The 251,381-nt window shown below is 35.0% G+C and overlaps 5 protein-coding genes and 2 long non-coding RNA genes across 17 annotated transcripts; 4 read left to right on the top strand and 3 right to left on the bottom strand.

Moving 5' to 3' along the window:
• Window positions 1–42,981: 42,981 nt before the first annotated feature.
• Window positions 42,982–46,340, bottom strand: Su(fu) (suppressor of fused domain protein). Of its 3 annotated transcripts, none has more exons than XM_073963768.1 (2): window positions 46,107–46,340; window positions 42,982–44,932 (listed from the first exon to the last, which is right to left on the bottom strand). In XM_073963768.1, the coding sequence occupies exon 2, from the start codon at window positions 44,761–44,763 to the stop codon at window positions 43,294–43,296; it is 1,470 nt and encodes a 489-aa protein (XP_073819869.1). In that variant the 5' UTR covers window positions 44,764–44,932; window positions 46,107–46,340; the 3' UTR covers window positions 42,982–43,293. The 3 variants fall into 3 exon arrangements, with proteins under 3 accessions (XP_073819869.1, XP_073819870.1, XP_073819868.1); XM_073963769.1 differs by having other exon boundaries at window positions 42,982–44,904; window positions 46,185–46,340; XM_073963767.1 differs by having other exon boundaries at window positions 42,982–44,904; window positions 46,107–46,337.
• A 2,348-nt stretch (window positions 46,341–48,688) lies between these two features.
• On the top strand, window positions 48,689–57,729 carry Arp1 (Actin-related protein 1). Its single transcript, XM_073991808.1, has 7 exons — window positions 48,689–48,846; window positions 49,693–49,757; window positions 49,821–49,995; window positions 56,463–56,614; window positions 56,677–56,986; window positions 57,049–57,285; window positions 57,356–57,729. Exons 1-7 carry the CDS (start codon window positions 48,811–48,813, stop codon window positions 57,497–57,499), a joined length of 1,119 nt encoding a protein of 372 aa, XP_073847909.1. The 5' UTR covers window positions 48,689–48,810; the 3' UTR covers window positions 57,500–57,729.
• LOC141406432 (uncharacterized) lies at window positions 49,103–49,677 on the bottom strand. Its single transcript, XM_073991822.1, has one exon. It carries the CDS (start codon window positions 49,573–49,575, stop codon window positions 49,165–49,167), a length of 411 nt encoding a protein of 136 aa, XP_073847923.1. The 5' UTR covers window positions 49,576–49,677; the 3' UTR covers window positions 49,103–49,164.
• An 18,880-nt stretch (window positions 57,730–76,609) lies between the features above and the next one.
• Window positions 76,610–104,014, top strand: NijC (Ninjurin C). 8 transcript variants are annotated; one of them, XM_073991736.1, is made up of 6 exons: window positions 76,610–77,093; window positions 77,243–77,662; window positions 77,724–78,008; window positions 102,641–102,817; window positions 102,913–103,160; window positions 103,293–103,648. In XM_073991736.1, the coding sequence occupies exons 3-5, from the start codon at window positions 77,967–77,969 to the stop codon at window positions 103,114–103,116; spliced, it is 423 nt and encodes a 140-aa protein (XP_073847837.1). In that variant the 5' UTR covers window positions 76,610–77,093; window positions 77,243–77,662; window positions 77,724–77,966; the 3' UTR covers window positions 103,117–103,160; window positions 103,293–103,648. The 8 variants fall into 8 exon arrangements, with proteins under 8 accessions (XP_073847837.1, XP_073847811.1, XP_073847845.1 ...); XM_073991728.1 differs by lacking the exon at window positions 76,610–77,093 and having other exon boundaries at window positions 77,443–77,658; XM_073991710.1 differs by lacking the exons at window positions 102,913–103,160; window positions 103,293–103,648 and adding an exon at window positions 103,682–104,014 and having other exon boundaries at window positions 76,958–77,658.
• On the top strand, window positions 86,215–87,536 carry LOC141406411 (uncharacterized). The gene is made up of 2 exons (XR_012413385.1): window positions 86,215–86,648; window positions 86,712–87,536. It is a non-coding gene; the product is annotated as an uncharacterized lncRNA (long non-coding RNA).
• An 8,910-nt stretch (window positions 104,015–112,924) lies between the features above and the next one.
• On the bottom strand, window positions 112,925–114,264 carry LOC141390806 (uncharacterized). Its single transcript, XR_012409477.1, has 2 exons — window positions 113,973–114,264; window positions 112,925–113,902 (listed from the first exon to the last, which is right to left on the bottom strand). It is a non-coding gene; the product is annotated as an uncharacterized lncRNA (long non-coding RNA).
• Window positions 114,265–120,568: 6,304 nt separating this feature from the next.
• Window positions 120,569–241,912, top strand: Axn (protein axin). 2 transcript variants are annotated; one of them, XM_073991688.1, is made up of 13 exons: window positions 120,594–120,619; window positions 120,797–122,127; window positions 130,183–130,437; window positions 231,583–232,224; window positions 234,234–234,466; window positions 234,535–235,218; window positions 237,981–238,115; window positions 238,272–238,368; window positions 238,435–238,569; window positions 239,001–239,256; window positions 240,973–241,117; window positions 241,187–241,519; window positions 241,584–241,912. In XM_073991688.1, exons 4-13 carry the CDS (start codon window positions 232,132–232,134, stop codon window positions 241,708–241,710), a joined length of 2,238 nt encoding a protein of 745 aa, XP_073847789.1. In that variant the 5' UTR covers window positions 120,594–120,619; window positions 120,797–122,127; window positions 130,183–130,437; window positions 231,583–232,131; the 3' UTR covers window positions 241,711–241,912. The 2 variants fall into 2 exon arrangements, with proteins under 2 accessions (XP_073847799.1, XP_073847789.1); XM_073991698.1 differs by lacking the exon at window positions 237,981–238,115 and having other exon boundaries at window positions 120,569–120,619.
• Window positions 241,913–251,381: the final 9,469 nt, after the last annotated feature.

The raw sequence follows: 251,381 nt of genomic DNA, 5'->3' as shown, positions 1-251,381 counted from the left end.
CCCACGCCTTCATATGGCCCCAATAACGGTATCTCCCGATTTTCGGTATTTTGAAGATTGTAGCCTCAATATCCCACCGAAATGGCTGAAATTTTGTATCTACTTCGGCGCACAGGAATAAGGCCCCATTGAAATAACACCCCAAACGGAAATAATAATTGACCCCAATTTTTGGGGTGTATTTTCAATTTAAAAAATGGCCCCAATAGAAAAAGGCCCCAAACTTTGGGGTGTATTTGCAAAAAGGATTTTTAAAGATATTAATATAATAATAATTGTTCCACAAACATCCCAGATGGGACAAGGGAGACTTCTATCATATCAATGAGTGCACCCCGGATTCATATTAGCTCAATGATATGGGACCTACTGTTTATTGCCGAGTCCGAACGGCGTGTCCTAAGACACCACTTGTAGAGAAGTTTTACAAGGCTGAAATACTCAGGAAATGTCGCCAACATCACTGAGGGGTATTTTGCCACCGTTGAAAATTTGATGTTGCCTAGCCTGAGAATCGAACCCACGACCTTTAGCGTGCAAGGCGGGTGTGCATACCATTGCACCACGGTGGCAACCGTTATTAATATAATAGTTTGTAATAACTAACTAATTGATGGCTGTACTTTTTTATAATTTTATCATATTGAAACCACTTCTAAAAAATTGCAAATACTTTTATAAAAGCGAAAAATGCCACAGATCGCGCGATGTTATAAGTTAAATTTTTACAAATATGTAACATTTCTCCGAATTGCTACTGACAAATTCAGATATAATTTCATTTTTAAATACATTTATGAAATCTGGAAGATTTTGTGGAGACTTCGGTATTGTTTGGCACTTAAGTCTTCCCAAATGTACACTTCCGCTTATATTCTAACTTCTTCTCTAAAATGTATAACAGTTATTTGATCAATAGAATATAATGGAAAATTTCGAAAAGCAAAAAAGTAACTTTGACATTAAGAAAAAAATCCGCGTTTTTTGTAGTTATGTATGTCCGCATTGCTTCACGGACACAACTCCCACCGAATTTTTGGAGTTATGGCCGTGCACCGCTTTTTTATACCCTCAGCATTTATGCTAACGAGGGTATATACACTTTCATACGGGCAAAATGTGCCTCAGCGAAATAATGGTTTTAGACCCCAAGTATGTTTGGTAAAGTTGGGCAATCTCGTTCAATTGAACGATCCGGATCACTGTCCTCGTTAAAAAACGAATGAGTAACATAATAAAAACCAACGTGTTAAAGTAAGTATACGCAGTTTTGTCAAAGAAATTAACGGTGTCCATTGAACGAGATAGTGATCCGGATCGTTCAATTGAACGAAATTGTCCCACTCTAATGTTTTGACGAAATCCGTTTCAGACAATTTAGAGTCGATTTAGCAATTTCCGTCCGTCTGTCTGGCTTTTGCGCACGATAATTCTCGAACGGATCAACCGATTCGAACCCGCAATATTTTTCCCAAACGTAGTTTATGTTCGAAGATGGGCCATATCGGTCCACTCCTTCCGGTACCTCCCCCACAAAAGATCGAAAATGTTCGGAAAATTTGTGCGCACGATGACTCTTGAAGAGAGTAACCGATTTGGTCCATACTTTGAACATCTTGAAATTTCTACCAGCCTTAGACGAGGTTCCAATATGGACTCAGTCGGTCCACTCCTTCGGGTACCTCACACACAAAATTTTGGAAAAGTTAAGTTTAGTACCTCCTCTCGAATCGCTTTGATTTTTGTTGTATTAGTTTGTATTCACTGCCCCCATACGATGGTACAAATTTCATCAGGGGCAAGTCCATACTTCCTGAGAAAACACACTGAAAGTTGCAAAAAAAAAACCCTATGACACCGTATGTAGTGGTTGGAGCGCAAGATAACTGTCGAACGGATCTGCCGATTCGGTCCAAAATTTGGCCTTCGCAATATTTTGTCCAAACTTAGTTTAAGTTCGAAGATAAGATCCAATCCTTCAGGTACCTCCCCCACATAAGTTAAAAAATGTTCGGAAAAATTGTGCGCCCGATAACTCTTGAAGATAGTGACCGATTCGGTCCATACTGTACACATTCAAATATATTCACCAGATATAGATCAGGTTCGAATATGTACTACATTTGTCCACATCTTCGGGTACCTCCCACACAAAATTTCGGATATGTTCACTTTAAGACCTGCTGTCGAATCACTTTGATTTTTGTTGAAGCAACTTGCATTCGCTGCATCCATTACGACTGTAAAAGTTTTTTCAGGCGCAAAAGTACATACTTCTTGAGAAAACAGCCCGAAAGGTATAAAAAAACCTCTATGACACCATATGTAGTGCTTGGAGAGCACGATAACTCTCGAACTGATCAACAGATCTTGTTCAAAATTTGACTCCCAAAATAAGATCCATTTCCATAATGTACTATGTCGGTCCATTCCTTGAAGTACCTCCACCGCAACACTTTTGAACTAAAATCCTAATCCACATTTTTTTCGGCAAGTGCAAATGTCCAAAAAGGGCCACAAAATTCTGAAAAGATTCTAAATACATTCGATCTCTCCGAAGATGAAAGTTTCAATTCACATTGGCTGAGGGTATATCTTTGTCGGCAAAGCCGACTGATACTTTTTTACTTGTTTTGCTTATACCCTACACCACCCTGTTGGGGAAGATCATTTTTTAGCCTAATGAAGAACGCTATTGCTTTTGGTGAAAATCAGTTCAGATTTGGATATAGCTTCCATATATATTTTCGGCCGATTTGAGGTATTTGATGCACCAAACAGGCTGTATCTGTACAATTTTGATGAAATTTGGAATGTGAGATGGAATAAGGTCTATAGATAAATGTGCCAAATTATATCGAAATCGGTTCAGATTTGGATATAGCTGCCATATATATTTTGGCCGATTTGAAGTATTTCATGCACCAAACACGCTGCATCTGTCCAATTTTGATGAAATTTGGAATGTGTTACGGAATTAGGTCAGTAGATAAATGTGCCAAATTATATTAAAATCGGTTCAGATTTGGATATTGCTCCCATATTAATTTTTGGCCGATTTTTGGTATTTGGTGCACGAAAGACGTTATATATGCCCGATGTCAATGAAATTTGGAATATGTGACGGAATTTGGACTAGAAATAAGTGTGCAAAATTTTATTGAAATCGGTTCGGATTTGGATATAGCTCCCATATATAGTTTCGCCCGATTTAAGGTATTTGATGCACCAAAAGCGCTATGTATGTCTAATTTTGATGAAATTTGGAATGTGTGACGGTGTTTGGTCTAGAAATATATGTGCCAAATTATATCGTAATCTGTTCACATTTGGATTTAGCTCCCATATATATTTTACCTATTCAGAGTGGTGTAGAGTATCATATAGTCGGCCCCGCCAGACATTGATCCTTTCCTTACTGTTTTTTTTTTTTAACTTAATAAAATTTATGAAATTATACCCTAATTTTTGCTCGCTTTCTTCATAATAACATTCGAAAATTCACCCCAATTTATTTTTTCTGTTAAACACTGGATTGCATTTGGGCCCTAAACATGTGCAAAAAGGCCTCAATGAAAAAGTCAATTAGACCCCAATATTTTTAGACCCCAATTTCATTTTCAAATTTCAGCTGAATGAAAACAGGTCCCAAAAAGACGAAAATTGGCCCCAAAAGTTTTGTTGTTGTTTTCCATATACAAATTAAAAATGAAAATAGGCCCCTAACATGCCTATTTTCATTTTCAATTTGGGGTGTTATTTCATGGGCCTTATTTCTGTACGCCTCTACTTCATATAGCACCCATAGAACGGTATCTCCCGATTTCCGGTATTTACAAAGTTTTAGTATCAATATACAACCGAAATGAAATTTTGTACTAAGTGTTCGTTGGGGGTATAAAACTTTCCACCTGAAATTTATCGGTATAGGTCCACGTCTTCATATAGCCCCCATAGAACGGTATCTCCCACTCTTCGGTTCAGACTCCCATGGGGGTAAAAATATTCCAGAAGAGAATTATCCGTATAGATACACGTCTTCATATAGCCCCCAACGATTTTCCCGATTTTCGGTATTTTAAAGGTTGTGCCTCAATATCCCATCGAAACAACTGAAATTTAGTATTTAGGCTCACAGAATGGTACCGTACCCCCAATTTCTAGTATTTTGATATTTGGTATTTAGTCTTCGCTAAATGTATAACAAAATTTTACAGGTACAAAACATCTCTTGCAAAAAAGCAGACAATATTCGTCTGTTCCAGAACTGCAATAATCTACTAATTTTTCCAATTTTTATGTCCACGTTTTGGTATAGCCATCAATTAAAATTTTTTGAAGATCTTAGTCACATTTTTACTGAATTGGTTGTAGAATTTTGGATTTTTGTGCTCCGAATGATAGAAAACTAAGACGTTTCGAATTAAAATTCGTTCGAATTACTAACAAACTCCTGTTGTTGTAGGAAATTATTATTTGATTGAAAATAAAACAATTCAAATCTTCTCTTCTTTATATAATAAAACTGAAATGACGTTCGTACGTGAATCAAAAACTCGACCAATTTACAATCGATTTGCTTCGCGTTTGTCTTAAAATGTTCATATTTGTCCAAGGAAGGATCTGACATATTTATTTTTTAGATATCGCGAAAAATCCATGAATGTTTGCAAAAATATATTTTGAAGAAAGATTTTCAGAGAATATTGCTACATCACCTAACATTGGCTATATATATCTTTGAGATTCCACGTTGATCTGGAGATAACCATCGGAATCAGAGGTATCTCCAAAAAATTTAAAAGTTGTATGCGAATATCTATAGAACGGATATAGTGTCCAAAATTTGGATGTGTGACGGAAAATGGTTTAGAAATAAGTATGCCAAATTATTTTCAAATCGATTCAGTGTGTCGACAAGTTTTTGGAAAGAAGTGGTATAGTCCCAAAGAAGACTAAATACCAAATTTCATTCACTACTCTTTGATAATGTGGCTATTTATTTAAAGTGCTAAATTTGAAAAACTGGTGGTTGCATCTCAGAAACTAGGTACTTCTTCGGGGACTAAAGACCCGACTACTCCCACTTTTTAAATATGTTGATCTTCAAAACTACTGAACCGTTTTTCACGAAATTTGCAGAAAATGTTCAAGGTTTGCCCATCAGTACAGAGTATTATCTGCAGGAATGTTTTAATTTCTTAATTAAGACTTTATACCAAATTTCTGCTATTTCCGAAAATCGGGCTATATTGGGACTATATCAAATCGCGGACCTATACTAACCCTGAACCCTTTACCTGTACCCTATTAATTTAAAACGCTATATTTGGAAAAATTGTGGTTGCATCTCAGAATCTAGCTACATCTTTGGGGACTAAAGTCCCGACTACGCCCACTTTTTAAATATGTTATATCTCCGAAACTGAACCGTGTTTCACGAAAAATGCAGAAAATGTTAAAGGTTTGCCCGTGCAAATATATCTTTTTATGAATTTCGGAGGAGGTGGGGCACCTTCTCCACGTCCTGTTTTTTTTTTTAAGTTTATAAAAAACTTATTACCATATCGATTTGAGCATTATTTTTCGGAGACAATGGTGGTTGTGTCTCCAAGGCATCCTAGGACTTATTTGGTACCAAAATACAGGGCCTTCCACTTCTTTAAATATGCCATATCTTGAAAACTGAGGATTCCGGGGGTCCTATTTTTATAATTGATATACAGTTAGGGACAAAAGTTTACATACACCTCATATATCTTGGGTTTTATGGTAAGAAATGATTTTTATGAAATTCCAAGTATGCAGTTTTATTTCTTCTCACTAATGCTTGGTTTACATTTACGAAATCCACTCGATTTCATCTGTCAATTCCTTTGGGTATACGTCAAATGAAAACTCATCTGAAATCGATTGGATTTCATTTGACGTTTGAGCAATGGAATTGACAGTTGAAATCGAGTGGATTTCGTAAATGTAAACAGAGTATAATAAACAATATTTAATACAACAAACGTATATTCCATAATACAAATAACGGTAAATTTTACAAAAACCAAAAAATAATAGGGAAATCGTGGCAACCCACAATATTAATGAGACGATTCGAATACAAGTTCGTTCGAACTATTACCAAACTTCTGTTTTTTGGGTCCGCGTTGCTGGCCCGTCGTTTTGTTTTTTAATGGCAACTTTTCAATCTGACACTAATTTTGTGCTTTTTATAAAGTACAATAGCTAAAAACGCAAAGAATTTAGCAGGGGTCAGTTTTAACGAGCTATACAAGAAGTCTGACCTTAAATAACCGCATTAAAACCCCTAAATTTATTTATTTTCTTTAAAATATATTTCAGACACCCACAGACATTCGCCAAAACAATTAAATGTATAAATTTTGCTGCTAATTCCATAAATTGTACGGTAATACACATAATTTCCCTCAGTGCATTAAAATAAAACCTTTAAACGGCAGACTTGTTCGCGGAAAAACCATTTTATTGAACAAAACATCAAGGTTTTTATAATAAAATATTCCGTCTTATCAGCATCCGAAGCACTCGATTGTATCCGTCGAGGTTGTCTGTGTCATATTCTATCATATTGTGAAGAAATATGACATAACTTCGCGAATCCTATTGATATTCCGAGGTGTTTCAAATATCTGTCAATTTAAACCCTTTAACGCTGTTATTTCGTTGTCCGTGGAATAATTTATAGGTTTTCTTTGGTGAAAAATTGTTAAAATTCGCGAAAAATAAAGTGACTGTTCTATCATGATGGCCAAAAATAAATGCCTATTTTTCATAGTACTATCGGAAAATTGATCAGAAAATTATTTCGCGAAGAGGTAGAAACATATTTTTTTTCTGTGTTTGATACGGAACATCATAGATTTTAAATCCCTACAAGATTAAAAACGCAGATTCATTCGTTTTGGGATAAATAAGCTAACATTAACCAAAAGTTAGGTGTTCTATTCTACTGACGTGGAGTGTAGGTCCATGTTTTGGTATAGCCCCCAAATAACGGTACATCCCGATTTCGGTATTTTGAGGGTTTTAGCTACAATCATTAACCAAACTAGCTGTAATTTGGCATTTGAGGCTCTTAGTGTTCACGAAAGTTTTCCACCAGAAATCGTCAACATATGTCCATGTTTTGCAATAGCCCCCTTATAGCGGTACCTTCCGATTTTCGGTGTTTTGAGAATTTTAGCTACAATTTTTAACCGTACTAGCTGTATTCTGACATTCGAAGTTCCCTGTGGTCACGAAACTTCTCCACTAAAAAATCGTCAACATAGGTAATTTTTTTGATAAAGTCCCCATATATCGGTAACTCCGGATTTTCAATATTTTAGGGATTTTATGTACAATTTTTAACCGAATATTTAGAGTCCCTAGTGACCAAAAATTATGGGCATAGGTCTATGTTTTGGTGTAGCCCCCATATAACGGTACCTCCCGATTTTGGTATTTTAAGGGTTTTAGCTACATTGTTTGACGGAACTATCCGTAATTTGACTTTTTAAACTTTTCCACCAAAAATGTTCAACATTGGTTCACACTTTGATGTAGCCCCCCATATAATGGTACCACCTTTTTAAAACAGATGTGACATTTGACTTGAGACATTTGAATCGTAATTCAGTTGTCCAACTCCGTCTTCGAACATGTTGTGCATATGTTTGATATTTTGTAGTTGTTTGAGCTTGCAAACATTTACATACAACAAAATATAGAGGGACATTTTTCTTCTTCGTATGGTTCGACGTTATAACCGATACCAAAATTCAAATATTTAGCCAAAACCCGACGTTACAACCGATATGACGTTATAAGCGATGACGTTATAAGCGATATTTATTTGTGTGAAATATAAAGGGAAGAAATTCGGGACTTTAGGATTTCGTCGTTATAAGCGATATGACGTTATAAACGACGACGTTATAAGCGATTTCGACTGTATTTCTTAATTCAGTTTCGCTTAAGGGCAAGATCGGTTAAAACTGCCTTAGTGAGAACACTGTTTCGTAGGCGGCCATTTGTCAGAACACTGTGCAATATTTTTCAACAAAAAAATCTGAAAGTAGCTCAAGTTGTGACCTTTCAGATGAAAAAAAAATCTACTAATAAAGTTTGGTAGATTTCTTGTAAAAAATCATGAAAAATGTTTTTAGTGCTCAATAAGTGGCCATACCCCCTTAAAAATTGTGAACTGTAATGATTTTTTTGAATTATTCATTATTCATTGAATTTTTTAAATGAATTTTTGTGTAAAATATTGTAAGAATCGCTTCATTTTTGAAATTTTTAACATTTGGTAGTACTTAAATGCTGATTCATCTACCTAATAAAATTGCCAATCGACTAGTTCGAAAAGAACAGTAAAAAACTGCATAAATATTATCAGAAGCTATAATCTTCGATTATCGCACCGTTCGGGAATTTTGGAAACCGGTGAAAAAACGTTTGTTTCCGTCTATGCAAAATACATTTAATTAAAAACACTTCACTCCAGCACAGGGTATCAAAAAATGGCTTAACACAATGCATTGATGTGATAGTCACTACTTTGGCTATCATGGAAATAATTAGTATTTGAAGTCATTTCACTATCATGAAAAATTACTCAAAAATTTAATTATTAGTGTTCATTGTATGGATATTTGAAAATATCTAAAAAAAACTATATATGTACATATCAATGTTGACATGACCGACCCATAAAAGTGGCATACCATGAATTACGATAATGCATATTCTCACGTTGCGTACTTTAAACCCCGTTGTAGTGTTTGTGGCCGAATGACAAAAGTATATGCTAAATTACATCACTCAATTAAATCTTTAAGAATTGAATCGATGGACGTCGATCAAGCTCGGATCAATGATCTAGAAAATTAATTTCAAGTAGTCAACCCGACTGCACAATTGAAATGCAGATCGCATGACTCTTTTTTAATTGGTAAATCAATTGAATCGAAAACTTAAAAGATGTTCAATGATAAAAAAACGTTTGGTGGTAAAATCAGATGGAGGGAATTGGGCTAAACAATCAATTAAGGAAATTGAATTTTGTTTTTGAATTTGTCGGCATTGTTTAAGTGTGAATGCAATTAATTTGGCATTGCAAGGAAATGAGAGAGTTGCAAGAACTCTTAACTAAGGCATATCTGTCAATTTATTTGGAAGTTAAATTCATACAGCATACTCGTACATTTGTAAGTAAAAAGAAGAAGGAGCTAAAGTATAGTACAGGAACCATTACATTGTTGTACTGGGAGAATCTTTGCCTCCTCATGTAGATGGTCCACTGAAGACATGAGGCGGCAACCTGTTGCTGTTCTCAGGGCGACATTCTGACATGTTCGAATATTTTCAACCTAGTATGCATTTTCTGAAAGTACATATTTAGACTACAAAAACCCTAGTAGGGTTTTGTCCTGTCAGATCCAGTTCGGATTTTATGGCCTCATCTAAACCGGGCTACATCTACACTTTTTTGCATTTATCAGGCCTTTATCTCAGAAACGAATAGGAATTTGGCCTTGCTGTCTTTAGCAATAATGTAGCCCTAAACTAGTAGAACGTATCTTTTGAAAAAACTCCATCTAGGGCATCAAAATCTATAAAATATATAAAATTGTATATAATTGCTGAAATTCTGGTCAGTATTGGCTAAACTATTGGGAGTTAAACCAAGTAACCTTTTGCAAAAATCTTCCAAATATAGTTCTCAACAATTCTTTAGAACATTGTGAAACTCTAAAATGTTTACTTCATGTTGTTTCTGCGTGTTGCAACAGATATAACACGTATATCAAACACAGTTCACACCAACAGTTCATTCTCGCATTTCAGATTTCACTACATTATTGATGTTGTTTGTTGTGTCTTTTACTGCCTAAAAATTATAGGAACCAACTTCCACTGCTGGTCCGAGCTCTATGGACGCATTGCGCGTTATCCCCAATTAAGCTCATGCTTTATATTATGGTAGCTATAAAATAGTGACCTTTAGATGTTATTGTGGCGTATTTCCCATTCCAGTAATATCGGCCTTGTATTTTTCAAGTACATCTGGCAATGAGTAAACTGCACATTCTTTATAAAGAGTCCGAACATTCCAGGTGCAGATTCGCAGATCATGGTCCTTAAAACGTTTGCGGGAGTCGTCAACATTAGATAGGTTTGTTTTTCTTTTTCTTTGCTTTTTCATAGTGTATTGCTTTTTGAAGCTCTCCAGGTGACACCATCGGGAGGTCAGTGTTCACTTGAGATGAAAGAGGGCCCAAGATATATATTATAGTCGGTCACCCATTTCAGATATAGCTGTTCTAAAAGATACATCATTAATAGGAACCGGCTAAAATAACCGGGATAACCTGCTCTGTACCCCAGTTTTCAGGTTTTCAGTCAGGATACCGACTGTATTATAACGGAGCCTCGTTGAAAGAGTAGCACGTAGTTGTCAAGCCCTAATCATGGTAGTGGAGGGCTATGCCATGATCGTCCTCAGTTCCGCCTTCACAAATCTCTCTATGGATGAAATTAAAAACAATAATATAAAAACCAAATCCCCTGATAAAGGCCACTGCTACAAGCACGGACAATGCTGCAACTATTTTGGGCGAGGACGACTGCTCCACACCAACTCTGGACAAGGTTAGCGACTCCATAAATACGCAGAGCAGGGAATTGCTCAATCTCTTGAGGGAAAGTGCGTCCCTAAATCTGAGTCGGGAGTGTTCCCCCATGAGCACCTGGTGACCACCTCAGTTGCTCCGAGGAGCACTAACCCGGATCGATACCGACAGGCCGGTTTTTCCCAGGCAGGACGCCTTGGTGGATGAGGCTATCGGTGAATAGATGGATCATTCTCTCACATCCGCTTCCATCAATAATAGTGAGGCCCGGGAAAGAAAAGATTTGTAAACAAATCTCTAGCTGAGGGCTCTCAGGCGAAATTCCGGTAGATAAGGTTGAAACATCGCTTTTTGAGGCGTATTGAAAGAAAATGCCCTCACATTAAGAAGCATCCACTACATGTCGAACGGATTACGCAGGCTGACCTCGATGCAGAAGACAACTTCCTCACAACAGACGTGTGTGAAGAGAGTGAGGTCTTCTGAAGATCCGCATCCAGAAGCTAAGAGGATGGAGGAGAGCCAGTCTGATAGTCGACCGGCGTCATACACAAGGTTTGGTCCCTCGCCAGCCAGTTAAGGGAATTCAACCAGAGAGCACCTGCAAAGGCAGCCCGGGACAAAAACTCCCAAAACCTGCTGGAGAGAAGCCATATGAGATACACAGACCTGGTAGCGATCATTGATAGGTCCGATCCTGGAGGGTCTTCTGAGGTGGGACATAATTTCCGATGATGTGGATGAAAGAAATACCGTATACAAGGACAGGGCAGCCGTATACAAGTGTGTCAAGGTTATCAACCTAAACTTAAGGATGAGAAATTGCGAGATTTCCTCACCCAAATGGCTCTGATTCTCTGATGCTCAGTGGAACGGTTGCAGGCTGAGAGCGATCTCCATCACCGAGATCCCCTATTTATATAAAAATAGGGTTTCTGGACTAAACGATGGGCGATACTCCCTATTCTACGTTTCAAATACGGAGAACGTAAGAACTTGTATTATAGCGAAGAAAAGTGATGACGATACGTCTGTAGTCAGGCTTGAAGCAGGCTCTAAAAGGGCATTGATGATAGCCTCGGTCTACATGCCGTATGAGGACTTGACCCACCAAGTCGATTGGTGCGCAAACTGGTGGACGATATCTCGAACAGTTGCAACAGCAGTGACGCGAAAACGAGGGGTGAGTCCATATTCGATTTCATTTTAATTAAAAATCTACGAGTATGTAATAGGGGAAATGCGGTCACCTTCCAGAATAGGGTAAAAAAGGAGGTAATATACCTCACACTTACAAATATGGAGGATACTTCCATAGCAGACTGTAGGGTATCGCAGGAATGTTCGTTTTCGGACAATAGGACGGTACACTTTCCAGTCTCGTGTGTAAGTAAAATGCAACCACCTAATAGGAACCCAGAACTTCGCACAGAGAGGGAAGTTGACAGTCAGGTTGAAAATCTCAGAAATGTTCTCTGGGATTGCTCCGAAAAGTCATGCCCATTAACTTATCCACGCAGGAGAACACAGCCAGTTCGTTGGAACAAATATTTGGCAAACCTCAGGAAAGCTAGAAGGAGGGCATACAAAAAGGCGAACAGGATCAAACTTGGTATGGGTTGGGACCTATATAGGAATAGTTTCAATAAGTATAAAAGTGAGGTCAGGAAAGGCTGATTCTTATCCTAGTTGGATACGAACAGAACGTATACACCTGACGAAGGGGTCCTTGTTGATAGGTTGCCAAGTGATTTAAGGATTTCTTGGGCAATCGGCACTTTTCAGCCCTATAAGTCTCTTGATCCGAATGATGTCATTCCGGCGATGCTTTAGAATGCACGGCATGTCCTGATCACCATACTGAAGGTTATTTTTAGGGCCTGTCTGCTGCTGACGCACATACCAAGGCTGGGAAGCCAAGTTACTCGTTGCCGAAGGACTACAGACCGATCAGTCTTTCCTCTTTTCTACTGAAAACTCTAGAGAGGCTGCCCAAATTGGAGATTAGATCTACACCTTATAAGCAACTCGCAGCACTCTTATGTGAAAGGGAAGTCTACAGAAACAGCGCTGCGCGAGGTCGTAGATTATATAAAAAGAAGATGGATAACATGAGTCATACCTTGGCCGCTTTTCTAGATATAGAAGGAGCATTCAATATTGTGCAAGGAATTTGGCAGATTAGGAACTAAAGTAGTTGCATATACTGATGACGTCGTAATTTTAATTAGTGGGAAATTTTTGTCAAAGCTGTCTGAACTGATGCAAGGTGCGCTGGTCTTGCGGTGAACCCTGCAAAGATGGAGCTGGTACTATTCACCAGAAAAAGAAATATTGCCGAATTTGTGCCTCTCATTTTGGATGGCGTGAGTTGGATCTCTCTACGGAGGCGAAATACCTGGGAGTCCTGGGTGTGGTCCTGGACCATCGGCTAAGATGGGAAAGAAACACGGAGGAGCTCCCTATTCTTGTAAGAACTCCATAGGCAAGAGTTGGGGTCTCAGACCATATGTAATACAATGGTTGTATAGAATAGTGGTCTGTCCTATTTTGACCGATGGTTGTCTCGTCTCGTGACATGCCCTAAGCAATAAATCCAATCTGTCCAGGCTAGCCACTGTGCAACGAGCTGCTTCAATTCTCATTACTGGAGCTGCAAAAAACACCCGTCAGGCAGCACTGAATGTCCAGTTCATGGATTTTCTAGTACAATATCAAGCATCAGCGATAGGTACTCAGATTGGGCTATGAGACAGGGAGGTGAGACGGACTACATTTCACCACTTCCCGTTAGCGTATCAATTTTCACCGATGAGTCGAAAATGGAAGAAGGCACGAGATCTGCGGTGTTTTCCGAAGAATTGCATGTGAGAAATTCGTATAAGCTTAATGACAATTGTAGTGTTATTCAGGCAGAAGTCTTTGCGGTTTCGAAAGCCTTGGAGCTACTAGTGGAAATGATGACCTTGTAGATAGGATAGTCTGAGCTGTTCTAAAAGCGTTAAGGTCATAGGTCATACACTATTAAATCTAGGACTGTTCAAAATTGTATAGTTGTTAGGTTTTGTTGGGAACCAGGGCATTGCAATGTTGATGGAAATGAGATGGTTGATGAACTGGGAAGACGCGGCTCCCAATACACGGTCCTCAGGATGGAGACTCTGTCGAGTCACCGTTCTGCTTCTTCCTCAACAAACTCAGTAAGCTCTATGCAGAGAAAACCGTAAAAGAGTGGCACGACGTACTATTCTGCAAGGTAACGAAGTCAATCTGGCCTGAAACAACATACAGTATTGCAGGATATGCAAGGATGTAGAGGCGACGGAAACGACAGAGCACCTTCTCTGTCGGTGTCCCAGACTGTCGGTCAATAGACACAGGCTGTTTGGTGTGCATGATATGCAATCCCTCTCCTATTTTTCCTCTATTGACCCCGCAGACCTGTTAACTTACTGTAGGAGCCGTAAGTGGTTATGTGGTGGGTCAACTTAATAAAAACTAATCATTTCTACACTATCTCTATATCCTTCCTCTCTCCACATCTTCATTCCCCATCTTTTATATTTAATTTCAGGATGAACACAGTGGACCGTTGTTCTCTGAGTGAGGTATCAAGCCAGCTACGCATCCTACAACCTTAACCCTCCGTTGGACACCTGAGTCTAGCCAGGCCTTTTTCATTTTATTTTGCATTTTAAACTGGGTTAAAATAAAGCTATGGACCTGAGATTTCAGGTAGCTTCATGAAATTTTCTTAGCTTTCCAACGAAAGAAACATGAAGTCAAAAGGATCACCAGAAAAGGAGCTACAAGGATTTTTTGACATACTTATCACATTCGTAACACATGAGTCTGGCTAGACCCCGCCTATTTTTATTGAAAAATTTCCAAAATTTTTCTAAAAATTGGATCTTTTTCTACATTATTTGACAGAATGAATACCATTTTATGAAATTTGTCGCATTTCACCCTACCACGTCTTCAAAATTGCACGTAAAAAGGTCGCAAAAGTAGGAGATGGGTTTGAAATCAGTGTACGTACCACAACCTAAAAAAATCCATTGGAAATATGGTTACACATTTATTTTAGACAATTTTACACATAACTGGACAAATAAAACCCATTACAAAGTCTTTATGCTCTTTTTGTGGAGCGAAATTGTTCAAATATAGGATTTCCATATGAATTAGAAGAAAATCCTTAGGACATATGCCCTCATTTTCCTATTGATATTATCGTTATTGCACTGCAATAAGCTGTAAAGTTATAAAATAGACCCTATTAATTCAGAGTAATACCCCAAAATAAAATATAGTGCATCAAAATTATATATAAATAGGATTTTCGAGCATAGAGACAAGAAAAGTACGAATTTTTACTCCATAGGCATATGTCCGTTTTTACTAACTTGATAAAATTAATTAAATTTAGTGTTTTTCGGTAGGTTTTTTTGACAAATAACGATTATATATGTAAGATTAGGATCCTTAAAACATATTCTACAACTTTTTATACGAAAATATTAATTAAGTTTACTAAAAAATTTATACTTATTACATGGGTCTGGCCAGACTCATGTGTTACGAATGTGACAAACAATATCGGTGTCCAACGAAGGGTTAACCAAATTTTTACTCATCCTAAACGCACTTCACAACGCACATCACCACCGAGGCAAATAACCATTACCACCAAAAATAAACCATTATCAGCGCAAACTCATACCCAGCTAACAATTTTTTCCGAGGGCTCTGATTTCCTTTTTTTCTGATATTTTCTGAATATTTTTTAGAAATTTGCCGATTTCTCTAATATATTCCTAGAAATTGGACCGATTTTCTATAATTTTTTGAACAATCTCTGCACATTTTCTGAATAAACTTAAGAATCGTCATTCCGAATTCGTTTCGATTTCTAATCGATTTTCTAAGGGATTTTTTGTTCGGTTTTTGCCGAAAAACAAAATGACTGGTTATAAAATTCGCATATACAATTTTTAATTTTTTTTAATATAAATGCAACATATAATAATTCAAGCTAGTGCTCATAGTTTCCACATACTCTTGCACATTGTTCTACTATTAATCACAAAATGATAACAACAGGCAAAATCATTAGAACGTTTGAAATTAGAATCTTCCATAAATAGCACATCAAAAGGAAATTGTCTCTGAGTGGGGTTTGTTCTGAACAGCACGACACATGTTGTGTCAATATCAAAGGCGTCAACTGCAACAATCTACTATTTTTGAAATGTCTGTCAAATATTGTAAAATTGTACAAATTTCAAAAATCTTGCAGGTTCTGGAACAGACCAGGGACGTACGCAGGGGGGGGGGGCACGGGGGGCCCGGGCCCCCCCCGAAATGGTTTGGTCGAACAAAATTTATTAAGCTACTGTAACCAATTATACAATTTTTTCTTTGTCATAAACATTTTTTGTGTTAGGAGATTTCAAATGAAAACTTATATCTCTATCTTATATATATGAACTTTCTGTACAGAAAATGTACATCAAGTCAAGTTATGTAAGATTTTTTTTCAGTTCAGTTGGAAGTTTCTCTCCTTTTGGGAGAAACTTCCAATGAAATCTGAATTACTTCTTCATGCCACATCATTCCACTATTAAATACGAATTCCGTAATGAATATACTCCATATTTGTTATGTCTTATTCAATCTATATTGAGGTCTCGAGGCTTTACACTCATCCTGAATCCAAAATAATTCAGTATTGTGGGAATGGAAGTGCATGAAAAATGTCTATTAGACAAAATGTATGAAGCGTTCTTCGTGGACTATATATTGAAAGCCAATTAGAAATTTGTTTCGCTGGCTTTACCAACATTTTTTTTACTTGTTGCTTAACTAGGGGAAAAAATTATGAAGAAAAATTAATTTGTGTTCGTCAAAAAATGCTAAAATTTGCTATATGTAGCATACTCACTTGCATTTTTTCCCTATAATTGCACATTTATATTTCAAAAAATCAAGTTTCGAGAAAAACGCGTTTTAAGTTGCGGAATGATATTTGACTTCACAACTTAAAAAGGTTAATACACAAAAAATAAAATAACTATTGGGATCATCTTTTGTACAGATCTTGCCAGATATTCGTGCTAAATTTCTGTGCAAGATCAAGTATGATTCGAATTGTTTTAGTGCTTTATAACCTCAAAAAATCTTTTTGTTGATTTATGCCAAACTTCTAGAAAACATGCTGTAACTCGTTGATTTTTGGAGATATCAACATGAAAATTTGACACAAGATAAAATAGAAGTCGTAGAAAAAATAGAAATTGCTAACTCAAAAAAAAACCGTTTTTTTAGTTATGCCACCCTTTGAGTAAATGAGCGATATGTTTGGACGGACAGCCCGTCCAACCGATTTGGTCAAAGTTTTGGATCTCGTAAAGAAAACAATTTCGCTAAAATGGTAGTAATCGATTCGATCTGAACTTTGACATCGCAGTATTTCTTCCAGAAATATATCGAACCCAAAATTGATTATATCGGTCCAGTTCTTCAAATAAAATTTTTTCCAAATGTACAAGAAGTTCAAGTTGTTCTTAGGTTATCGACACAATAGCTAGATATAGAAGTCCAATCTGTGCTCGCAGATTCGTGTTATTCTTCTTTTCAAAGGTAATTAATTTATAGAAGTCGTGTGGGTATTTCGATATGTAATTAAAAAAATGTGGCGTTATGTTCGGGTCAAACTATACCCCTATGCCCTATAACTCAATTCGTCCTACTCGCGAATATAGTTAAGTAGGGATTGGATTAAAACGTGGATATATTTTAACCACTTTCTGCATGGAGGCTCTTTCACAAAAAGGAATCCCAAAATCTGTATTACAGCTGATATTCTAAAAATTAGATTAAGAGCTTTGAAATACTGTAAATCTTGCGATAGCACAAATAATGGCAATTTTCTGTACTTTTAAAATTCTGGGATATACCATAACGTTGACCTATATTTATACCCTCAGCCTTTAGGCTAAAGAGGGTATTTACACTTTGATACGACCAAAAATGTGCCTCATTGAAATAATGGTTTTAGACCCGAAGTATGTTTGTACGATATCCGTTTCAGACAATTTTGAGTAGATCTAGCAATGTCCGTCCGTCTGTCTGTCTGTCTGGCAGGCTGGTGCGCACGATAACTCTCGAACGGATCAATCGATTCGGTTCAAATTTTGGGTATCGAAATATTTTGTCCAGATTCGATTTAAGTTCGAAGATGGGCCATATAGGTCCACTCCGTCAGGTACCTCCCCCACAAATGTTCAAAAATTGTCGCAAAACTTGTGCGCACGATAACTCTTGTAGGGAATAACCGATTTGGTCCATACTTTGCACATCAAGTAATTTCTACCAAACTTAGACGAGTTTCCAATATGGACTCAATCGGTCCACTCCTTCGAGTACCTCCCACACAAAATTTCGGAAAAGTTCAGTTAAGGACCTGGTCTCGAATCGCTTTGATTTTTGTTTACGCAAGTTGTATTCGCTGTCCTCTATACAACGCTGTAAGTTTCATTAGGGCCAAGTCCATACTTCCTGAGAAAATAGCCTGAAAGTTACAAAAACGTGTGTAGTGGTTGGAGCTCAAGATAACTCTCGAACGGATCCGCCAATTCGGTCCAAAATTTGGCTTTCGTAATATTTGGTCCAAACTTAGTTCAAGTTCATTATCCAAGTTCATTGGATTATATCGGTACACTCCTTCCGGTACCTCCCCCACAAAAGTTCGAAAATGTTCGGAAAAGTTGTGCGTACGATAACTCTTGAAGGGATTAACCGATTTGGTCCATACTTTGCACATTATGAAATTTCTACGAGACTTAGATGAGGTTCCAATATTGACTCAATCGGTAAACTCCTGCGAGTACCTCCCACACAAAATTTCGGAAAAGTTCAGTTTTGGACCTGCTCTCGAATCGCCTTGGTTTTTGTTGTAACATCTTGTATTCACTGTCCCCTATACTAAGGTATAAGTTTCCTTAAGAGCAAGTCCATACTTCCTGAAAAAATGGCCTCAAAGTTGAAAAACAAATCCTATGACACCATGTTTATAGGTGGAAGCGCAAGATAATTCTCGAACTGAAATGCCGATTCCGGCCAGAATTTGGCCTTCGTAATATTGTTTCCAAACTTACTTTAAGTTCGTAGATAAGCCATATCGGTCCACTCCTTCAGGTACCTACGCCACAAAAGTTCAAAAATATTCGGAAAAATTGTGCGCACGATAACTCTTGATGGGAGTGACCGATTTGGTCCATACTTTACACATTCTCATAATATCTACCAGATATAGATCAGGTTCGAATATGGACTATATTTGTCCACTCCATCCCGTACCTCCCACACAAAATTTTGGATAAGTTCACTTTAAGACCTGCTATTGAATCACTTTGTTTTTTGTTGAAGCAACTTACATTCGCTGCCTCAATTACGATGGTAAAAGTTGTTTCAGGGGCAAGTCCATACTTCTTGAGAAAACAGCCCGAAGGGTGTAAAGCCCCCTATGGCACCCCCATGGTCTATGTCGGTCCATTCCTTTAAGTACCTTTTCCGCAAAATTTTTGAACTTTAATCCTAATCAAAATGTTTGTCGGTTCATACGACCAACATTTTGAAACCTCCTAAATACATAAGTTTTTTGTGAAAAAGTGTTTCAATTTGCACAGGCTGTGGGTATATCTCTGTCGGCAAAGCCGATTGATACTTTTTTTACTTGTTTTTAATCATATAGGTCCAAAATACTGAAAACGGGCGCAACTTTTATATGGCGACTATACCAAACGTGGTTTCAATTTCAATTCTAAATATCTTATATTTAACTTATATTTAATACTCTGTAAAAAGTTAAAATTGTATCCTAAATATTGTGATCTTTCTCTACTGAATTTTTATACTTTGTGTCAATATTTCATATAAAATCAACAGCAAAACCTTAAAAAAGCTTTACGTAACCCTACACAACATTTTCAATTTTCATGATTTTTGGTCAAGTTGGGCCCCCCGAAATGAAATCCTGCGTACGTCCCTGGAACAGACCTATGTAGTATCAAATGGTAATTCACAGAGATAATCTAGTAAGAATTCAGAAACTAAAAAGCAAACGTACGCCATTGACGATGGATACAATTATGTTTGGTCGGCTTCCGCCGTCACACTCCTCTCCCTCCTCGGAGACGGAGCCTAAACAGGACTTCACAAAAACTTTTCTTTGACGATTTACGAGAAGTCGATATCGGCGACCACGTGCATCTACTACCATCATGTAGCGTCTTCGCGTCAAACGCAGGTTGACCTAATAAGGTTTTGCTATGCTGGTCGTACCACCATTGCGACCTCAAAAAAAAAAATCAAGCACTAGGTACCACAAACTTTTGAGCCTGGTCCACAATCACACTCCTCAAATCGCACTCGTCCACCGAGCCTTCATCGATAACGACAAATGGAGGTAACGGAATGCCCATGAGTGGTGGAGTAGAAGGGTTGGACTACATCCTCGGACGTAAGGGTGTAATTTGGTTGTCAGTGTTCCTAACCACAACAACTTCAGACATTAAAGGGCCTAGTTCAGTGATTTTGGACGCACAGTGCACATGAGTTTCTTCGGGTTTTCTATTGCTTTATTCTCAAGCGAAACAGCACGTACGACTGACGTAATAACCCGTTCTCCTTCTTCGAATTCATGTGTGAATACAACGACAAGTCCACAATCACGGGGTTCGGTTTCTAACAAAAACATCTTTCTAAAGTCCGGGCATTCCAACATAGGTGCCTAATTCAACTTGGCTTTTGGCAGCTCGAAAAAAGTCTGAAATTCTTCCGACCATCGTCAGTGCTTTCCCTTCGCCGGGAGTGATGTCAGTTGATGGGCCAAGGTAGCGAACAACGGAACAAACATGTGGTACCATTATAACAAGCCTAGAAATAGTCCCAACTCTTTCAAGTTTTCGGAGGGTTTCATTTCGCTATTTATCCGTGATGGCCTGGGTTCCATCAACACTTACTAAGTGGTCTAGATTTTGTTTCTTTCTGAAAAAAACTTACACTTATCACAATTAATACGCACCCTGCGGGACTTTTCTCAACCGGTTTACAAAATAGTTATAAATACATTATTCTACATTTAACTACAAATTGTTTGAAAAGTCATCTATAGATCAACCAGATTGAAAACTAAAAAAATGGAGAACTGACTATCTCTGCATTACTTTTCAACTAGTTATTAACCAGTTGGAAAATAGTCAATATAATAATATAGTCAATAGTCAAATAGTCAAAGCAATTTTTCTACAACCAACTATAAATTAGATGAAAAGTCATCTAAAGGTCAACCAGTTGAAAACGTTGAACTTTCAATAGTGTGTTTTCGACGCAAATAATTATCATATACACTTTCGTAATCATTTCGATATAAATGCAACATACAGTTATACAAGCTAGTTTTGATAGACCCAAAGGAGGAACAACAAGGGAACATAACTGAAAAACAACTGGTGTCAAAATAAAAATCAAAGATAAAAAAAGCAAAAAAGAGAATTAAAAGAAATAAAAAAATAAATAAAACAAGTAAGAACGGAGTTAAATTCGTCCGGGCCGAACTTGTTATACCCTCCACCACAAGTTGTATTGAAGTAAAATGGAATAATTAGTTTCCTTTCGTGTATGAAGAATACTTAATACTAAATTTCAGCAATTTCGGTAAAACAATGTGAGGCACCATTCTATGGGGGCTATTTCAAAACGTCGATCTATACCGACAAATTTCTGACGGAAAGTTTTTAGGCTCAAAGAAGACTAAATACCAAATTTCCTATATTTCGGTAAGAAAATGTGGCTAAAACTTAAAAAATACCGAAAATCAAGTAGTACGCTTCTATGGGATATAGGAAGACGTGGACCTATACTGATAATACTCTTCTGGAATATTTTATAACTCTTGGAGGACGAAATAACGACGTCACAATCTTCAGTATTACGAAAATCGGGAGGTACCGTTCTATGGGGGCTATATCGAAACGTGGACCTATACCGACGAATTATATTCAGAAATGGGTCAATATGAAAGCGTGGACCTGTATAGACATATTTATGGTGAACAGTTTTATATCACATAAAAGACTAAATACCAAATTTCAGCCATTTGGTGGAATATTGAAGACACAACCTTTAAAATACGAAAAATCGGGAGGTACCTTTCCATAGGGGCTACTTGAAGGCGTGGGCCAATACCGACAAATTTAAAGGAGAATTTTGAGTACCCCAACGAAGTCTAAATACCAAATTTCAGCCATTTCGGTGGAATATTGAGGCCACAACGTTCAAAATACCGAAAATCGGGAGGTACCGTTCTATGGCGGCTATATGAAGCCATGGACCGATACCGATAAAGTTCTGGGGGAAAGTTTTATACCACCAACGTAGACTAAGTACCAAATTTCAGCCATTTCAGTGTGATAGTGAATCTAAAACCTTCAAAATACCGAAAATCGGGAGGTACCGGTCTATGGGGGCTATATGAAGGTGTGGACCGATACCGACAGAATTCTGGGGGAAGGTTTTATACCCCTAAAGAAGACTATGTACCAAATTTCAGCCATTTTGGTAGGATAATAAAGCTAAAACTTAAGAATACCGAAAATCAAGAAGTACACTTCTATTGGGAATATAGAAAGACGTGGACCTATACTGATAATACTCTTCTGGAATATTTTATAACTCTTGGAAGACGAAATAACGAATGTCAGCCATTTCGGTTGGATATTGACGTCACAAACTTCAGTATTACGAAAATGGGAGGTACCGTTCTATGGGGGCTATATCGACACGTGGACCTATACCGACGAATTTTAGTCAGAAATGGGGCAATATGAAAGCGTGGACCTGTACAGACATATTTCTGGCGAACAGTTTTATATCACATTGAAGACTAAATACCAAATTTCAGCCATTTTGGTGGAATATTGAAGACACAACCTTTAAAATACGAAAAATCGGGAGGTACCTTTCCATGGGGGCTATTTGAAGCCGTGGACCAATACCGACACATTTAAAGGGGAAGTTTGAGTACCCCAACGAAGTCTAAATACCAAATTTCAGCCATTTCGGTGGAATATTGAGGCCACAACGTTCAAAATACCGAAAATCGGGAGGTACCGTTCTATGGCGGCTATATGAAGGCATGGACCGATACCGACAAAGTTCTGTGGGAAAGTTTTATACCACCAACGTAGACTAAGTACCAAATTTCAGCCATTTCAGTGTGATAGTGAATCTAAAACCTTTAAAATACCGAAAATCGGGAGGTACCGTTCTATGGGGGCTATATGAAGGTGTGGACCGATACCGACAAAATTCTGGGGAAAGGTTTTATACCCCTAAAGAAGACTACGTACCAAATTTCAGCCATTTTGGTAGGATAATGAAGCTAAAACCTTAAAAATTCCGAAAATCGGGAGGTACCTTTCTATGGGGGCTATATGAAGGTGTGGACCGATACCGACAAAATTCTGGGAGAAAGTTTTATACCCCCAAAGAAGACTACGTACCAAATTTCAGCCATTTTGGTAGGATAATAAAGCTAAAACCTTAAAAATACCGAAAATCGGGAGGTACCGTTCTATGGGGGCTATATCAAAACGTTGACCGATATATCCCATTTTCAATACCAACCATCCTGCAAGTAATAAAAACTTCTGTACCAAATTTTGACTCTCTATCTTTAAAATTGCGAGCTGTATCTTGATTTCAACAGACAGACGGACGGACTGACGGACTTTATAGGGTCTCCGACGAATATTTCGATGTGTTACAAACGGAATGACAAATTTAATTATACCCTCCATATGGTGGAGGGTATAATTATAACAACCTGGTTTAGATTGTTCAGGAAAACCCAAGTAAGGATTGATGTATACTGCCGGACGGACAAATTGTCTCATTGTGATCTTATCTGATAGTTACCATAACGTGTTAGAATGGAGATCACAAACTGAGGGATTTTATTCAATTTTGTTCTAGCTTAAGTACCAATCGTGAGAAGAAATCGTAGGGCGTAAATATATTAGTAGACATCGGATTTTGCATACTGACTATCTCTGCATTACTTTTCAACTAGTTATTAACCAGTTGGAAAATAGTCGGTTACAAAGCAATTTTTTCTACAACCAACTATAAATTAGATGAAAAGTCATCTAGAGGTCAACCAGTTGAAAACGTTGAACGTTCAATAGTGTGTTTTCGACGCAAATAATTATCACTCGGTTGCAATAGCTTAAGTGATACGTCATGTGATATAGATTAGGTTTTTTATTTACAATTATTTATTTATTTATTATTTATACAATGCGTGTTTTTGTGAAGTCCCGTTTTTTTTATTTATAAATATAAATTTGAGAAAATGAACTAATTAAAAAATTCCAATAAAAAATCCCCTGAAGAAGTCGGAAATAAACTGACGAAACGTTGGGAAAAATAATTAATTAAGAAAATCTGACCAAAAAGCCCATCTAAAATAAATAAACGAATCGTTACAACCAATTGGTCAAAAACAAAGCAAATTATCATATACACTTTCGTAATCATTTCGATATAAATGCAACATACAGTTATACAAGCTAGTTTTGATAGACCCAAAGAACCCTGCGGAACTTTTCGCGAACGGTTTACAAAATAGTTAGTTATAAATGCATTATTCTACAACTAACTACAAATTGGTTGAAAAGTCATCTTTAGATCAACCAGATTGAAAACTAAAAAATGGAGAACTGACTACTACTTTTCAACTAGTTATTAACCAGTTGGAAAATAGTCGGTTACAAAGCAATTTTTCTACAACCAACTATAAATTAGTTGAAAAGTCATCTAGAGATCAACCAGTTTAAAACGTTGAACGTTGTGTTTTCGACGCAAATAATTCTCATATACACTTTCGTAATTATTTCGATATAAATGCAACATACAATTATACAATCTAGTTTTGATAGACTCGACATACCAAATGAGGAACAACAAGGGAACATAACTGAGAAACAACTGGCGTCAAAATAAAAAGTCAAAGAAAAAAGCAAAAGAGAGAATTAAAAGAAATAAAAAATAAAAAATACTTTTTTCTCTCTCTTTAAGACAAAAAACAACATTTTTAAACTGAGTATAAAAAGTCAAAAAATAGTTAGATATAAATTAGTTAAAAATAGTTGGTTTATAACTAGTTAAAAGTAATGCAGAGATGGACAATTGTCCACTGCCTAGCTCATCCCCATGTTAAAATAGTTAGTTGGCGTAATGGAAAATAATCGAAAAATAACCACTTCTGGTTATTTTTAAACTAGTTATAAACTATTTTTTAAACTAATTTATTTCCCCGCAGGGGAGGAACAACAAGGGAACATAACTGAAAAACAACTGGTGTCAAAATAAAAAGTCAAAGATAAAAAGCAAAAAAGAGAATTAAAAGAAATAAGAAAAATAAAAATAGGTAAAAAAACTTTTTAAGTTAAACGGTTTTATGTTAAACATGCATTGCAATGTTTAAGATAAATGTACTAAAAACCAAAAAATAATAAAATAGATACAGTCGTGGGAATTATAAACATATGCATAGACTAGACTAATACCCTAGACAGACGGCAGCGTTAATTTGCATTAATAACTGTATTTAATTTTGGCCTGACAGACGACAGTTTCTGCATTTACGAAACAGCTGATTGCTGTTTTGTTGTTGTTTGCAATGTATTTTTTGTTTTCCTTGTGTCTCAGAGCATGAATATGCTCTCTCCTCCATATGAATATGGGCTCTCTTCTACGGCATTGCCATATTGAAATACCTAAATGCCTTTTAAATGCAGCTCGATTTTGTGCATTAAGAATGTGGATAATGCACGAATTAATTTGAATTAAGGCAGTTAATGCAAATTAACGCTGCCGTCTGTCTAGGGTATAAAATAAAACCGTGGGGCACGTCAATTGTCTACAATCGTTGATTAAAATGTTTGTTTTGTAATGTTACACTATAATTAGGCAGTTGTTCAACCGATAACGATGGACGTGTGATAAGTAGGGCTAGAATGTGGAAACAAGCTAGCAAGCTCGATTATAAGCGAGTTTTAGGGTTTCATAGTGGTGAGCGAGTAGTACTTTGTCGATTAAAGACAAACTACGAGCAGTGAAACGCTTCCTCGCCAGGCAGCAGTGTGAATGTCCAACGATAAACTAGTTGAAACATCTCTTTTATTTACATGGAGTGTATAACTATTGGAATTTCCATGAGCAAGAAATAGTAAGTAATTTCCTCACCGTCTGCAGGCTAACTGCCTAACGACGAATTAAACGATTCTTCTATCGCACATTAAGTCGATAATTTGTAGACAATTGACGTGCCCCACGGTTTTATTTTAGTCTAGTCTATGCATATGTTTATAATTCCCACGACTGTATCTATTTTATTATTTTTTGGTTTTTAGTACATTTATCTTAAACATTGCAATGTATGCTTAACATAAAACCGTTTAACTTAAAAAGTTTTTTTACCTATTTTTATTTTCTAGTTTTTAGTTTTTATTTCGCATTCTGTTTAATTCGTTTAGTGCTTCATTATTGCAAGGTTTCTTGCCCGTTAGTTTATTGCAGTCCAACTCCTCTATACGTAGTCCCTGCAAAGATCTTACTCTACTAAGAGCCACGTATATATAGTAGAAGCCCATGATAGTATTAAAGGCAACATTCTTCTTTCAGCCGTCCCGTAATTGTACTTAGCTGGAAACTGTATGGCTTTCGGGTGTATAAGATGTACTGTATAGTGCACTGTATTCTTCTTGTCAAGCCCTTTTATTTGATACCCATATTGGTGGGATTGATAAAAAATTGTTATCAGCCATTTGGTAGCGGCGGCAATCTTAGATTTAAATTTTGCATAGTAAATTGTATTCTACTTGTTGAGCCCTTTCATTTGATACCCATATTGGTGGGATTGATAAAAAATTGTTATCAGCCATTTGGTAGCGGCGGCCATCTTAGATTTAAATTTTGCATAGTAAATTGTATTCTACTTGTTGAGCCCTTTCATTTGATACCCATATTGATGGGATTGATAAAACCTACGTTATCCGCCATTTTGTAGCGGCCGCCATCTTGGATTTCAATTTTTTATAGTATATTGTATTCTGCTTGTTGAGCCCTTTCATTTGATACCCATATTGATGGGATTGATAAAACCTACGTTATCCGCCATTTTGTAGCGGCCGCCATCTTGGATATCAATTTTTTATAGTATATTGTATTCTGCTTGCTGAGCACTTTCATTTGATATCCATATTGATGGGATTGATAAAACCTACGTTATCCGCCATTTTGTAGCGGCCGCCATCTTGGATTTAAATTTTTTATAGTATGTTGTATTCTGCTTGCTGAGCACTTTCATTTGATACCCATATTGATGGGATTGATAAAACCTACGTTATCCGCCATTTTGTAGCGGCCGCCATCTTGGATTTAAATTTTTTATAGTATATTGTTGTTGAGCTTGTTGAGCCCTTTCATTTGATACCCATATTGATGGGATTGATAAAACCTACGTTATCCGCCATTTTGTAGCGGCCGCCATCTTGAATTTAAAATGATAATGAATAAATATAATTGTATTGTCACCAAAATCCAAAGTGTATACAAAATTTCAGATTAATCGGTTGACAGGAAGAGGGTGAAATTTGAATTACTAAATTTGACCCAAGAATAAATAAATAAAAAAACAAACGGGGTGAGATAAATAAAACCATTTAATAAATAAAATTTTAACAACCTGTAGGCCTATTCTGTAACTTTTATCGATTGAAAAGTTGTTAAAATTTCTTTTGTTTTTGTAACAACTACAAAACAAACAAAGGAAATTGTTGTGAAATAAACAATGAGTAAAGTTGTTAAAAAGTTACAGAATAGGTACCCAGGGTACCTATTCTGTAACTTTTTAACAACTTTACTCATTGTTTATTTTACAACAATTTCTTTTGTTTGTTTTGTAGTTGTTACAAAAACAAAAGAAATTTTAACAACTTTTCAATCGATAAAAGTTACAGAATAGGCCTACTGGTTTAGATTGTTCAGGAAAACACAAGTAACTAGGCATTTACACCAGACAGTTTGTCTTCAAACACAACTCTGATTTACTAACACATACATACATTTGTCGGCTGTCTTCCTGCTGTCCATCATTTTTTCACAGACAGTCGAGTTAACAAATTTTTGACATTTTTGTGAAAAAGAAGTGAGACGATAATTCAAATGTGCTGAAAACAAAAGAATATGTACAAAAAGAAAATATGTGAATGGAAAATGAAAAGAAATCGATGATTTTCATTAATAATTTTACAACTGTTTTTGCAGTTGTCTGGACGCCTACGTCACACAGGCAATTTTTGGTTTTTTGAAAATCAATACATGAACTCAACTGTCCTGTCATGTGTAAACGCAGGGTAAGGATTGATGTATACTGCCGGACGGACAAACTGTCTCATTCTGATCTTATCTGATAGTTACCATAACGTGTTAGAATGGAGATCACAAACTGAGCGATTTTATTCAATTTTGTTCTAGCTTAAGTACCAATCGTGAGAAGAAATAGTAGGGACTAAATATATTAGTAGACATCGGATTTTGCATATTTGCATATTTTTTAATAATAGAGATACGAAGATTCTGACTGGACCAAAATTCGTTTCAAAGAAATATAAATTCAATGGCAGGGTCATATTTTGTATTTATTTTGCATATGCGCAAAATATGCAGAATATGCAAAAAATATGCAAACAGTTTTTGGCCGAAAATCGTCATAAAAGTCGTAAAATTGACAATTAAAGTTGGAAAAAATCATCAAAAAAACTTCAAATTGTCCTAAATTAAGATTGTTGGCCGTTCAACGTCGCTTTTTTAGCAGATTATAATGCTATTTAGACCCCTTACCACAGTGTGGTTATAAAAATATGGTTATATGTATATTGTAATACCATTTTTATATTATTAACCTATAATATAAAATTTGTTAAATTGTCAAATATTTTATGTAAAATTCTATATATTCTTTGTCTTAATTTGTTGCATTAGTCTGGTTTTAACTCAAAAAAGAAAACATCGATGTCGGATTTTTTATGCGGCACTCTCCTAATGCCATGTTCATACCAGCATTTAAATAACGTCGTTCGTTCTCATAATTACGTACACGAATTAACCCGTTCATACGACATGGTACACAATTCATAGCAACATGATTCATATTTTCATAGTTTTTATTTACTGATTTTAAAGAAAGTTTCAGCCAAAAGACGAGTAAAGTTAATTTATATGAACTGAAAAAATATTTGTCTTTCTTTCAGATACAGTCGCACCTCGATTATCCGTGATGGTCGGGACCGGAGGAATTACGGACAATCGATTTTCCCGGATAATGGAGGCAATGCTTTCATGCAGTTTTTAAACATATTTTTAAGTAAAAATGACATAATATTGTACAATAATATAAAAATCTGCAATTTTTATTAAATTTGTTACTGTAATCCACCAAATTTTAGAAGGATACATAATATCATCATCATCAGGTTCATCTGAATTGACTTTGTCCCATGGTTTTTGTGATACCATAAATACACGAATTGTGTAATACGGGAGAATGTCCAGTTTACGTTTGTTTACCTTTTGTTTGCTTAATCAGATTTATTGGAAAGTGTGTTTTTACTCCCGGGCAATGAAGTTTATAACGAAAAATAGAAGAAATGGAAAAAGTCCAACATTTCTTTTCTATCACGGATAATGGAGGTTCCCGGATAATCGATTCACGGATAATCGAGGTTCAACTGTATCTATTTAATATTAAATTATATTAGTTTCATTCATGTTTTCTATTTTTTATCACTATTTTGGTGTTTTCAGTATATTTTCAAATTTTTCTATTTTGAAAATTAACGAGAGAGAGACCTGTCAAAATAACTTTTTGGTATACAGACTTTCCGGCAGGCATTTGATTTTTGTTTCTAAATTTGTACGCGAATTTGCAACGATGGACAAGAAATGCAAGTGCAATGAAAGAGAAGACACAATTTGCTATTATTTGAATATATACTAGTCGTTAAACCGTTTACTTTTCATTCATATTTTGCAGTTTTTCTAAAAATGTTTGGTGTTTTAATAAATTTTTAAATTTTGTATTTTTCCTGTCATAATTTATTTATTTCGATAAATTCTCTCATTTGTTAGAGATGGGACATATTTTATCGTCGTTCTGAGAGTAATTTAAATTGAACAATGTATACAAATCGTTGTTCGTTCTCAATATTTTGTATGGGAAATGAAGTAATTACATCGTAATTTGGGGTCGAACAACGAATAGAGTGCGAAACACCGTCAGTCTTAACAACACGCAAAAAAAACGGCCTCTCTAACATATGTCCCAAACATATTTTGCAGCAAACATATATATGTTTGCAATAGTCCCAAACATAATATATGTTTGGGTCTGCAAACAAATATATGTTTGGGTGGAAACAAATATATGTTTGGGTGCAAACATATATATGTTTGGGTGCCAACATATATATGTTTGGGTGCAAAGATATTTATGTTTGGGTGCAAAGATATATATGTTTGGGTGCAAACAAAGATATGTTTGGGTGGACACAATTTTATGTTTGGGTGCAAACATTTTATATGTTTGGGTGCAAAAAAATACAAACCCAAAAGGCACAAAAAAAAAAAAAACAAACACATGCACAAGTGGGCGCTTACTGAGAGCAAGGGAGCGTAAAATTCAATGTAAAACACTTTAAAATGTGTGCTCACTTGCTCTCAGTAAGAACTCACTGGCTATCTCTATAGCAGCGACGACCACAGAAATACAACCAAAGCGAAGACATGTATGAACGTATGAGTAAAAAAAGCAACAACCACATTATGTTTTTGTTTGTTTTCATTTATTTACACTGTACGTGAGAGAGAGAAGCAAATGCAAAAACAACTCAGTGGGCGCCCTCACTATACGATCTAAGCAAAGAAGCTCGTCCCTGCTCTATAGTATACACACAAATGTTGTGGTTTTTTATTGAAAGACAAAAGAACAACAAACACATAGGTACATACACAATTCCAAAGAAATACATAACACACTTTAATAAAAGAAAAACTGATTGAAATAATTTGTAAATAGTCACACTTTTAAAAAGGAAAAATATATAGAAACGTAGTTGAACGCTTATCCTTAGTTGTGAAATAAAACAAATTGTCCTCATAGTTGAAATCATCAGCGGGGAATCGGCATCTAGAATCAAATGATTATGTAATGTAATAAATAAATATGGATATGCCATATTTCAAATATACATAAGTATGTATGTATGTAATTACTAGACATCGGATTTTTGCATGTTTTTTATTTCTCATCCGATTGAACTCAAATTTTGGATCTAGGCGTTTTGAGGGTCAATTTTTCAATATTTGGGGTCATATCAAAAATATGCAAAAAATATGCAAAATATATGCAAAAAATATGCAAAAAATATGCCAAAAAATATGCAAAATATGCAAAATATGCAAAAAATATGCAAAATATGCAAAATATGCAAAAAATATGCAGAATATGCAAAAAATATGCAAAATATGCAAACAGTTTTTGGTCGAAAATGGTCAAAAAAGTCGGGAAATTTACAATTAAAGTTGGAAAAAATCATCAAAAAAAACTTTAAAGTGTCCTAAATTAAGACTGTTGGCCATTTAATGTCGATTTTTTAGCAGATTATTGTGTTATTGATACCTCTTACGACGGCGTGGTTTAGGGTATATGGTATTGTAATACTATTTTTATTGTTAAACTATGCAAAAATATAAAATTTGATAAAATATCAATCATTTTATGTAAATTTAATATTTTCTTTGTCTTAATTTGTAGCTTTAGGCTGCTTTTAACTCAAAGAGAAGAAATCGATGTCGAATTTTTTTAGGCGGGGGTGCCGCCTATACTGTTTACTTACATTAGATTTTAGATAGATTTAAGAATAAGATTGCCAATTTAGCACCATTGCAATAAGTTAACACGTGCTACTAGAGCCTCGAAGTTATGAAAATCTCGTCTCTCTCTCGGCGACCCATATCTGTGGAACGGTTAAAGCTATTTGCCCGTATTATGCATTAAATTAAAGGCCATTCTGTTTATTTTATATTCAAAAACAAAATGCGTAAGTATTACTGAATTCGAGATAGAAAGCCAGTGTCCCGATTAACGTGACTACGTACGCCTTAGGTCGAAAATGGAGCCTATCTGGGTATAGCCGACTACTTGGAGAACGCATTGTTTTAGTTGTTCGTCCTTTGTAATTAATTGGTTGTAATCTGTGGTAGCTCGACTCGGAGTTAATGTGACTTTTTTATGAATTTCCAACAGTTGTTCGTTTGTAAGTTTGGGTCGAATATTTCCGTAGAAGTTTCCATCTTCGCTTTGTTAAGATTTTTGTCGCCATTTGACTCTTTACGGTGTTTTGCACTGTCGGATCAAACAATGCCAAGCCAACAAGTTCAGGACTAAGATACCACAGGTGATTTATCATTTTTTATTTCCTTTTTCTGTCTATGTTTTCGTATTTCAATAGATTTTCAATGAGGTATAGGTCTTCTTTTGATGCTAAACGCTTCGTAGAATCTGAAGAACCATCTGTCCCAAAACCATGATATTGTCATTGCTGCTGAATCCCTGTAAAGTGTCCTATAGGAACGTTAGTCGTATCATTTTTTCTACAGTAGAAGCTCTCGGAGAGGACCCCAACAAATATATGATCTTTAGAGGCTTTATCGGTTTATTCCGGAGAATAAACAGTGAAAAATACTAGCAACAACTTCAAGGAAGATACCCCAAAACGAGGCTATTTGCGTGCACTGGCATGGAAAACTATTACCAGGTATTTCCAAAACAGTGCAGAAAGAACGGGTTGCTGTTCTGGTATCATCTGGTATGGGGGTAAAGAACAACTCCTGGGCGTTTCTGAAACTGACAGTAGCTCAGGGGAGAAACTAGACTTAGCAGTGTACGAATGCCTAGAATAATGGCGTCTTACCACCTTGAGCAGATGTTAAGTCGAGAGCTTCTGTACCTGCGTACAGATTTATAAGAAGTGTTGTTGAGAAGGATATTTTGACTGGAAGTTTGGAAGCACATCCGCACATCAAACATACATATTCACGCGATTTCTATAAGAATAGTCTGCGATTGACAAATCCAAGTTCGATGTAGGCGAGAATGTTTTAAAACTACTTCCCAGCTGACTTCCCAAGAACAAGAGGTCGTAGAAGCACTTTGTGTTTTCATCTTTCGAGTCCGGTTTAACGCGCCCAGAACGTTTCTTATTTTGTATCAAATGACAAGAACTGAGTGTTATAAATGAGAGTGTGGGTTATTGATTTTACAAAACCTATAATGAACAAGATAATGGTTATGTAGATATAATATTGGATGGATTGGGTAAACATAATCAATAGGTTGAAAAGGATTAGAGGCAATAGATTGAGTTTAATACAACAAATAGTGAAAGCGAAATTCAGAAATATTTTTTAGGTCCAAAAAAGACCTAAACCGCATTGAAGATTTATTGAAATACGAAACAAATAAAGGAAATAACAAAATGATATATCATCTGTGGTATCTTAGTCCTGAACTTGTTGGCCTGATCTGATAGTTCAAACCACCGTAAAGAGCCAAATGTGATAAAAATCTTAACAAAGCAAGCAGAAGAATATGGAAAAAAAAAACAAACTAATAGTACGGTTACACTAGAGTTTTTTTGCCGGGTTAACCCATTTCGAGAGGATTTATTTGACGTTTGCGCTATGGAATTGACATTTGAAATACAAACCCACTGCGTTAATCCGGCTAAGTGTAACCGGGGTATAACAAAAGAACAACTGCCGAAATTTCCAGAAAAAGTCTACCAGGCGTAATTACAGGGTATACTTACTTGTTGTTCAAGAGATTAAGCATTAACTCAGAATTTCTTGCAAAAGATCCTGTAACTTGACCGCAGAACATCAATTACCAGGAAGGGTAAAGGATGTTAAACAACTTGAGAGTTGTGAACGACATAGCAGATCAAGGAGTCGAGTTCATCACCAAGTATCATCTTTCCCCAGATGTCTCCAAAATCACATTATGTCAGCCCCTTAAATAAATTTAAATATGAACAAAATGTAAAAGACATTTGTTTTCATTCCCAAAAATTGATAATATGGGAAGAAATAAAAAATAATTTAAAAAATTAAGTTACAATGTTTTATTTATAAAAGCACTTAAAACTAGAACATAATTTTTAATGATGGATTCTCTCAAATAAAACGCTGATGGCCGTTTAATATTGCCACAATTTTTAATACAAATGCAAGCGTTTTATTTGAGAGATTTAATCATTAAAAAATATTTTTTAGTTTTAAGTGCATTTGTAAATAAAACACTGTAACTTATTTGTTAACTATTTTTTATTTTTAACTTTACAGCATTTAATTTTTTTGACCACTGGGAACCTCATAACAAAATTATAGCCAATTTAGGCCGAAAATGTAGATAAAAACTTTAAAATATCTGAAATCGTGTTGTACCGTTATATAGGGGCTATACCAAAACCTTGACCTGAGTCCAAAATTTTTAGTGAGGAAGTTTCTGTACCATTGGGAACCCCAAATGCCAAGTTATAGCCAATTCGGCCTAAAAATTTAACCAGAATCCTTAAAATACTTTAAATCTGGTGGTACTGATATATGGGAGCTCTAAAAAAGGTCCCATATTGGTTTTGGTTTCATATTCATGTATTGTCATCCAAGTCTGAAAAGTGTGCAAAGTTTTAGTTCGATTGGTCAACTACAACTGTGTGGAAAATAAGTTACTAGATTTGAACTAAACAGACACAAAAGCAAGTTAAATTAAACACTGTAACAAGGGTTTTTTCACAATGGACCATTTTCACCCTAAGGCGTTTTCGGGACATTGGCTTTATTATCTTGAATTCAGTATTACTTACGTATTTTGTTGTTCGACAAGAAATATTAAGAATAGTATGGCATTTAATTTAATGCATAACACGGACAAATAATTTTAACCGTTTCATAGATATGGGTAACTGAAGTCGTCAAATAGCCAAAAAGTCGAGATTTTCATAACTACGAGGACCCAGTGTCATGTGTTAACATATTCCAATTGTGCTCAAACTTTAACAGTCTTAAAATCTAACTAAACTAAACACTTTAGTGGAGTGCCGCATAAAAAAATCCGACATCGATGTTCTCCCTTTAAGTTAAAACCAGATTAATGCAACAAATTAAGACAAAGAAAATATTGAATTTTAAATAAAATATTTGACAATTTAACAAATTTTATATTTTTTAATAGGTTAATAATAAAAAATGGTATCCACACTGTGCTAAGGGGTCTCAATAGCATAATAATCTGCTAAAAAAGCAGCGTTAAACGGCCAACAATTTTAATTTAGGACACTTTAATGATTTCTCCCAACTTTAATTGTCAATTTTACGACTTTTATGTCGATTTTCGGCCAAAAACTGTTTGCATATTTTGCATATTTTTTGCATATTCTGCATATTTTTTGCATATTTTGCATATTTTTTGCATATTTTGCATATTTTTTGCATATTTTGCATATTTTTTGCATATTTTGCATATCTTTTGCATATTTTGTGCATATGCAAAATATGCAAATATGCAAAATAAATACAAAATATGACCCTGCCATTGAATTTAGATTTCTTTGAAACTAATTTTGGTCCAATCAGAATCTTCGTATCGCTAATATTAAAAAATATGCAAATATGCAAAATCCGATGTCTAGTAATTACCAATATTAAATGCGATTTCTTCCTTGTCCAATAAAATAATTCCATTCAACTTTCCGATTCAATTATAAAATGTATTGGGCATTTAATTTACTAAAAAGCACAATTTCTTTAAGAAAACACAAAACACTGATTTATTCACTCACTTTACCGTCTTGACTCTACAAAGGCAACTAAAACACTGAAGAAAGAAAAAACAAAATAATTCATACCATTTCTTCTTATCCTCTTCGCCTGCTGTTAACAACAACAAAACAAGAAACACACGAGTTTGACGCATACACGTCATCAAAGCACCAAAGCCCCCTTCTTCGCTTTTACGTCTTCTATTATACAATACACACAGCTCTTTAATATAAAACAGCATTCCGAAGCCGCGAGAGCACAGTTATTACTCTCGTTGACAAACATCCTCTCTCCACCCATGAAAAAAATGTTCTAACATAAAAAATATGTTTTACCCAAACATATCAAATTGAAATATGTTACAAAATGTTGCAAACATATATTTGTTTGGACCCAAACATATTATGTTTGGATCCAAACATATATTTGTTTGCAACCGGTCCCAAACATAAATTTGTTTGGATCCAAACATATTTCTAACATAAATTTTTCTGCGTGAAGGCATAAAGTGTTGAGTTTGGTTAGATTTTAAGATTGTTAAAGTTTGAGCAGAATTGGAATATGTTAACACATGCCACTGAGGCCTCGTAATTATGAAAATCTCGATTTTTTGGCTATTTGACGACTTCAGCGACCCATATGTATCTATGAAACGGTTAAAGCTATTTGCCATGTTATGCATTAAATTAAATGCCATAGTATTCTTAATATTTCTTGCCGAACAACAAAATACGTAAGTAGTACTGAATTCAAGATAATAAAGCCAATGTCCCGAAAACGCCTTAGGGTGAAAATGGAGTCTATTGTGAAGAAAACCCTTTTTACAATGTTTTATTTAACTTGCTTTGGTGTCTGTTTAGTTCAAATCTAGTAACTTATTTTCCACACAGTTGTAGTTGACCAATCGAACTAAAACTTTGCACACTTTTCAGACTTGGATGACAATACATGAATATGAAACCAAAACCAATATGGGCCAATTTTTCTTAGGGCCCCCATATAGCGGTACCACCCGATTTAGAGTATTTTAAGGATTCTGTTTTAATTTTTAGGCCGAATTGGCTATAACTTGGCATTTGGGGTTCCCAATGTTACAGAAACTTCCTCACCAAAAGTGTTGGACTCAGGTCAAGGTTTTGGTATAGATCCTATATAACGGTACAACACGATTTCAGGTGTTTTAAAGCTTTTATCTACATTTTCGGCCTAAATTGGCTATAATTTTGTTATGAGGTTCTCAGTGGTCAAACAAATTAAATGCTTAAAAAAATAAAAAATAGTTAAAAAATAAGTTACAGTGTTTTATTTATAAATACACTTAAAACTAGAACATAATTTTTAATGATGAAATCTCTCAAATAAAACGCTTGCATTTGAATTAAAAATTTTGGCAATATTAAACGGTAAGCGTTTTATTTGAGAAAATCAATCCATCATTAAAAATTATTTTCTAGTTTTAAGTGCATTTGTAAATAAAACATTGTAACTTCATTTTGTTTAGTTATTTTTTATTTCTTCCCATATTATCAATTTTTGGGAATGAAAACAAATGTTTTTTACATTTTGTTCATATTTAAATTTATTTAAGGGACTGACATAATGTGGTTTTGGAGCCATCTGGGTAAAGACGACTACTTGGTGATGAACTCGACTCCTTGCTCTGTTATGTCGTTCACAACTTTCAAGTTGTTTAACATTCTTTACCCTGGTAATTGATGATCTGTGGTCAAGTTGCAGGATCTTTTTCAAGAAATTCGGAGTTAATGCTTAATCTTTTGAACAACAAGTATCCCCTGTAATTACGTCTGGTAGACTACTTCTGGGAATTTCGGCAGTTGTTTTTTTGTTAGTTTGGTATTTTCATCTTCTTCTGCTTGCTTTGTAAAGATTTTTGTCGCATTTGGCTCTTTACGATACCACAGATGAATTATCATTTTGTTATTTCCTTTATCTGATGTTTGTTTCGTATTTCAATAAATCTTCAATGCGGTTTAGGTCTTATTTTGGACCTAAAAAATATTCTGAATTTCGTTTTCACTATTTTTTGTATTAAACTGAATCTATTGTCTCTAATCCTTTTCAACCTATTGATTATGTTTACTCAATCCATCCTATATTATATCTATATAAACATTATCTTGTTCATTATACGTTTTGTAAAATCAATAACCAACACTCTCATTTATAACACTCAGTTGTTGTCGTTTGATACAAAATAAATAAACAAAATAAAAAAATGTTCTGGGCGCGTTAAACCAGGCTCGAAAGATGAAAACACAAAGTGCTTCTATGATCTCTTGTTCTTGGGAAGTCAGCAGGGAAGTAGTTTTAGAACATTCCCGCCTACATCGAACTTGGATTTTTCAATCGCAGACTATTCTTAAAGAAATCGCGTGAATATGTTTGGTTGATGTCCGGATGTGGTGCCAAACTTGCAGTCAAAACTCCCTCTCAACAATACTTCTAATAAGTTTGTACGCAGGTACAGAAGCTCTCGACCTTACATCTGCTCAAGCTGGTAAGACCCCATTATTCTAGGCATTCGTACACTGTTAGGTCTCGTTTCTCCCCTGAGCTACTGTCAGTTTCAGGAACGCCCAGGAGTTGTTCTTTACCCCCATACCAGATGATACCAGAACAGCAACCCGTTCTTTCTGCACTGTTTTGGGAATACTTGGTAATAGTTTTCCATGCCAGTGCGCGCAAAAAGGCTTCGGGACAGATGGTTCTTCAGATTCTACGAAGCGTTTAGCATCAAAACAAGATCTAAACCTCATTAAAAAGCTATTGAAATACGAAAACATAGACAAAGAAGTATCAGAAAAGGAAATAACAAAATGCTAAATCACCTGTGGTATCTTAGTCCTGAACTTGTTGGCTTGGCATTGTCAAGCAAATGGCGACAAAAAATCTCCCCCGCCGGGGATAACAATCTTGAAGCGATGCGGGGGCTAGACGTCACAATCTTCTCATTTAACTTCTTGTAGTGTTGAACTGGGAGGCTGTGATCGACCAAAGGTTATCCACTCTCTGTCACGCTCCAATTTAGTGCACTGGAATTCAAAGTGTATCTCCGGATTGAGTGACATATATTTGGTAGCGATCTCCTACCAAAGTAATTGTGAGATCCCCTAACACCGGGGTGTTATGCGACCTCGTGCTCATCGGTGTTCTCAAGGTTTGCAGTTAGGGTACCAACTGTATTCGAACGGAGCCTCGCTGATACCTGGGCACCTCAGCGAGTAGTTAGTGCCCTAGTCATGGTAGTGGAGGGCTATGCCATGTCCGTCCTCAGTTCCCCCATAAACTCATCTACTTATAGATAAAGAATTAAATATAAAAACAAACAACCCCAATTCCGATACACCCTCATCATCGACCATGGCTATGAACAATGTTGCACCTCGTGCGAATACTCAATCCCTGGGCGGGGACGTTAATAGAACGACACTGGACAGTGTTAGCGACGCCATTAACAAGCAGAGCAGGGAATTGCTCAAGCTCCTGAGGGACAGCGATAGTCTCCGACTAAGTCAGGAGAGCCCTTTGCGGACGTCTTTGACGACCGCGGTAGGATCGAGCAGGTTGGCTCCACCGGCCCCGAAGACGACGGAACGCAAAGGAAACACTGGTGTGATCCCTTCCGTTTCGAAGTTGGCGCAGGGAAGGTCGCAGCCACAAGCTAGACAGCCGCCAAAGGTACCGCCTATGTCGACTGTCTCGTCGGTGGCTGTCATCAAACCTGCCGGGGTAAAGAAAGGTGCGGATCTAGTAGGGGCGACTGTGCAGAGGACTGGGCAACAGACCACTGTAAAGCCATCGTCACCTGCTAGACCTCACCCTTCTGATGTGAAGGGCGGTGCTGGCACTGTGAAAGGCCATGGGGTGGTGGCGGGAGATGGACCATCGACCTCTAAGCAGAGCGGATACTCAAGGACATCTGCGCAGGAATGCGTTAAGAGGGTCAGGTCCTCTGAGGATCCGCATCCTGTTGCCAAGAGGGTGGTGGATCGTCGACCGACCAACCAAATGGACCCGCGCTCACAGGGGACCGGACATATGAAGACAGTAGGGGCTCAACCGGGGAGGGCCAGTAAAGCTGACCCAAGTCCGATGCCCTCACGGTCTTCAAATGACAGGACACCGAAGCCAGCGAGCCTAGAAGGGGTGATCGCCCCGGAGAATCTCCGTGTGGCGATCATCAATAAGGCTGATCTGGATGGGAGGATCAGCGATAGCACTGGATCGCAGTGGAACGCCTTCTCCGGAAGGCCATCACCTCCGATGAGGTAGACGCCGGCAAGACCGGATTCGGCAGGGCGGTTATCCAAAGGGGAATCAGAATCCTCTATTGCCAGGATGAGGAGTCGAGAGACTTCCTCATCCAGTTAATAGAGGGTGCTGGGACGGCTGCATGCTGGCTGCTGTCCCTGTTGATGAGATACCCAGGAGGAGTGTAGCCACAACGTGGGTGCCTCCTCCTGACTCTGATGCAGGGGAAGTAGTCAAGATGCTGAGGAAGCAGAACCGGGGCCTTTCTGTGGATGGCTGGAGGCTCCTCAAGCACTTTAAGGAGAGAGACGGCATGGTGATGCGATTCACCATAGATGATGAGAGTGCGGACTACATCAGAGACTGTGGGGGAGTGCTGTTTTTCGGGTCTGGAGGACTTCGGTTCCGGCTCTCGAAGTCGCAGTAAGGTAGTTCAGCAGCATGGCCTTCGGGTGCTGCAGATCAATCTGCATCACTGCAAGGCTGCGGCTGCTGAACTCCTTCTCTCCCTCACAGACTCTGCAGTAGATATTGCTTTGGTCCAGGAGCCCTATTTGTATAAAAATAGGGTTTCTGGACTTAACAATAAGCACTTCTCATTATTCTATACGAGTAATGGAGACAAGGTAAGAACCTGTATTGTAGCTAGAAAAAGTCTAAACCTTATTCAACTCTACAATTACAGTGATGGTGATACGACTGTAGTGAGGCTAGACGAAGTTACCGGTAGGGCTTTAGTTCTGGCCTCGGTCTACATGCCGTATGAGGCACCCGACCCACCAAGCGGATTGGTGCGCAAACTAGTGGAGGAGACGACGGGCAGATGCAGGTTAGTGATGGGCTGCGATGCAAATGCCCATCACTGCCACTGGGGAAGTAGAGACACCAATGCGAGAGGTGAGTCCATATTCGATTTTATTTTAGCTAATAATCTACGAGTATGTAATAGGGGTAACACTGCCACCTTCCATAATCCACAATCTCCTCCCACCTAATCCACAATCTCCTCCCACATAGCTCACAATATCATCATAAACAGCCTTGCATCATCATCTGCAGGCCTACAGCACCATTCAGAATACAATCTGCAGTCTCGCAACATCATACAGAGTCGCTCACAACAAGGAACACATCACACAATCTGCACTCACACACCACCATATACCGTATGCACAAATCACCATATACCCATCAGTCACACATCACCACAATCTGTAGTCACGCAGCATTATGCAGCCTCGCCAATAGCAAGAATCACATCACACTTTCCACTACACATCAACATCATCAGCACTCACACATCACCATATAGCAGCATCTAACATCATCTCATCCATAGTCCACAGTGAATCTTCCCTTCAACACTATCCATCATCCATCCATAAAATCCACAACCGCACACTTCATCATCATCAACAGCCTTGTATCAACATATGCAGACAATAGGCACCATTCAGAACATACATCATAGCTCATGACTCTTGTACACCATCATCACCACACGTAACATCAAATAACTCATCCATAATAAACAACATATCACACTTCTACTTCACACCATCACCTTCTTTGTACATTCACACTTCACCATACAGCAGCATCTATAATCACTTCATCACATACAACACATATACTTCAATAGTCAGGATGATCACAATGGACCTCAAGGTCTCCGAGTGGAGTGGCTGCCAGCACGGCAGCTGCGCATCCTAAACCTAACCTAACCTACAAAAGAACTACTGTTCGAAATTCCTAAAAAAGGTCACATTAACTCCGAGTCGAGCTCACCACAGATTACAAGCAATTAATTACAAAGGACGAACGACTAAAACAATGCGTTCTCCAAGTAGTCGGCTGTAAACAGGTAGGCTCCATTTTCGCCCTAAGGCGTACGTAGTCACGTTTTTAGGGAAACAGGCTTTCTATCTCGAATTCAGTAATACTTACGTATTTGTTTTTGAACATAAAATGAACAGAATGGCCAGAAAAAAATGCTTTCCCTCGTGCTCCTAGGCTGCGTGGGTTAGAAACAATTTTGTTTGTACACCCAATAGAGATTCAGATAAGGTATGAGGCAGCCATCTCAGCTATAAGGTTAAAGTCTATGAGCGAGTGGATTGAAAAGAACCACCAAAACATATTAAAGGTCACAACGGGTGAAGCTATAAATCATATAGAATCGGACCGTATACCTGAAACTAGTCAAGTAGCATTGTGTGAAGTATCAATACCTGACAGAGACATGTGGATCGGTGGTTCTCTGGCACAGATTCCAGCTGGAAGCTGCGGGTTTGCGGATGGGGCTGTGCTAGGAAGGAGAACGGGACTGGTTCTTTATATAATGAAACCGGAAATCTTCCTCCGTTTGTTGTTGTTGGCCTACCACTGTAAACATCCTTACGGAGCGCAAAGCAGCCATTAGAGCTATAACAACCAAGACAGTGAAATCTAGAACTGTCTTGGAATGTATTAAGTCAATAAACAGTTACTCCCAACACGGTACAGTAAACATTATATGGGTACCAGGGCATACCGGGAGGAGTAGGGGTAATGAAATAGCAAACTCCTTGGCAAAACAAGCCAACCTACAGTCAGTCTAGAAAGCGCCAAGCCCTTTAAAGCTACGCGCCTAGAGCTAAAGTCATGGGCAAAAAATTCACATATTTCCCTCTGGAGTAGTGAAGAGAAGGGAAAAAACAGGAAAATCCTATGGGGAAACCCAGACGAGGACAAAACAAAAGAACTACTTTTACTAAGTAAAATGCGCACCTGCACAAAATAGGTTGTGCAGAAAACAGTGAATGCAGAGCGCGAAACGTTGGAACATTACCTGTCATGTCATTGCCAAGCCTTCACAAATCTGAGAACCCAGTTACTAGGGAACAACATTATACAAGGACTCGACCAAATTAGGACAATCGAGTTCAAAAAGATAAGAAACTATGTAAATAGGACAGAGATCCTAGACTAGGCCAAAACCAAATCAGGAACTTAACTAATGATTTCAAATACCTTAATAAATAAATAAATTTTGAATTTAGACATGTCATTATGTTTTATATAAACTTATTGAAAATAACGTTTATTGAAAAAAGTGAAAAGGTTACAAAAAAGTGTTTCAGAAATATTTAGTAAAAATGATTAAAAGGACAAACCTATTATGATTTTATTTAAAAAACTTGAATTATACATAGGTATATAAATAAAATCAATAAAAAGTACAATGCAATATTTTCTACTATCATATTTTATAAAAAAAATAAGTCTTTTATGTGTACAATTTAAAATACTTTAGAATACATCAGATTATAACAATTCAGCCTATAAGGCACTTAGTAGTTGTAGAGATTCATTCTACCAGAGTTTACAGACTCATTGGAGGAGGTGGTAACATATAACCATGTGGATGATGATCTATAACTACTCTTAAAAATTTATCAGGCCACTCGAATTCACGACGCTCACCCAGCTGGCTTATTCTATCCAAATTTGCATTCTTAAAATCTTCAATCATTCTGGGGACTAAGTCGTCTGTTATCAAAACTTGTATCCAATATCCTATAACACCGTACGGAGCTTCTTTAGTAACACCAGCACCCGTCACCGATTCTGCTACAAACGTAAGTGCTAAATGCTGAGCTTTAAATGTGAAGTGGCGACCATGACGTATCCGGTCTTTAATAGCCAGTAATAGATATTTAGCTGCATATGGCGCTATTTGCAATTCTATACCATCAAGTGTTACAGAATCAGGGGCATCTGGTTGATCATCAAGGGGACATGAGTTGTGTAGAGAACTACCACTCATGGACATAGAAACCGGAAATGATAAACCGGTAGGTTCGGAATTCAATTCCCCTATGCCTTCTTCCTGTTTACATGTTCTTTCTTCCTTTAGAGTCATTGAATCCATCAACGTATTCAGTTCTTGACCTTCTTCGGATTCCTCAGTCTTAGGCTGCATTTGTCGGTTCTTGGGTCTAGGTATTTCTCGGAATGTAAACTCTGCATTAACGCCGGCTAAATCGGAGCCTTCTCTTTCCAACTCCTCTTCCAACGTAACTAAACGCTCGGGAAAAATATCAAATACACTTAGGGTGCGATCTATGTTAGTGACCCACCACTCTCCACCCGTCTGTATGTCTTGCTTTAGATAGCTTAAGACACCACGTCCATTCCATCGTGCCGCCTGTTCCAACTCCTCGTATGTCACGCCAACAATTTGACAAAAATCTACACTGCCAAACGGCGTTGTCATTGACTTTAGTTGGGGATCCTCCGCGATCAGAATATTTTGCAAAGGTGTATCAAATCTATCGTCTAAGCCTTTGCGCCACGGAATGTTATCCCCAAAACAAAGGCGGTTACCTGTTCGAAAACAGTAGCGAGCTAAATTCTGCATTAGATTAGCTGGCCAAGTTGGTGGTCTTATCCTTTTTCCCGGATTATCTTCTTCCTCCTTTAGCTCTTCTTTCGTTTTTAATAAGCGAAATGTCAATTCAAATCCCATACCAGATCGTGATTGTATCTCACTATCCTCATTATCCAGTACATGAACACGACCATCTCCATGTAAATCACTCAGTCCGAAACTGACATAAAACCAGTGAGGAGGAATTTTCTTTGTGACATCACCACGATTGCTAAACATACTTATGTAGTCTAATGGATCCTGTCCTCCTAACCAATACTTCAAGACTGTTGTGACTTGTAATGGATTCGGCTGGTCTGGATAATGCTCAAGCAATTTGTCAATAAGTGCTTTTAAACCAGCTGGTGGTGGACATCTCGGAGTATTAGCAGTACTGTTATGTTGCTTTGGGACTGAAGCCATTTTTCCAAAGCGGATTTTTTTGTGCTATGAAACGATCCTCCACTTGCGCAGAGAGAGATTGATATGACGATCCTCAGGATACAAAACGCCAGGTTAAAACTTCAGTGATGAAATGACTCAAACGCAGGAATGACCCAAAGACTGTTGAGAAAAAAAAAACAAATAAAAGCTGCAATTCCATACAGCACAGTGTCGAGTTAGAACATCATATCGCTCATTTACTCAAAGAGTGACACATTTCAAAAAATCGAGTTTCGAGAAAAATGCGTTTTAAGTTGGCGATTGAAATTTGACTTCCCAACTTAAAAAGAATATTACATAAAAAACAAAATAACTACGTGGACCATATTTTTCAAACACCTAGCCAGATATCAGTGTTAAATTTCTGTGCAAGATCAAGCATGATTTGAAGTGTTTTATTGCTTCATAAACTCCAAAAACCTTTGTGTTGAACTATGCGAAACTCGTAGTAAATCAGCTGTAACTCGTCGAGTTTTAGAGATATTAGCATGAAAATTTGACACAAGATAAAGTAGAAGTCGTAGAAAAAATAGAAATTGCTAACTCAGAAAATGCATTTTTCGAGTTATGCCACTCTTTGAGTAAATGAGCGATATGTATGATAGACAATATAGTACATGCAAAAACACAAACAAAAAAGGACGGACCAGGATGAATGTTTGGACTGGATTCGGATCGATCTGAAATTTTTATCACAGATAGGGCTTGCAGTGCTGATCACGCCAATATATATATCATGGGCAGGAAGTCCATACTTCCCGAGATATAGGCTCCGAAAGTTCAAAAATTACCTTGGTTTTGACGATAAGTTTAGTTTATATCGAATTTTTTTCATATATAGCCGGCCGAAGGCCGGGGATTTAAGACTTTCTCATATGGACAGGACAAATCTCGGCTAACGCGAACAGAATTATCCTTTAAATCGAATTTTTGGCTTAAGATGTGTTTAAGCATTAAGCTCGGATCGGGACCAAATTTTTTCCACAGGTAGGTCTTGTTACCCTGATCCAAAATATATATAACATTTTTTGCGGAAGTCCATACTTCCCGAGATATGGACCTCCGAAGTTCCGAAAATTCCCTTGTTAAATGTCGGCTACTTAGAGAAAAACTGTAATTTAAAAGAAAATGTTGCTCCCGTTCCCTAGATTGGCTCCTGTCCATAGCAGAAAGTCTTAAATCCCCGGCCGAAGGCCGGCTATATAGCAAAAAATTATAATTTTATCCGAGCTTAATGCTTAAACTCAACTTGCTCCGAATTTTTTTTTTTTTCATCGATCCGAATCCAGTCCGTATATTCAACTTATGCCAAAAGGACTCACGAAGACCTCCTGAGATCAAACTTATATGTATGTGTATAAATCGTCGTATGGGCAAACAAAAAGTTAAAAACAGCATACAAAATTCAAAGATAAACAGCTCTGCAATATGACAGCATTTACAGCAATACGATAGGATATCAAAGCGGATTTAAAAAACAGAATAAACGATGTATTAAACAAATGCCGCAAACTTTTTGAAAACAGAAAAACAAAATACAAACAATCTAGTTCAAAGGAACGATTTCAGGAAATAAGCCATAGGAACTATGCTTAGCAATAATATTCATTTAGTTCATTTACTTCATGTAGTTCATTACAAAAACAATAACAACAGTAATGTTTGGTTTACATTACCATAGCTCTGTTCCAGAACTAAAAAGTTTTTACAATTTTTACCACTTTTACACATTTTGCGTTCCCGTACACAAAATTTATATGAAAATCGTTTACGACTTTTACAACTTTTACGACTTTTACCACTTTATAAAGTACGGGAACAGGCCACATGATTTCGCATACAAAAATGAAAAGGAACTCCTTTCCATGTTAATTTTAAGACGTGTGTCTTATTGGAATCTCATCTGGATTTCATTTGACGTTTAACCTATGGATTTGACAGTTGAAATCGAGTGGATTTCGTAAATGTAAACCAAGCATTAGCATTTAAGAAATGTACATTGTATTTATTGTAGTATACTAGCCACATATGGCCATTTGGCTTGGCTTTGAAATGAATAAATAATAATAATAATAAATAGCCGACCTTCGCCCGGGATTTAGGACTTTCTTCTATGGACAGGTGCAAATCACGGGAACGGGAACAAAATTTTCTTTTAAATTTAATATTTTTGGAGGCCTATATCTCGGGAAGTATACATACCCTTCAACAAAATAATACATCGTTGAAATCAGTTGGCCTGTTCCCGTACTTTATAAAGTGGTAAAAGTCGTAAACGATTTTCATATAAATTTTTTTGTTCTGGAACAGAGCTAGTATAAACATCACTATTTGTGGTAATTTTTTAATAATTTTCTGCGGTGGTTTGCCAAAATTTTAGACTAGGGCCTTTGTGGAACTTTGGAGGCCCATATCTTGGGAAGTATACATTTCCGCAACAAAAGCAATACATCGTTAGATTCGGTGTTAAAAGTACTATCTGCGGTAATTTTTTAATAATTTTATGCAGAGGTTTGCCAACATTTTAGACTAGGGCTTTGTAGAACTCTCGGAAAGTATACATTTCCGCAACAAAAGCAATACATGGTTGGAATCGGGATAAAAAACACTATCTGTGGTAATGTTTTCATAATTTTCTGAGGTGGGTCGGTAAAGGAAAGATAAGCCAATGAAATCATCTCAGTTCGCAATTTCAGCAAAATCAACATCGAAATCACGTGGAAACGGAAAAATGTCAGAAATTGTAAAAACTCTGGCAGAAAAGTAGAATCAACATATTTGACAATCAGATGCCCGCAAGCAAGCTGCTGGTTTCTACTCCGCCAAATTTGTATAGCAGAAAATGTTATTCTGCTCCATTTTTGTATAAAGAGAAGTGCGTGTTTAGTACAGGAACACATTTCTAGCACAAAACAGGAAAATTTGTGCAAAGTCGCACTATTTTGCAAGTTCTGGAACACAACTTTATCGATCAAAATTTCTAAAAAAATTTCTATTTATACATTTGTTAATATTATAAATAGAAATCATGACATATGTTGATATACACAATTTTACGATTATTTTCGAAATAAAACAAGTAAATTTGTATATTGCCATAAATGGCTTCCTTTGTATTGAATGTAAATAAATTGATTATTAGAGGTGTTTGAAATCAACAAAAATAAAGCTGTGTTCCAGAACTAAAAAGTTTTTACAATTTTTACCACTTTTTCACATTTTGCGTTCCCGTACAAAAAATTTATATGAAAATCGTTAACGACTTTTACAACTTTTACCACTTTTTAAAGTACGTGAACAGGCCATAAGTGTAAACAACGGGGTGTATTTCAGGATTTCGTGAAATCCAGTGGATTTCGGAGCATAAGTATAAACCATCTATTACTTTAGTATGTAAATCGATCTAATAGCTGGTTTACATTACGAAATCGAGTCGATTTCAAACTGTCAATTCCTTTGCTTAAACGTCAAATGAAATCGAATTGATTTCATTTGAGTTTTCATTTGACGTATACGCAAAGGAATTGACAGTTTGAAATCGACTCGATTTCGTAATGTAAACCAGCTATAAGTCCCGGCCCACACTAGAGTGATTTCATTGAAAAAATTGCATGACATGCGTCTCTAGATCGACTTCCATAGTAGAGTAAAATCATAAAATTGCTGTATTGAGGAATTCGATTTAAGAACGCCTAATTTCATGAAATTTTTTAGTGAAATTTACGCTATTGTGGACCGGGACTTACTTTAAATAATACCTTTTACCGGTTTCTAAAGTAAACGAAAATACAAATTATTTTTTTTTTTAAGTAAAGGAACAGAAATGTCACAACGTACGGAGGCAAACTAGCATACGTTAGTCGCTCCTATTTAGTTCATCGGTAGTTGTTTACGCCGCCGTATATATTTTTAGTTTGGCTTTGTTCTCTAGTTGAGTTTGCAAAAAAAGTTATTGCAGAACATTTCAGCCAAACTGAGTCTTTTTTCTAATCAAATTTAAATAAATTAATACTCAAAACGCACAAAATGGAGCCCTACAATCAGCCCGTGGTTATTGATAATGTAAGTTTATGAAATTCATCAGTTTTCAGAGTGAAAATGAAACGGAAAAGTGTTTAAAAACATTAATACAAGGTGCGGTACGGATGAGTGGTAAGTGACATCACCTGCCTTACTGCCGCGCTGGCCCTCTCTTCCAGCCAACTGAAAATCTGTTGGTAGTTGATACACTAATAGCAACAATCCTAATAAGTCTACAACAACAAATGCGATGATGACTAAACCTTTGGGTGGTTGAATTAGTTGAACAAAAACCAGGTTTAAAGGATGGACTATTTTTATGTATTATATGCAAAAGATATTCTTTATGACACATATTGACTATCGTTTATATTTAATACAAGATGTCCAATCGTACTGACCACCCAATCGTATGCCCTCATTTAGATTCAACTGACGACCATAATTTATGGGGTAAATGACTGGCTTTGTTTCAAGTACCCATTGCACAGGCAGCATTAACAATTCGCTACATTTATCCCTTGTACGAAGGCCACATTTACCATGATGCTTCTTAAATTCGGAAGGTCTTGGCAGCTTTTTATTTGGATCTCTGTAATAATCTCTAAAATTTTGACAATCAATATAAAATTGATCAATTTCGTCTAAGCGTCCATAATCCACGACGGTCAAACCGACTCTGGGAGCAAATCCTCTTAGGGATTTTCGCTGATTTTGGGAACTTCTTGCAACGAGCAGCATATCGACTTCTGGTGTCTTAATGAACTTCATCTTGAGAGAAAAACAATTTGTAAAAATTAAAAATAATTATCACAAAACTTTCTAATTTGTATTTGAATTTATTTCTGTAAACATTAATTTGACACTGTTTTCTCTATTTATTTTCAGGGTTCTGGTATGATCAAAGCAGGTTTTGCCGGAGAGCATATACCAAAGTGCCGATTTCCTAATTAGTAAGTTTCATTCAAGGTTAAATATAATATTTTTGTTTTAATGTTACTTTTTTCCTGTTTTAGCGTGGGTCGCCCCAAACATGTTCGTGTGATGGCAGGTGCTCTTGAAGGTGATTTGTTTGTGGGTCCAAAAGCCGAAGAACATAGGGGTCTATTAAGTATACGCTATCCTATGGAACATGGCATTGTTACCGATTGGAATGACATGGAACACATTTGGGGATATATTTATAGCAAAGTATGTGTATATGGTAAATATATTGCAATTAAAGCTATGTACTTAGGGATTATACTACATTGGAACCTTAAACACGGTCTTAGGGAAAAAGAGTGGTAACGATGTCTATCAGAATATTGGAATTTTATATTATAATAGTTTTTAGACATTAAGGCAAAACCTAAATTATTGCGTGTGCGTTCTTCAAAACAACAACAAAATACATGTATTTCAAATTTGAAATACACGTATTTTGTTTTGAATAACGCACACGCACTGGTTTGCGCTAAAATGAATGAAAATATATCGTCGATGGCATGCTTAAGTGTTCCATACGCCATTTGCCTGATTCGGGAAAACCTCAAGTTAATGTTTGAGTCCATATAGTCTAATAGTGGTGCAAAAATGCAATACTTTAAGAGCACAATTCTAATTAACTAAAATCAAAGAATATATCAGAAGTTGATTTAAGTCAGGTTCTGTTTTGGTCTAAAGTTATGGCCAACAATTCGTTTTTGCCTATTTTGTTCCAAACGCCTAGCGGCATGGATATGGAACTAAAGAGTTCAATGTTGTTTTGTTCCATAAGCCAGACTTTATGGATATGAAACAAAATGATAAGATTTTTTGCATCGCAAAGCGGATATGAAACATGTTGACATCTGAATATCTCGAAAACTACAGGAGATAGAAAAACCGACTAAAAAATCTGAAAGTGCATGGTTTAAGGTACCTTTATCTCAAAATATCAAAAATGGCGTATGGGACACTTAAGCATGACACCGACGATATGTCAAGTAGAACAAGTAGATGGAGCAACAATCATGCCAATAAGCCCATAAGCATGACCAAAAGTTGAATTCAGGGTTTCTGGTCGGGACCGAGAAGTTTCGAAGTTTGGAATCTGAGACGAAAATATATCTCTACTCATTTATAAAAAGAACATCTATTTTACTTTTATATGATAGAGATTTGAGCATTAAATTTTGCTTTCCTTTCTGAACATACAAGCAACTTGATCAGTTTTTGATCACCAAAAGGACTCTAAAAAGACTCCGCAATGTGATTTTTGAAAAAACAATCTTCCAAATGCTAGCTGTGTGGTTTGGCCGCCACTGGCCGAAACACTATGGTGTCGGGCCAATCCGGTGGAATTACAATTTCGGATATAGTCGTCGCTATAGGACCACGTTTTGATATAGTCCCATTGAACAACCCTCTCAATTTTCTATATTTTCAAGGTCTTGGCTAGATTATCACACATACACGCCCACATTGTCTCATACAGAAAGTTATTGAATAGGTCCACGATTTAATATTGCCCACATGTACCGCCCAATTTTTGTTCTTTATCATAATTTTGGACTGAAATGTGGATACATACAAAAAGTTTTATTCGGAAAATTGATAATACAGGGCAATGTTTTTGGTAGGGACACCGTTAACTACTTTTATAATCTAAAGGAAACTAATTATTTCATTTCGCAATTCGTGGTGGAGAGTATAAAAAGTTCGGGCCGTTCGGCTTGTTTTCTATACAAAGTCTACTGGTCTTCTCATAAGGGGTTACATGATCTCTAGTTATATATTCGTCTTGAAAGAACGTATTGCATTGAATGTAAACAAGTATTCCACTTTAGGATTTTTACCGAATGTAGTCCTTATGTTCCGGATTACACATATACGAAATTGCATGTTTTTTTCATTCGAAAAGTGCATTAAACCCTTCTCAGATGATATTCACAGAAGATTTTTTCATGTTGCTCATATTCCTGGAAGAAGGTTAAGCCACTTCAGAACTTCTTACAGAATGGTTCAAACTTCGATGAAATATAATGTCCATATCAGACGTGGCCATGGTGACCTGCTCTTGTTTGTTTTCCTTTTACGTTTAGAATTCAAGAGTAATAAAGCGAGATAATAGCCTGTTTATGTTATAGCTTGTTGCAGGCTTAACTTTATGAGGATTTATTTGAAATATAATCAAAGGAATTGACATTTTAAACCCAGTGGGATTGTTAAATCCGGCGCTCAGCGCCAAAACGGCCTAACCCACATGCCCAAAAAATCAAACAGACTGTAAAGATTTAACCAGAACCTTTTGAAATAACTACTACAAAAATTCCATATTGCATCGAATAACACTATGTAATACTACCTACTAAAATAATGCAATATGAAATTTTTTAGAATTTATTTCAAAAGGTTTCAGTTAAATCTTTATGTCCAATTATGTAGCTTCAAAAGGCGAATTTGCTGTTAAATTTTTTTGAGCGAAATATCCACCAAATAAAAAACGGTAAAATATTATTCGCGCAGCTTAAAGATGTTGTACACAGATATTCTTTATAGAAGCGAAATATTTGTTATTTATTTTTGATTAAAAATATGTTTTGACAGCAAATGAAGACATCAGTTGGTAATTGGTGTGTCTTTTTACAAAGACATGCAACTGTAAAGACAAGATATTTTTTGAAATTTTTAATCAAATTCGAGACTTTTTTGATCCGACTGCACGATTAAAAAGCTGGAAAATGAGCTCATTTTCTGATCATAAATGACACCTCTGTCCTGAGAAAAACGTAACCTTAGGCGACTCTTCTAAACAAATCACAAATGAGTCTTCCTCTGCATTAGTTTCGAGTCATTTTTGCCAATTTTCTGATGGTATATAAAGTCATTTCGAGTCGTATTTTCATCATTTATTGGTGATTTGTTGATTAAATTGTGACTCTTTTTGGAGTCTGTTTTGAGTCATGTTTATAATTGTTTGAGTCATTTATGAGTCTTTTTATCAGACGAAAAAAATTAAAAGAATTTTCTTTTTTATTCTTCCTTGTTTGTTGATACTTTCCTATATTTTGTTTTCTGTTCTGCTTTATTATGGCTTTTAATTATCACTGTTTCTTCATTCACTTGGCAAAACCTGGACATGTGTTGTCTTTGTCAATATTCAGAATAATATTATTCGTGATATTTATATCAAAGTTTTGTAGAAAGTGTATATGGGAATTATATACAACCAAACCGTTATGTTTGGAAAAAAGAACAAAACAATCCATGGTATAACAATAAAAGGTAACAGCTATACACAGCTGACTGAACTGGGTTGTAACGTTAGTGCCAAATTCCATACGACATTTTATATTATTATTTTTATTTTCGATGTATATAAGGGTTATACATAAATTTTTTTGAGGAAAAAATATACAGTGTCCCACAAATGTCTTCGTACCCCTGGTAATAAAATATTTATAAGTGATAATCAGCAGCTTGGGAAAAAGTTTTGCAAAATATTTAACTGTATTTGTCCTTCTTATACATTTCTTCCATGTTACTTGAAAGAACTGGCGAATTTTGTTAAATAATTCAAATGTTATTCACGAAATACTAAAAAATGTGCCCTTATTGATCCCACAAAAGTCTTCGTACTTTTCGGAACTTCTTTGATTTTATTCAAATTTCTTCAAATTTCCACGGTTTCTGTTAAAAGTCAATAAGGAGGAGATGTTCGGATACTTTTCTGGTCTGTTGCGCGGAATATGTAGTAAGATTTGTGAAAAAAAAAAATCAAAACAAATGTGACATGTTTGTCGAACTTTAATGATCAAGTTAATCTTCAAGGATAAATATTTCGTTCAGTGAGTTAATTCTGCTAATCGCAAATAAGTATACTCAAAGAAATCTCCGATTTGCCGCTTTCAAAAATGAAGTTTCACTTGAAAGAAGGCCAAAATTTAATGTAATTTGACTTAAGGTTACTAAAGATATGATCATATCTTGCATATGACAACTAAAGATCTGTTTATTTTTGTGTCGAATATAAGGTAAGACCTCTAGAAATCACACTGCAATATTATGATTGATGTAATTGTACAAAAGGCGGCCATAAATGCAGTTCGAAAATATTGAACAAATACTAACCCTCCTTTTGTAAATTATGTAAAAAGCAAATAACGCCTAGACCTTGCACGTGAATGAACAAATGCGACTTTCACATTTAGTAGGGATTTCATACACTTCCTTGAAGTTAAGTACTGAATTTGGGGTTTATTTGGTGGATCGAAGGTGTGAAAATAACAACAAAACCTGATTACCTTAAAATAAGAAATTTAGTCGATAGGCATATATTAATTATGTTGTGATTTTGAGCCATACCGCAGTTAGTGGTGTTTACTAATTGGAATAAATAGATGCATTCACCTGAAATCTATGATAAATTTACATTATTGAGATAAGTTTATATTCCCGTTCAGAAAAATTGGGATGCCTTAAGACATAAAGTCATATATAAAGGGCATAATTAATGTGTATTACCTATAATATTAGGTTAAATCAGAGGTATTTTGTTTCAAAACGCTAGACAAAGGATAATAGTGTAAACTCCGTCAAATTTTAAGGAGTTTAGTTGCGATCATTTCATTTCATTTTTTATTTACTTAATAATGCAAAAGCTGAAGGCAGCCAAATAATTACATTACAGTAAGTAATCTATCAGTGTCTATATTCACTATAAGATTTAAATTTCTCTATCAAGCTATAAAAACGCCAATATAAGGTTACTCTACGCTGAAGACGAAATGAAAACCCCTCGAAATATTGAGTCTGTCAGAAACACGTCGAAACAGAAACCAATGACATCACTTTTAACAGATTTTAGTGTCCATTTTGATAAATTCTGTTAGGGGTACGAAGACTTTTGTGGTGTCGAAATATCAACCTTTTTCGGGTTTGGCGTAATAAATCCGTTATGGTTCATCAAAATACACTCTTCTTTCGAAACTTTAATAAAGGTCTGCTGCAGCAAACAGCCCAACATTGTTAATATTTACATCTTTCTTTTATCATCGTGTTCTTACATCGATTAAGGAAAATCTTGTAGGGGTACGAAGACATTTGTGGCACACTGTATCATACAGAAAAAAACTATTTCACGTAAAGACTTCTTGATATCAATGATGTGTAACCTCTTCCAAATCCGAGCAACGTGGCGCACACTATAACACCGCTTATAGAAGCGGTACAATATTTGTTAATATACATATGTGGTATTTTGTTAAATTTAAAGCCTTAATAAACATTTGCTTCTTTGGTTTCAAAAACAAAAGTTTGAAGCAGCTTCTCCTTTTTCAATGAATTTTAAGCGAACCAAACATTTTTCCAAGAATTCTACTTTCTGCGAGAAATTATCCATGAAATGATATAGATACTATCAAATTGAAAATGAAACGAATTGTCATTCATGTTTTCCAAAATATTCAATCAAATGTGGAAATTATTATTTTTTTAAATTCAAATAATTTATAGACATTTCCTTATTTTGTTTACATATACCTTTGGCACTAACATTACAAACAAAAACAAATTTCTATGTGGTTGTTGTTGAGTTGCATTTGTTGTAGTATTTACTAGTATTTACTTTACCTTATATTTGTTCTACCTTTAAAACAATTAGTGTTTAATCACCTAGCTGTTCAAAATATGATCAGAAGATACATAATTCTAATCACTTTTCAAACAGCTGTATGACCCTTTTTTGATTCAGCCTTTTTCTATCTTCAAATAAGGCCTCAAATACTGTGAACCCCGCTAATGCTTAATTTTTAGGGAAAAAGATTATATTTGTTCATGGATAAATTTCCCAATTCCAGAATCTGGGGGTACATCTATGTCGGCAAAGGGGGCTGTTACTTTTTACATGTTGATCGTACAACGCAGTTCTACTTAACAACTGGCTTGACTTCCGAAACGTACCAACAATTTTTAGATTTCGTCAAAATATTTCGGTTGCACACCGATGCGTTGTTCTTCGAAAATGCAACTGGGAATGCATCATGCATAAAAATGATACATCTTTGCTTTTTGTCTGCGTAAAAAATGCGCAACTGTGAGATTGGTTGACTTCCGAAACGTTAGTTGCTTGTAGTTGTCTTAAGTATTGTGTTTCATAACGCCGTTATACCTAACTACTGCAAAGCTATGCATTTCAAAACGTCACAGTTGCACATTTTTGACGTATTTAATAATTTAAACATGTATCATTTTTTCTGATGCATTTTTCTTATGCCTAAAGAAAAATCATTAGTATGGGTCAGTATGGTTTTTACAGCTTTACGCCAATTGTGTGGGAGGTACCCAAATTTTGAATAGCATCAATTCCCATGACCGTGCCAGATATAGCTATTGGCTGGACCGACTACAGTTACAATTGCTCGTGGTGCCAATCCCCCTCTATTAAGTGGATGAAAAGCATAGCATTTAATAAAATAGAGTGTTAAAAACATTTAAAGATGCTCATACATTCGAATTGGTATAGCTTCTCCACTCAACCCTGAATAACCTGAGCAAAATACTTAGGACTGTTTAACAACTATTAGGATCGCAATAACGGCGGGTTATCAATTTCACTAAACATTGATCTATTTTATCATACTTAATTTGTACATCTTCATAGTTTTCATTGTGTTTGATTTTTGATTTCATTATAGGAACAATTATCGACCTGTACCGATGAACATCCAGTATTGTTGACGGAGGCTCCTTTAAATCCACGCAGGAATCGTGAAAAGGCCGCTGAATTCTTTTTTGAGGGTATTAATGCTCCGGCCCTTTTTGTTTCAATGCAAGCTGTACTGAGCCTGTGAGTTCATATGTTATTTCTTGAAATTCCATGCTCTTAACGTTGTTCCACTTAATTAACAGTTATGCCACTGGTCGCGTGACAGGCGTTGTTCTTGATTCAGGAGATGGTGTTACACATGCTGTTCCTATTTATGAAGGCTTTGCTATGCCACACAGCATAATGCGTGTCGACATTGCCGGCCGAGATGTCTCGCGTTATCTAAAGACACTTTTACGTAAAGAAGGTTTTAATTTCCGCTCTACAGCCGAATTTGAAATTGTCCGTTCCATTAAGGAGAAGGTCTGCTACTTGGCAACAAATCCCCAGAAGGAGGAAACAGTAGATACTGAAAAATTCTCTTATAAACTACCCGATGGCAAGACATTAGAGGTAAATATCGAAAGCAGTTTGCAAATAAGGCATATTTAAAAACGTTTTCAATTTTAATTTAGGTTGGACAAGCACGCTTTAGAGCACCTGAAGTTTTATTTAGGCCAGACTTATTGGGTGAAGAATGCGAGGGTATTCATGACGTCTTAATGTACGCCATCGAAAAATCTGACATGGATCTCAGAAAATTCTTATACCAAAACATTGTGTTGTCAGGTGGTTCTACATTGTTCAAGGGCTTTGGTGATCGTCTGTTATCGGAATTAAGAAAACATTCAGCAAAAGATCTTAAAATTAGGGTAAGTTGTTGATTCACGTTCCTTACAAATGATCCAATAAAATATCTTTGAATTTACCATTTTGTGACAGATCGCAGCTCCACAAGAACGTTTGTATTCTACGTGGATGGGTGGCTCTATTTTAGCATCACTGGATACCTTCAAGAAAATGTGGATCTCAAAGAGAGAGTACGAGGAGGAGGGCCATCGTGCTGTGCATAAAAAGACTTTCTAGAGCAATTCTACTCGTCATTATTTATTGTAAAATGCTTGTATTTTTTTTAATTTCCTAAAATATTCACAAACTGTATTTGTAATTTATTTTTGCGTGTTTAAGACATACGTTAGGCGTAAAATTACTTACCAACTTGTATTCTAAAGTCATTAAAAAAGTTATCCAACTTAAAAGGATTTAAAGTGTGTGACTAATAAAGACATTTAATATGTTCAAGTATTAAAACGGAATCGCCGCTGCTGCCGTATGAAGAAATGGGGAATGCAAAAACAATAAAACTTTCTAGAACATAGTATCTGCTTAAATCTATTATCATATCTCCTTTTCTGACGTTATCAACTACAATAGATAATATTGCAAATGGAAAAATAAAAATTAAGAACTAAAGTTGTGGGTATATTGGTAATAATGTAATATAAAGTTTTGGTATATTTTTGAGAAAGGAAACATACCCAAAGCACATTGCAATTTTTTTGGACTTGGTTAAAATATTTCAGTTGCATACTAATGCATTGTTCCTGCACTGCAACTGCGAATGCATCAAAAATAAAAATGATACATTTTCAGGTATGTGATGAATTTCGAATCGATTTGCAATGAACGAGTGAATTGTTTTTAGATGTGATGGGATCCGCATCGAATTTCAATTCCTTTTGTTTCAATTTCATTAAATTCCCACAAACAAAAAACGGACTGTTGATCCCTAATTTGCAGTTGAAAGAAGAAAAATAGAAATAAAAAACACCTTTGTAGTCTTGGCGATGGCAAAAGCCGAAAAAATGTAATAACAAATAAAATAAATTTGTGTTCTTGTTTAAATTGGCCTATATGGAAGTTTAGTATGGAAATTCTTGTCCAATTACATGAGGAGAACTTTACAACCAGTGCAAACAACATATTAAGCGGATGTCTTCACTAATCTAGAGGAAAGAAACATACAGCCCTATTCTGAACATTCCCATGGGAGCGAAATTTCCCATTTCCACGTTTTCCATATTCTCAACGACGTGGGAACACCAAAACATGGGAGCTGAAATTTCGAAATTAGTTACACCAAATTATTATAGCATACTTTTGGGGGCTGTAATTTTGTTTTGTAATAGAAAATGCCTATTTGCATTGAATTCGCGGTTTTTAAATTAGATTAGCAAAAGCCACAACTCACTTAATTCAACAACCGTGCATTGATTTATGGATTTTTTTAAGTGAATGGAGTCAACGATGTGTGGTGTTGTTCTAATAAGCACATTTTCTCCAGAATGTGCGAATTGGTGTAAGCATTTTTTTAATTAGTAGGCAAACATAATTTTTGTGTATAAAGTAATATGAACTTTTTAAGTTTGTAACGAATTTAAAAATTGTATGTTCATTCGGAATAATTTTAGATAGGGGTTTAACGAGTATATCGCTAGTTTTACTTATTCCTAATGACCGCTAGAATTGGTATTTTGCATATTTTTAAAAAAATTCTAAAAGATAAATTCGGATATTTTTCTCGATTATTACATATTTTTGCGTGTTATTACATATCGTCACCATACATTTCCGAAGACGTATCTCAAAAAAAAATAATAATAATAATAAAATAGAATACGTTTTTGATTGAATCTAAAACTAAAACACATGCACTTGCAAAATTTCAAGCTTCTACGTTCAAAAATAACGATCCTATTCAAGAAAAGGCATTTCGGAAAATGGAATAGCATTGCAATAATTTGGCATATATGTATTTACGTCTGTGTGATCGTTGTAGTGTCGTTGAGGAGACTAACACGTTTTCAATAGAACGTTAGTCGTCTGATTTAAAAAAACCCGAAGGTTATATTACGAAAATGAATAAAAGTTGTAAAGATTGTATATATTATGGTTATTTTCCAATATATTTTAATAATTATTGCCAAAAATTCTTTTGAAATTGATTTGTTTTTACCTGCTGTGTTTCGTTAATAGAATCAACCATGACTTTTTCTCGTATTTCAATGCATATGGTCTGTTCCAGAACTGCAAAAATCTACTAATTTTTACTACTTGTTTTTGTTTTGTTCGACATAAAGGAAATTTTTTTATCGGTGTAAAACATGTTAGATTCTTGCAGGTTTTTGTATCATATAAGAATATGCAAAATCCGAAGTCTACTAATGACATATTTTACAGTACATTTTGTATGCTTTTATTAAGCAAACACATGGCGATTATAAATATTTGCAATAATTTTGTCGTGTAGATGTCTTAAAATATGAAATTTCATAAAAATATGAAATTTCTTGAAACTTTTTTTCAAACTCCCACACTGTTTGCTGGGGAGATTTTTCCCACAAAAAACACAAAATTCTCCCACAATTCAAGATAGAGAATGTATACTTTTTTCCCATGAGAACAAATTCCCAATTCGAACTTCATTCAGAATGAGGGGAGATGGGAAATGGGAAAAAACTCCCACAAAATGTTATTCAGAATACGAAAATGTGGGAATGGGAAAAAATTCCCAACTCCCATGCGTTCAGAATATGGCTGATAATCAAAGTAGATTTTTTGATGCGTGTTTTTTTATCGAAATATCAAATATATTCTTAAAAAAAAAATACTAAATAAAAGGCAAATAAAGGTAAATTTATCTATTCTATATCCGTGTTTAAATTTCAAGCTTTTTTCCTAAAAAAATATCAAAATTCATTACATCGTTTATAAATTGACCACAAAAATATGACCGTTTTCAAAACGAGAAAAAGAAACGATTATCGAATTACATCACACGTCTTTTTGATCAATTTTTCCATAGAACAAAATGGAATATGAAACGGATATCGAAAACAATTCGATGTCGGAAAATGTACATGCATCACACCTACAGTCGTTTTTGAATCGTTTTGAGCTCGAAATCGATTTCCATCACATACCTGGGGCCTAATTATGAGATTCGATCGAGAATTTACTCGCGAATAAAATTTCGACACGGAAAAATATTTGGTCTGTTCCTTTACTTTTGAAAATGGTAAAACTGGCAGAAGTAGTAAAAGTTGAAAACTACTACCATATGAATTGTATGGTGTCCGAAGTAAAGGAACGCTTTTCGAGTAAAAAGTGGTAAAAGTTGAAGATTCTTGCACTTAAAGGAACAGAGCTATTGGTATGATGGAACTCGATCGAGAAGGAAAAATCGCTGTTATCGATAATTTCGAAAAATAACCGGTAATCTACCATATTTTATCAATAGCACTCATATAGGTAGACACCAAAAATAAAAATTTATCTTTAAACGAAAATTAAAAATAAACAAAATTATGAATGAAAAATATTGAATATCTGTTGAATTGTTTGAATAATACATTGAACAATAATTTCGGAATGAGGTCGTGCTACGAAAATGTACGAAATTATTTATTTTTGCAAAAACTTTTTGACATTGTTATAACTGATTGCTGATGCATCTACCTTAATAAATGCATGTTAGTTTGCCACGCTATTGTTGGTGGCGCACTTAAAACGCAATTGTGTAAGGAATGAGCAAAACATAAAGAATAGAGAAACCGAGAAACCCACCAATCTGTCTCTGGATTTTTTTTTAAATAATAACATATTTTTGATTTTTGTTACTTATTGTTGATTGTAGCCATTGTTTGTTGTTAAACTTGTATTTTACCCAACACAACATTTGTGCTTTTTTACTTAATATACAGTTAGTCAACTTAATTATTGCAAAACCAAAATTATTACAAAATTTTAAATAAAACATCAATTTATTGATATAAATAAATATCATTATTAATATTTTTATTAATGTTTATTAATATAATAAAATAAAAAGTAGTTAAATTTCACTAAACATTTTCTTAAAATTAACAAAAATGAGTACAACTCATTATTTGCACTGTCAACTAAAAAATTGCAAAATTCACAATTTTTCAGTTTTTCACGGTATTTTTGAAAAGTTGGTTCTAATATTTCGTATGCTCACATTTGGCATCAAAAACTGCTTGTAAACGTATCTGAATTTAATAAATAATTTTCGGAATGTCATATTCCAATGGTATTTTTTAGCCATTCTTTTTAATGCATTTTATTAAGTCCCCCAGGTTAGTGGGCCGCCTATTCCTGACTTTTTCCTTCAGGTGTACCTATGAATTTTCGATGGGGTTAATATCTAGACACTGGAACGGGATGTAAATGACTTTGGTACAGTTGTATAGCAACTAAGTCTTACATAAATTAGATTTATGCTTAGGGTCGTTGTCTTGGTAGAACTTATATTGCAATTTGTTTGAATTTTCAGGGTCAACAGGCCCAAATTTCTTGACGCTTTTGATTAAATCATTTCTTAAAACATCTAAATAAACCTCCTATGTCATTGTTTCTTCCAAAATCTGGATTTCACCAACGTCACTGCTTGGTATACAACCCCATACCATAAGTGACAGTTTTCCGAACTTTACGGTATGTATTAAATTTTTGTTTTCCATGGCTTTCAAGGGTTTTCCCAATACTTTTTGAGGTCCATTGTGATAGTACAACATAATTTTAGTCTCCTCAGAAAATATAACGCCATCCCAATACTAAAGATGGCGTCAAAAGTTGTCTATAACAAGTCTGAATAGTTTCTGTATATTGTGATGGGAGGGCAATGGTTTTTACCTAGTCACTCGTGCTGAGTGCTTCTTATTATGTAGCACTTTTCTGACTTTTCCATGTGACATACTTACTCCAAAATCATTTTTAATTTGAAAAAGCTATTTTCTGATCCTGCTTTGGGCTATTTCGTTAATTTCTTTAATCATTCTACAGTCAATTCGTGAGGTTACTATTTTGGACCTGCCATGTAGCGCCCTCAGTTTGAGCTTGGCTTCTTTCTCGGTGCGATATATGATGATTAGACATCGGATTTTGCATATTTGCATATTTTTTATTAATAAAGATACGAAAATTCTGATTGGACCAAAATTCGTTTTGAAGAAAACTGAATGCAATGACAGGCTCATATTTTTTATTTTTTTGCATATTTGCATATTTTGCATATGCACAAGATATGCAAAAAATATGCAAAATATGCAAAAAATATGCAAAATATGCAAGTAATTTTTTTGACAAAAATCATCAAATTAAATTTGGAAAGTCATCAAAAAGTGTTCTAAATTAAGTTTATTGCCGTTAAACGTCGATTTCTTAGCAGATTATCATGTTATTAATTATTATTCCGCCACAGCAATAAATCTGGACTAAAAGACTTAAAAAATTTCCTATAACCCAGCCTTCTTATTACAACATAAGTTGCTTGCTAATACAAATTTGTTCAAAAACTCAATCAGAAATGTCAAAATGTACGTATCCAAATATGTTAATAGTTTCTGCTCGGCCAAAATTGTCTGACAGAATAACAAATGAGCTAGAAATTAAGACTAAGAAAATATTGAATATTACATAAAGTCTTTCATATTTTATTAAAAGCATATAACAAATATATACGGTGCCATCATGAATATTTCCCTCTGAATTTTCCACACGGAAAATAATTTTAAAAAGTGAAATTCTTTTAAAATCAATATTTGTTAAAAGTTGAAAACTACTAGAGTCGCTAATTATGGCGTATTCTAATCGAATCGACACAAATATTCCCTTTTTGGGCATAAATACGGAAATAAAAAATTGTGAAATTGGGGAAAGGAAACAAATTCTGCACGGAATTTTTATTCATGATTTCACTGATACCTATATTTTAATACCCTAGGGGTATTATGTCTTAGTGAATGAGATTGCAACATGCAAAATGAAACGAAATAGACTCACAGTTCCTTTTGATGATCTGCATAGATTCGCACTTATACATCTCGCCATGTCTTTTTGAAAACAAAGCACAGGTCACATTTATAGACCACTTCGCATAAAAATTGGGGATTTTTTGCCCTAGGGCGATCCCTATTTTGGTAAGAATCGATTCAGATTTGGATATTGCTCCCATATATACAGTACGTTCGCGATAATCCCTACACCACAGGTTTCGGCGGTGTCCGAATTATCAAATTGTTCGGATTAACGAATTGTAAGGAAAATAAATTATTTTATATGATTAAATCACTCGTGGAAGTTATATAATAATACTTTTTTAAATTGTAATTGCTAATAACGAACACTTAAATGAAAGTGCTCTACGTGTAAAAAATAGTGAGATTTTTCTACTCGACAATCCGGAAAAAGAAAAAGCCAATCAGATTGTGAACGTAGTGCTAGAAATATGGCGCTTTTAAAGTTTTTATCAGGATGTAAGCAAACCTAGAGACAGATGTGGAATTTCATCGTTTTGTAAATTAATATTCCTTGAAATCTTTGCCTTTTAGGTGTATAGTGCATTTGGCAACTTTAATGACAATATTGCGGCGAATATCTTTCTTAATATATTTATTTATATCCTATACAACAAGACTAATGTGTCATGAAAGGTTTGTCCTTGTACTCGATAATTTTTACTAAATGTTGCTGAAACAATTTTTTACCAACTTCTCCATTAAACAACTGTCAGAATTCGAAGAATTGGTAATAATTAGTACAAATTATCGAGTACACGAACAGGTATAAATTAAACAATTGTGTATACAAAAGGGTTATGACTTTTCGACTGTGTTATCAAAATTGTTTTCCTGTAGCAGAAATGAATGATGCATTCCAAATACTTTTCTAGCAGAAATATGTGAGTGGTTTTTCCATTTTAAAGACAATTCCAAGGTTTTTGACTTATTTTACCACTACCACTCTATTGTGTGGTTTTTCTAAGTGATGTCATTTTGCCCTAATCATTGTGCGTTCTTCATTTTGCTTATTATTCATCGTGGATGGGTATAACAATAATGCATTACTTTTCGCTGAGGAGTGAACATTTTCCAATTCTACATTAATCGGTTGTAGTATGTAGTATGATATTATAAAATTATGTATTTTTAGTGCATTAAACTAAATCTATGTCATCAATATTAAAGCGGCAGTTAGAGCATTTTTCCAAAGAAGCTTTTTGACCACAAAGAACAAAAATTGCCAATTTAGTCTGTATATACTGAATAAAGGTCTAAATACTATAAAATATGTGCAAATCTGATATGTGGATATTCAAAACGTATACTTCTAATTATAGTTATATTCCAGAACCTGGAATCGTACTTTTTTCCATTTTGCGCAAAAACCGAACCCTTTTTCCAAAAACTAGAAAAAAATTGCGCTTTTATCTAAACAAAAATAGCGATGACTAACTCTAGCTCCTTTTTTTCTGCTAGACAATTTTGGCCGATTAGAAACTATCACCATATTTGGACACGTTGATTTTGACATTTCTGATTGAGTTTTTGAAATTTTTCCATTATCTACCTACGTTTGTATAGGAAGCAAATTATTGGTTTGTTCCTTTACTTTTAAAAATGGTAACAGTGCCAAAAAATGGTAAAAAGTGGTGAACTGGTCTCATATAAATTGTATGCTTTTTAAAGTAAAGGAACACTTCGCAGGTTAAAAATGGTAAGAAATGGTAACCTCAGGCACGTAAAGGAACAGAGCTTATGTTGTAATAGAAATGCCGGGTTATTTGACATTTTCTCACCTTGTGAAAACTGATTTAAGTATTGTTAGTCTAGATTTATTGCTGTGGCGGAATATCTGGAGAGTCTCAATAACATAATAATCTGCAAAAAACTATGTTAAACGTCAAAAAACTTAATTTAGAATGCTTTTTTGATGATTTTCCAAATTTAATTGACGATTTTTGTCAAAAAAACACTTGCATATTTAGCATATTTTTTGCATATTTTGCATATTTTTTGCATATTTTTTGCATATTTTTGATATGACCCCAAATATCGAAAAATTGACCCTCAAAACGCCTAGATCCAAAATTTGAGTCCAATCGGATAAGAAATAAAAAACATGCTAAAATCCGATGTCTAATGATGATGTATACACTTCTCAGCTTACGAGAGGTGATTTTAGAGATTTCTCTTTCGGATTTACCATTATTATAATTGGAATAGACCAAATATACCATATTTTCCGAAACCGTTTACCTGATTTTCTCTTTTTCTGAATATACCGTCTATGTTACACACACAAAAATTAATTTATGATAAAAAATTATGGATCTACATGTTCACATACCATAAAAGTTTTAAAAAATCCTTAAATGCAAAAAATTGCAGTGGAAACCCCATGATTTTATTGCACATTAATTCATTTTGCAATTATTTAGTTGTCACCACAAAAACCGGGTACCTATCCTTTTTGCCCGTTGTTTTGGTTATTTCCAACCGATTTCTGGATTTATTGGCTTGATGTTGTCATTAACAGGTTAATCAACAGATATTTACAAAAAGCCCAATATTATTGAAAGAATTTCTTGTAGTAATACCTAATTAAGCATCTAAATTTTTAAAAATTCATCGTTTGCAATAATATAGTTGACTAACTGTATTTAAAAAAATTCCCTACAAAATAAAGACTATTTAAATTATGTTTTAGTTTTTACAAAATTGCAAACATTTTCAACTTATTTGTTCTTTAAACGTCCGCAAACATCAGTTTTGGATAATTGATACCCATATTTCTTATTGGTCTAATTTTATTATTATTCATTAATACTGTTACGGAATTAGATTTAACTAATCTCCGTGTAGACGTTGTTTTATTTCCCAGTACGATTTGTACCAAATAAAACAGGGTTCGTTTTAGATTACGTTTCTACAATGCTTTATTTACTTTATTACACTTATTCGTAACCGACTTTAATTACTAAGCACGCAGCTTGTCTCTAGTTAGCACGCAGCTATTCTTTTACCGATCTGTTCAGTTCAACGCTCAAAACACAACTACTCGTCATTGCCAGTTCCCCTGCATTTATATCCCAAAGTCTCCCTGTTCGAGAAATATCTAGAGCATATGGCAACACCTCGAATCTGTACAACGAACACACAGACGCACATTCGCACTAAGCGAACAACCATACTCACATACATACATGGGGGATGATCAATGACGTAATTACAACAACAAATAAATGTAAGAAAAGAAGTGACAAACTAAACAATAATTACATGACTATGGCAAAACAAAATAAAAGCACATTAATGAAAGGTAAAGTAACATCCAGAATAATGAAGAGAGTTCTACATGGTAGTTGTTGTTGCTTAAATATAGTAACTGCGTAATAAAACTTTACGTTACAATTCAAATTTTTAAATTAACGGAAATTAAACTAAACTAACTTAAACCTATCAGTTACATTCGTAACAATACTATATTTACATTTACGAAATCCACTCGATTTCATCTGACAATTCCTTTGTGTATACGTCAAATGAAAACTCATCTGAAATCGTTTGGATTTCATTTGACGTTTGAGCAATGGAATTGACAGTTGAAATCGAGTGGATTTCGTAAATGTAAACATAGTATAAAACGACTGCAAAAAATTTGTTTCACACATTTTTTGCTGCTTTTATGTTAAAAATTGTTTCAGTTTTGTTTAATAACACTGTGATACAAAAGTGGACAAAATTTTTTTGCAGGATTTCTGATGCACAAATTCGGTTTTGTGGGAGTCCATAGAAGACGAAAATACCTTTGGTTTCTTTGGGTCACTTCGGGTTTTGATTTTATAACGGTAAATGTAGTGAAAAATGGGCTTTCTTGGATTTTCAAATTTAAACGGACATTACTTCTTTTTTCCACAACCGATTTGCACACACTGTTTTTCATTATAAAGGAGAGAGTAATGCCTTTCGAACAAGCAATAGATTTTTAAAATCGGTTAACAAATGGCTAAGTAATAGTGGTTTAAGTGTGACAAAAACGCATTAAAAAACAGTAAACTGTTTTTCCTTGTGATCTATGCTGCGTAAACGACACCTAACAGTACAATTATTTACAGTTAGCAAGTATGAAATTTAGTTGGCTTTCCAAAATGGGAAAAACCAAGAAAATCCGTTGAAAAATGAATGCGTTATGGCATTTTTTGTGTTTCAACTTTTTGGTTTTTTTCATATTTTCCTTTATAAAAGATGTGTATCTTAGCATGTATGATTCTAATTGTGATTATCCTGCTTAACAATTACGCACAAGGTATCAATGTTTTGTAAAGGAAAATATGAAAAAAAGCCAAAAAGTTGAAACACAAAAAAACGCCATAACGCATTCATTTTTCAACGGATTTTGTTGGTTTTTCCCATTTTGGAAAGCCAATTAAATTTCATACTTGCTAATGGGTACTTTACACGATATGTTTTTTACATATGAGTTGTCACTTCTCCCATACAAAATGTATATGCAAAGTGACAACTCATATGTAAAAAACATATCGTGTAAAGTACCCATAACTGTAAATAAATGTACTGTTAGGTGTCATTTACGCAGCCTAGAGCACAAGGAAAAACATTTTACTGTTTTTTAATGCGTTTTTGTCACACTTAAACCACTATTACATAGCCATTTGTTAACCAATTTTAAAAATCTATGGCTTGTTCGAAAGGCATTACTCTCCCCTTTATAATGAAAAGCAGTGTGTGCAAATCGGTTGTGGAAAAAAGAAGTAATGTCCGTTTAAAGTTGAAAATCCAAGAAAGCCCATTTTTCACTACATTTACCGTTATAAAATGAAAAACTGAAGTGACCCAAAGAAACCAAAGGTATTTTCTTTATTTGAAAATTTTTGCCTTTTTAGGCGAAGATCATTTTTTAAGATTAATTTTTTAATCGAGCTTTATGATCTATTATGCAAGTGAAAAAGGAAAGCCGACGATTCGAACCCACACACCCACCACTATGTGACATGCATGTTTCGTCTTCGGTAAAGACTCTTCAGACATATCGGATGTGGAGCGGCTTCGATATCCTCGAACTTTTCTTCTTTCAAATGCATTTTTGTTTTGTATTTTACAACAACAATGAGGATTTTCCCATTTAGTTGTGCTTTCATGACAAACGCTTAGCGCTGCCTTTGAAAGTTATGAGTTTGGCTCTGAACGCTAACACGCCGTGACAACACTTTTTTCCTGTGTTTTTCAAGGACGTGGGTTCAAACCCCAGCCTGGCTCAGCTGATTTTATTTATTTGAAAATTTTTGCCTTTTTAGGCGAAGATCATTTTTTAAGATTAATTTTTTAATCGAGCTTTATGATCTATTATGCAAGTGAAAAAGGAAAGCCGACGATTCGAACCCACACACCCACCACTATGTGACATGCATGTTTCGTCTTCGGTAAAGACTCTTCAGACATATCGGATGTGGAGCGGCTTCGATATCCTCGAACTTTTCTTCTTTCAAATGCATTTTTGTTTTGTATTTTACAACAACAATGAGGATTTTCCCATTTAGTTGTGCTTTCATGACAAACGCTTAGCGCTGCCTTTGAAAGTTATGAGTTTGGCTCTGAACGCTAACACGCCGTGACAACACTTTTTTCCTGTGTTTTTCAAGGACGTGGGTTCAAACCCCAGCCTGGCTCAGCTGATTTTATTTATTTGAAAATTTTTGCCTTTTTAGGCGAAGATCATTTTTTAAGATTAATTTTTTAATCGAGCTTTATGATCTATTATGCAAGTGAAAAAGGAAAGCCGACGATTCGAACCCACACACCCACCACTATGTGACATGCATGTTTCGTCTTCGGTAAAGACTCTTCAGACATATCGGATGTGGAGCGGCTTCGATATCCTCGAACTTTTCTTCTTTCAAATGCATTTTTGTTTTGTATTTTACAACAACAATGAGGATTTCCCATGGGAAAATCCTCATTGTTGTTGTAAAATTTCCCATGGGAAAATCCTCATTGTTGTTGTAAAATACAAAACAAAAATGCATTTGAAAGAAGAAAAGTTCGAGGATATCGAAGCCGCTCCACATCCGATATGTCTGAAGAGTCTTTACCGAAGACGAAACATGCATGTCACATAGTGGTGGGTGTGTGGGTTCGAATCGTCGGCTTTCCTTTTTCACTTGCATAATAGATCATAAAGCTCGATTAAAAAATTAAAGGTATTTTCGTCTTCTGTGGACTCCCACAAAACCGAATTTATGCATTAGAACCCCTGCAAATTTTCACTGTAGCACAGTGTAATTAAAGTTTTGTTATATAAAACGACAGCAAACATCCTTTTATTTGTTTACGATAGCTAATTTGTTGGTAGAATATACATATTATATATTAGGGATTTGTAAGACATCAAGCGGATATCTGTTCAAATATCGATGATGATAATTTTATATATTGGATGAAGGGCATTATTATCAGGTTTAGAGTCTGCATATAAAATAAAAAATCTTTTTCAAACGCTTCTATTCTAAAAAATGTCAATATGAGCATTTCAAATTATAGATCTGGGGCATAGAATAACTAGTTATTCTAGTGGTTATAGAATAACTAGTTATTCAGTGCGAAATGCCCTTGTTAAAATAATGGGATAGTAGCATGGTAGAACAAGAAAAGGTAGCAGCAATACCCAGCTGACTGAACTGGGTTGTAGTGTTAGTGTCAAATTCCATACGACATTTTATGTATTTATTTCTATGTTTGATGTATATTAGGGATATATATTTTTTGAAGAACAAATTTATTCATCAGAAAAAAAACTATTTCCCATAAAGACGGCTACATATCATTGACATGTAACCTTCTCTAGGTCTGAACGACATGCCGCACACTAAAACACCGCTTACAGAGGCGGTAAAATATTTGTTAATATGTATGTGTGGTATTTTTTTAATCTTGAATAGAATAAAGCCCTAATAAACATGTGCTTTTTTGTTTTCAAAAGCAAACGATTTAAACAGCTTCTATTTTTCAATGAATTACCAGCGACCCCAAACATTTTTGCAAGAATTCTACTTTCTGCGAGAAATTATGCATTTAGTGGAATGATATGGAAACATTCAAAAAAAAAAATCTAACGAGTTTTCATTCATGTTTTTCAAAATATTTAATCAAATGTGAAAAATTATTAGTTTTTTAAATTCCAATAATTTATAGACATTTCCTTGTTTTGTTTACATGTACTTTGACACTAATGCCATGTTTATACTTGAGCTCTAAAATCCGCTGGATTTCACGAAATCCTGAAATACACCCCGGTGTTTACACTTATTGTTTTGTTGATTTCGAACATATCACAATAATCAAGGTAGATGCATATGCGCAGCTGATCGAACATGAATTTTCAAAACAAGTCTTTGTAAATTGAATTAGTCATCAAAAATATACGACAATATAGAACTTTACAACTTTATTTCGAAAATTATCGTAAAATTATCTATATATCGTATAAATTGTGTATAGTACTAACAAATAAAAAAATACAAAATGATTTTATCAGACATCATAATAAAAAATTCTGATAGATAAAATTTGTGTTCAGAACTTGGAAAATATTAATACCTTGAGCAGTTTTCCCGTTTAGTGCTAAAAATGCGTTCCCCTACTCCGAAATATAGCAAGATTTGCACTTCTCTTTAAACAAAAATAGCGCCGAATAACACCCTATTCTTCTGTTTTCTGCCATACACTTTTGGCATAGTAGACACTAGCAACATGTTCATTATCATCTAAATTCGATAGTTGATACGTTGATTTTGACATTTCTGCTGCAGTTTTTGCAAGTTCCGTCACTTTTTTTGTTCCCGTATTTTTTAAGAAATTTGTATGGGGAAGCAATTCTTGACAATTCGCTCTTTTTTCTAACATTACCATTAAAAAAGTACGAGAACACAATGAAAAATAGCATTGTAACAAAGTAATTTAAAATTTTTTTTCACATTGTTTACAAATTTTGATACTAAATTTTTTTGTTGCAGCAATTGACCATCTACCTTGTTTATTGTGATACATGAAAAGTGTTGCAACTTTTGGTACTTTTTTAGGCAAAAACAGGGTTGTATATCATGTGTATTGTGATTTCGATGTTGATTTCGCTGAAATCACGAAATGAGATGATTTCATTTTTGTATGCGAAATCATGATAAATTTTGCATGATTCCGCGCGAAATCACGAAACGCCTTCGAAATCACGAAAAGACGCCGAATGTAAACCAAACATAAGGTTTACAAACAAAAACAAATTTCAATGTGGTTGTTGTTGAGTTGTATGTGTTGTAGTATTTACTTTACCTTATATTTGTTCTACCATGGGTTAGTAGGGGGGTTTTGTAAGGTGTTACGACTACTGTAAAAACCCATAATTTAGTAAGGATTTGCTGGGTACACCCCATTTTCCATCCCAGTTTAGGTTTTTCCACATCATAGCTGTGTTCCAGAACTAAAAAGTTTTTACAATTTTTACGACTTTTACACATTTTACTCCAAAAACCGTTCCCGTACACAAAAAAGTTGTAAAATGTTCACTTCTCTTTAAACAAAAATGGCGCTGAATGACGCTCTCTTTAAAAACTTTTTACACGACAAATTTGGGCGAGTAAAAAAATAGTAACATGGTTGCCGGCGTCTGATTGGCTGATAAGCCGACTTTGACATTTGTTCCAGTTTTTTTGACGTATTTTCCATTTTTCCGTTCCCGAACTATTTCAAAAAACTTGTGTGTGACAACAAATTTTTTGCAGTTCTCTCTTTTACGAGTTTTACTATTAAAAAGTACGGGAACGAAGCTCATAATAATAAAAAATATAACGATAATTAGAGCTGGCAAACAATCGATGGAACTATCGATAATATCGATACTTTATTAAACTTAATTGGTTAAATTTCCAATGTATTTTTGGGTATTTATCATTCCGCCATGGTATTTATTTAGAATTCATGGATACTCCCAAACCAAAATGTTAAGGCCTGCGTACATAAGCTGCCTTGCCTGCTTACCTTGCTTACTTCTGATAAAAGAATAATGTTTGGTTTACATTTGGCGTCTTTTCGTGATTTCGAAGGCGTTTCGTGATTTCGCGCGGAATCAAGCAAAAATTATCATGATTTCGCATACAAAAATGAAATCATCTCATTTCGTGATTTCAGCGAAATCAACATCGAAATCACAGTACACATGATATACAACCCAGTTTGTGACTGAAAAAGTACCAAAAGTTGCAACACTTTTCACGTATCACAATAAACAAGGTAGATGGTCAATTGCTGCAACAAAAAATTTTAGAATCAAAATTTTTAAACAATGTGAAAAAAATATTAGATTACTTTGTAACAATGCTATTTTTCATTGCGTTCTCGTACTTTTTTAATGGTAATGTTAGAAAAAAGAGCGAAATGTCTAAAATTGCTTCCCCATACAAATTTCTTAAAAAATACGGGAACGAAAATTGCAAAAACGGCAGCAAATCAACGTATCAGCTATCGTATTTAGATGATAATGAACATGTTGCTAGTTTCTACTATGCCAAAATTGTATGGCAGAAAACAGGAGAATAGGGTGTTATTCGGCGCTATTTTTTGGTTTGTTCCAGTACTGCAAGAATCTACTAATTTTTACTATTTTTCCCGATAACATAAAGGAAAAAATGTTATCGTAGTAAAAAATAGTAGCTTCTTGCAGGTTCTGGAACAGAGCATTTGTTTAAAGAGAAGTGTAAGTCTTGCTAGACTTCGGAGTACGGGAACGGGTTCTATACACAATGAATACGATATATAGATAGTTTTACGATAATTTTCGAAATAAAGTTGTAAAGTTCTATATTGTCGTATATTTTTGATGACTAATTCAATTTGCAACAACTTGTTTTGAAAATTCATGTTCGATCAGCTGCGCGTATGCATCTACCTTGATCATTGTGATATGTATGAAATCAACAACAAAATAAGTGTAAACACCGGGATGTATTTCAGGATTTCGTGAAATCCAGTGGATTTTAGAGCGCAAGTGTAAACTTGGCATAAAAAAGAAAAGGGCAACCCAGTTCGAAATTTGCTCGGCCTTCTTTATTCTTTTATTTTTATTATGTCAGAAATGAAGCAGGAAAGCAAGGCAATCAGGCAAGGCTGCTTATGTACGCAGGCCTTTAGTATTCAATTGTTTTCTAATAGTACGTTTACATAAATATAACTGGATTTAATAAATCCACTGGGTTTCAAATTTCCATTAAGAAGGTTAACCCGGTAAAAACCTATAATATAAACATGCTGTAAGACAACATCAAAATGCATATCAGTGTTTTGAGATCCAGATTTTTTTTTCAAAATGGTAGAGCAGACGAAGAATGGGTAATTTTTACTGCGATAAAATGTTTGTTCTTTATAATTCGAAAAAATAGTAAAGTAAAAATTAATTAATTCTTGAAGTTCTGAAACAGACATATTTTTAGAAAGTGCAAATGTGTTTAAACAGCTCAAAATACCCTATAGCATGCGGAACCATTATATGGGAACTATAACCAAAATCGGACCTACAAAGTTGACTTTTGCGGTTTTATCGGGTTTTCTTCACCTCAATTCTGTTTCTATGAAAATGTGAAATAAAAACTTTTATAAAGGAGAAAACTGTCAAATGAAAAAAATTATAAAGGAAATATTTTTCATTTCAAATTTTCATAGAACAAGAACCCAGCCCCAGGAACCAATACTGGAAATTTAAGATCTACAAATATTTTTGTCACCTCGTTCCACTGTGTGTTGAAACGAAAGCGTGATAGTATCGATACTATCGATACTTTGAAATGAAAATATCGAATGTTGCGGATATCGATAGTTTGCCAGCTCTAACGATAATACAAAGACTTAAGAAACAAACTTTGTTAATTTTTATAACAACGATGGCCCAATGTTGCCACAGGCAACATTCGGTAACTCCCTAACCGAGAGGAATTGATAAGATTTTTTACGCAGAGGTCTTATTTTTACTACTACTAATCATACGAGGGCAGTTCGGAAACTTCTTAGCCTAGCACAAAAAGCGCGGTATAAACAGAAAAAAGTTAAGTGTTTTGGAAACTTCTATCTCTGTTATGAACACATGTTAAATTTTGTTTCGATCTGGCAACTCCTTCATATAGAAACAGGTGTTCAAAAAAGACGCATCCGCAATTTTTTTACCATGGAAAAATTATAAATGCGTGCTGTCATTAAATATTTACATAAAAAAGGTTTATCGGGACAAGAAATTCATAATGATATGGTGAATATGTTAGGTGAAAGTGCTCCTTCATATGCAACAGTAAAAAATTGGGTTGCTGAATTTAAACGTGGTCGTACAAGCATTGAAGATGAACCACGTAGTGGACGTCCAAAAACAGCAACAACAACAGAAATTGTAGCCAAAGTGCATGATATGGTATTAAATGATCGATGGGCATCTCAAATGATCGAGTCCATTTAATTTTGCATGAAGAACTACAGATGAAAAGGCTTTCTGCAAGATGGGTGCCGCATAAGAATGAACATTTCTCAAGCTTGTTTGGATCGTTTTAAGCGAAATAAAATTGATTTTAAGCGTCGTTTCATAACTGTTGATGAGACATGGATCCACCACTATACTCCAGAGACAAAAGAACAATCCAAACAATGGACTGAAGCTGGAGGAAGTGCCCCAAAGAAGGCAAAAACAATTCAATCGGCTGATAAGGTTTTTATGGTTTTTTGGACTTCAAAGGTATTTTATTGATTGACAATCTGCAAAAGGGTAAAACAATAAATTCAGAGTACTATTGCAACATTTTGGATCAATTAAATGTACAAATTCGAGAAAAATGTCCTGGCTTACAACACAAAAAATAATTTTACATCAAGACAACGCACCAGCGCACAAGAGTGTTTTAACAATGGCTAAAATCAACGAATTAAAGTACGAGTTGCTTGACCACCCACCTTATTCTCCTGATTTAGCTCCCAGTGACTTTTACTTGTTCCCAAATCTTAAAAAATTCCTTGCTGGCAAGCGTTTTCCCTCAAATGAAGGTGCAATTACAGTTGTAAACCACAATTTTGAAGACCTTAAGAAAAACTATTTTAATCAAGGGATAGAATTGCTAGAAAAGCGTTGGACTAAGTGTATTGAAGTTTTAGGAGATTATATTGAAAAATAAAAATATTTTTGAAAAACTAACTATTCTCTTTCATTGATAGGCTAAGAAGTTTCCGAAGCGCCCTCGTAGTAAATACGAAAGATATTTTTATCTTAACGGAAAAAATTCGGGGTTCAAAGGGTTATCACAGTTGCAGTTGACCAATCGAACGAAAACTTTGCACACTTTTTAGATTTGGATGACAATGCATGAATAGGAAACCAAAACCATTATGGGTCCATTTTTTTCCATAGCCCCCATACAGTTATACCACCCGATTTCAGGTTTTTTTATGTTTTTATCTACATTTTTGGCCCGAATTGGCGGTAACTTGGCATTTGGAGTTCCCAATCGTCCAGGAACTTCCCCACCCAAAATTGTGGACATATGTAGGTAGGTCCATGTTTTGGTATTTGGGGTTCCCAGTAGTTGGAAATCTTCTGCACCAAAAATTGATCGTTTGACTTTGCTCTCGAAAACAGTCGATCGATGTATGTTTATGTATGATGCATTAATCATCCTAGTGTCAATTTAAGTTAATGTTTGCAATATGTGATTCCGTTCAGAAGAGACAATACTTAAATTGTTTCTATGCGAAAAAATTTTTCGCGATGGAGAGAAGGTGGCACAAAATGTGTGTTATTTTGTAAAACTAAAAAAATAAAGCCCTAAAAACATAAGTTTCTTGTTTTCAAAAACAAGCGTTTGAAGCAGCCATTCATTTTTCATTGCCTGCATGCAATTATCTATTTATGCCCGTAATTTCTACGCGTAGTTATCTATGAGCTCATAGATATCCCCCGTGTAAACAAAATTTCAATCCATAGGTAACGTTACCGGGTCGAAAACGGCCGTGTTACTTACACCAAGGATTTTGCCTGGTTGATCGTTGCCAATGTGTTAAAAATTGTAAAACACTTATATGTGGCAATGTTTTTACGAAATCATGAATGAAAATCTGCAATGTTACCACATGTTTTCAAAATGTACACGCCTCAGTAAATGGCACGTAGAAATTACCAAACGCGTAGGTAAAGGTAGCTACCTACCCGGTTACCTAGGGCTAAAAATTACGGGCATTAGAGGAACAACAACCACATGAAAAATTCATGAACAAACTTGGCATCACACACACATTGTTCATGTGGTTGTTGTTTTCAACTCGTGACGCTACTCACAACGGACGGTATGTGTCGGGGTCATAAGTGTCAAAAGATTTTGTTACCACTGAAAACTGATGAATCAACATAAATTCCCAGCAAAGCTAATGTCAACAAACGAATGTTTTTCCGAGGAATCTGCCCGATTTGTCTGAGAGTTTTTGTTCGAATATTATACCGATTTCGGCCCGAAAGTCGGCAAATACATCCGATTTTCCTGACCTATCTGTCAGATACATGTCAACCACTCCGTCTGACTTTCTGTCAGAGGTCGGTCAAACCTTGCATCCGAAATCGGACAGTTTGGTTTTGCGTGTACGTCTGCATGCCAGTAGTAATGTAGGGTATCACACGGTCGGTTCCGGTCTACTACGACGCATTCGTATCATAATATTAAATATAAAGATGACTTTAAAAGAGGATAATAAATATTTTTCGTGATAAGTCCATACTTCCTGAGATTAGAGTACGCTTAGACTACCGTTTATCGTAGTGGAAATATATCACTTTTACATAAAATAAATCGGGATAATGCACTATATAATCATATTAGACTAGACACCTTTAACCTCTTAAAATATTTTTTAAAACAACCACATAACCGGATTTTTTCAGAAAAAAATTCTTTGATTAATATCAAAGTTGATTTGTATACCACAATTAATCACCCTATTACTCATCGGGAATTGTTCAACCTCAGCTGGTTGAATGGTATGCCGAGGTAGCAATAAAAACGTTTTAAACTCATCTCTGTATCTGATATGGACGAAATGATATCTTCTCAAATAAAAAAAAAAAAACGACAAACAATACAGAATGAGTGGCTCAAACACTGTTAACGCTCTACGTGTGTATAGTGGAACTACAACGGTTGCCACCGCTCTTCTGTAATTTTTCAGTTAATGTCGAGTTGTTTAAGCGTCAAGTTGTGTTGCATATAAAAACGCTGCGCGCCAAAACTTTAACAAAAAATACTAATGTTGTCATAGCAACTGACAATAATAACAATATACTTATGGGTACATAGCTATGTAGGTATTGTTATTGAAAGTACATACATAGCAAACAAAGAAAACAAATTATTTTAATTATTTAGTTGCATTTATGTACATATATACTGGAGACCTAAAACGGAACTAAACATAGCAGTGCCACAACAATCAATTGAATCGAGTACAGACGACCTAACAACCTGCGTAACCATCATTGATTCCAAATTTGAAATACTGGAATAGAAATACTGGAAAACACAAAAAAAACGAAAGTTGTTTTTCATTTTTCAAATAATTTCCTATTTGAATGAAAACGAGGATAACATCTAATTACGTTTTGTGACAAGATGGCTCAGGCTATAGCAAATGCTCTAAACAATGATACCGAAGTAAGTTTAGACAAAGTAATCAAATTTCATCTTTAGCTTTAATATAGAAAACTCCATCAACATAATAGACAAAATATTTGCGAATAAAATATAAGTGAAGTTGTAAATTAAAGTCATACCTATTTGCTCAATGGAAGTATGCACCATGCCTGTATTCGCAAAAAATATATTGTTTATTTGTCTTCATACATATGTATGTACATATGTATTTGCAATATGTGTTGTGGTTAATAACAATTGCATAATTACTAAAATATATGATCCACTTCTTTATTACGGTTCAAGTGAAAAGATACACTTAAAAATAATGGCAAAACAGTAGTGAACTCAGCTCAGTGGACGGGCTATCCATTTTGAGGGCCCTTAAGTGCTAACAGCATTTAATTAATTTATCAAAATTAGTTGCGTTTTAAGGGCTCAGCACATACGGTCCGTTGTGAGTCGCGTCACGCGTTACAGGCTATAAAGGATATTAGAAAGACTAATGTTTTTTACATATGCGTTGTCGCTTTTTATGTACAAAAAGTATGTGCAAAGTGACAAGACATATGTAGAATAACATATCGTGTAAGGTAACCATAACATGCTGCTTCTGTAAAATTCTATGCGAATAAATTCGTTCGTACCAAACTTTTGTTTTTGGGAAAATATTTCACTTATATTCGTACTTTATTTTGGGGGAATTGAGATTTGAAACCCTGTGGTTTTATTAAATCCGGTTAAGTGCAAACGGTGTGTTAACTTTTGTTTACATTTAAAGCGGCCCATATATTTACTGCCAAACTGCTGATAAACCCTTTGTGTACGTGTGTGATTGATTAGTCTGTGGCATTCCTTCAATCCACATTCCAGAAATGATAAATTTGCCTCCTAAAAACGGTTTTTAGTTGAAGTTTTCAAAAATGGGGGAAAACTCCAGACTTAAGCAATCGTTTTCAAAAAATTTTAATTCCCTCACAAACAAAGTTCGTTATTTTCAAAAATTGCTTTTGGTTTCTTCGAAAATAAACAAAATTCATCGGATTGAAGGAGGTTCATTTCCAAAATCAAAATTGTTTTGATTTCTATCCCATGGTATAAGTAAAGAGGTAGATTTAAATGAAAAAAATCTATAGAACCCTTGTTTTTCCTGAATTCATAAAACTTCAAAATTAGTAAACAAAAAGGCAACAAGTGGGTTTGTTTACAAAATACCAATTTTGAGCATTTTATAAAAAACGCGAAAAATGAATGAAGAGCCAAGGTTTCTCCACATAATCGAGTTGTGGATATGATAAAATGTTTGTTTCAATAATAAGCTGAAGGATTTCTTCCATACAAATGTTTTAAAAACAATTTTGAAAATCATTGAATTCGATTGTTTTTAAAATTGTTGACAAACATCACACACACAAACAAAGATTGTGTATATTGTTTTGACGTTTTAGGAACAGTCGAAAGAAAAAAAATTTAAATTGACTGGAAGCTTTAGCTAACCTTTATTATTAAACCATGTTCTATCCTGCATAAAATATTCACACATACATTGACAAATGCTCCAAAATTTACTAATACTTTTACAAATGCTGTCCTGCATGTCCGCAGTGTATGGGCCGCATAAATATTTATTATAAAGCGTTTCCATTGGACTGGTTCGGTCAGTTGTTTTTATAGAATAAATAAAACTAATTTATTTCATATTTAACTCAACGTTTCGTTGGTCTTTTTCCAACTTCCTCAGGAGTTTTTTATTAGAAAATCCTACGATAAAATTACATAGCTGTTTAAATACATTTTACAGATTATGGGCCATTATTACATGTGTTCTTTTACTATCTGATGGATTTGAAAACGCACAATAAACCAATTTGGAGGCATTAAAAATATAATTTTTACATTGAAAGTTAATTCCAAGAAGCTCCTCCTTGAAATTCAATCATCACTTTTAACTTTAAGTTAACCGCAACGCTATAAATCTGTTCGGTAAATCCAAACTATAACAAAAGAATACTTATAATAATGGGGGTAAGATTTTTGTTTCTTACAATTAGTTTTCAATACCATTATTCGAATTATTTCTTAAATTGTATAAAAAAATAGACATCACAATACAGTAATTTGTGTAATTTTAAAAAATAATTACTAAAAAATATAAAAATATTGCAGCAAAAAATCCTTAATCTATATCATAGGGCCGTCATTGTTTAAATAATCGTAACCGAATATTAAACGGCGTTTTCATTAGAGCTTTTTGCTAGGCTAACCTTCTTTATGAGGATTTATTTGACGTTTGCGCTATGGAATTGACATTTGAAACCCAGTGGGTCTATTAAAACCGGTTAAGTGCAAACGGGGCATTTCAATTCTCATGAAATTAACCCGGCAAAAAGCTCTAATACAAACGGGTTATTAATTATTGTTATGAATATTCGCATTTAAATGTGCCCCTTATACAGGCCCGACAGCCTCCATACACAATAATCACACAAATAGTAAATTAAAACATTCATTCGGTAGTTTCAAAATTGTTTATGGTTTCTGTATACATTCATGTGTGCGTGTATATTTGAAATTCGCTTAGTCCCGGTCCACACTAGAGTGATTTCATTGAAAAAATTGCATGAAATTTTGCGTCTCTACATCGACTTCCATAGTAAAGTAATACCATAAAATTGCTGTAGTAGGGAATTCGATTTAAGAACGCATAATTTCATGAAATTTTTTAATGAAATTCACTCTAGTGTGCACCGGGACTTAGTCTCGGAGCGATTCATGAAATTATGCGTCACTAGATCGAGTTCCATAGTAGAGTAATATCATGGAATTCTGTAGTGGGTAACTCAATCAAAGAACTCCTAATTTCATGAAATGTTTTCAATGAAATCACGCTAGTGTGGATCGGTACTAAGCAAAAGTAATTATTAACTAATTACAGCACGAATTCAATCTTTTTTCAGACATTGCATATTATCTTAATCATTTGGTTTCCTAAATATTAAAAAATATTAAAAGGAAAAGTATAAAGGCATACATACGTGTGTAGTGTAAAAGTTAACACTGTTACTTAAAATGGAAAAGAGCAGTAATAACATGTGTGCAATTCCCATGTTAATTTCCAATATTGTAATTATTTCCTATTAGTTTTTTTTTAGTTTTAAATGTGGAAAGTCAAGGTATATACGTATGTAGATATATATGTATGTATATACAATATGATATATGCAATTTACTTCTCTTGTAGCCTTTAGTAAACATACCTTTAGACTTTTCCCATTGATTTGTGACACTATTTGAAAGTAGGACGTCACAGCTTTTCACTGATCTTACATTTGAAGTACCTAGAAAAATCCCGAAGCCATGTATGATAACTGGTGATGTTATGTCTCTCGGTGCAAGGGTATAAATCCCAAACTCATTTTGAATATTCAATAAATTCAAACAAGTTTAGCTTCGGTATTTCGGTATTTCCAATAAAGTTTGGCAAGGTAAGGATAGATGGTGAGGAAGTGTGAAGAGCTCGCCCTGCCTAGTTCTCTGTATCCATTCTGCTCAAAGGCTATTTGTTAGAGATATTCAGAGGTATTTAAATTTGTGCAGCTATTTCACTAGCTGGTTTTGCTGGTTGGTTCACAATTTCGTCCATACTGATGTTTTTATGCGATCTATTATAAAGTTGCAGATAGTGAAAACATAAAAAAGTGATAACATAATTGTTATACACAAAATAAATATATGAAATCATAATATAATAAATAAAAGAGTAAGATTGTTACAAACATGGTATAATAGCCCGTTTCCACGGTACGTCGTTCGTTCTCTATTCGTTGTTCGACCCATAACTACGAATAAATTACTTATTTCCCCACACAAAATTCTATGAACGAACGACGATTTTTCTACGCTGTTCGATTAGAAATACTCTCTGAACGACGAATAAGTATGTCCCATCCCTAACAAATGAGAGAATTTATCGAAAATATTACTTCTTCTTCTTCTTTATTTGCATATGCGATGTCCGGATGTTAAGCGATCATACATTTTGTTACATTCTTATTGGAAATATTTATTTTATGTGGAAAGCGATAGTTGTCTGTTTTTAGCTGCTGTAAGAAGACTGAGTTCATCACGGTATCCGGCCCAGTCTTGAATATTTTTTAGCCAGGACAGTTCTCTTCGACCTCTACAACGTGTTCCTTCAACTTGGGATTTGAGAATTATCTGCAGTATCTTATATTTATTGTTCCTCATTAAGTGTCCTAAATAAGAAATTTTTCGGGTTTTGATGGTTTTCATTAACTGTCGTTGTTCATTCATTCTTCTTAAGACTTCGGTATTTGACACTCGATCGATCCATGGAATTTTGAGCACACGTCGGTATGTCTACATTTCAAAAGCTTTCAGTTTCTTCTCGTCTGCTGATTTTAAAGTCCATGTTTCAGCACCGTATAATAGAACTGACCATACATAGCATTTGATAAACCGTTTTTTAAGTTCAATATTGATGTCGTGGCTGTTTAGTACTTTTCTATACTTGAGAAACGCTTCTCTCGCCATTTCTATCCGACATCTTATTTCTTTAGAAGACTCCCATTGCTCATTTAATTGCACTCCCAAGTATTTATACGATTTTACTCTCTCTATTTCTGATTCACTGATTTTTAGTGGGGAGTCGTAAACATTGTTACTTTTACTAATGATCATAAATTTTGTCTTATTCAGATTAATATATAATCCGTACGAATTAATTGTTTCGTTGAGAGAATTAAGGAGATTTTGGAGGCCACCTAAAGAGCTCGCTACTATCATGGTGTCATCAGCGTATCGTATATTGTTAATGAATTGCCCATGTATTTTTATTCCAATCATCTTTCCTTCTACACACTCTCGAAAAATCTGTTCCGCATAAATATTAAATAATAATGGTGAGAGTATACACCCCTGTCGAACACCTTTGGATATTGTTATTTCATCGGATGTTTCACCGGATACTTCTACTGATGCTGTCTGGTTCCAGTAAAGATTTTTTATGCATCTTAGTTCTTTGGGTTCAATACCTATTGATGTTAGAATTTTAACCAGTTTGTCGTGTCGAACTGCGTCAAATGCCTTTTCGTAGTCTACGAAACACATAAATATGTCTTTTTGGACATCGCGACACTTCTGGATGAGCACTTGAACACCAAGCAGTGCTTCCCGGGTTCCCATTCCCTCCTTAAATCCAAATTGGGTTTCTCCCATTGCTGCTTCACATTTAGTGTATATTCTTTTGTGAATTATACGTAGAAAATTTTTTAAGGCGTGACTCATTAGACTAATTATTCTATAATCGTTGCAATTTCTGGCGTTTGCTTTCTTTGGTATGGGAACAAATGTAGATTTCAGCCAATCTCGTGGATATTGTCCTGTGTCGTATATATCGTTGAAGAGTTTCACAAACAGTTGTATATTATTTTCATCGATTAATTTGAGCAATTCAGCGGGAATTTCGTCTGGTCCAACAGCTTTTCTGTCCTTCAGGGTTTTTATTGCATAGACGACTTCTTCTTTGGTAATAGGATTTTCGCTTTCAAGAGAATTTTCATTGCGATTATAGTCTGATCTGTTCTGATCTGTAAATAATTTTGATATGTATTCCTTCCATACTTGCTTTTGTTTTGAGATTTCAAAAACGGGTTGGTTGTTATCGTCAAAGAGTATATTTGGCGGTTTTCTTCTGTATATTCCGGCTGTTTCTTTCAGCTTTTTTGTGCAAATTAAAGTCGTCGTGGAGTGTTTGCAGGGCTTCAATTTCTTCACATTTACGTTTGATTTGTTCATTTTTAGCGATGCGCGTTGCGATTCTTATTTCTTTATTGACTTCCCATATCTTTCAAAGTTTACGTTTTTGAATTTTTTCCCTTCTAATCGAAGTTCTCTGATCTCATCAGTCATATTTTGGGGCTGGATCCTTTTTTAAAGTATTTCTCATAGTATTTTTGATAATATCCTTAACATCATTCCATACAGTTTCTATACCATCTTGCTGGATTATTCTGAGGTCGGAGTTAATAGTATCCGCAAGTTCTCGTCTAATTATGGGATTGCTTAATTTATTGATATCGGGTTTCGGTACATTCTTTTTACATCTAATTGTTGCCAGTTTTGTCCGAACATTTGCCATAAGAAGGTTGTGATCTGATGGTATATCCGCATTTTGTTATACATGAGCTAAAACGTCTGTTAATCAGAAAATAATCTATTTGATTACGAACCACATTGTTTATATGGTCCCGTGGGGATTTCCATGTATATAATCTTCTTGGATGGAGTTGAAATAGTGTATTTGATATTATAAAGTTGTGTTCTTGGCAGAACTGTACAAGTCTATCTCCCCTTTCGTTTCTCTCCCCCAATCCATGCTTTTCTGTGACGCCAGTTACATGTTCATTGCCAACTTTGGCATTGAAATCACCCTGTATGATGGTTAATTCGTGGGGTTTTGTCATTTTCAAAAGTTTTCCTATTTCGTCGTAAAATTTTTCAACTTCATCTGAACTTCCATCACATGTGGGCGCATATACTTGAATTATATTCATGTTTATTGGTTTTCCATTTATTTTTACCACCATTGTTCTTTCAGACATTGGGACATATCCAGCTTCGCAATTAGCTATATGATTCTTCATTTTAATACCCACGCCTTTTCTATGTACACCGTTTAGGTTTCCGGAGTGGTATACTTTTGTGTTTTAAAATCTAAAATCACCAGAGTCTGTCCACCAAGTTTCGCTGACTCCAAGTATGTCCATGTTTAATCTATACATTTCACATACAGCATTGTTGAGTTTTCCAGTTTCATATAAGCTTCTTACATTCCATGTTCCAATATTTAGTTTTTGTTTTGTTTTATCTCCGGGGATTCTTAGCACCCTCATTTCGCCGGAGACTGAGGTCCATTCATTCTGCGATGTGTTATTCATTTGTATGATTTTCAAGGAAAATTACTTCAGTGGTTTCCCGTTTCCCTCTGAAGGGTTTAAAGTTTTCCATCTACATATTCAGCCGCTCCCATGGAGTACAGACGCCGTTTGCTGCCGCTTATTGTAAGACAGACGCAGCTACCTGTTGGTCCGCGGGACGTATTTGATTTCCGTCCTACCACCCATATCTGGGAAGCATTCCCCTATCCGCCACATGGGGACGCGCCCAATAGGGGTTACAGGTTCCCCGAAAATATTAATTATGACATGCCTAAATTCAAAATTGAAAAATTTGTTGAAAACACAAACATTTTTAGAAAAAAGGAAAAGATGAATGAAAATTAATGAACTAAACATTTTATATACACACACACATTTCTTGTCCATTAGTTCAAAATCGCGTAAAAAATCAGAAACAAAAAGGAAATAAATAACAAATATTGTTTTGACATGTATCCCTCTCTTTAATTTTGAAAATAGAAACATATAAAAATATAAAATTATTCAGAATTTGTGGAAAAATGAATGAAATGTGTGTAGTTAAATGTGGAAGATACATTTGAAGGAAAGTCTATTGCTTTTCCTATTCATTTAATGTATATTTTATGTGTTTTCGGTTCAAATTTTCATGAAAACAAGGAAACAAAAATGAAGGACATTTTGCTTATGTTTCTCTTAATTACGAATGGTGTCGTGGAAACGGGTTAATTCGTGTACGTCGTTCGACAGGCGAACAACGTAATTGAAACGCTCGTGTGAACATGACATAAGTAAAGAGGTAGATTTAAATTTTAAATGAACCCTTGTTTTTCCTGAATACCTAAAACGTCAAAATTGGCAAACACAAAAGCAACAAGAGGGTTTGTTTACAATACCATTTTTGAGCATTTTATAAATAACGCGAAAAATTAATGAAGTGTCAAGGTTTCTTCACATAATCGAGTTGTGGATATGATAAAATGCTTGTTTCAATGCAAAGCTGGCGAATTTATTCCATACAAATGTTCTAAAAACGATTTTAAAAATCATTGAATTCGATTGTTTTTCATATTGTTTGGCTATTATTCAAACAGCACACACATACACAGATTGTGCATATTTTTTTGACGTTTTAGGAACAGTCGAAAGAAAAAAATAAATAAATTGACAGAAAGCTTTAGCTAACCTTTCTTATTAAACCATGGTTACAAATAAAAATTAATATACATAAAACGTTTAACGGATCTTTACGATTTATTTGTTAATAATAATGTGTGGTCCTGTACCAGAAGATGCCTTAAAAGTTCTAATGGCTTGGGGAATAATTCCCCATAAAGGAAAATTAAAATGTAACAAAGGTGACAACTTACAATTACGAAAATTCTCCGAAAGCATTGATGGCTGGATCTGGAGGTACAAAATACAAACGAAAATACTGCAGAGTTAAATGCATATTAGCAGCCTACACAACACACAAAATTTTGGCTTTTGCCAATAAAATTTCGACGGACTGGAAGAGAAGTTGTTGTCCTTAGTTAGTTCCAGGACATAATAAAAATTTGAGGACCCATCGTCGAGGTGGAAAACGAAAATTCCACAGAGGACAGCCAGTGGAGGGATAGTATGATTTTGGCGGGGTCGAAGAGGTACAAATAGGTGCTTCATAGTGCTAGTAGAAAGCAGAACCAGGGAAACCCTCACCATTATCTCGAATACCTGAAGGGTAAGTTTCTGAAAAAAATCCTTAAAAATCTCCAAAGTTAAAAACAAATATTCTCCAATCCAGGTTTACCTCACACTCACCGAAGAGAGATATGTTCACTACAAGGTGAACCACTCCATTAACTTTGTGGATCCTGATTCAAATCAGCACATACATAAATACCACTGAAAGCCTATGGATACACTTAAAAGCCTTATTGCCCGAATATAGCCGAAAAGGGATTTACTTAAACGGTATTTTTTCCAGCTGGTGCGAGATGCCCAACAAAGACAGTTTACGGAATTTTTCAAATATTCGGGGAAACTACACGACCTGACCAATCCAACTTCGGAAGATGAAAGAGAGCGGTTGCGTGAAGAAACAAATGAGGGACTAATTTGTTTAATTTTTCAAATTTTATATTTTTCAAAATAGTTGGGCATAATCCCATTGTTGTTTTAATATTTCTAAACAACGAATTTATTAGTGAACAAAATTTGGCATTTGTCGCCAAGGGGTAAAACAGGGAAGGCTATACATGGTTATCCATTTCTTTTCAGTTGAAGGTCTGACTTTGACGAAAATGGGTCGCTTAACTATCACACAACGCATAGAAATGATCAAAACCTACTACAAAAATTGTGATTTTTTTATAGATTTTTGAATAAATTTTCTTCAGCGATGTAGCACATTTCTCACTCGGTGGGTATTTTAATAAACAAAATTGTCGTATTTGGGGTTTTGAGAATCCTCAAGTAATTGAAAAGTATAAAAGTGGTCTAAAGTTACCCCAAAAGAATCAATGTTTGCAACAGTTCGCGTGGAGGTCATTGAAATGATGTAATGTTTCACATATGTCTACGTTAAAACTTTATAATAAAAAAGAAATATGTACATATGTATAAAAAATATTTTATATGTGTTTTATTTACGTTAACTTTTGAAACCACGAATTGGATAACCCTTTATATAGTATACTTTATTTTTTGTTTGTGGATATTCTCCCCCAAAGATAGCTTTCAATAACTTTTTCAACAATAAAAATCTTTTTGTACTCAAACGTCAATCATAAGAGTGATGAAAGAAAATATTAAAACAACAACAAAAACCGGGATCAAGGCGGACTATTTTGAAAAATAAACACACATGCCGCTGCACTACATTTTTTATATGAATTCGCTGAGGAATTTGAGACGGGAGAGCGCGAATAGGAAGCAGTTCACTTTTCTTCCAAAGCATGCGGATAGAATGTAGTCAATTTTGTATCCACAGCAAATCTTTTGATGTAGTGCTTTGGATTTAATTTAAAGGCATTCTTCAGAATGTGTTTTAATCACTCTAAAGGCCTAAGTACTTAAGCTGCCTCGCCTGCTTGCCTTGCTTGCTTCTGATAAAAGATTAAAAGAGAAAAAGGGCAACCCAGTTCGAAATTTACTCGGCCTCCTTTATTCTTTTATTATTTTTGTTATGTCAGAAATGAAGCAGGAAAGCAAGGCAACCAGGCGAGGTAGCTTATGTACCCAGGCCTTAACCCCCTGTGTTTGTAACTCCGATTCGTTTGTGTTTGTCACACACAAAAACACACTTTGGTTTTTGTATCCAATGTTTTTTGTATGTGTGTGAAAACCAAAAGAAACTTTTGATTTCCCTCATATGTATATTTGATTTTCATAACAAAACAAGTGAAAAAGTATCAGTCGGCTTTGCCGACAGAGATATACCCTCAGCCTATGTGAATTGGAACTTTGATCTACGGACAGATCGAATGTATTTAGGGTCTTTTCAAAATTTTGTGGCACTTTTTGGACATTTGAACTTGCCGACAAAAATGTGGATTAGGATTAAAGTTCAAAAGTTTTGCGGAGGAGGGAATGGACCGACATAGTGCATTACGGAAGTGGATCTTATTTTGAGAGTCATATCTTTTCGATAGATATCGCGCCCACTAGTCATTTCAGTGGGTTATCGTACACCTGTTGGACCAGTATGCAGAAGCATGGACTTGTCCACGGAAAACATAATATGGCTGTACATCATCGGTATAAATTTCCAAAGAATCTTCGAACAGACCCTAAACTGCACTTGAACACAAATTTTGAACTTTTGTGGGGGAGGTATAGTATAGTAAGGAATGACCGATATGGGCCATTTTAGAAGTTAAACTAAGTTTGGACAAAATATGACGAAGGCCAAATTTTGGACCAAATCGGTCTATCAGTTCGAGAGTTATTGTGCGCTCCAACTACTACATATGGTGCTATAGGTGTTTTTTACAACTTTCGGGCTGTTTTCTCAAGAAGTATTTACTTGCCCCTGAAAAAACATTTACTGCCATAATTGAGGCAGTAAATGCAAGGTGCTTCAACAAAAATTAAAGTGATTTGAGAGCAGGTCTTAGAGTGAACTTATCCGAAATTTTGTGTGGGAGGTACCCGAAGGAGTGGATAAATATAGTTCATATTTGAACCTGATCTATATCTGGTATATATATTAGGATGTGTAAAGTATGGACCAAATCGGTCCGTCTCTTCAAGAGTTATCGTGCACAATTTTTCCGAACATTTTTGAACTTTTGTGGGGGAGGTACCTGAAGGAGTGAACCGATATGGCTTATCTTCGAACTTATACTAAGTTTGAACAAAATATTATGAAGGCCAAATTTTGGACCAAATCGGTCTATCAGTACGAGAGTTATCTTGCGCTCCAACCACTGTGTCATAGGGGTTTTTTGAACCTTTCAGGCTATTTTCTCAGGAAGTAGATTTTTGCCCCTGCTGCCGTAGGGGGGCCGTGAATACAGGATGCTACAACAAAAATCAAAACGATTCGAGAGCAGGTGGGAGGTACCCGAAGGCGTAGACCGATTGAGTCCATATTGGAACCTCATCTAAGTTTGGTAGAAATTTAACGATGTACAAACTTTGGACCAAATCGGTTACTCCCTTCAAGAGATATCGTGCGCACAAATTTTCCGAACATTTTCGAACTTTTGTGGGGGAGGTACCGGATGGAGTGGGCCGATATAACCCATCTTCGAACTTAATCTAAGTTTGGACAAAATATTGCGAAAGCCAAATTTTAGACCAAATCGGTCTATCAGTTCGAGAGTTATTGTGCGCACCAGACAGACGGACGGACATTTCTAAATCGACTCCAAATTGCCTGAAACACATTTCGTCCAAACATACTTGGGGTCTAAAACTATTATTTCAATGAGGCACATTTTGCCCGTATGAAAGTGTATAGCATAAATGCTTAGGGTATACAAATACGAACGAAAACGTCTGAAAAAGACGATAGATAGAGACCCAACGTTTTGAGCTGAAATGTTGTTGTTTGTTACATTATTTCGCTCAAAACGCAGGCATATGATCTAGAGAAATTTTTAGATACTCATACATGTAAAAATACGCCATACGGGCCAAATATCATCATCTTTTGAAAATGTATTTTGACATTTTTTGGAAATTGTTTTCAATATTTGTGTTTATATTGAATATTTTTTTGGGATTGCCACAAGGAACATATTTTTCAATGAGAACAATTCGAAAAATTTTAAAAATTAACATAATGGAAACACTGATATACAAAGCTTTTCGGAATCAAACGAATGCTTTTCAATTTTTTATAAAACCCAAATTTTAAACGGATTCGTCTGAGTACAAACCATACGTTTCAAAAATATTTTTTTCAAAAACTGGCTGTAAATATACAATAAAAATGCAAGTCAGTCAAAATATCCCAAAATAAATAAAATGAATTTATTTTTTATTTTTATTTTTTTAAAACAAGAATATTGAGAACTTTATTATATAACACAAATTATAAAAAGTCTCCATTTAATTCAATCAAAACTGAGTTTATTTCCTCCGCCCTCTATCTCTCGTGAATTACCGGGAAAATGTCTTCAACTTTAGCTTCTATATTTTATTTTATAACAACATTTTAGAAATGTATACATTTATTTTTGTCATTGGTAAAAATTATGTCGCTTGGTTTCCGCTACCAAGGTAGTGAGCACTTGCTAGTAATGATAATCTATTATGTTTATTATCAAAAATACTTTAACTAGACGAACTTGCATAGTTCTTGATCACACTAGAGTCATTTCATTGAAACAATCTCATGAAATCTTACAAGTGTAATATCAAGAAGTTTCTGCAGTGGGAATATCGATCTAAGTCCCGGTCCACACTAGCGTGAATTTCATTAAAAAATTTCATGAAATTAGGTGTTCTTAAATCGAATTCCCCACTACAGCAATTTTATGATTTTACTCTACTATGGACGTCGATCTAGAGACGCATAATTTCATATCAAAATTTCAGTGAAATTACTGTAGTGTGGCCCGGGACTAAGAATTCCTAAAAGTTTCAATGAAACCACTCTAGTGTGACCTTCGGCTTTGATCTTTGCTTCAGGGGTACATTTCTATTGTTTTTCCGAACCTATCCTACGCTCCATTATGTCCATTTTATCTCAATGTTTCTTGAAAATCAAATTTTGCTTCAATATTTTGTTTGGAGTACAACTTTGTAAACATTTCTTATCTCTTTTAATGAAATTGTCATTTCTCAATTGATTTTTTATGTAGAATATCTTACCATATCTCGTTGTCAAAGATGTAACAGTTTTTAATATCTGTTATCTTAAACAAGTAGGAAATAATTTACTATAGTGGGTACTAACTTATGATCTGATTGCGACCATTTTTATTTTCATATGTGCTGTCACTCTTTTCGCATCTGAACATTTTTTATACCATGATGATATTAGGCCTGTTCGACAACTTCGCAAGTAAAAAGTATTTGCAAGTTCTTGCAACTACTTGCAAGTTCTTGCAACTACTTGCAAGTTCTTGCAACTACTTGCAAGTTCTTCTCAGTTCTCTTTTATTGAACAAGTTTGTTATCGAACAGCATTTTGTAAAAGTTTGTACAAATTTGTACAAACTTTGAGTTATCGTACAGACCTATTATAAGTTGGCGTTAAAAGCATTTTACACTTGAACTTAAAAGAGGTTTTTTGGGAGTTTACGTCAGTTATTTGACAGATATTATGTCTGTCTTTCTACTTTCCCAGCAATTGTCCAGCAAGAACTTTCTCAGAAAGTAAGGAGGTTTTAAGTCCTTGGTACATAAGCAGCCTTGCCTGATTGCATTGCTTTCCTGCTTCATTTCTGACATAACAAAAATAAAAGAATAAAGAAGGCCGAGCAAATTTCGAACTGGGTTGCCCTTTTCTTTTTTATTCTTTTATCAGAAGCAAGCAAGGCAGGCAGGCGAGGCAGCTTATGTACCTAGGCCTTTATTCTCTTTTGCAAGAAAACTGTAAAAAGCATGGTATAAGTCATGGTAGAACAAATACAAGGTAAAGTTAATACTACAACAAATACAACTCGAACAACAACCACAAAGGAATTTGTTTTTGTTTGTAACGTTACTGCCAGTTGTATTTGTAAACAAAACAAGGAAATGTCTATAAATTATTGGAATTTAAAAAACTAATAATTTTTCACATTTGGTTGAATATTTTGGAAAAGATGAATGAAAATTCGTTACATTTTCAATTTTTATGGTTCCACATCATTCCACTAAATGCATAAATTCTCGCAGAAAGTAGAATTCTTGCAGAAAAGTTTGGGGTCGCTGGAAATTCATAGAAAAGGGAGAAGCTGTTTCAATGTTTTGTTTTAGAAATCAAAGAAGCACATGTTTATTAGGGTTTTATTTTTTTAAATTTTAACAAAATACCTCACATATTAACAAACGTTGTATCGCCTCTACAAGCGGTGATTTACTGCGCGGCTTATCGTTCGAACTTGGAGGAGGTTACATATCATTGATATGAAGAAATCTTCCTGGGAAATGGTTTTTTCCGAATGATATATTTTTTTTCTCAAAAAATATATGTCCCTAATGTACATCGAAATAGAAATGAATGTATAAAATGTCATATGCAATTTGACACTAACACTACAACCCAGTTCAGTCAGCTGGGTATTGCTGCTACCTTTTCTTGTTCTACCATGGGTATAAGTAAAGAGGTAGATCTATTAGAAAACAAATTATAGAATCCTGCTTTAATGAATTCCTAATGGCCCCGCCACATACGGTCCATTGTGCGTCGCGTCACACGTTAAAAACAACAACCACATGAAAAAAGTGTAAGTGATGCCAAGTTTGTTGTGGAAGTTTTCATGTGGTTGTTGTAACGCGACGCTCTACGGACCGTATGTGCCGTTGCCATAAAGGCCTCTCTTATTCCGCCAATACTGCACATTTCAATTCTTTCAGCGTCGTGTACTGCTTTGACTTTGCGAAAACTTTGGCTGATAGTATGCCCAATGGGTTTGTTGTCTTGAATTACAGTTGGCCACTGCAACACTAACATACTAATACCCCGGTTACACTTAAGCAGATTAACCCAATGGGTTTGGATTTCAAATATCAATTCCATAGCGCAAACGTCAAATAAATCCTCTCGAAGTGGGTTAACCCGGCAAAAGACTCTAGTGTAACCGTACTATAACAGTATATTTCGTGCCTTTAAAAATCGTTTGTAAGTAGAGCAACGTGAATCGGGGCATTATCTAGCCGGAAAGTCCTGCTATATCTGTACAGTTATCCAGCAAAATCTATTTAGTTGTCCTCTAACAACTCAACATATGTTTCGGCATGGTATAAGTAAAGAGGTAGATTTAAATGGAAAAAATCTATAGAACCCTTGTTTTTCCTGAATTCCTAAAACATCAAAATTAGTAAACACAAAAGCAACAAGTGGGTTTGTTTACAATACCAATGTTGATCATTTTATAAAAAACACGAAAAATGAATGAAAGGCCAAGGTTTCTCCACATAATCGAGTTGTGGATATGATAAAATGTTTGTTTCAATAAAAAGCTGACAAATTTCTTCATACAAATGTTCTAAAAACTAATTTAAAAATCATTGAATTCGATTGCTTTTAAAATTGTTTGGCATATTATTCATATTCCCAATAGAAAATCGAGTCTTCGATGACATTTTCATCGACGATTCGTTGATGAAATTTCCGAAATTGTCGTGCACGACACGATGCATGACAATTTCTTGCGATGTGTCACCAGAAAAAAAAAACAAAAATAATCAAACAAAATATGCTATGAAATAATTGTACACATATCTAGGAATTGTTAATATTTCAACACGACTGAAATCGGTCAAACATTGCAGTTTGAATTAAAAATTCGACATTTTTCTAAACAGCTGGAGGTAAGTGAGAAATAGAATGACTGACATACATATGAACCTTAAAATAATGATTTTGTTTGTTTCTTTAACGTAGGATGAAGGAATCAACATAGAATCAACATAGAATTTGAATTCTTTATTTGGAGTCTATTATAGTGGAACGCGATCGTGGAAACAATTAAAGGTAAGTGTATAAATGGCATACATAAATTTATACATCCCAAGATTGCGCATAATGTTTTATTATTTGCCGAATTTGCCTAAAAAGTCTTGCTGTCGTAGGAGTTGTTGTTAAACGGAGTCTTGGGCCTTTCTGGATTATATACCACACTGCCGCGAAAATGCTTTTATATTATGTGGTAAATTTTTATATGTACATAAATGTTATATTTTGTATGTTAATAAAATAAAAAAATGTTAAAAACATATTTATGCATGTAAATAAAATTAGCTCTAGGAGGGTCGTTGGTGACAAACTACAAGACATTGTCTTCAAGAGGATCGTTAACGAAAAGTAGGGTTTTTGTCTTCGAAGTCGTCGTCGACGACAGCTTCGCTTACCCTGTCGCCCAAGTTGTCGTGCATGAATACTGGGACACTTGTGTGAAAAAGTCGTCAACGATCCCAAAGGGCTGTCTGCTAAGAGTCGTGAACGAATTGGAAATGTCGTGCACGATTCATCAATGTTGTCTTAAAGACACTTTCTATTGGGTTATTATACACACACATACAAAGATTTTGTATATCGTGTTGACGTTTTAGGAACAGTCGAAAGAAAAAAATTAAATTGACAGGAAGCTTTAGCTAACCTTTCTTATTAAACCATGTGTTTTGGCATTCATTTTTGTCGAAACAAAAGTTAAGGCCAGAACAGGCGGATTTGCAAAGAGGCTCTGACATTGCTTTATAATTGGACATTTGGGGAAGCAAGTAAAGCAAGCGACGATTGATTCTGTTCTGGCCTTTAAATTAGACTTTCGTCCAGGGATTCCAACTGTTCCGAGGTAAAAGTCGCTAGAGACCATAAAACTCCATAAAACTGTAACGATTTTCACCTCGAAACAGTTGGCGTCCCTGCTTAAACAGTGGTTCTTGTACGTCAAAAATCACCAATAGTAGCGGGAAAACTACCAACTTGGTATTCCTGCTTTCATCGATGTTAGATGTTCCCTTTGTGACGTGACGGACGCGAATGTTTTGTAATGCTTATATAATTATTTTTATTGACTTGTGAAGTAAAATCGAATGTCTAAACTAGATGGATTACAAATTAAGTCCCCTGTGTCATATCCTATCTCAGCTTTCTTGTGTTTTGTGCACTTAGCTGCAGAATGTCTTAGGGCTGGATTCTTGTTCTATGAAAATTTCAAATGAAAAATATTTCCTTTATAATTTTTTTCATTTGACAGTTTTCTCCTTTATAAAATTTTTATTTTAAACTTTCATAGAAACAGAATTGAGCCCCTGACTGACCACAGTTATAACACTTCATGACGTTTTGATTTTTCCTCTTGCTTTTATCTGGGCGTTTCTCTTTTGGGTTTCTATGCTTTCCCCTTGCTAGCAAGAGCGTTTCTCCGTCTTGGCCACTTCTCAAAATAATTTCACCTTCAATGTATTGAAAGAAGGTAGGTCATAACGAGCTTCTATTGGAACCACAAAGTTTTCATAACTCTTCTTGATAACAAAATTATGAACAAAATTCATTCGCCCAATTTTACGTCAACCACATTCAGATTTTCTAAAATATTACAGAATTCATTAAGATGATCGACCATCTTACCTTCACTTCGCAGCTTTATATGAAAAAAGTTTCTTGAATAACAACATCTTGCATGCTGGTCCTCTTGGTTGATATATTTCTTTTAGCTTTATTCTTGCTTGCACTGCAGATGTACACGCTTTCACATGATTGATCTGAGCCTTTTCATCACTCTGGGGCTCAATTCTGTTTCTATGGAAATGTAAAATGAAAACTTGTATAAAGGAGAAAACTGTCAAATGAAAAAATTATAAAGGAAATATATTTCATTTCAATTTTTCATAGAACAAGAATACAGCCCCAGGTTTTACCATGGTACAATTTTTTTGATCGTGACCGACTTCTTTCAATGTTAAGTTTGTATTTTGTGTGTATGTGTATTTTTTTGAAAAATTCGAAAATATTTTGAAAACAAATATTGCAATTAAAACCGTAAATATAGAACCGTTGTTGGAGATATTCAACAATGTTACCGTGGCAATGGTATTTCGGTAGTGCCATGACACAATTTGTATTGTTTTGAAAAACATGACAAAAATATTCAAATTTAGTAGTAATGAAAATGCATATTACAACGTTTATTGGAATAAAATTCATCAGCATTGTGATGAAACAAACTTTTGAGCTAATACAGAAGTTGACTTCGTAAAGAAAACTTGGCCTTCAATTCATTTTTCGCGTTTTTAGTTAATGACCCAAACACAAAAAATAAACAGTACAACCTGTTGAATACTTATTTATTTATTTTTTATATTTAGAATAAGCAAATACACCCAGGCCATATTTTTCATAACTTTTTCGAACCTGGGGCTCAATTCTGTTTCTATGAAAATGTGAAATGAAAACTTTTATAAAGGAAAAAATGTGAAATGAAAAAAAAATATAAAGGAAATATTTTTCGTTTCAAATTTTCATAGAACAAGAATTCAGCCCCTGGACTACCTTCTAGATTATTGTACCCTGGGTTTTACTTCTCTACCGCATATTATTCTTCATAAATCCAAATGGATTAGAATGCTTTTCATTTGAACGCTCCATCTGAACGCTCTACCGAAGTGTATATTTTCTTGATCAGCGTAAAATTCTAATTCTATTTAAGACCTCAGCACAATGGCTCCGTTGATTCCTGCGTTAAAAAACCGCATAGAAAAAGTGTATGTGATTCCATCTTTTTGTTTGAAGTTTTCATATGGTTGTTCTTTTTAACGAGTGCCGCTACGCACAATTGTGCCGAGGCCTTTAGCCAAGTCCGTCCACTTCCGGTCCACTTTGTTATGGCGCCCATATAACGGTGCCGGCGTTTTTATCTACATTTCTAGACCGAATTTGCCAAAATTTAGAATTTAGGGTATCTAGAGGTCGAACAAATTCTCTATCTAAAATTGTGGACACAGTCCGTGGTTCGGTATAGCCCCCAAAGGTACCTTCCGATTTCAGTATTTTTAAATTTTTATCTGACCGTATTAACTAAAATTAGGTATTTTTAATTAACTTTCGTAACAGAAAGACAATTAATTATTCCATATTGGCTCAGAATATTACATGATGAAGGATATAAAAAGTTCGACTTGCAAAACTAAACAATATGGAATAATTAATTGTCTTTCTGTTACGAAAGTACCTATACCCTCAATTTTAGGTGGAGAAGTTACTTGTCCACTGTTGTTATATGAAATCATGCAAGTACAAGTACCTACAGTGGGGCTATAACCAAACAAATAGCACGCCAGTACTATGTGCGGAATATTGTCCTGATAACGAAAACGCATGTTCCAGTTTAAATCGGCGGAAAAAGTTGCCGCACCGATTGCGTCCGATAGCTACAATAAACAAACAGACATAAAATTCGCGAGTTTATAAAGAAAAACAAAAAATTGCAGTATTGTCATAGTTGCAGTAAATGCTCTGATTTAAAAATTGATCCAAAATGGTTTGATATTGATTTTAAATTAGATTAAAACTATTAATAAGTTATTTCGAAAAGCGTATATGTCATTATAACACATAAAATAAAATAATGCATAACTAAATTTAAATGCATTTGGTGCGGAAACTTTTTTTCGCGATAGAGAAAAAGACTATTTTACTAATAGTCCGGTCAAAATAGACATTGAAATAGCAAAAATTCCCACAGAGCTGAATTTTGGTGGAGAGCTAGGGTTCTAAAAGTCCCCATCGATCCCATGTGTGCAAAAAACATTATTCGGGGTCAAAGGTCAAATTTTAAGTGTTTTTTAGGTTTTCGGATTTATTTTTTGAAAACGGTTGATCTAATCAAAAAGTGACTAAAGTAAATATTGTAGACAGGAAAATTATCTACAAGTTTGACTTTTATAATTTTCTTCCTAGGAGGAACCATTCTTGAGATATAGCTGTTCTAAAAAACACATGATTTTTATGCACTTATAAGGGAAATATGCACATATTCAGACGAACCGGCTAAAATAAGCGAAGTAATCGGGTCTGTCCCACAAAAACTATATATATTCTTGAAGAGCGAAATTATAGCTATCTTCTAAAAAAAAATCCAACAAAATCGGAGCGTGTTTAGTAGAGTTATTCAATGCTAGAGTCATTTTATGCGAAAATAGCCCATTTAACCCACATGTACAATCGAAAGCCCAACGGGAACGACCCGATTTTTTTCAAGTTTTGTCCGAAGGTAGGGTTTGTTGCGCTGATTACGGAAATGTATAATTTTCAACGGTTGCGGGTCCGGTTCGCCGGTTATTCGACCCGAAAGACCAAATTTAAAAACCGGGTTAGACCCGGTTCTACTGAACCGATTACTGCAAAGTAGATATCGTTTGAAAGCTTACGGAAGTATCTAACACATAGTGTCGTTACTTTAACCGGTTCTCCTCATAATGTACTTACGCGGCTAATTCTTTATTTGACTTTTAGATCGCGATATCTCGAAAATGGTAAGTCTTTTTTAAGAATCATAAAGACCACTCTTGTAGACAATTATTGAATCTACAACTTTTACTTTAGCCGGCTTTTGCTAAGTCTTACCGTTTTTGAGAAAAATTAAAAAACTGAATAATGCCTCCAAAAATGACCTTTGACCCCGAATAACTTGTTTTGCACACATGGGATCGATGGGGACTTTTAGGACGTTGCTTTTAATGGCTAACCCTAGCTCTCCACCAAAATTCAGCTTTGTGGGAATTTTTGCTATTTCCCCCTTATACGCATGTCTATTTTGACCGGACTATAAAGCCACAATATCAAATAGCATCAGCATCGCTAGCAATATTTTTGTGAAATTTATTGCTACATATTTCGAAGAAATTTTAGCAGGCAAAGCTGCAAAAATTCGGTGCTTTTGCTAATATGGCGTTAGCATTTTAAACCCTGGAAAAAGTGACACCGTATTTCTGTGTAGATTTCGTGCTCTACATGGCTATGCGGTGGTATTTTTGATATTTGCAAAAAAGTTATAACCCTAACCTACAGTGCCTGTCACTGAAAATGATGTAATCTGAAATAAAAATGTAAACGTTGATAACTGGAAAACGAGTTAAGATTTTTTAACAATTCAAAATATAATTTTGTAGGCTGAAAGATAGCATAGAAAAATTCTCCATTTACAGTACCTTTATACTCAAATTTTACCGGAAAACAAAATATGGTAATTTTTAAATTGAGCTCTGAAAATGATGCATCACAATAATCGATTAATAATTACCATATTGTTGGCGTTTTTGCCATTTTAGTAATCAGAATGGTGGAATAATTAATTCCCTATCGTTTTCAGTAATTTTGGCATGATCGTAATTAATGTCCCTTTGTAGGCAATTTGGCTAGAAATTTCTAGTTTTTGAAGATATTTTCCAACAAATGAGCATTAAATTATTAAGGGTTATGTCCAGAGTACGTACAAACAATCTAATGATATATGGAAAGTCCCTTATTAGCCAGGCTTGCCCTATATTGTACTAGTCTTTAACGGCGTTGCCCCTATAGAAGTAAAAGTCAGAGCATAAAACAACATTTCCACTTTCCTTTCAAAATAGTTCTTAGAAATATTGTTTACAATGTCTTGATCATGTTTGCTTTTATAAAAACAAAAATTGTAATACCCGTTGTTGCCATTCAAGCCCAAACAATTCGACTAGTTTCATAGAAACACTCCAATTCTTTTTTGGTGCGGGTTTTTTTTTCAAGTTATGTCGTATTTTTGCTGGCATTGAGTGGAATAAAATTCATAGTTCGGATGAAAATCAGCATATCTGGCGTAAAATCGATAGGTGTGTTCGTTTACTTAAAAGTTTGTACAAATTTGTATAAGTCCAATAACTTCTTGTAAATGGACAAGATATTTTGCATTGTAATGGAGAGTAAACGAACAACCTCCAGTAACAATTTGTAAAAATTTTGAGTAAACTAACACACATGATATTTAGCTTGAGAAAGAAGCCAACACACACCTGAGCATGGTACAATAATACCATTTGTACCATGCACCTGAGTTTAAAAAAATAAACAGTCGTTATCAAAACGTTTCGTAACCCTACGTTTACACATGACAGGACAGTTGAGTTCATGTATTGATTGTCAAAAACCCAAAACTTGTCTGCGTGACGTAGGCGTCCAGACAACTGCAAAAACAGTTGTAATATTATGAATGAAAATCATCGATTTCTTTTTGTTTTCCGTTCACATATTTTGGTTTTGTTCATATTCTTTTATATTCAACACATTTCAATTATAGTTTCACTTCTTTTTTACAAAAATGTCAAAAATTTGTTAGCCCTACTGTCTCTGAAAAAATGATGAACAGCTGGGAGACAAACGACAAATGTATGTATGTGTTAGTAAATCAGGGTTGTATTTGGAGACAAACTGTCTGGTGTAAACTCCTAGTAAGAAGTATTATTACTTGGGCTTGAATGGCAACAACACTGGAAGAAAATTACGTTGTATCACTGAAATTTGTCATTGATTTTGAACCAACGTAAGATTTCATTGTGTTAATGAAGAAGTTTCATTGTGTTTCATAAAATAACATTAAATATTGTTTCATAGTATTATTGTGAAAATTTCATAGCAATAATAGAATTGTAACTTCTAACTACTTTATTGAATTAATAAAGAATCATAGCATAATTAAGCAAATTTCATTGGAATTATGAAGAAACTTATTATTGTTATTTAATGAAACTTTTCATTTATTCAATGAAACTCTACGTTGTTTTAAAATCAATGAAACCTTTTTCTTTCAGTGAAAGGGTGTTGAAATTTTAGTTTTTATATAAGTCCCGGTCCACACTAGAGTGATTTCATTAAAAAATTTATAAAATTATGCGTTTCTAGATCGAGTTCCATTATAGAGTAAAATCATCAAATTGCTGTATTGGGGAATTCGATCTAAGAACGTCTAATTTTTTAATGAAATTCACGCTAGTGTGGATCGGAACAAGGTCAAGACCTTTTTAACAATATTTCTAAAAACTATTTTCAAAGAAAAGTGCAAAAAATGTTGTTCTATGCCCTGATTTTTACCTCTATCAGGGCAACGCCGTTAAATACTAGTATAATATAGCGTAAGCCTGGCTAATACAGGGGCCTAATTACGACATTCGATTCGATCGAGTATTTTCTCGTGAGTGAAAAAATCGAACAATGAAAACCTATGTGTTCTTCAAAGAAAATTAAGAAGGTAGATGGTAAAAAATTGTTAATTTTAAACCAATAACTAAAAAACAATATGATTAATGAAAAATGCATGGTGTAAGAAAGAAGGTGATACAATAATAGCAACCTATGTCTTCATTTGCTTTCAAAACATATTTTTAATCAAAAATAAATAACAAATATTTCGCTTCTATAAAAAATATCTGTGTACAACATCTTTGTTTAAGCTTCGCGAATAATATTTTAACAAAAGTTAGAAGAAAAACTTTTGTGGATATTTCGCGCAAAAAAAATTTGACAGCAAATGAAGACTACAACCTAACGTCAACTATTGGATCACCTTGTTAAATTCGCCTTGAGAAAATGTTAATATTTGTTGAATTCGTTGAACAATACATTGTGTAATAATTTCGGAATGAAGTTGTGCTAGAAAAATGTACAAAATGATTTATTTTTGTAAAACTTCTTGACATTGTTGTAACAGATTGCTAATGCATCTACCGCCATATATCATTAGATTGTATGTACATACTCTGGACATAAGCCTTAATGATTTTTCATGGTCATTTGTTGAAAATTTTTTTAAAAAAAACTAGAATTAAATAAATAAATTTCTATACAAATTGCCTACAAAGCGACATTCGTTACGATCCTGCCAAAATTACGCAAGGGACACTATTCATTCTGTCGGAATCCATGACAAAACTACTGAAAACGATAGGGAACCAATTATTTCACCATTCTGATTACTAAAATCTCACAAAACGCCAACAATGTGGTAATTTTTAATCGATTATTGTGGAGCGTCATTTTCAATGCTCAATTTAAAAGTGCCCATTTTTTGTTTTCCGGTAAAATTTTTGAGAAAGCCGAAAAGTGTGATTCTCATTTATTTGAGAATATTAGACACTTACAGAGTACGGTTTTTCGCTAAAAAAGGCCGGGATGAAATCATGATATTGGTAGCAATCAGTAAAATGGAGTTGACATTTGAAACCCAGTGGGTTTGTTAAATCCGGTTATATATAAACGTACTATAACAGAAAGTAATGATGAAGTTTAAGCCATTGGGGTAATACTTCAACCAAAACAAAGGTAAAATTTTAGTATAACGGTACTGTAAATGAAGAATTTTTCTGTGTAATTTTAAAGACTATAAAATCGTTTTTTGAATTGTTAAAAAATCTCAATTCGTTTCCAAGTTATCAACGTTTACATATTTTATTTCAGGTTGCATAATTTTCAGTGACAACCACTGTAGTTATTCTTACTTTCTGGGAAAGTAAATAGCCACATATAATATATGGTCCTTTTCTACCTTTTATATTCACCCACAAAATATGCCATGTTTTTTTTAACAATTCTTGTATTCATTTCAGATGAAATCTATGGATGCCAATAGATATGCCACAAAGAAGACAATTGCCCAGGGCATGCTCGATATAGCACTTCTTACAGCCAATGCGTCACAACTGAAGTACATACTACAAGTTGGGGAACAGCATCAATTTTATAAGTTAATGCTCGTCTTGATTAGCCTGTCGATTATTTTACAGGTAAGATTTACAAGGTACAATTCGTGCGGGTATGTTTGTAAGTATGTACATACATACGTACCTCATATGTATATTATGTATGTCTATTATCCCAGATCCTGTCCGGTGTTCTAAGTTTGTCACTGAGTCTAATGCGCGATTGTCGCATGGATATGCCGGAGTTCCATCAATCGGCGAACTTCATTAATCACATACGGACTGGGTTTGCTTTCATTGTGACCATGATCAATTTGTTTATTTCGGCATTCGATTCACGTTTACCGCCCTCTCAAGGAGACTATCTCAGTGGACTAAATTAAAAACCGTCGTGAATGCTGCATACATATTATGTACATATGGATATGTATGTATATAACATAACTGGCAAGAATAATCGAATTAATTTGGATGTATATATGTATTTCTTCTGTTTCTTTTTTACCATGTGACTCATGTGTTAATGTCCCATATGCGGATGGACAATGTACGTATGTAGCTGTTGGTTGGTATATTATTTGTCATCATTGGAAGTCTGAATATAAATCGAAAAAAGGATCAAACGGCGGCAATTATTTTGAACGACATAATAATGGTTGTTGTCTTTGTTATATCCGTTATAAATGTGGTTATTTCCGGTTTTGGAATTGAATACTCATCACAACCGCTGCGTCTATTGGATCAACATCAAAAGGAACCATAATAAAACAAATTAATTTACTAAACACAAAACAATAGTACATACATATGTATTTACATACACACTAACATACTCGAGTATCTCTAAAAAAGTAATTTTAAGTTAAAATAGCACAAATAAAAACATTTCGCAAATTGTTTGCAGTATAAACCGCAGTTTGTCTTTGTTTATTTTTTATTCCTTCCCAGATAGCAGCCGGATTTTTATTGATGGTGGTATCTGTGACCAATATACACAAAGGAAAGACAGAACGTGCTATAGCTGATGCCCTCAATCATGTAATAAATGGCTTGATTTTCCTCTCGCTATTCTGCGATATAATTAAAATGAATTTTGGGCTTGATCCGGCTATACCAGATAACGGAAAAAATCTTGGTGTCACGGAAAAGAATTAAATTATGTATAATGTTTATATATTTAAGTTAATCTATTCAACATAATATTTTTATCTATAGGTTATCCGATATTATTGATAATAAAGTATGTAATAAAATATTTGTATATACATACATACAGTGGGACAGTTCAGGGATATTTTATGTGATTTTAAATGTTTTTCAGTTTTTCGAAATCGATATTAACAAATTTCAATGACAAAGTCAGCAAATTGTCTCCAAACATATCATATTTTGATATTTATACCCTACTCCACAATGTGGGAAGGGTACTATAAGGTTGTTTTGCTAAGAATTTATGTAACACCTCGAAATGTTCGTCGTAGACCCCCAATGTTATATACCATAAAACGGTATAGCGATGTGTGTCCGTCCGTCCGTATGTCCTTCAGTCCATTCTAAATTGTAATCAAACTCCAGGCCGAAATTTGGTATGGAGGTCGGTTTCACATCAAAATAGATCGCTATTGTTATTGGTGATGATCGTGAAATATTTAGGGGGTAAAATGGACCAAAAATAAAATTTTTATCCGAATTTGTATCTGCTCTGTAGGTCGCAATCATAGTCCGATCAGCGCGAAATTTAAAATAAGGTGTTAGCTTATGACAGAAAATAAGCTTAATGACAGAAATAAGCTTAATCAGATAGTTTTTAGCGCGTGAAATAGACCGAAACTTTTGTGTGAAAATTGGAAAAAATTTAATATATTTCTTATATCTTTATTCCTGTAGTGCGATTCTCTAACATATTTTTTGAGTTACCGACAAAAATCGGTAAAATTAAAACGCAAAATTATGAATGAAAAGTTCAAATAAAAGTTGACAACACTCTTGCTATCGGTAGAACTTTATGACTGCTTTATATACTTCGTAAACTTACCGAAAAACATCGGTAATTGCCGAAATTATAAGCATTTTAATTTTACCGACAATTATCGGTAACTCAAAGAGTGAGTTAGAGAATCGCACTACTGGTAGACACATTCCGCCCACGTGAGTTATTTTTGAATTATGTTGATGTTCGTGCTCAGATAACAGAGTTACAGCCTAGTAGGTATATACAGAAAATCCACAGTTTTAATTGTGTGTATATTAACCACAACCACGCTAGAGTTCGTAGTTATAAGCGGGGTACACACGATCAGTTTTGACTGTCAGTTTTGCTCAAATAATCGGTTGCTTGCCAGTGTGGCCGTTCATTTTTGTCAGTCATCAGGCAACCACAAAATATTTACCTGCGTGAAGTTAGCAACGAAAGTTAGCAATGATAACAAAAGTTATCGAAAAATACAGGGTGACACAGAACGCCCAAAATTGGCATTTAATACGTTTTTTTCCAACTGTGGGGACGAAAAATAGCTACGAATATAAAAATTTAATTTATTTATTAATTAAAAACAAGTAAAAAAGTATCAGTCGGCTTGGCCGACAGAGATATACCCTCAGCCTGTGTATATTGAAACAATTTTTTCCCAAGAAAAACGCATGTATGTATTTAGGGAATTTTGGGCGTTTGAACTGACAAAAATGTTGATTAGGATTAGAGATCAAAAGTTTTGCGGAGGAGATACTAAAAAGAATGGATATCCAGCCACTACATATGGTACCATAGGGGTTTTTTACAACTTCAGGGATGTTTGCTCAAGAAGTATGGACTTGCCCCTGAAACAACTTTTACCATCGCAATTGAGGCAGCGAATGCAAGTTGCTTCAACAAAAATCAAAGTGATTCGAAAGCAGGTCTTAAAGTGAACATGTATTCGAAATTTTGTGTGGGAGGTACCGGATGGAGTGGACAAATATAGTCCATATTTGAACCTGATCTATATCTGGTAGATATATTAAGATGTGTAAAGTATGGTCCAATTCGGCCACTCTCTTCAAGAGTTATCGTACGCACAATTTTACCGAACATTTTTGAACTTTTGTGGGGGAGGTATCTGAAGGAGTGGACCGATATGGCTTATCTTCGAACTTAAACTATGTTTGGACAAAATATTACTAAGACCAAACTTTGGACCGAATCGGCAGACCTGTTCGAGAGTTATTTTGCCCTCCAACCTCCTCACACGGTGTCATAGGGGTTTTTTACAACTTCCAGGCTATTTTCTCAGGAAGTATGGACTTGCCCCTGATGAAACTTATACCGTCGTATGGAGGGCAGTGAATACAAGTTGCTAAAGCAAAAATCAAAGCGATTCGAGAGATGGTCCTAAACTGAACTTTTCCAAATTTTTGTGTGGGAGGTACCCGACGGAGTGGACCAATTGAGTCCATATTAAAACCTGATCTAAGTCTGGTACACGCTCCACGATGGGCAAAGTATGGACCATATCGGTAACTCCCTTCAAGATTTATCGTGCGCACAAATTTTCCGAACATTTTCGAACTTTTGTGGGGGAGGTACCGGAAGGAACTTAAACTAAGTTTGGGCAAGATATTACGAAAGCCAAAATTTGAACCGAATCGGTTCATCCGTTCGAGAGTTATCGTGCGCTCCAGCCAGCCAGACAGACAGACAGACAGACGGACGGACATTGATCAATCGACTCCAAATTGTCTGAAACACATTTCGTCCTAACATACTTGGCGTCTAAAACCATTATTTCGATGAGGCACATTTTGCCCGTATGAAAGTGTATATACCCTTCATAGCCTAAAGGCTGAGGGTATAAATAAGCTCCAATGCATAAAAGTGCACAAGAAACCAAACATAAAAGGTAAGAAGGAGTCCTCACGAGCATTTTGGCATACTCTATATGTTTCATGTCAGATTTTATAGAAAAAAGTTTCCAATTTTCTGGTTTCCAACTGGTGCTCAGGACAGAAAATTGGCTCTGGAAGCCACAATATAAAAACGTACACAAACGTCTCAACGGAATATGAAAGAGAGAGTCCTTATGAGCATTTTGGCATGCTCCATATGTTCCAGGTCAGTTTTTTGTAGAACAAAGTTTGCAATTTTCTGGTTTCCAACTGGTGGTCAGGACAGAAATTTGGCTCTGGAAGGCACAATATAAAAACATACACAAAAAGCGATTATTTGAGTAAAACTGACAGTCAAAACTGATCGTGTGTACCCCACTTAAGGCGTCAGCAACATTATATATATGAAAATCACTGAGAAATGCCACCCTGCAGCCATGGCTTAAAACGTCAAATGGCATGGTACAATAATAATGGTAGATGTACCTGCATAGCTATCCCGTATTACAAAAATATATGGAACTTAGAGCTTCACTTTTTATATGTTAAAAGTGCCATATAGTGTAAAAACATTTCTTTAGCTATGCTCCAGAATATTCTTGTTGGAAAAGTGTTCCAAAAATAGCAAAAGTTCTTCCCAAACTTATTATTATAAAAATGTCATTCACTTATTTTCTAATTGACAAGTTTGTCTAATCTGACATCGTGATTGCTGGCATCCGATTTGCAGATAAATGTCAGCACAATTTTTATAAAAATTGTAATTTTAACATTCCCGTACTTTTGGAACAAATTTAAATTAATATTGTTACGGAATTAGGTTTAACTAATCTCCGTGTAGACGTTGTTTTATTCCCCGATACGATTTGTACCAAATAAAACAGGGTTCGTTTTAGATTACGTTTCTACAATGCTTTATTTACTGGTTCATAATAGGCAAAACTTCGTGTGAGGTTACCAAATAAAACAGGGTTCGTTTTAGATTACGTTTCTACAATGCTTTATTTACTTTATTACACTTATTCAGAACCGACTTTAATTATTAAGCACACAGCAAATCTCTAGTTAGCACGCAGCTACTCTTTTACCGATCTGTTCAGTTCAACGCTTAAAACACAACTCACTCCGTCATTGCCATTTCCCCGGTATTTATACCCCAAAGTCTCCCTGTTCTAGAGTCCTCCAGAACACATATGGCAACATCTCGAATCTGTGCAGCGAACACACAGACGCACATTCGCACTAAGCGAACAACCATACTCACATACATACATGGGGAAATACAATTGGACGACAAGCACAGTAATGACGTAACTACAACAACAAACAAGTGCAATAAAGAAGTAACAAACTAAACAATAATTACATGATTATGGCAAAACAAAATAAAAGCACATTAATGAAAGGTAATGTAACATCTAGAATAATGAAGAGAGTTCTACATGGTAGTTGTTGTTGCTTAAATAAAGTAACTGCGTAATAAAAACTTTACGTTACAATTCAAATTTTTAAATTAACGGAAATTAAACTAAACTAACTTAAACCTATCAGTTACATTCGTAACAATATCAATATTTGATAAATCGTTCATTCGTAACTTTTGCTAAAAATGTCAACAATTTTATTTTGCCACGCGAATACACATTTTCTTCCTTGTTTTCAATTTTAAGATATAGTGTTACATCAGAAGTTTTTTGTTGGAACAATTCAGCGATACATCTACCTTTATGATTGCATAATGTCAACAACAGTACAAAATGTCAACCCTGCTTTTGACAGATTAGGCCATAAAAAGAAAAAAATTGTAATCAGCTGTTAGCTGTGGCCTACCTTCACTTTATTCTACCATGATTATAGCCCTGTTCCTTTACGTGCAAGAATCTTCAAGTTTTACCACTTTTTACTCGAAAAGCGTTCCTTTACTTCTGACATCATACAATTCATATGAGAGCAGTTCATAACTTTTGCTACTTTTGCCGGTTTTACCATTATCAAAAGTAAAAGAACAGACCATATATCTGTGTTCCTTTACGTTAAAGTTTCTTAAGGCCTGGGTACATAAGCTACTTTGCCTGGTTGCCTTGCTTTCCTGCTTCATTTCTGACATAATAAAAATAAAAGAATAAAGAAGGCCGAGCAAATTTCGAACTGGGTTGCCCCTTTCTTTTTTATTCTTTTATCAGAAGTAACTAGGCGTTTACACCAGACAGTTTGTCTTCAAATACAACTCTGATTTACTAACACATGCATACATTTGTCGTTTGTCTCTCAGCTGTCCATCAGTTTTTCACAGGCAGCCGGGTTAACAAATTTTTGACATTTTTGTGAAAAAGAAGTGAGATGATAATTCAAATGTGCTGAAAACAAAAGAATATGTACAAAACAAAATATGTAAACGGAAAACATAAAGAAATCGGTGATTTTCATTCATAATTTTACAACTGTTTTCGCAGTTGTCTGGACGCCTACGTCACACAGGCAAGTTGTGGGATTTTGACAATCAATGCATGAAGTCAACTCGTCGGTGTCATGCTTAAGTGTTCCATACGCCATTTTTGACTTTTTGAGATACAGGTGGTTTCTAGGGTTTTCCGGTATGCTCTTTCTGAATTTCTAGTCGGTTTTCTCCCATCTGCTCTAGTTTCCGAGATATCCACGCCTCGACGGGAAAGCATCAACTTTTTTCAGTTATGAAATTAATATTTTAAAAACTTACAAGTTTAAAAACACATTTAAAAAATCAGAATTTTAATTTTCGATTTAGAAGTATTTAATTTATTGAGGCAAATATGGAACATTTTTTGTCACTTTGTTCCATGTGATTTACAGTATTTCACATTTGTGTCATAAGTGCGGATATGGAACAAATCGACAAAAATTCTTTTTTTAAAAAAAATCTTTATAACTTTTATATTCCAATACATATTCCTCTAAATTTTTGCAAATATGTATGTTCTATATACTATTGTTAATATTTCAAGTCAAAAATATAAATATTTGCTTTAGCCAGCTCCACACAGTTGTGACGCAAAACATTAAAATGCGATTATCTCAAAACAGGCAAATGGCGTATGGAACACTTAAGCATGACACCGACGAACTGTCCTGTCATTTGTAAACGCAGGGTAATGCCAAGTTTACACTTGCGCTCCAAAATCCACTGGATTTCACGAAATCCTGTAATACACCCCGGTGTTTACACTTAAGCTCTGTTCCAGAACTAAAAAGTTTTTACAATTTTTACCACTTTTACACATTTTGCGTTCCCGTACACAAAATTTATATGAAAATCGTTTACGACTTTTACGACTTTTACCACTTTATAAAGTACGGGAACAGGCCATTATTTTGCGCATATGCGCAGCTGATCGAACATGAATTTTCAACACAAGTTGTTGTAAATTGAATTAAACATCAAAAATATACGACCATATAGAACTTTACAACTTTATTTCGAAAATTATCGTAAAATTATCAATATATCGTATTAATTGTGTATAGTACCAAACAAAAAAAATAAAATAAGTAAATAATGATTCTATCGTTGAGACATCATAATAATAAATTTTGATAGATAAATGTTGTGTCCAGAACCTGCAAAATTTTAGTACTTGCAGTAGTTTTCCCGTTTAGTGCTAAAAATGCGTTCCCGTACACCGAAATCTAGCAAGACTTGCACTTCTCTTTAAACAAAAATAGCGCCGAATAACACCCTCTACTCCTGTTTTCTGCCATAAAATTTTGGCCTAGTAGAAAATAGCTGCAAGCATGTTCATATGTTCATTGCAAGATCTATTTAACAGGTCACGTAAGTAGCACAACAACAACTCTATTTTGGCCGAAAATTCTTCAATATGTCAAAATGTTTGTTTACGTTTTCATACAATTTATTCACAATAACAAAATATTTGACAGATTGAAACCAATCAGCTGGCCGTTTTACGCCACCTTATAATTTCATCCATGGTAGAACAAATACAAGGTAAAGTTAATACTACAACAAATACAACTCGAACAACAACCACAAAGGAATTTGTTTTTGTTTGTAAACCTTAGTGTCAACGTAAATGTAAACAAAACAAGGAAATGTCTACAAATTATTGGAATTTAAAAAAACTAATAATTTTTCACATTTGATTGAATATTTTGGAAAACATGAATGAAAACTCGTTAGATTTTCAATTTGAATGTTTCCATATCATTCCACTAAATGCATAATTTCTCGCTGAAAGTAGAATACTTGCAAAAATGTTTCGGGTCGCTGGTAATTCATTGAAAAAAGAGAAGCTGTTTCAATCATTTGCTTTTGAAAACAAAAAAGCACATGTTTATTAGGGCTTTATTCTTTTCAAGTTTAACAAAATACCACACATATTAACAAATATTGTACCGCCTCTATAAGCGGTGTTTTAGTGTGCGGCATGTCGTTCGGACCTGGAGGAGGTTACATGTCAATGATATGAAGCCGTCTTTATGGGAAATAGTTTTTTTTCTGATGAATAAATTTGTTCTTCAAAAATATATATCCCTAATATACATCGAACATAGAAATAAATACATAAAATGTCGAATGGAATTTGACACTAACACTACAACCCAGTTCAGTCAGCTGGGTATTGCTGCTACCTTTTCTTGTTCTACCATGAATTTCATCATGGTTCATTGGTATCTAATATTATAACTGATGCGCTGATTTTGACATTTCTGCTGGAGTTTTTGCAATTTCCGTTATTTTTCCGTTCCCGTACTTTTTAGGAAATTTGTATGGGGAAGCAATTTTTGACAATTCGCTCCATTTTCTAAAATTACCATTAAAAAAGTACGGGAACACAATGAAAAATAGCATTGTAACAAAGTAATTTAATATTTTTTCACATTGTTTACAAATTTTGATACTAAAATTTTTTGTTGCAGCAATTCGCACATCTACCTTGTTTATTGTCATACGTGAAAAGTGTTGCAACTTTTGGTACTTTTTTAGGCAAAAGCAAGGTTGTATATCATGTGTACTGTGATTTCGATGTTGATTTCGCTGAAATCACGAAATGAGATGATTTCATTTTTGTACGCAAAATCATGATAAATTTTGCTTGATTTCGCGCGAAATCACGAAACGAAGCCCAATGTAAACCAAGCATAAGCAGGCAAGGCAGCTTATGTACGCAGGCCCAAGGCGAATTTAACAAGGTGATCCAATAGTTGACGTTAGGTTGTAGTCTTCATTTGCTGTCAAATTTTTTTTGCGCGAAATATCCACAAATGTTAGAAGAAAACGTTAAAATATTATTCGCGAAGCTTAAACAAAGACGTTGTACACAGATATTTTTTATAGAAGCGAAATATTTGTTATTTATTTTTGATTAAAAATATGTTTTGACAGCAAATGAAGACATAGGTTGCTATTATTGTATCACCTTCTTTCTTACACCATGCGCAGGCCTTTAAAGTTACCAGTTTACCATTTTTAAATCGGAAAACGTTCCTTAACCCCAAAAAGTAGTAAAACTTGAAGCAAAATTTAAGAGAGAGCATACCAAAATGGCTTTCTCCTTACTACTTTCTGCTCGACAAATTTCGTGGAGTAAAAAGTGGAAAAACTGTTAAACTGTTGATTTGACATTTATTTGAAAATTACGCAAAAGAAAAAAGAAAACAGCGCGCACAGTCAAAGTAAAATAAAAAGAAATAAAATAAACATAAATAAAAAAATTAAATCAGTGAAATAAAATATAACAAATAGTGAAATTTATGTTGTCATTGCTGCCAGATATACTATTTTTCCGTTCCTTTACTTTTGTGCAAAACTTGTTACGTGAGAGCAATAGCTTTGTTCCTTTAAGTTTTTTAAGTTAAAGTTTTTTTCAAGTTTTACCATTTTTAACTCGTGTTACGCGCCGGCTATCCGCTGAATAAATTCAAAGCAAAAAATCAAACAAAAATGTAGGAAAAATATACGAGGTCGGTTTGGGCATGGTAAGATAACAAATTTGCCTTGCTAGCTCATCCAGGAGGTAAGTTCTCAACCCGTTATTCTTCAGCGCGCGAACATATTAAAATAAACATTCCATGCCACGGAAACCAAACGTTTATTAAAAGTAGAGTTGATTTTAAATTATATTGCACAAGGTCAATTGTGAGTCATTGTTGTATCTTACCTGTGACCATTTGTGGTATGACGAGGTCTAATGTCATACCGAGGTACACTTGTCCCACCCTGTCACCTATGACATTGTATGTACCTTTAATTTAACAATGTCCCTTAATGTGACCTTCAAATCCTAAAAGCCTTGGTTACCCAACATTCCTTTTAAATGCGAAGTCAGTTTAGCATTTCATATTCATAACAAAATTCATTTTATTGAACATAATTCATAATAAGATTAGGAAAAAAATTAAATTTAAAAATGAAAAATTAAATGCATATTTGCATTAAGTATTAAATTAATTGAACATAAAAAAATAGAAAAAAGGAAAAACTAAGAAAAAAGGCTAAATGTCAAAAATATTGTTTAAAACAAAAACCCATTTTTGTGCAATCGCACTAACCAAAAAGTCTAATTAGAAAGCCTGATGATTGAGCTCAATAATCTAGCACTCGAAAAATTACCCATTAAAATATTATATTTGGGTCAGGTCGAAAAATGTTTGCTGGGTTGTGTTCTAATATTTGACACTCATCTTCTTTTACAAAAACACTAAACTATTCTTAATTCATATCGGGATGTTGTTTACAAAAAGAAACTTAAAAAAATATGTATGTCTAATTATGTATGTACATGAAGGTCAGCTAAGTACCGTTATGTACAGAAAGCAAGAAATTCAGAGAAAGCAAAATTCAATAAGTCAAAAAAATTTATGTATACATATGTATTACATATTTATCAATATCTAAATATGTCGTTTATGAACCGTTATTCATGACAATCAAAAAAATATATAGAAAAAATATTTTGCAAAAATTATGTCGAAAAATTCACATATGTTTAGATGTCTTAATTTTTTCATGGTGTAATATTCTACTTGTTTTGGTTATGACTTAAATTTTCAGCAATTCACTACATTGTATTTTCATTTATACATCACCGCATAAATAGTTTGTGTGGTTATGTCTGGTGGCACCTTCATAGCTGGGAAGGATTGATCTTGCTGTTATCGAAGTCTGTTCCCCCTTCCTTAAATGGTTAGTGACGTCAAAAATTCCAGAATAATGCTTTTAATTGTTGTTGTAAATTCACTTCGCAATTTACCAATGTAAGGTCAGGAATGCCCCTTTGCAAGATTTGGAATTTTCCAGTTTTGTTGATGTCACTATGCATTAAAACACAAAATCAGTAAAAAAATCACTTTGGACAAACATGCATATTTTGCAATTCCTTACCTTGAAAATAATTCAAATTTATTGCAATAAATGCAAATTTATTTGTAAGGCTTGAGGTGTTTGCAAAATGTCACAATGTAATATTCACTTATTAATGTTCTTATTATTTGTAGATCTTCTTATTAGAATATCCCCTTTTAAGAGGTTATGTGACAGGCTTTAACATTTGTGCACACTTTGCTAAAATATTTATTTTCACTACGGTCGAAATATGTTTTTTTTTTTTTCTTGCCGTTGTGCTCCCTTTGCTGATTTTTAATAAATGATCACTGTGATGGCTTGATCGTGTTTCACATTTACACATACGTATGTGTGATAGGGAATGTAATTTGACATACAGTGGTGCCAACTCCAGTGTTGCCACTAGTTCATCCTTAATGATTGACGTAGCGTATAGCATCGCGTATGTCGTCAGTCATATTAAGGTCGACACACATTGAGTGCGCCCTAATAAAATAAGGCGATCCGTTTCACTCGGAAAGCGTTCCTTAACCCCAAAAAGTCGTAAAACTGGAGCAATTTTTATGAGAGTAAGAGAGGAGAGAGAGCCAAAATGGCTTTCTCCTATACTACTTCTGCTCGACAAATTTCGTTGTGTAAAAAGTGGAAAATCTGCCAAACTGCTGATTTGACAATTAAGGCAAAAGGAGAAAAAATAAAACTTTGCGCTTTGTCATTGCAATATAAAAATAAATAAAATAAAAAGAAAAGAACTAAAAAGTGTTTACAATTTTTATCACTCTTACACATTTTTTACCACAAAGCGTTCCCGTACACCAAAAACGTTGATGTTCACGCCTGCACGTTGTCGTAACAACAGAGAATAACAAATCCAAATGAGAGCCATGTCAGCCGTTGTTTAACAAAGGGACATTACTCTCCCAACAATTCTCTCATTTATTTTGGACACCAATGACCAAAAAGTAGTAAAATGTTCAGTTCTCTTTAAACGAAAATGGCGCTGAAAGACGCTCTCTTTAAAAACTTTTTACTCGACAAATTTGAGCGTGTAAAAAATAGTAACATGGTTGCCGGTTGAAACGTCGACTTTGACATTTGTTCCAGTTTTTTTTACGTTTTTTCCATTTTTCCGTTCCCGTACATTTTGAATAAAGTTGTATGTGTATCTCATTTTTCACAGCTTTTTTAATACTTTTACCATTAAAAAAGTACGGGAACACACATAAAATAATAAAAATTTAAACCAGTGAAATAAAAAAATAAAAAAACTGAAATTTATTTTGTTTGTTTTTTGACATTGCTGCCAGATCTACTATTTTTCCGTTTCTTTACTTTTGTGCAAAACTTGTTACGTGAGATCAATTTTCACAGTTTTCTGAGAGGAGATAACTTCTCTCTCTTGCTACTTTTACTATTAATAAAGTAAAGGAACAAAGCCGATTTTGACAGATCTCTCTTTTGCTACTTTCACTATTAAAAAATTAAAGGAACAAAGCTTATGTGTGTTCGTTTACTCAAAATTTGTACAAATTGTTACTGTATGTTGTTCGTTTACTCTTCAGTACAATGCAAAAGACCTTGGCCATTTACAAGAAGTTACTGGACTTGTGCAAATTATCGAGTAAACTAACACACCTATTTTTAATGAAAATCCGTCAAAATAAAAATCTAGATATATTTGATATTGAAAAAGGATATTCGAGTTATTAAACTTCACATCAGTAAATTAAACGAGAAAGTTATCGATTTTGTAAATAAATATTTGATTTTAACATCTTTAACAATACGGGTTTAATTAATGGGTTTTGTTAAGTTTTAATTATTTTCAAACATATCATCAAAATCCAAAAACTTTAGTTTGTCCCTTGCATATACACCTAAATATATTTGATTATTAATTAATATATTTGATTATTAATTAATATACGTGATTATTATTTACCCACTTATAGTCGAATTTTTTTTTTGCGAGAAAACTTAATTTTTTTAAGAAAATGATATTTTTGAGACTTTCTAAGCATTTAAAAAAATCGAAAACTTTTGATGGTAATGTAGGTATACTCTTAAATGACAATCCCTTGGCTTTTGATTGAGAGAATTATTGCTCTGTTCCAGAACCTGCAAGAAGCTAGTAAAAATTAGATTCTTGCAGTACTGGAACAGACCATATTTTACTACATTCGTAATGGGTACTTTACACGATATGTATTTTACATATGGGTTGTCACTTTGCGTATACATTTTGTATATAAAAAGTGACAACCCATATGTAAAATACACATCGTGTAAAGTACCCATAACAAGTCCCTGACTTTATATGAATGCAATGCCTGATTTAGATTATGCTGGCTTTAGCAAATCCAGTGGATTTAAGTTGTCGTTTTCATACAACATATGTCAAATAAAGCCAGATAATTGCTAAATCCAGCGTAGTCTAAATGAACTTTTACATTTAGGATTAAACTTATATGGCATATTTAAATTTTTCATCAAAAAGCGGAAATTACAAACAAAAATCTATTTTTTGAATTGATTGCGTTTCAGGTCAAATGCGGGAAATGCATACGCCAAATTAAATTTTGTAAACAGTCAGATAACAGGCAGTACTATAACAGACAATTGGTCCCCATCAAAAAGTTTGCATCCGCGGATGCAGTTAAATCACTAGAACAATTGCCGCTGGAGTACATCTTTTCCTATGAATTCACCTATGAATTTTACAAGAGAGCGCGCAGCTAGGATGCACTCCATTTTGCTTCCACGGCACACAGCTAGGATGCACTCCATTTTCGATCCAAATCAAGTAAAAGAAGAATATTAACTTTATTACATTAACACAAATTAGCTCTGTTCCTTAACGTGCAAGAATCTTCAAGTTTTGCCACTTTTTACTCGAAAAGCGTTCCTTTACTTCTGACACCATACAATTCATATGTGACCAGTTTACAACTCTTACTACTTTTGCCGGTTTTACTATTTTTAAAAGTAAAGGAACAGACCAATTATAAAAACTCTCCATTAAATTTGATCGTAACTAAGTTTACTTCCTCAACTCTGCTTTTTATGACATCGAAATTGATATTGCTTCATCATCCAAATGGTTTTTCATTTTTCCTCGTACTTCAGTTCAGATTTCCAAAAAACTCCAACTCCACTTCAAAAATAATTTGCGTCTGGTGAATTACAGCAATGTTCATAACTTTAGTTTGTATTTATTTTTTATAAAACAAATTCTTAGAAGAATTTTAACACTCTTTCTTGTGTTCAGAAAAAAGACTGCGTCTGTAGGAATCAAAAAATTCATGGTATAAGTAAAGAGGTAGATTTAAATGAAAAAAATCTATAGAACCCTTGTTTTTCTTGAATTCCTAAAACTTCAAAATAAAAGCAATAAGTGGGTTTGTTTACAATGCATTTTTTGAACATTTTATAAAAAACGCGAAAATGAATGAAGAGTTAAGTTTTCTCCACATAATCGAGTTGTGAATATGATAAACTGATTGTTTCAATATAAATTTCACCAATTTCTTCCATACAAATGGCCTAAAAACAATTTTAAAAATCATTGAATTCGATTGTTTTTAAAATTGTTTGGCATATTATTCAAACACCACACACACATACACAATTTGTCTATATTGTTTTGAAGTTTTAGGCATACTCGAATGAAAAAATTTAAATTGACATAAAGCTTTGGCTAACCTTTCTTATTAAACCATGAAAAAATTGGCTTGCTTGGCTAGGGATCTTTAAGCGAGTGCTTCCAAAATGTATCGAACGCAGTGCATTTTCATAACTTCGTGTGGACTGCATCGAAAGATGTATTGAAATCATAACTCTGCATTGCACTACTTCCAAACTTTTTTGCTGGGGTCTGTTCCTTTACTTCTGAAAACGGTAACGGCAAAAGTAGTAAAAGTTGTAAACTGCTCCCATGTGTATTGTATTGTGTCTGAAGTAAAGGAACGCTTTTCGAGTAAAAAGTGGTAAAACTTGAAGATTCTTGAACGTAAAGGAACAGAGCTAATACTATAAAGGCCTGGGAATACAAGCATCCTTGCCTTGCTTTCCTGCTTCATTTCTGACATTAGTCTTATGCCAGACTATGCAAATTTTCATTGAAAACGTTTTACCATTTTCTTTCAAATTGTCATTGACGTCTACACAGATATATGAAATCATATGCAATTTTTAATATTTTCATTGCTTTGCATTGGTTTGAGAGTTACGCATTTAAACACAAAGAATAATTTCAGATTACAGAACCTTAGCTTTGTTCCTTTACTTTTTTAATGGTAAGGGTGGTAAAAGAGAAAAGTGTCAAAATTGCTCAAAATTGCTCTCTCATGAACATTTTTACCAGAAAAGTAAAGGAACGGAAAAATGGTAGATCTGACAGCAATGTCAAAAAGAAACATAAAAAATCAATTTTCGTCTTTTATTTCACATTTTTTAATTTAGTTTTGTCAGCGTTCGACTTTTTCTTCTGTTTCTTTTTCATTGTGAAATAATTGTCAAACAAAAGTCGAAAAATCAGTTCTGCCATTTTTTACCTGCAGAAATTTTTCTGGTAGCCTGTGGTAGAAGAGAAAGCCATTTTCGCCCTCTCTCCACTCTCACTCTCTTAAAAATTGCTTCCAGTTTTGCCACTTTTCGCGGTTAAGGAACGCTTTGCAGGTTAAAAATGGTAACAAATGGTAAAAATGGTATACAGAGTTTCACTCCCTTCACACCTCTTACCTATAAACTCATTTTCATGTTAATGAAAATTTTCATAGTCTGGCATAAGATTAACAAAAATAAAATAATAAAGAAGGTCGAGCAAATTTCGGATTGGGATGCACCATGGTATAAGTAAAGAGGTAGATTTAAATGAAAAAAAATCTATAGAACCCTTGTTTTTCCTGAATTCATAAGACTTCAAAATTTGTAAACAAAAAGGCAACAAGTGGGTAAACAAACAAAATACAAATTTTGAGAATTTTATAAAAAACGCGAAAAATGAATGAAGGGCCAAGGTTTCTCCACATAATCGAGTTGTGGATATGATAAAATGTTTGTTGCAATAATAAGCTGAAGGATTTCTTCCATACAAATGTTCTAAAAACAATTTTGAAAATCATTGAATTCGATTATTTTTAAAATTGTTGGCATATTATTCAAACATCACACACATATACAAAGATTGTGTATATTCTTTTGACGTTTTAGGAACAGTCGAAAGAAAAAAAATTAAATTGACAGGAAGCTTTAGCTAACCTTTATTATTAAACCATGGGATGCACTTTTCTTTTTTATTCTTTTATCAGAAGCAAGCAAGGCAAGCAGGCGAGGCAGCTTATGTACCTAGGCCTTAAGGCCTGCGTACATAAGCTGCCTCGCCTGTTTACCTTGCTTGCTTCGAATAAAAGAATAAAAAAGAAAAGGGCAACCCAGTCTGAAATTTACTCGGCCTTCTTTATTCTTTTATTTTTATTATGTCAGAAATGAAGTAGGAAAGCAAGGCAACCAGGCGAGGCAGCTTATGTACGTAGGCCTTTAGCAGTATGCAAAAAACCCACACAATCAATTTTGTAGCTTTAAGTGGGTTTATTATTAAAATCAACTACAAATATAAGATCATTCATTTTCTACAAAATTACTTACGACTGTATTAGTAAAATAACAAAAAATCGTAATTTTTTGGGTAAAAGTCAAATCGTCCTTTATCAATTTTTGACCAAAAAATCGTCAAAATGACGATAAATCGTCAAATCTGGCAGCCGTGGACGTAGGTTTAAACACCAGCCCAGCTCAGCTGAATTTTTATTTTTAAATGTTTTGCCTTTTTAGGGCGAAGGCCATTATTTGTGAGATTTTTAATTAATTTAATTATTAATCGAGCTATATGATCTAAGGAGATTCTATTATTAGCTCTGTTCCTTTACGTGCAAGAATCCTCAAGTTTTGCAACTTTTTACTCGAAAAGCGTTTCTTTACTTCAGACACCATACAATTCATATGGAAGCAGTTTACAACTTTTACTACTTTTGCCGGTTTTACCATTTTCAAAAGTAAAGGAACAGACCATATATTGATATGTACATATATATTTATTTGGCGTATACGCAATGGAATTTAAAACCCAGTGGGTTTATTAAATCTGTTTACATGTAAACATACAATAATGCTTGGTTTACATTTACGAAATCCACTCGATTTCAACTGTCAATTCCTTTGTGCCGGTCCACACTAGAGTGATTTCATTGAAAAAATTGCATGAAATTATGCGTCTCTAGATCGACTTCCATAGTAGAGTAAAATTATAAAATTGCTGTAGTGGGGAATTCGATTTAAGAACGCCTAAATTCATGAAATTTTTTAATGAAATATACGACAAATGAAAACTCATCTGAAATCCATTCGTTTTCATTTGACGTTTAATGGGTACTTTACACGATATGCTTTTTACATATGAGTTGTCACTTTGCATATACAATTTGTATGGCAGAAGTGACAACTCATATGTAAAAAACATACCGTGTAAAGTACCCCTAAGCAATGGAATTGACAGTTGAAATCGAGTGGATTTCGTAGATGTAAACCTTGCATAAAGTCGTTTACGACTTTTTGACGTTTCTAACCAAAAAGTCGTTAGTCGAAAATCGACGTAGCTATCCCTATTCTGGACATAAAAATAAGTTTCTGTGCGTGTTGTTGCGTGTTTTTGATGAGAAATAAATCAAATTTAATTGAAATTGTTTTGTTAAAATATGATTAAGGACCTACCATCATCGTTAAACAGTGATTCCGTTCATTTAAATTAAGTTGTTTTCGTAATTTGCAAAAATCCATATCAATTTCGAACGTCCAATTTAATTTAGCATTTAACACAACAACAAAAAAATACCTGCAAACTCTCGGAAAATACATTGGAAGAAGAAGCAGCAGCAGAAACAGAAAAGAAACGAAATTGAAATGAAAAAACCAGAAGTCACAGTAAAAGGAAGAATGCCATAACAAAAGAGAATACAAACGTGAAAATAAAATGGACAGAACAGAAGAAAACTAAACGAAGAAACCCTGTTAATTACCAATTAAACAAAAAAGTATAAAACTGACTGACTGTGTGAATGAAACTCATCTGAAAATCAAAAAAGTGTTAAACAATCCGAAATAACGCCCTCCCTCCGATAAATGGTGCTATGCTGCAACGGCAATAACCAACCAAGCCTATACCGACCTGCTGAAGAAGACTACTACCTGTCCGACACCTACCCCTGTTCCTCCGGCTGATGTTTTATTAGGTTTGGCTTGATTTGAAAAGAAGGAATAATAAATTTTACGACACTGTTTGTGGGCCCTTTGATGGCCATTTGTCATCGCCAAAGTTAAGGATAGGTCAGTGGCATCAATTGTTAAAGATCAATTGCAATAAACACACATTCTAACACGGATCCAGACGTATGACAACATTGTATTGTCCTTCTTCTCAACAGTCACCCACACTTACAAAAGCACATACTGCCCACTCTCCTTGACTCCTTACTTGCTCTGACAAGTACACGTTTGTACGACTGATGTGATTTTTGGTGTGTGTAAGTGAATGAGTCCAAAAATTGTCATTTATTTTGGATGTGTTTCCTTTTGCCGTTCGTCGCCTGTTATTTTATTGTTGTCGTTTTTAATTTGTTGGAAAATCTATAAAGGAGAGTAGAAGAATTTATTGCTGGTGGTGTAGGTGGTCTGGTATTCATTCTATCTACAATTGCTGCTGCTTTATGATAGAGCCGAGCTGTTGCCTGCCTGCCCCACTGCACACCCATTGTGATGAAAATCTGATGAGCATTGAATCAAAATGAGAAACAAATTTCCTTGTGTCCCATCAGTAGTGGTATCGTTACAACAATTTTCCGTTTCCTCTCTACTAACAACAAATGAAAAGTTGTTTAATCGTATCAGAGCATTAAAAGCAATTTTCAACCCGTCCACACCCACACAAAATCAACAACAACAGCAACATCAACAAGATAAACGTCAACATCATCAGCAACAACTACAACAATCCTCTTATTGTTATTACTCCTGTATCCTAGCAAGCATTGTGAAAACAACTGTGTATTTACTTGGGTTTCCTGGTTTATGTTGCTATCAACAGCAGCAGCAGCAGATGCACGCCTACATTTAATTGTCCCCTTCACAGTGATTTTCATAGGTGAGTACGATTTGAAATGTCTGATAATATTTGATTTAATAAATACACACGAAAATTAACACTTTCAAGGTATCATCATCATCATTGTCCTTATATCTAAAATTTCACTCCAATGTTGTTTTTGTCCATGGTTTGTTAATTATCCTTACGTGTTTGTCTTCAAGACAAGTTTTTATGTAGGCTTCGTGTGAATTAAATAGTAAACAAATTATAACTGCATTCTAGGAGTTGATATTTTAATAGTTACTATGTATATCGTCACCAGAAACACCCAAAGACGTAACCAACATGAAAATCAAATTCGTTTTTTTTTGATGGAATGTGATACAAAAAGCTAAAATACACACATGCTCTGGCAAAATTTCAAGGCTCTACGTTCAAAAATAATTATACTATACAAGAAAGGACATTGGATAACATTGCAGATGTTATTGTAATGACTGGTCCCAAAACCAAGCGTTTTGCGGTTTTAGTTTAATTACTTACTCCCATTCGTACATGATTGATAATATCCCAAATACTCGCCCTCATAAGATTGATATTCTATTTTATAACGTTTTTTGCTTCTCCTGTAAAGTTTTGGTTTTGTGGGTTACGTCCTTGGGTATTTACGGTGACGATTTTTAGAAACTGAAACCAATTTCTAAGATTCAAATATGTTTAAAACTGTGCCTAGCAGGTATTATATTATATTATTTTAAGATTGTCGTAATACCGTAGATTTGTGAGGTACATTTGACTGACAGTCTAGGGCACCGACAGAGAAGGTGGTAGTCTCCTTCAGTATCTATCACGTCCTCACTCAGCATTCCTCCCACTTGTTTGTCATAGTGATTCTGATTTACGTATTGAGAGAAGAGAAGCAATATTACGCCTGCCTGATTTACTTCGATTCCTTACGACCAGTACGTATTGCCAAATCCTTACGGGTATCTCTGCGTAGAGCTTACTGAGTTTGTTGAAAAAGAAGAAAAGCGGAGACTTGACACAGTCTTTCACCCGAAGGTCAGAGGACTGGGAGCATCGTCTTGCCAGTTCATCAACTGTCTCATTCCCCTAACTGGCTAACTTGGCTTTCGTAATATTTTGTCCAAACTTAATTTAAGTTCGAAGATGGGGTTTATCGATCCACTCCTTCCGGTACCTCCCCCACAAAAGTTCGAAAATTTGTGCGCACGATAACTCTTGATGGGAGTAACCGATTTGGTCCATACTTTGCACATCGTGAAATTTTTACCAGACTTAGATGATGTTCCAATATGGACTCAATCGGTCCACTCCTCCTACACAAAATTTCGGAAAAGTTCAGTTTAGGACCTGCTCTCGAATCGCTTTGATTTTTGTTGTAGCAACTTGTATTCACTGTCCCCCATACGACGGTACAAGTTTCATCAGGGGCAAGTCCATACTTCCTGAGAAAATAGCCTGAATGGTGGAAGTGGTTGGAGCGCAAGATAACTCTCGAACGGATCTGCCGATTCGGTTCAAATTGGGGCATTCGTAATATTTTGTGCAAGCTTAGTTTAAGTTCGAAGATAAGCCATATCGGTCCACTCCTTCAGGTACCTACCCCACAAAAATTAAAAAATGTTGGGGAAAAATTGTGCGCACCATAACTCTAGATGGGAGTGACCGATTTGGTCCATACTTTACACATCCTAATATATCTACCAGATATAGATCATGTTCGAATATGGACTGTATTTGTCCCCTCCTTCGGGTACCTCCCACACAAAATTTTGGATAAATTCACTTTAAGACCTGCTCTCGAATCAATTTAGTTTTTGTTGAAGCAACTTGCATTCGCTGCCTCAATTAAGACAGTAAAAGTTTTTTCAGGGGCAAGTCCATACTTCTTGAAAAACAGCCCGAAAGTTGTAAAAACCCCCTATGACACCATATCCAGTGACTGGAGAGCTCGAACCGAATACTGCGTTCGTCCACACTTCGGATATTGTAATATTTTTTCGAATATTAGATCAAATTCCAAGGTGGTGCTTATAGGTCCACTCCTTCCGGTACCTCCCCCACAAAAGTTCGAAAATATTCACTAAAATGGTACGCGCGATTTCTCATAGACGTAGCAACCGATTTGGTTCAAACTTTGGATCTCTAAATATTATCGAAACTTAGTTTATGTTCAAATTTGGGCCCTATCTGTCCTATCCTTGTGGTACCACCCACACAAATGTTCAACATTTTTGTGTGGTTAAGGGTCTGTTCGAGGATCCTTTGGACATTTTTACCGATGGTTTTCCTAGTGGCCCTGTTTACAGCGATATTATGTGTTTCGTAGGCTAGTGTAATGAAAAGCCCTATCTATCGATATCCCCGCAAATTTTTGAGCTTTAATCCTATCCATACTTTTGTCGATTCATATGCCCAAAATTTTAAAAACCCCCTAAATACAAAGTTTTTTTTTTTGGGAAAAATTATTTCAATCCACACAGGCTAAGGGTATATCTCTGTCGGCAAAGCCGACTGATACTTTTTTACTTGTTATTTATTTATTTATTTCATTTCTCATATGCCTGCGGGGACATCCCATTGAAGCAGCTACATTCCTGGAACTGGAGATTGACCCAGAGCTATATTAAGCAAAAGAACGAATATACAAACGTATAATAAAATCACTGTTACAACACAACAACAACTATTGAGCTCGGAGAGTGTCACAGGTTTCCAGATATAACCATCGTGTTACCTGGTCTGACAAATGACGTCATCTGGCAATTCTTTGTTTCTCGTCGGTCAGACCATCTCCTCATAATTATCTGCATCACCAGATCGCCTGATTTCATTATCTCTGAACGCCGCACCTTCACCAATTATGGAGAATTTACTAATCACCACTTCAGAGATTGCCCAACTCTTCTGATGCTCGAGTATCGGAGAGAACATTCCGAGACATCTACACTGCTGCAGCCGCTCGATATATACCTACTGGTCGAATAACAAAATTGGGACCAAATTCCCAGCAGAGGCGTCGGGATTACAAAAGAGTGTTGTTTTTGTTGTACCAGTGTTTATTATTGTATGTTTGTGTGTTCATTCTTCTGCTCAATCTGGCTCTGGGTTTATCTCCAGTTCCAGGAAAGTGGCTGCTTCGATGGGATGTAACCACAAATTCACTAGAGATGGATGAGTAGGTTTGGCTTGCCAGTTGAAAAGGTGCAGTGCGTTGTGCGGGCCCATGCCGAAAGCTGGGCAGATTTTTGCACCGTGCGATCGATCTTTGACCTTTAAGAATTTAGGCGACTGCAATATCCCGAGCGAAGTTTAGCCAAAACTACTCTGGTTTGTCGTGGCAGCCGATGCTCCTCAGCTGCAATAGATGGGGGATGTACTCCGAGGACTTTATTCACACTATATTTGCTTTAGCCTTAGCAACTGGTTCCGTGTGAATGCCGAACGAATCCTCTAGAACGTGAACATCCTTCTTGATGTGCCGGAGTGTGTCGGGCCTACCCAGCAGATGGTGATTGGGATTGCTCTCACGGTAAACCCGAACAAGTATTGCATTCTGAAAAGTTGGATTATAATTCCATTGCTTATCACATAAACTCGCGGACCAAACTAGTGCCGCATAGCTTACCAAAGACCGACCTATCGCGTTATATATGGTCAACAAGGTTTCTTTATCTGCGCACCAAGTGCTTTCGGCTAGGGATTTGAGGTCCTTGTTCCTACATTTCAGTTTTTCGTAGATAGCTGCGGCATGCGCGGACGACGTGAGCGTGCTGTCGAATGTGACCCCTAGAATTGTGGGCAGTTTGTGGTCGGAATTCTGCTACCATAGACCACGACTTTCCACCCGCGTCTCCCATGTGGAGAACAGAGTGGCCGTAGCTTTTGTTGCGGATATCTGCATATTCCTCGCGTGGAAAAAGGTGGTAAGTCAGTCAGTCTTTCACAGATATCATTAGGGAAGGTGCCTGACGCCAGTATCGTACAATCATCCGCATACGTTACGATCTCGATGCCGTCTGGAGGGGGCGGAATACAGGAGACGTAGAGGTTAATAAGTTCCGGAGATATCACCCACCTTGGGGAACTCCCTGTTTCACTCTTGTGGTTTGGACTGGCTCCACACATATACTTGATTATCGGACGTTTCAGACTTGGCCGGAAGGTTGTGTGCTCAATGTTCTTAAACAACATGGAGTGCCCGGTATTAAAGGCTTTTAATAAGTCAAGCGCCACCATCACAAAATATGTGTGGAGATGGCGTGCAGCGCTGTTGTCGTGCTGTGCTGCTTACGGAATCCATGCTAATGCTCGGCAACTGGATAGCTATTTCTGACGCCGGGGAGGACTAAAGGCCTCGACACATAAGAAGCATGGCATTCTTGCTGAAGTCATATCTGATAAAAGACTAAAGACCAAGTTCGACCTAATAAAAAGATTTCAGAATCACATTTGAATTAGGTCGAACTTGGTCTTTAGTCATTTACCAGATATGACTTAAGCAAGAATGCCATGCTTCTTATGTGTCGAGGCTTTTAGTCCCCCCGGCGTCAGAAATAGCTATCCAGTTGCCGAGAATTAGCATGGATTCCGTAAGCAGCACAGCACGTCTTTGCTATAGGCAACAAAAGCGAAATCGTACGGTTCACTTTTGCTGGTATCCTTGCCTGGCTTGAGAAGCGGGACCACCCTGCCCATTTTCCAGACGTTGGGAACAATTAGAGTGGCTAGCGACAGAATGGGAACTTTAGTGGGATACTCCACTCCCGGCTCATCCAGCTGTTTCAGCATTACCATGGAGATTCCATCAGAGCCCAACGCTTTGGATGATTTAGCGGTCCTGATGGAATTCGCAACGTCATCCATTGTAAACTGTGGTGTTTCATCCTCGGCAGAAAGAGATCGGACTCGATGTAGTACTCTTCTCTTAGCCCTCTCGCTCCCGGGGTGCTCGACAAACCGTCGATTGACAAAACTTGCGCACCTCTCCGGATCAGTCAACGTAACGTCGCCGAACGTGACTGAGGTCCTATCTTCCCTACTGGGAATTTTGGTCACATTTCGGGTATTCGACCAATATATCAGCCGTTTCCAATAATTTTCTAAAAATTTTAGGAAGTCTTCCTAGCAACGTCCAATTACTATTTCTAAATAACTCTAAATTTTTTGAAAATGTGAACCTACAACATACATGCATAGGTACAATGAATTAAGAAAAATAATATATTGATCGTCATTAAGGATTGGTACTCATTGTCCTTTTAATGTTACTTTTTAAAAGTAAAAGGAACCCTTAAATTAAGAGTTCTTAGACGAAATTGGTTTTTTATGCATTTTCTTAAGTGTTTCCTCTACTCGATAATAGGTGTGTACGATAACCCAATAATTTGTACAAATTCGTACAAATTTTTACTGAATGCTGTTCGATAACAAAATTATCCAGCAAAAGAGAGCGAGTTTGGAGAGATTTTTGGAGAGTTTTCTGACTGAGAACTTGCAAATTTTTGCTGGGAAAATTTGTCCCGCAAAAACTTGCAAGTCTGATCAGCTGACTTTTAATCACATGTTCAATGTAAACAAATCGAAATGTTAACATTTTAGACCAAGAAAATTTCACAATTGCACATTTTTTTAGATTCTAAAGCGTTGTGGATAGGATTAAAGCATTAAATAAGTAAAGTGCAATTTTAAAATTTATGTTTTTGTTCCGTTTGGTTTAAAAAATCACAAGAAACAAAAACAAATTTCATACATTTTCGGAAACAGCTGACTTTCTTGCAAGTTTTTGCAAAATGCTGTTCGATAACTTTCTGCAATTTTTCTTGCTTGAGAGAGTAAAATTCACTGAGAGAGGTTGCTGGAACTGACTGAGTAATTATTGCTGGGAAAGTTATCGTACACACCTAATGTGTAGTAATTACCAAGGCATATTTATATAAGGTAGAAGTGACAATCAGCTGTATTCTCTTGAAATTTGAAACTTCGAATTGTACTACCATAAAATACTGCTTTTCATCCTAAACATGTAATAAAAATGACCTACGACAGTTCTTGCATTTTGATTCAAATTTGTTCTATTTTAGAGGATTTTCAAAATGTATTTATGTTTTTCATGAAGAAATTTTTGGAACAGTCATATTATTCAATATTTTCTTTGACAATTGATTTTCAATAACAACAATGTTGTTTTTGTAAATTTGTTAGTTGTTGTAATTCATGCATATTCAATATAAATTTGCCTTGGTAATTACTACTCAAGCAAGGACATTTATAGAAGGTAGAAGTGACAATCAGCTGTATTTTTACTTTTTTGTAAATTTGGTTTTCAAAATGTAATAGCGTCTACTCTTGAAATTTGAAACTTCGAAATTTGCTACCATAAAATATTTCTTTTCATCCTAAACGTGTAATAAAAATGACCTACGACAGTCCTTAATGCTTTATATTTACATTCTGATTCAAATTTGTTATATTTTAGAGGATTTTCATAATGTATTTATGCTTTTCCTGAGAAAATTTTTAGAACGACCATATTCCATTCTATATTTTCTTTGACATCTAATTTTCAATAACTACAATGTTGTTTTTGTAAATTCTCTAGTTGTTGTAATGCATGTATCTACCTTATATAAATGTGCCTTGCTACTCAAGTAAACTGAGGAAATTTGTTCAATAAAATTTAGCAAGTACATACAGTACAAACCTATTATTTATTGACAACGATCAGAGGTCACTGACATTGAAAACAAAGTTATTTATAATCATTCCCAGCTAAAAGTTTGCCTCCAAAGATGCAGTTAAATCATATGTACAAGTGATTTGGAAGTGCATCAAATTATGCATTTTCACTCATGATTTTTACAAGAGCGTCACTACTGAAAGATTCACTAAATTATCACTGATTTTAACTAACCTTTTGGCATTGCATTTTAACTACCCTTTAGAGTAGAATAGGATGCAGTCCAATTTGCATCCGAAGCACGCGTTTTTATGCAGTGCTTTGGCTGTGAATTTAACGACACTCTTCTGATTGTGTTTTTATTCAGTTCAAAGATGCAATAAAAATGCAAGCCATTGGAAAATATCCCAGAATAACCCATTGTTTTTGTAAACAAATTGTATGTTCTCACACGAATTGTCAAATTTTGTAGATCGATTTACTCGCCTCAGCGCAAATGTGGAACGCTGACTTTTAAATGAGGAATTCTTAACTATATATAGAACGTATCTATGAAGAATTAGATCTGTATGTCATCTAGGGGCTGAGCTATGGATGCCAAAATTATTACGAATATAGACGAACGAGCAAGAAAATGTTACAAAAACAGGTGGTAAATAATAATAATTTATTGTTTGTGTATAATAATTTAATAAGAATTTTATTACATTAACACAAATTATGAAATTGCTTCATTAAATTCAATCGCAACTGATTTTTTCCATCCGCTCTGAGCATGAACTGTTCTATGCTTCATCTGTTAAAGGGGTTTTATATTGTCTTCCCATCACCATTTAAGATTTCGATATGTACTCCAGCAGCACTCCATTAGGAAAATTTTCTTCTCATGAGTTACCGCAAAAGTTCACAAATTATTTTATTTTATAACAAATTTTTGGAAATGTTTTTTTGTTTTTGGACGAATTGTAGGGATGTACAAACTGACTTATGTACTTGTAGGGACCTCTTACAACTGCTAAAAAATGCAACGAACAGAGTGCCTTTTTCACGACTTCATTTGGACTGCATCCGGATGCTGTTAAAATGTGAGAAATTGATGTCAATCGTTGGATTGCATCCGAATGCGGTTAAAATGTTAGGAATTGGAGTGCATTATTCACGACTCTGATTGAACTGCATCCGGATGCACTTAAAATGTGAGGAATGGATGTCATTCGTTGGATCGCATCCGAATGCTCATAAAATGTGGGGAATGGAGTGCCTTTTTCACGACTCGTATAGAACGGCATCAAATCATGCCGTGAAAGAACTAGTATACATTGCACTGCTTCCAATTAATTTTGCTGGGTTTAAGCAATCATACATTTATTTATAAAAAACTATGTTTTTTTCTTTTGTTTCCATTGCAGATTTCAACGTTTGGATATGTAATCGAAATCATAACCAGTGACAGAAAATATTTGAAACATCGAGCTGAAATATTTTTGCAACGGTGTGTAAACGTGAAGAATTTAGGAAAAATATTACGCCTCATACCACAAATCAGTAACGAGCATCGTGACAAATAGACAACAGAAGAAATTGAATTACTAACAGCTCAAGAACTTCACAGAGATTTGTTATTAAATTGTGTTTATGGAATTTCCCCCTTTTACGTTTTTATGGTAAGTGTTACAAATGGAAATACATGCTATACATACATTGCCTATAGAGATAATAGTATCAGACAATATTGAAGGACTTTAAACATATTACAATTTGCATATTCAACATATTTGAGAAAATTTATTCTACTTATTTATAAGAGAATATACAGTGAGTCAATGAAAATTTAACAAATTTGAAAGAATTTGTCAAGTTAGAGATCAAAATGTGGAATATTTTTATGTATGTAGTATGTTTGTAGGAACAACAACTTTCGAACGGTGCAACCCCCTTTTCTACAAAATTTGTAGTTTATTATTTCATCGAAACGTGAATACAGTTCCAAGGTGAACGAATCGGTCAATTTTTCTGGTAGCTTTTGATATGTTCAGGGCTTGGGCATTCTTTGGACCAATCCATAAGAATCTCATAACGAGTTATTTTATTTCATTGTCCGTAATATAAAACAAGTAAGCAAAGGCTATAGGCAGAGCGGGTTATATGATACCCCACAGCACTACTGTTGCTTATATCTGCAGATAATTTAAGTCTAACTGAATAAGTAAAAACTATCAGTGGGCTTTGCAGACAGAGATATACCCTCAGCCTATGTGAATTGAAACGTTTATCTACGGACGGATCGAATGTATATAGGGTCTTTTCAGAATTATGTGGCCCATTTTGAACATTTGAACTTGGCGACAAAAATGCGGATTAGGATTAAAGTTCAAAATTGTTGCGGAAGAGGTACTTTAAGGAATGGACCGACATAGTTCATTATGGAAGTAGATCTTATTTTAGAGTCGTATATTTTTGATAGATATCATTTCAGTGGGGCATCGTATAACTTTTGGACCAGTATGGCAGGAAGCATGGACTTGTCCACGGAAAACATAATATGGCTGTAAACAGGACCACAGCGAACATCATCGGTATACATTTCCCCCCGGTATACATTTTCACAGGATATTCGCAATCCCACGGCAGCGGGTTCTTTCGTACCGGATTGACCCGGAACGATAGTGTTTCGGCCAGCGGCTGCCAACCCAGCATTAAACCTATGGTTCTACGTAAGTTTAAATGCTGCTACAACAACAACAACAACAGGATATTCGACAATCCCACGGCGGCCGGTTCTATGCACCGGATTGACTCGGAGGAATCTTCGACCAGGGGCCGTCACCTCAACAATTATGCAGCCGGCTCAATTCGTATTGGGCCCGAATTGACGCCACGATACCCAACACCTGCCCAGCATGTGGATTGTGACCACACGATTTGTTTAGCTGCCCAGCTATCCCCACTCACCTGTCTCCTGATTCCTTATGGACGCAACCAGTCCAGGTTGCATAATTCTTGAATCTGGATACAGAGGAACCTGATAACTGAAATAATACACGAACGAACACATTTGCGTTGCTACAACAACAACAACAACAACAGGATATTCGAAGAGACCCTAGACTGCACCTAGACACAAATGTTTAACTTTTGTGGGGACCATAAGGAGAAGATCGATATCGGAAATTTTAGGAGTTAAACTAAATTAGGCAAAATATTAGGAGATCTAAAGTTTGGACCAAATTGGTAGCCCCGTTTAAGAGATATCGTGCATACCATTTTAGTGACATTTTTTTAAATATTGGGGGTAAGTACAGGAAGTTGTTGCCCATCTTCGAACTGAAACTAAGTTTGGACAAAATATACGAAGGCCAAATTTTGGACCATAGGGGTGCCAAAGGGGTTTTCACATCTTTCGGGCTGTTTTATCAAGAAGTATGGAGTTGCCCCTGAAAAAACTTTTTCCGTCATAATTGAGCCAGCGAATGCAAGTTGTTTTTTTTTATTTTTGCCTTATTAAGGCGAAGGTCATTTATAGTGATATTTAATTAATTCTCTTTCGAGTTGAGCTTATTAGACCTATTATATACATTGAAAAATTAGGAGTCTACCGAAGTCCCACACATTCAACCATTACGCTACGTTTCACGGGTGGTTAAGCCGATCTTCAGGCGTATTGAATATTGTTCTTGTGGCAGACGAAGGCAAAGCTTGGGAACTAGTATATATATCGCACTTCCTTAGTTGTTTCAACAGAAATCAAAGTGATTCAAAAGCAGGCCATAAAGTGAATTTATCCGAAATTTTGTGTCGTAGGTACTCTAAGGAGTGACAAATATAGTCCATATTCAAACCTGATATACATATGGTAGATATATTAGGTTGTGTAAAGTATGGACCAAATCGGTTACTCCCTTCAAGAGTTATCGTGCGCACAATTTTTCCGAACATTTTTGAACTTTTGTGGATGAGGCGCCGGAAGGAGTGTACCGAAATGGCTTATCTTCGAACATAAACTAAATTTGGACAAAATATTACGAAGGCCAAATTTTGGACCGAATTGGCAGATCCGTTCGAGAGTTATCTTGCGCTCCGACCACTGCACACGGTGTCATAGGGTTTTTTTTGCACCTTTCAGGGTATTTTCTCAGGAAATATGGACTTGCCCCAGACCGTCGTATGGGGGCGGTGAATAGAAGTTGTTACAATACAAATCAAAGCGATTCGAGAGCAGGTCCTAAACTGAACTTTTCCGATATTTTGTGTGGGAGGTACCCGAAGGAGTGGACCGATTGAGTCCCATTGGAATCTCATCTATGTCGTGTAGAAATTTTACGATGTGCAAAGTATGGACCACATCGGTTTCTCCCTGCGAGAACATTCCGAACATTTTCGGGGAGGTACCGGAAGGAGTGGACCGATATAGCTCATCTTCGAACTTAAACTAAGTTTGAACAAAATATTACGAAAGCCAAATTTTGGACCGAATTGGTTGATCCATTCGAGAGTTATCGTGCGCTCCAGCCAGCTAGACAGACGGACGGACATGGCTAAATCAACTCCAAATTGTCTGAAACGGATTTCGTCCAAACATACTTGGAGTCTAAAACCTTTAATTCGAGAGGCACATTTTGCCCGTATGAACGTGTTTATACCCTCGTTAGCATAAATGCTGAGGGTATGAAAATAATTACAAATCAAAATATTTTTATAAATGTTCATTACTTCAAAACTATGTCTTATAGAAAATTCGTAGGACTGAACCAACAATATTGACTCAATACGTATTAATTTAAGGATGCAAAGTCCTCTGAAAACTATGACTAAAGACTGTTTCATCAAGTGAAAAATAATTATATTATATACCTTGTAAAATGATCAACGTCTAATCTTTAACAATTGCCAATAAAGATGATTGCAATAACAGTAATAAATGAAAGGAATCACGGTGGAGAAACCTAGCGATATCGCTGAGCCCGACCAACGCACATTTGTGAACAATAACAAATCCAACTAGCATGGCTTCAACAATTTTATTGACGACTCCTTGCGTCATTTGTCGCCGCCGTTATTTGCCAGAAATGGCGAGAAGATATTCCGAGAAGTAATCCTTTAAGGTAGCAAATAATTCCTTTTATGAGACTAAATTATCCAAACGAGAAGCCCTGACGTTTGGCACAAAAGCGCGAACAAATGCGTGCCAACGGTCCAGCTGACGAAAGAATTGTGCAATTGAACGCAGAGATAGAGAACCTGGTTCTCGAACACAGACGTGCCAAGTGGCTCAACATCTGGATCACAGCACAATTAAAAGTCTATCTGTTTCCAATAAGAATAAAAATCTCCCTGCTGTAGTTTTCAATGGCATTTCCTATTCAGATGCCAAAAAGAATGCAACACAGTTCTGCAGCCAATTTATTGAGCATCCATCCTTACCGAACAAGTCCAAGCGAGCTGCATTTCACATATGCAAGGCACTAAAACGAGATTTGCAACCATCTCCTTCACATCCAGTGAAGATGAGAAAATTATCTGCAAACCCAAAGCATGGCTTGGTCCAGACGACATATTCATGGCAATGTTATAGAAGTTGGGAAAAGTAGGTATGAGTTACTTGACAGTGGTCTTGGAATTATCAATTTCCCAACTGGTTTCTAAGCGAAATAAATCCGCTATCAATGTAGAATCGTTTGGAATTCCTATTGTTCCCTTCCCTGAAACAGCATTTCCACCTTGCTCCATAATATCATGGTTTCAGGGAAGCTTATTGCACAACCATGGTTTTGCAAGACATAAACATAAAGATTGCGAATGGCCTAAATAACCGACGACCACCTGAACGGATCATTTCGGCGGCACTCGTTCGACCATTCGGCACACGGTCGACCATTCCATGCTGGTGTCTGTGACATCATTAATTTCAATCTTCCTGATGATGACAAATATTGGATTCCTAACTACCTAAACGGTAGGCAAGCTTGCCTTGAATTTCTAGGACAGTATCCGTATATTCATTTCCTGGACGAGAGAAGTCCATACACAACTAGATATTTCCGTCGATGGCGTTGATGCCTACTGTTCATAATTCAAAGATCCTTCAACAATTTTCTTCACTTCTCTACGCACGCCACCCACATCAATCAGAAAGTGAAATCCAGAAACAAAGTCCTAAAAGCATTTGTTGGCACCTCCTGAGGCAAGGACAACGATACGTTGATAGCGACATATTTGACCATTGGTCGCACTGTCTTCAACAATGCTGCTCCGGTCCGGATTTCCTTTCTGTGTGACAAGCAATGGAGAATCCTGCAAACTTCCCAAAATAATGCTCTCCGAACTGCTACGGGTTGCGCCCAGATGACAAGTGTGGATCATTATATCATATGCTGTCAGTCAGACAATATAATGTGCTGCTGACTAGGCAGTTCCTGCTGGCATATTATTAGCCGAGTAACTCTAACAATCACATAGTGATGGAAGATCCACCACGTAGACGCATCCCTAACGACTTCAGATGTTATCATGAGGACATCCAAGACGTCATTCCATCGGACGTAAACCGACTGTCGATCGCGAACTCACTGAACGCCATGCATCAACAGGCGGTGTTTGAAGCTATAAATGGCAACATATGCAACAAAGTCCTCCAGCAATTTCAAATAGTGAGCGGCTTCTTCCAAATCAAACGAGTTCCATATTTACATAACATAGCTCTGGTTACAGTAGCATTCTTAATACCTACAGAGAACGCATTGTTCCGGGTAATCTAAACCGATCCTAATTTAAAAATTCAACTGCATCCAGATATCTAACTCCAGCTGCTTTGTGGCTACAGCCAATTGAAGTGAGACAATTTCTTCAGTTGCCAACATCTATTCATATTCACACAACTAATTAAGTCAGTCATTTATATGTTTTCCTTTTGTTTCCATTTAACAACTTCCAGAAAAGAGCTTCCGAGTACAATCGAACTGCTACAACAACAACGCAAATTGTCTAATGAATTTTGGACATATAGTTTAAGGTACAAACAAAAGGTAGCTACATCAACAAAATTTGGAATCACAAACTAATTAAACTTCCATGCTAAGCATTCTTCGCATCTTTCATTTCATTAAAAAACTCTTGCTTAATATTTTGTATAGCAAATTAAACTTATAAGCGTTATAATATATTTTTTTTAAAATTGAAATAACTGCTATGACTTGGGACGTAGCACAGGAGGCCAGCTAAAGTCTTACGGTTTACAATCCAACTGTTCATCCAATATTATTTTATCTCATATATGTTTAACGCCATGTTTACATTAGAGATATTTGTCGGGTTAACATCCATTATGAAGATTTTCTGACGTGAGTTTATAGTTTAGATCCATTGAACTTGCTAAATCCAGTTATATGTAAATGTAGTGTAAGGAAGCATATAATAACGCGCCTAAAAGTATGCAACAACGAATAATAAAATACACATGGTTGATTTCACCCCTATCTTTTGTGTTAAATTGGAAAATTAACATTTATTCTAATAAGAATTATATGAGAGACTAACAAGATTCCCCAATTTTAATACAGTCGTACTTAACTATAACATTACATGCATTCTTAGACAAAATAGAATCTTTATTAAGAAGCAGCAGCTGTGTTTTTCCGGAATTTTGGCTGTACAATCAAATTTTAAATACAGTATATTCAAAATAAATTAATGTTTAATGTTTCCAAATTGAAAAAAATCTTTAATTGCGAAATGTCACAATTCGAAACGGTGTTATAAAATATCGAAAAATTTTATTATCGTGTTTTAATACAGAGAAGAAATATATTTTTGGAAAAAATAATAATAATAATAATTTCAGAATTTCAGAAGCTGTGTGTGTGTTACATCTTTTGGTATTGTAATTTTCTGAAATGCCAAAGACGTAACCCACAGTTTATTGAGCATACATTTACAGAAACTAGTATGAATGAAAAATTATTATCAAATTAGAACTGACTTATTGGCCTACGCTGTTAGGCTTTAACTTTAAACTAGCAATCTGAAGGTGTTGGGTTCAATTCCCAGTCTTAACGGTGATACTTCAATGCACCACAATTAGGTGAACTGTCTATTCCAACTATCACTATAATTGCTTATAATTCAATTCAATATATAATATATAATTCAATTCAATTGTATTAGACGGTATTTAAATCTGGAATATCTGGAAATAAATAAATAAATAAATAAATAAACAATTTAAATGTAAATTTTAATTCTCATAAGGAATGTTGTCACAAAAGTAAAGACAATCACTTGGAATTAAGCGTTTTAAGTCTTGCAGGTGTTGAAATTTCTTTTTGAAACTTTTAGCCTGTGTGTACATCTGAGGAGGATCCACTGCCTCAAAATTTCCCGAACTTCTCTTTGGTAGAATCTGGTAGTCGTCTTTGATACAGTTTTAAAAAAATTATACTGCTAGGATCATAAGCCAATGCTCGCAGTTTATTGACTGTAGGATCTCCTATCTTTTTGTCTAAGTACCAATACAGAAAATTTGCGTTTTTCTCTGGACCTATTTGATTACAAAAATCAGTTGAATTTATCCAATTATCTCTATTATACCGTGGGTTGGTTGACAAGACCATCTTTTGCAAACTTATAGCCTAACCGTATCCGTCTTTAAAGAATACATTTTTGTATTAGAACGATGTGAATTTTGAGCATATACTCGTACACGTTTTCGTATCAACGCCTCAATGTTCTCGTTACGTGCATCTTTTTTTTTTTTTGCTTTCAGAAATTTTGAATATTTCCGTTCGTTCTTTCTCTTTGAAAAATGAGCAATATCGAGACGACCTGCTTTATATCCGGGCTTCATTTGTCTTGCACTGCCTTCCGAATAGAGATGGACAGTGGGTAAATACTCAATGGGTAAATACCCGGTAAATTGGGTAAATACCGGGTTAATACCCATTTGTGGGTATTTATTTATTTATTTATTTACAATTATACTTATAGTAAATATAAGGATAATTACAAAAAAAGTGGTAAAAGCATTAGCTACAAAGGCCATCAGCTTATACATTGATATAAATGATTAGGGTAAAGTTAATTTCCTTATATGATAAAATTATTTCTTTTAATGAAATTGAAGATGAGATCAATATTGTTTAAATTAACAGTTTTTAGCAAGTTAAATCCATTGTTTTGTAAAAAGGCTTGGTGTTGTTGAGATAATGATCTACATGACTGAAGAATATGTTTGACGTCGACGATTGCGCCACATTTGGGGCATTTGTTGTCAGCGTTCTTGTTAATTAAGTGTTGATGTGTTAAGATCGTATGTCCCATACGTAAGCGGGAGAAGATCTTTATTTTCTTCTTTTCAGCATTTGTGGGATATACTGGAACATGGTTTTGTGGGTTTATAGCGCTATAATGATGATGTTGAAAGATGTTCATGTTACTTGTATGTTGTTTTCCAAGATAACTTTTAATGTGAGATTTGAGATCAATGCTTTCAATAATTGAATCAGCTATTAGGGGTGATTTACATGCATGTTTGGCAGCTATATCTGCGAAGGTATTTCCAGATAAGCCAACGTGACCGGGGATCCATATAAGTTTAATTTTATTTGCGTTTGATATAAGAAGGTCTCTTATTTTATTGATTCCAGCCCATTTTGAATTTGATGTGTTTTTAATGGACTTGATAGCAGATAAACTATCAGTCAAAATCAGTGTTTTCCCTCTGTTTTGTTTTGCTATGTATATAGCTTCCAATATACCAGCCACTTCACCGGTGAAAATGGAACTGTAGGTTGTCAAAGTTTTAGAAGCGAGTACATTTCCATCATTATTAACGACAGCGTAAGCGGTCGTGTAATCATCTTTTGATGCGTCGGTATAAATCATTGTCCAGTTGGCATGATTTGCAATTATTTGATTAAAAAGTGAAATGAAGACGTTGTTGGGTGTGTTTTCTTTTTTATAGCAGCATAACGAAGCGTCACAGGATTTCTCAGATAAGAGCCATGCAGGGTATTTTGGGGCATAGGTTGTTATTTTGCCCTTAAAATTCAAGATGTTGTTGTGTATGCAGTCATATATAACAAAAGGTACTTTGGGTATTCTTTTTGATGCGAGTATTTTGGAAACATCTTCACTTATTATTGAAGTGTTTATAGATAAGATTTTTGGTAGTAATCTGTTTCTGCATACGATAAATCTTTCCTCTAAAGAGGGCAACCCAGATTCGATAAATAGTATCTTTAAAGGAGTTGTTCTATACGCATATAAGCTGGATCTTATGCATGAGTGGTAGATGGACTTAATGTATCTTAAGGTGCAATTAGGACTATTGCCGTACAGGTAAAAACCATAGTCGATTTTGCTTAAGACTAGGGTAGATACTAAGTAGGTTAGCGTATTAATATGGACAAAACTCCTGCTGGATAAGTATTTTATGATATTGGCTCTAGAAATTAGTTCTTTCTTAAGATTTAGAACGTGACTTGTCCATCGGTAATTTTTTTCGAATGTTACTCCCAATATTTTAAGTTTATTTACGTAAGGAAATGTTATATTGTCGACAGCAAAGTCATTTTGTTGGCATTTATGCTTGCGGCAGATATGGAGTATTGAAGATTTGGTAGAAGAAATTTTTGCACCAGAGGATTCGCACCACTTCAGAATATCGGATATAATTTGTTTAAAAGTTTCATTTGTGTCATTGCTATCTTTTCGTTGACTTAAGATGTATACGTCATCCGCGTAGAGACAGTGATAAATTTTGTTATATTTACTGATTATCGTGCTGATTTGGTTGAAGGCTATTTGGAAGAGTGTTACTGATAGCGGTGATCCTTGAGGTATCCCATTTTGTAAATTAAAACTTTTTGAGAGATAGTTGTTAATTTTTACACGAAAAGTCCGTCCAGTTAAAAACGATTTGATGTAGTTTAATAACTTATGGCCACAACCCCAAGATTTTAATGAATCAATAATGGCATGAACACCAACACGGTCAAAAGCTTTTTCAAAATCAATTGCAAGGATTGATGTGTGGTTCTTTGCGGAGAGCGCTTTGGCGGCATAATAATCAATGTGTAGCAGAGCATCGTCACATCCTTGGCTGGCTTTAAAAGCAACTTGATTAGATGCAATTAATTTTCTAGTTCTCATAAACCATGCTAGTCGATTGGAAATTATACGTTCAAGTAGTTTTGAGAGGCATGGCAATAGCGAAATGGGTCTATATCCAGAAAAATCGGTTTTGCTTTTGTTTGGTTTCGGAATAGCTACAACTATTGCCGACTTCCATGAGAAAGGAATTACTCCGGAATCGAAGATGAGGTTGTATAAGGAAAGAAGCTTTTCCTTGCTATAATTGGATAAGTTTTGTAGCATTGCGTATGAAATGCGATCATGGCCTGGTGTGTTGCCTTTGACCTTTTTTAAAGTTGAGGATAATTCTGAAAGTTGTATAGGATTTTCCATAAATGAGGCACATTTGTTGGTAGCTGGGTTAGAAAATTGGTGTGGCATGTTAAATTTTGCTCTGCGAAAAGCTGTTGAAAAGTTTATATCCGAAGATTCGGATGACCATCGTTGACCAAAGAAATTAGCGATGTCTGTAGGGTTTGTCAAAATTACATCATTTGTCTCTATAGCTGTGAATGTGTGAGACGTGTTACGGTTGGACATTCTATTAATTTTGTTCCATATATTTGATAATGGAGAGTCTCTACAGATCGTGTTTGTAAATTTTATGAAGCAAATCATTTTTGCTTGTTTGCATTCATATCTAAACTTGGCTTTTGCTTTCTTGTAGATTATAAGGTTGCTGTTAGATGGTCTCCTACGAAAAACACGAAAAGCTTTAATTTTGTTTTGGCGGTGAGTGTGTAAGGTTTTGTTCCACCAAGGGACACAGTGTCTATTGTAGGCTTTTTTTAAGGGTATGCTTTTGTTTGCCGCCGATCTTATTGCCTTGGTGATCGTGGCGTTAATTTTGTTGGGGTTGCAATCAAAAGATTTGCTGCTTAAATCCGTGTCCATAGTTGAACTATATAGCGACCATTTCGCATTTTTGAAGTTATACCTTGGAGTTCTTTTTATGGACGCGCAGGTTTGATTTGTGTGTATGGTTGTTAAGATTGGGAAGTGGTCACTGCTATATAGGTTGTCTATAGTCATACATGATGTAATGGGTAAAAGAGCTGTAGAGCAGCACGCTATATCAATGTTTGTTAGTGTGTTTAGAGTGGAAAGATGGGTAGGATGTCCATCGTTCAGAACAGACAAATCTTTGAAATTTAGCGCATTTTCCAAAACAATACCTTTAGCGTTGTTTCTGATGGAACCCCACAGAATATTCCAACAATTTACGTCTCCGACTAATAGCACTGGTGTTTTGATATTTTCAAAAAGGGCTATAATATCTCCAACTGTAAACATTTCATTGGGATGAATATAAACAGATATTATTGTTATTTTTATATTTAATGTTATCTCTATCACGATATTCAAAAGTTTTGAGGAGTTATAAATTCTTTTGTGTGGAATGTGATTTTTGATGAATACAGCCAAGCCATTCTTTGAAGTTGTGTTTGATGGGTGGTTGACTGAATAAGAATGATACGAGTTAGGTGCAATTGGATGAGATTGGAATGGGATATGAGTTTCTTGCAATGAAATAAATTGAGGACCATGATCCTGAATTAATAATTGTAGATCGACGTAATTGTTTATTAAGCCTTTTATGTTCCATTGGATTATTTTGAAATCCATCATAGATAAGGATAAAAGAAAAATTTTGCTCTGCTCCGGAGCCTGCAAGAATCCACTATTTTTGAACTCCCGACAAATTTGTAAAAAAATTGTCAAAATTTCAAAAATAGTAGATCCTTGCAGGCTATGGATCAAGGCAAATGTTTATGATAAATAATTATTCTGACATTTCCGTATCTTCAAGATCGTTTACAGCATTTCTTCTTGCTGTAACTTTCGCTGGTACATTTATCTTATTTTCGGTTGTGGGGGGTTTTTTAGATGTATTTGCTGAAACTGGGGTTTCAGTGTTGTTGGTTTTTTTTAAGTTTTCTATTTTTGTGTTAAATTTGTTGAGTAATTTTTCTTTATTCAGTGTTTCTCTTTTTGTATTTTGTTTTTCTACGGTAGTAGTGTTTGTTGTTGTGATGGGTGTGTGTTGAGTTTTATTTGAGTTCGTTTCTGTAAATGCTTTTTGAGTTGTTGTGTTTGCTGTTTCTGTAATAGCTTGTTGAGTTGTTGTGTTTTTCTGGTGCTGAGTAGATGTGGTAGGTGTTGTGAGAATATCATCATTGTTGGTGTTTTTAGCAGTTTGGTTATAGTTAGTTATGTTTATTCTCTTCTTACGCTCTTCCATAGCATCCGAGAGATTTTCAATGGGTATGTCAGACGGAGTGAGTTTTGGGGCATTAATTGCAGCTTCTTTAAAAGAACATTTATTTAATATTTTGTGCCTGAGTACCGTTTTTCTTTGTTGAAACTGGGGACAAGCTTTGTTGGTGGCTCTATGTTGGTGTTCACAGTTGATACATTTAACATGAGTACAGGGTGTGGGATCATGTATTGCGGATGCACATACTTCGCACATAGTGGCATTTTGGCAGAATTTTTTCGTATGGCCTAATTTGAAACAGTTTTTGCATTGTATTGGATTTGGTATATACTCTTTTACAATACAACTTATCATACCAATATCAACAAGTTTTGGCACTTCATAGCGATTAAAACTTAGTATGTGTGACGGAGTATTCGATACTTTACCATCTTTAAATTTTGTTATTTTTTGGCAATCAACTACTCCTTGTGTTTTCATACCGTCTATTATTTCCTCTGCAGAAAGATCAGTGAGTAAATCACAGCGAATAAAGCCTTTTACGATGTTTAAAGTTGGGTGATAGTAGCATTCGACGGGGCAAATTCCAGCAAGATTTTTAGTTTTTATGAAACGATTTGCTTGAAATTCGTTTTTTGTTAGGAATAAGAGATTTCCATCTCTAGTGAATATTGTTTTTAGAGGTTGCTCAGAAGAGATACCTTGTATTGCTTTTGATATTAAAAATATGTTGAACGATTTAATTGTTTTTTCTGGATGTTTACTTTTCATGATGACATATTTGGGGCAGGATTGATTTTTTGGTTTGTTTGTTATTAAAGCTGGGAAATCCAATGAATTTCCCATTGATATAGGACCAGTTTTTTGTTTTTTCCGTTTGGGGGATAAACTGGAACCCCCGTCGGGATCCAGATCCTTATAATAATTTCCTCCCGAGGAGGACGCCATGACGAAGAAATATGAGCTTTACACTAATATCTTTTTATACACAATCGATATTTACAACGAATTAGTTGCTGTTCTAATATGAGAGAAATAATAAACTGTGCGCGCTGTGTGGGTAGTCGACTGTTCACAACAAGTGTTGAGAGTAAACTGGGTTTAGGCTATGAAATCGATTCAAAATGGATAGTTTTACAATACTTTAAACAAGTGGGTAAATACTTGGGTAAATACCCGAGTATTTACCCAAGTGTTGGGTAAAAACTCATTAACTGCCGAACCACTTGACGTAGGCTGACAAAATTTGGCTCAAATCTTACTTATGTCAAGAGAATATCTAGCATTGAAAATGGGGTCTCTGGGTCCATGTTTTGATATAGCCCCCATATAACCGTACCTCCCGATTTAAGGTATTTTTTGTCTATTTGCCTCATTGTACAATTATAGTGGCTGAAATTTGGCATAGTGAGTTCTCAATATGTAGCAAATACCCTTGCAAAAACTTATCAACATAGGTCCACGTTTTCTAATAGCCCCCATATAAGTGTACCCCGATTTCGAGTATTTACCCTAATTTTGGGTAAAAACTCTTTAACTGCCGAACCACTTGACGTAGGCTGACAAAACTTGGCATAAATCTTTCTTATGTCAAAAGAACTTCTGGTACTGAACATGGGGTCTCTAGGTCCATGTTTTAATATAGCCCCCATATAGCCGTGCCTCCCGATTTAAGGTATTTTTCATCTATTAGCCACATTTTACAACCAAATTGGCTGTAAATTAGCACAGTGAGTCCTCAAGGAGTAGAAAATATCCTTACAAAAATTTGTCAATATAGGTCCACGTTTTCTAATAGCCCCCATATAAGTGTACCCAGATTTCGAGTATTTACCCAAATTTTGGGTAAAAACTCTTTAATTGCCGAACCACTTGACGTACGCTGACGAAATTTGGCTCAAATCTTACATATATCAAGAGAATATTTAGTATTGAAAATGGGGTCTCTAGGTCCATGTTTTAATATAGCCCCCATATAGCCGTACCTCCCGATTTAAGGTATTTTTTACCTATTAGCCTCATTGTACAATCATAGTGGCTGAAATTTGGCATAGTGAGTTCTAAATATGTAGAAAATACCCTTGCAAAAACTTGTCAACATAGGTCCACGTTTTCTAATAGCCCCCATATAAGGGTACCCCGATTTCGAGTATTTACCCAATTTTTGGGTAAAAACTCATTAACTGCCAACCCACTTGCGGTAGGCTGACAAAATTTGGCTCAAATCTTACTTATGTGAAGAGCATATCTAGCATTGAAAATGGGGTCTCTAGGTCCATGTTTTAATATGGCCTCCATATAGCCGTACCTCCCGATTTAAGGTATTTTTCATCTATTAGCCACATTTTACAAGTATTGAAAAAGTATTGAAAATGGAGTCCCTGGGTCCACTTTTTGATATAGCCGTACCTCCCGATTTCAGAAACCCATATTGGGGCCACAAGAAAACGTGGACCTACGTCGACGTCGATATTTTATACATATTGGGAACCCACTGTACCAAATTGCAGTCAGTATGATTGTAAAATGTGGCTAATAGTTAAAAATACCATAAATCGGGAGGTACAGCTATATGGGGCCTATATCAAAACATGGACCCAGGGACTCCATTTTCAATACCCTTATTACTATTGATATAAGAAAGTTTTGAGCCAAATTTTGTCAGCCAACGTCAACTGGTTCGACAGTTAATGAGTTTTTACCCAATTTTGGGTAAATACTCGAAATCGGGGTACCCTTATATGGGGGCTACAGGAAAACGTGGACCTACGTTGACAAATATGTGCAAGGATATATTATACTCTTTGAAGACTCACTGTGCCAAATTACAGCCAATTTGGTTGTAAAATGTGGCTAATAGATGAAAAATACCTTAAATCGGGAGGTACAGCTATATGGGGGCTATATCAAAACATGGACCCAGAGACCCCATGTTCAGTACCAGAAGTTCTTTTGACATAAGTAAGATTTATGTCAAGTTTTGTCAGCCTACGTCAAGTGGTTCGGCAGTTAAAGAGTTTTTACCCAAAATTTGGGTAAATACTCGAAATCGGGGTACCCTTATATTTGGGCTATTAGAAAACGTGGACCTATGTTGACAAGTTTTTGCAAGGGTATTTTCTACATATTGAGATCTCACTATGCCAAATTTCAGCCAATATAATTGTACAATAAGGCTAATAGGTAAAAAATACCTTAAATCGGGAGGATATGGGGGCTATATTAAAACATGGACCTAGAGACCCCATTTTCAATACTAAATATTCTCTTGATATAAGTAAGATTTGAGCCAAATTTCGTCAGCGTACGTCAAGTGGTTCGGCAGTTAAAGAGTTTTTACCCAAAATTTGGGTAAATACTCGAAATCGGGGTACCCTTATATGGGGGCTATTAGAAAACGTGGACCTATATTGACAAATTTTTGCAAGGATATTTGCTGCTTCTTGAGGACTCACTGTGCCAAATTACAGCCAATTTGGTTGTAAAATGTGGCTAATAGATGAAAAATACCTTAAATCGGGAGGTACGGCTATATGGGGGCTATATTAAAACATGAACCTAGAGACCCCATGTTCAGTACCAGAAGTTCTTTTGACATAAGAAAGATTTATGCCACGTTTTGTCAGCCTACGTCAAGTGGCTCGGCAGTTAAAGAGTTTTTACCCAAAATTTGGGTAAATACTCGAAATCGGGGTACCCTTATATGGGGGCTATTAGAAAACGTGGACCTATGTTGACAAGTTTTTACAAGGGTATTTTCTACATATTGAGAACTCAATATGCCAAATTTCAGCCACTATGATTGTACAATGAGGCAAATAGACAAAAAATACCTTAAATCGGGAGGTACGGTTATATGGGGGCTATATCAAAACATGGACCCAGAGACCCCATGTTTCGTACCAGAAGTTCTGTTGACATAAGAAAGACGTAAGCCAAATTTTGTCAGCCTACGTCAAGTGGTTCGGCAGTTAATGAGTTTTTACCCAAAATTTGGGTAAATACTCGAAATCGGGGTACCCTTATATGGGGGCTATTAGAAAACGTGGACCTATATTGACAAATTTTTGCAAGGATATTTGCTGATCCTTGAGGACTCACTGTGCCAAATTACAGCCAATTTGGTTGTAAAATGTGGCTAATAGATGAAAAATACCTTAAATCGGGAGGTACGGCTATATGGGGGCTATATCATAACATGGACCCAGAGACCCCATGTTTCGTACCAGAAGTTCTGTTGACATAAGAAAGACGTAAGCCAAATTTTGTCAGCCTACGTCAAGTGGTTCGGCAGTTAATGATTTTTTACCCAACACTTGGGTAAATACTCGGGTATTTACCCAAGTATTTACCCACTAGTCTAAAGTATTGTAAAACTATCCATTTGAAACGAATTTACAACCTAAACCCAGGAATAGGGTGTAAAATGTTGTATTTGCCATTCAATATAGTAAATACCCAAATAAATACCCACAAATGGGTATTTACCCGGTATTTACCCACCGTGTGGGTATTTACCGGGTAAATACCCGGTAAAAACCATCTCTACTTCCGAATAAACACTTCCTTTTGTCCGGTTAACGTATTGTTTTCCGTATGTGCGTTTTAGATGTTTATTTAAATCAGGGCATATGTCTTCTGTCATCATCTTCAATTATTTCAATTATGGATTTTTTCTGTAAGACCATTAGAACCCGTCTAAAGTGAAAGGTTTTTATTTAAAAATTAACTTAAAGAATGGTCTTTGTGATTTTTGATGAATAGCAACCATTCTTGAGATATCGTCACCTAAAAAAAATACACATATGGAGAAATAAGCAGGTGTCCCATTCAAAGGATATTAAAATTACCAAAATTTCTTTTGGAGGAATATTATATTTTTCTCCTTTAATATTTCTTTTATGTTTTCTTGTCAGGGCAAAAGCCACAAATCCAATATTTTTTGAAAAGTTTATTTCAAATTTGTTTTATTTCCTTACAGCCCACTCGATGAGAACATGTATAATATACAAAGTGGAATATCAGGTAGAAAAATTAAGGGAAATTCATAGTAAAATAGACATATGTACTGGACAGCATTGATGACTTGCGCCAACGAAACTCACAACCTCCAAACATGGTTTTTGAGCGCTTCAACAACATCTTCTATCGACGAAAATCGTTGACCACGCTGAAGTCATTGGTTCCCAAGTCAGCGCTGGCCTGGCACATAAATTCAAAGTTTTGGCCGATCAAAAAGACGCTGGTTTGAGTCGATGTGTGAGAACTTGCATTGTCATGGTCCACATTATTCGTCCTCTCTTGTTCGTTTTTCGAATTTCTCCGAGGATTTCAGGCAAACAAAATGCGGTGTACCACTCAGATTTGACCGTCTTACGTTGATCTAGGAATAGTCGCCACATGGTGTTGTTACGCTATTTATATGTTTATATATTCATTTTTTTACTTAATTTGACTCTGGGTCTATCTCCAGTTCTACGAATGTGGCTGTTTCGATGGAATAAAACCAAAGATCTACTGGAGTTAGCCGAGTTTGGTTGGCAGGGCAGTTTGTCGTGCGGGCCTGTGCCGCATGCTGGACAGATGTTTTGTTATCGATCCCTGCCCTATAGAAATTCAGACGGCTGCACCATTACGTCAACCATCAACGTTGTTGAGAGCCAAAACTTTTCTGGTTTGTCCGAAGGCTGCATTCACACTACAGTTATTTATGGCATCTGCGACTGCATATGTGTGAATGCTATTTAAACCCGTTTGATAGGCTTGTTGATCTAGGAGTCCTCTCTTGTAACGTTGGACCTCTCTTTTTAGATCATGAAGATCCCCCTGACATTCCTGGGTGAAGGGGTCCGTATGGTGATTAAGATGGCTCTCCCGGTAACACCCGAGCAAGTACTACAAGAAAGCATATCGTTGTGTTGCTGTACCGGAGGAATTATTGTCTCCTCATGTAGATGGTCCACTGATGGCATGAGGAGACACTCCGTTGCAGTTTACAGGGAGGCATTCTGACAGGTTTGAATATTTTTCAATCGCGTTGCACTTATATGTGCGGATCAAACTGTCGCCGCATAGCTTGCCACAGTGGTGGTCAAGAATGTATCTTTATGGACCCTGCAGCGCGGACGACATAAACATTCTGTCGAATGTGACCCCTAGAATTTTGGAGTAGCTTGTGGGTCGGAATTCTGCGGTATACAGGAGAGGTAGAGGTTAAACATTTCCGGGGGTTCCACCTTGGGGACTCCCTGCTTGTACAATAGAGCTTCAACTAACTTTAAATGAAAAGTACTTACACCTGGAAAGTTTTTGAGGATTCGGAAACTACAATGTTTATAGATGAGAAAAATCAAAAAACAAAATAACAATTTAAGATAAATCAAGGTCAAATGTCACATTTTTAGGGTTTCTCTAGATTTTCAGGATATTGCTTGAACACGACAAGGTCCTGAAATGGGAAAATGTTTTAGCTGTGAAATTTCTCTACAAGAGTGACTTTTATGAATTTTTCGTAATTTATACCATTTTTGATATATAGAAGTTTAAACAATGTCATGACAAGCATTTTCTGGAATCTGGCGATCAAGTCAGTGCAATGGCCCAATTTGAACTTCTGCACATATGGCCAAAATAATAAGTACATCATAGTTTATGTTTGATTTTGTGCGTCACCATCGGTTTTTTCTCGAAAAAGATATGAACTGCTTTATATTTCGAAACTTCTATTTGTAATCAATGACGCAACAAGCATAAAAACGAAAAAAATTGGTAACATTTTGTTTCTGTGCCACTTTTATCTAAAAGTCCAAAGTTTGGTTGGCCAAAAAATAAGTACATTTTGGATTTTTTATTATTTATCTATAAATATAATATATATAAAATAAAAATTAATTGATGGATGGGTCGAAATGAGCACTACTACCCTGAAGACAGGAAATTTGCGACAAAATTCAGAAATGAGAGGAAAAATCTTCGATAACAGCCAAATCCGTGGAAATGCCGGTGGGTTTTTTTTGCTAAAACATATTGAAACCAAAACAAACCTGAAAAACACGGTGCAGGCCTAAAAAGACAACAAAAACAATCGATAGTCCCATTGTTGCTGCCGCTACAGATACCTATTAAACTCATCTTGGGTAATTATTGTTGACATAGGTAATGTTATATTTACCCGAATAGCTCGAAGAATACAAGTGGCTACAAAATTACCAGAATACTCGTACTTAACAAAAGGCGTGGAACTGTTGGCTAACAACCATATGGGTTGGTCCGGAAAAATTGGCGAAGTTTCTTCTAGAGCAATGAAATAAAAATAAATAAAATAAATTTATTTGGTAACAATTTCGGTAAGATGAATTTCAATCTCAAGGGAAAGGAATTTCATATAATGGTTAAAAAAATGCAATTAAATACGGAGGTGGCAACCTAAGGCAGATTAATTTTCCTGGTATGGTCTTTATCCAATATATCACATTACAGATGCTGGGACCCATTTCCAATACATAAACATATTGGTCAACACAATGTTGCTACAAACAGAAGAAAATATGTTTTTTTATGGATTTTTCAGCAGAACAACGGTCAAAAGTGTGTACATATTTCCATATGTCAAGGCTTGGTTCCAGGACAATATAATGAAGTTACTTGACTCACCTAGGCAGTAACCGGGCATGAATGCAATAGTTAACCTCTACGGACACTTAAAAGAGTGCATTGGTACACAATCGTTCCAAAAAATCAAAAGATGTGGTATTAAATAAATTTTAAAAATTACAACAAACTTCTAAGCAATACGCCAAAAAGAATACAAAAAGTAGTTCAAAATAATAGTGGAATCACCAAATATTAATAATATAGACATCCTAAATTACAATAAATCCTAAAACAATTGAATATACTAGTATTAATTAATGATTTTCAAAATGTACTTATTATTTTGTCCATCAATTTTTATGACTTTTTTCTTACCCCCTGTTTTTGTAAAAAATTTTATTCTTCTCACACGAATTGTCAAATTTTGTTGATCGATTTACTCGCCTTAGCGCAAGTGTAGAGCGCTGATTTTTATACCCTCCACCATAGGATGGGGGTATATTAAGTTTGTCACTACGTTTGTAACTACTCGAAATAATCATTGTAGACCCCACAGAGTATATATATTCTTGATCAGCGTGCAATTCTACATCGATATAGCCATGTCCGTCCGTCTGTCCGTCTGTGGAAATCACTCTAGCGTCCGAACGGATTGACGTAGGTTGATGAAATTTTGGGAAAATATGTTACATTTACGTAGGACTTTTGGTATTGAAAGCGGGCTATGTAGGTCCACGCTTTCGTATAGCCCCCATACAAAATGACGCGTGACGCGTCGTCGTTTTAAGGAATTTTTAAGATATTTGGCCCATTTTACCACCGAATTGGTTGTAATTTGGTACTTTGTGTCTCCAGAGGCCAAAAAATATTCCTACCAAAGTTGGGTTATATAGGTCCACGTTTTGGTATAGCCCCCATATAAGGTCCCATATAAAGTACGCGTCATTTTAATATATTTTGAATGTATTAGACCCATTTGACCACAGAATTGGTTGTAATTTGGTATTTTGTGTCTTCAGAGGCCAGAAAACATTCCTACCAAAGTTGGGTTATATAGGTCCACGTTTTGGTATAGCCCCCACATAAGGCCCCCTATAAAGTACGCGTCATTTTAATATATTTTGAATGTATTAGACCCATTTGACCAAAGAATCGGTTGTAACTTTGTATTTCCAGAGGCTAAGAAACATTTCTACCATAAAATGTTTATATAGGTCCACGTGTTGATATAGCCCCCATAATACAATATCTCCCGATTTTCGATATTTTGAACGTTTTAGCCTCATTATCACACCGAGGTGAATGAAATTTGGTATTTAGTCTTCTTTAGGCGTATAAAACTTTCCCCCAGAAATTTGTAGGTATAGGTCCACGCCATCATATAGCCCCTATAGAACGGTACCTTCCGAATTTCGGTATTTTGAAGGTTGTGGCCACATTAATCCACCGAAATGGCTGAAATTTGTGGTGGAGGGTATAAAAAGTTCGGCCCGACCGAACTTACCGCTTTTCTTACTTGTTAAATGATGAATTATTAACGGTATATGGAACTCATCTACGAAAAATTAAGTATGTATGTCATCTGTGGGCTGAGCTATGGATGCCTAAATTATTACGAATATAGACGAACGAATAAAAATAAGTTACAAAAACTGGGGGTTAATATCGCATTTAGAAGTTTGTTTATCTTGAAGATCTACACAAAATTTATTTTTAAGTGCAATTTATGTTGCAAAACTTAAATTTAAACTGAACTTTGTTTTACAGTGAATACATTTTCTGAATTGAACGAAAAATATGCATACTAATGTTTGTACTTATTATTTTGACCCTATGTGTATATCTCAAAAATGGTAGAACCTGGGAAAAAATCTCAACAGTAAATCTGTAGAGAAATTCCAAAGCTATAACATTTCTTTAGTGCCTTTTCGACATTTGACCTCGATTTTTTTAAAATTTATTAAAAATTGTTTTTATTTTGTTTTGTTTTTTTTTTTTTTTAATTTATCTCATCTAAGAACATTGTAGTTTCAAAATCCACAAAACTTCCCAGGTGTAAGCACTTTCCATTTAATATTAGATAAGGTGCACCGTGAAAAGCTTTTAGTTTCTGAAAACAGTCCTAAATGTGAGTTGACGGTAAGTCAAGCGGATGATAACAAACTTTGGACATTTTTAAACTCCAATTGTCTTCCAAAACTACAATGCTACTTATAACTGGATATCATTTTCTATTTCCCGAAGAAACGAGGAGCTACTCTCATATCGATGGGTACAGCCACATTTTTTTATCTTAACGACATAGAAAGTAAAAAATTCCCACAACCATTTTTATGAACACTTCTTGTGTGTGAATCTCTTCGGCTTTCCTTTTTCAAATACAAAAAATATTCGATCATTCAATGAACTCCAATGAGAAATTAATAAAAATCGTACTTCTGTTTTGTACAATACTGTGTATCTTCATGCACATACATATGTACACATGTATATCCTTATTGATGTTATATGCCAATACAATAAAGGATTTCCTTTGTGTAATCAAGTGTCAAAATATGCGTACAAATCTCAAAGAAGAAATTGATTTTTTTTGCCAAATATGATAGATAAGTATATCCATAATAGGAGGTCGATAGATGTGTATATTTTTATTCCATCAACTATTGGTGTGAGTTTATGTTGGTTTTGCCATTCTTTGTCAGACGCGCAAATATGCATATTTAGTTTTTTACTTTTTATTTTCTTACATTCATACACAACTCTCTATGAATGTCGTTGTTCCTTTTGATATTTTCGGGAGAAATAATTCATTGAAAAACAGTCAGGTAAATAGTTGTAATGTTAGGAACCCTAAATATCAAATTATAGCTAATTCGGACTGAAAACGTAGTTAAAACTTCAAATTACCTGAAATATGGTGCTACCGTTATATGGGGGCTATTCCAATACTTGGACTAATGTCCACAATTTTTAGTGGAGAAGTTTTTGGATCACATCGATTCTTAAATGGAAATTTATAGCTAATTCGCTCTGAAAATGTATCTAAAACCGCCAAAATACCAGAAATCGTTTTATGGGGGCTATATTAAAACGTGGACCGATATAGCCCATCTTCGAACTTGTCTAAGTTCAGACCAAAGTCACACCCCTCTGTCTCAACTTATTCGGAAGATAGCTTGATTACAACAGATTGACAGTTGAGCGGACATGACTAAATCGACATAGAATTTCACGCTGATGAATCAAAAATCAATCAATATTGTTGTTGTTTTTTGTTGTTACTTGCTTAGCCTAATGCGGCCCATACACTGTGGGCATTTGTAATATTATTAGTAATTTTTAAAGTATTTGTCAATCTATGTGTGAATATTTTAAGCATGTAGTCTATACAGCATCACAGTAATCTACTGCCAAAGTAAGCCAACAATTTGTACGATATTTTTTCTAAAAAATACTATTTTTTGTGTACAGTATTTTTTACAATATCCTTTTGACTGTGCTGCGACCCAAGATATTTTAGTTTTTTGACGGTCCGGATCATATAAATCATAGATAGTGAAAATCCATCCACTAGAACGGAGGAAACGGTTATTGCAAAAATAGAAAATTGTGCGAAAAATGTTTTTGAAAATATCGCGGATTTATTCGCGTTTTCTTTGGAAACGATCCTTTTCAATAAATAAGCTGACATATCACACGCGTGTTTGCGAAAATAGAGTTTTAAAAAATTTAGTGTCATGGGAGCTGTATCCGATTTATCCCAAAAATAGTGTGTGATGCTACATCCACGGTTCTTGATGAATTTGATCAAAATGGGTTTAGATTGATATATTCATGGTTGATAGTGAAATCGGATGCGCATAAAAAGTGATGGACTTTGTGCAAATTATAAGCGTTATATAGTTTTTTGCACAGTAAACTGCAGACGATGCTATATCTTAGCGGCCAAGGTAAATCCTGGAAAATATGTGCAAATTAAAAGAGAAGAATTCACTGTATTGATAAACCGCATGGGCATCAAGTGATTTTGAGGAGTTCAAATGAACTTTACCCGAAACTGTTTTATTTCAAGATTATACCCCATTTAAAGGAACCCAAAATTTATTTGAACGTTACCCATGTCTCCCGGTAGATGTAGCGTGTCGACAAGTGATTAGAATAAAAAAATTATTATTTGTGTGAAATTTAACTAAAATAGAAGAATAACTCCGACCTAATTTTCCAACATCTTCTTCAGCTAACTCACAAAATAAAATTGAAAAATATTTTCTCTTACAAAAATGTTATAAATTTCCTCAATATATATTTTTGTTTTTGCTATAATAATTGGTTTCATTTGAATCTACGCGATGTTTGGATTAGGTTAGGTTGAAAAGAGGGGCGAGTAATCGCTACATGCCCTGGTGGACATACACATAAGTAGACATCGGATTTTGCATATTTGCATATTTTTTAATATTAAAGATACGAAGATTCTGATTGGACCAAAATTCGTTTCAAAGAAATCTAAATTCAATGGCGGGGTCATATTTCGTATTTATTTTGCATATTTTGCATATGCACAAAATATGCAAAATATGCAAAAAATATGCAAAATATGCAAAAAATATGCAAAATATGCAAAAAATATGCAGAATATGCAAAATATGCAAACAGATTTTGGCCGAAAATCGTCATAAAAGTCGTAAAATTGTAATTTTAAGTTGGAAAAACCATAAAAAAATACATAACAGTGTTCTAAACTAAGACTGTTGGCCGTATAACGTCGATTTTTTTCAGCAGATTATTATGTTATGGAGACCATTTACGACAGTGTGGTGTAGGGTATAAAAATATGGTATCGTAATACCATTTTTTTTTATTATTAAGCTATGTAAAAATATAAAATTTGATAAAATATCAAACGTTTTATGTAAAATTCAATATTTTCGTTTTTGGTTTTAACTCAAAGGACCAAATGGATCTCGGATTTTTAGCCGGGAGCCGCCTAAACCTTTTAGTATTGTTAGATTTTAAGATTGCCAAAGTTTGAGCACAATTCGAATATGTTAAAACGTGGTACTGGGGCCTCGAAGTTATGAAAATCTATATTTTTTTGCTATTTGGCGACTTCGCATTTAATTAAAAGCTATTCCGTTCATAACATTTCTTGCTGAACAACAAAGTACGTATGTAAGTGTTACTGAATTCGAGATAATAAACCCCATGTCCCGAAAAAGGCCTTAGGGCAAAAATGGAGTCTATTTAAAAAAAAAAACTTTTTTCTTCCTATATTATCAAATTTTTGCGAATGAAAACGAATATATTTTACTTCATTTAAAAATGTTGCCTATTAAGGCGAAGATCTATTTTAATATTAATTTTAATTCATTTCTCGTTGGAGTCGAGCTTAATGGTCGATGATGTTTGAAAAAGGAAAGCCGAAGATTCGAACCCCCACAACCACCATTATGTGACATGTTTCGCCTTTTGTAGAGACTCATCAGACATATAGGCAGTGGAATGGTATCGCTATCCATCAAACATTTCCTTTTTCAAATGTAAGTTTGTTTTTACAAAGATGGACATTTGTACATTCATTGTATGGCTTCAATGACAAACGCTTACATTTTGTTCATACATATTTAAATTTACATAAGGGACTGACATAATGTGGTTTTGGAGCCATCTGGATACCGATGACAACTTGGTGATGAACTCGACTCCTTGCTATGTCGCTCACAATTTTCAAGTTATTTACCATCCTTTACCCCTCCTGGTAATTGATGTTCTGTGGTCAAGTTGCATTATCTTTTTCAAGAAATTGGGAGTTAAAGTTTAATCTCTTGAACAACAATTAAGCTTCACTTGTAATTATGCCTGGTAAACCTTTTTCTAGGAATTTCGGCAGTTGATTTTTGTAAGTTTGGATCGATTATTTCTGGAGAAATTTCTATCTTTGTTTTGTTAAGATTTTTGTCGTCTTTTGGATCTTTACGGTGTTTTGTACTATCAGATCAAACAATGCCAGACCAATAAGTTCACGACTAAGGTACCACATATGATTTATCATTTTGTTATTTCCTTTATCTGATATTGGTTTGTGAATGCCTTTCGTATTAAGTAAATCTTCAATGCGGTTTAGGTCTTGTTTTGGACCTAAAAATATTTCTGAATATCGTTTTCACTAATTTTTGTATTAAACTCAATCTATTGTCTCTATTTCTTTTTAATCTATTGATAATGTTTACCCAATATATCCTATATTATATCTATATAAACATTATCTTGTTCATTATACGTTTTGTAAAATCAATAACCCAAACTCTCACTTATAACACTCAGTTGTTGCCGTGTGGGATACCAAATAAATAAATACAATAGAAAAAACATTCTGGAAGCGTCCAGTCTCGAACGATTTAAACGCAAGGTGCTTCTACGGCCTCTTGTTCTTGGGAAGTGGGCTGGGCAGTAGTTTTAAAACACTCTCGCCTACTTCGACCTTGGATTTGTCAATCGCAGACTATTCTTATAGAAATTGCTTGAATATGTTTGGTTGATGTCCGGATGAGCTTCCAAACTTGCAGTCAAAAATCCCTCTCAACAATTTTCTAACAAGTTTGTACGGTGGTACAGAAGCTCTCGACCTAATAGCTGCACGAGCTGGTGAGACCCCATTTTTCTAAGTTGTTCTTTACCCCCATGTGATACCCGGATAGCAACCCGTTTTTTTCTTCCCTGTTTTGAGAATATCTGGTAATAGTTTTCCATGCCAGTGCACACAAATAGCCTCGTTCCTTAAAGCTGTTGCGTTTATTTTTCACGGTTTATTCTCCGCTGTCCACGGATAAAGCTTCTAGAGATCTTATATTTGTAGGGATCCTCTCCGATAGCTTTTACTGTAGCCATAATGATACTAGTAACGTTCCTATTCACCTTACAGGGGTCCAGCACCAATGACAATTGCATAGTTACGATTTTCTTGAAGCCACGCTTGATTGTTTTCGGGACAGATGGTTCTTCAGATTCTACGATACGTTTAGCATCAAAACAAGACCTAGACCTCATTGAAAATGTATTGAAATATGAAAACATTGACACACAAATTTCAGAAAAAGGAAATAACAACAAAATTAATAATCTGTGGTATCTTAGTCCTGAACTTGCTGACCTGGCATTGTTTGATCCAACGGTGCAAAACGCCGTAAAGAGCCAGAAGGCGACAAAAATCTTAACAAAGCACAGTGGATCCATCCATTGGCCAAAAATAAAAAAATGAATGTCAAAATGTTGGTACAACATCTGGCAACTCTGACAGCTATGACATTGGCCTTTTTAAAAATATATTAGTTTTTAATTTATTCGAAAGCGATCTTTTTAAGAATAGCTTCAAAAGTCGGAACATTCGACTAATATTTTTTGTTGTGAGTACAACCTATATTTTAAGTGCAATTAAATATATTCAAAATATCGCGAAACTAATAGTTATAGCAAAATATTATAGTGGGTTTTGAAGAAGGAGGTAATAGCTTAGTTTTCATTAAAAAAAAGTGTTTTAGCGTGTTGTGGAATTCTAGTTAGCTGCATATTTTCTTAGTGTATTTTGTAATGCCAATTCGATCATATACTTAAATTTGACCTAAGGTTTTAGTCATGATGCCCACCAGTGCCCACCTCGGGAATAATTTTCCAAAGTAAGTCATAGGTTTAAGATTATTCAGCATTAAAATCAGCTGCCATCTAGTGCCAGACTATAAATGGTGGGTCGCAGAATAAGGCTGCCCTCGAATATTGTTTCTATGGATATATTAGGGTATAACTCTGTTATCTGACCGCGTACATTAACATAATTGGCATCAATGGAAAGGTCGAGAATTCTTCTTCCATATATGACTTACGTGGGCAGTATGTGTCTTCGAGGAAAAACGCTATAAGATCTATATTAAAAATTTTACCAATTTTCAGACAAAAATGTTGTTTTTTTTAATCCGCTAAATTGGTTGGATTTTATGTTGTTTTGGAGGTTGTTTTGTTTCCCTAAGCCTATTTTTGCATCATAAGATAATCGCGACCTTTGTTCATGTCATTTTGTATTAACAGCATAACAACATTACCACCTTCGTCGGAATTGCAGCAACTGGTGAGAAGGATAAAGCAAACAGGTAACGAAGTACTAGTAGGTAGCGATGCTAACTCTCACCACATCTCGTGGGGTAGTACTAACATTAACAAAAGGGGACAAGCCCTTATAGATTACTTAAATACTAACGACCTAATTACACTTAACACCGGGAATACGCCAACCTTTGTTAATAGAATTAGGGAGGAAGTACTAGATATAACGATATGTTCAGAAAATTTAATAAACGAGGTACACGAGTGGAGGGTCCTGGAGGAACACTCCTTCTCAGACCATAAGTATATTAGATTTAAAATAGCTAGGCCATCGCCTAACCCGATAACCTTCCGAAACAAATCCAAAACAAATTGGACAAAGTTCGGAAAACGAGTAAAAGAAAGACTTGGGCAACCAGATGAGGAATGCCTAAGTAAGGAGGACATAGAGAGAGATGTCCTAAAGTTAACTGAGGCACTAGTAAAGTCTTTCGAGGAAAGTTGTCCCCTTCGAGAGAGGAAATCCGCCTACGAAAAACCCTGGATGACAGGGGAAATTCGGAATAAAGGCAAGGAGGTCCGCAGACTTTATAATAGGGCCAAACGTAAAAAAGCAGCTGTATTCTGGGACAACTATCAGGCAAAATTAAAGGAATACAACAAAATAACAAGAAACGCCAAACGAAACTCCTGGAAGCTTTTCTGTGAACAGGTGGATAGTGTAAATGACGTTTCAAAGATTAAAAAGTTTCTATCTAAAACCCATACACAGACCGAGCAATTGGTCGATGGAAATGGAAAAAGGATTGAAACAACAGAAGAAACTCTAGGCCTTCTGATGAAAACGCACTTCCCGCAGAATACCATGGTTAACACTGAGGCATCGACGGAATGTATTAACTCATCGGAAGAAGCACCAAAGATCGACAGCTTAATGGTCCAACAAGCCATTTTAAGCTTTTCACCATATAAAGCAGCTGGACCAGACCAGATCTTCCCGGCTTTATTACAGAGGGAAGTGGACTTTATTGCGTCCAAACTGGTCGGGATCTTCAATGCATGCTTAAAACTTGCATACACTCCTATAGCCTGGCAGGAGGCAAGGGTAGTCTTTATACCCAAACCTGGCAAGGCAAGTTATGCAACACCAAAATCTTATCGACCGATAAGTTTAACTTCATTCTTACTCAAAACAATGGAACGGACAGTCGACACCATGATAAAGAGTAAGATCCCCAACGATATGCTTAAATTCAAACAACATGCATACGTTAAAGGCAGATCAGTGGAAACCGCATTGCATGAGGTAGTACACCACATAGAAAGAACCTTCGAAATGAAAATGTACACACTTGCTGTATGCATCGACATCGAAGGCGCTTTCAATAACGTAAGCACCGAGACACTTATCCACTCCTTAGACGAGTTTCAGGTAGACAGGGCCTTAAGGAACTGGATAAACCACATGCTAAGGAATAGATGGATAAGCTGCGGGCTATACGACGTGAAAATAAGAGACAAAGTTGGACAAGGAACGCCACAGGGAGGGATACTTTCACCTCTGTTGTGGGTTACCACCATAAACAGTCTCTTGAGGACCCTAACCGAAGAAGGATTTGACCCAGTCTGCTACGCAGACGACGTTATAATACTTCTGAGGGGAAAGAATCCGAATCAACTCTGTCGTAGAGCAGAAACGGCTCTAAAAATTGCTTTTAACTGGGCCAGGCCGAGAGGTCTGAACGTCAACCCAGAAAAAACAGAATTGTGTCTATTCACTAGGAAAACGAAAATGGGGCACTACGAGGAACCAGTTTTTCTAGATTAGACAATAAATATCTCTTGTACAGTTAAATATCTAGGAGTAATTCTGGATAGGAAACTTAAATGGAAAGACCATATACAAGAAAGGGCCAACAAGGCCCAAATATGTTGGTCAACCTGCAGAAGGGCGATAGGCTCAAAATGGGGGTTCAATCCTAGGATGATACACTGGCTATACAGAAGCGTAATTAGACCAATTCTAACCTACGCGTCTGTGGTATGGTGGACAGCCATGGACAAAAAATGCAATGTGGAAATATTGCAAAAGGTCCAAAGAACATGCTGCCTAAGCATTAGCGGAGCAATGAGGACCACACCGACTAGGGCTCTAGAAACAATTTTGTTTGTACACCCAATAGAGATTCAGGTAAGGTATGAGGCAGCCATCGCAGCTGTAAGGCTAAAGTCGATGAGCGAGTGGCCACCAAAAAGAGCCACCAAACATACCACCAAAACATATTAAAGGTCACAACGGGTGAATCTATAAATCAGGTAGTATCGGACCGTATACCTGAAACTAGTGAAGTAGCCTTGTGTGAAGCGTCAATACCTGACAGAGACATGTGGATCGAGGGAGCTCTAGCACAGATTCCCGCTGGAAGCTGTGGGTTTACGGATGGGGCTGTGCTAGGGGGGAGAACCGGACTGGGTCTTTATATAATGGAACCGGAAACGGAAATCTCCCTCCGTCTGCCGGATCATAACACGATCCTGCAGGCGGAACTCCGGGCGATAACAGAGTGTCTGCTTTGGTTTGATACACACACAAGGCCTACCACTGTAAATATCCTTACGGATAGCAAAGCAGCCATTAGAGCTATATCAACCAAGACAGTGAAATCTAGAACTGTCTTGGAATGTATTAAATCTATAAATAATTACTCCCAACACGGTAAGGTAAACATTATATGGGTACCAGGGCATACCGGGATTAGGGGTAATGAAATAGCAAACTCCTTGGCAAAACAAGCCAAGGAGCAACCAACGGTAAGTCTAGAAAACGCTAAGCCGTTTAAAGCTACGCGACTAGAACTAAAGACATGGGCAAAAAATGCACATGTATCCCTCTGGAGTAGTGGAGAGAAGGGAAAAAACACAAAAATCCTATGGGGAAACCCAGACGAGGACAAAACAAAAGAATTACTTTTACTAAGTAAAAAAGATATTAGTAGACTGACAGGAATCCTTACAGGTCACCTAAGTCTAAAAGCGCACCTGCACAAAATAGGTTGTGCAGAAAACAGTGAATGCAGAGCATGCGGAGAGGACGACGAAACGTTGGAACATTACCTCTGCCATTGTCAAGCCTTCACAAATCTGAGAACCCAGTTACTAGGGAATGACATTATACCAGGACTCGACCAAATTAGGACAATCGAGTTCAAAAAGATCAGAGACTATGTAAATAGGACAGAGATCCTAGACTAAGTCAAAAAAAAAGATAATCCTCCATAACCCAAAATTAGAGCGCACAACAGGCCTACTTATGGCTTAAGTGTATGTCCACATGGGCATGTGGTGATCTAGTATCACCCCTCTTATCAACCTAACCTAACCTAACAGCATAAAACAATTCTTACCGTATGCCCCCTCCAGAGGGAAAAGGGGGGAGAATGTTACGCTCGTGGTTTCTTAAAACACTCCTCGCAGCAGCACATAGCTGTAACCGGCGCATTGGCTTGATTTTTACACTCTAAATATTTTTGGCCACTTTCTCCATACAAGTGGATCCACTGTGCAAAGCAAAGATTAAAATTTCTTCAGAAATATTCGATCCAAACTTCCAAAAGAGCAACTGCCGAAAATCCTAGAAAAAGGTCTGGCATAATTCTTGTTGTTCAAGAGACTAAACATTAACTCCGAATTTCCAGGAGGCGCAAAGGATGGTAAACAACTTGAAAGTTGCGAACTACATAGCAGAGCGTTCTTCAAGTAGTCAGCTGTACCCAGATAGCTCCAAAACCACATGATGTCTGACTCTCGAATAAATTTAATTTAGAACAAAATGTAAAAGATATTTGTTTTCATTCCAAAAATTGATAAAAATGAAGAAAATGTTTTTTTAATAGTCTCCATTTTCGCACAAAGGCGTACCTAGTCACGATTTTCGGGACATTGGCTTTATTATCTCCAATTCTGTAATACCTATTTAGTATTAGATTTATTATATATACTTATATTTTGTTGTTCAGCAAGAAATATTAAGAACAGAATGGCCTTTAATTTAATGCTTAATATGGACAAAAAGCTTTAATCATTCCAGAGAAATAGGCCGCCGAAGTAGCTAAATAGCCAAAAATCGAGATTTTCATAATGTCGAGGCCCCAGTGGCACATGTTAACATATTCCAATTGTGCTCAAACTTTGACAGTCTGACCAAACTAAGAACTTTATGCGGTTGCCGCCTTAAAAAATCCGACATCGATTTGTTCCCTTTGAACAATAACCAGCCCAACGCTACAAATTATAACAAAGAAAATATTAAATTTTACATAGAACGTTTGATATTTTATCAAATTTTATATTTTTGCATAGTTTAATAATAAAAAAATTGTATTACATTACCATACTTTTATACCCATAATCTGCGATAACACAATAATCTGCTAAAAAATCAACGTTAAACGGCCAACTATCTTAATTTAGAACATTTTGAAGATTTTTGACGATTTTTCTAACATTAATTGACAATTTTACGACTTTTATGACGATTTTCGGCCAACAACTGTTTGCATATTTTTTTTGCATATTTTGCATATTTTTTGCATATTTTGCATATTTTGCATATTTTGCATATTTTTTGGCATATTTTTTGCATATTTTTTCATATTTTTTGCATATTTTTTGCATGTTTTTGATATGACCCCAAATATCGAAAAACTGACCCTTAAAACGCCTAGATCCAAAATTTGAGTCCAATCGGATGAGAAATAAAAAACATGCAAAAATCCGATGTCTACACATAAGCCATGAAGTAGGCCTGTTGTGCGCTTTAGACTAGGTTTTTGAAGAAGGGGACTCTCCTGTATTTTATTTAAGGAACTCTGTTCCCTTAACAAAATCCCGTAATTGTTTCAGGTCGTCTACAATTACCTGATTAAGATCTGGTACTGTGTCGTTCCCTACAAACTGGGATCTGATGTTTGCGAAAGCGGGGCATTGGCAGAGAAAATGCTCCAATGTTTCGTCATCTTCTCCGCATGCCCTACATACGCTGTTGTCTGCACAATTAATTTTGTGCAGATGAGCTTGTAAACACAGGTGACCTGTAAGGACACCTGAAAGTCTACTCAACTCTGTCTTACCTAGCAGTAATAGGTCTTTAGTTTTTTCCTCATTTGGGTCTCCCCATAGGATTTTTGCGGTTTCCCCTATTCCTCTCTATTCCATAGGGATAAGTGGGCATTTTTTGCCCAAGTTTTTAACTCTAGCCGAGACGCGTTTAGTGGCTTTGCGTTCTCTAAGTTTACTGTTGCTAATTCCCTTCCATTTTTGCCAGAGAATCATCTCATTACCTCTATTCCCTGCATGTCCCGGTACCCATATTATACGCACCGAGCCATGTTGAGAATAGCTGTTGATCGAATTTATACAATCCAAGACTGTTTGTGATTTTACTGTCTTGGATGATATTGCTTTGATTGCAGTTTTACTGTCCGTAAAGACGTTTACAGTAGTTGGTCTCGTGTTGGCATTAAGCCAGTTCAGACACTCTGTAATCGCTCGGATCTTCGCTTGATGGACCGTATTGTGATCCGGCAAACGAAGAGATATTTCGGTCTCTGGTTCTTCAATAAAAAGACCCAGTCCCGTTCTCCCACCTAGCATGGAGCCGTCTGTATAACAACAGTTTCCAGTCGGCATTTGTGCTAGAGTTCCGCCGATCCACGAGTGTCTGTCTGGAATTAATGCCTCGCATGAGGCAGCTACAATTGTTTCAGGTATACGGTCCGATACAATGTTATCCATTGACTCTCCCGTTGTTACCCGTAGAATGTTTTGATGTATGTTACGTGGTCCTTACAGATCCACTCGTCCATCGCTTTAAGTCGGATAGCTGCGACAGCCGCTTCATACCTTATCTGGATTTCTATTGGGTGTATATATAGAATAGTTTCTAATGCCCTCGTTGGTGTTGTCCTCATTGCGCCGCTTACACTTAAACAGCACATTCGTTGGACTTTCTGTAGTATTTTAATATTACACTTTTTATCCATAGCTGTCCACCAGACTACTGAAGCGTATCTTAGAATAGGTCTAACTACGCTTTTGTATAGCCAGTGTGTCATCCTAGGATTACCAACATCTATAAGCTTTGTTAGCTCTCTCTTGAATATGGTCTTTCCATTTAAGTTTCCTATCCAGGATTACTCCCAGATATTTAACTTTGTTGGAAATATTTATTGTCATGTTTAGGAAAACTGGTTCTTCAAAGTGTCCCAGTTTTGTTTTCCTAGTGAACAGACATATTTCCGTTTTTTCCGGGTTTACGTTAAGACCTCTTGGTCTAGCCCAGTTGTACGCTAGTTTTAGGGCTGATTCAGCTCTTCTGCATAGCAAGTTTGGATTCTTACCCCTCAGAAGTATTATAACGTCGTCTGCATAGCAGACTGGGTCAAATCCCTCATCGGTTAAAGTCCTTAATAGACAATTTATGGTAGTGACCCATAGGAGTGGGGATAAAATCCCCCCTGCAGCGTACCCTGACCAACTTTGTCCTTAATTTTTACGTAAGCAGCCGGCAGCTTATCCATCTATTCCTTAGCATGTGGCTTTTCCAGTCCCTAAGGTCCCGGTTCACCTGAAATTTTTCTAAGGATTGGATAAGGGTTTCGGTGCTGACGTTATTGAAAGCACCCTCAATATCAGTGCATACCGCTAGTGTATACATCTTCCTGTCGAAGGTGCTCTCGATGTGGTGTACAACCTCATGTAATGCGGTTTCCACTGATCTACCTTTAACGTATGCATGTTGTTTGTATTTAAGCATATCATTTGGAATCTTGCTCTTAATCATGGTATCGACTATTCCTTCCATGGTTTTAAACAGGAAGGATGTTAGGCTTATCGGACGATAAGACTTAGGAATTGCGTAACTTGCCTTCCCAGGTTTGGGGATAAATACTACCCTCGCCTCCTGCCAGGCCTCAGGGGTATACGCAAATTTAAGCATGCGTTAAAAATTCCAGATAGTTTGGACGCAATGTAGTCCATCTCTTTCTGGAGTAAGGCCGGCAATATCTCATCCGGTCCCGCTGCTTTGAAAGGTTTGAAACTCTTGATGGCATCCTTTACCATCGCTTCATCAATTGTTGATGCTTCCACTGTAACATGTTCCCTAACTACCGGCACCTCTGCGTGCATTGCAGTTCTCGGCGGGAAATGTGTATTCATCAAAAGCCCCAGCGTGTCCTCGATTGTTTCCATCTTATTTCCCATATAATTCACCATAATCTCTGTTTGTGTATGGGTTTTCGATAGAAACTTTTTTTATTTTTGATACATCATTTACGCTGTCTACCTGTTCACAGAAGAGTTTCCAGGAATTGCGCTTTGCTGTTCTAGTCATTTTGTTGTATTCTTTAAGTTTTGTGTGATAGTTGTCCCAGAATACAGCTAATTTTTTACGTCGAGCTCTGTTGTAAATCCTTCGGACCTCTTTGCCTTTGTTTCGAATTTCATCTGTCATCCAGGGTTTTTCGCAGGCAGATTTCCTCTCTCGAATGGGACAACTTTCTTCGAATGACTTTACTAAGACCTCCGTTATAAGCCTTTCTTTTATTAGATGTCCAAATTTTATCCAGTTGGGTTTGGATTTATTTCGGAACCTTATAGGTTTCGGCTGTGGCCGTGTTAGTTCAAATCTTATATACCGATGATCTGAGAAGGAGTGCTCTTCCGAGACCCTCCAATTCTGCACATCGTTTATATCTCTTCCCTAATCTTGTTAACAAAGGTGACTTTGTTTCCTATGTTAAGGGTTATTAGGTCGTTAGTATTCAAGAAATCTAAAAGGGGTTGGTCCCTTTTGTTAGTATTAGTACTACCCCACTCAATGTGGTGTGAGTTAGCATCGCTACCTACTAGTACTTCGTTACTTGTTTGTTTTGCTTTCCTCACCAACCGCTGCAGCTCCGAAGTAGGTGGTAGTGTCAGCGAGTCGAAAGGTAAATATACTGACGCAAGGTATATGTTGCCATTCCCCAGCTTCAGCACAGTTGCGTCCGATGTTGACAACTCTGGAGAGAAAAGAAAACATAAGTTTTTGTGACATATTGTACAGGTTCTCGGTCGAGACCCTGTATTTGCATAAAACAGTTGGTAGTTTATATGGTTAAGTCCAGAGACCTTGTTCTGAATAGTCCAAGGTTCCTGGATCAAGCCAATATCGATTTTACCTGTATTAATTTGCTCCATCAGGGCCATGGTTGCCGTCTCGCTCCGATGGAGGTTAATCTGGATGACCTCAGTCGTTGGTCCTCCAGTAAAAGGGCTTCTTGAGAGTCGGTGATTACAGCATCGACTCCCTTTTAATTTTTGCTGGGAGGTAAAACCTCTTCGCTGTTTGGTTTGGCTTCCTCGTTTTCGCCGATTACAGCCTTTCCAGCTTTGAAGCAGACAGCGTTGGAGATGTAGAAAGCTCTGCATTTAGTCTTTGTCAGACTGGACATGGAGAGATGGTCAATTCCGACCACAAGGAGAGTTCTGTCCTCCTGCTCCTCCCTGTGGAAGACCTCCCATTCTTCACGTCCAAGTCCTTGTTTTGCCGACCAAAGACTTCGAGCATGCGCTCCGTCTCGAAATTGCTGCCCCAGCCTCTGACGAATACCGAAGTCTTTGTTAGTTAAGGAATTTGGTCTTTCCTCACCAACTTTAGTTTGCCGCTTTCCCATGGAGGTTTTATGATGCTGATAATATCCTTGAGGCAGCGTTCGAAAACTTACATTAAGGTACCGTACAATAACGTTTTGTAGCGTACCTAGCATGAAAAGTTACACTACGATAAGGTACCGTACATGTACACAAACTTTAAAAAAAATTTTAGCGTTTGTGTACATGACCCAACGATAATCGTAGCGTACATGTTTGGTACGCAACCACCATTGTAAAGTAACAACCACGTACCCAACCGAAATGGTTGGGTACGTACGTTATAAATGTTTTGCGTGTACATTAAAAAACCACGTAGCGTACATCATTATGTACCCTAAAAAACAAATAGAGGTTGCGTACACCTGGGTGATGTTTATAAAGAGGTTGCGTACACCTGAGTGATGTTTATAAAGAAATATTAAATATGAATGGCATGAGGAAAAATACAACCATAAAAATAAGAGTGAATATCGTATAAATAAAATACAAAAGTATCTATATTTATATTTAACCAGTAAATATGAAAACATTTATTTATTTTATAAAAAATTAACGAATATATAAAAGATTAACATAAATACTAAAGAAAATAGAATTTAACAGGAGAAAGCTCAACTTTCATAATTGAAATCCCCATTGACTTTTACCATTAATATATGTTCAAGATTTGTTGCTGACATGCGGTTTTGCTGATTAGATAATATGTATTTCATAGCAGAAAATAAGCGTTCCACACTTAATTGGGTTGACGGTACAATATTATCAATCTCACTGATGATGGTTTTCTGAGAGTACCAAAATGCTATTATATTTTCACTTAGTGGCAATCTTGATTGCCGCACATAAGTGGCAAAATCAGCTTCTAAATTGTGTAAATTAGATGAACTCGGAATTTCTGTGGCAGGATCTATCATTTGCAGATAATCGGAAAAAGATTTGGCTGCATGTGGTCTGCTCGGTGATGGAGTTTCCTCTAATATTGGGTGGCTTGTATTGTGTTCTGAAACATAAACGATGATTGATATAAATAAATATGCATTGTTTTGGTATACTTTAGCAAACTTAGCTTCTGTTGACTTCATGCGTTTATATAACGATAGTATGTAGCTCTTCGCCCTTTGTTTTTGTTCGTAAGTTATGCATACTTTGATTCGTAAATCCAAGAACACAGCTGCGTTAAACAGTTCATTTTCTAAAAGTTTGTCCTTTCTTATCTTCAAGGACTCCTTGAGAAGGGTTTTCATGTTGCTATCCGGTAAAGCGTCAATTTGAAATGTTATATCCATAACAATAATGTATTGTTCGCTTTGTAACTTAATGGTAGCATTGTAAATAGGTTTAAATAGTCCCAAGAATTCAGTTGCGAAAGACCATTCTTCAGATTCAAGAAATAAATCAGGACAATCCTTGCTTAGTGTATTTATAATTTCCTTCATTTCCAGGCATCTTTCAATCATTTTATATGTTGAATTCCAACGTGTCGCACAATCAATGATAGGTTTTTTGTAGAGTTCACTTCTTAGAAAATTTAAAATCGTTTTACTTCTAAGTTTTTTTACCACTGTTTCAGAACATCGTTTACACACAGTTGGAGAGTGTGAGCACCACAACGAATGCTAGTAATTGTGTTCGATGAGATGTTAAAATCAATTGATTCAATTGTGTCAATAGCTATTCGGCAATCGATATCATCTTCATCTTCTTCGAAATCCACGGCATCATTATTTATCGACAATTGCATTTCACAGTTCAGGATTCGTACAGTTTTGAACATATTTGATCCGTTGTCGGTTGTAATAGTTAAAATATTACGTATATCATCATCATATTCCTTTAGAACATTCAGTATAACTGTTTTTAAATATTCAGAAGTGTGACTTGATCTAAGCTCCTCTATAGCCAACGTTTTAACCACGATTTTACCATGTTTAATGTACTGAACATTAATACCCAGCATACTTAAGTCCAGCCTTGTTGCGACATCCATCTTAAGGGAAAATAATATCCCTTAAGATCGTTTGAGATTTCCGTTTTAATATTTTTTGAGAAAGCGATAATTCGTTCCATTACGTTATGTTCATTTACAGTTATCCCGAGTACACTTAAAACAGGTTCTATAAGAACTCTGAAGGCTTTATCTTCGGCCATATGTAAAGGACGTCCATTTTTTGTAAAAAGTTCCACCAATGCTGTTTCAATTTTTTTTTGGATTCACACTTTTTTTTTAATAATACTTTGATGACTCTTTTTTCTTTTACGTTTTCCCGTTTTTGATCAATATAGTTCGCATACAAATCGGGATGCACAATTTTCAAATGTCGCTCTAAATTTGCGGAATGCCAATTTAAAACATTGTTGACACAATTTTGTAAATTACACACTGTTTGATTTGATTCGTTTGTACTGAACATATCACGAAGAACAATATTTTTTGGTCTTGGCATTTATATTATTATTTTCACTCAACGTTTAAAAATGAACTAAATAGCATTTGCGGGGGTTCTTTGCATATATAGTTTGCAAAAAATGAATTTTGTTAAAAAATTACACTATCTGCAACTATTCCAAAGGGTTTTCGCGAAATTTCCCGTAAATTATACAATAAGACTACGAGTGTAACAAACTCAAAAACTAGATCATTCATGAGGTACCTGAATGGTTATAATTTATTACAATACACAAGAAAGATAAAAACCAATATTGTGGTTTACAATTTTTTAACTCATAATTTTTATGATGTAAAAAAAGGATAGGTACTTTATGGTTTTGGTGTGCGAGGAATAATATTTCCACCTAGTTCTGACTTTCTAACTTATCAAAACCAAAAACTCCGATAATTCTACCTGTAAACAAACTATAAAAATATAGCAGACCCAAAGACCGGATGTCGCTTCACAGCTAGGTACCAGTCCTTGGGTACCTTAACGGCAATTCATAATTTGGAAAAACACAAAAAGCAAAAAAGTAATTCTTATTGTGGTGGTGTAGCATTTCTTTTTGTAAGATGATGTTGATACTGAAAACAACTTACTTGAAACTGTTCTTCGATGCTTTCTTGACTTTGTTAAAATATTGAAAATGAACCACCTGTTTTCACAATACAAATGATACGATTTTTAATAATAAAAAACACCTCCATAACCTACAGCCCTATAGCAACCCTTTTGTAAATTGTCAAGAGTTTAGATATTCGATGAGAGCGTTTTGTTTAGGCATTACTAACTTCTTGCATATGTATTTATGACATTTAAATAATGATATTTATAGTCCTAATTAGTTGAAGATACATATTCATTTATATTTACTTGTATTTCATTTGTATATATTCCACAAAAATTAAACTTAATATTTTTAATACCTTATTAACCAAACAAATGTAAGTGTACCCTACCAACACTTTCTTTCTAAAGGTACATTATGATGTACTCTACGTGGTTTTTAATGTACGCGCTGATGTACGCAACCTTTTCGGTTGGGTACGTGGTTGTTACATTACGATGGAGGTTGCGTAGCAAACATGTGTGTTTGACGAACTTTTCGAATCTCGTTGGGTACACTTACATAAACACTAAAATGGATTTTTAATGTTTGTTTACGCGTACATAAACTTTATAATTTTTTTAGTGTTTGTGTACATGTACGGTACCTTATGATAAGGTACTGTTTGTTTCCGAACACTGCCTTGAGGGCGGCAACGTTTGCATGTTGGGGAAATTGGAACACCATCACGTCCCCTTTGAACCCGCTGCTGATAATTTGAATTGGATCACCTCCATTCATTATGTGATCCAATATTTTATTGTTGACCATTTCCTCAATTGCTGGAAGATGGTATTTGGGTAGCTTTCCGGAACCTCTATTGGTATCGATCACTGCATAGCAGAGTTCGTCCCTGTACCGTTTCTTGGCTACCTTGGCGTAAGATGGCGGCTCTCTACCAGTCTCCGCACATATTTTTTGAATACTTTCAAACGCATAAACGGCTTGAATTTGATTAAAACCAGTTGCAAACCAGCAATTTTTTTAATTGTTTCTTAATTTCCGCGAAAATTTACAACTTTTTCACTAGAGTTATGGGACCTCAGTAAACATTTTGTATGTAGGAAAACACGAATTAACAATGTTTCTCAATATAATGAATAGCGTTTTTATAATATTTTTTCTTATAATAAAAAGTTGAAACCGCCATAACTTTTGCGCACAATAACCAAAATAAGTATCTAGAACGGATTTGAGAATGGGAATTTTTTCTCAATCCATGTATCAAAAATCTCGCATGTAGCTTCAAAAAAATGTAAATTTGTTCAAATGGAATATTGGAAAATTTTGACTTTTCCCCATATCCACATTATTAAAAATATTTGTTTTTAGCAGCTTTGTGAAAAACTACCAAAAAGAGGCGAAATAAAAAATAGCATCACATATATTTTCTATATAAAATGTACTATTCAAAAAAGTACGATGTTTTAAATTAAAATAGGTCGTGAAAGGGTCAACAGTGCAGAGAAGACCAAAATAATGAACAACCCCAGCATTGATGGAAAAGTTTTAAACATAAGTTGGCTGATTTGTTTGAAACTCTGAGAAAATGCTTCGCCACTCAAATAACTGTAAAGAAAACTCATAAGGTAGTGTAATTTATTGATCTCTGACACAATATCAGATCAGAGTTCACATCCGAAATACTTTTTCAAACGTCCTAGCAGGCTATAAAAGCACCATATTTTTATCGGAAACAGTACAACAAGTTTACAAATGTCTCGGAGAACATAATTTAAAAGTTCACAGTTTGAGGAAACGTTATAATTTTAACGGATTACACGATGCGGAGCCAAAAAAAAAAAAACAAGGTCACAAGAAAAACTGTCGGCCAATATTTAGTGTAGTTGTGGGCTTAAATATTTATGTTTGGATATTTATGTTTCTTAGTTAGTCCAAAAATAGAAATAGAACAAAAAAAAAAATGTGGCAAAACCCATTAACAACAGAGGATTCTTTAATAGTAATAGTATGGGGTTGAAATTGTAGTTAGGGACTAAGTCCTTTACATGGCATTAAAACTGTAAACAATTTACTTTTTTCATTGAAATCCTGGAAACGGTGACTCTATTTCATGTGGAAGATAAGTTGATACTAGTTTGGTCCTTCCAACAAGATATAAACAGTAATAATCTGGAAAAAGTGGAAGAAATTGTAGGCTGGTTGTCCCTAGACTATGACAAATAAAAAATTGTGAATGTTTATGCTAAAAATATTAAACTTTCCATTATTAATGCCTTGTTCAGACTGACGGTGTTTCGACCCCAAATTACGATGTAATTACTTCATTTCCCATACAAAATATTGAGAACGAACAACGATTTGTGTACATTGTTCAATTTAAATTACTCTCAGAACGACGATAAAATATGTCCCATCTCTAACAAATGAGAGAATTTATTGAAACAAATAAATTATGACAGGAACAATACAAAATTTAAATATTTATTAAAAACCTAAACATTTTTAGAAAAACTGCAAAATATGAATGAAAAGTAAACGGTTTAACGACTAGTATATATTCAAATCATAACAAATTGTGTCTTCTCTTTCATTGCATTTTCATTTCTTGTCCATCGTTTCAAATTCACGTACAAATTTAGAAACAAAAATCAAGTACCTGCCGGAAAGTCTGTATACCAAAAAGTTATTTTGGCAGGTCTCTCTCTCTCTCGTTAATTTTCAAAATAGAAAAATTTGAAAATATACTGAAAACACCAAAATTGTGAGAAAAAATAGAAAACATGAATGAAACTAATATAATTTAATATTAAAAAGATATCTGAAAGAATGACAAGTATTTTTTCAGTTCATATAAATTAACTTTACTCGTCTTTTGGCTGAAACTTTCTTTAAAATCAGTAAACAAAAACTATGAAAATGTATGTATGTACCATGTCGTATGAACGGGTTAATTCGTGTACTACGTAATTATGAGAACGAACGACGTTATTCAAATGATGGTATGAACATGGCATAAAACGACTATATTAAAATGAGTATTACAAAAAAAAAAAAACAAAACAGTTGATAGTCGGTACGGTACCAAAGCTTTTCACTGGTAAATTTTTTTAGGGCGATACTAAAATTATCAGGACCGCCCCTGGCTTCGTGGCATTACAATTCAAATCAAACAAGTGAGCCAAGGCTATAGTCGGGTCGGGGCCGACTATGTGATACCCTACACCATTACCCCTGTACATAAGCTTATGAGGTAGCTTAGCGCCTTTGATCTGAATGTCTTCATTAGTACGGGTCAATTTTGTTGAAACGCATTTAAGTGCATCGTCAGTACAACTCAAATAAAAAAATGGAAAATTGGGATGAACGCCAACCATCAATAGGCTTATTTCTCTGTGAGACCCCCATCAACCCCCAAAATTCCGTGAGGATCCGATCAAAATTCCGACCTGTAGTGTGATTGCACAAAAAATGGAAAAATGGATGCATTACCGACTATTGTGATATCTCTGTTGTTTGACCACCTATGACAAACTACTTAATGTCTTTGTAAAGGTGATATTTTCTACTTTCCTTGCCAGGTTTTACATTTGATATACCTCTTACAGAAGAGAGATATTCGCTTTGAAATAAAACGTTGGCCAAATAAGTTTTTTTCACATTTCGACCCCTGAATAATATCCTACCATTACCAAAATAAATAGGTTTTTTCCTCTGTGGGACCACCATTAACACTCAAAATTTCGTGAAGATCCAATCAAAATTGCGGCGCGTAGCGTGATTACAAACAAATTAAAAATGGGATGTATTAGTGCATAATTGTAAAGATGGGATTTTCTACTTTCATAGTCAGACTTTTTTTGGAAGGTTCCCAACCAATGCTGTGATATTCGTCATTATTATTAAATTTGCAAAAATGAAAAGTTGGGTTCTATTAGCGGCTATTGCGATATCTTCGTTGTTTGACCACCTAAGACAAACTACGTTACATCGTTGCAAAGGTGATATTTTCTACTTTCATTAGCAGGTTTTGCTTTTGATATACCCCATATAGAAGCAGAGATATTCGCTTTGAAATAAAACGTTGACCATTTCTCCTAATAATTGTTTGCACATTCCGACCCCTGAATATTATCCGACCATCACCAAAATCAAAAGGCTTCTTCCTCTGTAGGACCCCCATTAACCCCAAAATTTGACGATGCGATCAAAATTGCGACCTGTAGCGTGATTAAAAAAAATAAATAAAATGGAAAAATGGGATGTATTACCGACTATTGCGATATCTCCGTTGTTTGTCCACATACGCCACCCTACTTTGCGTTGTTGTAAAGATGAACTTTTTCACTTTCATTATCAGACTTTTTGCTTTTGGAATACTCTTAATAGAAACGGAGATATTCGCAGTAGAATAAAACCTTGTCTTTTTCTCCAATTAAGTTTTTTGCCCTTTCCGATCCCTGCATTGCGATTCTCTAACTCATTTTTTGAGTTACCGACAAATATCGGTAAAACTAAAATGCTTATAATTTCGGTAATTAAAGATATTATTTGGTAAGTTAGCGACCAATAAAAAGTGGTCGCAAAGATCTACCGATAACAACAATGTTACCAACTTTTATTTGAATTTTTCATTCATAATTTTGCGTTTTAATGTTACCGATTTTTGAGTTGGAGAATCGCACTACTGAATTGATCCTACTATTATCAAAATCAATAGGATTCATTCCCTCCAGAACCCCTATCAACCTCCTGTCGTGACGATTATATAAAAATTGCGACCTATAGCATGATTACAAGGTTTAGATGGACACACGGATCGACTCAGCTCGTCGAGACATTAATTTTGGTATATATAAGTATGGGTCTACGTACGACCTATATATCCCTTGCGTTACAAACTCTCCATATAGCGATATAGGGTAATGAAATTCTACTTCGATCATATTTTGCAAGCCAGATATCAGTGCTAAATTTCTGTGCAAGATCGAGCATGATTCGAAGTGTTCATAAACTCAAAAAGCTTTTTGTTAGTTTATGCCAAAATCTTCCTAAATAAGCTGTAACTAATTGAGTTTTAAAGATATCAACATACAAATTTGACATAAGAAAAAATAGAAATTGCAAACTCAGAAAATGCATTTTTCGATGATACGAATCAGCGATACGATTTCAAGTTACGTTTTAGATTATAAGTGATGGGTTAAAAGTTCATTGAAATTAATACGAGTGGAGCTAGACAAATTTCTGGTCTAACAACGAAAACCCGAATATTTACCATCAAAAATAGTTTTATTGTTTTCTTAAGTAGCGATTTATACACTTTTTTATGCGATCAAACCAAAGCATTTTTCCACATCTATTGGGACACTTCCAAAACATGGGTTTTGAATGCTTCAACAGCATCTTCTGGTGACCAAAATCGTTGATCACGCCTTTTTTTCTTGATGTACGGGAATCAAATGACTTCATTGGGCGCCAAGTCAGGGCTGTACGGCGGATGACCCATGAATTCCACGTTTTGTCCGGTCAAGAAGGCGCTGGTTTAAATCGATGTGTGAGAGCTCGCATTCGCATGGTGCAGAATGATTCGTCTTCTCTTGTTCGTTTTTCGAATTTCTCAGGAGATTCAGGCAAAAAGTGCTTCTTCCGTGAACAACTATGATTAGGTTTTGCTAGCCTTCGAAGACCCCCTCGGTCGATTGCTGTTTTATTTCGGGCTCATATGCACAGATATTAATCGCCCGAGGCAAACTTATACACGTCGTTTAATGCACCGCGAACGTATTTATTGAAAATTACTTTGTACCAATCGATAAGAGCCTTTTTTTGAGCGGTTGTCAAATTGTGCTAGATCCAACGAGAAATTACCCATTTTGACGCCAGGTTTTCATGCAATATAAAAAGTTAGTTGGTGGAATAAATGCCCAAGGATACCTCTATCTCAGGTTATAAAACATTACGATCTTGCATTATCCGTTCACGCATGGCTTAGGGGTCGATTATGGATCCACAGCAATTTTAATATTAGAAATTTCCATTTACGCATTCCAATACTTTTTTAAAACTAAATTAATAGCCGAAGGTTCAAAACAGTGATATTTAATGCATTGGACAAAAATTTCTGTCGTTTTACTTATTTTAATTGTATGATTTTTTCTTCTGGCAACGCAACTACAGTTGAGTTGCTATCCATAATCGACCTTTTAATTTTTTTCTGGAACAACGTCCGTGTTTGGAAGACCCTCAAGACCTTCGTTTTTAGCTGGTCGACACTCGTTAAAAACTAAGGTCTTGAGGGTCGTCCAAACACGGACGGACGGACACGGAATAAATGCACTATGCCCTTGTAGAAATCATGACTTCTTTCACGTAAAAAGACATAGTCACTTGCACTCATGATTCGACTACTTTTCTGGCTACAAACAAAGACGCAGTCTGACATTTCTTGCACCCATTCATTATCTTTTTGGATACAAAAATGTTGCTGAGTAATTAAAATCAGAGTTCGAAAATAAACTGTACACTAACATAGTGTACCGCTCCGAGTACAGTATCACTAAAATATTTTTAGCGTTAGTGTTCCGGAACACAAACACTAAAAAATATTTTAGTGATACTGTTCCGGAGCACAACGATAAACGTAGTGTACCACATTTTGGTACACTAAAAACGTTGGGTACCGCAGTCGGAACACTAAAAATCGCAGTGCTCCGCAGTCGGAGCACTAAAAACCGTAGTGCTCCGCAGTCCGAACACTAAAAATCGTAGTGCTCCGCAGTCGGAGCACTAAAAATCGTAGTGTTCCGCAGTCGGAGCACTAAAAACTCGTTGTGTACCACATGTCGGAACACTAAAAAATAACGTAATGATAATGTACCACATACGAGTTTATTATGATTTGCGAGGAAAAATAAATATTTATAATTTTTGAGATAAGTACAAATTAAGACATAAAAACTCAGATACACCTCTTAAATCCATGTATGTATAGATATTAATTAATAACGTTGGGAACTTTAGTAGAAAATATGAAAAACATTGATTCGGTTGTTGTATAATGGCGCGCTACAAAATGAGTTTATTATGATTTGTGAGGAAAATTAAATATTTTATAATTTTTTTTCAATAAATACAAATTAAAAGATAAAATTTAATAGAACACGTGAAAAACGCCTGATTTAATTTTTGGACAATGGATCAATAAAAATCGTAGTGTTCGGCTGCGGAGCATTAAAAATCGTAGTGTTCCGGCTGCCGGATCACTAAAAATCGTAGTGTTCCGACTGCCGGATCACATCGTAGTGTTCCGACTGCCGGATCACTAAAAATTTTAGTGTTCCGACTGCCGGATCTCTAAAAATCGAAACAATGGAACAATAAAAATTGTAGTGTTCGGCTGCTGAGTACTAAAAATCGTAGTGTTCCGACTGCCGGATCACTAAAAATCGTAGTGTTCCGACTGCCGGACCACTAACAATTTTAGTGTTCCGACTGCCGGATCTCTGAAAATCGAAAGTCGGCACACTACGATTTTTAGTGATCCGGCAGTAGGAACGCTACGATTTTTAGTGCTCCACAACCGAACACTACGATTTTTAGTGCTCCACAGTCGAATACTACGATTTAGTGCTCCATTGTCCAAAAATCAAATCAGATATTTTACACATTTACTTCTAATTTTTATTTATTAATATGTATTTATTTATCCTAAAAACATAAAATATTAAATTTCCCTCATAAATCATAATAAAAGGACCATTACCTTAACGTTATTTTTAGCGTTTCGGGTCGTGGTACGCTACAATTTTTAGTCTTCCGACAGTCGGAACACTACGATGTTTAATGTTCTGCAGTCGAACACTACGTTGTTTAGTGCTCCATTGTCCAAAAACCAAATCAAACATACATGGATGTAACATTTTATCTTAATTTTTATTAATCAAATTTAAGCAAATATTTCATTTTCCAAAGAAAACATAATTCCTTTGTTATTTTTTAGTGTTCCAGCACGTGGTGCACTACGATTTTTAGTGATCCGGCAGTCGGAACACTAAAATTTTTAGTGCTCCGCAGTCGGAACACTAAAATTTTTAGTGCTCCACAGTCGGAGCACTACGATTTTTAGTGCTCCGGCAGTCGGAACAATAAAATTTTTAGTGTTCCGCAGTCGGAGCACTACGATTTTTAGTCCTCCGCAGTCGGAGCACTACGATTTTTAGTGCTCCGGCATGCGGTACACTACGATTATCGTTGTGTTCCGGTACAGTATCACTAAAATAATTTTTAGTGTTTGTGTTCCGGAGCGGTACACTATCGTAGTGTACCTATCCACCTTGGTACGGTACAGAACGGTACGGTACGCTACCATAGTGTTTATTTTCGAACACTGATTAAAATACCATAAAATAAATTGTTTCTTGTGTTCTTAAGAATTTTATTTGCAAAAAGTTATTATAAATGTAAACATTGCAAAAATGTGAAAATTTTATGAAATGGATTCAAGTCGGATATTGTCAAAATGTGAAGAACGGAATACATTTTTTATGACTCTGCGTGGACTGCTTCTAAAAAAGCTATTCAATCACTAATTCACATAGAACAACTTCAAATAAATTTTGCTGGATATGTATAGAACATAACTTTCTATACTCTTTGCACAATTCTTTTTCAACAGATATCGTAACAAAATAAAGATTAGATCTCTCATACCTTTATTAAAAAATCCATTTACTCTAATTTATGCTGCAGTAATTATTGTAAGCCATTAACAAACAAAATCGTAGGCAAATTGAAATTGCGGAACGAGGAAGAAATAAAAACAAAAATAAAAACATTCATAAAACAATGGCAGTCAGTAATGAAGGTCAAAAGAACCTTTTCAGTTTTCTGTATTTGTCTAGACTGCGGATAGACACACTGAACTTTTCCGCATGTACTTGATTTAATTCAAAATCCACAAGAGTATCATTGCAACGTTCTGCTTGCTAGCTTTTAACCTCATTACACGTATAAGCAATACAGGGTGTTGTAGACTAGGCTATACGCTAGATGTTGGTCTCGGTAATTAGGAGACCTCCCATAAAACTTGCGCACACACACACGAACAATTGCATATAGAATAGCATATTTCTAGGAACTCAGACTCTCATCTCACCATTCTCTGAATACCGTTCCGACAACAAAGGTAATACGTAATTGCATCTTTGGCAACATCCAGCCGCAAAAGCGGCAACGGCGCCGTCTACGGCCTCAACAAAAGCAGCTACCCCGGCATTTTTACAACAAAAAAACAACAAAAGCACAAACACAAAAAACGAGAGGCATAAAAGCACAAGTAAAGTAATGCAACAACAATTGACTCAATGTCGGGAATTCCCATTCAAGTTACAAGTACGAGTGAGTAGTACGAGGACGAATGAACGAACTTATGTACTTTTCATACCAGGCCAACTTACATCCTGGCGTACGAACATACATACATATCTTTAATAAATACACCCATACACACGTATGTATGTATATATTTTTTGCGAAGTACAAATATTATTTTATAGTGTTGCCAAACATATTGTTATGATCTCACGAATTTTTACCAAAAATATGTCTGTTCCACACTATTTCTTCGATATCATGAAGGAAAAATTGTTATCGTAGTAAAAATTTCTTGTAGGTTCTGGAATAGAGATAAATATTTTGTAAACCACCTTTGAATTTAGATTCATTAATTTTGGAGGTCCTTGTGGGAGCTCCAGAGGGAAAGAAGCCTATTAATTTTGCTGATGGTGAGATAATATTCAGGGCTCGGGATGGCCAAAAACTTCTGTGGAAAATAGTTTACGTTTTATACTAATGCGAATATCTTCGATTCTATTAGGAGTATTCCGAAAGAGGAGCCTACAAATGAAAGTGGGCAATCTCATCTCACCGTTGCAAGAATGTTGGCATTGGCGGTAAAACAACGCAGATGTGCCAATGGTCTCTAATCCAGTGAATTTTTAATTTTTTGGATACTAAATTGGTTAAATTCTAGAGATATAGGAACATTTACTCAGCTATCCCAAATTCTGTGTTGAATATAATTTCCATATCTCTGCTTCTGTTTTATTTATTAAAATATTACATGCGCTATATGAGTTATGTCATGTTCATACCAGTGTTTTAATCACGTTGTTCGCTCACACAATTACGTACACGAATTAACCCGTACATAGGGTGACTACCGAATCGTCAGTTGCTTTGTATTCGTGCATGAAACTAGGGGTTATTAAATCGAGTTCCCCACTACTGCAATTTTATAAAATTACTCTAGTGTGGAACTCGATTTAAGAACCCCTAGTTTCATGCAGGAATACAAAGCAACTGACGATTCGGAACCAGCCCATACTTCATACCAATATAGTTCATATTTTTATCCTATTTTTGTTTGTTGATTTTAAAGAAAGTTTCAGCTAAAAGACTTGTAAACTTAGTTAATATGGACTGGAAAAATAATTGTCCTTCCTTAAAATATCTATTTGGTATTAAATTATATTCTTTTCATTCATGTTTCCTATTTTTTCTCAAAGTTTGGGCGTTGTCAATACATTTTCCAAATATTCTATTTTAAAAATTAACGAGAGAGAGAGACCTGCCGAAACAACTTTTTGGTATACAGACTTCCAGGCAGGTATTTGATTTTTGTTTCTAGAATTGTACGCGAATATTTTGATTCAAAATTTTAACTTTGATCTGTCGAACAAAATAAAAAAAGTATGAAAATATCTCTATCCGTCCAAAAATTACGGAGTTTTGGCCAGGAAAAACCATTCTGAACCACTGTGCGACTAAGCACTTTCCTTTTGTTACAGACGGAATCTTTTACTGAAAGTGTTTTAGTTTATATAATCCATAATTTCCAATGAACCACCCGTTATAACTTCAAATAGATCAATACCCATCATTCTGACAGGGACCCGATCCCTACGATCATATGTTTTTCGAGACCCAGACTTCTGACTTTTATACCCATGCTTCTCCCATATGACCCCGGAATGTGTTGTTGTGTAACAATCAGCGTACGTAAAAATACTGTATGAAACATTTCCGATGGTTTCGTGTCGTATTTTCCATAGGAACAATACAAAACGAAACATAACCCACGTTGACCGAACTCGCTGTTTTGTTTCGTTTTGTTTACATTCGTGAGTGCGAACAAAACGAGTAGCGAAAAATACTCAATTCCACAACAACAGATAGAAAACGAAAAAGTTCGAAACACATGTACGATTCAATGAATGATTCGTTTGGTGGTTGAAAACATCATCGTAGTGTGTTCCAAGTGTGTTGATGATAGCTTATACGGTTGTTAAGCAATCAACGTGTGTGTTTCTGAGTGGGGCATTGATCATTTCGCACAGAAAATGTTTGCCAAAAATTCTTTTCCTTTCGTTGGTGAATGAAACAACTCGGTAAAGCGTGGCCGAAGTACATTTCAGTAATCGTACGGGTTTCGTATTATTGCATTGAAAAGTTTGTGGTTTTTTTGTTTCAGGGAAACTGAAAAGTTTGTGACTTTGTGTGATTGGTACTGGAATCGTTTTGTTTGTTTGCGTTCATTGGTAACAATTCTTAAAAATCAGGACTTATTTGTGGTTCATTCGATTACGTTTGATGATTATGACAAGAGCTATCACATTTACTTTTGCTGTTATGGGACCTCAAAGATTAGGGTCACAGATGTCAAAAGAGATCATTCAAAATCGTCAAGCTGACATTTGTAGCCGAGTCAAAATAGACATGCGTATAAGTGGGAAATATCAAATATTCTCACAAAGCTGAATTTTGGTGGAGAGCTAGGGTTTACCATTAGAAGCAACGTTCTAAAAGTCCCCATCGATCCCATGTGTGCAAAAAAAGTTATTAGGGGTCAAAGTCATTTTTGGAGGCATTATTCAGTATTTTGATTTTTCTCAAAAATGTAAGAATGGTCTTTATCAGGGTTCAAAATGCTAACGCCATATTAGCAAAAGCACCGAATGTTTGCAGCTTTGCCTGCTAAAATTTCTTCGAAATATGTATAGCAACAATGAACAACGGCAACATGTAGCAACAAATTTCACAAAAATATTGCTAGCGATGCTGATGCTATTCGATATTGTTGCTGTAATAAAAAAGCATCGGAGACGCATACTCATAGTTTGCAGCACACATGATCAACACATATAAGAAAAGAGAATAAGCAACAAAGTTTTAACGGCTTAGCCATGTTTTCAGCAAACAATTGTTTTTGAGATCAGGGTTACCAGTGTAATGCATTAAAAATCACGATATAATTAATTCCAATTTTTCGTTCAAAGGACATGTGAATTTTTGGTGAAGCCGTTTAATATTTGTTTTTGATAATTTTTAACAATTATAATTAGTATTTTTTATGTTCTACCATATGATGGAGGCATTTTGACATTAAATGACACCTTTTTTATCTCTGCGACGAATGGTCAGCCGACTGCTAAATATGTAGCGTGGTTGGCGATTATGCATAACGCAAAAAAGATTAGGCGTAAAAAACGAAATAAGCAAAAATTTACAAAAATAAATATGCGTTCGGTTGCTTATTTAGCCGTGTGTGTCAATATTGTGTAGCAGTTGAAGTGTGCAGCTAATGCTAATGTTTTTAGATGCTGGCTTTTAAACCCTGGTCTTTATGATTTTTAAAAAATACTTACCATTTTCGTCTGAATATGTGCATATTTCCCTTATAACTGCATAAAAATTATGTGTTTTTTAGAACAGCTATATCTCAAGAATGGTTCCTTCTTGGAAAAAAATTATAAAGACCAAAATTGTAGATAATTTTTCTGTCTACAATATTTACTTTAGTCACTTTTTGATCTTAAAGTTTGACCCTTGACCCCGAATAACTTTTTTTTGCACACATGGGATTGATGGGGACTTTTAGGACGTTGCTTCTAATGGCAAAAACTAGCTCTCCACCAAAATTCAGCTTTGTGGGAATTTTTGCTATTTCAATGTCTATTTTAACTGGGCTATTGTTTAAACACTACATGATGGCCGGCGCCATCTGACATTTCCATTGGAAGGAACGAAATGGTTCCCTGTTTCTTTCCCAAAACCATTAATGTGGCGACGGTTCCGCTTGAGTGGTACACCACAATTTGTTTGCCTAAAGTCTTCGCAGAAATTCGAAAAACGAACAAGAAGACAATTTATTGTGCACCATGACAATGTTCACACATCGATTTAAATTGGCACCCAATGACTTCTTTTTATGCCCGCACATCAAGAAAAAATGGCGTGATAAAGGATTTTCGTCGCCAGAAGATGCTGTTGAAGCGTTAAAAACCATGTTTGGTGGTATATTATTCGGAGTGAAAAAGTGCTTCGACAATTGGTTGGAGCGCATGCAAAAGTATTTAAATTATGCTGAAGAGTACTTTAGAAAACAAAAAATCTATTTTTGCTGATAAAAATTCTCGTTTTCATTATTGGGCCAGAAAAGTATATAGTATCCCTCGTATACAAAGGATGAAGTTAAAGTATGAATTTGTTTCCTCTAAAAATTAAATATCTATGCCAAAAAATCCTATTCCGCCACCGCAATAATGGCCTGAGATATCACACCCTTGTTGTTTATCTTGATGTGTTACACCCCTGGATCTATATCTTTCACATAGGTTGCATTTAGAGTCGGCACATAATTTCTTATCGTTGTCTAGAGGCTCTTCAAATTAATTATACTAGCAAAGTGCCCGATGCGGAAAGGGAATAAAAAGCAAATAAATAATATTTGGAAATGGTGAAGTATGAAAATTTTGTTGTAAATTGATATTTAATTTCATTTACGTACTCTTCGCGCCCCCTTTCAATCGAATTTTCAAAAAAATGAGACGTTCTCACCTCAACATCTCAACAGCAAGCAATATTTGTAAGTTATTTTAATTGAGGGATTAAAACCCTTCTTGTAAAAAACATTGTCACATATATCTACGTTTCCAAATAAACTTACTAAAATGTTCAGAAAAGGAAAACAATTTGGTTGAAAAAATTCTTCACGTTTGATTATTTGATTTCAGTTATTTACTTAGAAACTTAGAAAACCCAGGACCTTATGTTAAATTTTACAGTTTTTGGTCCTACTTGTTCATCGAATGCCTATCGTATTACATGAAGAAACATGTCAGATATTATAATTACAAATTATAAAATTCCAGGTATATTCCCACACTCAATACCCACGTTGCGCCTGAACCAAATTTAATTGGAAGGTGCTTACACCTGGGAAGTTTTTGCGGATTCTGAAACGGCAATGTTCATAGATGAGAAAAATACAAAAATGAGAAAAAAAAATCGCTGGAGGGGCTAACATTTAACATTTCAATAGGACTTCCCAAAGAAAATCGTGAAAACCTAAAAAGCACCCTAAAAATTTTAACTTTGACCGCGATTTATTTAAAAATCCCTCCAGCGAGTTTTTCTCGTTTTTGTATTTTTCTCATCTATGGACATTGCTGTTTCAGAATCCTCAAAAATTTCCCAGTAAGTGGGTTTCATTTAAAGTTAATTAAGGCGCATAGTGCAAGACACTGGTTTATAAGGAACCGATAAAGTCAGTGGATTGTCTCAATTTGAACTTCTATATCTCAAAAACTGTAAAAACTAAGTAAATATAGTAAAAGTCAATCTTGTAGATAATTTTCACTGCTACAACATTTTTGTATTGTCCCAATTCGAAGGACTTGTATTCCAAGCAAAATCGTGAAAACCTAAAAAAAACCTAAGAATATGAACTTTGACCGCGATTTATTTAAAAAGCCCCGGCGATGATAAAACGTGAATTTCTCGAAGGAATCCCTTATTTTTGGGGCCATTGTCGTTTTGAAGCATGTAATAATCCTTAATTCTTACACTTGAGGACTTTCCTTTTGAGTTAATTTTCTCACAAATTGTGCCTCTTTTCATATTCCTACCAAAAATAAATAATAGGAGATCCTCAAGTTCCATTGTAATACTTATGGTTCACATAAGTACGACTTTCCAAAACTACGCCCATATCTCAATCCTACACTTCAACAGTAATCTTTATTCCAAATTTCAGGTTTGCAGCTATCCGTTCATCCAAATCCAAATTTTACCAAATTTAGTAACATTTAGTACTTTTCATACACATAAGAACGAACTTCCAAAACCATTTCCTTATATCAACATCACTTCCCAACATTGATTCCAATACCAAATTCAAAATATACAATTGGTACCAAATTTAGTAACTTTTAGTATTTTTCGTATCATTTGGTGCATATTTCTAACTCTCCATCAGTGAGCCTCATTCCAAATTTCTAAACTCTCGTTCTTCACGTTTACCTAATACTTAGTACTTTCGTACCTTCATAGTTCGAAATTCCAAAAACCCAGCCTTATCTCACCCCTACACACCAACAACAAATCACACTCAAAATTTCAAGCTTCTAGTTTCAGCCGTTTCGTCGATGATCTGTCAGTCAGTCACTCACTCACTCTGTTATCACTAAACTCTTTTATATATTAAGATTTAACCTACAATGGAACTTTAAGGGCGGATGCAATGATGTTTTGGCACAGAAATTTTATTTGTAAAAGGAACAATAGATACTCATATTTGTCTTCATATTTCTAGAGTTTGGAAATCTCGTTCAATTGAACGATCCGGATCACTGTCCTCGTTCAAAGACGAATGAGTAACATCATAAAAACCAACGTGTGAAATTAAGTATATGCAGTTTTTTCAAAGATATTACCGGTGTCCATTGAACGAGATAGTGATCCTGATCTTTCAATTGAACGAGATTGCCCAACTCTACAAATTTATAATACGCAATTTGTTCTTGTTGTAACAGTGTTTTATTACATGTTTGTAAGTTAATTCTTCTGCTTAATCTGGCTCTGGGTCTATCTCCAGTTCTGGGTGATTTGATGGGTGACCTATCCACCATATGGTGATTAGGATCATGGTAACACCCGAGCAAGTACTGCAATGCAAGTATTCTATTGTGTTGCGGTACTGGAAGAATTTTTGTCTCATGTAGATGGTTCACATGAAGAGGCATCCTGTGGCAGTTCTGAAGGCGGTATTCTGACAAGTTTGAATATTTTTCCACCGCGTTGCATTTATACGTGGTCGGCACGATAACTATCTGGCCTAACAATGAAAACGCCAATATTTACCATCAAAAACAGTTTTATTATTTTCTTAAGTAGTCTCCACCATGATTTATACACTTGTTCAAGCTCTCAAACGAATTGTTGACTCACTTTTTCCACTCCGATTGAGACACCTCCAAAACATGGGGTTTGAACGCTTTTACAGCATATTCTGGCGACGAAAATCGTTGACCACGCCTTTTTTTCTTGTTATGTTGAAATCAAATGAAGTCATTGGATCCCCAGCGCTGGTTTGAATCGAGGTGTGAGAGCTCGCGTTGCAATGATGCAGAATGATTCGTCTTCTGTTGTTGGTTTTTCGAATTTCTCAGGAGACTTCCCTGCTAGCAAAAACTATCGCGGGAGTGACTTAGGCGCGCCGTCTAGGCGATGAAAACAGTCGCGGAAATCACCCTAAATTGACCTCAGTTGTGAAGAAATGAACCACGTCCGCGTGTCGTCTTGGAAGTCACTCCAGCGACACTTCTTGAAGATCATTTCCGCGATAGTTCTTGGAATTAACAACATATATTTTTCAATTTTTTTCTATTTATTTTTTATATTTATATTTTTGTTTTATTTTTTTTTTAATTTTTTAATTTTTTTAAGTACGCTCTTTTAGAGATCTTATTCTTTGAAATTTCCGCCTACATTAATTTTGTCATTTTTTGTCACCTTCAAAGTGCAAATCGAGTGTGCTTATCACTGCATCATATAATCTCATATAATGATCAGATTGAAAAATGTTCTATATTTGTTCAAATGTGTTGAATTATTTAATAAATGTAAACAATCACATGGGAAGTCACTCCGAAGTGTCGGCATACGCGATAAAAGGTAATCATTATATAGCTATAGAAATTATTTGTGTAATTCACCAACAATCTTCCTTGGCATGTCTCCAGAGTCACCTCTTAGGCGAGGGAGTGAGAAACTCACTTCCAAATGCTGGAAGGGTTCGTGCAAACAAATTTGTTGTGTACCACTCATTTCTCTGTAGCCGTATAGTCGTCACATGGTCAGTTTTGCCGAAGAAACAGGCGACCATTTGCTTCGAAGTCCTTCTTACATGAACAACTTTCGTTGCATTTGGCTCGTTTTCGAAGACCTAAACTTTCGATTCCTGTTTTGTTTCGGGATCCTAAGTATAGATCCAAGATTCGTCGTCTGTGACGATCTCGTCTGTGACTTTCCAAAAACAAAATCAAATTGCGCCTGGCAACACGTGGTGTTGCCTAGATCAGATAGTTTTCGTGCAGCCCTCGTATTCGCGGACCAAACTGGCGCTGCATAGCTTACACATATAGTCAACACGGATTCTTTTTTCGCACCCCAAGTGCTGCCGGCTAGGGACTTTAGGACCTTGTTCCTACATTTCAGCTTGTCGCAGATTGCTGTGCCATGCGCGAACGACGTGAACATGCTGTCGAATGTGACCCCTAGAATTTTGGTGTAGTTTGTGGTCGGAATTCTGCTACCATCGACCATGACATTCAACTCTGTTCTGCCCTCTCCCATCCATGTGATGAACTGAGTGGCCGTAGATTTATTTGCGGATATTTGCATTTTTCGCGTGGAAAAAGGTGGTAACATACAAAATTTGTAACATTGTTCTAATGTAAAAGGACCCATTAATCGTATGTTATTTTTTTGAGTCTTGATGTAAAGATCGCTAACGAATGGCAACTCTGTTCTTTTGGCAATCAGTCAGTCAGAGAGTCAGACAAGTAAACAAGCTTTTGTATATACACAAAAGGACATACATATGTATGTATGTACATACTACATGCGGAACATAAGCATTTGACCGATTGTTTGTTGTAGTATGTCGTCGCAATTGGGGAAAACAAACCCATGTGTATGGATGGATGTGTGTTGTTCGAGTTTATTGCTTTTTGGTCGGTCGGTCGGTCGGTACATAAGCTTTGAGCTTGCGCGTACATAGAAGAAGACATACATCTACATAATGGAGGGTTGTTTATAATGGCGTTTATGCTTTGAAAATCATTTATTTATTTCCGTCTCTTTTACGCTCAAAAGGAATTCCTAACAAAAGAGCATCCTTATGGATAGCTGCTGAATGGATGTGGATGTACGGATAGATGCTCCTCGACACTACTATGTGTATGTACTGTTTACTTGGAGGAGGATGATGCACTAGTACTCACTTACAGTGCATTGTTTGCAGTTGTGTTTAGTGTCATCAGCAACAACAAAAAAAGGAAAGTATGAAACAAAATGAACCAAAAAACAGGGTGCTCCCCAACATTTGGAGGAGTTTGCAATTGAACTAATGAAAAGAATTTACTTTTTTATGGAATCTTTCCCCCTCTCAACTCAAGGGAAGTTAAGTTTTATTGCTGCTACTTCGTGCGACCTTGCCCAAAAAGTGTATAATAGAGACGCCATTTTGTAAGGACTACCCGTTAAATGTTTATGTCCTTTTTCAAGTTCTGTCCCACCACAACTCTTGCACAGATTCTTTCATGCCAAGCTTTTTCATCGTTTTCATTATAAATTTAGTTGAAAAAATGTGCAGTAATAACTTCCTACACAGTATGTAATGTTGCAAATAGCGTGGGGTTATGGGAGCGTTTTGTTTTGCTGGCGGTGGTGGTGGTTGGTGGCATGCATACAGGGACTCTTTCATCGCAGTAATACCATCTAAGTAAAAGTCGTCGTTGCTTTGATGGTTTGTTGTCGTTGTTGTTTTTTGTTTTTAGTGCAACCCCGGCCATTTTATGACATCCTTGTTCACAGTTTCAGTTTAACTTTTTAGCTTTGTATTGCTTGTTGCTCATTCATTGACAGCGTGTTGCGAGCGGGAATCATACTCTGTCAACTCCTAATTGTTTTCCATTTAAACAAATTCGGTACCGTGCCGTGTCGTATCATAAAGTAAACCTTCTTCAATCCAATTACATTTTCAAATATTCACCGAAGCATTTCAAATCCGTACTGCTGCTGCTGCTTGTTCAATAAATGAATAAGAATTGTCACCGCGCCAGGTAGAACGAATTGTGTCGTGTGTGTAATTTTGTCGCCACTCTACCAACTATTTAGTGTCATCATTGTGATTATCATCGAATCATTTGTGGTGTTTTGTTCGTGCGATTTCCGCACCCCGACTTAAAGGGCGACCTTATGTTTGTCTATGCTGCCAAAACAATTGTCATTTGAAAAGAGTTTTTTTTCAATAAGGCATCCCCCAGAAGGACCTAAGCCAATAGTTTTGTCTCTGAACTGTGAAAAGTTATTTGTGTTTACAAACAAATCCATTTGTTTGTTTGTTGTTGTTGTTTGGTGACAAATCATAACCAATTATTCACCGTGAAGTGAATAAGGGAAAGGAGAGATTACTAGAGGGGAGAATAAAAAACAGAACATGCACACTCCTAATTACAATAATTAAGTTGACAATTGTATCTGTATTCTGGGAAGGATTTGAGACGACACCTTAAATTTGATGATTAGGTAGGTACATCATCATTATTATTCTTCGCTTTTTCATCTTTATGAGGACATTTGTGGCGTTAGATTTGTATGAATACCTATTTTGTTTCTTTCAATATAAGTATGTATATAAATGCAACATTTATTTTGCTTCTATTAGAATAACAAATCCAGATTTTCATGGGCGTGTTTTTTTAAATATGTATGTATATGTGCATATAAATACATGTGTATACAACATTTTAATTAGCAATTTATTAAACTATTGTTTAAACGGTGATGCAGCAATTTGTGTCCCAACTTACACGTGGATTCTATTTAGATCCACTTATTTGTGATTGAACTTTTCATTTATAATAGTATTGTTCCATTCGTTTTTTATAAAATAATAATAAAATTGCTTTCACATTGCCTTTTAATAAGATTGGTTTTAACTTTTTTTGTTGAAAAAAGTTGCCATACTGGGAAGAAAATACAAGATTATTGCAGGATTTAGTACAGAGTTAATATTTATTTTTAAATACTCGTATGTTTAGCAAAACACAAACCACTAGGAACAAGAGAAGATATGTACCTTTTTATACCAATACCTGCTTAAATTAATTGTATTGTTTTAATTATTAGACAACCGATTTTGCATATTTGTATTTTTTAATAATAAATATACAAAAAGATACAAGAAGTCAGTAATAAATAACAAGTAAAAAAGCGTTAAGTTCGGCCGGGCCGAACTTTTCATACCCTCCACCATAAAATATTCTGAACTAAAATGGAATAATTAGTTTTCATTCCTGTCCCCAACTTTAAGTAGGTACGTTAAAATGTCAGATAATGTACATAAAATGCTTCATTCGGGAGGCCCTTTTTTATGGTGCCTATATCTAACTATGTACATATCGTCGGTGTCATGCTTAAGTGTTCCATACGCCATTTGCCTGATTCGAGAAAAACTCAAGTTAATGTTTAAGGTCATACAGGATAAAAATGGTGCAATAATCCAATACTTTAAGAGCTCAGTTCTACTTAACTAAACTCATAGAATATTTCAGTAGTTTATTTTAGTCAGATATCTGTGATAGTCTAGAAGTTATGGCAAATTTTTATAATTGCAAAAAGTTGCTGAATTGTTCCATGGAATCTTTTTTTCATGTTTTTGGCAGTTTGTGTCACATGGAACAAGTTTTGTCACATTTCAACCAAAACACTTTTTATCAATCGTGTTCCACCTCCCTTATATGAAGTGCTACTGTGGAGTTTAAAAATCAGGACTTTAAATGAAACATTTATTTTTCTCATATAAATACAATAAGGACCATTATTATAGGTTTATTAAAACATTTATTTGAGGGATTTCCCCCACTTATCACTATTTTTTGTGGTAAAAATTTCGATCGGACAAAACGGATTGATATTTTGCATTTCTAAGGTAACAAAAAACATTTAAACGCGATTTTCTTATAATACCATTTTTGTAGTGGACGTTTTTACGTATATTTTTGTGGACTTACATCAAAATTTTGTCTTTAAACTATGGATTTTTTGTTTAAACGATTGATACATTCTCGTTTTCATATAACAATACAATATTCAACAATATTTGGATTTAGAAACTATTATTCTTCAGTTTTTAAACCAAGTCCTTTTAAACAATTTGTTCCATACGCCACACTTTTCCGTAACTTGGCAAAAATGGGCAATTTTTTGTTCCAAACGCAATCATTTTTGGTGCGGAACAATTCGTTTTTGTCTCTTTTTGTTCCATACGCCAAACGACATGGATATGGAACTAAAAAGTTAAAAGTTGTTTTGTTCCATACGCCAGGCTTTATGGATATGGAACAAAACGACAACGATATGGAACATACTGGCATCTGAATATCTCAGAAACTATAAGAGATAGAGAAAAACCGAGAAATTGGGAGTTACCGTAATATGGGGCTATACCAAAACATGTACCTATGTTCATAATTTTTTCGAATATAAGTTTTTTGGTCACTAAGAACCCTAAATATCAAATTATAGCTAATTCGGTCTAGAAATGTGACTTAAAACGTCAAAATACCGTAAATCGGGGGTACCGTTATATGGGAGCTATACCAAAAAGTGGACCTATGTCCACAACTTTTGTTATATAAGTTTATTGACACTTATGAACCCTTAATGTCAAATTATAGCTAAATCGGTCTGAAAATGTAGCTAAAAACGTCAAAATACTGTAAATCGGGGGGTACCGTTATATGGGGGCTATACCAAAACGTGGACCTATGTCCACAAGTTTTCTTATATAAGTTTATTGGCACTTAAGAACCCTAAATGTCAAATTATAGCTAAATCGGTCTGAAAATGTATCTAAAAACGTCAAAATACTGTAAATCGGGGGGTACCGTTATATAGGGGCCAAAACGTGGACCGATATAGCCCATCGTCGAACTTGACCTGCCTGCAAACAAAGGACGCATTTTCCCAAAATTTCAGTGTCCTATCTCTATTTTTGTGAATGCTAGAGTGATTACCACAGACGGACGGACGTGCACAGATCGACTCAGAATTTTACCCTGATCAACAATATATATACTTTATAGGGTCGCAAATGAGTATGCGTTACAAACGGAAAAACAAACTTAATATACCCTCCATACTATGGTGGAGGGTATAACAATGGAGTAATATTATTTAGTTTTTCACATTTGCATATTTTGCCATTGCAAAAAATATACAACAAATTAAGACAAAGAAAATGTTGAATTTTACATAAAATGTTTGATATTTCATCAAACATTATACAGTGCTGCTCAAAACATATGCAACTCAGATGCCTATATCACATTTAACCTATTTTTGGGGACATTTTGTGTGTTTGAAATATATTTATTTTTGCAGTTTGATTCTTTGTTGACCCTACTTTCAAAATTTAAAAATGATTATTCAGTTTTTAACACTTACTTCAAAGAAATGTGTTAAATATCGGAGAATCACGTGTTTTGGCCTGCTCAAAACATATGCAACTCCGTGGTTCGAATATCTATTACCAAATTTTTGATGAGTTTTTTGCATTGATTGGCATAAGATGGTTTTTTGTCAGAAAAAGGGGACTAAAAGCTTTCATGAGGGATACATTTGATACCGCCTATGTTTAATTTTGACAGACAAGTATGCCGAAAACAAGACATTTCCAATTTTTTCGGAAAAACAAAGGTTATGGTCCGATATTTGTATCAAAGACATGCAAAAATGTTTACTTCTCACAATTGTGGATCCAACGCAGTCCAAAAATAAACATAAGGACAGTACAGTATTTAAAATTGAGCTGTATACCGCGTAAAAAGTACTAAAATCGCCATAAAATGGGAAGGAGGTGAATGTACAAATATATCTACTGCAGGGGATAATGAAATAATGATGCGGATTATTAAGCAGAATTCTCAGAGTCCATCAACAGATGTTAAATAAAGGTTTTACATCGATAAATATATACAAAACTCTCCGATACATGCCATAGATATCGGTGTACCAATATGGACACATTTTAGGAAAACAGTAATTTCCAGGAAAATTTCAATTTTTCATACTAAATTTTTCAAAAAATTTTTGGAATCGGTTTTGAAGTTGTAAAATAGAGTACTTTTTGTCTACTTTAATCAATATTTGAGTTATATGACATGAAAAAATGTACTTGATCACCAGGACGAATGATAATCGAAATTGTCCCTTTATACCAGAAAGTTGACCTAACAGGAATATGGTGTTTTATATCAACCTGGAGGTATTTTTGTGGACAGAGGTGGCACTGGAGGCATGAGGTCGATATATTTATCGGATTTAAAAACTAACCGGACTTATAATATGTCGAAATCGCACCACATACATACCACAGGTGTCATATAAGAGGGTGTTTTGGCATAATACCTCCACTAAACGTACATATAACCACGTAAAACTTGTCATTTTTGCTAATATTTTTTGTGTTCTTATCGGATACGTTCAGATTAAGTAATCTTAGATCATATAGAAGGTTCAGGGGCTCTAAATTGCACTCTAGACTGTTGAAAATCGAATAAAACCTTGGTATTTTACAATTATCTTTAGCGACAGGATTCCAAAGGATATATTAATTTATTTAGTAAACTGGATACCTTTATGATGTGTCCAGATAATAAATAAAAGGTTTAACTCACAATGTATTATCAAAACAGAAATAATATCTTCAGATTTTGAATCAAATTTTCTCAGTTGCAAATGTTTTCAGCAGGACCAAATGTGAGTCCTAGCTTTGTTTTGTATATTTTTGTAAAATAAGTACAATTATGGTCAATTATTTTTTAAATCTTTAAAAAGCGGTCAATAAACAATCAATCTACAAAAATATTTGCACTTCAAATCCATAAATTACCTCAGAACTGTATAAAAAGTGAAGTAGTCATTCCAGTTGCAAATGTTTTGAGCAGCACTGTATTTTTTCATAGTTCAATAATAAAAAATGGTATTCCATATAACCATGCTTTTATGTCATACACTACACTGTGGTCTTAGTACATTAGCTTGCAACATGCAAAAGGAAACAGAATAGGCACATAGTTCCTTTGATTTGATTTTCCAATCCGATTTAGGCATGGCCGTCTGTCCATGTAATTTATTAAACAAAGTACACGCATTTATTGTCCGATTCGCATGTAAATTGTGGAAGATATTAATTTTGCTAAGAATCGGTTCACATTTAAATATAGGTCTCATATATAGTTTTCGGCCGACTTTACCTCGCTATGTACATACAGTGCTGCTCAAAACATTTGCAATTGAAATGGCTATATCAATATTTCGTCACTATAAATGCTCGAAGTCGTATCTCCAAAAAAGTTGATAGAATCTAATACATAAGACTAAAATACATGACCGAGCAAAATTCCAAGCTTCTATCTTAAAAAATAACGATCCTATTCAAGAAAAGGCATTTCGGAAAATGGGATAACATTGTAGATTATGTTGTAATGAGAAAATTTATGCATAAATCGTTAACAGCATTCCATATCTTTTCGTGTTTAAGTTTAAATATTTATTAAATTTATTATTATTTTCGCAGAAAATCAACAAATAATAAAAAAAATGTTAAAGTAAATCCAATTTATCCTGTCCCAGAGTCCGTACAAACCCTCAACAAATAAATTAAAAAATATATGCGGAATCTAGACAATGCGTAGAAAAATATGAAACCAAATTTATAGAGATTGGGTGCATAAATTTCATATTAAAGCAACAACAAAAGAGAAAAAATTATTGTTGGAAAATACTGTTGCAAATATATTTTTTGGTTTGATTCGAAAAATTAGAAAAAAATTGGGAGTTCTCCAACTATTTCGCTAAAATCCCATACACTAAATTATGTATACTGCTAAAACTTCATCAAGAAATATGGTTTACCATCGTTAAAGCTTATTTGCTTACTGTGATAACTTATAAGGATAGAAAATTAAGAGTAATATTGAAAAGCCTATTATTCTCGAATTAGTTAAAATCAGTTGATGCGTATCCGTTTTAGGATACAGCGAATCAATCTATTTCAATATTTATGCATATTTCGATGTTTCACTCAGCGGCCAAAGTGTGCCGCCAGTTGCATCACACAATGCAAAAAACCTTAAATACAAAAAAAAACTTTTGAGCGCATCCTTTTGCAATGCAAAAAATCTTTTGAGGCGCATCCGGTTTCAGTAGCACCCATAAAAAATACGTCAATATACACCTATTTCAAATAGATACTTCAAGAACCGCGGATGTGCCTCCAGATTCTATTTTGCGTAAGATACCCATATTACTCGCGTATCTCTGTAATTTATGACACGCGTTTTCGCAAGTATTATAATCGCATATAAAGGATTCCATTTATGTAAATTTTTTTAAAGAAAATCGCGGTTTATTACGCGTATTTATCAAAATATATTTTTATATTCTTAAATCTAATAAACATAAAAACACATTAAAATCAATGTACCACACCTTCTACGTATTGGGTCAGCCTTTTTGGGAGTTTGGGTATAAACTCTATTATTTTTCTTTTTATTTTTGCCTTATTAAGGCGAAGGTCATTTATAGTGATATTTAATTAATTCTCTTTCGAGTTGAGCTTAATATTATCCGACCATTACCAAAATCAATAGGCTTCTTCTCCTGTGAGACCCCCAATAACCCTCGAAATTTCGTGACGATCCGATCAAAATTGCGACCTGTAGCGTGATTTCCAAAAAAAAAAAAGAAAAATGGGATGTATTACCGACTATTGCGATATCTCCGTTATTTGGTTACCTACGCCGACCTAGTTTGCATCATTGTAAAGATGGGAATTTCTACTTTTATTAGACCTATTATATACATTGAAAAATTAGGAGTCGACCGAAGTCCCACGCTTTCAACCATTACACTACGTTTCACGGGTGGTTAAGCCGATTTTCAGGCGTATTGAATGTTGTTTTTGTGGCAGACGAAGGCAAAGCTTGGGAACTAGTATATATATCGCACTTCATTAGATAAATGCATATGCGAAATTATGTCAGTTAATTGAAACTCCAAACTTTTCCTATAGTCCTGCTTGGTAATCCCATTTTTCAATGTTCACAAATACTATGGTAAGTTTTATTCCTACGTCATTAGTAATTGCTCTCCTATATCAGGAGATTTTTGATCATCAATTATTGTCTACTAAAGTTTTGACAAGTTGATGGTGGCTCAGAACGCTAAGACGCCGGCAACCTTGACACTCAGTTGTCGGAGACCCAGGTTCGAACCCCAGCCTGGCTCCTGCTGAAATTATTTTTTATTTTTGCCTTATTAAGGCGAAGGTCATTTATAGTGATATTTAATTAATTCTCTTTCGAGTTGAGCTTATTAGACCTATTATATACATTGAAAAATTAGGAGTCTACCGAAGTCCCACGCATTCAACAATTACGCTACGTTTCACGGGTGGTTAAGCCGATCTTCAGGCTCATTGAATGTTGTTTTTGTGGCAGACGAAGGCAAAGCTTGGGAACTAGTATATATATCGCACTTCATTAGATAAATGCATATGCGAAATTATGTCAGTTAATTGAAACTCCAAACTTTTCCTTTAGTCCTGCTTAGTAATCCAATTTTTCAATGTTCACAAATACTATTCGACTTGGTCACCAAACACATTTTTTCTGTCATATAACTTAAATATAGACTTAAGTCGACTAAAAGTACTCGGCTTCACAACAACAACAACTATTTCAAAAACTTATGCAAAATTTCGATGAAAATTTTAATTTTGCCTTGAAATTAATGTTTTCCTACAATTTGCCTATATTGGTATACCGGTATCCATGGCATATATCGCAGGGGTTTGTGTAGATTTTTTGTTGCTAAACCTTTTTGTAACATCTGTTAACGATCTCTGAGAGATCTGCCTCATACTTCATATGATTATTTGATCATCCCGCGCAGAGTTGTCCCTTAAACTCGTTAATCTGCGATCGAGGTTTTAATGAATTCATCAACCTAATGTACAACAGTGAAAAGTTTATACAAAATGAAAATATGTATAAGTTTGAATGTTATATAAAACATATTTTAATATACTCCACGTCAGTAGAATAGAACACATAAATTTTGTTAATGTTAGCTTATTTTTCCCAAATGAATGAATCTACGTTTTTAGTCTTGTAGAGGTTTAAAGTCTATGATATTCCACAGAAAAAATTGTGTATCTAGCTCTTCGCGAAATGATTTTCTGATCAATTTTCCGATAGTATTATGAAAAATAGGCATTTATTTTTGGTCATCAGGATAGAACAGTCACTTTATTTTCTCGAATTTGTGAGATATTAATGCCGAATTTTCTTTCAGTAGATGAGGCAAGGCTTTCTAATCATTTTCATCAAAGAAAACCTATAAATTATTCCGACACCGAAATAACAGCGTAAAAAGGGTTTAAATTGACAGATAATTGAAACATCTCGGAATATCAATTGGAGTCTCCCAGTTACATATGTCATATTTCACAATAAGATAGAATATGACACAGACAACCTCGACGGATACAATCGAGTGCTTCGAATGCTGATAACATGGAACATTTTCAACATAATTATGAAAAACGTTAAAATTTCTTATAAAACCCTAGATGTTTTCTTTATATTTTCCGCGAAAATATGCTGATATGAAAACAACCGATATTTTAATACACTGAGGGAAATTTTAGCATAATGTAATGTTTCGTAGGGAATCGAAAATAGTCGCCAAGAGCGCTATGTTTGTCCAAACGCCCAAATAGTGGCATTTCAAACGTTGTAGCATTTTGTCGAGTATATAAGATTTGGGCAATCTAGTTCCCGTATCGGATCGATCTTTCTAGTTCCTTCTCCCGAAAGGAACTAGTTCCTTAATATAGTTCCATAATTCTAAATAGTTTCGAAACAGATATAGTTCAACGAATCTTTACCTTTCATCGTTCTTTTCGTTCCAGTTAAACGAATCTTTCTATTTCATGGTTCTTTTTGTTTCCTTCGTTCCAAATAGTTCCGCGACCGAAATGTTTTCATGGTCTGGTGGATGAATTGGAATAAAAATAAATTAATTGCAGCGAATAAACAGTAACTTCGAAAGATCGAGGTAAGCGTTAAATTAAAAAAAACGAGTAGAAGGAAAGGAACTATATGAACTATATAAACGCAAGAGCTGGATATAGTTCCAATAGTTCCTTATCCGGAATAGTTCCTTGGAACTATTTCATTCCGGAACTACACAAGAAATGCCATTCAGAAAACTTGCCGCGGTGGCGTGGAATTTTTAATTGTTTCCTATATTGGTTAATTTTTTCCGTTCTCGTAATTTTTCCATGGCAAAGAAAGTTTTGACATTCTGTTATTTTGCTAGCTTTACCCTTAAATAAGTATACGAAGCAAAAATTAATATAAACTTAAGTAAATTAAATACGTTATATTAATATTTAAACATTATCTACAATTTTAAGTACAGATTGCACACATAAGGTCGTGGGTTCGATTCCCCGGCCAGGCAACATCAAAACACTTTTCAACGGTGGCAAAATACCCCTCAGTAATGTTGGCGACATTTCCTGAGTATTTCAGCCATGTAAAACTTCTCTACAGAAGTGGTGTCTTAGACACGCCGTTCGGACTCGGCGATAAACTGTAGGTCCCATATCATTGAGCTAATATGAATCGGGGTGCACTCATTGATATGAGAGAAGTCTCCCTTGTCCCTTATGGGATGTTTGTGGAACAATTATATTATATGATACTGTATGGGAAATAAATGATTATTACTTAACCCGCGAGGACACATAGAATAGGAACATGTTCAATAATCACGGTGCGCCTTAACTATCTTTAAATGAAAAGTGCTAACACCTAAGAAGTTTTTGCGGTTTCTGGTTCATAGATAAGAAAAATTAAAAAACGAAAAATCGCCGGAGGAATTTTTAAATAAATCACGGTCAAAGGTTACATTTTTAGAGATTTATTAGGTTTTTAGGAATTTGCTTGGAAACCGCAAGGCCTATCGAAATGTAGTTTCAGACTCCGCAAAAACGTCCCAGATTGAAGCTCCTTCCATTTGAAGTTAGTTCAGGCGCACCGTGCAATTCAGAAGAATCTATTTTCGAATCAAAGCATTGTATCTTATTTTCGAATGCCAAACAGTCAGACATTGAGTTAATAACAATAACAACAACATTTATAAACAAGATAAAAAGTAAGGGTCTCGCCCAAATGACTCCCATGGGGAATACCCAATTTAACTAATATGGGATAAAAACAAGAACTCCCAACCTTGACATACACTACCCTGTTAGTAATATAAGAATGAATCCATTTTAAAATGCATACCCAATTTATAAAATTTTTTTAATTACAATATAATAATATAATATAGTTTTTAAGAACTCGAAAAGTTTCCGGCTTACAATTTTGTCCTAAAATTTGGGAATGGCCGAAAGCTTAACAATTGGTCGGTAATTTTCCACTAAATCTGTGCGTCCTGATTTATGCACAGGCGAAATAAATGCATGTTTCCAATCATCCAAAAATACTCCTTAAGCAACGGGTTAATTGAAAATTGAGGTCAAAAGAAATGTCATAAGCACTGTAATGTAGAAACAAAGGGGCCCCCGAACTCTTATCAATATCCAATTGTGTAACAACGCCTCAAGAACTTTAGCCACATCCAATTGCATATGTCCTAAATCCGTAACCTCGGATACATTTTTTAAATAATCGGTTGGGAAGCCCTCTCCAACTGAATCATCGCATACCGTAGAGAAGTATAAGCCAAATAGGCCAGAGAAAGTCGACTAGCCACATACCCCGTCACATATCCAAGACTCATTGAAGTAGGGATAACATAACATTAGAATTCTTTTTTGAATTGAAAATTCCCTTTCGGCAACATATCTTTTGTATAAGAAGTTAGAGAACAATTAAAACTCTCTTCTGAATCGATAGAAGCAATTTCTATCAGCCAATGACCCGATCCTCGTTTCTACGATTCGTTATATTTATCAGTCTTCGATTGTACCATGGAAGCTATAAATATTTTTTCTTTGTTTTTTTTTTACCAAAGTTCTCTCGCTTTCTTTTTTAGTAAAGCTGCCAATGAAACTATCCTTCCATTTTAGGTATGCAAGGATTCCAAGGAATCTCATCTGAAATATTTCCAAAAAATTTAGAACTGTCGCCGTTGAAAATGTGATGTTGCCTGGCCTGGGAATCGAACGAGGGAATTCAGCGTGCATGGCGGGTGTATTTGTATTTTTGTACATGGAGATGTAGAAAACTTTGACACGTCATAAGGCAAAGAATATCGCACGGTCAACATGTAAATATGTTCGAGAGAAATCGCTGAAATCACATTTTTAAGCTGAAAACTCTGTACAACATCATATACCACGCTGTGAAACATGGAAGGAAAATAGTAATTCCACTAATTTGTAGAAAAATTATTAAGGAAATCAACCAACGAATTTTTCTTTCGAATTTTCGTACGAACGATTTCGAAATAATGTCGTATGGATATCGGAATTACCTTCCGAAACTTTGTAAAAAATTCTGAACGATTTTGGAATAATGTCGTATGAATATCGAAGGAAAAAAATTCTCTGACGCCGCTTTTTTATTAATAATTTTTCGTTATGTTTTTTATTGGAAGATTGTAATTTCAAGCGTTTCTAATGATTTTCACTGTTGTTATCATTTTGTAGTTATAGTAGAACAATGTAAACTTTGTGTACGAATATGTTGATTCTATCAGCACCAGCTTGAATTATTATATGTTGCATTTAATTGTTCCACAAACATCCCATAAGGGACAAGGGAGACTTCTCTCATATCAATGAGTGCACCCCGATTCATATTAGCTCAATGATATGGAACCTACAGTTTATCGCCGAGTCTGAACGCCGTGTCTAAGACACCACTTTTGTAGAGAAGTTGTACATGGCTGAAATACTCAGGAAATGTCGTCAACATTACTGAGCGGTATTTTGCCACCGTTGAAAAGTGTTTTGATGTTGCCTGGCCGGGGAATCGAACCCACGACCCTATGTGTGCAAGGCGGGTATGTATACCATTGCACCACGGTGGCACCCATATGTTGCATTTATATTTAAAATATTTAATAACTGTATACGCGAATATTTTGTTTTTCGAAACAAACCCCCCCTTGCTGTTAGATATATACAAAAGGTGGTTGTTGTGCGAATTCGTACCGAAATCGGAAGGAAAATATTGGTATATTCGAAGGTATATTTACTTCCCACAGTCTCTTCGAAATTGGAACGAAATAAAACGACTTCCCCTACGAAAAATCGTATAGAAATCGGAACAAAATCTGAACGATTTTGCTTCGGAAATTGTTCAGATGTGTCGGACATCCGACATTTGGTTTGCTGGGATGTTACATAATCACAAGTGGCTAAACCTCCAACAGCACTGGACAACAAAAGTGTAAAACATACCATAAAGTTTGGAAAACTGCCAGTTTTTGTTTCGGGTTGTATACAGTGTTGCCGAATTTGACGATTTATCGTCATTTTGACGATTTTTTGGCCCAAAATTGGAAATTGACGATTTTATGCCCTGAAATTACGATTTTTTCACGTTGGCCAAAATTGCATGAAATAAAACAGGATAACTATTATGAGTTTTTTAATGTTCTTATCAATTTCCAGCTAGATTGGTTATATCTAGGTACATATTTGGAATACAGGTAGTTTGAGCTTTTTGCCTCACATTCGAATTATATCAGTGGAAAATTTTCGTTTAGGATTGTTAAAAGATGAAAATCGTCTATCTCGTTGTGAAAAATGTAGGTGTTCAGCTTTCTGCCCTTATTCATGACCGAATGACATGGACGGTCACACAGTGGATCAGGCGATATTTGAGCAAAGCTGTCATTCAAAACTAGCAGTGTATTTACCTTGCTGCATTGTTGCAAACTCTATATTCATAGGGGAAACTCTCATCTGGTGAAAGCTTTTTATGGCGGTAAAAAAGAAGAAAAATGAATTTTTATGTTTATTTTTGACATTGTTACCAGATCTCACATTTTCAGTTCCTTTACTTTTCTGGTAGAACTGGTCACGAGAGAGCAATTTTGACAGTTTTTTTTTATCACTTTATCATTAAAAAAAGTAAAGGAACAAATTTTTTACTGCTGCGGGTTGTATGTCTTACGTAGTCAGTCTCATTGTCACATCTATAAGCGAAAATTCACATTAAGCGGAAACCAAACTCAGTTTTGGACTATGTTGACGATTTTCCAAATTTTATTGACGATTTCTGATCAAAAACTGTCGGCAACGCTGGTTGTATATCAAGCAGTGGGGTTGTTAATCCGGATTTTGGAAGGAACAATAATAATAGAAGTTTATTTTGATGTTTGTATGTATTTAACCGCCGGCGTCTACAAATTCGGAATTATTTACCTAAAAATTGCACATCAGCCAAAGTCAGGAAAAAGTCGCCTATAAAAAGGTGCGACTAAACATACATTAAATTATATATATATAATTGTTCCACAAACATCCCATAAGGGACAAGGGAGACTTCTCTCATATCAATGAGTGCACCCCGATTCATATTAGCTCAATGATATGGGACCTACAGTTTATCGCCGAGTCCGAACGGCGTGTCTAAGACACCACTTTTGTAGAGAAGTTTTACATGGCTGAAATACTCAGGAAAGGTCGCCAACATTACTGAGGGGTATTTTGCCACCGTTGAAAAGTGTTTTGATGTTGCCTGGCCGGGGAATCGAACCCACGACCCTATGTGTGCAAGGCGGGTATGCATACCATTGCACCACGGCGGCGCCCATTAAATTAGGAGGGGGAAATACCATTAGTTGTACTCACTACAAAAAATAATAATAGTCAAATGTTCCGACTTCTGGATCTATTCTTAAGAGGAACTCGTTCGAATGAGACAAAAACTAATATACAGTGAGTCACAGTCAAAAGTATCCACTTCAGTTTCTTTCATTAAAACTTCGTTTGCTAAGACTAGATTAATGAAAATGATTTTGTGTTTTTATATTTTTACATTAGTGTCTTAACTTAAAATTAATAAAATAAAATTAGAAAAATTCAGGTAAATTTATATAAACAAATAAAAATGGTTGAAAATTATCCACACTAAAAGTTTTATTAAAGAAAAAGGATTTCTTAGGAGTTTATGATATCCTCTGTTATCCTTTACAGCTTTTAGCCTTTTGGCAAAAATAACATTCTGTTTGGCTCGGATCGGTCTTGGACCTAAACACACAATTCCAACTAAAGCACGGAGGAGGATCTGTTATGGTATGGGGTTGTATGAGTGCTTCCGGCGAAGGAAATCTTGTCTTTATCGAAGAAATTATGGATAAGAAGTGTCATTTAAAAATTCTGAAGGATAATTTGAAGTGTAGCGCTGAAAAATGGGATTGGGGACAACATTCAAATTTTATCAAGATAATGATCCCAAACACAAATCACACATTGTTCGAGAATATATGGTATATAACTGTCCAAAAGTGATTCAAAGACCTCCCCAGTCCTCGGAATTAGGAAATTTATGGAGTATTTTGGAGAACCCTGAGAAATACCTAGCAAGAAGAATGGGGGAAAATTCAGATTTGTTGCACCGAAAGGTTAGTTACAGCCTGTTTTTGTAAAAATCAGGGTTTAAAATGCTAACGCCATATTAGCAAAAGCACCGAATATTTGCAGCTTTGCCTGCTAAAATTTCTTCGAAATATGTTTAGCAACAATGAACAACGGCAACATGTAGCAACAAATTTCACAAAAATATTGCTAGCGATGCTGATGCTATTTGATATTGTCGCTTTAATAAAAAAGCATCGGACACGCATACTCATATTTTGCAGCACACATGATCAACACATATCAGAAAAGAGAATAAGCAACAAAGTTTCAACGGCTTAGCCATGTTTTCAGCAAACAATTATTTTTGAGATCAGGGTTACCAGTGTAATGCATTCAAAATCACGGTATAATTAATTCCACTTTTTCGTTCAAAGGACATGTGAATTTTTGGTGAAGCCGTTCAAAATATATTTTTTATTTTTAAACAATAATAATTAGTATTCTTTTGGTTCTACCATATGATGGGAGCATTTTGACATTAAATGATATCTTTTTTATTACTGCGTTGGCAACTCTTATGACAAAAACACCCTCTATGGTTAATTCGCTGCGACGAATGGTCAGCCGACTGCTAAATATGTAGCGTGGTTGTCGATTATGCCTAACGAAAAAAAGATTAGGCGTAAAAAACGAAATAAGCAAAAATGTACAAAAATAAATATGCGTTCGGTTGCTTATTTAGCAGTGTGTGTGAATATTGTGTAGCAGTTGAAGTGTACAGCTAATGCTAATGTTTTTAGATGCTGGCTTTTAAACCCTGGTAAAAATGCTTGCCTGTCACACGAACCGTTTGTAATAAAACGTAAAGTTTCAAAATTTGGTTCTTTTAAAATTTTACGAACCATTCGTCTTTATCTAAAAGCTTTCGTCTATTTCGGAAAAGCTTTTATATTGCAGGGTTTCCGTAATGCTTATTTTCTGAATTTAGCATCTGCATATGTATGTAACATGTGTTGCTTGATGGCAAACCCGATAAACAGATGACCAACAAAAAAGAAGACAAAAATGTAAACAAATTTGTCAAAAAATAATTCACACAATATGAAGAATCGGCGGTACCTCTTCTTCTGTTCTTCTGTGAAAATAAATAAAATGACATATCCCACCAGTTTTCATGCGTTTTGTGCCATTTATTACTCAAATTATTCAGTTTTCATTCAAAACGATGGGTCTTTTCCATTCGTTTATTTCTGACGTATTCGTTCGTCTGATTTTATTACGAGAACCATAATATTACGAAAATAAAAAGCTTTAATTTGTTTGTCACACGAATACAAACGTCAATTGCTATGAAAACCAAATTGTGATTTCGTTCATGAAATCGACGAACGAATGGCCAAAAACTTCTTACAAAAACATGCTGTTAAGTCTATGCCAAAAAGGCTAAAAGCTGTAAGAAATCCTTTTTTTTTTAATAAGTCCTTTAGTGTGTGTGAGGTAGAAATCGACGTTGTTTGTTTAACCATTTTTGTTTTTTATGTAAATTTACCTGAATTTTGCAAATTTTTTTTATTAATGACTGTGACTCACTGTATGTTTAAAAAGATCCCTGTCATAGCTGTCAGATTTGCCAGATGCTGTACCAAAATTTTGACATTCATTTTTTATTTTTGGCCAATGGCCGGAACAACTGTTCATCTGTTTTTAATGTTATTAATATTGATTTATATAAGAAATATAATGTGAATAAATAAGTGTATAAATATAGTAATATTGAGCTAAAAAATATAACGAATATTTTAGAAAGTTCACAAGGTATAAAAACCTTTTTGCAATGTGAACGGCTTCAACACATTTAATTCTTACATTTGAATGATCTAAGAAATAAAACCATTCGAAAAAGATACTCGTAACGATACGTAATGGGAATAATGAATATAAAGGGATTTCAAAACATCTCAAATTTATTCAAATCCCGGGAAAAGAATGAACGAAATGATAAAACCGAAATTACCAAACAGAATGACCGAGAATGAACGAACCACCAGCAGCAGCCAACTCAAATAACCAAATTCACATTTTTTGTGAAATAAAACAAATAAAAAATGAAAAAGGTGTGTAGCAAGGGGAGGAAGGGCAGAATAGAAGAAATTCGTTCAATTTATGAAAGGGGGTATTTTTCATTGAATTGTTGCTAACAACAATGATGTTGGGATCTGCTGATATTCGTCGAACATCCCTCAATATGATTTTTTAATAACTTACAAATTAAATAACCTCTTATTTATGTTTTACACACGAAGCGTAAATTATTGAAATGCAAGAATGAAATCATAACAACAATGACGTTGAACAAATAACGTGTAATCCCTATTATATCATCAGTCGTCTCATCTGTCAGTCAGTACGACGTATGAGTGTATGTATGTTTGTATGCGTTTATTCGCTACTAGTTTCCAGGACCAGAAACGCCATGGCACCGTGTCAGTTGGTTCTCTTGTGCCTGCTGCTGTTTGCCTGCTTGTCTCTTGTGATTGTCAGTCAGAATGTCTGTCTGTCTGTTTGCTCGCCTGTCAGAAAGTAAACATAACATGGTGTACAATTTCATTAATAGTACCGAATTTCATAATTTTTCAATTGTTTGTTTTTGTATAAACATCAGTTATGCAGTGCAGTTCAGGCCAGGAATATTGTGTGAATTATTTCCCATTCAGTTTAATATGCGGGGAGTAACGGCTTAAACAAGAGCATTGTTAGTTCTATTTGCACCAATTTACTTTTTGTTTTTGTTTTTTTTAAGTCTCCACATTTTATTCCCTTCAGTTCAGTTCATGATTTTATCCCTTCTATAAATTTTTGGGGTTAAAATTTTTGCATGAATTGCAAAAACAAAACAACAAACGAACATTTTATGACTTAAAGGAGGGTTTATTGCGTTGTCCTTGCCGGGGCCAACATAATTAAGCAACACCCGTCCTTTTCATATGGGCATATTTGTTAAAGGCAGGCAGTCCGGTGGCTGTCTTTGGTCTAGACAATAAAAAATCATTAAAATCTATACATTTTTTGCGTCATGTCAAGGTGAAAATGTAAAGAGTGTAAAGTATACTTGAATAATTTTGTTAAAAACTAAATTTTATTCCGAATTTGATGTCATTTAAAATAATCTTGAATTAAAGTTAAAAAATTATCTCAATTTATTTACTATCAACAGTGATTCGAGTTCAAAAATATAAAATATTTAAAAAAGTTAGGCTAGCATTTAGTCATGTAAAATTTTAATAAGTTTTATTGAAGAAAACCCCTTTAAGCAAATAACATACAGTCATGTAGGATAGTCCCAATTTAAATTCGGTAAGTTTACTTGTTGCAAGTCTTTGTTTGTAGAAGAGAGAGTTTAAGGAAATGGAAATGTGAATAAATTGCTGCTACCGCTGCAATTTCTAGGCAATACCATTCATAGTTTTCGTAATTGGCATTATTTGCAATGCTTCAAAAAATTGAAAAGCGGAATGTACGCCAAACTATTTTGTATTATTGTAAAGGTGATATTTTCTTCTTCCATTGAATCTCGTCCTTTTGGAATACCCTATTAGAGGCGAAGATATTCGCATTCCGACCCCTGAAATTTATCCGAGCATCACCAAAGTCAATAGGCTTTTACTCTGTGGTACACCCATCAACCCCCAAAATTTCGTGAAGTTCCGATCAAAATCGATACCTGTAGCGTGATTAAAAAAATTGTATAGAAGTTTTAGAAGCAGACATATTAGTTTGGGAATAAAACTTTGATCTTTTCTCCAAATAAGATTTTTCCCATTCCGACCCCTGATTATTATTCGACCATCACCAAAATCAATAGGCTTCTTTTCCTGAAAAATCAGTGGGCTTCTTCCACTCTCAAAATTTGTTGATGATCCGATTAAAATTGCGACCTGTAGCGTGATTAGAAGGTTTAGATGGACAAATGGACGGACTGACGCACATGAATCGACATTCAACTCAGATGCCTATATCACATTTAAACTATTTTTAGGGACATTTTGTTCTTTGAAATATATTTATTTTTGTACTTTGATTCTTTATTGATACTACTTTCAAGATTTAAAAATTATTATTCAGTTTTTAACACTTATGTTAGAAAAATGTGTGAAATATCGGAGGATAACCAGTTTTAGTCTGCTCAAAACATTTGCAACTCTGTGGTTCGAATATCTATTACTTTTCTTTTGACGATTTTTTTTGTGTTGATTGGCATAAATATATATAAAGTTTTTTTTTTTTTTTTTGTAACGCATCACGGTGCGTTCACGATTTTGCTTGGAAACCACAAGTCCTATCGAAATGGGACTAAAGAAAATATTGTAGCTATGAAAATTTTCTACAAGATTGGCCTTTATGGTATTTTCATAGGTTTTATAAAAAAAACTACAATTTTGTATTATATTATGAAGTTATTGAAGAATAAGTTTCGGTCAGAAAATATAGAGAACAACTTCAAAATACCTGAAACCGTGTGGTACCGTTATATACATGCTTGACCTGCCTGCAAACAAAAGAGGCATCTATGTATTTTTCTACTGACAGGCATTCATAGGTCGACTTAGAATTTCACCCTAGTACACATGCATTACAAACGGAAAAACTATGTTTAAACGCTAAAGGTAGTAATTATACCCTCAGCCTTTAGGATAAATAGTATATATACATTGGGCTAGTCATTTTTTCATTTTTTTTCGAATATCAAAAATCTGTGGAAATGGCATTTAGGGCAGGCAAAAACAAGCAGAATTGCGTTTTTACTTTTTCGAAATTGTAAAAAAACCTTCCGCACAAAATGCAATTACTTTAGCTAAAAACAAACTTTTTTAGTTTACTTTTTTTTTAAATTTTTAAATTTGAGAAATTTTTTTCTGCAATAGTTGTTCTTGGTAATAATTTTTTTTAGTTGGTTTTAGTGCATCGATTTCAAATATGCAATTTGATCAAAAATCTGTCATTTAGTTTTTAAGCTACATCGATTTTAAAATTTGCAACTCGGTTTCATTTCCCAGTTTTAAAAATTTTAAACGAGTTGCTCTAATAAAAGTTTTACAATCGATATATCTCGAAAAATAAATGACATATTTTGGATCAAATTACATTTTATTAAAAATTTATCAAAATTTATTAAAAAAAGTATAAAAAAATTTAAAAAAAATATTATCAAATTTTAAAAATCACAAAAAATTTCAAATGAAAAAATTGGTTTTGAGCTAAAGTAATTGCATTTTGTGCGGAACGTTTTTTCACAATTTCGAAAAAGTAAAAACGCAATTCTGCTTGTTTTTGCCTGCCCTATTTGCTATTTCCACAGATTTTGAATCTAAAAAAAATGACTAACCCTAATATACAATTTGATACGACCAAAATATGCCTCATCGAAGTAATGGTTTTAGACCCCAAGTATGTTTGGACGAAATTCGTTTCACCAATTCGGAGTCGATTTAGCCTGGCTGGCGGGCGAACTGATCAACCGATGATCAAATTTTGGATATCGTAATATTTTGTCCAAGCTTAGTTTAAGTTCGAAGATTGGCCACATCGGTCCACTTCTTCGGGTATCTCCCCCATAAAATTCAAATTTTTTTTCTGTAAAATAGTGTGAACGATAATTCTCGAAGAAAGCAATGGATTTGGTCCAAACTTTGCACATCGTCGTATTATTCCTTCGAGATATAGATCGAGTTCGAATATGATCTATATCGGTCGGTGAAGTTTAAGAGCTCCTCTCGGATCGTTCTGAATTTTTTTCAGCAGATTGTCTTTGCGACTTCCTTTACGATGGTCAGGGCTTCGGAGTCGGAGTTGGAGTCGGAGTCTAGCAAATTTTGCTGGAGTCGGAGCCGGAGTCGTGAAAAAAGCTCGACTCCGACTCCGGACAACAATCTGTTCTACATTTATCAAAATTTGTCAAATCAATTTAATATATTTAAATGATCATAGTTAAAAAAACTCTTATTCTCTATTTTGACTACAAAATGCATATCGGAAGCATTTTTGGTCAATAATAATAATAATAATAATAATAATAATAATAATAGTAATAATAATAATAATAATAATAATAATAATAATAATAATAATAATAATAATAATAATAATAATAATAATAATAATAATAATAATAATAATGTTTGCATGCTCCAAATATACTTGGAGAAAATCTTTTAGAAGATTTACAGGTCATTTTAAGGAAGACTCACTGGTCTTCTCTTGTTTTTTATTAGAAGTCATTTATGTCTGCTGTAAGAGATCCTCTTGGACTTCTTTGAAAGACCTTGTAGTACTTTAAGGGAAATCATACGAAAGACCTACCACGATACCCCTTAATCAAATTAAAATGGAAGGAGCTTACACCTGATAAGTTTTTGCGGATTCTGAACTGCAATAGCCGGAGGGCTTTTTAAATAAATCGCGGTCAAAGTTCACACTTATAGGAGGTTTTTAAATTTTCACGATTTTGCTTGAAAACCGCAAGTCCTATGGAAATGGGTGTAAAAAAATGTTGTAGCAGTGAAAAATTTCTACAAGATTGACCTTCATGATATTTTCGTAGGTTTTACCGTTTTTGAGATATAGAAGTTCAAATTGGGACAATGCACTGACTGTATCGCCTCTGTATAAAACTATACCATGACTAAAATTTACCTAGTTAAACGTATATATCTCAAAAATGGTACAACCTAGGAAAATATTGCAAAAGTCAGTCTTGTAGAGAATTTCCACAGCTATGTGATTTTCTCCAGCCCCATTTCGACAAGACTTGCCGTTACCAAGCATAATGGTGAAAACCTAACAATAAAAACCTAAAAATGTGACCTAAACTTCTATATTTTTCAAGCAAAATCGTAAAAATATAAAAAAAACCCTAAAAATGTGAACCTCAAGTAACCTTAACCACGAAAGTGTATGTTAAGCTGAAATAGGCTATTTTGGTCTTCTATCACGATGCGGTGTTAAAATATCGTTAATTTTCCGTAACTCAAAAAATTACAAAGAGTGTTACCGGACAGTAATTATGGCAATTCAATATTTCGAGTCTCACTGGGTACATAATTGTAAATATACTCGTATGTTGGTGTTTAGGTTTGCTACATGTTCTGAAGTGTGAAGTATACTGAAGTGCTTGTTACTTTGTATTCCGTATTGTCAACGAAAAAAAAAGGAACAATATAGGTCTATGTTTTGGTATCCTCCCAATGTAATGTATCTTGAGTTGTGAATTTTATTTTATCTATTTTCGGAGTCGACTCCGGAGTTGGAGTCGGAGTCGAAAAAAAAATTGGACTGGAGTCGGAGTCTGACCAAAAATGGCTCGACTCCGAAGCCCTGACGATGGTACAATTTTTTTCGGGCCCAAGTCCATCCAGATATAATGGCCTAAAAGCTCAAAGAAACCCTGACGGCACCAACTAAATTGCAAATCCGCAAGATTACTCTCGCAGGGAGATTCTGGTTGGCCCAAACTTTGCACATCGTATTATTTCATCTAATCATGTACCATGTGGCATATGGACTATATTGGTCCCGTCCTTCGGTTACCTCCCACACAAAATTTGGGAAACTAAACTGGCTAGTACTTAAGATAACCCTCGAAGGGAGAAAACGATATCGTTCACATGTTGTACATCGTATTATTTTCTACAGCCTCGAATTATGTCCGAATATTCACTACATAGGACTATTTCGGGTACCAGGTACAAAGTTTGGAAAGAGTGCAGAATGAGGACTCGTCTGGTCGTTTTTAAATTTTTGGTAACATGCCAGACAAGTTTTGCCGGCACTTCAAAAAGGCCCTAGTTAAGATGGTACAATTTTTTCGTGAGCAAATCCATACTTCTTGAGAAATTGGTCCAAAAACTCAAAAAAACTCTATAGATGTCAGAAATATTGTGTTTGATTATATTCTTTAGGTCCGATGCTGGGGGTATATCTCAGTCGGCACAGCTGACTGGTACTTTTTTACTTGTTTTTAGCATAAACTGTTTTGGCGATTTAGGTAGAATAAAAAATTAGTGTGATAAAGCATAACGCTTATAATTTCAACAAAGTACGTAATATTTTTATGCGCATCCGATTTCACTATCAACGATGAAAAAATACATCAATCTAAACCTATTTCATTAAAATCCACCAAGAACCGAGGATGACAGTGTCGGCCGAAACTAAAGCACCCCCTCAGTTCATTTGTTAAAAATGATCATTTTTTTAAGAAAACAATGTTATAAATTAGTTTTTTATTTTTCTTTTTATTTATTTATATCTTTAGTATTGGAAAATACAAATATAAGGAATTCAGAATTTAATAAACAATAGTTTAAATTCAAAAAACATTTTAGGTCGGAAATATAAGCGGACAAAACTAAAGCACCCCCCCAATTCAAGGTACAACAAAAACTATTGAAATAAATATTTCGTTGCGTATCCTCTATTCTGGATGACACAAGCACATCTTTTAGGCATAGAGGATATTAAATTATTAATTATTGCAGGTCACATTGTTTCCCAGTCTATTTTTGCGACTTCAAATAAATAAATGGTTTTCCAATAAATAAATGTTTTTTTTTTCGGTAGATTTTTTGAGTTAACGATTTCCACCAAGTCTCAATAGAGAGCTTAGATAAGGGGATTGGGTAGGCCAACGGAAAAATTCTGTCTAATTATTTTGAAATCACTCCTTAACCACTTGCGATACATGTTATGGCTCATTGTCTTCCTGGAATGTCCATTTAAATGGCGTCTCTTCGTCAGCATAATACAACATCACGCCTTTTAATACGTTAAGATACTTGAAACCATCCATAATTCCATTAATTTTATGAATTGGTCCAATCCCTTGCCCCTAGAAAAAATCCCAGACCATTATGTTCCGCATCCATGGTTTACGGTCCCTTTGCAATATTGATGTTTTAACCGTTTCCCATTTGGTCCACGCCTTATGCCTCCGGACTTTTAGTATTTTGATTATTTATGACACATTTAACTACTAAATAAGCTGTAAATTGGTACTTAGGGCCCCTAGTGGTCACAAAACGTTTCCACTGATTTGCAGCATTTTGAGGATTTTGGCTACATTTTCCGAAAATTAATTATTTCGCTTGTAATAATTAATAACACTGTACAACAAAATTGAACTTTTTTAAAATTACAAGATTTTGGAAGAGGACCGAAAAAAGAAGACACGTGTATCGGCGTTTTGAAAGTTTACGTTGAGAAGTAACCTAAATAGGCGTGGCAAGTTCCGCCCATTTCTACAGGTTTTGAAATATTCGACATCAGATTTCTTGGAATCCTTGCATTTTAGGTATAAAGTGTCTTTGGCAATATTACTGACAACAATGCGTGGTATCTTTTTATGAAAAAAATTAACCCTCATGCTAGTGACTCGCAGTCAATTTTATCAGAGCAGGAGCAGCTGTGATTATTATAGTATTTAGGACTATGCCAAAATCATGGATGTTAGGACTCGTATGTCAGATATATATTCACTGGACAATAGCCGTAGACTATCCCCGAATTTTCACATACAATATCAGGAACCTATGACTTATCCTGATGACTTTATTTAAGTTTATAGTACTAAAATACATAATTTTACAAAGTCCGATCTGGGTTGTCAATATTTTCCCTATATATATATTCACCACAGATATTTCAAAAACAGTTTGGATCGAGCACACATAATCTTCTGAAAGAATTTATTATGAAAAAACATCAATAAAATATATTTTGTGAACGCAGATAACGAAAATGTGAATAAAGACGGTAGAATATGGTCCTAAATCATATATAAAAAGCAAAAGCTTAGGGAGATGTTAAATATTATAGCTACAAATTTCATTTGTTCAGAGACTCATAATGAAATTTGATTTGGAATATTTCTTCTTTTGACACAATCCCCAAAAAGTGAAGTATTTTAGGTAATTTTGACACAGTATGGAATAAACTTTAATTAGGAGTCTTAAAGTTTAACAAATAATTTCTACCTATAATATCTAATTTTGTAACGTCATTTTCTTAACAAAGTGTTTTACTTAGATATATAGTTTGTTCTGGGACTTGTAGTGAAATTTTGTGTAGAATATTTATCCTTTTAACAACTTTCATCTAAAACTAAATTTCATGTTACTTTCATGCATCAACCCGAAAAAAGAACAAAACTAATTTATTCAAAAAATATTTGGGTGTTTTGTTGGCAAATTTGATGTATATATTTTCTTGATATACATATATTGTAAATACATGTTTCATTTATTCGGCGACTTATATTGAAATTTGATGGAGAATATTTTTGTCTTTGACGTCTTCTATCTAGAATGATTTTTTGTGGGACAAAACTTAATAAACTCAGATAAAGTACAACACTAACCCTAAAACGTGATTTTACTTTTGGTAGATTCCTGGCGTTTAGGTACGATTTAGAGTTTTGGGGTATTCGGGGACCTATAGTAAAATTTTATGACAAATAATTTTGTAGTGACTAGCATGAGGGTTAATTTTTTCATATAAAGATACCTCGCATTGTTGTCAGTAATATTGCCAAAGGCACTTTATACCTAAAATGCAAGGATTCCAAGGAATCTGATGTCGAATATTTCAAAACCTGTAGAAATGGGCAGAACTTGCCATGTCTATTTAGGTTACTTCTCGACGTAAACTTTCAAAACGCCAATACACGTGTCTTCTTTTTTTCGGTCCTCTTTCATAATCTGGCCGAATTCTCTTATAATTATTTTTTGTGTTGTACAGTGTAATTTAGTATCCTCTATGCCTAAAAGATGTGCTTGTGTCATCCAGAATAGAGGATACGCAAATACGCAAATTTTGGGGGTGCTTTAGTTTTGTCCGCTTTTGATTTTCGACCTAAAATGTTTTTTGAATTTTAACTTTTGTTTTTTAAATTCTGAATTCCTTATTGGTCTGTTCCAGTACTGCAAGAATCTACTAATTGTTACTATTTTCTTCGATAACATAAAGGAAAAAATGTTATCGTAGTAAAATTGCAGGTTCTGGAACAGAGCATATGTTTGTGTTTTCTAATAATAAAGATATAAGTAAATAAAAAGATAAATAAAAAACTAATTTATAACTTTGTTTTCTTAAAAAAATTATCATTTTAAAAAAATGTACTGAGGGGGTGCTGTAGTTTTGGCGGACACTGTACATTCAAAATTTTTTTAAACCTTTTTCACGATCGATGATGATCCGGACCATCAACAAACTAAAATATCTTGGGGTCCCACCACAATCAAAAGGTACTGTAGCCACAAATAAGTTTTTTTAGAAAAAATATAGCACTAAATTTTGGCCTTTGGCAGTAGATTACTGTAATGCTGTGTGGGCTTACATAGTCAATATACAATTCCGATCGAAAGTGGAATTGATTCCGTATTTAGCTTCTTCAGAAATCGAAAAACTATTTTTTCGGAATGAAACCACTTTTGTTTTTGCAAGTGGAATTACATTTTTTGGAAACATGTCACTTCAAAATATTTCAAAAACACTTAAAAATAATAATAAAAGTATTGTTTTATTAACAAAATCACATTTATTTTCATATCATTTATAATTTAAAAAAAAAATATAATCTATCAACAAAACCAATTATTAACAAAGTATTGAAACATAATTTTTTCGTGAGAACATTTGTAAAAACTAAACAATCTGGCATTAAGAATGAATTAAAGCAAAGATAAAAGAAGAAATAACTCAAAATATGTTTCAATGTTACATTGATTACTTTACGCCTCGATTACAGAAACAATTTAAATTTAAATTTCAATAAAAATTAACTTTTCACACATCGAAATCTGTAGAAGCTAAAACAAAAACGATCGAAATGAAATTACGGAATTGAAAACATTCCGATCGGAATCTGTGACATACCTGATACATATCAAATTATGCGTAATCGCGAGTACTTAAATTCTATTACTTTTTTTTTTTTTTTGAAATACCCAAATGTGCGTCGCATACGCATACGGTCTGCATACGCATACGGTGATACTTTAGAAGTGTAATCTCCACTTTGTATTCTTCTACTTTCTCTTTGGACAGAATTCGTTTTTTTATTCATTTTATATTTTTATTCATTTAGCATCCACGCAAATGAATTTTTTAGCCAAATTTTTGAGCTTTGTTAAAAAACACTTCATTTGGTCCAGCTATAGTCATATTTTCTGGTAAACTACAATAGTTCGCGTCTTGGCTTCACTTTATTAGACATTTTTAGACTTTCACTCATATATTAATTCGAAGCCAAAACCAACTTATAATAACCCTCCCCATAAAGTGGTGTAGGAATAGTTGTGGGAGTCTCCATATGTTTAGAACCTCCTAAACGGCTCATGTCATATGTTAATTCAATGTTTGCTGTACACAAGATTCTTTCAGTATACAGTTTCAAAGAATTTTTACTTTTTGCTTTTTTTCGATGCTTATCATCATTGATGAAACTTTCGTATTTTACATAACATCAAATGTGTTATGTCAAAGATAATTTATAAAGAAATATTTCTTATCGTGCACTTTTTGTTCAACATCAAAGGAATCCTTTATGGTGGATGGTTCATTGTGTCTTTTGCGGCTTTTCTCTCCCAATTAATGGTTGTAAACAAGTATGCAAATGAGATATATTATATAAGTGTACTTAAGTCGTGATATGGTATGCGCTTTCGAACATTGAAATGGTAAAAGGAATTTATATTAGTGTTATTTCTAAAATGTTAGAAAGTGTCATTCGGTTTGGCCGAAAGAAATATACGCATTATAAGAAGTTAGGAGTTTGTTTTAAGGAACATTGAGTTTAAACAAGTAAGAAAGTATCAGTCAGCTTTGCCGACAGAGGTATACCCTCACCCACGGACCTAAAGAGTTTTTGGGCCAATTTTTCAGGAAGTATGGTTTTGCTCCCGAAAAAATTTTACTGTTCTACCTAGAGCCGCATACAGAACATGTTGCCAAAAATTAAAAAAAAAAAACGATCACAGTCGATTCCTTAAACTGCACTCTTTTTAAACATTGCGTTATTATACGTACTACCCACTTTAGTTAGAATCAACAGGCTATTTTGGAGATTTTGGGCCATTATCTCAGGGGCCTTCGTAACAGGGCTCGCAAGAAGAACTTTTTGGAAAAAATTTCCAAACTATCCGAGATGAGCTGGACTTTTCCAAATTTTGTGCGGGGTACCCAAAGGACGGAACCGACGTAGTCCATATGCTAACCTGATACATGGCTAGATGAAATAATACGATGTGCAGATTTACCATTTTAGTTGGTGCCGTCAAGGTTTCTTGGAGCTTTTAGGGCCATTAACAAAGGAAGTAAGGACTTGCCCCCGAAAAAATTGTACCGCGGTAAAGGGGGTCGCAAGGACAATCTGCTGATGAACATTTCAAAATGATCTGAGAGAAGCTCTTAAACTTATATTTTTTCTGAATTTTGTGTGGAAGGTACGCGAAGGAATGGACCGATGTAGCCCATACTCGAACCAGATCTAGATTGGAAGTAATATTACCATATGCAAAGTTAAGACCAATTCGGTTACACTCCCTACGAGAGTTATCGTGCGCGCCATTTTAGCGAACATTTTTGAACTTTTGTGGGGAAGGTACCGGAAGGAGTGGACCGATATGGCGCATCTTCGAATTTAAACTAAGCTTGGGCAAAATATTACGAAGGTAATATTTGGATTAGTGTTACGGAGTAGGTACTTGAAGGAATGGACATAGTCCATTTTGTGATGGGGAGGGACCCTAAAGAGTGGATCGATATGACCCATTTCCGAACTTAAAGTAACTTTGCACAAAAAATTTCGAAATATAAAGTTTGGACCAAATTCGGTTGCCCCGTTCAAAAAATATCGCGCGTATCATTTTACCAAAAATAATGTTGAACTTTTGTGGGGGAAGTACTGGAAGCAGTGGACCGATGTGCACTATCTTCCAACTTTATCTAAGATTTGCAGAAATATTACGATATGTAAAGTTTTGGGCTAACGCAAGATCCATTGCGAAAGTTGTAATAGACTTGTACCGTCGTATGGTGGCAGCAAATTCGTTTCGCGAGCAGGCCTTAAGCTGCAATTTTCCGAAATTTTGTGTGGGAGGTACCCGAAGGAATAGACCAATATAGATAGTCCATATTCGAATCTCATCCGTGTCTCGCAAAACTATTACGATGTGCAAAATATGGACCAAAGCGTTTTAGCGAAAATTGTTGAACTTTTGTGAAGGAGGTATCGGAAGCAGTAGTGGGTCAATATTGCCTATCTTCGAACTTATACTAAGTTTGGACGAAATATTACGATACCGAAATCGGTTCATCCGTAGGAGAGTTTTTGTGCACTCCAGCCACTACATATGGTGCCACCATTCTGGTCATTTTCTAAGGAAATATGGACTTGATCCTGAAAAAAACTTATACCATCGTAAGGGGGCAGCTAATACAATTTGCTGCAAAAAATCAATGCAATTCGCGAGCAAGCCTTAAACTGCACTTTTCGGAAATTTAGTGTGGGTGTTATCCAAAGGAGTGGACCGATATAGTTCATATTCGAACCCGATCTATATCTCGGTCCAAAGTATGGGCCGAATCGATTATTGCTGACTAACTGACTACTGAAAAAATATTACGAAGGCCAAATTTTGGACCGATTCGGCTGATCGGTTTGAGAATTATCATGCGCTCCAGCCAGCCAGACAAATGGGACGAACATGGCGATTCTGAAACGGATTTCGTCCAATTGGGGTCTAAAACCAAAAGTTATACCCTCGATAGCCTAAAGGCTGACAAAAATGTGCATCAATTTGAATTTTAAAGCTCAGTTAACCATCCTAATATGTATTCCTATTCATAATTGTGGGTCTCTGCTGCTTTTTTCCCATGCTGTTACTTTTGCTGTCTAGTTTAGAATGGGTTTTTTGTGCTGATGTTGAGTTTTCTGTCGCCAGGAACAGTGGTAGAGTGAAAATTGTTCATAACATACATATTTGCAATCATTACAAACTCTCATACCTACGTACATTTATGTTTAATATCTGATGTTGTAATTTTGAGTTTACTGCTCTGTTCGTGATGAATCTGAATCTGTTCCCTGTGATGATGTTGTATTACTAACTTTTAGCTTCAGTGAATGAGAAAATCATATTTTTTGTTGTTCTGCTTGCTTTGTTGCCTTTGTGCTGAATGGCGGATGACGGCTCCTGTTACTGTCATCCATCGTCGGTCTGATAAAAGAGCCTTTTTGGTTCAGTGCGTCAGCTAAACTTGGGAGTTGGCAAAGCAAAGCTCTCTATGTGACATGTTACTACATTTCATTTTGTATGCCTATGAGTGCTGTTGTTGTTCTTGTTTTAGACAGGCAAATGTGGATGGGGAAATAGTGGTGGTGGTTTGGTGTCAGGGTGGGTTTACTTTTATTTATACGTGTGTTTCGAAATAGAGTTCAATGAATGTGTGTACGAGTGTGTGTGTGTTTGGGATGCTTTTTTCAAAATTTCGTACATAATGGCTGAATAATTGTCCTTCTTTTCAGTCATTGCCGCCGCCGCCACCACTACCAGTCGTCAGTCAGGCAGTATATGTCCCAAATTTATTGCATTGGTCGATTTCATCCACCAATCAAAAACGCTTTCAAAATGGCCGCATATTCCTTTGTTGTATATTTGGAAACTTGGGTGTGTGTGTGTGTTTTTTGTTGTTATCCTTTGTTGCCTCCTTTTGTGCCCAAGTATCTTATTACTTTGTAATTATTATCTACTTTTGCTTTGAATTTGCGTAATTACTTTCTTCCAAGTGATTTCGCATCGTTAAGACTTATTCGAAGCAATAGTGAGCAACTTGTTGACTTTACGATGCATGCATAATATGAATAAATGGATGCATTTTTTCGATAGCATGATAATGTCCAAGTGCTTTTGTTTTATTTAATGCTTCCTGAAAACTTTCTCAATAAAACGATTATCGGCTATCCTTTGAGGAAGAATTACCCCTCCCTTTGTTATAGGATTGTTTATATATAAGGGTTTGTGGTTAATAGAGTCTAGATTTAATGATTTTGGGTTTATGTACAGCTAAATTGGAAATTTCACTAGGAAAAACGTGTGATGACGCCTCATATTAAAACACTTAATCAGCTGTGGAATAACTTTAAAAAATAGTAAATTATTGCAGGTTTTGAAGCAGAACACATATTCCAAACAAATTGGCCTTCTTAGTTTAAGATCCAGAAACAAATTTACGAATCCTGCATTTATGGTTTATTAAATAATTATGGTTAATTAAATTATGGAAGTATTTGACTTGTATTATGTATTTTCTATTGGTGTTCTTTCTTCTCAATTGTCCGGATAAGCTGTTTTCAATACTTTTTATGTCTATACTGAATTTGGATAGGTACTACCCACTCACTACCAGTTGGCTTCGAATATAATCTTTGTAAAATATACAGTGATGGCCAATACATTTGCAACAAAAATGCAAGTTTTAGACAAAATTATATAAAATATTTTTTTTAACGTAAAATAAGGAATATTTTTGCAACAATTTATACTTAATTGCTTTAAAAATAAGAAAATAATACAAATTTTGACACGATATACAAAAAAAATTATGAAGAAGGGCGGGGGTTCAAGTGTATGAACCGACAAAAGTATGGATAGGATTAAAGCTCAAAAATTTTGGGGGGATAAAGAAAAACAGGGCCAGTAGGAAAACCTTCGGTAAAAATGTCCAAAGGATCCTCGAACATACCCTTAACCACATAAAAATGTTGAACATTTGTGTGGGTGATACCATAAGGATTGGACAGATAGGGCCCAAATTTGAACATAAACTAAGTTTCGACAATACATATTTCCAAAGTTTGGACCAAAACGGTTGCTATGTCTAATATTCGAAGAAATATTATAATATTCAAAGTGTGGACGAACGCAGTATTCCTTGCTACAACAAAAATCTAAGCGATTCGAGAGCAGGTCCTAAACTGAACATTTCCGAAATTTTGTGTGGGAGGTACCCGAAAGAGTGGACCGATTGAGTCCATATTGGAACCTCATCTAAGTCCGGTAGAAATTTCACGATTCGCAAATTATGGACCAAATCCGTTATTTTCTTTAAGAGTTATCGTGCGCACAAATTTTCCGAACATTTCCGAACTTTTGTGGGGGAGGCAGGCAACCGAAAGAGTGGACCGATATAACCCATCTTCGAACTAAAACTAAGTTTGGACAAAATATTACGAAAGCCAAATTTCGCACCGAATCGGTTGATCCGTTCGAGAGTTATCGTGCGCACCAGCCAGCCAGCCAGCCAGACAGACGGACGGACATTCCTAAATCAACTCCAAATTGTCTGAAACACATTTCGTCCAAACATACTTGGGGTCTAAAACCATTATTTCGATGAGGCACATTTTGCCCGTGTGAAAGTGTATATACCCTCGTTAGCATAAATGCTGAGGTATAAAAATTCAAAAATATATATTTTCTACCTCACTTCTTCGGTCCATTGTCAAACCGAGAAGGATTTTAAATTTATCAACAGATTTTATCTGTTACTAGGGTGTCCAAAACCGAAACCGGTTAACCGGTTACCCGGTTTTGAGTTCCAAAACCGAAACCGGTTTTCGCCGAAATCGTCATTTTCGGTTAACCGAAAAAACCGGTTATTTGTGTCGGTTAACCGGTTTTAAAAAAATAGTAATATTTTTAAAATTTCATTACAATTGTATTCTTGAAGGTAAACTAAACTTAACTAACACAAGGTACGGCAAAGTTTTAAATGTCAGATACCTTTAAACTTTAAAAATATTTTGTGTAAAATGTAGAGTTGTGAAAATTTAGTTCACTACGCAGTTCCAAGGGTACACACCATTTGTGCGAAAAATCTGGGTATACGTGATATCACACGTTAGTTTGTATGAAGTTACTCATACATTTTGGAACTAAGACATTGAACTAGGAACTAGAGCTATAGTAGCTACAATTTAAAACGAGTATTTGGTCCAACTTAGTCATTATGCAAATGACCCCCGAATGTTCAGGCATTTTACGATAATTTGAGGTTGGCAAAGCAAGACTAAGAATCCGAAATTAATAAAATGTAAACTTAATTCTTTTTGTACACAAGTTTATATTTGTAAAGGGGTGAGTACATGAGCTGCCTTGCCTGCTTACCTTGCTTCCTTCTGATAAAAGAATAAAAAAGAAAAGGGCAATCCAGTTCGAAATTTGCTCGGCCTTCTTTATTCTTTTATTTTTATACCCTCAGCATTTATGGTAACGAGGGTATATACACTTTCATACGGGCAAAATGTGCTTCATCGAAATAGGGGTTTTAGACCCCAAGTATGTTTGGACGAAATATGTTTCAGACAATTTGGAGTCGATTTAGCAATGTCCGTCCGTCTGTCTGTCTGGCTGGCTGGTGCGCACGAAAACTCTCGAACGAATGAACCGATTTTTTCCAAAATTAGGCTTTCGCAATATTTTGTCCAAACTTAGTTTAAGTTCGAATATGGGTCCACTCCTTCCGGTGCCTCCCCCACAAAAGTTCGAAAATGTTCGGAAAATGTTTGCGCACGATAACTCTTGAAGGGAATGACCGACTTGGTCCATACTTAACACATCGTGATATTTCTACCAAACTTAGATGAGGTTCCAATATGGACTCAATCGGTCCAAGCCTTCAGGTACCTCCCACACATAAATTTCGGAAAAGTTCAGTTTATGACCTGCTCTCGAATAGCTTTGATTTTTGTTGCAACAACTTGTATTCACTGCGCTCCATACGACGGTACAAGTTTCATCAGGGGCAAGTCCATACTTCTTGAGAAAGTAGCCTAAAAGTTGCAAAGAGCCCCTATGACACTGTGTGTAGTAGTTAGAGCGCAAGATAACTCTTGAACGGATCTGCACATTTAGTCCACAATTTGGACTTCGTGATATCTCGTCCAAACATAGTTTAAATTCGAAGATAAGCCGGAAGGAGTGGAGCGATATCCACTCCTTCCGGTATCTCCCCCACAAAAGTTGAAAAATGTTCGGAAAAATTGTGCGTAGCAGTCGCTACTTCCATTACGACGATAAAAGTTTTTTTCAGGGGCAAGCCCACATTCCTTACGAAAACAGCCCAAAAGGTGTAAAAAATCCCTATGTCGCCATATGTGGCTGTCGGAGAGAACGATAACTCTCGAACTGTTCAACCGATTTGGTCCAATATTTGGTGTTCGTCATATTATATCCAAACTTAGTGTCATGGGGCAATATCGGTCCCCAACTTCCGGTACTTCTTCCCAATATTTAAAAAATGTCTCCTAATATTTTGTCAATATTTAGTTTATCTTCTAAAATGGCCCATATCGGTCCTCCCTAAGGGTATGTTAGTTCCTAATCCACATTTTTGTCGGCAAGTTCAAATGTCCAAAAAACGCCACAAAATTCAGGTCACCTAAAGACCTTGGTTGGAAGTTTCACTTCACATTGGCTGAGGGTATATATCTGTCGGCAAAGCCGACTGACACTTTTTTACTTCTTATTATGTCAGAAATGAAGCAGGAAATCAAGGCAATCAGGCAAGGCAGCTTATGTACGCAGGCCTTAAGGGCTTTTACCTTCTTACACGCAGAGAAAAAATATTTTTCGCTTTTGTTGGAACAAAAATATATGTTTTGGTTCCAAAAATGTATTTGTTTTGTTCAAACATTGTAATCCAAATCCAAAAATACCATCTTTTGTTCCAAACATAGAAAACAAAAACAACTTTCGAATTTCCGCAATATTGTTAAAATCGTTAACAATACCGATTGTAGGAACTATCATAATCTATTTTGTTTACAAAAAGTATTGTCAATACAGAAAACCAGCCCAGAAATTTTTGATTTGAGTGCATATACTTCTCATATACACTTTTCGCATAACTTGGATATAAATGTCGCGTATAATATTGCAATCATTGATGAACACAATACATGGTTTGCTGCATTGGCTGACAACAAAGACAAACAAAAAGCCACAAGAACCCACCACAACATAAGGAATAATTAAACACCATAACAAACATGAAAAGGAAAGAAGAATGAAACAAAACAGAAACAAATAAAAACAAGAGTCTCACAAGTACATACACACAAAGGTAAAGGCAGCATGTCATACAAACACACCACAACTCACCAAAATTGTTTTTTCAACACGGCATCGAATAGCGAGAGAAGAGAAATAAATTTTCGAAGAAAAGAGAGAAATATTGTTCAATTGACACAAACTATTTTTGGATTTACAATACTACATGAGGAATCCAACAATATGTTAACAATACATATTTTGCTCTTGGAATATTGTTGGATCAAACATATTTTTTTCTCTGCGTGTAGGGCAGAAATTTCGGTCTTAATTTTGCTGTCCCCACTTCGAGGTCTATTGTCAAATAACAAGGATATTATGAGATAATTATATAATAACGAAGTCGTTATACTTAATTTACCCCTTGCCGCACATCTTTAATCAAATATACGTCCATTATAAGCAAATTTATACCTATTTAACAAAACCGGTTAACCGGTTTTGACAATTTTTGAAAACCGAAAACCTGTTTTAGAAATAATTGAAATTTTCGGTTAACCGAAAACCGTTTTGTTTGGAAAAACCGGTTTTTTGGACACCCTATCTGTTACCTTTCTTTCCCTTACGACTTTGTCGGATTTTTTCGCCCATTGGTGCTGTTCCCTGTCTTTATCCTAAAACGATCTAATTATAAAAGTTGAAAAGATGGTAAAATCGAATCCTCCCGCTTATGGAGACTTATATGTTTTAGTTTTTTCATGACTGATGGACCGATGAACCTCACCATTTAAGGAAATTTGTAATATATCGTTTTTATTGATCGGGAGCGCAACCACCTTTGCACAGTGGATCCACTTGTATGGAGAAAGTGGCCAAAAATATTTAGAGTGTAAAAATCAATCCAATGCGCCGGTTACAGCTTTGTGCTGCTGCGAAGAGTGTTTTAAGAAACCACGAGCGTAACATTTTCCCCCTTTTCCCCTCTGGAGGTATACGGTAAGAATTGTTTTATGCTGTTGATACAAAATGACATGAACAAAGGCCCCGATTATCTTATGATGCAAAAATAGGCTTGGAGAAACAAAACAATCTCCAAAACAACATAAAATCCAACCAATTTAGCGGATTAAAAAATCAACATTTTTGTCTGAAAATTGGTAAAAATTTTAATATAGATCTTATAGCCTTCTTCCTGGAAGGCGCGTACTGCCAACGTAAGACAAATTTGGAAGATGATTTCTTCATCTTGCCACTGTTGCCAATTATGTTAATGTACGTGGTCAGATAACCGAGTTATACGCTATTATATCCATAGAAACCCAATTCTAGGGCAGCTTTAGTCAGCGACCCACCACTTATAGTCTGGCACTAGATGACAGCTTATTTTAATACTGAATAATCTTAAACCCATGACCTACTTTGGAAAATTATTCCCGAGGTGGGCACTGGTGGGCATCATGACTAAATCCATAGGTCAAATTTAAGTATATGATCGAATTGGCATTACAAAATTCACAACGAATGAAGGTCCATGTCATAGCTGTCAGAGTTGTACCAAAATTTTTACATTCATTTGTTATTTTTGGCCAATGGGTGGATCCACTGTGCGTTGTCTCGAAAATTAATTTGCAAGCCGATGAACTCATACGTTTAGCAAATTTAGCGATTATAAAACAAATATATAGCATTTTGGACCATGTGACATTCCTAAACATTTTCTGAGCGTTTAAAAGAAAGGCGTGGGGAAGGTACCCCACCTACTCCGAAATTCATAACATTGAGCTTTTGCTGTATATTTGATGCAGAAAATTGAAATTGGGCTTGGTAAAAATTTGTTCCATATAAACATAAGCTGGGTTATGACGGCATTTGATTTTTATTCATAGAAATATGGCGTTTCTTAAATAAGGCAAAGGGAAGTAAGTACCCCGCCCCTTCGAAATTCAAGAAAATATGCATCCTATTTTCACCGGGGGCCATCCCTGTACATTCTCTGTAAATTACATTCCTGAAAATTTCAGGAAAACCGGTTCAATAGTTTTGTAGATGTAACATATTTTAATAAGTGAGCGTGGTCAAGACTTTGGGTCCTAAAAAGGTAGGTTAGGTTGGATACACAACCGCAATTGTCTCGCAAATTAATTTCCACCCCGATACATTCGCAATTATTGAAAATATAGCATTTTTAAAGAAATAGGGTATAGGGAAAGTACCCCGCCCCCTCCTAAATTCAACAAAATTTGTAGCCCATTTTACCCGGGGCCATCCCTGACAATTTCAGAAAAATCGGTTCAGTAGTTTTTTAAAAAAGATAAAAATTGAAAACTGAAAAAAGTGGGCGTAACCATTTGTTTCGCTGTCAAATTTTCTTTGCATAAAACCCTAAGTCGGGTTATGGCAAATATTTCACAAAAAAAAAATTATCCAAATCGGTCCAGCCGTTCTCAACTGATGCCATTACCAACGAACGACATTGGATTTTTATTTATAAAGATTTTTCTGCCCATTCTACTACTGAGTTAAGGATACTTGGAGTTTTTGTTTTGTTTCATATTCTATTTTGGCAACTGCTAATATGGCTGTGTCATATGTAAATATCGCCATAGTTATACCATCAAGTTCTGCTGCATCGGTACATAATAAATACAGAAGTGGACACAAAATGCTTCCTTGCTGGACTCCTGTTTAGATGTTTTTTAATTGAGAATATTCGTCTTCATATTTTTTTTACGAAATTTACGGTTTTGAATATATGAATTTAGCAAAGTGCAATACTTCATTGGTAGTTGTTTTCGAATTTTTTCAAGAAGACCTGTATGACAAACTTTGGGATACGTCCAAGAATACTAGAGACATTTCAATAACATAAGTAATACGGTGAACTTGATCGATTGTAGAATGCGCGTTTCTTAACCCATTTTTTTAGCATGTTCATGTACAAGTTTTTCAAATAATTTTGATAAAATTGGCAAAAGCTAAATGGGTCTATATGATTTAACTTCAGTAGGAGGTTTTCCAGGTTTTGGTATCATTATAACTTCTGCAACTTTCCTGAATAAGAGTACATACAGACTTTTAAACGTAACATTGAAAATTTAAGTTTGCTTGATTATTATTCTATTTGGCAAATGTCTAAGCAATTCGAGATTTTTCAATTTCAGTTCCTTATGAAATTGTTCTAGAACTCCATTTCTTCACCTCTGGAATAAATACGCCATCGCCATCAACATCAATAATTGTACCGTTATGGGATCTAAGATGCGTGGAGAACAATTCAGTTTTTGTGCATTAGTTTAGCCCAATTAACGCCTACCATATATTGAAGATATTTGAGTCACTGGTCTTTTTAGCTTCTTTGTTGCTTTCCATAGGGAATAATCGGAAGTTTTATCACTACCTAAACCCTGTATATATGTATTTGTTAAAGCTCTGCTTTTTATATTTTTGAATTTCTAAGCTTAACTCATAAGATATTCTATTAAGCCTCGTTTTGTCTGTCGGAAATCTTGATTGTTGCCATATCTTTCTCAGTTTTTTTTTTTTTTTTCATTGATATCATTTCTTTTCTTATGATTGTTTGGAGTGCTCTGCCAGGCAGCTTTTTGAATTAAGTTGGTGACCGACTCAACATCTTCATCGATTTTAACGTGTGTATTCGGCTCGTCATTTGCATGGTAGAAGTTTCAAGAACATACTTGAAATATTGCCAATCAGTATATTTGTTTGTTAGAAATGGTGATTCTGCTAAAGGGTGTTTTTTTAAAAATTAAATTGTAATCAAAATTTTTTTTATTCGAAAGATCAATACGTGACATTAACATTTGAAAATGATTTCGGGCATATGGGCACCGCGGCTGTTCTTGACGAAGTGCATTCTGGACGTCCAATTTTTGGCCACTTTTTCGAGCACTGCTGGCCGTATGTTACGAATAACACGAACAATGCTGGGCCTCCATATTTTGAAACAAAAAATCATTGATCATGGTGCGGTAACGATCTCCATTGACCGTAACGCGAGCTCCGGCCTCATTTTTGAAGAAATAAGGTCCGATGATGCCACCAGCGCGAAAACCGCACCATACGGTGCATTTTTCTGGATGTAATGGAGTCTGTAGGGTCTCTTGTGGATTGGTCTCACTCCATATGCGGCAATTTTGCTTATTAACAAACCCGTTAAGCCAAAAATGCGCCTCATCGCTGAACGCCATACAAATGACGAAGTCGTCTATAAGTTGCGCGAATCGACGACTGATTTTCAAAGTAAATTTGGATAATTTCGTAGCGTTGTTCAAGCGTGAGTCTATTCATGATGATTTGTCAAAGTATACTAAAACAAATAAAAAAAAAGTTTCATCAAAATTTAATTTTTTGTGTTACTTTTTACAATTTAAAGTTCTATCTAGCTTAAAAAAACACCCTTTATATCGGTAGCTTTCTCAAAAAGGGTCATAAATACTAGCGAATGATCGGAGTTTATATCATATCCATTTGTTAGCATTATACTGGACATCTGTATTTTATTAATTATAATAACTCAATAAAATCGGGTATTTTGCTTGTATCTGTGGGCCAGTATGTTGATTGTCCTGTTGACACAGCATCGCATCAGGTTTTTATAAACTCCACCATAGTATGGAGGGTATATTATTATTACACCGAACTAATCATTTGCGACAATACAAAGTATATATTCTTGATCAGGATAAAATTCTAAGACGATCTAGCCGTGTCCGTCTGTTAGAATCACTCTAGCGTTTGCAATAATTGAGCTAGAGCGCTATATTTTTGCTCCCGAGCGTCTTTTTCCATAGGCAGTTCAAGTTTGAAGATGGCCTATATCGGAACACTTTTTGGTATAGCCCCCCATATAACGTACGTCCCGACTTCGGTATTTTGTGGATTTTAACTACATTTTTGACCGAACTACCTGTAATTTCACGTTTGGGGTTCCCGATTAAAGGTATTTTGAGGATACTAGCTAAATTTTTTGAAAGAATTGCGTGTAATTTGACAGTTGAGGTTCCTAGTAATCACAAAACATCTCCACCAAAAACCGTGAACATAGGTCCATGTGTTGGTATAGCCACTATATAACGATACCTCCCGATTTTCGGTATTTTGCTGATTTCAACTACATTTTTTGACCGAACTACCTGTAATTTCACGTTTGGGGTTTCCAGTGGTCACGAAATATCTCCACTAGGTATAGCCACCTATATAACGGTACCTCCCGATTTTCACTTTGATATAGCCCCATATAAGGTTCTCTACCGATTGAATACATTTTTTATTCTTTTTACCTTATTTAGGTATCAGTGTTCACAAAATATCTCCGCCTAAAATTGTGGACCGGAAAGAAAATAATTTTTCCGTTTTAGTTCAGAATATGTTATGGTGGAGGGTAAAAAAAGTTCGGCCCGGCCGAACTTAACGCTTTTTGCCTTATAGAGCTCATTTCTTTTTGGATTGTTTAACCTCGACCCCCAGAACGTATTTTTGGCGTTGAAATCACCACCCATAATAAACCTTGACGTATGCCTATTTATATTCTTGTACTCACTGGAATTGATTGCATGCCGTTTGGGGATGTAGACGGATGTCAGTAAAAGTATTTGTGATGTTGTTATCAGTTTAAGGGTAGTAGCTTGATATACAGTACTGAAATTATCTTATTCATAGTGTTTATTATAATAGAACTTATAAAAGATTGAATCTTATAAAAGATTCCCTCGTAAAATGGGTTTCCGATATGAGACAAATATCTGTTTTTCGCTGCTTGGAGTTATTGGCGATATTGTTTCATCATTTTGAGATAACATATGTACAGTTAAATACAATGAGGAAGCTTCTTATAGAATATTTTGTCCTTCTAGCTCAGTTCCTTCCACGTAATTTTTGTTCTTGAATTGAAAAAGCAACACAAGATCAGACTTTCTACATGAAAAAAATCTAAAAATGTCCCTCCAAAAATTGTATGTATGTTCTCACATCCAAGATATCGATTATGTCACGTTTTTATTTTCTTTTCTCAGTTTTAGCCGTTCCTTTTTCAAAACCCGAATGTTTATATATTTCGGTACATTTCGTATAAGTTATTGTATTGTTACGGAATCAGGTTCAACCAATCTCCGTGTATATGTTGTTTTATTTCCCGATACGCTTTATCCCCAATTAAAACAGGTTTCGTTTCAGATTACGTTTCTACTTTCTTATTTGGAACCGACTTTATTTACTAAACAAAAACCTTTCCTTTATTTCTTCTTTAACCGACTGTTCAGTTTAACGTCTAAAACCCAACTCCAAAATTCCGCCGTATTTGGTTTTTGCGTGGAAGGTGTCTGTTTACTTTTTATAATTTTCTTACAAAAGAGAATAAAAACTCCTTACCCTCTGAGAAAGTTCTTGCTTGACAATTCTTGCTGGGAAAGTAACCAGACAGACCAAATAACATTTAAAGTAAGAACTGGAATGATTAAGAAAATTGTACATCGTTGTTGGTGTTGTTGTTGTTTAAATAAAGTATCTGCGTAATAAAACTTTACATTACAATTCAAATTGTTACATTAACGAAAAATCAACTAAATTTATTTAAACCCATCAGCTGCATTCGTAACAGTACGTAAATATGAAATTCGGATGGTTACTGTGTTATGACTCTTTTACAACCCCATATCCCTATACCATATTTTGATGAGCTTTTACATAAAATTAAATAAAATCTTAATCATAAGATAAAAATCTAGTAAAGACATCAAAATCTTGTAATGGATATTTTATTTTTCAAATTTTGTTTGTCCAAAAATTGAAAATTTTACTTTTTCTATCCATTATTTCCGTAAAATCAAATATTTTTTTTACGCAATCGATCAATGAAGGAAAGATCAATTTTGCAATTATTTCTACGACTTCTACTTTGTCTTGTGTCAAATGTTCATGTTGATATCTCTAAATCTCGTGGAGTTTTAGCTTAATTACTACGAGTTTGGCATAAATCAATAAAAAAGTCTTTTGAGTTTATGAAACACGTTTAATCACAGAAATTTAACACCTTGCAAAATATGTTGAAAGTAGTTATTTTATTTTGTGTGTAATAATGGGGAAGTCAAATTTAAATCGGCAAAAATGAGCGATAATTTGTTTCCAATTATTGGTTAACTAATGGTGATATACTATTAAACCATCTATAAATAATAAAAGTGGACGTGAAGATCCTTGCACTTATATATCTTTTGGGTGTGTTTTTCAGCTGAATTAATGTTTGTTACATACTTATCATTTATGAACTCAATCGGCTCGAATAGTATTGAAATTGTAAAAAATTATATTTGAACTTACAAAAAAGTACATTTTATAAAACGTTTTTTTTTTTATTTTTATTTGAAAATTTTGCCTATTAGGCGAAGGTCATTTTTTATTAATTTTTTAATTAATTTCTCTTTAGAGACGAGCTTACTGACCAAGATGCTTTTTGAAAAAGGAAAGCCGACGATACGAACCCACACAATCACCACTGTGTGACATGCATGTTTCGCCTCAGACACATCGACTGTGGGGCGGCTTCGCTATCCTCTATCTTATTTCCTCTTTCAAATGCAAGTTGTTTTTTTTTACAAAGTTGAATTTTTTGTTCAAATCTTTGTATGGCTTTCATGACAAACGCTTAGCGTAGCCTTTGAAAGTTATGAGTTTGGTTCTGAACACTAACTTTTTTTAATTTTTTGTAGTCCAAAAATGGAAAATAATTGATTGCTATTAGATTTACAAAAAATATCGTTTTATTGCTAACAAAATGAGTTGATACATTAGGTGTGTTCGTTTACTCAACAATTTGTACAAATTTGTACAAGTCCAGTAACTTCTTGTAATCGACTAAGGTCTTTTGCATTGTACTGTAGAGTAAACGAACAACATCCAGTAACAATTTGTACAAATTTTGAGTAAACGAACACACATATTATTTAAGGTATTGTCCATCGTTAACTTGACGGTTGTGTCGGATTTTACATTTGACTTTTCAACATTTCCGGCAGTGTGTTGCTTTGTTCGTCGGCATTTTTATGTTGTAGATGATACAGAAATAGCTCTATTGAAAAAATGATAAACTAAATATGTAATTTTATATTTGATTATTTGTGGTACATTTTTTTTTTTTTTTTTTTTTTTTTTGTTAAGATCGGCATTTTTTGATAAACATGTTTTTAATAAGTATTTTTATTTCCTTTCTTTACAGGCCTTGTATTATTGCCTTCCCTAAGAAATATCTTCCATTTTCCTCCAGATTTTTGGAAAATAAAAGGGCAATAGCGAATTGTATTTGTACGTTACGTTATTTTTATTGTCAAACGTAAAACATACACAGACAAACCGTAACAAAACGGAACTTATCTAAATTATTGACATCACAAGCAACCAAACAGCAGATCCAACTGTAATTAGGATATCCTGATACTAATGCATTCTCATACACCTGTAAATAAATACATCGTCATTGGATACGAAGCATATACATACATACCTACTTACTACATAGATACATACATATAAATAAATTATAGTAGCACATACAGCCGTAGTAGAGGTTAAGTTACTATTATTAGAAAACAGCACTCCCGGTAATCAACAATAATAAATACTTAGTGTAAGTAAGATTTACAAAGGGAAAAAGAGGAAGAGAAGTAGATCACTAGCACCAAACCGGCGAAAAACGTAAACACTTACATTATACGGAAAATACCATAAATACGGACGTCTTGAGAAGTCTGAAGAGATTGAGAGTGGCATGAGCCATACATCGGGTCATCGAAAATATGATGATAATGAGTGTTGTGGGCCAAGACCACCTGTACCCGGAGAAGAAAGTCGTGTTAGAAAGGTAAGAAGCATAGCATTCAATAAAACCACTTTTTTATTATAATTTCACTACGGACTTGAAAGTAAAAACTTAATTTCGAAGCTGAACAATTTGAATTCGAATCCTCATAGAGAATCATAAAAAGGTGTTATCTGCCCGATACCACCTATAGCTTCTAATAACGCTGTCCGACAGCCAAAAATACACTTGAACTGGATTATATACGTTTGAAAATATAGGCAAAATGGAGTAAAATGGCATTTTTAATTTTTCGTTTTCTCATCGTTTTGACCTTTTAGAGGTCAAACAAATGTCAAAGGTCAACATTTTTCAAAAATTTAATTTAAATACTTGTACTCGTCGTACGATGCTGGTATTGGTGTCATATTAAAGAGGAGAGTATAGGCTTTATATAATAATGATAAATTATTGCTTTCCAGGATAAAAGGGACATCAAAAATATCATTGAAAAATTAATTTAAAAGTGGGCATTTTGGCAGGCGCATATCTTCTAAACCGCGAAGAATTTCAATTTGTTCATGGAGGCAAATTTGTAGCTCTTGTCATAAAGAATATAAATTCTGGATACATGAAATCCACCAAATCTCATCTTCATCATCTTCTATAACTTTTTCTAGGGGTTTGACCTTGGCAATTTTGACCTTGAAAATGAGGTTTGGTGGATTTCATTTGTCCAGAATTGATGTTCTTTATGACAAGATCTACAAATTTGCCTCCATGAACAAATTGAAATTCTTCGCGGTTTAGAAGATATGCGCCTGCCAAAATGCCCACTTTTAACTTAATTTTTCAAGGATATTTTTGATGTCCTTTTTATCCTGGAATGCAATAATTAATAATTATTATATAAAGCCTATACTCTCCTCTTTAATATGACACCAATACCAGCATCGTACGACGATTACAAGTATTTAAAATATTTTTTGAAAAATGTTGACCTTTGAAATTTGTTTGCCTCTAAAAGGTCAAAACGATGAGAAAACGAAAAATTAAAAATACCATTTTACTCCATTTTGCCTATATTTTCAAACGTATATAGTCCGGTTCAAGTGTAACAAAATTTTTTGAAAATTGTCGGGCGGTGTAATGGGACTTTGGCCTATTATATCCTTTCGCTAGTTAAATGTTGGTTGGTATCGGGCATATAACCTATTTTTCCTTTAAGAAAAATAATAATGGGGCTATGGCCTATCGAATCGAATTCAAATCAATCAAGATTTCAGTAAACTAAGTTTTTGGCTTGATATTGCCATATTTTTATTTAAGATAAAATTTATTGTAAATGGAAGAAATATCCAGTAATTCGAAGTGTGGGATCTTTTCATGAAGTGAGGAACGCCAAAAACGGATTTTAAAGATATGATATAAGAATGGCACTATGTATTTCCCCTTAATTTCCCGTTAATTGGAATGATGCATTGTTTTTAACGCACATAAAGCCACTGGTAGTTTAAACGCCACTAAGATAGAAAAACTGACGTAAAACTCGGAAATATTCGCACATTTTTGTGGGGTATTTTGCATTTTGTTATAGTATTGTCTGTTATCTGTCATTCCATGCTTATAAAGCTTCATTTGGTCTATATAGATTTCCACGCAATTGGCCTAAAACGCAAGCATATGGAAAAAATCGATATTTTTTTATAATTTTCGACTTTTGATGAAAAATGTAAATATGCGATAAAAATGTTATCATAAATGTTCATATAAAGTCAGGGATTTGTTAGCAATGTAATAAGAGTATTTTCTCAATCAAAAAGCAAGGGATTGGCATGTCAGAATTACCCATCAAAATTTTCGGCACTTTTAAAAGATGGACCGTTTGCAGGAAAACTTTTTTTAAACTTTTTTTAAAAAATGCTTAAATAGTCCCAAAAATATCATTTTCAAATAAAATTCTAACTTTACTCGCAAAAAAATTCTCGGCGCTAAGTGGGTTAAGAGTTACCAGATTTTAGAAAACAAGTCTATTAGTCAACCAGCTACTAATTTAATCACTTTTATTTCAGATGACCGAAGGGGTAGGAGAACATTTACGTAATTCACCACCATCCTATTTGAATTGGGCCCGAACACTCAATCATCTACTGGAAGATCGTGATGGTGTGGAATTGTTCAAAAAATACGTGGAAGAGGAGGCACCGGCCTATAATGATCACTTGAATTTCTATTTTGCCTGTGAGGGTTTAAAACAACAGACGGATCCTGAAAAGATAAAACAAATTATACAGGCTATATACAGGTAATTGAGCGAGAGAGAGCCACCGACAATGAAATCACAAATTGTTTATATATCAATTTATATTCAAGATTCCTGCGTAAGAGCCAACTGTCTGTATCGGAAGATCTGAGACGCAATATTAAGGCGGGACTTAAAAATGAAATACCTCTCAGTCCAAACATATTCGATGGCATGCAAAAACATGTCGAAAACACAATACGAGATAACATTTATCCATCATTTTTGTGTTCGGAAATGTACATACTTTACATTCAACAGATGTCTGCTGCGCACGAACGATTTAGCAGTAGTGGTGGTCCCACGGGGGCCGGTAGCTGTAGTACTGGTAGCAGTAGTAGTAGTGGTGCTAGTTGTGGTGGCGGAGGTGGAACCAGTGGTGGTGCATGTGCGCTGCCACTTGTGGTTGCTTCCACAAGTACTGGGAAATCGAGCAGTACATTGGGTCAAATCATTAATTTGCCCGCGAGTACTAGTGCCGGCATTGGTGCTCCAACTGGTAGTTGCAGTGCTAGTGGCAGCGTGTATGGCCCCTCAACTTCAGCAAGTTCTAGTGGTTCAGTTAGTGCCACAGATACCCTACCTCGCAGCTCAACCTTACCCACCCTACATGAAGATTCGGAACTGTCATTAAGCGATGACTTTGAGAAACTACGAGTAGAAGGAGGCCGCGTTTCAGCTGATATGCCAATGCGCTTAACACGGGATTTATTATTAGCAACACAAAAAAGAAGACTGGAAATACGACCACCTGGGTAAGTGTCAATAGCCTAAAATATGTAACGCCAACACCGTAACTAATTGCATATAAATTAAACTATAAATGTAACTAAGAAAATAAAATCATATGTTCACCTAACTGGCTAAAACTTTGTTTCATACCCCAATAGTAACCTACTGAGCAGTGAATTGTCTAGTGCCCTTGTATTGATTAACATCCCATGTATAGCATTTGTAGGCTTATATAAATAAATTTTAAAATGTCTATATTGGAATATGCGCCATGATTTTGGCAAATATATTTTTTCTTGTTTGTTGTTTCATGTTTTGGTAATATACGTGTATGTTCTGCGACACACTTCACCTCTCACTTCACGCCTCAAGCATTTTGTTCACCCCATTTACTCCTATTTTTGCGAATTTCTTGGGGCTAAGATTCATTAGGGCATTTAAAAAGAAGAGTACACCCAAGACCGTCCATAAAATACTCGAAAAATAAGCGTGAAGTGTGTCTCAGAACATACCCGATAATCTTCTTCCAATACAAAATATTTGTCCCATTAGCAGAAATAAGAATATATTTTCAGATACCCTCACGATGCTCGTTCCATTTATAGCATTGGCCTTCCCGTCCTACGTGGTGTACCGCCAAATGGTCCATATTTATTCTACTTTTAAGTACGCATATCATTGCTCATTCTTATGACAAGGCTTAGCCATGCAAAAATAATGTTATGATTAGGACTGAAAGCAACAACATAAACATTTAAAATCCCGTTTATTAACGAAGGCAACCTTTTGGCAAAAGGCGATTTTGTCAAAATATTTATGTATGCCTTTTACTCAAGACTCACATTCCCTCTGTATCTTAGCGCCTTAGATTTCTCTTGCTGTCAAAAGTTTTTGCTGAAATCCATCACAACATAATAAAATAATTAAATATTGCTCACAATTCGTATTTATGTGATGAATTTGTATTTTACCAACAATGCACTATAGGTAATTTGCCCAGTTTTGAGTCAAATAGTTTAGTTGAAAAAGAATATGTCGAAATTTATTAATATGAATGCTATTTTTTAAAATAGCGCCATTATCGCGGTTTAAATTTCAGTTAAAGTGAGAATTTCTAAGAAATACTAAAAAAATAAATAAATTATAAGTCCTAGTTCAATGTGTTTAAAACCGTGGAAAAACAAACCGAATATAAATATATGTAAAATGGAATACATTGGCCATTGCGAGTGCAATTTATTTTATATATAATATAGTTTAAACATTTTGTGTAGCGACCAAAAAACATAAAAAGTCAGAAATAAATATTTTATTTTTTTTTTTAACTCACTTCATATAGACTTTTTCTAAATTGACCGTGACTTTGCCACCTAGAACACATTACAGAAAGTCTTCTGTATTGATATTACTAGGTTTCAAATCCTGATTTTGCCCGTTTTGTTGATATTCATAAGATTTTGTTAGGTTACTTCTCAATAAAAAGTCTTAAAATTGTGGAAGATTGGTATGGGAAAATAAATAATAAATATAAAAAATATTGTTGTTTACAATTTCATTGCCAGTAAAATAAGTAATAGCGACAAATTGTTCGTTATATTCGTGGTTTTCTATAAACGGTGCGGCAGTAGAAATCTATATTTTATCTCTATTTTACATATTAATCATTCATACGGTTGAAGTCAGTACTAAACTCATCTTTACTAACGTATATTTAAAAAATATACAAAATTGTAAAAACAATTCCACCCGCGGGGTCAAAATTTTTGTCATTTTCAACAGTTTGTTGTGTATAAGAAAACTAATGAATATGGCATTGGATGAAACAGCTTTGTTCGTTATATATGTAGTTGCTTATAAACGTTATTCGTTACATCCGAATTTATATGTAAAAATCTTTGTTTTATCTCACTTTTACACATAAATAATATAAGAAGTTAATAAATTCTTTAATTTCGTCGTTATTAATTTTTGTCTCAAAAACAGGGAAAATTACCTATAGTGCAATGTTTTGATTTATTTTGAGGCAAATGTGACTCCGATATAATATAACAAAAAGTATCGTCATTAAGAAAAAAAAACCTAAAATAAATATTGAATACACATTTTTTTAGTTATACATAATGTGACCAACCGTACCCTATTATAGTGAACAGTAATGTATTTCGGCAACTGTAGTCCATTTTTATCGTAATCTTTTTGAACGCTATTTTCTCTTTAAGAACGAGCTCCCCGTTTGCCTTAATGAAACAGGCCATTAGTTTTTTTTTTTCAGTAAAATAGTTTTAGTTTTGCATAGATATTATATTTTTTAATTATATTTAATAAAATGATTTTTTTATAATTTGTTTTGTTTTCTTTTTCTTTTATTTTCTTTCATTTATATATCTGCACACGTGTAAACAAAACCAAAATATCCATCCAAAAAAAACCATCATCCAATTACAACTGCAACATCTCTACTGTTACCGTTAAAAATGCACAACCCACTCACCACTGACTCCAATACACACTCATAAATAATATCCGACACCTCAACCTGAATAATATCCTACAAACAACCACTTTGTCAACGAATAATAAAATACTGTTGTGTGCTTTCGTTGTTATTGTTGTTATTTTATTATTATGTTATTATTTAATTATTAATTTTCTATGATTTTAATTTCTAAAAATGAATTAATTGCATGGACTCTGAACTACAACTATTTTCCACCAAATCAAACACGTTGCTCCAAAAACAAATTGTTGTTGTCCAAATAATCTAAACTTGTGCATGTGAGTGTAGTGCTCATGGTTATGTTTATACGGGGAAGACAAATACCTCCTACGTACCAAATTCACGAGTAGACTCGGAAAGAGCAAGTGTCAGTTCAGGCGGTAGAACTGATTCTGATACCATGTCTCTTTCAAGCTGTTCGATGTAAGTAATCAAAGGTTATATATTTCAAACGAACTATAACAGATTGTATGTATATATGTACATATACAAACAAGTCGCTGCAACCCATTTGTAATAGATTTTTCCAAATCACAGTGTCATTCATTTCTTTTCTCCATATACCTCCTCCTCTTCTAGGGATGGACGCCCATATATACAACGAAGACATAGCTCGACAGAAACAAAAGCTATACGACAGAGTGCCATGGCAAATAAAGAAACGAATACCTTTCAAGTATGTTTGATTGCTTTTTAGAACATTAACATATATCATATCTTCATATGCATACATACATTTCAGGTAATACCACGTACTCAGCGTCTTCACTCAAATGAACATCGACCGTTAAAGGAGTCCGAGTTGATAGCGTTACTAATACCCAAACTAGAAGAAGTTAAACGAAAACAAGACCTAGAAGATAGAGCCCGACTAGAGGTATTGCCAAAGTCAACGTGTATACTAGGGTTATGAATTTTTGACATTTTTTCTCAAAAATGATTTCCTGTAGTGAGAATGAATGAACTTTTGCCTATTAATGCCTAAAATAACATTAATCCGATTTTATTTTAAAAAAGGTTCCGCTCAAACCACTTCGAAAAAAATTTAAACATCCTATGAAATGAAAAAATTCTCAGAAAAGTATTTCCTTTTGCACGGATGAATGTGACTTCAAAAAAATTATCAAAAATTCTGAAAAATAAAAACTTTAAAAGCTTTTTGTGCGGAAGCTTTTTTATCGAATCACTTTATAAATAAGATTTTACGTAATCTTATGTAAAAACTCATCATAATATCATAAGGATGTAAAGAAGTCATAACCCAAGTGTATACATCCTGGATTATATTATATTTTTTTGGTATTATAGCATTTTCCTGATGAATCTATGCCGACCAATGAACGACTTGCCAGTGATCGTGCTTTTGCACAAGCCATACGAGAGAAATTCGCCATCGACGAGGACAATGATCAAGATATACTCGATCAGCATGTTTCACGCGTTTGGAAAGATCAAACGCCACATCGCTCACCTGGTACAATGTCACCCTGCCCACCTTTACCATCTCGAAGGCGTACAATAACCCATGACTCCGGCATGTTGAGTGATGGTGCCATGAGTATAAGTAAGTTAATAAACATGTATTTAATAATAAAAACAAGTAAAAAAGTATCAGTCGGCTTTGCCGACAGAGATATACCGCCAGCCTGTGCGGCTTTTTTTTCCAAAAAAAAAAAAAAAAAAAAAAAAAAATACTTATGTATTTAGGGGGTATGAATCGACAAAAGTATGGATAGGATTAGAGCTCAAAAATTTGCGGGGATATCGATAGATAGGGCTTTTTATTACACTAGCCTACGAAAATAATATCGCTAGGAAAACCTTTGGTAAAAATGTCCAAAGGATCCTCGAGCAGACCCTTAACCACACAGACATGTTGAACATTTGATAGGGCCCAAATTTGAACATAAACTAAGTTTCGACAATATTTAGAGATCCAATGTTTGGACCAAATCGGTTGCTACATCTATGAGAAATCGCGCGTACCATTTTAGCGAATATTTTCGAACTTTTGTGGGGGAGGTACCGGAAGGAGTGGGCCTATAAGCACCACCTTCGAATTTCACCTAATATTCGAAGAAATATTACAATATCCAAAGTGTGGACGAACGCAGTATTCGGTTCGAGCTCTCCAGCCACTACATATGGTGTCATAGGGGTTTTTACAATTTTCGGGCTGTTTTCCCAAGAAGACTTGCCCCTGAAAAATTTTTACTGTCGTAATTGAGGCAGCGAATGCAAGTTGCTTCAACTATAATCAAAGTGATTCGGGAGCATGTCTTAAAGTGAATCCAAAATTTTGTGTGGGAGGTACCGGAAGGAGTGGACAAATATAGTACATATTTGAACCTGATCTATATCTGGTAGATATATTAGGATGTGTAAAGTATGGACGAAATCAGTCACTCGCTTCAAGAGTTATCGTGCGCACAATTTTTCCGAACATTTTTGTACTTTTGTGGGGCAGGTACCTGAAGGAGTGGACCGATATGTCTTATCTTCGAACTTAAACCAAGTTTGCACAAAATCGGCGGATCCGTTCGAGAGTTATTTTGCGCTCCAACCACTACACACGGTGTCATAGGGGTTCTTTTTACCTTTCAGGCTATTTTCTCAGGAAGTATGGACTTGCTCGTGATGAAACTTTTACCGTCGTATGGGGAGCAGGGAATACAAGTTGTTAACAACCAAATTAAAGCGATTCGAGAGCAGGTCCTAAACTGAACTTTTCCGAAATTTTGTGTGGCAGGTACCCGAAGGTGTGGACCGATTGAATCCATATTGGAACCTCATCTAAGTCTGGTAGAAAATTCACGATGTGCAAAGTATGGACCAAATCGGTTACTTCTTTCAAGCGTTATCGTGCGCACAAATTTTCCGGACATTTCCGAACTTTTGTGGGGGAGGTACCGGAAGGAGTGGACCGAACTAAGTTTCGACAAAATATTACGAAAGCCAAATTTTGGACCGAATCGATTGATCCTTTCGAGAGTTATTTTGCGCTCCAGCCAGACAGACGGACGGACATGGCTAAATCAACTCCAAATTGTCTGCAAAAAGTAAATAGCGTAAGGTGAATCCCCAATATTGCACACATTAGCGACTGTATAACGATGGAAAATTTCATATGACAATGATAGATAGTGTAAACAACCTCTTACTTGTTTTTACAAATTATTGCTCAAGGAGCCGGTACTTTGTTTTGAAATATCGGTGTAAGAATTAATGAATCAAAGTGTTTTCAGTTCGTGGAATAAACATGTCTCAAATTATTTTTTAGGCGGTCATTCAATGAAACACTCAAAGTCAATGCCAGACCATAGTTCCTCAACAAGGAAGCTTACAAATAAATGGCCTTCCATGAATACAGATAGCGGCATAAGTTTATTCTCAGCTGATACTCTAATGAAGTACAAAGATAACAGGTAATTGGGTTTGTTTAAATTCATATGACTCTAGCAGGTTGATTTTTTTACTTGTCTTTTAAACTGTAGTTCACGTTCTGGCACGAGTACAGCCTCTAAATTGGAAGAGGCCAAAAGAAGACTGGAAGATGAGACTAGAAGGTCTCGTCGCTATACCCAACAGCAGCATATGTTGCCACCCATGCAACAACAACAATCAGCCTCATTTAGTAATAGCAGCAGTGGCAGTAGTAGTTTACACCATCAATCGCTCCCGCCTCCATTACCCGCAAAACCACAAGAGACCACAACAGTTGTGTTTTCATTTTGTGATGAAGAATATCCTTATAGAACTAAAATACCCGGTACACAACCCACACTAAAGCAATTTAAGGACTACTTACCCAAAAAGGGCAATTTTAGGTATACAAATCGGTTACCCCTCTACAGTTGAAATAATACTCATCGTTTTTCTTTTTCTTTCTAGATTTTTCTTTAAAACACATTGTGAAGATCCTGACAGTCCAGTGATTCAAGAAGAAATTGTCAATGACAACGATATCCTTCCCTTATTTGAGGGCAAAGTGATGGGTCTGGTTAAACCATCCGATTAATAGTAGAGTAAGTTTTAATTTTTATACATTTATATTGTATGATGTAAACAGAACGATTACAAAAACAATAATGCAAAAAATAAGAAAACCAACACACAAAAATATATATAATAACAAAATAATGGCAAAAATAAACCAGAAAAAAGAATGCAAACAAAATAACAACAAACTATAAATATATGGTAAACAAACAAGAAGAAAATAAGCATAAAAACCGCTAAAATAAATAACAAATCAATAAAAATGATACATTTAATTTATCATTTCAAAAAATAAAAAAAATGATATGCCAACATATTTTTGTATTAGTAGACTAAATTTCTGTTCAATCTAAGTTTATGATATAACATCAGCAAAATATATGCTATTTCATAGAAATAAAGCAATATTATTTTCATTTGTAAGTCATACATTTTACTTATTTGCAAATTTACAAGAACACACATTTTTATTATATATATTTTTTAATGTACAAATAACTCACAGTAGTGGGTTAGATTAAATATTAAATTTTAATTGTGTTATAATGTCAACAAAAGAAATTATTGCAAATGGGTAAAATGGTTGGTACACATGACTTCCTCAATGGCAAAGGAATTTGAAATGGTTTGCTATTTTCACTGCCTTATGATTTTTTTACAATCGGTGTTTGAATAGCCTTAGTTTCTGTTTTTTACTTGTGTGATTCCAAATTAAATTAGCATACTGATCTAAGTGCGACAAGCCTTATCGTTTTTTAAAGCGATTTAAATGTTCGTTCTTAAATTTCAACTTCATTTTGTTCATAGTTAATATAGTACACAAAATGCAATTCACATATTCTTCCAATATTAATCAATATGTATTTGAATCTCAACTTATAGCGGTTTAAAACCACAATACAGAAATCGAAAAGTCAGTGGGGAGTGGACAGCAGAACAATGCACAGTTAAAGCATTAATTGAATTGTGTTGAACCAAAATGTTATATTTTATATGTGTTTTTTATAACATAAGGTTTCAATGAATATGATTTGTTAGATTTGGCCAGAGCCCAGACATTTTTTTAATCACAATCGATCGGATGACCTTTTGGTCATACTTATTTCGTTTAACTATCTTTGTAGAGTGGGAGTAGCCTGCATTTCAGATTACGCTTTATATCCTATTTCGTGTTTTACTAAAAACATACATATTTACAAATGTCATATTTACCAAGAATTGTCCAACGCAAATTTACAAATGGTCCAAGAAATATACAGGGAAAGTAACTATGAACGAGTGTTAGACATACGTACAAATAAATATGTATGCAAAGTGAAAAAAAACTCCAAAAAATTTGAAGTCGAACCTCGAGTGGGAGAAAAAAGCAAGAGACAAACTTACAGATTTCGTATGATTGCTAACAACAAATATGCATAGGCTTGCTAATTTCCACATAAGATAGTGTGCATATACAATTTATTTATTGAAGGGACGAACATTCTTAAACCGAAACTACACACTGTTAAACAGGACTTGTATTTCGATTACACTTATAAAAATTCAAGTACAAATCCAATATTCCAACAATTAGATTATCGTTAATAAAGAAGAACAACAAATTTAAAACACATCTTAATAAGGCAGTTGAAATGTGGCATTGTTAAACAACTTATTATTCTATATTTAACAATTGTTTTGTACTTCTAAAGTATGTATGTGTATTATTTATTGCATATTAAAAGAACGAACTACTACCATGTACTATTATCGTAGAGAAAGTAATGTACATGAAAAACGCTTTTCAAAAATAAATAGGGGTTTTTACACAAAACATATTGCAACGAAAACAACACACTTGATTTAACTAATTAATGTATGTTTGTAATAGTTGTAATTATATTTATATACTTATTATTTTTTAATAATTAAACGAATCTATTTATTTTGTATTTCATTTTTTGTGTAACTGCTAATTTTGTGTAATTTAATTAACATTAGCGTAGATATTATTTTTAAGTTTAAAAAGTCTCGTGATGATGCTGATGATGGTTTTCTAAAAAACGGACTGCCTGCAATAACATATACATACATAAACACATATGAATGCATTACACATACGCATGTATGTATGTGCAGTTTTCCATAATTTATGAGTGTGATTTATTTTTACTTCCTCTTGCGATTTTGCAATTCAATTTCTTATGCCGTCTGCTCATTTCATTCAAAATCAAAATAAATTATACCTTGTTTTTTTTAATCCTTTGAATAGTTTTTAGTTTGTATTACATCTGCGTTTGTATTAATAGAAATCAATAAAATTTGTGATGTAGTATTCAATAATAGTCTCCGAATGCAAAACAACCAAACCACTTAATCAATTAATTTAAACATTCAGTTGTTTTCCTCCTGTTGCAATACTCATTCTCCTAGACTATAACAACAACAATCCATCACAAACAAAGGAAACAAAGAAAAAATAATTGTTTTCGATAGAAAATCACACCCAGCAAGACCACGCCAGTCCACAATGTACATACATGTGATAGGAGAGTGACTATGGCATCACTATGAGCAACAACAATGTTCTGGTGTGATCTTTCGAAAAATAATTAACTATTTCTGCTACTTATTAAATTAATGAAATAATATTTTAATTGTATTATGATTATTATTTATATATTTACATATGCAAAAACAACACAAACATATTTTTTACGTAATGATATTTTTTAAGAGAATTTGCCATCTTAACGTTTATAATAAATAACATTACATTTACAAGTAATATGAAACAATATGATTTCAAAATAAAAAAATCAAAACAATTTCAATGAATGAAAATAGATAACATAATTTCCTTGGTTTTATTTAACAAAACAATAATGGTAAAGTATAGTACACATTGACAAGCAAAACTGACATTCATCGAGGTCTATTTCGTGAATATCAAAGCCTAACTGAAAAAATTCTTTTGTAGTCTCTGAAAAATACCGTGAATATTGTATTTCAAACGTTTTTAGCTAATTAAAAGTTGTTATTTGCCGGAAAATTCTGCTAAAAGTACGTTGACTGTCAGTTTTGAATGATAATGTGTACTCCCCTTAAGAAAAGTATTAAAAAAAACACAATAAAAATCAATATAGTGTCAACACATTTTCTTAAAATTTGCCTCAAAAACAGGCCAAATAACATATATTGGATATCGTTGACGAAAATGTCATCCAACAAACATGTTTATAAATGTCCCAAATGCAACAAAAGTGTTCAAAACCAACATAGCATTGGCTGTTGCATTTGCAATGAGTACTATCATATAGTCTGCGTTAAAATTACGAAAGAACAACATGCCTTTTTGTACAAAACCAAGACATTCTTATATAAATGTCCCAATTGCATCAGAAAGAAAATTAACATTGTTATTGATGATGGGAAAAACAAGTCTGCAACAAATACACCTGAGACTGAGGATGCTGATGATAGTGCACTCGAAAATATACACAGTTGTTTTAATAGATTTACCACCGGCTTGGAAACACAGTTCGACGCATTTAAATCCGATATCCGAAATTATGTACAGGAAATGGAAAAGCGTATTTGTGAAATAATGACTTCATTAGAACACAAATTTAATACCAGAATGAAAATGGTTGAGCAAGAAATAATAAGTTGTCTGGCAATTACTAAGCAGTCAGAAACATCTTGTAACAATAATATAAACGAACTGCTTACCCACAATGATATCCAGCAAAGAAGGCTAAATCGTGCAGACATCATTATAAATGGTTTGCCAGATGCCATACAAGACTTAAGACAACCTATAATGAGAATAGCCTCTCTATGTCACATCACATTAGTCCCTCAGGATATTCAGCACATATGCTACATGTCCAAAGGCAAATCCATACTCGTCAAGTTTAACTCTGTTTATATTAGAGACGCAATAATGGCCAACTACCACAAAGGGCAGCAGATATTGCTATGTGATGTCATCGGTGGAAATTTTGACAGTAGGGTTTATCTCAACGACCACTTGAACCAAACGTCATCCAAACTTTTATACCTTTGTCGAAAGCTTAGAAGGCAAGGCAAATTGTCTTCTTTTAAACTTATAAATGGCGATAGACCAAAGGTAATTGTCACATTGCCAAATGGTTCAGAGGACGAACTAGATATGGACCAGTGTGCTCGCCTGTTGGGTTCAAACCCTTTGGTACCAGAACCGAATAGTAATATTTAAAAACTTTGTAGTATACATATGTATTTTATTCGATTTACTTTTAATTGTTTTTATACCCTCCACCATAGTATGGAGGGTATATTAAGTTTGTTTTTCCGTTTGTAACGCATTGAAATACTCATTTGCGACCCTATAAAGTATATATATTCTTGATCAGGGTAAAATTCTAAGTCGATCTGAGCACGTCCGTCCGTCTGTGGTAATCACTCTAGCATCCACAAAAATGGAGATAGGACGCTGAAATTTTGGGAAAATGCGTCTTTTGTTTGCAGGCAGGTCAAGTTCGATGATGGGCTATATCAGTCCACGTTTTGGTATAGCCCCCATATAACGGTACCCCCCGATTTGCGGTATTTTGACGTTTTTAGCTACATTTTTAGACCGATTTAGCTATAATTTGACATCTAGGGTTCTTAAGTATCAATAAACTTATATAACAAAAGTTGTGGACATAGGTCCACGTTTTGGAATAGCCCCCATATAACGGTACCCCCCGATATACGGTATTTTGACGTTTTTAGCTACATTATCAGACCGATGTAGCTATAATTTGACATTTAGGGTTCTTAAGTGTAAATAAACTTATATATTAGAAGTTGTGGACATAGGTCCACGTTTTGGTATAGCCCTCATATAACGGTACCCCCCGATTTACGGTATTTTGACGGCTTTAGCTAAATTTTTAGACCGATTTGGCTATAATTTGACATTTAGGGTTCTTAAGTATCAATAAACATATATAACAAAAGTTGTGGACATAGGTCCACGTTTTGGTATAGCCCCCATATAACGGTACCCCCCGATATACGGTATTTTGACGTTTTTAGTTACATTATCAGACCGATGTAGCTATAATTTGACATTTAGGGTTTTTAAGTGTTAATAAACTTATATAACAAAAGTTGTGGACATAGGTCCACGTTTTGGTATAGCCCCCATATAACGGAACCCCTAGATTTACGGTATTTTGACGGTTTTAGCTACATTTTCAGACCGATGAAGCTATAATTTGACATTTGAAGTTCTTAAATGTCAATAAACTTATGTGACAAAACTTGTGGACATAGGTCCACGTTTTGGTATAGCCACCATATAACGGTACCCCCCGATTTGCGGTATTTTGACGTTTGTAGATACATTTTCAGACCGATTTAGCTATAATTTGACATTTAGGGTTCTTAAGTGTCAATAAACTTATATAATAAAAATTTGTGGACATAGGTTCACGTTTTGGTATAGCCCCCATATAACGGTAGCCCCAGATTTACGGTATTTTGACGTTTTTAGCTACATTTTCAGACCGATGTAGCTATAATTTGACATTTAGGGTTCTTAAATGTCAATAAACTTATATAACAAAAGTTGTGGACATAGGTCCACGTTTTGGTATAGCCCCCATATAACGGTACCCCCCGATTTACGGTATTTTGATGGTTTTAGCTACATTTTCAGACCGATGAAGCTATAATTTGACATTTGAAGTTCTTAAATGTCAATAAACGTATGTGACAAAACTTGTGGACATAGGTCCACGTTTTGGTATAGCCCCCATATAACGGTACCCCCCGATTTACGGTATTTTGACGTTTTTAGCTACATTTTCAGACCGATATAGCTACAATTTGACATTTAGGGTTCTTAAGTGTAACTAAACTTATGTAACAAAAGTTGTGGAACTAGGTCCACGTTTTGGTATAGCCCCCATATAACGGTACCCCCGATTTACGGCATTTTGACGTTTTTATCTGCATTTTCAGACCGATTTAGCTATCAATTGACATTTAGGGTTCTTAAATGTTAATAAATTTATATAACTAGTAGACATAGGTCCATGTTTTAGAATAGCCCCCATGAAATCGGGCGGTAAGATTTCAGGTATTTTGAGAATTTTACCAACAAGTTTTAACCGAATTATCTGTAATTTGAACATTTGATATTTGAAATTCTTAGTGGTCACCACACCTCTCCACCAAAAATTGTCAAGAAAGCCCCCATATAACGGTAACTCCCGATTTTCAGTAATTTGATGATTTTAGCTACAATATTAAACCGAACTAGCAGTAATTTGACATTTGAAGTTCTTAGTGGTCACAACACCTCTCCATCAAAAATTGTCAACATAGGTCCATGTCCGGATATAGCTCCCATGTAACGGTACCTCCCAATTTTCAGTAATTTGGCAATTTTAGCTACAATTTTTAACAGAACTAACTGTAATTTGACATTTGAAGGTTGTAGTGGTCACCACACATCTGCATCAACAATTTTCATCATAGCCCCATTATAACGATACTTCCCGATTTTCGGTACTTTGAGGATTTTACTTAAAATGTTTAACCGAACGTAGGTCCATGTTTTTGTATAGCCCCAAAACAAACCTCCCGATTTTCCGTGCCTTAGCTTTATTTTTTGGACGAACTTTCTGTAATTTGAAATTTAAAAGTCAACAAAAATTCTGCAACAAAAATTGTTCATTTAAGTTCATATTCTCATATAGCCCAGATACCTCCGAATTAGCTGTTAATGACATTTGAAGTTCCCACGTTATGTACCGATTTTCGATATTTTGAGGATTCTAGCTAAATTTTTTAACCGAATTAGGAGTTATTAAGGGATCCCATCAAAAACTGTCAACATAGGCCCATGTTTTATTATAACCCCTATTCAACAGTACCTCCCAATTTCTAGCCCACCAAAAATTGTCAACAGTTAGATATAGGCACCATAAAAAAGGGCCTCCCGAATGAAGCTCACTTAAAGTTGGGGACGGGAATGAATATTTTATGGTGGAGGGTATGAAAAGTTCGGCCCGGCCGAACTTAATGCTTTTTTACTTGTTATTGTTATTTTTGAAAACTTTAATCATCCCTATTTGAAATGTCCATTATAGATCTTGGTAATATTGGTGAGATTGTCCACAACAATCAATTACTACATGCCCATTTTTCTGATTCAACATCATGTTTAAAAATATGCCATTTCAATGCACAAAGCTTTAACGTTGTTCCGTCATCATCAAAATTGGCTGAAATACAAAACATTATTGAGGGAAGCCTTGTAGACATAGTTGGGGTCAGCGAAACCTGGCTTAAACCTCACTTAAACAATGTTAATATATCGGGGTATACTTTGTATAGAAATGATCGTCCAGACCGTCGTGGAGGAGGGGTTTCACTATGTGTATCGAATGACATATGAGGCGCTCAGTGCACAATTCGACTAACTCCACTTTTTGAAAAATTTGAGATTTTAGTGTCGAAGCCTTTGATATAGCTATATCTATTTATGATTATAATATCTTTCCTGAATAATAAAGATAAGCACCTTCAAATAACAAGTTTTTTTGACCAATGAATAATATGCAATTTTTTTCAGTGCACACTTCGATTAACTCCACATTCAAATGTAGCTCTGCTCGCAACATGTACATTTTTACATTCAATGCTCTTTCGGTTTTTGTTGAAACCATAGATGGTCTTTAGGAAATTATGACGTATATGACATACATTTTTGACGTATATTACATACGGCGGAAACGTCGTAAACCTAGCCAAAAAAAGGTTTTCGACAAAATAAACAAAATCACTTTGTAGACAGATGCAACACACGTAAAGTAGTGGAAATGTACAGATTGTACGCTAGATGGCGTGCGTCATCCAATTTATTGTTCAATTATTTTAGTTATTTAAAAAATTAAAGAAAATGAACACATTTGAGTTTTTTATTATGCATTTTAATATAAAAACAAGTTTTTGCAATTAGTTTGAAGTAAAAAATGTGGTGATAACGTAGCATTTTTGAGGTTTATGACGTTTACTACTTTTTATACGTTTTCTACTGGTATATGATGTTTTTGACGTTTACAACTTTGTGACCGTCGAAAACCTAAAAAAACAGACCATCTCTGGTTGTAACACAAATAAGTCCTTATTTATATTAGGCAATTTTCCTTGCGGCAATTGTCAGTCAAAAATAAAAAAATTCAAGACCTAACTTTATTACATTTTTCAGTGCACACTTCGATTAACTCTACCATTACCACAACATTACTAACGATTGTTTGTTGCCTATTTTTTTATTTTATTTTTTATACCGTTAGATGAAAGCTATACCTGCTATTATGCATTCTACATTATATATTTGAATCGACATTATCAGGGGAATTTTAAAAAACAATATGCATTTCATCATTGCTTTTCTCAACTTTTTGTTTTATGGAGTTAGTCGAAGTGTGCTCTGAACGCCTCATATCATGTAAGTTGGTTTATACTGTAGTGGGATTCTGTAACTCATTTTTGCTGTTATCGATAATTGTCGGTAAAATTAAAATGCTTATAATTTCGATAATTAACGAAAATTTTCGGTAAGTTAACGATGAATAAAAAGTAGTCGCTAGCCTCTACCGACACAAACAGTGATGCCAACTTTTTTTTATGTTTTTAGTCATAATTTTGCGATTTAATTTTACCGATTTCTGTCGGTAACAGCAAAAATGAGTTACAGAATCCCACTACTGGTGAACGTTACGGTGTAGCTGAAAGTCTTTTTGTGGAAATTTATACAGGTGGAAGAAAAATCTTAGTAGGTGTTGCATACCTGCCTACAGGCAATTTTGATTCGTTAGAAAACGATGTTTGTGACCTAATAATCCGTTATTCTAACGTAATTGTCATGGGCGATTTCAATAATAACCTTTTCGACATCGCTAAGGCGTACAATGTTCGACGTTCATGTTTTAGAATGGGACTCTCTGTTGTCCACAACACGCTACCAACACACTATGACCAATTTCATCTTCTTTAATAGATTATTTTTTGATTTCTAATCCACTCCGTCTTAAGCGTAGTGGACAATTCATTTGTCCGGATGTTTCCAAGCATGCCTTTATCTATATTGCAATAGATATATCTATTCAGCGAAATCAAAATTTCTATGAGTACACTGATTACAGCGCCGTCAATGAGAATGATCTGAATTATATAGCTTCTTCATTGGACTTGTCATACATTTTCAATACTTCCAACGTGGATCTGCAATTGGATGTTCTTATGTATGGTGTAACTCAACTCCACTCAGCATTTCCGAACAAGGTGGGGGAAAAAATATTTAATCGGGACAATTGGATTAACTCCCCAGAGATTCGATACCACCAGTCTCTTTCTGATTTGGCATACGCGAGTTATCTTCGTGACAGAAATCCCAATAAATGGAGAATCTATTGCAAAGCGCGAAATAAGGCTAAGAGTATAAAAAGGAAAATTAAGAGAGAATCTCATTCGGCTCTTTTTAATGGCTGCACAAACCCAAAAGCTGTTTGGAACATTATCAAGAGAAATGGATTAGTTGAGTCTCGTTCTCCCACAGTCAATATACCGTCAGTCACAGACCTAAATGTTTTGAATACCTCTTTTGTGACCAATCAGCTGGATGGTGATACCGATATGGACAGTATATTTCAACTCTCGACATCT

The sequence above is a fragment of the Musca autumnalis genome, unplaced genomic scaffold (assembly GCF_047663935.1).
Source record: "Musca autumnalis isolate F117 unplaced genomic scaffold, ASM4766393v1 scaffold_1, whole genome shotgun sequence".
NCBI lineage: Eukaryota > Metazoa > Arthropoda > Insecta > Diptera > Muscidae > Musca > Musca autumnalis.
The sequence above is the reverse complement of the archived record's forward strand: the minus strand, read 5'-3'. Positions and strand labels throughout refer to the sequence as shown.

What these genes read in the sequence shown, in the direction of transcription:
- Arp1 (XM_073991808.1), top strand. Translation starts at nt 48,811, where the DNA reads ATGGAGCCCTACAATCAGCCCGTGGTTATTGATAAT. An exon ending in AGCCCGTGGTTATTGATAAT is followed by an intron (nt 48,847 to 49,692) that starts GTAAGTTTATGA and finishes ATTTATTTTCAG; the next exon opens with GGTTCTGGTATGATCAAAGC. An exon ending in CCGATGGCAAGACATTAGAG is followed by an intron (nt 56,987 to 57,048) that starts GTAAATATCGAA and finishes ATTTTAATTTAG; the next exon opens with GTTGGACAAGCACGCTTTAG.
- LOC141406432 (XM_073991822.1), bottom strand. Translation starts at nt 49,575, where the DNA reads ATGAAGTTCATTAAGACACCAGAAGTCGATATGCTGCTCGTTGCAAGA.
- NijC (XM_073991710.1), top strand. Translation starts at nt 77,967, where the DNA reads ATGGCTCAGGCTATAGCAAATGCTCTAAACAATGATACCGAA. An exon ending in CTCTAAACAATGATACCGAA is followed by an intron (nt 78,009 to 102,640) that starts GTAAGTTTAGAC and finishes TATTCATTTCAG; the next exon opens with ATGAAATCTATGGATGCCAA. An exon ending in GCCTGTCGATTATTTTACAG is followed by an intron (nt 102,818 to 103,681) that starts GTAAGATTTACA and finishes ATTCCTTCCCAG; the next exon opens with ATAGCAGCCGGATTTTTATT.
- Axn (XM_073991688.1), top strand. Translation starts at nt 232,132, where the DNA reads ATGAGCCATACATCGGGTCATCGAAAATATGATGATAATGAGTGTTGT. An exon ending in AAGAAAGTCGTGTTAGAAAG is followed by an intron (nt 232,225 to 234,233) that starts GTAAGAAGCATA and finishes CTTTTATTTCAG; the next exon opens with ATGACCGAAGGGGTAGGAGA. An exon ending in AAGAAACGAATACCTTTCAA is followed by an intron (nt 238,369 to 238,434) that starts GTATGTTTGATT and finishes CATACATTTCAG; the next exon opens with GTAATACCACGTACTCAGCG.